Consider the following 229833-nt stretch of genomic DNA (forward strand, 5'->3'; position numbering starts at 1 on the left):
TCTAGCGGCTGGGGGCCTGCGGCCACCAGACCCCCGGCTAATAGGCAACGCCTCGCTACGCTCGGCCCAAGGGTGCCCAAACTTTGGACCTAGAATAGCCCCAGGATGTATAGGTGAATCACTTTAGCGATGTGACCATTGTATTCACAGCCCAACAAAGGCAGATAACCTACTCAGCAGACACATTTGAAGTCGTCTGCAGGATTCAAGAATATATCTGTACCCCACGTGACCGATGTTGTCCAGTGAAAAGCCGAGTATTTTGTCTGATGCGGGATAATGTTGAAAATGCTTACTACTGCAATGATGAATGGTTCTATAGCGGTAGCAGTCAGCATTGCAAGGAATGATAGGCTGACCTTTTGCAAGTTACTGATATACCTTTCCACGTGTTGCAAACGTGGAAGACAGATCTGCGCACAGACTCTACTGTTAATCACTTATTGTCACCAAGACTTGTCAAACAGCGCGAGTACATGAATGTACACGTTCCCTGTTTGACACCGTGATTGTCCAGTGCTGTAAAAGACATCTTCCTCAGGTGATTCGACCAAGACTCCTAAAAGCTTAATAAAATAGGCTGCTTGTTCTCCTGTCACCGTCTGACCCGAATATCCGCCAGAGGGAGCTTTAAAAATAGTTTTTATTGTTCAGTTGTAGCAAGTAAGATGTGTTTTCTTGAGTAAAGTGAAATCAGGCACGTTGTACGAACACGTACGTGAGAGTGCTCTTCAGCTTTGTAGAGGTCTCTAGTGTCGGACTGTAACATATTTTTTCCGCACAATGATGGCCGTTATTGAGTACTTTTTTGTTAATACAATATAACTATGGGTGCGCCAATTAGACGTCACATAGGTAACATCACTGCATATGTCTTTATTTACCTTTGGGCTTAGTCACAGTGCTATTGAGTGTCGCTTCTATTGAAGTATTTGCTTGAACACACAGAATGTCTTTGCTGCTCTGATTTTACCCTCTATACTGCCGTCTTTTATGCGGTGTGTGTCCAAGAGTGATGAAGGTCTCCTGGCACCACTGAAAATGGATCATTTCAATTTATATGGAAAGCAGGCATAGGTCTACCTGATAGCTATGCTTATACCTGTACACCATTGGTACACCTATGCCTGTACACCGTTGGTACACCTATGCCTGTACACCGTTGGTACACCTATGGCTGTACACCGTGGGTACACCTATGCTTGTACACCGTTGGTACAGCTATACCTGTACACTGTTGGTACACCTATGCCTGTACACCGTTGGTACACCTTTACCTGTACACCGTTGGTACACCTATGCCTGTTGTTACGACCCAAACTGTCTGTATTATAAAGAGATGGCTTGTTCGAAATACACGACAGTTTAGCCGCACAAAAAAGTAACCAAAACCAGCAGATTTTATTTTACAACAATTTATTAGGTTTAACAAGAACAGATAACAAGACTTTTACAAATACTAAAGTACTTAAGTTTAACGAGAAACAATAACAGTATCTATACAAATACTAAAGTACTTACATGTACAACGATGTCAAGTCCAAACGGACGCATATACTCCACAATGCTTAAAAATTGCACAGAGGCAATATTCTTAAGAGGGAAAAACCACAGTATAACTGAGTGTATGACGAAATATACACAAAATTCCACAGACAGGGTCCGTGTACTAATAAGCACTGTGTACACAAGAGCACAAATTAAATATACAAGTTCAGACTGAACAAGTGCTCGGTGGAGATATGATATGTCAAAGCCAGAGGCTATAAAGACACTAAAATTCAGCACAAAAGGCCTACTAAAGTAACACACAGCGAAAGCATCGAAAACTCTCAATAATTCTCCTTTCTTCTCCTTTGACCTGCTTTCATAGGTCTTTATAGACTTGTGGAATTTTCTAGAATAAGAAAATTCTTGAACACTTGTTGTAAACAAACAGGCACCGAACTGAACGTATTCTGGAACATTCTAAGGTAGAGGCCGACAGCAGGCCCTGAACTCAGCATATGTAAACAGTGGCAAGCTAAATTTAGAAGCTGACGGCAGTTGTTCAAATAACACTGTACACCGTTGGTACACCTATATCTGTACACCGTTGGTACACCTATACCTGTACACCGTTGGTACACCTATGCCTGTACACCGTTGGTACACCTATGCCTGTACACCACTGGTACATGCTATCGCCGAGTTTCAAGCAATAGTTCTTTTCCCATTCAGGACAGAAAATCTCGGGACGGCCCGTGTGATGATAAATAACCGGTGAACGTCCGGGCGAAAATAACTCATTAGCGGACATTGATTCCCACAAAAGCAGTCAAAGACAAAAGACCTTTCATCCGGGGACCTTCGCTTGCCACCAAGGACACCAGCTGTTGTGGAACATGTCGGCAAGGTTAAACGAATTAGGCTACAGATTCAGCCTGGAATCTGTTGATAAGAATTGAGCTGATGGACAGATTGAAAGTAACAAATCAAGAGCACTCAACCAACGCGTTGTATTTGTGCGGCTTACCTTTGACATTTCAGATTTATTCCAAGTTCGACAGACCGGGGTGTTGAGCGGGCCTTCGGATGATCTTGAGTTTCTCCCGGGCTCTGCTCGATTTCCTCTCCTTACCTTTAACATTTCAGGTTTATTCCAAGTTCGGCAGACCGGGGTGTTGAGCAGGCCTTCGGATGGTCGTGAGTTTCTCCCTGACTCTGCCCGATTTCTTCCCCCAGTAATGCTGGCGCACATCGTATAAGTGAAATATTCTTTAGTACGGCGTGAAACACCAATCATATAAGTAAATAAATAAATAAATAAATATCCCAAGTAGGACGTAAATGACAATGCCTATGAGGCTGGAGGATATTTTAATCCATCTACCGTTTTGTGAGTCTGACATTCATTTGAGACCAAACATGATGTTCATGTGTACGTTTTCACCTGTGGAAAAGTTCGTGAGTAGCTCACCAAAGATCGGTGGTTTACCCCAGCTGCTGTCTCTGCCACCCATGAAACTGACCCGTCAAATTCTTGGGTTTGACGTTAAGCGACGATAAAATAAATGAATAAATATAGGTCGATAGAATTCCATGATCTAATACATTACCATGCATCTAACTGATATGCCTTGCATAGTTTTCAATACGGGTATGAAGGACTGTACCATTACCCTAATTTTTCAGCAACCTGCGGATGGTCGTGGGTTTCCCCCGGGCTCTACCCATTTTCCACCCACCATAATGCTGGCCGCCGTCGTATAAGTGAAATATTCTTGAGGATGGCGTAAAACACCAATCAAATAAATAAATGAATTTACCCTAATTTGCATTTACGGCCTACAGCTACCGGCATAGAATACACAAAAACAGGGTGCCCACCTTTCCACCACCTCAACCATTTGCAATGGAATTTCGTATGAGTAGAATACAGCGGGCCATCCTAATATTTTGCAATGAAATTTGTCGCAACATGCAACGAACGAGCTTGTGCATAATTTCCAAATGAAAACACCTATTCATTATTGCCGTGCGTTTCTACATTTCTTTAGCAAAGCATAGATTTCCGCTCTTCTCTGATGGGATGTGCAAGCTGGGTGATTAGTGGGTATTCACAGCTGACAAAAAGGAGGAAAGCAGCCAAACGAGAAGGATGTTCCCCTGAGAATGGCACGTGAGTTCAAATATTCAAATCCAGTTCACCCACAGTCACACGAGGCGGACAAAGAATGCCATGTCAGTGCCCGGCTCGTTTCGCCAATGAGGGTATTTTGCGATCATCAATATTCACAGGAAGCAGCAGACGACGGTCTTTCTGCTGATATGGTGTCACTAGGTCAAAAGAACTATACTTATCTCAATATTTATTTAACGATTTTTATGAGCAATGTCTCAGCTTTTATGATTGCAGATTAGCAGTGAAGGATAACGATGAACATGGTGTTTCATTCGAGGGATACAATCCACTTTTATCAGCGTCTTAGCTTTCCAGATTCTTTACCAGTGTTATTTGTGTCCGAGAGGGCCTGGTCGTAAAGTCTGCAGCACTAGAGAGTAAAATTAGAGTAGCGACGATAGTGTGATAGTAACCGGTGAAAAACGTCTTGTTGTCAATTTACCGCAGATATGGGTTAATTCTAACAGCAATTTACACGCAGGCTGGCACCATGCTTTGAGCAGAATTAGATAAATAATACGGTTATGTTAATTACATTTTATTAGATCTAAGATGATTGGTCTGCAATTACTCAAACTCTTGACATCATGTACAGAAGCAGTTAAACAATGCAAAGAGATCTGACCTAGGGCTTTCGTCCATTAGCCGGATCCTGGTATAGGCTGGAATACGATACAATATAGGCCTACCTTGATTAATGACTCTGAATATAATCCAGAACACAGGTACTAGTATTAGGCTAGTAGAATTAAAGCTATTACAACTCAGGTGTTAAATCCCTGTCATCTATTTCAATTTAAAAGAGTTATCTCAGCTGTTAAATCTCAGGTGCTTTGTGTCTATTTTCCAGATAAACGGCTCTGCCAAATTGCGAATTAGTTTGTCTTTATTTAAGTTTACGATATTGACACAATTTTCAGTGTATCCTTGGATGGTATGTGTCGCTCATTGAACGTCCCGCGTCACCGACTTCAAGGTCCTTGTTAGAACAGCGGCGGAAATATTCGTTTTTTGTGAAACTTTTGCATAACAGGTTTCAACATGAATTTCTTTCATCTTTTCCAAACATCTTTCTTGAATGAAGGAATACAAGAATGACGTACAAATAGTAGTGGTAGTGGACTGGTGGTAGTGGAAAATGACAGACAGTCAACCAGACGTAACTATGGGCGTGTTTTAGCCCTCACCAGGCTCATACATGTATGCGAGGTATATACTTCATTGGGTGCGAACTGAGAGGATATGCACGCCAGCACGGCGCAATGACCCAAGGGCCTCCCACTCATGCGGTCGTTGTGAGTTCAAGTCCAACTCATGCTAGCATCCTCTCCAGTCGTACGTGGGAAGATTTGTCAGCAAATTGCGTATGGGCTCCTGGGCTTTGCTCGGTTTCTTCTCACTATAATGCTGGCCGCCGTCGTATTAGTGAAATATTCTTGGTTATGGTGTAAAATAAAGATCAAATATCGAGCGTGCAGTGTTAGAGCACGACAAAGACATCTAACTGACATCGTGCTATACAGTGGCCGACATAACCAGGAAGTCATTAAGAGAGGCGAGCGTGCAGTGTTAATGCATGACAAAGCCATCTAACTCAGATGTTAGAGGCGTGCATACAGTGTTAGAGCATAACATTATGGGTTTGCAGTTGCTCGGCATAACCCGAGTCGGGACTGATCCCGGGTTTTTCCAAAAAAAAAAAAAAAAAAAAAAGAAAAAAAAAAAGAAACACGGAGAAAAGACGGGTTGTGAAAAGTGTTGGTAGCCCCTGGAGAAATTGATCTGAAATGAAGCGACGATCGATTTGTTTGTGTGTTAAAAACTAGAAAAAGGACTTGCCTTCGACTATACATCCTGCTTTTTAAATTCCGGAAACTGTGTTTGGATGACGTAAAATAGAGATATAAAGACTCTGATGTGTCCCGGGTGTGTAGTTAAGTCCTCATTAGCTTGCGGTATTGCTGGACGCCTTGATCAGTGGGGCCGCGTGCTGGCAGTAACAAAATCCTTAATTTGAGCAAAAGAGTCGAGCTATTGGCGTAGAAATGTGCTTTCCACGATTCCTTCAGTATTGCGTGTCCTTCTAAATTGGAACTTTGAAAGGAAGAGGTAGAAATGAGCAATCCAAGATATGTAATGATTTAAACATTTTTTCTCCACCTTTGGATGGCCCGTAAACTTCGCAATGTGTTTTGAAAGAAATGTATAAAAGGTGATCATGTGTAATACTTCCGGCCGTTTTCTGTCCCCACAGACTCATAAATTTTAAACAAAAAAAATGAATGTTCTACCGAAGATCGTTAGCCGGTGCCTCCCTACTTGTTTTCGTCAAGGTTGATGGACAGAATTAGTACTGAGTAGTGAATAAAACTCCCATACACGGCCCATTCTTTTGTAAGGATAGTTTTGTCAGTTAACCGTGGTCTGTATTTTCGATTAATTTTGGCCATTTTCTACTTTTTTCTTTCCATCAATAATGTAGCGGTTTGTTTATTGACGAGATTGGGTACAGGAACTGAAAGGAGTTAGTCTTGCAAAGCCATTTGTCTTCACAGGACCGTTGTTCTGTCTAATGAAACCAAGCTTTGAGGTGGGTTAAAACACATCCAATATTACGTCGTTTTTCGGTCCCGTTAGTCTCCTCTACCTCTCAGTTGAGCTGGTCTGCTCTACAGTTCCTCAGCCAGGAAGGTTTTTACATTTTAAGCTGAAATCCCACACACAAACTGATTCTCAGTCTAGTAAATTCGTTTATATGGAAAATGGTTACAACCTCGAAATCTACGGACTGATCGAGAAAACTTTAAAAGATAAATAAACTGGCCAAATTCCGGAAGGCCTGTGTTGGCTTATAAACAGAGCGCGTATTCACTGCCTATACTTTACCAGTCTGACTGTTATAGTCTCTTCTGTTCCACCCACAATAACATAGGTCACCATTGTACAAGTGAAATATTCCTGAGTACGGCGTAAAGCACCAATCAAAAAATATATAAATAAAGTTATGTTCTCTTTTGCAGTAAAACATATCTACCATATTATACTCAGAAAACATAATATCGTATTAAATTTAACCGTTTAGTTAAGAGTGATCCCACCTAATTTCTTAAGGGTCTGGAAAATCTTTCAGGGGAACTTTTCGCAGGAAACAAAATAAAAATAAAAAAAAGAAACAAAACCAAAAGAAAAAAGATAATAGGAGGAAAACAAAAACAATCTTCACGGAGAAAGCTCTTGGTATAAACCTCTTGATAAACTGAACTGAAATGAAGTAAAGGTCGATTTGGTAGATAAGTAAAAGAAGACCCCACTTTCTAATTTTTTTTTCCTGCCATGGCGGAGAACCAGTGTCACTTGATGCTCCAACCTGCTTTATTTGTGGCGGAATGACAGACTATGTTATCGGGCTGGTCACGTGATCATGGTAGTATGGCAACATTCAATTTGTTTTAAAGAGCCAAGCTATTGGAGGGCAATGCGAGCATCAGTATCCGTGCAGTGCGATTAGAATACCATAAAATGAACCTTAATGAAGAAGTAGAAAAAAATCGTCTTTTTTCTTCTTCCCAGTGGCCTTTAAGCTAAATTAAATGTTTGGTCTACTGGCGATATTAAAGAAGGCCTTTGTAGCTTTGGTTTAGTAGCAGGATGGAAGTGGACCTCACTTCGTATTGTTTGTGAGACTGATATATGCCTATCTCACTTTAGCTTATTGGAAGGATTGGAATAGGCCTATCTCACTTTGGCTTATTGGAAGGAGTGGAATATGCCTATCTCACTTTGGCTTATTGGAAGGATTGGAATATGCCTATCTCACTTTGGCTTATTGGAAAGCTTGGAATATGCCTATCTCACTTTGGCTTATTGGAAAGCTTGGAATAGGCCTATCTCACTTTGGCTTATTGGAAAGCTTGGAATATGCCTATCTCACTTTGGCTTATTGGAAGGATTGGAATATGCCTATCTCACTTTGGCTTATTGGAAGGATTAGAATAGGCCTATCTCACTTTGGCTTATTGGAAGGATTAGAATAGGCCTATCTCACTCTGGCTTATTGGAAGGATTGGAATATGCCTATCACACTTTGGCTTATTGGAAGGATTAGAATAGGCCTATCTCACTTTGGCTTATTGGAAGGATTGGAATAGGCCTATCTCACTTTGGCTTATTGGAAGGATTGGAATATGCCTATCTCACTTTGGCTTATTGGAAGGATTGGAATATGCCTATCTCACTTTGGCTTATTGGAAGGAGTGGAATATGCCTATCTCACTTTGGCTTATTGGAAGGATTGGAATAGGCCTATCTCACTTTAGCTTATTGGAAGGATTGGAATAGGCCTATCTCACTTTGGCTTATTGGAAGGATTGGAATATGCCTATCTCACTTTGGCTTATTGGAAGGATTGGAATATGCCTATCTCACTTTGGCTTATTGGAAGGATTGGAATAGGCCTGTCTCCCTTTGTATTATTAGTGAGATCAAAATAGGCCAGTATCAGTTTGTATTATTTGTGGAACTAAAATAGGCGGAGCTCACTTTTGTTTATTTTTTGATGAGATTGAAATAGGCGTTTGAAATTTATGCTAAATTAAGAAGTGCCTGCTCTGAAAAATTACCTTCTCGAATTGTTTTGGAAACATCTTCTGAAATTAAGCTGTGCTAAAAGGTAGGAAGGGCCATCGCTTGCAACAATTCCGGCCCTTTTCTCTCTCTCCAGGTCACCATTTGCAATAATTCAAGCCCCTTTCTCTCTCTTCGGTGACACGTAAAGTTTAAATTAAGAAAATAAATGTGCAAGTGGAGAATGTCACCGAACTTTTTATAGCCGTATTCAGTTTTTCGGGGGCCTCCGTGGCTCAGTTGGTTAGCGCGCTAGCACAGCGTAATGACCCAGGAGTCTCTAGTCAATGCGGTCGCAGTGAGTTCAAGTCCAGCTCATGCTGGCTGCCTCTCCGGCCGTATGTGGAAGGTCTGTCAGCAACCTGCGGAAGTTCGTGGGTTTCCCCCGGGCTCAGCCCGGTTTCCACCCACCATAATGCTGGCCGCCGTCGTATAAGTGAAATATTCTTGAGTACGGCGTAAAACACCAATCAAATAAATAAATAAATAAATCAATTTTTCGTTAAGGATGAGGGACAGAATACGCATGAAGTTGTAGATTTTTCCAGGTATGGCGCCTTCTGCAGGAAGGGATGAGTATTTCAATCACCTGTGGTCTATATTCCCAAGCAGTTGTGGCCACTGATTGTTTTCTTTTCATTTTCGTTGTTTTTGAGATGCAAATGGGTGAAGGAAATGAAAGGGGGTTGTGGTGAGAAGCGATTTATCTTTACGAGACAGTTGTTCGATCTAATGAGGCCAACCTCATTTGTAAAACGTGGGGTTAAAACACAACCAGTGATACGTCTTGCTGGCAGCCCATATCTCTAAACAACCAAAATACAGTTTGTGCATAATAATACCTATCCAACAAAAGCAACAGTCAAAATATTCAAGTTTCTCGTTCTATAATTAGGGAGGAGCCTGTTTTGGGTCGGCCTTTTCATTTTGAGTTGAAAAGGAGCTTTCACTGAAAAATTAGTGTCTGCCGTCTGCGAATTGGTTCAGAAACGCCTCGTGAAACAGAAAGACCAAAAAAGATCATCGCATGCAACACTTCAAATCTTTGTCATTCTCTGGTGAACGATGAAGTTTAAATATAAATCACAAAAAACCACAGGAGTATTTGGCCAAAAAACTTTTAGTTTGATGTACAGTAGTCTGTTAGTCCGAGATTGCTCTGACGTTAGGTTTGGCAAAATTGTGTTCGGTCAAGCATGGCCACGCTTGGGTAATGCGTTCATGAGTGTTGTTATTAAACGTCACAGTGAGATTATCAATGAACATCTGTCTACACAGATCATACTCTTTACAGCGCACGAGTTGTTCTCTGACATTCGCTTACATCACTGACTTCATTAGCAAATTTTAGACAGAAATCTTGAACAACAACGACGTCACTGGGGTCATCGGGATCAGGTAGGAAGTAATGTCAGAAAACACAAACAATCCGTCTCAACCACTGTTTCTAATAATATTTCATACACATGAATTCTCTATATCTATGATTCTAACCAAAACCTGAAACAATTCTATTAAGGAAAGCAGATCCAACGCGCGAGGGCACAAGTGATGATGCTTAAACATAGCCTCAAAGTCCAAGTTTGACTAATGGTGACAATCATGTAAAGGTTACACATGCGCAATTCAGGCAATTTTGAGCAAGATTTGCCTCCGAACTGAAGAGTGAAGGGGCACTGATTGGGTAAAACTGCCATACAGGCATTTTATACCTTTAGATTTCTGCACTGTTAGATTGCACCTAAGGAAAACGTTTCAGAATTTTCTCAGTTTTGGGCAGAACTGAAAACTTCCAGCAACCACAGTTCAAAAAATGGTGGTCATGCTAGGTTGATTTTTTGATATGAAGTAGAGAAAAGTGTAAGCTGCTTATGGTGGTTTGACATTGTACCGCGCAAAAATTAGGAGATATATAGGTTTATGGCTGTAGTTGACAAATTTACTACTTAATTAGCAAGGGAAATCAATGCGCTCGTGTTACCTACAGCGCGCGTAGAGAGCGGTACATGTACACAACTTAAACTCGAGTTACTGGTACTTTAGCCGGGAAAAGTTCTTCACCAAAGTATAGTTTGGAAAGTATATATATATATATATATATATATATATATATATATATATATATATATATATATATATATATATATATATATATATATATATATATATATATATATATGGCCTAATTCTTGTACAGTGGATTACATCCAGGGCGATTAATCAAAGTTTAGGCGTCTATTAATTTGGCCATCATATTCTCTTTTGCCACCATTTGTAGGTTCTAAAGCCATTCTCATATTCCCGCCGACACGTTTTCAAGACGACGTTAATTATTTCTTATCATTTACGATTTACTTGTACTTTTATTTACTTTACATTGTTCAAACCAAACACTGATAGAGCTCCTTCGTTTCTTCACTTCTATTCAAATCTCCATTCACTTAAAAAGCGTGTCATCCTAGCAAATGAAATTCTATATAAACGGAATAATTCATTTCAGATAAGTTTGGGAGTGGCAGAGTTTGTATGTGAGTAGATTTCACATGTAATTGGAAACTTGCGTACTGAAGAACTAAATGGCGAAGTTATAAAGCGGTGATAAAACGGAACAAGTCACTGAAATAAAATAAAATGAAATTGCGGATCCAAAATCCTAATCACGCAGAAAATACGAGAATATCTTTAGATAATAACAAAGATAAGTATAACTCTCTTGACCTCGAGGCAACATATTAGGGAAAGACCGTCCGCTGATAGTCATGAATGTTTATAAGCACCTGTACGGTATCCTCGGTGGAAACACCTGACTAGAATTGCCATTATGATCTCAGTCTGTTCCATGGCTGCGGCTGACCTATGTTAGAATTAATATACCTCACGTGCCATTCCCATGAGATCCTCGTTCTCGATTTGTTCTTTTTTTTTCAAGCCGGAATTGCGTATCCACACTTGGCTGCACTGCCATCACCCTTGACGGTAGATATATCTTGCTAACGAAATGTAAGTCACAATAGCGTAAGGAAAACTGTGTAAAGCATGTCAGTTAAGTGCTGTCATAAAACTTCATCAAAATCTACATGTGAATAGTTGGATTAAAACTTGTTTTTAACCAATGAGCTACGTTTCGGTATAGAGACTAATACCGCTAGCTTGCATAATGATCAATTAGTAACAGCCACGAGTATTTAAAGAGAGGGCTAAGTTGATGATTTGAGCATAGGAACAATGAATGAAATATACAACAGAATAACAACAGAGCGCCACATTGTTGATTTGAACACATGAACAATGAATGAAATATACAACAGAATAACAACAGAGGGCTACAGTGTTGATTTGAACACATGAACAATGAATGAAATATACAACAGAATAACAACAGAGGGCTACAGTGTTGATTTGAACACATGAACAATGAATGAAATATACAACAGAACAACAACAGAGGGCTACAGTGTTGATTTGAACACATGAACAATGAATGAAATATACAACAGAACAACAACAGAGGGCTACAGTGTTGATTTGAACACATGAACAATGAATGAAATATACAACAGAACAACAACAGAGGGCTACAGTGTTGATTTGAACACATGAACAATGAATGAAATATACAACAGAATAACAACAGAGGGCTACAGTGTTGATTTGAACACATGAACAATGAATGAAATATACAACAGAACAACAACAGAGGGCTACATTGTTGATTTGAACACATGAACAATGAATGAAATATACAACAGAATTACAACAGAGGGCTACATTGTTGATTTAGCATATGAACAATAGATCAATCATTTTTTAAAAAAAACCCATTATTGTCACTAATTCATCATAAGGCTTGATAATGGTATTAGTAACTTGACCGAATACATATTTTAGGGGAAATCAACTTTTATGTACCACCGAGGTCACTTTACAACAAGAAACTTTTTTGGCCATCAAAAGCTCGGGTCAGTGGGCTCCCTCAATCCTTAATACTGTGAGATTTGTATTAAATGGCTCAAACGCAAATGTTTTTAGCACTGTAAACACTTTTAGATCTAAGGTGCACAAAATTCTATACATTATTTCGGGTTTTAAGGTATTGTTGTGTTTCCCAATATGGCGGCGGTAGTTTTGTGAAACAGACCCCTACTTCTTCAATACTGACCGTATTTTTCCGTTCCGTGGTTTATGACACTTTTTTCTAATCTACTACTCGGAATGCCTCACACTGTGAATCTCAATATAACAACACGGTCATGTCAAGGCAAATATCCATGTTGTCTTTTCACTGGAAAAGCCATAAACATAGCGGTATCTGGGGAAGTGCAAATCTTGTTGTATAACACGATGTTCTCAAAAATCTATAAAAAAGGTTCTATTGTGTCGTGTGACCTGTCCAAAATGTTAAGCAATTATTTTTGACCACATTTACTATAACATGTGCATTTGGAGCGATGGAGAAAATTGAGGAGTTGAACATTTGTGAAACTGGACAAAGTCCTGGAGGAAAGAGGTGTTATTTGTGCTCCTGGAACATGGTGGGAGAGATGATCGGTAAATTAATGTCAACAGACTGCCTAACATTTTTCATAAGTCACGTTATTCAGTAGGACTGTTTTAACGACAAAAGAGTTCGAACTCGAAACTTCCCTTTTGGTACATAGTTTTACAAAATGTGGTATTTCCTTTGAAAGATTTAAAAAATATACATTGTGACTGGTTGCAGTATTAGTTATTGTTTATATACGGTCTATGGAGGACAGCGTCCATGGAGGACAGCGGTACTCCCCAGCTGCCATGTTTATATCTGGTGCATATTGCCATTACGAAGATGTGGGATCTAGGCCCATATTTACCAAAAGTGTTAAGTCTTAAGTGAAATATTCTAATCCGGATACAATTAAAATTAAAAATTCATTCCTGGTCTGAGTTTGACTTTCAAAGCATTTGCAATTTATGACTTAAGTTTCAAGTTGTTTGATAAATAAGAGTCTTGGGATCTTTTCAATAAATATGGACCCTGATCTCCTATACTGTATTAGTTCTGAAACTAGCATGTATGTGGATCTACCAAAATGGGATTTCGTAGATATGCTTTGGTACTATTAATGGTACTATTAATGATGTACCTCATCTAAAACTTAAAGCAGGGACAACTGTAGATCAACGGTTGGCTCAGTGCATTATATTGCTAGTGTAAAATTTGTGTCCAACACTAAACCTGTGCAACCCCCCTGTTCTTTAATATTGTCAATATAGATCTGAACAGTCGCACAGCATTGTTTGGAAGTGACGGAACTGTCGATCAGAATGTCGCACAAGAGCTCGCGAAATAACGAACTGTGTACCGTGGTGTCAGAGAGAAGAGGTTAAGGCACATGTAATTACTGAGAGTATGTGCCGAAGATCAAGGTGAAGATCTTTATGATACCTTAAAGGTGAAGAAAACATGAACATTACATCATGTTCATATGAAAGTTTGGAAAGTTAGTTGCAAATGTGGCCTTGTATTTTTTTTTCATTTTTCTTTAATGAGAAAATGCTATTCGAAAATATTTTTTGTGTGGAGGGTATTTGGGACTATTTTTTGGCAAATATTGTCTTTGCATCGTAATATTCTAAATGGAGTTACACATGTTTAATGAATATATTTGTGCTAGAATTAGGTCTTTTCAGCTAACAGATGTGTTCAACCTGAGTTTTAATCACATTTATATTTTTCAGTATGCCACATTCGGGAAAAACTTTTCATGATCTTCCGTTTGATTTTCATCTCCTTTACATGTTACAACTGTGACAGTTGAATATTTATTATATGTGTTATGTGTATTTATTTATATGTATATTTATATGTTTATAGTCGGCTATAAACCAGCCTGCATATCAGAAGGCTTCACGCAGCCTTACACCACGGGTCGACTCAAGGGCTTCAGAGGGCTTCATGCTGCCTTACACCACGGGTCGACTCAAGGGCTTCAGGAGGCTTCACGCAGCCTTACACCACGGGTCGACCCAAGGGCTTCAGAGGGCTTCATGCTGCCTTACACCACGGGTCGACTCAAGGGCTTCAGAGGGCTTCATGCTGCCTTACACCGCGGGTCGACTCAAGGGCTTCAGAGGGCTTCATGCTGCCTTACACCGCGGGTCGACTCAAGGGCTTCAGAGGGCTTCATGCTGCCTTACACCACGGATCGACCCAAGGGCTTCAGAAGGCTTCATGCTGCCTTACACCACGGGTCGACCCAAGGGCTTCAGAAAGTTTCACGCAGCCTTACACCACGGGTCGACCCAAGGGCTTCAGAAAGTTTCACGCAGCCTTACACCACGGGTCGACCCAAGGGCTTCAGAAGGTTTCACGCAGCTTTACACCACGGGTCGACCCAAGGGATTCAGAAGGTTTCATGCAGCCTTAAACCACAGGGCGACCCAAGGGCTGCATGTGTTTGTACAGTTGATCCAATGGAGATAATCCTTCACGTGGTCTACAAAGACAGGTTACCAGAGCGATGATTGGCTAATCTTAGGCTTGACCTAGTCGTGACCGAGCATATTTGCCAGTGGGCAGAGTTAGACAGGCCACCTTGACAGTGACATCAAGAGAAGCAGACCATCGCTTCGTTTACTACTGGTACTGACAGTCTGTAGTATTCGCGTTGGAATACAGTGAATTTGTGTGCACCGGACGTCGATTACGTGGACTGTACACTACAGGCTGTTCACTTTGAGATTTGTGCGTGTACCAGGATTCTCTAGGATTCTAGAGGACTTCCACCATCCCACCGCTGCCACCATATATGATCCATTATTCGAAGGACTTTCGCGCACGGACATACGATCTTGTATCCGGACTTCGCCTGTTGTCGCGCAAGAACCTAGAATCCCGTACAAGGACTTCGCCTGTGGTTCCGGATTACTCCAGATTGTGGAAATTAGATTAGTATTAAAGTATTGTCATTAATGTAGACACGCGTCATATTTACCTGTTCTCACTGTTGCTGACTCGTAGCACAACCATTTTGTCATGTTAATGCCGTTGCCTCCAAATCTTGTTCCTCAATGGTAGCCACGCTCTTGTCACTTAGGTCTATTCTACTACCGCTCTTGCAGTACTAAGTCACTTTAATAAATAGGATCAATTCATATGTTTAAGAATCCTCTCCAGCCGTAAGTGGGAAGGTCTGTCAGCAACTTGCGGATGGTCGTGGGTTTCCCCCGGGCTGGGCCCGGTTTCCACCCACCATAATGCTGGCCGCCGTCGTATAAGTGAAATATTCTTGAGTACGGCGTAAAACAACAATCAAATAAATAAAAAAATATGTTTAAGAATGAAATAACCACCCAATAATGATTCAAAATCATTTGCATTTACGTCTATGTGTGAACAAATCTGCAAAGTAAAGCTTGGACTTTCCGTATGGTGTTTTCTATGTCCATCAGCCCAATTCTTATCAGAAGATTCGAAACGGAATCTGTAGCCTAATTTGTTTAACCTTGTCTGTATGTTCCGCAACAGCTGGTGTCCTTGGTGGCACGCGCGGGTCCCCAGATGAAAGGTCTTTTGTCTGTGACGGTTTTTCTAGGAATCAATGTCCGCTAATGAGTTATTTCCACCCGGACGTTAACTGGTTACTTATCACACGGGCCGTCCCAAGAGTTTGTGTTCTGAGACGACCAAATTTGGGAGAGGCTAATGAGTTATTACTGTGTGTCCCACAAGATTCACTTGTGTAACCGGTTTTGTACTAGAAAGCAGTCCTTAAACTGAACACCACCAATAGCATGCGACTAGACGGTGATTGGGATTTGATTGTTTTCGTGCTGGTTTTGCATCTGGAACTTGTTTCTGATGTTCTCATGTACCGTCTAAGCACTGTCGTCTAAATTTAAAGGGACACAGAATCGACACTGATTGTCTGACAGTGGACATAGGGTTTCCTTGGTTAAATCTTGCAATCTTGGTCAAGCTTGAATAAATGTACAATACCTAAAATTCATCCTATGCTGGGAATAGCCTGGACTTGCCTATCTGTCGCACCAACCAATCAGAATCGATTCTGTATCCCATTTAACCCAAGAGTTTTTAAATGAAATTTCCTCTTAAAGTACATTGTATTAAGCATTAATCATGTCAACCTCCAGTGAAAGTATTTTGGTAGCTTTTTAATCCTGCTGTCTGGAACCCTACATTCGGCATAAGTTAGGTCCCCTTTGGCGCATGGGAGGCTGATGTAAACACACAGGGTTTCGTATGAAGCTTGTACCCACATTCCTTTTTCCCATGCACTGCTCCCCTTAAGTAATCTACGGAATAAACCACCTGTGTCAATATTGCGTTGGGTAAGTACCCTTCTATAAGAATTCTTGCAGGGGATTTCACAGAATAGCAAATATATTGAACGAAATCCGCGTGTTCACAACAGGTGCCAATGGGCATGCAGCTGTTACTGAAGTTTATCATTAGGCATGTCTGGTTGTTGTTATTTGGCCTGTATTGAAAATGTGGCTAATTTTCGATGTCAGACTTTTTAGGGGTAGACAGAATTGATTAACTTCTCAATCAGTTGATACTTTTTTTAATTCCTATAACATTGTGTGCATTATGAAACAATATCGCGACTATGAATTGACGTCAGTTGCTTTCACTAAGAACGGAATGAAAAGTAACGTTTTTGCAAGAGAAGGGGTAGTGCAACAAAGGGCGTTTAGGATCCATCCATTGTCACGAGAACGGAAGGTGGGACATAGGGCGTATGGGATCCTTTCGGTGTCACGAGAAGGGGTGGTATGGTATATGGCCCGTGGGATCCATATATTGTCACAAGAAGGGGTGATCGGACAAATGACTGGTGTGATCCACCCCTTGTCATGAGAATGGGTTGAGGGACAAAAGGTGTGTGGGATCCATCCATTGTCACAAGAAGGGGTGATTAGACAAAGGACTGGTGTGATCCATCTATTGTCACGAGAAGGGTGTCATTACGGCGTGTAGGATCCACCCATTGTCACGAGAAGGGGCGGTGGTACATTGGGCGTTTGGAATCCATCTGTTTAGCTTCTCTTAAAAGTGTAAATGGAAATTTTTATTCCAAGAGCTGTTATATTTCCTGCATTACGGATCCTTAATTATGCTAAACTCAAAGTTGAAGATAGACAAATGTCACCTATTCCATCCGTCGGGGGGGGGGAGGTTGGGGGGGATTTGGGCAGTCATGATTTTGTTGAAATACGACCATTGGGACAAACACTGTTGTCCAAATCACCGCCCGTCGGCCATTCTGGTCACATGATAGATACTTCAATTGCACCACATATTTGTTTTGTCAAAAACGACGGAATATTTGGCATGCTTTTTATTTATCGTACTTACAGTGTATGTAGCACCTAATGCCGATTCTGGCCATAAATAAGTCCTCACAATGGACCATATATATACATATGGTTCTTATGGTGGTCAACCATATGACCACCACAAGGTTGAAACTATAAATCAAGCAAAGAAGTAAAACAAAGTACGGGTATATATCTCGCACCTGTCTTGACATTTTTTTTTATTTAGGAGCAAACAAGCCCCGTTAGTGACAAGTACCATAAATATATGCAATCTGCATTTAAATGAAACAGGTCGTTCAGGTAATTCACTTCAGTGACAGTTTTGTCCCAGTGGATGCCCAGACTTCTAATGTAGCCATTTGTTCGTGTTTTTATAGAGATCGCAGACATTTTCTTTTAAAGACAACGAAATCGATATTCTGCGATCCCCTTCAAACTGGAACTAATCCTAGCGTGATTCCCCTCTTACTTACAGCCGTCACTTGTTTCAAACACAGCGTTCAGCTGAAAGACAGCTTTCTTTACAGAGTGATACTTGAGTTGATAGCTCATCCGTCTCGTGTTTACACCAGACAGCTCAGTGTCTTTACGGGCTGAACAATAACACATGAGGACAGCTCGTCTTTAGCTTAGCGGACACAATAATAACCGGCTTTATGAGGGATTACCATGGGTACCTGTAGGCCCTATATCCATGAAGATGTACAGCAAGCCCGGCACAGATACCTGTATATATAGCTACATCTACATCTGCATCAACGTAATGAACTCAAAGAGCGGTCCAATATATATGTGTTAAATTTAAAGCAATACAAAGAACTGAAACAAGGAGAGCTTCAGTGTAGATGCGTGTATGCAAGTACGTGTACAGTAAGATAAAGATGTGAAGGAGAGCCTCGGTTGGGATACGTGTATCCTTGTACATGTACAGCAAGATAAAGATATAAAGAAAGAGCCTCAGTGTGGATGCGTGTATGCAAGTACATGTACAGCAAGATAAAGATGTAAACAAGGAGAGCCTCAGTGTGGATATGCGTATCCTTGTACATGTACAGCAAGATAAAGATGTAAACAAGGAGAGCCTCAGTGTGGATATGCGTATCCTTGTACATGTACAGCAAGATAAAGATGTAAACAAGGAGAGCCTCAGTGTGGATATGCGTATCCTTGTAAAGGTACAGCAAGATAAAGATGTAAACAAGGAGAGCCTCAGTGTGGATACGCGTATCCTTGTAAATGTACAGCAAGATAAAGATGTAAACAAGGAGAGCCTCAGTGTGGATACGCGTATCCTTGTACATGTACAGCAAGATAAAGATGTAAACAAGGAGAGCCTCAGTGTGGATACACGTATCCTTGTAAATGTACAGCAAGATAAAGATGTAAACATGGAGAGCCTCAGTGTGGATACACGTATCCTTGTAAAGGTACAGCAAGATAAAGATGTAAACAAGGAGAGCCTCAGTGTGGATACGCGTATCCTTGTACATGTACAGCAAGATAAAGATGTAAACAAGGAGAGCCTCAGTGTGGATATGCGTATCCTTGTAAAGGTACAGCAAGATAAAGATGTAAACATGGAGAGCCTCAGTGTGGATACACGTATCCTTGTACATGTACAGCAAGATAAAGATGTAAACATGGAGAGCCTCAGTGTGGATACACGTATCCTTGTACATGTACAGCAAGATAAAGATGTAAACAAGGAGAGCCTCAGTGTGGATACAACTGAAAAGGTACACCTCAACATGGACGCATTTATCCCTGTACATCCACAGTAGCATAAACAACTGAAAAGATTCACCTCAACATAGACGCATTTATCCCTGTGCAGTCACAGTAACATAAACAACTGAAAAGATTCACCTCAACATAGATGCATTTATCCCTGTGCAGTCACAGTAACATAAACAACTGAAAAGGTAGACCTCAACATGGACGTATTTATCCCTGTACATCCACAGTAACATAAACAACTGAAAAGGTACACCTCAACATGGACGTATTTATCCCTGTACATCCACAGTAACATAAACAACTGAAAAGGTACATCTCAACATGGACGCAATATCCCTGTACATCCACAGTAACATAAACAACTGAAAAGGTACACCTCAACATGGACGTATTTATCCCTGTACATCCAGAGTAACATAAACAACTGAAAAGGTACATCTCAACATGGACGCATTTATCCCTGTACATTCACAGTAACATAAACAACTGAAAAGGTTCACCTCAACATGGACGCATTTATCCCTGTACATCCACAGTAACATAAACAACTGAAAAGGTACATCTCAACATGGACGCATTTATCCCTGTACATCCACAGTAACATAAACAACTGAAAAGGTTCACCTCAACATGGACGCATTTATCCCTGTGCATCCACAGTAACATAAACAACTGAAAAGGTTTACCTCAACATAGACGCATTTATCCCTGTACAGTCACAGTAACATAAACAACTGAAAAGATTCACCTCAACATTAACGCATTTATCCCTGTACAGTCACAGTAACATAAACAACTGAAAAGGTACACCTCAACACAGACGCATTTATCCCTGTACATCCACAGTAACATAAACAACTGGAAAAATGGTACCTTCACCACAAAGGCGAAAGTATTATCTTTGTATTCGACAAGTACTCATTGGTGGATGAACATTTATGGTATGAGTTTTCTGTACCCATTAAAGGGTACATGGGACTGTTGGGTTTTACATCTTACGACACTGTGGCAGTGTTTGACTGTTTTGTCAATTTCTCTGGGCGCAATGGCATAAAATTGAGTTTTCTGATGGCAATTTGCAAAGATAAGGGCTTTTTCATAGAAATGTAAAGGCGTTTATAATAAGATTGCAATTGCTAGAGCTTAAAAGAACATCGCTCAAAATTTAAAGGACTTCTAACTCGTCCCGAGGGCAGGGAGAACACGTTATCGTGTCTTCAAAGGCACTTTCAAGCTCTTTTGCTTTATGCTCTGATAAAAATCTGCTATAGGGTCTTCTCAGTGCCAGGCACACACCGTCTGGGTGCTTGTACGGGAACAATCGAGGACACTCTATCTCACACAACTCTCCTTTATGCCGTAGTCATACGGAGATCGATACTTAGCCAGACGGACATAGAATTGAGAAGCGATTGGCCGAAAATAGCTTGATGATATTATGGGCTCAACTTCAAGTTGGCCGTATTTTCTGAGAGAAAAAAAGATAAAAAAAATACTTCAGCTTCAGATACACAGCTAAAATGCCTGTCTAAAATTACCATCGCTTCTTTCAAAGAACTTCCCTGAGTAGAATAAAATGCATTTAAAAATGTTGAATTCTAAGATAGACTTCATGAGCCCGATTTACAAAATTTGGCGTCGATTGCGCTACAGCAGTTATTTCTACCTTTATCTCTAGAGTTCCTTTGTATGTAAGTTTGTATGTATGTATGTTTTAGATTTTATGTCGTAATTTTTAATCATATGACGGCGAGGAGTCCTTAGGAGTATGTATATATTCTGTGTCGTCTTGTAGCAGGGCGAGTCCATGCCGCCAAAGTGCTGCCACCACTGAAGTATCATATGAAAAACACCATACATGATACCACACCCTGTCGCATTATACTGACACCAGGTCAACTAGTCGTGTTTCCTTAATTTAACCTCGCAGTGCTGAGCGCCAAGACCTTGGTTTGATCTCAGGTGTCCATACCTCACGGCATACCGCCTGACCATTAGGCCACAGCGGCGGGGAATCCCTGGCGAAGTGCATAATATATTGTGAGCCATTTCTCCATTAAACACGTGGCTAAAACAACTCCCCCCCCCAACCCCCAAACCAACAAACAAACAAATTTCATTGTTGTTTAGTACCATACACAAGAACTGTTCACTCATACGATTGCACTCAGTTTTACAGGTGGAGAAAACCCGAATGCCAGAAGTCAACCACCAAACTTTGGTAAAGTATTGACGAATATTACATGTGCACTCCAGGCTGTGCAAACGGACCTTTGAGCACCGCCCACTGGTTAATTCGCTATGCCCCAACAACGCAGTGAGAGCGACCTAACCTATACAAATTCTCTGTCCAACGACGAGTTAGAATAAACCAATATGATCCTTATACATTCAAGCTTAGGAATCCGGATAGTTTTACGTGGTGTATCTTATAACGATGTCTTCATTTAGTCTGTCTTTTGTCTTTCAATAACAAAGTAGCCGGAAAGATTTCTGTATTAAAGACCTGGCAATACTTCACCTAAAACTGGAATCACGACCCTATTAACACTTCCGTTTCTCGGGAGGAGGAATGTAATTCTGTGGGTGTAAAGGGTTTTAGGGTGTAAAGTCTTTTTTCGCTGCCAGCCTGCCAGGTTTGGTGTATGCATGCCTGGTATCAAAATGATGGAAATTGTCGAACCTTTGGGCAGGTATGAGTTTTAATGATGAAAGTTTGAAATTCTGGGCGAGAGAATACAACGAGTCAGGTGGTGACGAGGCTGTGGGTGACGTGACCTTGGTGTTGCTAGGCACCCCTCCCAGTTGCCGGCATAGAAAGGACCAGATTTTGACGGTCAACCTGTCAAGAATTTTAGGGCTTCCTTCTCACAGGCTGGTTCAGGTATACACCAAAGCTTATTGGCCCCAGAATGTTTGGGACTGCGCTAAATGTTAACATTGTCGATTGTGGAAAATTAATGGGGGTTGGAGACCAACTCGGATCGCAACACTTGGCCTATCCCAGCTATATCAGCTACCGACGCTCAAAGATGACAGCCCATTATCACTTGTGCTGGACTAAATTTCTTGTTAATTCATTGACAGAAAACAACTGGCCAATGACTTTCCTGCTGTGGAGTGCATGGAGAGACGAAAGTGACTTAGTGCGAAGGCAGACGACTCCAATCCTCTCTCACACAAGATGTGGGTTCAATCCGTGGGAAAAGTACTTCTGATTCATCCGCTTTCTTTATAGGTGCCTTAGTTTTTGGTGTTCCTCCCTTGTTTTTGTGTGTGCATTAGTCCTTAGTGTTCCTCCGTTCTTTTTGTAGGCGCATTAATTCTTTGTGTTCCTCTCTTCTTTTTGTAGGCGCATTAGTCCTTGGTACCCCTCCGCTTTAGTAGGTGTATTAGTCCTTGGTGTTCCGCCGTTGTTTTTGTAGGTGCATTAATCCTTTGTGTTCCTCTCTTCCTTTTGTAGGCGCATTAGTCCTTGGCATTAGTCCTTGGTGTTCCTCCGTTCTTTTTTAGGTGTATTAGCCCTTAGTGTTTCCCTGTTGTTTTTGTATTTGTATTAGTCCTCGGTGTTCCTCGGTTCTTTTTGTGGGTGCATTAGTCCTTGGTGTTCTTCCGTTCTTTCTGTAGGTGTATTGGTCCTTGGTGTTCCTCCGTTCTTTTTTAGGTGTATTAGCCCTTAGTGTTTCCCTGTTGTTTTTGTATTTGTATTAGTACTTGGTGTTCCTCGGTTCTTTTTGTGGGTGCATTAGTCCTTGGTGTTCTTCCGTTCTTTCTGTAGGTGTATTAGTCCTTGGTGTTCTTCCGTTCTTTCTGTAGGTGTATTAGTCCTTAGTGTTCTTCCGTTATTTCTGTAGGTGTATTAGTCCTTGGTGTTCTTCCGTTCTTTCTGTAGGTGTATTAGTCCTTGGTGTTCTTCCGTTCTTTCTGTAGGTGTATTAGTCCTTAGTGTATCTCTGTTGTTTTTTAAGGTGTATGAGGCCTTGGTGTTCTTCCGTTTTTGTATGTGTATTAGGCCTTGGCGTTCCTCCGTTCTTTTAGTAGGTACGTTAGGCCTTTGTGACAAAAAGCCGTCGACGGTATTTGAGGCACCAAGTTGATTAAAGGCACCGCTGATTAAAGACGACTTCTTTTTCATCATGCAATTGTGACGCCAGAAGAGGAAAAAGACCGCAGTAACCTGACAAAGGCCGGTGGTTTAACCGTTTTTCTCCACCCATAAACTTGTATAATTAAAAAAAACTGTTAAGCATAGCAACATACATCAATTCAGTAAATAAATACGGCGTTTATAATTTGTTTCAAGTTCATGTCTTGTTTGATTAATGGATTTCTTTGAATGGTGTTTTACCCCACAGTAAAAAATATTATACTGATATTACTGCGGCCAACATCACGGCGAGAGGAAACAGGACAGAGCTAGGGGCGGGCTACATTACGGTGGGAGGAAACCGGGCAGAGCCTGGGGGTAAGGCGGGGTGGGGGCTGGCCAGCATTGTGGTGGGAGAAAGCCGCACAGGGCCTGGGCGAAATCCAGGACCATCCGCACGTTGATGTAGACCTTCCCAGGTATGGTCGCAGGGGAAATCGGCATGAGCTGGACTTGAACTAACAGCGACCGCATTGGTGAGAGGTTCTGGGTCTTTGCGCCGCGTTGTCAGACCAAACACCTCGGCCACGCATCGTGAGATTTAAATGACCAGTTTATTGAAGACTACTTCACATACACGACAACGCTTGTCAGGTAGCAACTGTATTAGTGACTTTTTTCAGCTAAAATGCTATATTTTCAGCGAACATAACTTGGTGAGCATAAAAATTATTTCATTCATGTCAGAGCCGTACACTTAAAATAAAAAACTAACTATTAAATTAACAGAATACTGTGCTATCTGTGTGATGCTAGACTACATTATGTTATTTGCTACAAAGTATTATCTTTTATGTGACAGAACTGTACTGTTATTCCAACGGGACACTTTTGTTGCTACACCTCAGGTATTGTTGGTACACCCCGTGTACTGTTGCTAAAGCTCGGCTATTGTTGCTACAACTCGGGTATTGTTGCTACACATCGGATATTGTTGCTACAACTCGGGTATTGTTGCTACACATCGGATATTGTTGCTACAACTCGGGTATTGTTGCTACATCTCCGGTATTACATTATCCATAACAGCAGACCGGCCCGGATAGCACAGTTGGTAGAACGTCGCTTCGGGACCGGTAGATCCAGGATCAATCCTTGGTCGAGTCACACCTAAGACTTTAAAAGAGGAAGTTGTAACTTCCTCGCTTGGCGTTCAGCATGAAGGGGATAGTGCAACGACTGGTTGACCCGTATCAGTATAATGGCTCGGGCGGGGCGGCTTACTTGCCTTCGGTAAGTCGTCTCAGTGATGCAGCACTAAATAAAAGAGCGGTGGAAATCCGTCCTGCAACAAGGAGGCACATTACACGTGCATGCACCCTAATGATTCCTTCGTCGTCATATGACTGAAAAATTGTTGAGTACGACGTTAAACCCCAAGCACTCACTCACTCACTCCATAACAGCATTAGGCTACAATAACATAATGTATTCTATTTATTTGATTGGTGTTTTACACCGTACGACAGAAAACAGGGCAGAACTCGTGAGAAATCCGTGGCTTGCTGGAAGACTCTCCCACGTTCAGCGGCAGAAACCAGCATGCGCTGGACTTGAAATCACAGCGACCACATTAGTGAGAGGCTCCTGGGTGGTTGTGCCACGCTGGACTTGTTAACCGCCTCGGCCATTGAGGCCCCCTAATGTATTCTACCATCACATCGAAAACATATTATGTTAAATTAAAAAAAAATACACTCACAGGGAACAGAAGGAACTGCACTTTACACGTTGTCATTTTGTACTCTTTTTTTGTCACAGAATCTCTGTTTATACCTGTACATGCGCATTGAGCTGTGTAAGTTACTTTACATTATACTCATCCATTAACATGTTGGATATCTCTGAACAAAGCAGAGTATTTGACTTTAGTTCAGTACTATATCTGAAATAATACAAATAAAAGTGTTCGATGTATTCCGCCGGGTTCCAAGGGGCTGTCAGTTCGTCAAAGGTCGGGAGTTGAGTTAAGCTCTGACCATGTTACCCTGGTAACCAGATGGCCACATCCGGTAATGAACTAGTATTCTGGTCGGATTTTCTCAAAACCACCGCTAAATACCTATGAGATAAACTTTTATTGCTGCATTTGAGCTCTCCCATGGACCCCTCTGTCTGTGTCAGGTGATAATCATGCAGCTCCGCATCAAAAGGTTCAACGATTCGAAACCAACTAAGACTTTTGTTTTTTTGCACCTTTGTGTCAGGAGGTTGTCAGACACGATGCAGTGGTTTTATTCAGGGCTCCAAATTCTCTGATTTTCTCTATCCATAAACCTGACAGCCGTCGTATTGGTGAAATAAACACCAGTCAAATACGAACACAGATATTTTCCTAAAATATTTGTGGATACCTTCATAGTCTACCTTCATAATTTTGTATATACGAACATGAAAATTATCCACAAAAATCACTTACCCCACTTATCTTGCGAATTTCCTTAAATAAATGCTTATATATATATATATATATATATTATATATATATATATATATATATATATATATATATATATATATATATATATATATATATATATATATTTGCCAAAGTTCAGATGAATTGATTTGTACGTACGGCGTGCCGTAATGCGACGACTCCAATACTGTACGCTGTTTTAAGTGCTTTCCGGGAAATATCAAAATCACACGTCTACATAATTACTGTGCCCTCTGGGAAGGGTGAGAATAAACGCCAAAACAACTAGCAGAGTCATATCACGTGAGATGTTGTATTTCGTCTTATCTGCTAGATTGTGAGCCGATTTGATCAGGCGGGTCACGTGGTAGCCTTAATCAAACCTCCATTTGATATGGGGATTGGGTTTTGTGGAAATCGTCTTTGGAAATGAACACTTGATGGAAAGGCAGTCGGGTAGAGCCGGGCGTATGTAACAATTCAGACGATTGCCTCCCAATGGTAGATTGATGGGCATGCTAAGCATGGACTCGTTAACCTGCTCTGGATAAGAGCAGACTTATCTGACTGGGTTTATGGTCCGTTTACGATCATCTACATACCCAAATCAAGTTTTGGGTTTTTTTTTTTTGTTGATTTCCTATCCTGCCATGTTTTGCAAATCTTGGGGGAAATTAAACCAATTTATTTCCATGAAACCTTTATCTTTGTGGGAATGTTTTTGAAATTAAAGAAAGTGTATAAAACAACAAGTATTGTGCTAAACCAAGTCATGGTAGCTAGTGGCTAATTTCTAAGATCCCTATTCAGATAAAGTTTTGGGTTTTTAATGGGAAACTGCCTTCAGTCGAAGACAAATCTGTTTTTTATCATGTTGGTTGAATCACGAGAACTATATGTATGCGCGGAATGTACATATTCATAGCGGGGATCCGCCTTTTGTTGCCGTTAAATCTTGCCATTCTACAAGCCTTTGAAACTTTAGAAACTCATCAAAAATGGATTTGCTTTCTACAGAAGGCGGCTTTTTTATGAATGCAACAACTGTTTGTTCTTCAACGTTACAGAAACTGTGTTTACTGCAGAGAAAGTTGATTAGCAATCATGAGCCCCTACCGGTGATTATCTACTGTTTTATTACGTTCTTCTTCAGGACAAGCAATGCGGTGCTCAACAGGATAGCCAGCTCGCATCAAGCTCTAAAGCTCCGGCCAAGTGTGCAGAGTATTGATCGAGATGCTGACCGGAAAAAATAGTTTTACTACTTTATGGAAGATTAAAAAAACGCAACATTTAAAGGCAAAGTAAACACCAGGACGAAGTGTACATTGGTTGAAAGACCAGGAAAGTAGTTCGATTAGTTTAGAATTTTTCCAAATGGTTTGGAAACACCAAGTTCACCATCAGAGGGTATCAGTGACGTCACATCCTTAGTTTTGCTTGTGAAGTTTTGACCAATCAACGGCAAACTGAGCAGTTGACTTTCAAAGCAGCGTATGAATGCAGTCGTGTTTTGTTGTTGCGTGACGTAGATGTAGGAATGTATAGGATTTGTAAAGTCAAAAGTAATATCTAAAACGGTGTGAAATAGCACGCTTCTCACTGTGTGAAATAAATACCGATATTTCACCTACATATTAATCATAAAAACAAATCGAACTCGTACGCTAGTTTAAATCCTTTTATTTGCAAAAATAAAAAATCAACAGGGCGCATTTTTCGTGGAGGTAAACGTACAAGCCGGTATGTTGCGTGACACATTCGATGTTGTTTGAAAGGTCATCTCTATTTAATAAGTATATTTACACACAGCCCGCTATTCACAAAGGAGTAGAATAATTTGTAAAAACCTTACACGACGTCACTGGTCGCAATATGGTCAGAAAAGGCCATCGTAGGATTCAAAGTTTCAAATGCATGTTACTAAGTTGAAAAAATCCTAAAAAAATAAAAAGTAAATCCAAATACTTTTCTGAACAGTGTCAATGGTCTTTCATCTAACATATGCACTTTACATTAGTGTTTTTTTTGCGTTTAATCAATGTGTAGCTGATAACGCCATAGTCACGTTTTATTCGGGATTGGCGGGTGCGGGCGGTATATGGGTCAAGTCGTTAGAAGCGCCTGCCTTTCAATCATTAGGACACACAGGTACGGGTTTTTACCAACTTAGACACGGAATTTGTATCTTTTCTTGATCTCACTACTTGTCACTACCTTTATATAAGCAAATAGTTTCTGTCTGCATCTTTAAATGTCATCCCACAGGTCTCTTTTTTGGACATTTTTTTTTATTTGTGCTTGCATGGAGTTGAACGAACAAATGTTAAAGTTTTTTTACTAACCGACTGAGTGATTATGGTGTCATGCCATGTCAAAATATGAATCATACAAATTGTAGTTGAGTTTTATTAAAAGCTAAAACCAGTCATTGTTTTTTTTGTTTTTTGGAGTGTTTTTGTTTTGTAATAAATTGGAGAAAACGATTGCTTGCCGTGGGGTTATTTTTTAAATTTTATATTGATCACCACGGAAATTTCGTGGTTCTTTGATTGTTCTGTTACAAGCTTGGCCAATCAAGGTCAACGTTTTCAAATCTGAAAGCACACAATCTAATTCCCTATCCCGCAGTTCCATTTACCCGTGAAATTACTGAAGGCTTAACATACTGCCTAAGATAAATTCTTTAAATTAGAACGTAGCCAATGATGATTTCATTCCCATTATTGAATTATCTTAAGATGAATCAATCATTGGCAATTTCTTATCAAATTGAGCATTGGATTCCCAGTTCCGCTGCAGATATTGGGCTGACAGCCTTTACTATACATCCGCGATGGTTTTCAACAGGAAGACTCTTTAGATACGATTATTAATCGAAGACTAACCGTTCGCACAAAACCGAGACGTTTTATTTATTCTCTAGAGTCATGACATTTTTGAAAATTCCTTTTTTAACGGAGGTTTAAGTTAGTCGTTTAAAAAACAAATAGGCTTGTTTGTGCATAAAAATGTGTTTTGTGTTTTCCAAATGTACATTCACATGTAGCTAACTCCATGCAGGACTTCTCTCTGATGAAAATCGTTCCAAAAACCATACGCCTATATGCTTTTGTATATATAGTACATGCTCTCAAGGTAAATAGAAAAATAGCGTTGTACTCCGCTACATCTACACTTACATCTGTAGAACCGGTAAAGAAGTATTCTAGTTGCACAGATCGTAATCTCGTAATATTGGGAACCTCTGGGGTTATTTAGTCTTGACTGCGTAATTTAGGGCAACTAACTCTTGACCAATCAAATCGCGCATTTCAGCTTAGTTTCCGATGGTTCTAATACGTATCACCATGTTTGTTAACTAATGCGGGATGCGGTGCTATCTCCCAAGTTCTGATCCATTTTAAACTCTCAGACGCTCTTTATTTGACACTTAGATGAGAACGGTGAAAAAAGACGTCCATAAATATATACAAACATGAATATTTTCTACCAGAAAATTGTCCACGTTACAATTCTGTTGCAATTTTTTTTTCGGCGGCTGTCCAATGAAATATTCCTTTAAAGGCAACACATGCGTTAAACATTAATCAACCAAAATGTTTTAATCTATTCTCAACAAAGCGATTAAAGTCAAACACAGTTAAAACATAAAGCAAGGTTCACCAGACGGACAAACCAATTTTTTGGATTTAAGAAGCGAGTTAAATGCATTCAAACATTTGAATTCTGCCGTGAGCTTTCTGGACAACATTGCCAGTCACAGGGTACTCTAACATGATTAATATATAGACTTAATCGAAGAGGAACCACCCCATCATGCAATTTTATGACCCAAATGGGTAAGATTTTTTAACCTCGTGACACCATCATGATAAAAGACCCACTGGTGCATATCATTAATATGTATGAGGACACGGGATCCCTGGCGTCAAAACGTGGCTGGAATTGACATTAGATTCTGTTTCTGCTCTCTGTGACTGCCGCGTTCAACAGTGTTAGAAGGTAGATCACGTGACATTCCCTTTGGAGCCTCATTTTCGCTTCGTTGTATTCTTTTTTGTGTGAAATCTGAATACCCACTGATGACTCCACTTACGTTGGCCGCACAGGTAGCCGAGTCGGAAATGTGTGCACATATATGCAAATACCAATTTCCCACTGAAGATAAGGTACATCGTTTCGTTAACTGTACAAGTTGTGCGAACCATTTGATGGTAAAAAAAGATAAATCTTCTGCCAACAGCAACAAAAAATAACGGTAAATAAAGTCGACTGGCTGACCTTTAATTTTAACTCGGATCACTGGTAAACTTCTTCAGGATTCGTTACAGGGCTTTTACATGAACAGTTAGGATAAAACCCCAACTAAGGTAAATTGACAAGGGGTCGTATTTCACCGGATACGTGTGACTATTTCTCAGCTATCACATTGTCGTCGCTGCTTTGGTTTTTCTCTCTGTACTGTACGTCTGAACTACATATCTTATTTCTGCTTAATTCACGAACACACGCCTTCGTTCAGGAAGTTATATCTATAGGTATAAGATAGACTAGGTCATCTGATGTACAGATATACACAGAATTTTAGTAGAGAGTAAACCCACAGTAAGGCCATGCAGTATGTAGTTAGCAAATGGGTGACGGCGTGGTGACGTCAAGCGCCAGGCGCGCAAACTGACCAATGAGCGCACCTCCTTCAGCTCCTTCGCGACCAAACGGTCACCCATGGGTGACCACGCGGTCTTGGCGCGAGCGAGGCGCGTGACGTCACGCGCAAGGCGCCCTCAGAGCTAAATTCCATTGAGGGCCCCGCTGTGCAACCCATGAGAGAGGAACCTGACGAATCCATGAGCGAACGGACCCATGGGTGACCACATGGTCTTGGCGCCTAAAGTTTGTTGATGTCCGCGCTATGCAACCCATGAGCGAGGCGTGTAATACATGACGGACAAATGAGTGACATGGGTGTGAAAACGTCGGTTTGTAAAGTTGGGTTGAGCAGATCCTTAAGCTCCATTTCACGCCAAAACTGACCAATGGGTGACCGTGCACTTTTGGCGCCTGAATTTTGTTGACGTCCGCGCTAACGGGATAAATAGAAGGTGGAGAGTGAGGGAGGAATGTGTCGCTATTGGAAGGCTTAACAAGTACTTCCCTCGTCAAAACCCATCATGGCTTTAAGGAGGAGGAGGATGAGGAGGAGGAGGAGGAGGAGGAGGAGGAGGAGGAGGAGAGGCTTCGGCGAAGGGAGAGTTAACGTGCCGAACGTGCGCCAGGCACTTTTCCAGACGGAGCAATTCCGAGCAAACGCAGCACGCCGAGGAGGGAGGAGCGAGCTTGACGTGAGTTTACTTGCAGAATGTGCGCCAGGCTCTTTTCTAGGCGGGACACCTGGCTGCCGCATGAGCGGACGTACCACGCGGAGGAGGGAGGAGCTAGGTTCACGTGCCCGACGTGCACCCGAACGTTTTCCCGTCGGACACATTTGGTCCGGCACCAGCAGGTGCGTGGGGAAAAAAAAACGTACCCATGCGAAGGGTGTAACAAGACGTTTTACCGGTTGTGGGATTGGCGAGTGCATCAACGTGCTGAACACGGCAGGGTAAGTCACACACAACACACGCACTAGTATCGTATAGTATAGTATCGTACAGTATAACTATAGTAGAGTATAACTATAATATTGTATAGCTATAATATAGTAAAACTACAGTAGGGTAATAGTACGGTCGCATAGTAAGGTGACTTGGTGTAAAGGTGTGGGGCGTGTGATGACGCGACACCCCACGCACAGTGTCAGCCAGGATGGTGAACATGACAGGGTAAGTCTATGGTAAAAAAAAAAACACTGTGGTAAAAAAGCCGAACGTTTCAGCACTGCGTCAGACACCGCAGTGCTTTTTATAAGTCACAAATGGCCTTATACGATCGTCTTATTTATGTTCTTCTCTAGACCTGAAGGCCGTCGACTAAAACCGTCATATTTATCATAGGATGCAGTGTAAACACATGCCCTATTTCGTACTATGAATAGTCCAATTTTCGATACTTGAGATTCACTGGTGAACTGCTTTCGAAGTGGCACATCGAGTGTTAGATAACCGTATGCTTCCAAGTTATAAGCTTATTTTTTACATGTATGTTGCCTAACACGTTTCTGTGGCCTTATTCTTTGGTGCCTTTTTATGTAAAATGGAATAAAAAAATAATTATTGGATATCACAGATTGCGCTGTATGGCTAATCTAAACCCACAGATTTTATAGGCTGTGTTGAACTTGTTCTGTTTTGTTCATTTTACTTGGGGAAATCGCTATTGATGACAATTAAACGGTTAATCATGTTTTAAAAATGTAAACAAATTAGAGCTTGACAGTGTGGGAGACGATAGCTCTCGAGTTTTCGCCGAACTCTGTGACATTCTCGCCAGCTTGTCAGGCCTACAGTTCGGTTCGTCGCTTCTCGATGCCCTAATGTTCGCTAGGTAATCGCCCGCCGCTGTTCGCTTCTGCACATACATGAAAAGGTATGACTGCCGATACCAACACATAACTGTGTGAAATTATAAGCTATTCTATTAGAAGATCCAGACGCTAGAGATCACGTGATTTCCCTGGTTGCAAACAGGGTGAGTGAAGAAATTCGTCCCGCAAAATATTACATAGGAAAATGCATGTGGTCAAATCGATGTCACCAATAGTGTATTCGTTGGATTTGTGTAACAATAAATACAAAGAACGTTATCACAGCCCACTGGCTGGTGGGGTGATGAAAAAACGGGGGCTGGGCCCCAAACTGGTGGTCCACCCAATCGAACACCATTAAGTTGTTATCGTATGTTGTGCACGACGTGTCCAACGTATGTACAAAAGCGTCTATGGGACGACCTCGAGTCCGCTGGGTTAAGTATTACACGCAACATTGTCCACACACGGCAGCGTCCAGACTCTGCAGCCGCCGGGTCTGGGCACATGTCCATGAAGATGGCTTCCCAGTGTTGTCCGGTTCGGAGGGATGTGTCTGTGTTGATAACGCAGGTCCAGGGTGTGTTGGTCACTTGGTGAGGGAGGTAGTCACCTGTAGCCCTCGTGGCAATTGCACCGTGTAAATGTTGTTTTTTTTAACTGGCCAACTCACAGAGCGCGCTTCGACTTTTGTCTATTTCTATGATATTGTTGAATTCGGCGTAGCACACCACGTTAATGCTTTCCGGCAGTGGTTTGGCAAACCGCATCTCTAGGCGCAAATCACGTTTCTGGACCAGGTTCAGTTGGTGATGGTCGTGGAGGTTGGGGGTCAAGTCGAAACAAAACAGCGTGTTGCCTTTGGCGAACGTGGTGCGAAGGATGGCGTTCACCTCGTCGTGAAACCCTTTCCCCGTGTTGGTAAAGAGGTTCATGTACTTTCTGACGAGATCTACAATCCCGGTCTCAATATAATGTGTCAGTGGCTTGGCAGGAATTTGACGTCCGCTGACATGCAAGGCGACGAAGTTTGTGTACAAGTGCTGGAAATAGAACGGGTTTTCCTGCCCCATGAGCCAATCGTGCGGTAAATTCATAAGTTGCTTCAGACGCGGGCTAAAACTGAGCCCCACTTTTTTCTGAAACCGCAGGCTGTATTTCCGTTGCACATCATCGAAACTGAACATTAATTCACCGGCGTGTGCGGATCCTCTTTGGAGTCTAAATATAAGGGTCAAGTCCGACATTCATATACCATTCGTAGTTCGTAAAGGGCGTTCCAAGTCGATAATCGCAAGATCCATTTCCACAACAACGTTTAACACTAACTCCCGAAGACAAAGGTATGTAAGAAATTATATAGATAAGAAATAAAGCCGGTAACACACAAGAGAGAAGCGGTCATCAGTTTTCAATGATGCCGGGCAGACAATGAATATTCCAGGCATGAATTCCATATCAAAGTTCAAATTCGTAGTCCGTGAATGAGTTCCTGTCAAATAACAGTTAAACATACTACACTTCGTCTTGCCGCACATTGGTTTCCCGGACCATAACAGAGGAGCGTCTTATTCAATTGCTCTTGTAGATATTGAATAGCCGACTGGTCATGGAGGAGTTGCACGCTGAGTTCCGTGGCTAATCCACCCACTAAAACTCCGATGTACAAGAAAACTCCGAGCACGGCTGCCACGGTGCCTTTATTCTCGCGCATGCCTTGTACCCACTGATCCATCCCTAGAGGTAGGTCGATAGGGAGTGACAGTCACCCCCGTCATCCTCGGGGTTAAATACGTTTGATGTCCGTGGCCGGCACCCAAGAATCAAAGCTGGGTGGATAGCCGACCCACTTCACCCAAGAGTACAATTTTCCCCGGCGACGTTCCCTTTCTAAGATCTTCTCCACCTCATAAATCTTGTCTGCCGCGGCTGTCACCGGTTGCAGTTCGGTCTCGTAAAACGTCCCGAGCAACCGTTCCGCGTTCAAGTCCTCCAGTGTGTACACGACAGGCTGGCGAGGGTTGTGAGCGGTGAAATATTTGTAGATGCGTCCTTTCAAAATACGGTGCATAGTGACTCAGGGTGGTTGGAGGTTAGTCGTACCTCGTACATTAACTTGGTGCGAACAATCTCTAAATAATACTGCTGAATGGGCCGGGGATCCTTGACATGTCGGCAGACGTCTTCAGTGAAAGCTCGCACGATCTGCAGACGTCCCTGATTGATAATACCATCCGCAAGATACTACGGAGTACACCCGTGTAGCCTTGAAGGTCGATGACGGCCTCCACCCATTCTTTCCACCTGGGCGTTGTGCGCAACTTATTCAGGCTAGAAAAAGCACAAAGAAGACACCGTCATTCTAGTGCCGTCACCGACCGAGCCATGTAGCAATCAATCAAAATTAAAAAAAAAATAATAGTGGTATGAGCAACACGCAAATGTGGTGAAGATGGAGCGGTTAAAATCACTTACTCGTCTGCAGGCTTGTCCTGACCGGTCATGGAGGGCTTGGGTGGGTTGGCTGCCATATGTTCTACGTACATCCGGGCGAAGTGAGGGTTGGACTTCTTGATAGGCGTCTCGTTCAAAACCTGACGCAGTTGCTGCTTCATTTCCTTCCCCACCTCCCAAGGTAGTGATGGTGCCTTGCGAGCCTGGCGCATGAAATTAACGAGCACAGATCCCTCTTTCAGGTAACAGGTACGGGCTTCGTCCACGATGCTGACGGCCAGCTCTCAGTCTTGCAGCAAAGGGGAAAGGGAGGTCTCCACGATCGCGCCCAGTTGTGCTTTGCGCCTCAGCGGTAGGATGTGGGGGTGGAGATCCACGTCATAAGCATTCCACAGCAAGTAAGTCAGCACCCCCTCCAGCTCTGAGTTTAGAGAAGCCGGTTTCGGCTGCTATGACTGAGTTTCACGGGGTTCCGCCTTCACCTTGTCGTCATCATCACCTCAGCCGCCACCCCCACCGCCGACGGTGCCGGCAGCCTCTTCCTCGGCTGCCATCAGCAACATGTCGATGTCTGGGATGGCTTCTACCAGGTTTCGCCAGTGGGTGAGGTAGTTGAGGGTGACACCTTCTTTCGTCAGGTATAGCGGACCGTCGGGTCGACATGGTCTCCATTTCTTCACGTGGACGAACTTGGCGCGGTCAGGGTTCGTCAGAGTGGAGAGACATCAGCCGTCGGATAACGGCTGACGCACCGTCAAGCCCGCCTCGGAGACATCCGCAGCCAGTTCCCTCAACCTAGCCCAACTCTCCCCGTCGAGAACGACACGCTTTGGTGGAGAGTCAGGGTCTATGGGACGTGGTAGAATCTCAACCACCTTGTCATCACGCACCCCCACCCACAGCCACGGGGCAAGCTGAAGTTTGGACACACATTCTTCTTGGCAGGCTCTGGCAGCAAAGGGTTAGCAAATGCGGATCGTTTAATACTGACAGCGTAGCGCCTCTCTCTGGATGAACGTGGTCTGGCGTTATCCAGGCAGGATGGGTAGCCGGAGTAGCTTGCTCGTTCTGGTTTAAATACTGGTTTTAGGGTCACTTTCCTGGCGGATATTGTGGCCCATCAAATCAGTGTTTTATTTCATTTTTTTAACACATGAATATTTTGGATAGACAATGGCAGTGCGTTGGTATACTATTTACATATGTACATGAGTCAATTAGTGGGATTAAACCTTTTTGTGGTAGCCTGTGTTTGGCTTATTGTATAGGTTCAAATGCTGTCATGGTCATTTAACAGAAAGGGGATAAATAGTAAGCTATTTACAGATATTATACATAGATCTACATTAAAGAATTACATTGACTTGCCTATACAGAAATTTAGACAGAGAGTAAACAACAGTAGTGCTTTTATTTATTGGTCAACAGTTTTGTTCTCTTGCTTTCTCCTCTGTGACGTGGAGTTAAGGAGCTCCCTCCACTTATACCGGACGCCGTCCAGGAAAAACCAGCCTACTGGAAACCTGTGCCTGTAACAGGTGCGACAAGTATAAATGAGGAGCAAGGATGTCAGGCCTCATCCACTTAGTTGAAACAAGAGATAGTCAGTCCTATTGTTGTATGTCTTTCATGTTTCTGGTCGTCGTTTCCTTGGTGTTAATTTTCTTTGGTCCCATTGGTCTTCTTATTGTTTTCCCTGTCTTCTTCTTTGCTAGATTTCCTTTTCTCTTTCCAATTTTTATTTGTGGCCTGCCATGGCGGTGCAGACAGCACGTTTCATAGACCGGTAGAACAGTTCCTGGCCTAGAGTGTTTAGGTGCACTCCGTCGTTGGTTAGAATTTGCTTTTGTGGTCGAATTAGTCCCCTGTGTCTCAAGAAGGTGGCCAATTGGTTGTTTGTCAGCTTCTTGTTAATTTCATGGATTTTTGTATTATAAATGTGGACCGAAATTCGCGGAGTTACCTGACGGTAAAGAAGCTGGATAATGTAGATACTTGGAATTTGGAATTTCGATTTTGGTGCACCAACATAGTCTAAAATATCAGCGCAAATTGCTGCTGCTGATTTGTGAGAGTCCGCATGGTTTCCCCCAATGTGGAGGATAACTAGTTCAGGTTTTGTCTCCTGAAGGAGACTTTCCAATCTTCCAGAGTATCTAAGTGTCCCAACTCTAGCTCCCCCAATGCCAAAGAACCGAATGTCCTGGAATGCAAATTAACGGTATAGCTACCAATCAAAAATTGATAGAGGGTCTGCCGTCGTATGATATATACACATTTGTAAATAAATAGAAAATAAATATCAACTAATATGAATAGATAAATAACAACAAACAAGAGGGCAGACTAGTAAATGGAGAAATATTATTAATGACTACAGTCAACAACTTTTGTGGTTACATTGTTTTCGTGTGCTATGTTTTTGCAGATCGGTTTCATAGACGTTTTATCGGCCCTCAAGATCAAGGTATCGCCGATATAGTCGGGGATAAAGCTTTAGGAAAGAATTATGTATCTGTGGAAAAAACGGCCCTCAAAATCAAGGTATCGCCGGTGTTAGTATATGTGTTTGGTAATTTCGGAAAATGCAATGTTTTTAATCAGAGAAAGTGGCGTATGGTTGACTAGAGCAGAAACGGCCCTCAGAATCAAGGTATCGCCGTTGTTTGTCCATTATGTTTTATTAGATTCGGCTTTCGTAACCCGTCGATTTGATGTATTCTTTTAGTAAGGAGAATATTTGTGCTCTCAGATGTGGTTTGGGGTTAAGGATAGTCTGAAGGTCAAGTTCACATTTGTAGATTTTCAGGCGTTCTGCCAATTTAATACATTGTGGCAAATAGTGCTCTATGGTTTCATCATCTACTTGACAGGCTAGGCAAGTTGGTGAAGAATTTTGGATTATAGTTGCTAGGTGTGCTTTGAGCCCTGTTTTCCCTAGTCTCAGGCTTGATATGTTTTTGTCATCTTGGCTTTTCAGTAATTGGAACGAATTTAATTTTGTAATCGTTCCGTCTCATATTTTATAGTGCCACCGCCCGCGGGATTCTTTATCCCATTTCTCTTTCCACTGATTGTTAATTTGGGTATTGATCAATGTATGTATTTCATTTTGGCTCAGGGGGACGTCTATATCTTGTTGATATTTCTCTAGGCTCGATTTTGCTGCCTGATTTTCAATTTCATTCCCTCGAATATTAACGTGCGCTGGAACCCATGCTAGAGTCAGTTCGGTTTTTTGTTTCTCTATTTTGTTAGTTAGCGAGATTATTTCTTGTAGAAGGTCTGGTCTGCTCTCAGATTTGGAGTAGCTTGCTCTCTTCAAGGCTCACTATGCATGCCGTAAGCGCAGATATCACCGAAATTCAGGCGCCAAAACCGTGCGGTAACCCAATGGTCAGTTTTGGCGCGAATGGAGTTCACCTATTGGTTAGTTACGGCGCGAAATGGAGCTCACCCATTGGTCAGTAACTTGTAGAAAAGAGGCACTAACTAGTAGAAAACCTAGCTTTAATACAGATTTTAATTTTATAAACTTATGGTGACAGCTCCACCGAACTCTTTCAGCTGAAAAACATGGACTTCATTCATGATATCTCGACATCTGCGACTCCCAATGGCTGATATGACTTATGTTTTTTTTAGACATTATCTTGCCAGAGCATTTTGTCTCTGTCGTGACATACATACTAAATGCTTTAATAGAAGAGGTCCCACTTCTTGGTTTCACGCTTCAAAAACCAGTCTCGCGTTACGTCATAGTCGCTGTCGGGAAAGAAGGGATGTAATACAGAGCAGGCCTACTGTGAGAAGGCCAACTGAGACGAAACAAACCAGTGTGTATTGCTTCCTGGAATGTGAAGTTGGATGAACTGTGGAATATAAAGAAAGAAAGAAACAAGGCAGGAATGGAACGTTGTCAGAAAGGCCGTAAAATTTGAATAACTTACACGTAAACTAAAATCGACCTATGCCTCGAAACAAACTTCCCTATACCAACTGTCAACAAAAATGGATGCAGTTGAGCAGTTGCGATTTGATTGCAACTGTTTTCATATATCCAACGTAACTATGTAATGGAACACGATGAAGTTATTCCGCTATTCCGAGACGAACGTTCAATCAACGAATTAAATCAATCAAGATTTTATGAATGAAAGAAATTTCAAGATCAAGAGTCATTCAGTTTTAACATATATAGCCTAGTCTACAGCACGGAGAGTAGAACCATGTCGGCGAAAACAGTGTGTTATTCAGTCAGTTTATCTCAATTAGGGTTTTATTTTATTTATTTATTTATTTGATTGGTGTTTTACGCCATACTCAAGAATATTCCACTTATACGGCGGTGGCCGGCATTGTGGTGGGAGGAAAATGGGCAGAGCGCGGGAAAAATAACGAGTGCTGGCGTGCCTATCTCCTCAGCCACAGATGCCACCGTTTTACTTTGAGTATCTACTATCTAAATGCTTAAATAATAGTTCAAGACTTAAGCAGAATCACACAAAAAAGCAGTGATGTTAACTGCAATTTTTTGGTCACAGGTATAGAATTACTAAACGTATGTCTCTAAAATTCACTAAGTTGTGGTAACCCAGAAATGGCAAACCGACTTCTGTTGATTTTTTGTATATAACATCTCTCTTAGGTCTGTTCTTCCGCAACGCTTGTCCAAGAATGTGTTGTCTAACATTTTAACGCTGCTGACAGCCTTCGCGGCTCTTGGTTTCCTTGAGGACACGTAGTGCTTTAAGGATTTAACATTTTGGTTCTTTAACGAACGTTTGGCGAAGTTATGGATGCCCTTGAATGGATGAATGAATGAATGCCTGGTGTGTAACGTTACACTTAACAATTTTTATTGGTCATATGACGACCAGGAATCATTAGGTGTATGTACATATATTGTGTCTTCTTGTGGCAGGGCGAGTCCATTCCGCCAAAGTGCTGCTGCCGCTGAAGTATCATGCCGAAGACACCAGACATGACATCATACTCGGTCGCATTATACTGACACCAGCCAAACCAGTCATGATTCCTTGCCCCAACCTCTCAGTGCTGAGCGCTAAGCGAGTTAGCAAAAAGTCCTATTTTTAACGTCTTTGGTATGACCCGCCCTGGGTTTGATCCTGGTACTCCCAAGTTCGAAAAGGACGCTCTGTACAGTCACTGAATTGTTTGTATTCTCTTAGAAAACAATTCGATGTGTGTCACAAATCCTGGAGAAGTCAAAACTATGTTGAAATGAAGAGAATCTGTGACTTGGAAAATGTTAAACTATTTTAACTAGTTTTAGAGCATTTTTTTCATTCACGGAACGCGAATAAAACTCCGCTGACGTTGAAGAATAAAATAGAATAAAACTAGAGCGCTGACCAGAACAACTGATGTAGAAATAAATTATGGCTAAGTGAAATCCTATCTGCAGCAGGTTAACTCTGCCTTTACATCACCCCACCACCAACGGCTTCTACATGTATCTTCGACATGAAGCTATGTTTAAAAGCAGGGCATGGGTTAGCGCTCTTTGAGCTGAACTCCCAATTCCTAGCACACGATGTGCAGGATCAGTTCAGGCCTTTGGTAATTTTCTGCTCTCATTGTGACAATAAGTGGTGCTTCAAGGGTTATTGGTTTTACATTCACTGAAGACCACCTGTCTTCTAACTATTTCGAATACAAGCCTGAGTGTAGTTGAGTAGAGTGGTTAATTGTTTTCCAACCATAATAAAACTGACTACTTGCCATTGTACAAGTGAAAATTTCTCAGTACAGTGTTCAAAACTCAATGAAGAAAATAAACCTAATACCAACTGATCAGTTCACAGGGTCATAAAATATTGTATAAAGTAGTTTATGGTTTAAGTTAAGCTGGTGCTATTTCAACAATAACTAAACCAGATACATGTAAATAGGTATACAGTATCTACAGAATACTAGGTGGTCTAGACAATTTGGTGAACCTTAAAAGTTACTCAATCTGGAAAAAGTCCTTACCACCATCACAACATTGTTTATATGATGCATATATGCATTGTTTATACAGTCTTAATATGTCAAAAGGTTGATGTATATTGTACGAAGCCTTAGCCTCATTGATGAATAATTTTCTTCTTGTGTACATGTAACAAATCAAGACATGTATACCAAGATGCCATAGCTTGAGTTTTATTACAAGAATATTAACTATTTCAAAAAATATTTTGATGCTGAAACTTATTGTTTCCCAGTAGAATGTCATATATAATAATAATATCTTATATTTATGAAAAAGCAACAACATAACCAATAGTGCTGTACCCACCACTTTCCCAACCAACAGGAGAGGTATGGGTAGTGGGAGACGGCCCATTACCGATCCCTTCCTGACCCCCTGTTGGCTGGAACCCCCTACACACATGTACAGAGATCAAACCCAGTGAGTGGGAGATGGCCCCTTTCCCAGCCCCTGTTTGGTTTGAACAATGCACATGTTACAGGGACTTAGCCTTACGAAAAGGTTTTCTATAATAATACATTTAAGTATAAATTTTAAAAAATAATAAAAAAAACAATAAATAAAAATGAAAAGTAGAAAAAAATATGTATATATTTTAGGTTTGACCTATCACATTTAGATTCTGAACAAGGAAATCTAAGAGAGATGGGACATCTCCATCCTCCAAATAACCCTCAACACCTTTCTAAAATCAATAGAACTTTCAGAATCAGGAAACATGCGCAAGTGCGTCATGGACAAAAATTTATGGTCATTTAGCACACCTGTATAAACCAAAATACACAATTAACTACCCCACTGTGGCCATGTGATCATGCTATCATGATAATACATTTGTAGATGTGTGAATATTTAGGACTCATTTCGTTTATTTTTGACACAAATACTCTGCTGCAAGGAACAATTTAGAACATTGATGTACATGTATAATACATTCATTAACCACATTTTAGCCACTTGGGAATAAGAAACAACATCTAGTCTCTTCGTTCATCAATATCAAAGTCAATGACCTCTTAGTCTGACTGCCATCGGCAATATTCTCAAATTCGTAGTCCTCCCAAACATACGCTGCCGGTATGCCCCTCTTGTTTCGAGCTTTCACTTGAGCGTTCATAAGGCTCATCAGGGGAGACACAGCGATAACAATAGGGGCACCTTTAGAGTTTTTTTGTTGTTGTTGGTATAAGGTTACCGTTGTCAGCGCCTGGAAGCATAATGATTTCCCTGCTCCAGACTTCCGGCACGCAAAAAACACCTTTTTCCTGTATAATTGCTTTGCAAACTCTGTCTCTGATATGTGTGCAGTTCCTTTATCCTGAATTTCTGACAAACAAAGGCCTCGGCTTCTTTGCTAATTTCCTCGTATTCGTGTTCTTCGGTCGACATCTTACTTTTGCCAGTTCTTGTGTGATAACCCACATTTCAACCAATGAAAATTTGTAGTCTTCCGCGAAGGCTTTTTTTCTCGTACGCAGCGTTAATTAGCTAACACTGGTTACATCACTGTCCACTTGTATGCGAATGTGATAGGTATTTTGACAGACCAAAAACCGGTAGGTTAGGACGGTCTGGTTTAAAGAGACTATAAGCAGAAATTCTGGACTGAACTTTATAATAAGGAGAACTGTGAAACACATAACGAATTACCTCCTTTTAATGCAAAGACTGTATTATACAATTTCATTGTAAGAGAAAACTTTCACAAAATAAATCAGTATTACAGGTGAACAGCACTAAACAGTCAGAAAACGAAATGTGATAAACACTAGGGATAGTAACAGACGTACTTAAATACAGAGAAGTGTGCCACGTTCTCTTTGCGAACGAACAATGATTGATGCGTACAGTTTGGGAGACAGCCGATCTCAGTTTTCTATTCTGGTATAACTGACAGCAGTGATCGCGGGTGACAAGTTATTTCCTATGAAATCCTCAGCGTGGCGTTGTGTATTTCTAGTAACATAATTCCAGTGAGAAATCGGACTTGACGGAGCACAGGCATGCGAACTATCCTACAACACAGTGATGTAATGCTATTTATTTCTGTACATGTGGTAATGGTGACGCTCAGCAGAGATAAGGCATCCTAGCAGAAAGTTATATTATACCACTGATGATGTAATGTTTTGACTGCAGCTTATTAATGTATAACTGGCTAAACGACATAAATCACTTGAACACTGGTACTTATACACAGACCCAGTGCTATGATTATATTTCTATATACAAGATTTCAAGCACTTCACCCCAACTCTAATGCTTTCCGTGACAAGCAAGGGAGTCAAAGTTTCAGTTGCCAACCATTTAGAATGCACAGAACAGACGAGACAACGTAGCTCAAAGTTAAGGATGACGAGGTCAACGGAAATCAATCAGTTCTGAAACCACTAGTCATTTATATTGTACAACACTAACATCAGTTATGTTACAAGTTCAGTGACATGATATACAGCAGTTGTGCTTTGAGCAAAGACATGGTTGTTGTTTGTAAGTATAAGCGTCAAGTCCGACATTCCTATACCATGCGTAGTCCGTAAAGGGCGTTCCAAGTCGATAATCGCAAGATCCATTTCCACAACAACGTTTAACACTAACTCCCGAAGACAAAGGTATGTAAGAAATTATACAAATAAGAAATAAAGCCGGTAGCACACAAGAGAGAAGCGGTCATCAGTTTTCAATGATGCTGGGCAGACAATGAATATTCCAGGCATGAATTCCATATCAAAGACTCCTACAAATTCTGCAGAACGGTGATGTTTTTAAAACCCTGGGCCCAGTTGTTCGAAAGTGTATTAGTTAACATTGGTATTGCCATTTTATATATTTAAGATTTTAGCCAAATTCAACATCCAATGCAGTTGTCAAAAATCCAAGTATAACAGCAGCTGATTTACACGTAGTTCAAGTTTAATGTACTGTTACGCAATTATTTCTTTGCTAACTACTAAATTGAAGACTTGTCTTAAAGTTATATCTGGTATTATGTCCTACAACAGTTTTGAACAACTGGACCCTGTAGGCTATTGTATCCACATCATAAAACAACTTTGCAATTAGTCACTCAGTTGAGAATGATAAAAACAGGTTGCAGTCTGACGCCAGTAGCACACATCCAATCATAATGTCAATAAACCACTCAAGTCGTTTAATTAACAAATAAACAAACTTTTTGATCAATAAGTCACTCAGCCGGCTTAGTGCTCAAATAGTTGTTACTTTCCATCGACTGTGAAATATTTACTAAAACATCAGACAGGAAGAAATCGTTCATTTCTTAGTCATGCACCTCTAAATATAGACATGTATCTGTATTGCTGTGACATGGTTTTACTGACGCAAACCGTAAACATCGCTGTACACATCGACGAAACAAGACAAGTAATGAGAGCGAGGCGTGATTAATGAATAAATAAGTGTAGATTCCTCTTATCATTCAATCAATCAACGAGTCAAACAAAAGGCAGGCTCACGGCACAGACCGAAAGGGGGATATTTTAAGCAGCGGTTACCGGCTTGGACCATTGACTGTCTGCGACACGTGGCACCGGAGGGCCTTGACCGTAGTGAAATATTAGGAGGCCCTTTGTCTTCTGAACAAAGCAGAAAGAAAACTGCCCCCAGGATTCATGAGGTGCGGGTGGAAACATGGCCTTGGACAGGGAATTTGTAGATTCGCATGTGGCGATTGCTTGTGGAGCCTACGTGACAATAAACCATCGACGACGCTCGTGGCTGCGTTTGTAAACTCTTAGAATTCGTTGAAGACTACTTTGACTGCTTTGCCTGCACCAACAGGGTGGGCATATGTGTACGTCACAGGGGGTGGTAAAGTTCGTTAGTAACTTGCCAGATGTCGTTGGTTCAACGCGGGGAACTCCAATTCCCTCTACTCATAAAGTGACCACCATCATAGAAGAGAAATATTCTTGGGTTTGACATTAAACAACAATTTATTTATTTCATTGGTGTTTTACGTCGTACTCAAGAATATTTCACTTATACGACGGCGGCCAGCATAACAATAGGAGGAAACCAGGAAAACCGAGCTCGGGGGAAACCCACGTCCATCCGCAGATTGCTGCCAGACCTCCACAATCAAGTGTATTAATACATGCTTACTGAATATGTACAAGTACCTGTAGAATGTGCAAGTAGATTTCTTACAATGTAAGTAGATTTCTTACAATTTTCCTATGTAAATCTTCGGACTGGTCTAATTAGACAGTTCCAAATAGTGCCTTTCAAACTGATATGTTTGAATGATCAGCCTTTATGGAGAACTATTAGCTTCAGAAAACGGCATGGCCGTGTGAAAAAAAAACAGCGTTACTGTCTCGACACACAGGTCAATCGTATTCTACACAGGGAGTAAGGGACAATGCTAGCTCCTCATTAAGTTAGCTAATATAGTATCAGCTTAAATAAAGACGAAGTGCCGCCGTTTTGTTTCTGGACGAGTGGCGCGTACACCGAGCTGTCTGCTGTGACCTACGAAAGTGGAAGAAAGAGACGGATGAGCTTTCAGCTCAAGTAGCCCTCCGTGACGAGAACGGTCTTTGAAGTGATGCAGTGTTTTAGAAGAGTGACAGCCCCAAGACGCGCTTCTTGCTCAGATTAATCCGCATTTGGCGGGGTCGGGAGGATACATGTATCTCGGCAGACCGAAAATGAGGCTATCGGAGACCTTGACAAGGTCAAGTGATAATAAATTGTAGCTTGGCATCGTTGTTCGACACAGCAATATCCCACGATTTATAATTTCACCACACTGCAATGGCTGATTCGTCAGAGGCAAGTTATATAATATGGAATTTAAAGTTGACAATTTTGGTACTTTGTCTTTTGGCACTCTGTGATAAGATCTGACAAATATTATTCCATCCGTTGCTATGACGTTGTTACGGCATTGTGCCGTATGCCTTGAAAATTCGGCATGGCGTAAACAATGGGGTCGGTTTGACAAATAAAAAAAACAACAAAAAACAAAAATAACAAAAAACGACAGAAAACAGCAACAACAAAGCAACAACAACGACATAAACTAAGGCGATCAGCTCATACTGTCGAGGAAAGTTACTGTGGGCAATTTTCCATGAAATCAACTAAGCCAATCAGCATGTATATATCGACACGCCTGATGTTTTAAGAATTTTGTGACTACAATTTTTCTGATAATATCTCCACATTATTTAGGGCTCATTCACAGTGGACGAAACAACGGCAAATACCAGGATATGATGTAGTGTATAAGCGGAACACAATGCACACCGGCGACATGCTACTACAGGCCTGTACAAAGCGATATCTGAGCACAGTCTGCAGCAATCCCACTATGTTTAAAAAAATATTAGGGGTGGAACACTGAAAAACGAAACTTTCATTGCATGGCCCGCTTCGGGAGCTGTAGATCCAGGGTCAATCATGGATCGAGTCACACCTAAGACCTTAAAAGAGGAAGTTATAGGTTCCTCGCTTGGCGTTCAGCATGAAGGGGACAGTACAGCGACTGGTTGACCCGTATCAGTATAGTGGCTCCGGCGGGGCGGCTTACTTGCCTTCGGTAAGGCGCCTCAGTGAAGCAGCACTAAATAAAAGAGGGGTGGAAATCCGCCCTGCAACAAGGAGTGTTACTTGTTAAGTACGACGTCAAGCCCTAAGCACTCACTCACTCACTCATTGCATGGCTAAAAAAAGAGGAGAGTTTGTTTCTTCTGATCGACGCTAATGTAGTGTTGAATCTATACGTCGAAACAGACATTCGTATACCAATCGTCAACCATGATGAACGTTCCTGGTCAATCATCACAATGCCAATTCCCAAAACCACAATCAACGCAAACCACCAAAGAACTAAGAAAGTAGCGGTATGTTATGTGCGAAATTAGGACGGAATCATGGAAGAGAATTAAGAGAGTTACCTGTTCTCCCTGGTGCACACAAGGAATGCCCTTGGCGAATGAGTGAAATCGTGAAGCATTCTAGTATTGTCAAAAATTGAAACTGTCCATATATCTGATTCAACACAATAAATAAAAGGGCCTTGCCCCAGGTGATATCTTCGTAACATGGTTAAATGGTAGTCCAGAGTACAGAATGCGATATACTCCCGATATTAGAGAAGTATTTTTGGCTCTCGCCTTCCGTGTAAATGGCTTTAATTTAGCTGGAATGTGAATGTATATCTTTAGAAGGTTCGTGTCTCCATGCCAACATATTACATATGGACAAACCACCAAACACGACGCTTTGCCTAGTCATAGATTGCAAGTTGTAAAATCTAGCATATATACATGATGACCTCGCCTATTCACAAAACACTCGACACGCCAACCCGCAAACTGATCGTTCACAAGGTTCTACCTAATTCTCCCTAAACCATTGCAAAATGCCTTGTGTAAGCAATTATTTCAGCACATACATGAACAGTCAAAATTGAACTCCGAAATGAGGTAAAATCACATGAGGTCGTATTTTCACTGTTACGTTTGACCATTTGCCAAGGATCACAGTGTCATCGCTACTCTGGTTTGGCTTACATTCATCGCCCCATTTAACCATTTTCTAAAATATTTAGGACGAGACAGTCAAAATAACAATTTTTTTTTGATTGGTTCATTGTGGTTGTGGTTGTCGCATGTTGTGACCTTTAGTCTTAACCTAGCCTGGAATTGAGCTCGGGTATTTGCACACAGAGACAGTGCTTTCTTCTTAGCCAGCTATTTACATCGTTCACTTTGTTGGCGATAAGGTATTATACCTCAGCTGGGAGCTACTCTAATCTTGTGTAAACTTTCACACCTATCTGGCATCTTTTACCCTTCATCCCTGACTGACAGGAAATCTTTTACAAAATGAAAATCCACTTTAGTTCAATATCGTCTGGTGGAGCAGTCACCACGAGGCGGCAGTAATCTTCTTGCTCGCGAGGCTTCAGGGGCACATCAAAGGCAGAGAGGAGGTTGGTGCCCACTCGTACACACACCGACGTCGAGACAGCTACTTCCGGTATTGAACTCAAGTCGTTATTTCCGACGGAATTCTTGATTTCTTCAGAAGTTATCGATGACTTTTATCCTTGGGTAGTTTGTACCCGAGTATAAATATGCACATAGTGAAATCAGAGAATCTGATGTGGTGAAACTGACAAAAGCCCAGTGTACATTAGATATATGCAGATTTCATTTATTAACTGATCTATTAACGTGAAGCCTGTATATCGAAAGACATGGGTAAAAATGTAGACGAGTAAAGTTGAGAATGCCATTTCCTTGATTTAAAGTTAAATATAATATGACAAAAAGCTTACAGCACAGGGAATAAAACCAAAGCAATGACGACAGTGTGATAGTTGGCAAATTGTCACGGCTAACCGGTGAAATACGGCTTCTCGTCAATTTATCTCAGGGTTTTATGCCCCTGTGGCGCCATGACTTCAGCAGAATTATAAACAATAACATGATGTGATGTTGAAAGCAATCTACTATATGTCTGATGTAAATTTACTTAAAGCGCTGTGTTGTCATCGCATTTAACATACGGGTACTATGATGTCAAAAGACGTGCGCTAAAAGGCTTAAAAACACACTGTTGTGGTTAAATGTGAAAAGGAATAAGATTGAACAGATCTGATTCTATAAACATGAATATATTAAATACTCAAATTTTTTAACACTAGTTACACTAGACATATCTATTGGAAAATATGTACATTATAATTATTCGTCGCAAAACTAATCCAAGACCTATGAGTCGAAACAGGCATTCGTATACCAGACGTTAATTAAATTTGATGTTCGCGGTCAGTATCCGCAAGACCAATTCACAAACCACTGCTCAACACACCACCAGAAAGCAAAGCATACACAAAGTAAGAAATTAAGACGCATTCGTGCAATGAGAAGCAGTCATCAGTCATCAGAGTAAGGAAATTAAGACGCATTCGTGCAATGAGAAACAGTCATCAGTTATCAGAGTAAGAAATTAAGACGCATTCGTTGGCAATGAGAAGCAGTCATCAGTCATCAGAGTAAGAAATTAAGACGCATTCGTGCAATGAGAAGCAGTCATCAGTCATCAGAGTAAGAAATTAAGACGCATTCGTGCAATGAGAAACAGTCATCAGTCATCAGAGTAAGAAATTAAGACGCATTCGTGCAATGAGAAACAGTCATCAGTTATCAGAGTAAGTAATTAAGACGCATTCGTGCAATGAGAAGCAGTCATCAGTCATCAGAGTAAGAAATTAAGACGTATTCGTGCAATGAGAAACAGTCATCAGTCATCAGAGTAAGAAATTAAGACGCATTCGTGCAATGAGAAGCAGTCATCAGTCATCAGAGTAAGAAATTAAGACGCATTCGTGCAATGAGAAGCAGTCATCAGTCATCAGAGTAAGTAATTAAGACGCATTCGTGCAATGAGAAGCATCATCAGAGTAAGAAATTAAGACGCATTCGTGCAATGAGAAGCAGTCATCAGTCATCAGAGTAAGAAATTAAGACGTATTCGTGCAATGAGAAGCAGTCATCAGTCATCAGAGTAAGAAATTAAGACGCATTAATGAGAAGCAAGTCATCAGTTTTCAGCAATGTGGGAACTCATTTATTGTGCAAATCACCATACCATGTTAGTTTATAAATGGACCATACTCAAAACATATACCCCAGCTGCGCTTTAATTACCAATGTTCATATATAAAAAGCGGCGACCTAATTCAATACGATGAAGGCATTGCCCCTAAACCCTGGTTAAGCAAATTAGTCACAATCATGAAGCAGACAGCAGAGATTATGGACGCTGTGTTCATATCTACTTTCAAAAGAATTATACTCTCTGTAAAACTTAAGAAATTTAGAGTGAAGGCGTTTGATGTAATAACATTGATACCCTAGTTGTTTTGCAGTAATTACTTGTGACGTTGACTGAAATCGTCACACAACACACAAGATCTTAAATGTGTCACAAGGCGATATATGGGCATGCCATAAGACTGGCCACACGTTTTTTGTCTTAAATTTGCCTTGTTCGAATCTTGAAGCAAAGGACGTTTGATGGAATAACATTGATACACTAGTGATTTGCAGTAATAGTGACGTTGATTGAAATCGTCACACATCACACAAGATCTTAAATGTGTCACAAGGCGATATATGGGCATGCCATAAAGGCTGGCCTCACGTTTTTTGTCTTAAATTTGCCTTGTTCGAATCTTGAAGCAAAGACGTTTGATGGAATAACATTGATACACTAGTGATTTGCAGTAATAGTGACGTTGATTGAAATCGTCACACATCACACAAAGATCTTAAATGTGTCACAAGGCGATATATGGGGCATGCCATAAGGCTGGCCTCACGTTTTTTGTCTTAAACTTGGCTTGTTCGAATCTTGAAGCAAAGACGTTTGATGGAATAACCTTCACACAAAAGTTTTTTGCAGTAATAACTTGTGACGTAGTTTAAGTGTGGTGGGGTAGTGGGGGGGGGGGGGGGGGGGGGCTCCGTGGCTCAGTCGGTTAGCGCGCCTAGCGCAGGCGTAATGACCCAGAAGCCTCTCACCAATGCGGTCGCTGTGAGTTCAAGTCCAGCTCATGCTGGCTTCTTCTCCGGCCGTAAGTGGAAGGTCTTCCAGCAACCTGCGGATGGTCGTGGTTTCCCCCGGGCTCTGCCCGGTTTCCTCCCACCATAATGCTGGCCGCCGTCGTATAAGTGAAATATTCTTGAGTACGGCGTAAAACACCAATCAAATAAATAAATAAATAAATACTTTAAGTGGGCAGTATATTAATGGTGGTACTAGAAAACGTGCGACGTATACTTAGGCAATAAGCATTGGGGAACACGCCACATGGCTGGCCTTACGTTTTTTGTTTTAAATTTGCTTTGTTCGAATCTTGAAGTGAAGGCGTTTAATGGAAAACCTTGAACATTTGGCACACCAGTTTTTTTGCAATAATAACGTGTCATGTATGCAGTCGTTTCATGGTAGTATTAGAAAACGTGCGACGTATACTTAGGCATTGAACACTGGCATACCTTTTCGCATCGTAAGTAATTCAAACATACATTTATTACCTATTGCTCATCTCTGCGGAGCGGAGGCGTTTTCTGGAGAAGTTGGTTACGTAATACTTCGTCATTACAGGAGAATAATGGTGAATATTTCATTTATATGACGACGGCCAGCATTACGGCGGAGGAAACCTATGACCATCCGCAAGTTGTTGGCAGCACGGCTGTACCTTATTGGTTACTGACTTATATACATATAAAAACCTAAAAGCACAAAGAGTAAATCCAAAGCAAGCAAACGACAAGGTGAAAAATGGCAAATAGGTTACACATAACCGATGAAATTACGACTTCTTGCCAGTTTACCTCAGTTAGGGTTTTATTTTATCTGTACATGTAAATGTTTAAATAGCAGAAAATTACACGAACCATGTCTTAAGAGAATCAGGTACGGAAAAGGGTATGTGGTGATGATTCAGTGAATTTGTCAGACCTCAATGGTCTAGAAGTACTGAGAATGCTGCTTTGTCGTCACATATGATAAACATCATCATGTAAACAATGGCAAGGGCTCGAGCATGCGTAGTCCATCAGCAGAATCCTGATATACATAAGTCGCAAATATTCCTTGAAATTGTCTCCTGTTTCCTAGTGTCCCCAGTTGTCGGGTTTAGCTTTAACAACCAACATGATTGACGTTCAAGGACGTCAAAGTAACATAGAGGGCGACAGTGGAATGAAACAATATCCTGGCTAAGTCCTGTGTCCAAAAGAGGTAATTATGGTACTCTCAAAGCGCAATGAATGGCACACCATTTTGGTATAGTACAGGGGTAATGGCCTTTACTATTGGACCAATGGCAATTTTCAAAAAAGCAGATCACTTTTACAGGGCTGGTTCATATTCTACTGGCTCATAACCACGTGCAACAAAGGCCGATAAGTATTTGTTTAAATAGCTTCACCCTTGGTATATGTTGAGCTTACTGAAGTACACAAATGTTATTGACCCAAAGTGAAAGTCAAGACTATGTGTGGCGGACACTGAGACAGTCCAGAGGGAATGACGGCACTTCGTCAAGTATCTGAAAGCAATATACAACCTAACTTGTGCGAGATGGAAGCGTACATTTCACTTCGGAAAATACCGATTGAACAGCACAGCGAGCGACGGTCGTCTAGCATTTGGAAAACTGTATTCGGATATCGATGTTTCTTTTTTGTACATCGTAAAAGGCATATTTTATGAATTTATAAAAATCCGCCAATTGTCTCAGTGCCACGGCTTATTTCTGGTGCGGTGCGAAATTGTTTTTGTATTGAACGAGCCAGATAGTGGAGAAAAATACGCTGGCGATACCACTATCTCCGTGTTGTGTGTCCGCTCCAACAAATTTCGGCGGTCGAGAAAACCGAGCTGACCAATCAAACAACATGAGGATGTGTCGACCTCTGACATCTTGGTTGTGTCATGTGACTAATTTGCATGGTATAAATTTACCGTCCACGTCATGCGGAGAAATGCGCCCGATGTGTCTGCAACTGTGCTGTGAAAATCAGCAGGGTATTTCCTCGGCGCTGACGTTTGTCCCTACAAGCGAAATAATGCGCCTCGTGTGTCTCAGGCTGTACGTGTCATGTAACGATAATAATAGTCCCTTGTGCATTGTTTTAACGTCCCTGTATGTTAAATGGGACGACAACACAGCATTTTTTAGTAATTCTACACCGGTGACTTCTCATATATTGCAATTTATATCACTGCATTTTTTCGTCTATTTAATCAGCCTAAGCCATGGGGCTATGGGGGTGTATAATTTGTTACTAATTACGCATTTACATGAACAGTCAAAATAAAGCCCTAACTGTGGTAAACTGACAAGAGGTTGGACTTCACCGGTTACATCTGATCGTTTGGCTTTGTTGTAGAGCGTCGCTTCGGAAGTGGTAAATCCAGGGTTCAATCCTGGATCGGGTCAGACGTGAGACCGTACAAGAGGAAGTTGCAGCTTCCTCGCCTGGCGTTCAGCATGACGGGGAATAGTGCAAAGACTGGTTGACTCGTATCAGTATAATGGTTCGGATGGGAGCTGCTTACTTGCCTTCGGTAAAGTGTATCATTGAAGCACCCTAGATACATGAACAGTCAAAATAAAGCCCTAACTGTGGTAAACTGACAAGAGGTTGGACTTCACCGGTTACATCTGATCGTTTGGCTTTGTTGGTAGAGCGGTCCGCTTCGGAAGTGGTAAATCCAGGGTCAATCCTGATCGGGTCAGACGTGAGACCGTACAAGAGGAAGTTGCAGCTTCCTCGCCTGGCGTTCAGCATGACGGGGATAGTGCAAAGACTGGTTTGACTCGTATCAGTATAATGGTTCGGATTGAGCTGCTTACTTGCCTTCGGTAAGGTGTATCATTGAAGCACCCCTAGATAAAAGAGAGGTGTAATTCCGTCCTGAACAAGTAGGCACATTACATGCACTCCCTCGTCGTCATATGACTGAAAAAAGTACGCAAGCAAGCACGCACGCATTTACCATTCTGTCATCGCTGCTCTGGTTACACTCCTTGTACTGTAAGTCTTTTACACACTATACCCAGAGTGCGCACTCCTTGGACATAACAAATCAGTAATTCAGGTACTTCCGCACAAATTAAGATATCCACATTGAGTGTGTTAAGGGACATGAAGGGATTATCCAAAGCTGAATATATTCTATCTTGTCAGGTATCTGAAGAGCGAACTTCGCATCTGAAATATAAAGCTGTTAACTGAAGATTTATACCATTATATGCATGTAATAAGTTTGGCAAACCTCTGATATTTACCAAATAACTAAACAGGTGTCCAGTCAATACGGCTAACCTTTCAAGTCTGACAAATCTCAGCACTGCGAGTGTCACGTGACATATCCCACGTGACATCGAGCATCTCGTAGTTGTGGTGGCTGACGTGCGAAAACAAAGGCGTCGCGTCAGTTTTGACAGCTGAAGCGTGTCCTGCTCAGGTATCCGCGATAAAGGATTAACGAAAACGATAAAAAAAAGAAGCTGAAGGACTCGAAACTGTTCCCATATTGTCAACCATGGTGGAGATTTTGGGGTAAAAATGTGGTGAAATTCTCACAGATATAACCAGGGGGTCGGATTAGAAAGGGCATCACGGATGCTCAGTATAAAGGGGTCGAAATGTGGATAAATAAATGTTGACTAATCAAAAAGTTTCTGAATTATCCAAAAATATCTGATCATTGAATACATCGATAATTAACCCTCTGATATGATCATATCCAACTGGTAACAATTAACTACCCCCCCCCCCCCCCTCCGACAGCTTATGCACCATTCCATGTGCTCGATGATTTACATCACTGGCCTCACTGCAAATTTTAACAGAAATCCCAAACAACGCCAAAATTCACTCACAGATCACTGGGTAACTGTGGTGAAGCGTCGCAATAAAAAAAAATACATTTAACAAATATCTTACCAATTATAAATCTTTGTAATAATATGTTTGTGATATATGACCAGTCCACAATTAATTTTTCATATACTTACATGTTAACGTTTGACCTCACAGTACTGTCCCCTAAAAATCTGAGCCCCGAACGTCCCCGGTTTGATAACCGTAGTCCCCGTGAAACAACTCCAGTCAAGATCATGATGGGGGTTGACGGATGAAATTTTTCACAAACTTGACAAACAGGTGGTTGGCGTCGAACTCATCCACAGACTCGAACTTTTCACTACTTTAGCCAGTGTGCAATAGACTCTATTTTTTGAAATACATAAAAATTATACCTAGAATAAACATATACCTTTCTCTTTAAAGTTAACGCAGTAGAGCGAAATATGTCTTTACGGCGTATACAAATTGTACAGAAAAGGAACTGATTTGTGCAAGATTCACTTCATCAGTAGAGTGATGACGCGGATTTACTCTTTACAGATTAGACCACCCACATAATGGGTAAAATGAATATCTCCTGTACACACGTACAGTCACGTGTTAAAATTCCGATGAAAATTAACATAGCACATAACCCCTTTGGAAAATAGCAGCAGAGATTGATACTGAACCGGTGACTAACTGAGCCCTGCTTCGGGGTAAAGTTCTCAAGCGAGAAAAAGCGCCTGATTGACGTGTCCGTTTCACTAGCCAGCACTGTTGGTGTACATGTATTCGCTGAGAAAATATTATGACTTTAATAGATATATAGATGTTGAAAAAATTCAATGTTTTTATCAGCAGTACACTCTTGTATAAATCTTTGAATTCTGTTTTTACTAACTGGATTTGAACAGACAGAGTCTGCATGAGTGAATCGCAGCAATAAACGTTGATTTGGCTGATAAAAATGGCGGGTAAACACAAGATCGAGAAACCTGCGTTTAGAACAATAGCTGCCCCAAAATCAAACAACACAGTGACTTTCCATAAATGTTCAGAGAAGATTGAGCCTGAGCATTATGGAAATTAGGGGTTATTATTAAACTTGGTTCTTTTCCACTCCTTTTCGCAGTATCGCGTCTGGATAGACCAGAATTAGTGTCCGCTTGTCATATACTTATAGGGACACTTCCATCTATTCTTACAGTATCAGTTCCTCCTTTATCGAGTTAGTCCCCTGGAGATACGGTTATAATTGACGTGTATCGATGGTTCTGGTTACCCCCGTGGGTTGGGGATCCAAGTAGAACGGCTTATGTCAGTCATACTAGGAGGGAGGGTGTTGGAGTTGGCAACGGATCGGTTTAGAGGTGCTTATTATTGGCCATTATTGACCATCTTCAGTCAGGTTTATCTGGCCTGAGGGAGGTACAGGGGCTATGAAGCTGATTCCATTATGACAATTTTCCCCCGACCCAGAGCTTTACGTTATAGTTCCTCAGCTCTACCATTACCATTGCTACGCGTAAATGTATCTTTCTGCAACACGAAACCATGACAGTCACAACGGATCTAGTGTCACTAAAGTGGAATCTGTTTTCTGGCACAATGCCGATTATGAGGCGTTCTTATACACGAGTGGAGGGCCTGTTTCGTAAGCGACGCGATCGGGGTCATTCCTCAGTTAAAACAGGCCTCAGACTGCCAAATTCGTTTTGGATTAATTTGATTGATAGTGTTAAAAGTCGTATTTAAGGATATCACATTCAGGCGACGTAGTTCAGTGGCATGGGTTAAGAAAACCAAGGGTGGGAATGACGTATTAGGGCCTAACATCACATTGGCAGTATTCCAGCCATATTGCGGCGTTCCAACCAGGGTAGGTTGGAAGTCAAACGAAATTTTTGTTTGACCACCAAATTAGATGACCCCACAAGTGGTCAGTTTTCCCAAACATACTTCACGTTAAGTCGCAGTTAGCTAAGTGTACTTCATACCCCTACAACATCTGTGGTGGTAGTTCATGGCTTACGTAGCTAAGAGCATTTGTGAAACTAATCTCTGTGCCGTTGATCGCTTAGTGACAGCAAGGCCAGTAGAAACACAGGGGTTTGACAATTCCATCCACGAGGCCCTGATTAATTAAACACCCTTGTGTCCTTAAAACTGGCAATCTTGAATATGTCTGGCCTGACGCTCAAGGGCAATACAAAGTACATGTAGTCTGTGTATGGGTCGATCTCGTCAGCGTAAAGGAGGGACAGGCCAAGTGCAGGCCGAAACGGTCAACGTAAAGAAGGTATAGAGTAAGTACAGGTCGATCTGGTCAGCGTAAAAGAGGGATAAGCCAAGTACAGGTCGATATGGTCAGCGTAAAAGAGGAATAAGCCAAGTACAGGTCGATCTGGTCAGCGTAAAGGAGAGATAGTGTAAGTACAGGTCAATCTGGTCAGCGTAAAAGAGGGATAGGACAAGTACAGGTCGATCTCGTCAGCGTAAAGGATTGGTAGGACAAGTACAGGTCGATCTGGCCAGTGTAAAGGAGAGATATTCCAAGTACAGATCGATCTGGTCAGCGTAAAGGGGGGATAGGCCAAGTACAGGTCGATATGGTCAGCGTAAAGAAGGGATAGATTAAGTACAGATCGATCTGGTCAGCGTGAAAGAGGGACAGACCAAGTACAGGTCGATATGGTCAGTGTAAAGGAGGGATAGTCTAAGTACAGGTCGATCTCGTCAGCGTAAAGTAGGGACAGACCAAGTACAGGTCGATCTGGTCAGCGTAAAAGAGGGATAGGACAAGTACAGATCGATCTCGTCAGCGTAAAGGATGGATAGGACAAGTACAGGTCGATCTGGCCAGTGTAAAGGAGAGATATTCCAAGTACAGATCGAACTGGTCAGCGTAAAGGGGGGATAGGCCAAGTACAGGTCGATATGGTCAGTGTAAAGGAGGGAGCATCTCCTAGTTGTGGTCACTGACATGCGAAAACAAAGGCGTCGCGTCAGTTTCGACAGCTGAAGCGTGTCTACTCAGGTATCCGCGATAAAGGATTAACGAAAACGATACTAAAAAAAGAAGCTGAAGGACTCGAAACTGTTCCCATATTGTCACCATGGTGGAGATTTTTGAGTAAAAATGTGGTGAAATTCTCACAGATATAACAAGGGGTCGGATTATAAAAGGCATCACGGATGCTCAGTATAAAGGGGTCTAAATGTGGATCAATAAATGGTGACTAATCAAAAAGTTTCTGAATTATCCAAAAATATCTGATCATTGAATACATCGACAATTAACCCTCTGATATGATCATATCCAACTGGTAACAATTAACTACCCCCCGACAGCTCATGCACCATTTCATGTGCTCGATGATTTACATCACTGGCCTCACTGCAAATTTTAACAGAAATCCCAAACAACGCCAAAATTCACTCACAGATCACTGGGTGACTGTGGTGAAGCATCGCAATAAAAAAAAAACACTTAACAAATATCTTACCAATTTTAAATCATTTTAAATCAGCCACAGCAGCTCCGTGTGTTGCAATGTGTTTGTGATATATGACCAGTCCACAATTAATTTTTCATATACTTACATGTTAACGTTTGACCTCACAGTACTGTCCCTAAAAATCTGAGCCCCGAACGTCCCCGGTCTAATAACCCTAGTCCCCGTGAAACAACTCCAGTCAAGATCATGATGGGGGTTGACGGATGAAATTTTTCACAAACTTGACAAACAGGGGATTAGCGTCGAACTCATCCCCAGACTCGAACTTTTCACTACTTTAGCTAATGTGCAATAAACTCTATTTTTTGAAATACATAAAAATTATACCTAGAATAAACATATACATTTCTCTTTAAAGTTAACGCGGTAGAGCGAAATATGTCTATACGGCGTATACAAATTGTACAGGCCAAGTACAGGTCGATATGGTCAGCGTAAAGAAGGGATAGATTAAGTACAGATCGATCTGGTCAGAGTCAAGGAGGGACAGACCAAGTACAGGTCGATATGGTCAGTGTAAAGGAGGGATATTCTAAGTACAGATCGATCTGGTCAGTGTAAAGGAGGGATAGACGAAGTACAGATCGATCTGGTCAGCGTGAAAGAGGGACAGACCAAGTACAGGTCGATATGGTCAGTGTAAAGGAGGGATAGTCTAAGTACAGATCGATCTCGTCAGCGTAAAGGAGGGATAGACTAAGTACAGATCGATCTGGTCAGCGTGAAAGAGGGACAGACCAAGTACAGGTCGATATGGTCAGTGTAAAGGAGGGACAGTCAAAGTACAGTCGCTTTGGTCAGCGTGAAGGAGGGATATCCCATCCCTGTTTTGTGGTGTATGACTCAGATATCCCATTCTGAATTGTGGTGTATGATTCAGATATCTCAATCTCGCTAAAGGTGTATTAGTCAGATCTCCCATCCTGTTTTGTGGTGTATGACTCAAGATATTCCATTCTGGTTTATGGTGTATGAGTCACATATTCCATCCTGTTTTATGGTGTATGACTCAGATATCCCATTCTAGTTTGTGGTGTATGACTCAGATATCCCACCCTCGTTTTGCGGGGTATGATTGAGATATCCCATCCCTGTTTTTTGGTGTATAACTTAGATATCCTATTGTGTTTTGTGGTGTATGACTCAGATATCCCACCTTTGGTTTGTGGTGTATGACTCAGATATCTCATTCTGATTTGTGGTGTATGACTCAGATATCTTATTCTGATTTGTGGTGTATGGCTCAGATATCCCATTGTGGTTTGTGGTGTATGACTCAAATATTCCACCCCTGTTTTTGTGGGATATGACTCAGATATCCCACCCCTGTTTTGTGGTGTATGACTCAGATATTCCATTCTGGTTTGTGGTGTATGACTTACATGTCCCACCCCTCTTTAGGGGTGTATGATCCAGATATCCCACCCCTGTTTTGTAGTGTACGACTCAGATGTCCTATTGTGTTTTGCGATGTGCAACTCAGATATCCCATTGTGGTTATTGGGGTATGACTCAGATATCCCACCCTTGGTTTGTGATGTACAACTCAGATATCCCATTGTGGTTTGTGGGGTATGACTCAGATATCCCATTGTGGTTTGTGGGGATGACTCAGATATCCCATTGTGGTTTGTGGTGTATGGCTCAGATATCCCACCCTTGGTTTGTGATGTACAACTCAGATATCCCATTGTGGTTTGTTGGTTATGACTCAGATATCCCATTGTGGTTTGTGGGGATGACTCAGATATCCCATTGTGGTTTGTGGTGTATGACTCAGATATTCCATCCTGGTTTGTGGTGGATGACTTACATGTCCCACCCCTGTTTATGGGTGTATGACTCAGATATCCCATTCGTGGTTTGTGGTGTATGACTCAGATATCCCATCCCTGTTTTGTGTTGCATGACTCAGATAACCCATTCCGGTTTGTGGTGTATAACTCAGGTATCCCACCCTTGGTTTGTGGTGTATGACTCAGATGGCCTATTCTGATTTGTGGTGTATGAGTGAGATATCCTATCCTAATTGCACAGTATAGAATTCCTATTTAACTTCTGCAAGTACCCTTAACCATCTGAGTGAAAATAAGTTAAAAAAATACAAATAAATAAATAAAAAGGAAGGAAAAGTAACCTAGATGACTTGTGTCTCTATAAATAGCTCATTTCCATAAAAGTTCTCGTCAATCGAAGCCAATCGATACCTGATCAATGAGGTGGCAGGCCAGAAATCTATCTTGTGCTGATGCTTTTAGGGTTTTCAGTCATGAGTTTTGTCGAGAACCTATCAAGTGACACTACGGGGCACTAGGGGACATAACTGGACACAAGAAGTTAACTTAAGACATCAGTTTCCTGCATACACAAAACTGTGGGAAATATAATTAAGACGTACGGCATGGAGACTAAACCCAGAACAGCGACAACAGGGTGATAGCTGGCAAACGGTCACTTACATCCAGTGAAATACGGCCTCTTGTCAATTTACTTCAGCTAAGCTTTTATTCTAACTGTTTACACAAATGCTTAAACAGTAGAAAAATTACCAGCCCCTAGCATCATGGCTTAAGCAATGTTAGGTAAGAACAATGTAGTGATGTTAATTGCAATATATTAGACGTCACTGGGGGTGAATTACTCAAAATGCTGTGTTGTCACCATACCTATATACAATCACATTAAAACAATGGAAAGAGACTAGTCGTTGAGTACGACGCTAAACAGGTATAAAACAAACAAGTAAAAGGTTCAAGGCCTATCAGACAAAAACCAGACCCACCTATAATAAAATAGAAGAAAATAAAAGAAAAAAGGAAGATTATTGGACACTAGGGAGAATTAGAGGTTTGCTGGGGACATTGCTTTTCTGTATTGATAAAACTGTGTAAAATTGTTGAATGAGGCTTCAAACAGCTATCAAACACATAAAAAAAGCACACTTCAGAGCGTGTTGGACGGATACTACCTCCCTGAAGCATAAACGTGAATCATCCCACCAAATGACGTCTGATGTAATTAGAGTAGGAATGATTACAGATGGAGCTTTATTATTCTTAAATGTCAAATTAACATTTTCGTTTCAGCGGAAGAAATCCCATGCTCTCATACATGGTTAAGGGGGATAAGGTTTTCCAACAAAGCAACGTTTGTTTCACATAACGATGGTAATAAACTGTGCAATACGTAATGCTATACCTTTGGCTTTACCACTGTAATCTGCCTGTAACCACATAATTATCTGGACAAGCCCCTAGCCGATCCTACAGCAAGCTCATGGGCCTAATAATCACGCACCTGCTCCTTAACCCGGACACCTTACCTTACACTGTAAAAAAACCCTGCCCCCAAAATCACATATTTAGATTCTGAGTTATGAAGGAGAAGTATAATAAATAATAAGTGCTTAATAACGACGGTGATAAATTAACAAAAAATATTTAAATTAGGCTTCTTTGGGATAAAATGAAGAATTTTGAAAGTAGTGATTTCTCGATGAGTGAAGTTACGAGGCAAACTTCCCAATCCGAATAGAATTAATAGGTTCGCGGCTCTCGCGCCTGAGTAGTTAATGACTCAGGAGCCTCTCACCAGTGAGATAGATGTGAGTTCCAGTCTAAATCATGATGTAGTTAAAGACGTACAGCCTAGAGAGTAATACCAGAGCAACGACGACAGTTTGATCATTTGCAAATGGCCACACGTCGCAGGTGACATACGACCTCTTGTCACTTTACCACAGTCATGGTTTTATTCTAACTGTTCATGCAAATACTTAAAATGTACACGTTTTCTAGCACTATGGCTTAAGCAGAATTAGGTAAAAAAAAGAGAATGAGGATTTCCTCTCATGTCGTACCTGGGAAATTTTGCCAACAACCTGCTGATGGTCGTTGGTTTATTCAGAGATCTGTACCATTTCCTCCCAGCATATTGCTGCATGGCCGTCGTCGTATTAGTGAACTCGTGAAACACATCGAATAACTAGATAAATAATAATCTAGGTTGCTTGTAAAGTACGATCTGATGTATGCAATTGCAAGCCATACTGGTGAAAGACAAGTGTTCTTCACCGAACCTAAGACTAACGGCCACACGAGCGCAGTCCACAAGTCACAAAACTTCTCGTTTTACAGTGCACCATTGAAGTACCCCATCCCAATTTTGTTTTTGACTCAGGTATCCGACCCCTGTTTTGTAGGCTCCTATATTCATACTCCCCAGTTTTACTTTCGACTCAGGTATCCGACCAGAGTTTTGTAATGTACGACTCGGGTATTCCTCCGCCTCAGTTTTGTAGTGTACTATCTCTCGATCTAAGTCGATCCCTCTCTCTCGATCTGAGTCCATCCCTCCTCTCTCTCTCTCTCTCTCTCTCTCTCTCTCTCTCTCTCTCTCTCTCTCTCTCTCTCTCCCTCTCTCTCTCTCTCTCTCTCTCTCTCTCTCTCTCTCTCTCTCTCTTTCGATCTCGATCTTTGATCTCTCGATCTCGACTACGTAGGTTATGAACAGCTTTACAAGAGAGAGAGAGAGAGATAGACAGGGAAATGGATAATAGTCGAATCTTCTTGACAAATCAGATGTGTTTGCTGCACATACGGCGATCAGGTTTACGGGTGGGGGAAACTAGACTGTTAAGAGCAATGAAAACCATCGTCAGCTATGCCTGGTAAATCTGTGGACTTAGTGTAAAGCCACAAGGGAAAAGCTTAAGCTGGATTCGCTCTTGCTACCTGGATGGTCAGAGGCCGATCGTTTGCATTACCCATATTTATCAAACGTCTTCAGCCTCAAGTTAAAAACTCAAACACAGCTACAATTAGTTTTTCTCTGGAAAATTTATACACCGATTACCGCCAGGACAATGCATCAACCAAAATTTGAACTTTTTCCTGTTCTGAGCTTGGATTTTTAACCACTGGCAATTTATGAATGAAGTGTTAAGTTCCTTAATAAGTACGACCACAGCAGATCAACTGTCTAGCTGACTAAATATGAATTGAACACAGCCAGTAAAGAAATAAGCAAAAAAGGTGTCTGAGGTAAAAGACACATTCTAATATGAACCAAACCTAATGTCTGGGCTGAGACGGAGACCCTTACATTTCATCTTTTGCATTTTTTTTCTAGTTTGAGGAGTCAAAATTGGAATGACACCTTTCACACGTGGCATAGAGAGAGCTTTCCGATTAAATCGATCATTTTGTCAATCATTGTGGACTTTCCTTGTTCTACAGCGTGATGAAACATGTTTTTCCCGAAATCTCTGTGTACAGGTTTGATATCTTGAATGTTCCCACCTTCAAAAACGCGAGGAAATTCTTCAAACAGATGTAGATGGCCAGCCAACGGCAAAAGCCTAGCGATGCGTCTTGAACCAGCGGCTGTTATGGGCAATGGTCAAGCATGGTAAAATAGGCTATGCTTTAGAATTCCTCCAGTAGAAGTACGGCCTTCTACAGTGCATACTGAGGCATAAATTAATCCATGATCTTAGCGTCTAATTTGTGTCAGTAAAAAGGAATTTCAATTAAAATTACTACGCAAGCAACATGATGAAAAGCGCCTAATCGGTGTCGTAATAAACTGTTGGATAAATACAGACGCTGAGCCAAAAAAAGTCTTTGATCGTGTCTCATATCGACCAAGGCCAATATGATGAAGGCGTTGCTGTTTTTACAGGGTGATATGAAATTACTTCCGTTTAGGTTTGGTCGCTTTCAGCAGGCAGACTTATTAAATATGGCTGTTTATCCAACCGCCTTGTCGTTGTGGGGAATTGTGTTGACAGGCCATCAAGTGCTATCTGATATAGTTATTCTTGTTCACCGATTTTATTACCGCACTCGTTCAAGGAGCCCTCTAGCGAAACCTTATGTTGTTATACAGCGCCACCTGGTGCCAGTGGCATGAAATCAGATGGACAAGAAGTGTTTCCACAATCGTGGAACGTTTTGGGTTCTGCTTTTAGAAATTTGGTCTGAAATAATTGGGAGAAAATACAATGCACAGAAAAATGTTCATTAGATCGTTTTGTGAAGGGCGTCAACACCTGGTAGTGTGGCAGCGTTAGAGAAACACAGCCAGACATTATACAAGCACAATCAAGAGTTTAAATACAAATACACTATTACTTCATTTATCTGTTGACTTAATTGGTGCTGTCGAGAATGTCCGCGATATTATCAGGAAGAACAATGAAGAAACCATGAGACGGGACAAAGATACGAAATAATCAGATAAAGAGACAAAATGATGAGACGAATATGTGAAGTGACACGACAAAGATATGAAATCGAAGGAAGATACGTCGCAGCCTGCCATCGTGTCATTGGGCAATGGTACAATGGAACGATGTTACGATGTGTAAATGGACACCACCGTAAACCAGTATGGACCAATCGCGTTTTCAGCATTTAAAATCATATCTATATTTGATAATTTAGTTAACGATGATTGCAATATGTATGTATGATGTATGCTTGGGGTTTAACGACCTATACTTAGCAATTTTTCAGACATATGACGATGAGGACGTAGGTGTGTATACACACACAGTGTCATCTTGTAGCAGGGCGAGTCCATGACACTAAAATTCCGCTGCCACTGAAGTATCATGTCGAAGACACCAGGCATGACACCACACCAAGTCACCGATGCATTGGCCTTGGTTTCCTTTGTCTAACCGCTCAGTACTCAGCGCCAAGCGAGGAAACAACATGTGCCATGTTAAAGTCTTTGACAAAGGCAATATATTCGTCTAACATAAGCTGTGTTTCTGTCTGAATACCCGCTTTAAGGTGAATGAAAAAATGTTTTATTTTGTTTTAATTTGATGTTTCTCGTGCATTCTCGTTCGGCTGCGGTGAGATGGTCATGTTTAATTTTATTGCTGCTTGCCTGAGCTAGGTTACCGTGAGCGTGAATGTCACAAAGAATCAACTGTTTCCTTGTATGCATGTATGTGTGCTTCGGATTTTACGTCGGACTTCACAAGTTTTCAGTCATATGACAACAAAGATTCATTGGGTGTATGTATATGGACTTCTTGTGGCAGGGCGAGTCCATATGATGACGAGGAGTCATTAGGTATGTGTACATATACCGTGACTTCATGTGGCAGGGCGAGTCCATGCTGCCAAGGTAATATTACACGGGAACCGGGCCATCATGTCCTGTTTCCTCTCAGTGCTGAGCGCCATATAAGGCAGCAACAAGTTCCATTTATAAAGATCACAGGTCTCAAGATATTGAAGCGGACACTCAAACCATCGGGCTACCGAAGCCCGCTCTAAGGCGCTCAAAAGTACAGTTGAAATGAAAGGTGCCTTTCCCGTGCAAATCAGACATATTTACTCACACTCCTTACAGCTCATGCGTTACTCTCTGCCTTTCACTTTATATCACCACCACCAGTAGCAACTTTTGTACAGAAATCTTGAACGACGCCGAGGTCACTGGGGTGACGGTGATGAGGCAGGAAATGATATTAGAAAACACAAACAATCCGTCTCAACTTTTGTCTCTAATAATGCTTTATACACATGCATTCATTTTATCATTTTTAATTCCTTTATTGAGTTTGTACAATATGATTCTAACTAACACCTAAAACAATTTTATTGATTAATGCTGATTAGATAGTTCCGCGGGGGGAGACAAGTGGTGAAGCTAAGCCAAGACAAGCCTACGTGCATCTCACAGTCTCCAAACGTCAAGCTTGTCTGTTGGCGAAACTGATGTAAAGTAAAAGGTAGAGGGCGACGCATGCGTTGTAAGGAGTATTGTATTCATTTTGGATTCCCCCCGAATAGCCATTATCAAAACTTGTGTCTGTTAGTTGTGAATTTGGCCGTCGGTTATTGCCACAAGCCGGCTATTAACTGTATTACACCTAACACTGGTCACAGGGTGGCGTAACCTGCTGTTTGCTTTCATCTCTTGTTACAAACCAGCCATATAATATTCTGCTATGGAGTTTTCTTACCTGTGGCAGTCAGTATGTTCATGTAAGATGTAGTTCAGCAGATTTAGGAGAATGTACATTTCAACGAAGATCAAGGCAGGCATGCCAGGCCTCATATCGCTGGAAGCCATTCGCGCACCGTGTGTTCCAGTTTGACAGACATTAACCATATCAGTTGTTTTTGTAGTCACAGTACTAGAGTAAGTTATCAACGTCACCAGTGTTACGGAAGGAAGGTGTCGTTCCGTTGAGCACAAATGGCATTGTTATTTCTCTGGATTCGGGCGACCGTTGTTCTCCAGTGACACTGAGAGAATTTGTCCGATGTGGGATACAGCTGAAAACGCGTTATGAAACAAACGGATTTCTGACATTCAAAACGTTATGTAAATCAGAATTAAAATATCAGATATAAATATGAATGTCTGCTTGGGGTTCTACGTTGTATGTATGCTTTGTTTTTTTTTACGTCGAACTTAATAATTTTTCAGACTTATGACTACGAGGAGTCATTAGCTGTGTACATACACAGTATCTTCTTGGGGCAGGGCGAGTCCATGCCGTCGAAGTGCTGCCGTCATACAAGTATCATGCCGAAGACACCAGCCATGACACCTCACCCAGTCACATTATTCTAACACCGGGCCAGTCAGTCCTGTTCCTTGCTCTAATCTCTCAGTGTTGAGCGCCAAGCTAGGCAACAACAAATATCATTTTTAAAGTCTTTGGTATGATCCGACCCAAAGTGTGATCGCAGATCTCCGACTTTCAGATGGACTCTCTACCCATTAGGTCACCGAAGCGGTCGGGTTCTACCTTGTGCTTAACAATATTTCACATTACGATAAGGAGTGTACATGTACTGTGTCTTCTTGTGACTGAGCGTGTCCATACCGCCAAAGTGCTGTCGTCTCTGATGTATCAATCCAAAGACACCAGACATGACACCCCACCCGTTCACATTTTACTGATATCGTGTCAACCAGTCTTGGACCCGCTTTGCACAAAAGGATTGTAGTTACAATCGATTGTAGACCCTACAGTTGAGTTTACGATAGATTGTATAGGCAATTTACACCGTTTGCCTAAGAGACCTGTAAACGATTGTGAGTTTTAAAAGTTACAAACGCGATCGTTAGCCAAATTTGACCGTGCATAGGTGGCCTGTATAAATAGACAATGTACCCGTCAATAATATATCTTGCCTTCATTTTCAAAAGAGCCTCTACATCATAATGATTCAGTAGCTAACAACAACAACTTGTGAAAAAATGCTCGTAACATCATTTTGAGACAGTTGCCTTGGATATCTTTGTAAACGGAGACAAATAAAGCACTAGGTAACAGTCTACATAAGGGACGTATTTTTACTTACCGTTGTATTAATTGTATACAACTATCGTAGCTTACAGTCTCTTCGTGCAAGAGGACGTCGACTGTAAGATAAGGCTATGATTGGGCTCTTAGTGATTTACAATCAACTTAAGCTTACGATCCCTTTGTGCATGCGGCCCCTGTTTCGGTGCTCTTACATCTGTACTGAGATCGTTCAACCTTTGCATGAGTCGTCTTTCCCTGTATTTTTAGGTTTATCTGGACATGAATAACCTTATTGCAATAACTGGTGTACACAGGATGGTATTATTGTGAGGCAGCACTATACATATGTCCCATTTGCTATAGGCTTGTTATTTCCCAGGAACCTCTCACAAATGTGGTCGCTGTGATTTCAAGTCCAGCTCATGCTGGCTTCCTCTGGATGTCATGCCTTGAATATTGAAAACTGTCGAGTACTTCTTTTTGTGTGCTAGCAGATTTATGTGCCAGATTTACGTCTTACACATTCGTCTTGACAATGGTACTTTCAAGCTGTTTTGAACATGTTTAACGACTTAGAACGTCATTTCTTTGTATACTAGAGGTATACGAATGTCGGACATGGCGCTTAGATCCAAACTGAACGCTTCATTTAAAACTCTTACCCCACACAGTATTTGGCGGGTCAACCTTCCCTAGTCAGTACACTCACTGTTCGATAAACTTTGATATACATTCCTTAGTTTCAATGTGATTATATACTAAATTTCAGGGAAACTCAGCATTCTGAGTAATTCTTGATCAGCGAGGTCTAATAAATCAGCTAATTTTGCTTAAGCCATGGTGCTAGGGGGCGTGTAATTTTTCTGCTGTTTAAACATTGACGCAAAAATCTAGAATAAAGCCCATCAGTGACAGAGGGGGCCGTTTTTCACCCGTTGTGAGTGTCCATTTGTCATCTATCACACTGTCGTCGGCGCACTGGTTCTACTCTCTATGTTATATGTCTTTTATTATATTAGATTTAGAAGGCACTCCCCGTGGGACTGAAACATCTGAGCACAACTGGGATACATACTTTGATATACACAATTTTTATACTAGAACGAGCTGGACACTGATTTCATTCATTCATTCGTCTAGAACAATTCTTGAAAACTGTCGATAGCTTCTCTTTACGTGATTCCGTTTTAATTTTGTACTTTATATACTTTTTTAGCTTTTTAGGGGTTTAAAAATTGGTCTGGCGATTATTGACAAATTTTGATTATTTTGATTATATACCGCTGGTATACAAATGTCTGTCTTGATGCATAGACTCTTAGGGCTTTCGGAGTACAGCTTAGTTCAAATCGGGGTCATTCTTAAAAATGTATGTTATTCACGTCGTATATTTTGTTCACAAATACGATTCCGTTTGACTTTTTTCCGTAACCTGAAGCATTTGTGTCAAGAGTAACCACTACCACTCAAGTGCGCAATATGTACTTGTCCCTGAGGAGATGAAGTGTATTTCTCAGGCCCTGATCCCTTTGAGTGTCTCAAGACTGCTATATAAAACCCAACATTCAGCATGAAAGTGCATTTCATCTTTTCACTAAAGACCAAGTAGAAGTTTGTCTTATCGATTCTGGAATGTGGGTGCAGTATGTAAAATCAGTTATTTTTCAACATAAATGAAAAAATGAAAAATTAACTCAGACATTTGACTGGTATTATAACCAAATCCCAGGAAGTCATATTTAGTAGCCGTTCCCGATACAATATGAGGTGTCGCTAACCAGATCGGAGGTAAAACCAATAATTCCGCCACCCCATGTAAGCATGATCCCTCTTTGTTTTGGGCTGCTCACACCTTGGTACTTGTGAAAGGGCCCTCACCAAGGGGTTGGGGAGGGAGGTGCGGCTGATTTGCTGGGCACAATTGCTCTAACGTGTATTAACAGTAAAGACCGGTGTTACCTTTGGTCTGGACGAAAGTCTCACTGGTTTTGTGTTAGTGCGATTGGCACTAAGATTTAAGCCTGGCCTGACTTTTAATACACTTTCGAACAACCGGTCCCTTGGTATTTTATCAGATCTAGTTAGTGACAGGTCAGCATACGGAGCGGCTACTTGCTCTGTCTTCAGAGCAAGAATGGTATTACTTCAAATCTATTTAGAAATACGTCCGTACATGGGACGGCTGTTATGAATATGACTTTGATCGTACTCACACTAAAATTAAAACGAATTTCTTACAATCTTAATATATACATGGGTGGAGTTCTTATTTAATTCTGGCCTCTTAGTAATCCAAATACAGATGCCTTTCTACAACAGGCGACAAACCATAATGGTTTTCTCTTGAAGACATTAGAGTTGTTTTATTAAATCAAAAATTTAATGTTCCTCCAGATAAATTTCTGGGCCTCAGTTTTCCTTTTTTCTGTTTTAAGCAGAAGCGGTTTGTTGATGTAACATATTTATCATACTTTGTTTGACACGCGGATTCTGATAAATAATAAAAGTTTTGGGCTTCAGTTTTGTTGTTTTTTGAAGCAAAAGTGGTTTGCCGAAGCAACATATTTATCATATTTTGTTTGACAAGCCTTTTTTCCCTAAACGCTCCTTGTAACAAATAAATAACTACTTAAGCAATTTACTGCACTTTGGAAGTTACGTGAAACCGGGCTCTGTTCTAAAACAGATGTTGAGCTGTAGGCCTGCAACGCTCAAGGGTATTACACCAAAACCTGTTTCACTTTCCGGAAAATAGTAAATTTTTGGAAAATCATTTATTGACTCTCTTTTCGTACATAGACTTGAAATCTACATGAGGAAAGTAACACCACCAATAGATCAACTGGTAGGACAAGCCCATGGAGACATAATCTAAGCCCAAAGGCACTAAAAACGGCTTGAATACTGTCATTATGGTGTTAAACCCCAGTAATTTATTTGTTAAAGGAGCAGCTTTCCAGTGTTTAGACTAGCAGTAGCTAGCGGGAATTTCCTTTTTGCTTATGTTGGTAGAGCGCTGGACCTCGGCTGCTAAGACCCGAGTTCGAATACTGATACGATCCACGAAGTTAAATTCTTCAAACATTACACCGGTGCAATTACAACGATAGGTTCCAAGAAGCGTGGGTCTGTGGACCTGTGAACGTGAGCGTATCTTGGAAGAGACGAAAGATTTAAGTGGGGAGGAGTGTAACAGGAACAGCTTTCCAGTGTTTACATAGCAGTAGCTAGCGGGAATTTCCGTTTAGCTCAGTTGGTAGAGCGCTGGACCTCGGCTGCTGACAACCTGACTTTCAATCTTGATATGACCCACGAAGTTAAATCCTTCAACCATTACACATTCATTCATAATTTCGTGTACCACTCCAAATCAATAATTCCAAAACAACAGGCGGGAAGTACCACCTCACAAAGGAACTACTATATAATAATAGTTAATAGTGAATGAGGCTTGTGACATGTAAGAGAGAAGCTGTTATCAGTTTTCAGTCATGCAGGGAAGACAATCGATATTCTATACATGCTATCCGAATCGAATTTCAAACGCGTATTCCGTGAGTAATTCCAGATATCTCTTTGGTTGCAACTGTTCTTAAATGCGCCATGCTGCCGTAATAAACATGGATGCTTATACGGCCCCTTTCTGTTTTGTTTATCATTTAGTCTTGTTTTAGTTAAGTCTTAATCATACGACAACGCATCAGGATTGCCAAAATCACTGCAAAAACAAACATAACTGACCCGTGCCTCATAGATTTACGTCCCGCAGGTCTGGTTCTGGGTTAGGACTTTGAGAAAGGGAAACGCCAAAAGGGATTCAATGAAAAACCAATCTAGATCAATTTGTTTGATAGCCGACGATGCCGCTTTTCTTATTTGGGTCTTTGAATTGAAATAAGGACTCACAAATGGCACTCAGAGTGCGCCGATTTGCCCTTTGTAGACACCGTTTGATGGCGAGATTATCACTTTGTAACTCGTCTCAGTGCTTTTCCTGAGGAGCGATCGGATCAAACCGGCGTTACCCGCCCTGCGGGAGGTAGCTGACATATCCCGTGAATTTAATCTACCATTACCGAGGCACCAACTACAGCGCTGTCATTTTCTTCGTTCGTCACATTTGCATGGGAATCATGTTTGCCACTTCCGCAGTTCTCCTCGCCAACGTTGAATAGCTGTCAATACGAGCGGAATCTAGCCGCGGAAGCTGTCGGCTTTCGCAGCAAGCAGACACAGAAACCCTACACAACCTCGTCGTCTGATTTGATCTTTTTCCATAAGGAAGTCGACGTGCCGGTATGCGAAGCCTCTATTAGTAGCCACTCAAATATCGAAAATCAGTTGACCAGTGCTCTTTTCACACAGTCAAAACATACTCTTGGTTATCTGTCACAGAACTTGCTTTAAGGCATGAATGGCTAGGCAGTGACAGAATTTCCCTAGGATACAATTCCACGGGTATTGTACAACCTATTCTCACATAACTCGAAAAGTCCCTTACCGAATATCATTCCCAAATTGAGGTCATGAACGGCACCTACACTGGCGGTTTTCTGTTTCCGGAAGTTGGTGTCCAATGGGCAGAGTGCTTCGCAAACTCTGTGGAAATTCTTCATCAAGGTAAGAATAAGTTTATTTCTTTATTCTTGCAGTGACCAAATCTCAATACACATCAACAGTATCCATAAGCAAAACACTGTTCGTAAATCGGTAAATAGGGGCATAGTGTTAACCATCAAGCGACCCTCAAAATCACGCCAAAGATTCATTTACTTTGGCTAGGGTTTAACGGCGTATATTTTAAGAATATCTCACTTAAACATATAACAATGGTCAGTGGTCTCAATGGACCTTCGTCGGATGCATGACATGCATGTTCGATTTAGCAAATCGGGAACAGGAAGTAAACAAAATGATACACTACATGATTCACTGAAAGGAGGTGGAAAGTAACATGGTACTTCTGCATAACTCAGCTTTTTGCAAACCCTGAAAATGTGAGTTTTGCCTCAATCATAAATATTAAGTGCGCTAAAAAAAATGTGCTTATTTTACCCGAATACCTCGTGTAAATATATTGCTTTAATATATATTTATATATTTGGTTAAAATGGACCAAAGGACCCCATCATGGAACTTAAACCGTAGGCCTACTCTCCCTGATCGCCATGTTGTAGATTTCGATTCAGAAAAACTAACACTTTAAACAAAAAAAAGTGCCAAAGGCTAATTGACAGGACAAACATGGCTACAATTATGTCGAAAATGCGTCATACGGCCCAACAATCGACCTTGATCTGTAAGTTGTGATGGCGAAACCATGTACCAAGTTTCAGGTCAGTGCGGTGAAGCGTTAAAACTGTCCAGAAACTAACTCGTGGCGTCCTGGCAGATTGAGAGACGAGGTGTAAAAGACAAATAACTGTGTGACGTCACAATTGTAAGAGGCATACGACCTCTGAATTCCTTCGTGTCAGGGACGCAAGAAAGAGAATTCTAACATACACTTATACAAACACACTTTCACATTAAAACCAGTTACTGTTTTGAGACATGTCCGTAAGGAAAGATGCGTGAGTTTACACACACGTGCTGCATGGCTTAATTGCCATTCCAGAACTGCGGGCCCTTGTTCTCATCATTGTTCTAAGTGATGGCAAATTACGCTCTATATATTTCTTAACTAGCATGCTAAGATCAAATTTAAATATTACGTATTGAAACGAATTCGTTGTGCATTGGTTTTCCTGCGCGGGATTTGCACCCCTCCCCCTTTATTTATTTATTTTTTATTTGATTGGTGTTTTACGCCATACTGAAGAATATTTCACTTACACGACGGCGGCCAGCATCATGGTGGGAGCCAACCCCCAAAGCAACACCCACCCCACCCTCCACCACCAGCACCTTACGTCTCTTAAAACTACGCCAATCAAATAAATAAACTATGTGTAGGAGAATTGTCGTAGGAAACACATGCCTCTCGCGCCGTCCTAAAGCTGAAATGTTATGTATGTTACTTATATACTGTTAAATTCAACATTTTGACCCTGGTGTATGCATTCCTAAGGTTAAACTAACGCTTTCTAAAGTGTCGCAAGGGTACATGGCGAGATGTGCCTGTTGCAAGACTATATGAGAGAGAGATGGGTAACAGACCTTTCAGAATTCAGTCAACTTCTGATTTCAAAGAACAAGTCGCACATAATACTACCCCATAAGAGATCGGTTAATGGACGTTATCTTGTTACTGGAATAGCACATGGTTATTGAAATTGTCGTTTATTTCATCAGCTCTTTAAAAGGTCTTTGAAGAAATCGAGTACGTTAGGCAAGACAGAAAGCAGCTGTGAGTGGAATGTGAAATCAATTTTTCACAACCAAAGAAAGAGTATCAATTTATTCCAAAAACGTGGACTGCTGTCAACTATATCGCGGAGTTTATGGAGGAGAAATATTGCCGTGGTGATTTACATTGACTTTAGATTGACGGTAAGGTTCAGACGTCTGCAGAGTGCTGGTCGAATTAACAACGGAGACAAGCCATTTTTTAACGTTCCATTGTTGAGACTGGGCGTCTTGTGAGAGACAGGAATGACGAATGACCTCGATTGTTGGTGCACTGGAGATGGAAACAGGCCCATAAACCGACTGACTCACGTTCGCTTGGATTATTTCTCTACTGATATACGTTTTTGTAAAATGACTTAGTAACCTTTAAGAACCCCAATAAAGGTTTTTGATATACAACACAGCCATGACGGCAATGTCAAACAGCAAAACTTTACAGCCGCTTCCGATCAGTTAGGTCCTCCATCAGATTTTGCAAAGTGAATATTGTCAAACGGTAAAGCATGGAACTTTAACCGCATGCATATATCAGAGGGTTAGGGTTCGATCCCAGTCTTGTGAAGGGAATTATTAAACACCCCTCCCTCACTGACCTAATTCTGCTTAAGGCGCGGTGTTAGGGGGCGCGTAGTTTGTTAATTGTTAAGCATTTACATGGACCGGTAGAAAGACTTAAATTGGCAAGAGGCCATATTTCACCGGTTACGTGCCGTCGCTGCCGTCGCTGCTATGCTTTTATTCAGTATACTGAAAATCTTTTGTATTAATGTATATCATCGCCCGAATTCCCATAGTTTGAGACAAGCCCATTTCATTGGATCAGCTTTTGCTCTCTCATTACACACATTTTTGAACGGAACAGAAATTGGAAAAAAATATCGTCACTTGGCCTTGAGCATTTCTTGAGTCTTCTGTTCTCATTAGAAACTCTTGATTGCTTCTCTTTTCATCAATCCGTCCTAATTTCTTACTTTATGTACTTTCTATAATGATAATGATAACAATGATAATGTTGAAAAATAATGATAATAAGTTTATTCACTCTTGGCATTTCTGCTTACAAATTCTAACGTGCACAGAAAATATAACTGCAAGAGACAAGGTCCAGACTAGTAAATATTGTGTCTTCACATATAGTTTCCAGTTTAGACTGGAGGCATATATCACTATTGACAAGTGTGTTCAGAGATTGCCAGACAGCATTGATCAATCGATACACAGTCTTACGCATTGTTATTAGGAAAATGATGACATATTGTTTAGGGGATGCATAAAGCGATCACTACAAATTATTGTGAGTTTTATTCATATCAAAACTCTTTGATCTATGTAACAGACGGTATGCTTATTTCGCTTTAGGCCGCTTGATGTGGCTTTGCTTTCAGAGTATAATGAGCTGTTCCCATTGAGTTACCACTTATACATTGTAAAATATACGTTTACTTTGCAATGACAACATTTTGAGAACAGCCATAATTATTATTCAATTTAATGCAATATTTTTTCGATTCTTAAAAAAATCTCACTGTGGGCCATCTTCATAATTTTCATTTTTTTGCGGGTTAGTGGTATTTAAATCGAAAATTTACATTGTTTGATACATCTGCAGTTGTTTTCTTTTTTGAATTTTACACATAATTAACTAAAATTTGCATAACCTATACATCGCCTATGCTAGGCAGCAACACAATTACGGCCAGAGCTATTTTCTTAATTGCATTTCGACACAATAAATTGCTCTTCCACAATTTCTGAAAGGTATTGATTTAAACGCACACGGGAATAACTTTTTGTCGGATTTCATTTCGGGACGGGCGCCAGTGAAATTCACCGAGTATTCGTCAAGATTTCTGAACCTTTAACCGTTTTCCGAATAAAATATGTTGAAGTCAGTGGCTTAAGATTGAGTACATGTCAGTTTAAGTTTATTCTGTGTAAATTTATAACGTCTACTTTATCTACTTGAGGAAACTACTCTGACAGACGCTTTGTGATAAACCTTTAACGGTTTATTGCCTTAACCCGCCTATGTCATCACCGCCCTAATGACAGGATATCACACATACAGTTCTATTTGACGGAGGAAAAAAACTAAAGTTCTCCGAGTTGAAAGATGGCCTCAGATTTACAGAAATACCACAACTTTACTGGATTCCTAAAATGCATAAATCCACATGCAAGGCTCGATTTATGGCGGGTTCAAGAAGTTGTACCACTAAACTCTTGTCAACCCAAGAAGTAAAGTCATTTTGGAATAAGATTTGTTGTGCCATAACAAAAAATTCAGGTGTCAACTGCATGTGGGTTCTTAATAACTCCAAACGTCTTACAGAAGAACTTTATGCTCATATGCATATACCGTACAAAGACGTATCCACATGGGATTTCTCTGCTCTCTATACTATAATTCCCCACAAAGATCTTATTGAAAGAATGTCGTCGTTAATTGTCTCGGTATTTACTAAAATAGGTCACCGTTACATTAACGTTAGAAGCAATAAGGCTTTTTTTAGTTCTACTATTTATAAAGGTTACCACTCACGGGATGTTACATTATTTATTGAATTACTTGAATTTCTCATTAATAACATCTATGTGAAATTCGGAGATACCATTTATCAACAGTGCATAGGTATTCCAATGGGTATCAATTGTGCACCTCTTTGGGCAGACCTATACCTGTTTTCATATGGATACCACTATATGCAGAAATCACTTAAAAGTAATATCTTTAAAGCTCGATCCTTTTCATTTACCAAGCGGCATACTGATGATCTACTGGTGTTAAATAACCCCCATATTGCTGAAGCGGTGAAGGAAATCTATCCGCCTTCACTGGATTTGAAGGAGACAACCGATAGTCCCGATGGTACATCTTATTTGGATCTATATCTGTACAAAGACGAACAAGGTACTCCTTTCACGCTGCCTTTACGACAAAATGGATAATTTCAATTTTGATATTGTAAATTATCCTTATTTGGATAGCAATATACCAATTGGTCCTGCATATGGCGTATACATATCTCGCCTTGTAGCATTCGCCAGATCTTGCGTTTATTGTGATGACTTTAATCGGCGTCAGAAGTTGTCAGTTCAAAAACTAGTTTGTCAAGGATACTCCATTAAACGCCTCCATTCTAAGTTTCTCAAATTTTACATTGAGTATAACACTCTCGTTGGCAGGTATGGACAGAACATTCAGAATCTCTGGCAATCTGAACTGTGATCAACCACATAGTCGGCGCTGTTATCCTTATGTACATATCCATCGCGTACACGGTATTTAACAACATGAATGGCACCGGTTGCCAAGTGTAATCGTCTATCTTGAAGGCAGCTTTTATACAGACCAGTATGTCATGTGTAACATCATAGATGGCGCCTCTTGTAGTATGAGATCCTTACATATTAACGGGAAAGACGTAATCGTCGGTTACTTTTGAGTCACAATCTATTCGGTTAAGTGTACTGTATCTAATACCTCTTAACCTGGGACTACGGGCAGTAAAGGCAGCCACGCTCATTACATCTGCATGATGCCTTTAACAGTTGCAATCAAAGCGCGACTGAGATACCTTCTTTAATTGTTATTTGACCTGGAACTCATTCATGGACTACGAATTTGAACTTTGATATGGAATTCATGCTTGGGATATCCACTGTCTGCCCGGCATCATTGAAAACTGATGACCGCTTCTCTCTCTTATGTGTTACCGCCTTTATTTCCTATTTGTATAATTTCTTACATACCTTTATCTTTGGGAGTTAGTGTTAAACGTTGTTTAGGGAATGGATCTTAAGATTATCAACTTGGAACGCCCTTTACGGACTACTAATGGTATACGAATGTCGGACGCTTATATTTACAGTTACTTTGCCATTTACTTGTTATTTTAACTGAATCCAGTGCTGCCGGGCAGCCCCTAAATCTGCAAACCCCAAACTCTTCTAGACTATTATTGATCAACATATGAAACATTTCTGGCTAAAATCTAGTACCACAGTAATGGACGAATTCTTCATCTAGAACCTCTCAAGCCAAACTATGAGGCGAAAACTAAAATGAAAGAACTAAGTGCTAAGAAAATACCTGTGCTGAGGAACTACATTACCCAGTTAAGAAATTCTGATTGCGGTATATATCCAGAATGGGGATATTGTAATCCTGTTTTAATGTGATTGTATGTTAAATGTAATGACATCATAGCATTTTGAGTAATTCAAGACCAGTGCCGTCTAATACATTGCAATTAAATCACTGCATTTTTTGTTACCTAATTCCACTTAAGCTATGGTGCTAGGGGGTGTGAAAATTGCCACTATTTATGCATTTACATGAACAGGTAGAATAACACCCTGTCTAAGGTAAACTGACAAGAGGCCGTATTTCACCGCTTACGTGTGACCATTTTCCAGCTATCACACTGTTATCGCTGCTCTGGTTTTACTCTATATGCTGTACGTTTTTACTTATATTGCACCGTTTAAACTTGTTGGAAGGGGTTCATTGCACAGAAAGGCAGCTCCAAAAGTCGTGCTTTCCAAGCGGTAATATAAACATTTGAAAAGAAATGTGAATTTCTGTGACAAAACAAGCATCTTTTTGGGTTTGTAAGTTCAGGGCAAAGTTATCGTTAAACCAGAACGTCTAGTCCTATTCAGACAGTGGTCAGTCAGAACGTGAAAAAAAAAATCCAGGTTGCCAAATGGCAGTTTGTCTGGAGAGGAGAGAGTGGAATCAATGTGGAAGAGAAAGAGCGAATTAAACAAGCCAGTGAGAATCTTTAATGACGGAGGGAATCGACAAAGTCACCTTAGGCTCTTTTGGATTGGACTCTGTCTGTACATAACTGACTTCCCTCTACAACAAATTAGGTGGACCAGAAAGCACAAATTGGCGTCCTATGCCCTATATTTTGCTCTCGAATGTTCAAGTCATGACGATTTGGGAGTTTTATACATTCCTTTGTGACTTCATCTAAATGTCAATATTTGTGAGGCTCGCCTCACCCATTTCCAAAAGAATCTAACACACCAGTTTGTAAAGGATTATGTAGGAAGTAATTATACAAATATTAAGTAAAACTGTTAAGAAAGAAGAGGGAAACCGTTCTCAGTTTTCATTGACACAAGAAGCATTGTCGATATTATACTCACCATGCTGATATGATATATCATGAATGTATACAGGCTACTTAGGTGCAGGCTGTAGTTTTTCTGTATTGTATAAACCGGAATCCTGCTGGTGGGCTGAGCATCACCGAGCATTGTTTTCATGTGGTTCTGTATTAAATCTTATAACAATACGGTAGTTAGAGAAAACGTTAGAACAGCGACGTCTTATATATTGCAATTACCATCACTACATCTTCTCTGACCTAATTCTGCTAAAACCATAGTGCTAGTGAGCGTGTAATTTAAGCATTTGCATGAACTGTAAGAATAAAACCCTAACTGAGGTAAATTGACAAGTGGGCGTATTTCACTGACTACACGTGACCGTTTGCCAACAATCAAGCTGTCGCATTACTCTATATGCTTGCAGTCTTTCTTTTACAAACACCATTGGTTTCCAGCGGGAACTTCCACGAAACTGACATACAACTGGAAATACTCAAGATTAAGTATCGCAAAAATGACTACGACCCAGGATTAATTTTTGTCTTACTCACATGTTAATGTTTGGCCTCACAGGATTGCCCCTAACTCACCGAGCCTCGAAATTTCGGGACCTGAAGATCGTCGTCCCCTTGGAAAACTCCACTCAAATTCTGTGGAAGCATTGACCGATGAAATTTTTCAGCTTACAGAGGTCAAAACCAATCAGTGAGAGGCCAGTGAACCGTAATTTGTAAATACTTTTGTCGCGTGCATCCGCCTCCATTTCATGAAGACAAATAAATCTATACTTTGGAAGAAACGTTTGAACTCCTATTAAATCATACAACCTAGCAAACAAAAAATAAAACAAAGGTAGCCAAAAAGTCAAACAAAATACAAGCAGTAAAACTAAAACAAGCAGTGAATTACATTCGACAGAAATCGGAAGCGTTATTTTAACTGTAGCTATACAAAAAACTACAACCTAGCGACTAAAACCAAAGTATAGTCGACCGTGTGACAGGTGGCAAATGGTCACACGCAACATTTTTTATTTTTTAAAATTTTAAATGTTGATGGAAATGATTAACTAGTTGATCAAGGATTGTACAGAAGCAGAATTTGGTAAGCATAACATGGAATGACTTTAATAGCAATTCACTGGTTATCATCAGTCGAGAATTACTCATATTGGTGTGTTCTCTCCGCATTTAACTAAAATCAATCATTTCAAATTAAACGAAGTAAAAACTTCATTTTAACAAATGTAAAAGATGATTTACAATTATCCAAAATATATAAAATATTGAATTTTATAAAAATGGCATTTACCTGGGAGTTGCTTCTTGTCTTAACACAATGAGTGTGATATGGCATGGTGTCGTTCCTAGTCACAGTTCAGGTTGTCATTTGGTAAAACAATATCCAAAGTCAAAGCTCTCAAAAGAGTAAAAGTCTCTTGTTCAATGAAAAAAAGCGACAGTCTTCAGCTTCAAGTGAAATGGCCAATTTTTCTCTAACCTCTGAAAACCATTGACACAAAGACAAGAGGCTTAAAACAGATAAAACAACAGATGAAAAAAAGAGTTTCATTTTAAAAATTCAGTGTATTTTGAAACAAGCAGAGACTTGTGAAAGGCTTTAAACAAATACCAGCATTCCGACAACTTCTCAAAAGCTGTCATAAACAGAATTTTTGAAAAGATCGCATTGTCAGAAAAACTTTTTTTTTGGATGAAAAGAAGACACGAGGGATTTAACAGAAACGGTCTTGTGACCGTGTGTAGAAATCAGTTTCATCACTCCTCTGAAATTGAGGTGCAAAAGGTTATCTTTGTCGAAGCCAAGGTCCAAACAGTTAGTCTTTCAGAATAAGCAGATCCTGATAAGAATAACTGTATGAACGTATACATATTTGTTTCATATATTTGATTGACATTTAACGCCATACTCAGGAATTTTTCATTTGTACGATAGCGGTGAATTTTATCGGTGAGGGAAACTGGGGTTCCTGGGTTAAACCACCAACATTTAGAAAATTACTTGCAAACATTGACCCGTATAGCGTGTAAATTTCACGACACGTTGTTGGAAAACAAATAGTCGAAATTGTCCCAATTTCCATGGGGAGTGGGAATAGCCACAAATCCCTGTCCACGACCGGGTTTGAACCTGCATCTCGCGTGCCCTAGCGATTGAGTGGCATGCACATACAAACATTTACGAGTGTGACGTTCCCCGCCTGCTGATATTTTTGTGCATACTTTATAGAATTAATCCCTAACTGAGGTGTTTTGACAAGAGGTCGTTTTTCACCGGTTGCATGAGACCATCTGCCAGCTATCACATTGTCTGGTTTTGCTCTCTATGCTGTACGTCTTTCATTCATTGCACAATGAATAAACACAGACTTGAGGTACAAAAGATTATACTGTCCATATATTTAAACAATGTTGCACTTCAAACGGATTTTAAAAGTATTTAAATTGGTTGCATTAGTCAAATTAAGACTTTGGCGTTTCCATAAGTAAGAACCTCTGTAACAAGAAGACGGTTGCCCACTTTTCAGATTGCAGTCTGGATGTGCCAAGAGCTTTCTAACTGATGATCTGGCACTATAATCTGTGCTTACGGTATCAAGACTTCTTTTCAAGTATAATCAGGCCCAATTTTATTTCTTTACTTCAGCACGAAACTTGCACAGTAAACCTAAAATATTTTTGTTACTTAAGCCAGTTTAATTTATTTAAAAAAAATTGAACATTGCATCTATCAAATTGAAGTTGAAGAAGTGTTTAGCAATTGTTGTAGTTTCTCCAGATTTGATTAGATATTTTAGTGATATATGTGTAACACAAATGTAATCAAAAACGGGTACACATGCCTGTGATATAACTGCCCCTGCTCTGGGTTTACTCTCTATACTGTAGTCCTTCAGATGGTAATCTTTCATAAACCAGGATTCTGCTGTTGTATTAAATATCTCCTAGACCTGGTTTCTCTACAATGTTTTCATGTGATGTCCCCTTTAAACTTTCTTCGTGGATCACATATTATAGTCACATGATATACCCAAGCAATGCTTGTTCTTTTCAGACGTTGTCACGCTAACGGATTACCAATTCCACCTGTAAGATCTCCACATATAAATGTGCTTTGAGGTACACTGTATAGTTTGGCTGGCACTAAACAGTATTATATACCGGTCGTACTCTCGGTTAAGATTTTGACATCCTATTTTATAAAATGAATCTCGGTGTAAGATGACACAAAACCATACGCTTGTCCGAATGAGGTAAATAACGGGCGAGCTTGCAGACATAAGTGTCAGAGATCAACCAATACGTTTGGCGTGTGACATCACAGTACACAAACGAGGCGAGTGTGAGGAGAGATTCGAGTTCTGTGCGTCTGCTGTTTGAATTTTAATAGCTGGCAAATTTCAAAATCACCCAGCCCATATATCTGAGGTCGACTTAATGCTTTATTTATTTATTGGATTGGTGTTTTACGCCGTATTTAAGGATATTTCAATTATATAACGATGGCCAGCATTATGGTGAGGGGAAACCAAGCCGAGGGGATACCTACAACCATCCGCAGGTTGGATGAAGACCTTCAGGCTTAGAAGGTACAGCTTTAGAGGAAGAAAGCATGAGATGGATTAGAACTCACAGTCACTCCATTGGTGAGAAGCTGTCATTGCGTCGCGCTGGCACGATAACCACCTTGGTCTTGGATTCCACCGCTCGTTTAATGGGTAAATAAATATGCCATGAAGAATGAACTTGCAATTATATTATATGCAAATCCAATGTACAGTGTCACCTCTAGGCACACACAACCGCACTTTAGTCGTCTGTGTAGTGTTGATTCACAATAGCCTGTCAGCTAAGACGGTTGCCGAGCAATTAGCAATGTTTTTAAGAGTGTCGGTTGATAAAAATATGTGTTTGCTCTAGGTTGAATTGTGTCAAGAATTGGCACGTAGAACAGAGACAGGATTTTTTTATTTGGCTTGTCGAGCCCATCGGAAGACAAATACTTTACATCACGCTTCAGAAATTGGCACGGTTGTAAAAATTCGCTTTTGAAATGATGCAACTGTTGCCCGATGGCGTCAGCAAATAGCGTTAGGCACCCTTACAACGGTTTCCGGATAGCATTAGAGAGGAGCACATAGCAACGCTGTTCAATGCCAATCTCGACCGCGTTCTCTCATCGAATTAGCCATTCTTCTTTGCTGAGGGTCTTCTTCAAGTTAACTTTTTTTTGACATACGCTAGGCCAAATTGATCAGAGATTAGCAAAATGACTTGGGTTTGCTCTCACCTTATTGAATCAGTGTATCGGTTTTCACAAATGTCTGCTCCGCAGCGGGGTTTGGCGGTCTGTCAACATTTACTCAATGTTCTGAAGCTTCACAGTCACAGTGTTAACAGAGGAAGTGTTTTTAATCTGGGTGAATTTTTTCCTTTTCTTTTAGTGGTACTCAGTATTGAAATCAACGCACCCCCACGATCCATTTTGCTGAAGAACTCTTATATTATGTTATAGGTATTCATATAAAGAACATAGTTCATAATACCTGAAACAAATGCAAAAAGTAAGAGGGAAACTTGAAAAAAAGAGTAGGAAATTGATATGATTATTTATCACTATAGGTTCTACCATTTCCGTCTTTTTCTTTACAAAACGAAACGTGTAGGCGTCAGGTTAGTGGCAGAAGCTGCTTGTGACCTGATGTCATCAATGGTTGGGCTTCTGGTGCCCGCTTTACCAAGTACTGGCCACTTGCGTCTAACGTAGAATTTCACCATGTACTGACGAGGTACCATACTACATATACGTCCCCATTTGCTTATTTTATCATTACCGCACTGACATTCTCATTGTGTAACTCACCGCTTCGGTGGCCTAATGGTTAGACCATCCACATCGAAGTCGGGAGACCTCGGGTTCAAGGTCCAGGTCGGGTCATACCAAAGGTTTTGAAATTGGTGCTTGTTGCTGCACTCAGGGCTGAGAGGTTGGAACATGACTAGTTGCCTTGGTGTAAGTATAATGTGACTGAGTGGGGTGTCATATCTGGTGTCTTTGGCATGATACTTCAGTGGCGGCAGCACTATGCCTGTCTGAACACGCCCTGCCACAAGCAGGCACAATACATGTGCACACACATAATGACTCCCCGTTGTCACATGATTGAAAAATTGTTAAGTATGACGTTAAACCCCAAGCATACGTACATGAATTATCAGGCTTTGCAACAAGTTGCACAAATTAGCCCGTATGTTTCTGCACAATAGTCCCTTCTCGTGGCATACGCTTGTTTGCTGTAATAAGCTTATATTTCAGTTCGCAAACATGTTCTGAAACACTGTATTAATTGGCACGTAAAGTAGTATCGGTCACTTTGTTGATGAATTCATGATAATATACATTCTACCCAATGACTATTCAAGAAATGAAGAGCAACCGATGAAATACGGCCTCTTATCAATTTACCTGTCAGGATTGTTTTCTAACTATTCATGTAAATGCCTCTGAAAGAAGCTATTCATGTAAATGCATAAATAGTAGCAAATTACACGCCCCATATTACCGTTGCTTACAGTGATGTTACTTGTTACACACTAGACGCAACTGGTCTAGAATATCTCAAAATGCTGTGCTGTTATCGTATTTAACATACCACATTGGAACAATGCAAAGAGATTCGCTGCCAGAGTGCTCAAAAATTGCCACACGTGGTTCTCAAACGAGGTAATGGGCAAGTTCGAATCCAGCACTCTGTTTAGACTGCAATTTTACCTTTATAGCTTTGGCAATGACGGAAAGAATGTTTATTTTCCCACTTGTCATATTTCTGACACCGATGCACCTGGCCATCTTTCACACCCATGACAATGCGGGGTTTCCTACATCAGTTTTAGGCCATATTCGTTGTGCTGAATTAGATCGTTCCGTTGTGCAGCTGCAATCAAGGCGCAACAGAGATACATATTTGGATTATCGACAACTTATAAACTAGCATGGTATAAAAGTTGGACACTGATTTCATTTATTTAGAACATCTCTTGTGTCTTTCCATTTTGAAAAATGACTGGTGTACAAATGTCTGTTTTGACGCCTTAATTACATCCCATCGAATTTCAAAAATGTTCTATTTACAATGTGTGTATGAACAGCATACCCATGAGGTAACAATTTTCAAATCAAGAATTCGTGGAGGAAAAGTAAACGGTTTAAAAGTGAAGCTACCTTCAATAAACATTTTACCAAATGGATAGCCATTTTTTTGCTAGTTCTGAAATTTTCAGCTTGTGTTTATTGGAAATGAACTAAGTGAGTTACAGTTTATCTTCAATAAATGTAAACAATTTCGCAGAAAACCTTGACCAGTCTCAGATTTAAAGTCAAGACACATCGTATGAAGCAACACGACCTTTGTTGTCACCAAATTGGCATTATGCCAAACCGGATGTTCCCTAATGTCGTCGGAACAGACGCTTGTCTGTAGCTGTCACTGCTCGGGACGGAATTGCAGACCACGACATCCTGGACCGCCTTGAAATTAGCTGGTTGTCGGTCCAGTTTGTGTATTGCACCTGTCAGTTTGACTTTACCAGACGATTTAGAAGAACGGATGATGTCTGTTTACTTGATTCTAGTATTTAAGACATAGCTACTTCATCTTGAACGAAACTAAAAGGAATCTTTTAAATGTCACAGACCGATCTGTTTAGTGGTCTATAGCGTAATATTCGGGTAGACGGAGCGCGGTAAATTCTTTATCTCTATAAGAAGGGCTCCAGGTCTCGCGGACGGACGTTTAATTCATTTCCCATTGAATTTCCAATTTACATTCGTTTCTGACCATGGTTCCGTCTTTAATACGGCATCCTAATATAAATCAGCTTTCCGCAGAATACCAAGGGCAATTTGTGTCACGAGCAGGACATTTTCTCGCGGCGATTTCACCCCCGGGTAATCGATTTGTAGGAAACCGAAGACTTACATGGACATTTATTCAATAGGCCTTGTCTTCAAATCAATATGATTTTGACCTGTAACAGACGAAAATCTGTGAAGGGTCGAGAAAATTGTTCTGAACTGGATTGGTTTATTTTGCTCAAAGCTGGCTACAGTTTGTATACTGTAACTGGTTCAGCGGCGGCCTTAAGTCATGGGGTTTGCCTGGTACCTGGTGAGGGACAGTGGTTTAATGCTCGAGTTTCTGCCATTCATAATTCTGACCACCGCCAAATAAGTGAAAAATTACGGCGTTAAAGAACAAAAATATTCACAAATAAATACATTATGGATAAATGTGAACTTATAAAAAACATTAATTAAATAAGTAAATAAATTTGGAAAATATTCAGTTGCTAGACGCGATTTTAATATTGAGTTAGTCGTGTCGTACACCTTCAAGCAAATAATACTGGTCTTCCAATGGAACTCTGCATAAGTACATGTACTTGCTGGAGAACCATCCTGCTGTGCTATGAGTTGCTGTGAGAAGACACTAAAATAATAGACACTGAAAACAAAGCTTAAAAAGTACGTTTTTAACCTAGTTCTGCATAAGCCATTGTCCTAAGTTGTTTCTTTATAGCATTAGCATGCACAATCAGGATAAAACCCTGCAGGAGGCAAACTGGAAGCCTCCGTGGCTGAGGGGGTTAGCAAGACAGCACGGTGTAATCCAGGAGCCTCTTATCAATGGGTTCAAATCCAGCTTATACTGGCTCCCTCTCCGGCCGTACATGAATAGGTCATCCAGCAACCTGCGGATGGTTTTGTGTTTTCTACGTATCGTCGTATTCTTGAGTACGGCCTAAAACAGCAATCAAAATAAATAAGTAAATGTGTGAGATAAACTGACAAGAGCGCAGATTACACTCAGATGGGTGAGACCATGTGCCTACTGGCATGTTGTCTCTGCCCTGGTTTTACTCTCCGTGCTACAGTCTTTGGTATTAAATGGGGTTAAAACTGATCTAACAAAGCCAACGCTTTAGAGTGCATGTACGTGTTATGTGCCTCCTTGTTGGAGGACGGATTTCCACCGCTCTTTTATCCAGTGCTGCTTCACAGAGACGACTTACCGAAGGCAAGTAAGTCGCCTCGTCCGAGCCATTATACTGATACGGGTCAACCAGTCGTTGCACTATCATCTTAGTGCTAAACGCCAAGCGGGGAAGTTACAACTTCCCCTTTTAAGGTCTTAGGTGTGACTCGACCCAGGATTGACCCTGGATCTAGCTAGGTGGAAAGGGGCATTATAAGTATGACGTACGTGTGGTTTTAATATCACCGCTGTGCTACAATAAAAGCGTGTCTCAGATACCCAAACTACTTTTCGTCCTTAAATTCAGAGCGTGCTATTTTGTCAGGTACAAATGTGGCCCTGATCAATGTTTTCATGTAAACATGGTGTCGTGGACTACGTACTGGAGTTCATGCTTAACTTATTACACATGTGAATGTGTGTTTCTCTGACATGATTGAAAACTTCTACATCCAGGTAACTGTTTTCAACTTCCGTTATATAATTGTCTTATACCAAACCAAACCATACCCAACGGAATAGTACCGAACCGAACCATACCCAACCGAACACTACCGAACCAAATCATACCCAACCGAATAGTACCGAACTAAACTATACCCAACCAAACAGTACCAAACCCAACCATACCCAACCGAACCGAACCGAACCGAACCATACCCAACCGAACAGTAACAAACCGAACCGAACCATACCCAACCGAACAGTACCGAACCGAACCATACCCACCCAAACCGAACCGAATCATACCCAACCGAACAGTACCAAACCGAAGCACAACCATACCCAACCGAACAGTACCGAACCAAACCATACCCAACCGAACAGTACCGAACCGAACTATACCCAACCGAACAGTACCAAACCATACCCAACCGAACAGTACCGAGCCGAACTATACCCAACCGAACAGTGCCAAACCATACCCAACCGAACCGAACCGAACCGAACCATACCCAACCAAACAGTACCAAACCCAACCATACCCAACCGAACCGAACCGAACCGAACCATACCCAACCGAACAGTACCGAACCAAACCATACCCAACCGAACAGTACCGAACCAAACCATATCCAACCGAACAGTACCGAACCGAACCATACCCAACCAAACCGAACCGAATCATACCCAACCGAACAGTACCAAACCGAAGCACAACCATACCCAACCGAACAGTACCGAACCAAACCATACCCAACCGAACCGAACCGAACTATACCCAACCGAACAGTACCAAACCATTCCCAACCGAACAGTACCGAGCCGAACTATACCCAACCCAACAGTGCCAAACCATACCCAACCGAACCGAACCGAACCGAACCGAACCATACCCAACCAAACAGTACCAAACCCAACCATATCCAACCGAACCGAACCGAACCGAACCATACCCCACCAAAGAGTACCAAACCGAACCATACCCAACCGAACAGTACCGAACCGAACCATACCCAACCCAACACTACCGAACCGAGCTATACCCAACCCAACACTACCGAACCGAACCATACCCCACCAAACAGTACCGAACCGAACCGAACCATACCCAACCGAACAGTAACAAACCGAACCGAACCATACCCAACCGAACACTACCGAACCGAACCGAATCGAGTCGCTTGATTCACTCGACCATGTGATTTAAATTTAAATTTATCGTCGTATATATTCTTAACATCTTGATAATCAACGTGAAGTGGGTACAGTTTAAAGTGAATATCTGTTTTATTCGAATAAGAATTGCATAAGGGTGTGAACTTCATATCGTAACGATGTATTTATTTATTTAATTGATTGCTGTTTACGCCCTACTCATGAATATTTCACTTTCACGGCAGCCAGCATTATGGTGGGAGGAAACCGGGCAGAGCCCGGAGAATACCCACGGCCATCCGCAGGTTGCTGGAGGGCTTTCCCGCGTACATCCGGAGGCGAAGCCAGCATGAGCTGGACTTGAACTCACACGGACCGCATTGGCGAGAGATTCCTTGGTCATTGCGCCGCGGTAGCGTGCTAACATCTTGGCTAAGGAGGCCCCTCATAGCGAAACGAAACGTTGCCAAATAATGAACGTTGTTGGTGTTTTTATCCGTGAGTAATCAAGTAACCCTTGCACAAACCCTTAAAATAAATAATGTAGTATGTATTTGTTTGGGTTTTTTACGTCGTACGTAACAATTTTTCAGTCATATGACGACAAAGGGTCATTAGATGTGTGTACACATAGTGTGTCTTCTCGTGGCAGGGCTATCGCCACTGAAGTATCATTTCGAAGACACCAGACATGACGCCCAACCCAGTCACATTATGGTGATACTGGGCTAACCTGTATTGTTTCCTTGCTCCAACCTTTCAAAGCTGAGATCCAAGCGAGGCAGCAACAAATACCATTTTTGAAGTCTTCGGTATGACCAGAAATGCGGTTTGGACCAGGTTCAAAATAAATAATGAAATAGCTCACAGTTCCTGTTCACAGTTCACCCTTTCAATTATTAACTTCAATCAACCGCGTCCCCATGAATAAGAAAGAAATATAATCGTTGGAACCCCACAGTCCTTACATTCTGCCTGTTTCTAAAGGCTGAGTGCGTGAGCAATTGTTACTAGGCGGTTAGGGGGCCTCCGTGGCTCAGTTGGTTAGCGCGCTAGCGCAGCGTAGGGACCTAGAAGCCTCTCACCAATGCGGTCGCTGTGAGTTCAAGTCCAGCTCATGCTGGCTTCTTCTTCGGCTGTACTTGGGAAGGTTTGCCAGCAACCTGCGGATGGCCGTGGGTTTCCCCCGGGCGATTCCCAGTTTCCACCCACCATATTTCTGGCCGCCTTCGTATAAGTGAAATATTCTTGAGTAGGGCGTAAAACACCAATCAAATAAATAAATAAAATACTATACGGTTAAGGTATTACACAATACTTCATACACGGGCGCTAGGCACGGAGAAGTTGTTTGGTCAAGAGTTGAGCTCGTCAGTAAGCCGAGAACAAGGCGCTAAACTATCTTCTATGTCGATACGGCTGCTGTGGCCCTGGCGAACCAAGCCAGGGGACCAACCCGTGTGTGTCGCAATAGATGCTAGTGTGATCCCTTAAATTGGCTTAGTTATGAGTCCGTCAAAACAGCGTTCCTTACAGGCCCTTCGAACACATCAACCATAGCCTTGTTAAATGAGACAACATCAACGTGGATATAGGAATACAGTTCAGACGTACAGCATAGTGTGAAAAAACAGAGCAGCGACGACTGTCTTATAACTAGCAAAATGGTCACACGTAACTGGTGAAATACGTACGGTCTCTTGTCAGCTTGCCTCAATAAGGGTTTTATTTATTTATTTATTCATTCAGTCATTTATTTATTTGATTGGTGTTTTACCAGTAAGGGTCTTATTCTAAGTGTTCATGTAAATGCATAAATAGCAGCAAATTACACGCCCCTAGCACCTCTGGGTGTTTGTTGACGTTCGTGGGTTTGAAGTGATTGGGTGGTTGTTGAGGACGATGGGTTGACGCGATTGGGTGGCTTTTGATGTTGATTGACTCAACCTGATGAGGCTTGGCGGGTTGACGCGACAAGACGAGGGTTGACGTTGATGGGTTAACGCGACTAGACGATGGTCGACGTTGGTACAAAACAACCAAGTATTTGATGACGATCGCTTTCACGATAGATACCATGGAAAATATGTGAACGATACAAAACGTTCACACTAAATACTTGTCGCAAGGCTATTTGTACACGTAATGATTTCTTGAATCTAAAAAAAATGATAAACACACCTACGGAAAGTAACATCTTGCTATTTGTAACATGCGACAAGTTCCATAGTATTAGATGAACAATGCCAAGGAAAGATCTCAACTCTGTAGATTTTATCAGACCAATGTAGTGTTTAAAAGCAAAATATAACTATAAATCTTATGCATCCTCTCAGATTAGACAGTATTAACCTGCTAAAGGAGTTGTCAGCATCCATACTTATGTGACGTAAACATGGCTCCTTTATGAACACTAGCAATCAAAGCGCGACGGAGACACTTATATTTTTACTTGACCTGTTAATAATCCACGGACTTTGAAATTTGATTTAGGTATCATGTTTAGAATACCGACTGTGTTGTCAGTATAAATGAAAACTGATGACTGCTTCTCTCTTACATCCTAACAGATGTGTTGTCAGTATAAATGAAAACTGATGACTGCTTCTCTCTTACATCCTAACAGGTTTACTTGATATTCATATATATTATTTCTTACATATATTCATTTGGGAATTGGTCTTTTAAGTTGTTTTGTAAATGGGCCTCTCTTTGGAAAACGGGTCCATACTCGACGGATGGTATATGGGTGCTTGAGTCGTTTTGACTTTCCGATTTCAGGTCGAAAAATCCTGGTCGTTGGAAATTTGACAGCTAGCTCAAATATCAGAGCAGTTTACCTTTAAAAAGTGATGAACACAATGTTGCTTGTGAATATTTTCCAAAAGACCACAAAATTAAAATTACTTTTCATGAAGGTCTGTTTCCTTAATAAAATACATTTTCAGTTTTCCATTTCATATTATCTTTTTGAGAGGATATCAGTTTATTTTAATTCCATATTTATTTAAATTCGAATATCAAAGTTCATGCATATTTAAAGGAAAGCGGTTGACAAATCACCAAATAACCGTCGGCGAAAACTATGCTTCTCTCTAACTAGCCAACTATGATACCTTTTCGAGTTAGAACCTCTACTGATTTAATTTAGAAAAAATATTGGTTAAATTCAGGATGTATATTATTTTTGGCAAAACTTTACGTAAGCTGGTCTGCGTAAGATATGTTAATGACAAAGATTCACTTATTTATTTATTCCATTGGTGTTTTACTCCGTACTCAAGAGTATTTCACTTATACGACGGCGGCCAACATTACGGCGGGAAGAAATCGGACAGAGCCCAAGAGAAACCCTCGATCATCCGCAGGCTGCTGGCAGAGAGGAAATCAGCATGAGTGGGACTTGAACTCCGCATTGACCGCACTGGCGAGAGGCTTCTAGGACATTGTGGGACGTTAATGACTCAGAGATAGAACATCTAGTGTGGTGATTTATAAATGACAGAAAGCTTTTGCAGTGAGGTGGAATGATTCACAGATGGCTCTAGATAAAAAGGTTAAAGGTAAGGTTTTGAAAATTCGACATACAGCTCTTGTTTTTAATACCAGTAAGATTCTACACAAACGTTTAAATAGCTAAACACCTTTCACCATGTGCTAGTCTTCATAAAATACAGTTGTTGGCATTAAATGTCCAAATATGCTGAGAAATATTCGGGTAAATCTTACTGCAAGTGAATTCAAAAGACTACATTACTGCAGATTTAACGAGAGCAGTGTGGAGAGGGTAATAACTGTCAAACTGTCACACGTAATCGGTGAAATACATCAATGCAGATTTAACCACAGCAGTGTGGAGAATGTAATAACTGTCAAACTGTCACACGTAATCGGTGAAATACATCAATGCAGATTTAACTACAGCAGTGTGAAGAGTGTGATAACTGACAAACGGTCACACGTAACCGGTGAAATACATCAATGCAAATTTAACTACAGCAGTGTGAAGAGTGTGATAACTGGCAAACGGTCACACGTAACCGGTGAAATACATCAATGCAGATTTAACTACAGCAGTGTGAAGAGTGTGATAACTGGCAAACGGTCACACGTAACCGGTGAAATACATCAATGCAGATTTAACTACAGCAGTGTGAAGAGTGTGATAACTGGCAAACGGTCACACATAATCGGTGAAATAAATCAATGCAGATTTAACTACAGCAGTGTGAAGAGTGTGATAACTGGCAAACGGTCACACGTAACCGGTGAAATACATCAATGCAGATTTAACTACAGCAGTGTGAAGAGTGTGATAACTGGCAAACGGTCACACATAATCGGTGAAATACATCAATGCAGATTTAACTACAGCAGTGTGAAGAGTGTGATGACTGGCAAACGGTCACACATAATCGGTGAAATACATCAATGCAGATTTAACTACAGCAGTGTGAAGAGTGTGATAACTGGCAAACGGTCACACATAATCGGTGAAATACATCAATGCAGATTTAACTACAGCAGTGTGAAGAGTGTGATAACTGGCAAACGGTCACACGTAACCGGTGAAATACATCAATGCAGATTTAACTACAGCAGTGTGAAGAGTGTGATAACTGGCAAACGGTCACACTTAACCGGTGAAATGCCTCAGTTACAGTTTTATTCTAAATGCTTAAAAGTAGATGTAGTTTAAAAGTAGATAATTTTGTTAAACTCTTGAAGTCTGAATGACCTATCTCACCACGTGAACGGGTTCTACACTCAAAAGCAAAATTTTGAAACCATGGGTTCCCATGAATATTTTCTGACAAAGATAATGGATGAAATACCACATTTATTTCTGATCTTATTTGAAGAGCGTAAAACTTAATGTATTAAAAAAAATGAAAAGTGATAATCGAAATATCTCTAACTTATGAAGCCTGTAGAATTATTGCACTCAACAACGGCTTATCGTACCTCATGGGTAGCGCTGTCTCTAGTTATTTTAATTTAATTGGATTTCTTTTTTCCATTTTATCTCTTATGATTAATTTCAATAAATCAATGCAAAGCCAGTGATAAATAATGTAATAATTCTATCCTTGATAACACTAGTCACTCATCCCATATAAATGTACCGAGCTTAATGTGATAACAGATATGCCTTATGGTCGTATAGCTTTATTTCAAATCCAACAGACTTCCTTGATCTTATCTGTGAAACCGGATGCGGCTCAGTGTTAACGTGCGCAAGTCCCAGCCCGTGCGTCAAACGGCGAGGTTTGAGCCCGATTCTCTCCTGTTGTAGGTGAGAATGTCTCCCAGCAAGCTGCGGGTGGTCGTGGGTTTTCCTTGGGTTTTCTCCGTTTTTTTCTCTCACCAAAATGCTGGCCACCGTCGTATAAGTGAAATATTCCTGAGTACGGCATAAAGCATCAATCAAATAAGTAACTAAATAAATCCCAACCATGGACTGAGAATTGTTAGATTCTCATGCGGCCAGTGTACCAGGTGTTTTTGTGTCAATAAGCGATCGTTGGCGCTCGTGAGGCTATTCAAGCCGTCGCCGAACACCACTCCTCTTCCACCAACATGACGATTAATTCTATACACGAGGAAATGATCGTCATTAGCTTCCCAATATTTTACCAGTAACACCCCCGTTTCCTTTATCCGTTATTTCCTTGGCTTACATATTTGCTTTTTATTTGGAATTTACCACCATACATAGCATTAGTATGGAGCCTCAATGTAAGAGTCTGGCCCCATGAAGCGCTGTCACATAGTTTGTGTGACCTTTTGTTTGGTGACAGTTGATAAAAAATGGGCGGTAGGTTCTACAACTTATGTATCTATCTCCTTGCAAAATGTATTTACAAAGGGAATTTGTAATACAACAGTATAGTGGAAATAAATCATGCGAGAAAATGTTACCAGGAAAGTAGGTAGGAAAAGAAGAGAAAGGAATAACTGGTAGTGTGAAGTAAATTTGCAGCCGAATGAAATAAAACACACTGTAACTTATTGAATCGGTTGCCCTTTTGCCAAAAGAATTATGTATATCCACCATATTATTTAATGTGTGAAAAAACTTTGCTTTCAGTATTACTATAAATCGATTTATAGACACATGTATGTCATGATGCCACATTCGCTTAGTCGGCAGCTACACGCACGTAAACTATCTGAGTTCGTCGAATTTTGATGAATTTTGATCACTTGACAGAAGAAGTAAATGTGTCCAAATCCCAAAGCAGTTTGTTTAAAAGCTTTTACAAGGTTCGATCTGTCCGAGCTAAACAGGCTTTGGATACGTCAAAAACGTCAACAAATTGTAATTATTTGCTGATAAGATTGTCGACGCTTCACAGGTTTAGGCGCACTGGGTTTTCCAAACACGATTAGATTAAAAATCGGGTTGTGTTTCATAAGCTGTCCAGATTGGTTTTTAGGATACTCGTGTGGATTCAGTGTGGTAATGACTTCTGGGCTACGGTAAAAATAATAACAGCGACGAAGTACAAGAATTGCTGTTATTCTTGCTGGGGGGCTAACGTGGCCTTATGATTCTGTACAGCGCTGCAGCCATCTGTGCACTAAGTCGTCCTCGCTATAGAAAGTTCAGGTTATTCCTTCACGCCCTACCATAGTTTATCATACTTCAATTTTATATTCGTGTGTTGCACTAAGGGAATTTGAATCTTTTTGATTCGCAGATCGTAAATTAGGCAACCTTCGTATGTTGGTAGATCTAACTGGATTTATAACCCATATGTCACATACATACGTTTTAAATTATCCTTCCGGAGCGGTAGATCCAGGGTCAATCCCGGATCGAATCACACATAAGACCCTAAAAGAGGAAGTTGTAACTCCCACGCCTGTTGTTCAGCTTGAAGGGAATAGTGTAATGACTGGTTGACCCGTATCTGTATATTGGTTCGGGAGGTGCCGCTTACTTGCCTTCGGTAAGTGGTCGCAGAGAAGCAGCACGAGATAAAAGAGCGGTGGAATTCCGTCCTGCAACAAGGAGGCACATTACATGCACCCTAAGGACTCCTTCGTCGTCATATGACTGAAAAAATTTTAAGTAGAACGTTAAACCCCAAGCACTCACTCACTCACTTAAATTATCCTGGTAGAAATAAGTGTCACGTTTAAAACTAGAACGAATTTACCAGAAAATTTTCTATTTTCCTGTGCGTTACTCTAGGTGTCGTTAAAATACTGAAAATACCAACACAGTTCTTTGACTTTTCCAACGGATTCCAGGTTATATATCTAAGTCTCATCCTTTGCCTTGCTCAGTTATCTCAAACGCCAATCTCGCTTCAAACGAAGAGCACTTGACCACTGGACGCCACGGGTTCGAGTCCAATAAAAGCTGGTTCGGCTAAAGTGTTTATGTATCAGGAGATTTATCAACTAGTTGACGAAGACAGGTGTCTTTCAACGAGGTTGGTCATATTTTCTTCCGCCTTTAACCTGTCCCATAGGATTTAAGTGGAATACAGGAATGCAGTCCATGAAATTATAAAAAAAAAATCACACTTCTCAACGTGAATTTCTTTCAAAATTGTCAAGACTAACTCGAGAACACGATTCTAACTGATAACATGTAAATCTCACTCAACAATACTCTCGTACAGGGCGTAGGTCTCATATCCGCAAAGAAAATCAAAGAAAGAAATGCCCCAGAATAATAATTTATATACTTCTTTAGTCAGATATTAGGTCACCGTTAAGGAATAGCGGTACAACGAAGAATTCTTAATTTCCAAAAGCCTACAAGTTGTCCAGCCATATTCAGATAATCATCTGATATTCGTCCGTCTCAATTTTCAACAACAGTGCAAACAATGAAGAAGATGCATTCTCAGACAAAATCAATATCTATATGCTAACGATAAGAGTAAAATATTGTCAGTCTGCGACTTTACCATTGAATCTTTCCGAGATCAATATATCGGCAGCAATGCTCGGACAAGGATTTGATTGGTTGACCCAGCAGACTGAGCACTGTCATCTTTAGCGGATCAGTGTGTAATAAACCAGTTGTTAGGGGACTTAGTGAAGTGGACACACCTCTTTCGACTGTCAGAGACGGCCGTAAAACTGCTGGCTCCTTCGGGCCATTTTTATCTTTCTGTTATAATTACGGATGACAACAACCCTTGGGGGAAGTCATTGAAATTCTTTGCTACGTTCCGTTTGGTCGTGATGTCCTCAAGGCACGAGATTAGGCATGCGAGGTTAGGCAGAATTGCGTTATGCGACGTAATTACTCTCACAGGAATCGGGATTATGCGGCGCGGTTGTTATAAAAGTGGTACTGGAGATTACCGCCTCTGGGCTAATACTAGTCATCTTGTGTGTACCCAGACACTGACCAGCCTCTCTCCCTGGTACAGTCGCACTTCCCTACCCAGAAAAGATTTTCCCAGATACTAACATGCCATTATTTCTCAATGATCAGATGTGGACTTATATTAACACGCCAATGAATACACATTGCTAAAACAAACCGTCCAGAAAAGCATAGATAGCCCGTATAAACTGTGGCACCAATAACAAGTAGCCACGGGTATATAAGACCAACGAAGTCTGTTAAAAAGAGACTCGTATCAGCTTTAATGAACACTGTTGTACGTGATCCTTTATTATTCTTAGCTTGATTTAAAGATGGAGTTTTCCGATGCTGTTGATTATGTTGGGTACAAAATTAGCAACGATATATTGTTTTCATTATTTATAGAACGGTCAACATGGTCGTACAGTAAAACAAATAGCACTTTGAACTGCCTTCCATACACTTTTTAATTAAAGCGGCAAATGGTTCGCGTGTGTAATTCGGCCTCTCTACATCTCACTTATATGAGCAGGTGAATACTTAAGCGGCCCAATTAAACTAATAAAGCTGCCTTAGCAACGGTTGGGTTCAGTGTGTTAAAGCCAAATGGAAATGTATTTAAATATTTCATATTTCAGAACTATCGTTGGTCAAAGTAGCCAAAACATCAAACAGTCGACTTGGGCGATCGTTCATCAGGTTGGACAACTGAAGCAATATGATTGGCCAAAATTAAAACAAAGTCACGTTCAAGCATCTTTATTGTAAACATATAATGTTCATTTTTGAAACTCACTACAACCCTTTGTATGAAGACGTAGTATTTTCAGAATGCTTTACAATGAATTTTCAAAACTGTAGTGCCAAAAGGAAGTTTCCACACTGTACTTCGTTAAAGGTGTATCGAGAACATCACGCGTTAAGGTAGTTTCAAGATTGTGCAGTACGTTATAACCAGTGAAGTACGGCCTCCTGTCAGTTTGACTCAGGTAGTACCATTGTGCCTTAAATGGTGTGATTAACGGAGTTCCAAACCCCCTGTTGTACCATAAATAAATTTGAGAGCGTTAAGGCAGATTCATGACCGTAAAGAGCGTAAGGCACTTTCAAGATAGTACTGATTTGAGGCTGTTTCAAGACAGTTATGTGTAAAAGCAGTTTCAAGACCGTGCAGCGAGTTAAGGCGAGTTCAAGACCTTACAGCGAGTAAAGGCAAGTTTAAGACCGCACAGGTAGTTTCAAGATAGGAGCATGTTAACTTCTTGTTAAGTTCTGACGGAAAATTTGTTCAGTAATCTTTGTAAAGGTTGTGCTCGGGAGAACTTCGTTATAAAGCGTGTGTATGGATCATGAATGTAGCAACCGCATTACAGTCCCTGGCAGTCAGCAGAGAACAAATATGACGGCTAATACTTAGCTGTATTACAGTCCCTGTCTCAGCAACTATCAGCGTAGAACAAATATGACGGCTAATACTTAGCTGTATTACAGTCCATGTCTCAGCAACTGTCAGCGGAGAACAAATATGACGGCTAATACTTAGCTGTATTACAGTCCATGTCTCAGCAACTGTCAGCGGAGAACAAATATGACGGCTAATACTTAGCTGTATTACAGTCCCTGTCTCAGCAACTGTCAGCGGAGAACAAATATGACGGCTAATACTTAGCTGTATTACAGTCCCTGTCTCAGCAACTGTCAGCGGAGAACAAATATGACGGCTAATACTTAGCTGTATTACAGTCCCTGTCTCAGCCACTGTCAGCGGAGAACAAATATGACGGCAAATACTTAGCTGTATTACAGTCCCTGTCTCAACAACTATCAGCGTAGAACAAATATGACGGCTAATACTTAGCTGTATTACAGTCCCTGTCTCAGCCACTGTCAGCGGAGAACAGTTAATACTTAATGAGCTTATAAATGAATTACCTGTACATAAGGCTCTCCTTATCTGGATAGGATGAAAAGATTGACCGCAGATATTTCCAGCAGAATTTCAGATAATTATAAATAAATTACCTGTTAAACGTACCATGCTTTCATTATGTAGTGACCTTCCCGACGTTGATGAAAATCAGCTGTAATCTTAGATGATCATTTTCCTGCAATATTTCACACAATTCTGAACCTTGCACACGTCCCCAGATTCCTCAGAGACCCAAAGTCTCCAATTCTTCGATGTTCGGATAACCTATTGACTTTTTTGTAATTAATGACACTGTCTTAAACTTTAAGTTTCGCATTTAACACTGAACAGATCACGAGGAGTGACTCCACTTATAAGAGTTACATCTGACCAGTTTTTATTGAGTGTTAATATTTCAGTACTGTTCAGATATATTCCAACTCAATTAAAAGTGTTAAATTTTTTCAATTCTGTTTTAAGTGTTGGTTTTAGATGTTGTTTAACCAACTCTTTTTGGAGTTGGAATGTGAACACTTTGGAGAGTGTTCAAACATTAACACTTTATAAGAGTGGTCAGATAACTCTTGTAAGTGCAGTCACTTCTCGTGACCTTTAAAGTGGCAAATGGAAAACTTCAGTTTTAAGAGTGCACTATTCCCTGTTCAAGGCCGGGATTAAAGCCCAATTTTGCCTGCCTCGGGGTTAGGACTCATTTTACCACTGAGTCACGTGTCGCTCTTCTGGCAATAAACTGATCAATCGACGTAAACAGTAAATCATATTACCATTTTATCAATCCCATTTATTGTAACTGCGTATTTTAGTTTGAACTCATCGTCATAACTTTGTTATTCAGCAGATGTGACCGTATATTCTCAACTCTCATTGCATAAATGTTTCAACGTCATTTTCATTCCCGTTTGAGACGATTGGAAAGGATAAAAAGTTATTTATAAGAGCTATTCATCAAGGCAATAAAAAGTTTTCACGCAACTTCTTCTATTTTTCTGGGTACTTTGACATTTTCTTGGCGCCTGTTGGCAGTTTTTTGGGAATCCATGGCTCTGTTTTCTCATTACATTTACCTCGGCTGTCAGATTACTGCGAAGTCTGCGAGCGATGAACTGGCCGGCATTTCTCGTAGGTTTAGACCAAAAGCTCATTTAGCGCATCTCACGACCGTATCCTCATAAAAACCAGCAAACAGAACTAAATATTTATCCACTTGTTCTAAAAACATCGTCAATAGTGACCCAACGATACCCTAGGAAAGAAATCAATTCTTCTACACACTTAGTTAAAGTCCAAATTTGCCTTCCTTGGATCAAGATCAATAGAAGCTTGTGGTGACAAAAGCTGCCAGCTATTGGTCGCCATTTGTAGTCATGCGCGTCTGCGTGAAGACAGGAGAGATACCTCATACCTCATACCCGCCAGGTGATTGGTTACAACAATACCATTAGCCACGCCACGCCCCGAACAACGCATCGACCTCAGTATTTATCAATTAAACGAGTCATTCTAACCAGCTCCGGAATACTATTCTTCCGGCGTGCAAGGGCGAGGGCACTAGTTTGCAAACCACCTTATTCCCCGTATTGCCAGGATCACACGCTGTCTTCCCGAGGAGAGACAACACAGCGATCGATGACTGCAACACCCTGGAGCGTAAAGGTGTCTCCTTAAAGAAAGTCAAACGGCATTATTTGGTCATTCTTTATTAGCAGCTAACCAGGACGCGTCACAGCGAGGCCACAACAAACGGATTCGATTTATGAGGTGCCCTCAGTTTTAATACAGTCTTTTACGAAGTTGTTATAGTTTTACTGAATTGGAAAAGAGAAAAGACCAACGGCGTTATGAAAAGTATCCCTCGGGTAAAGCCAACAACTGGATCATATGACACTGTAATTGGATTAAAGATGAAATGGCTAAGCTACTGGTGCGATGTAGTATAGCACACAGAGCTACAGACAGCGTTTAATCGTTGACGAACCTGATGGCCGAATATGCATCACAAAGATCAAACCCTCTGATGTCACCTGATATATCGGCTTAAATTCTCCTTTCAGAGATCGTTGTGAAGATTCACAAGTCAAGACTGTTCCGAATATCGTCAGAATCATCTGTCTCAAAGCATCCTTCAAGACTCTCTGTTGATGCTCTTCAATACTTAGCGCTGGATTTCAAAATACGCGCAAATACACGTGGCGTGGCTGAATATGCTTGCTAGTCCGGTGGTTAGAGGGTGGTGAACGGGAGTTACCGATGGAATTTCTGCTGAACTGCTGAATTGTTGATAATCATCTTTTTAAACAAAAGATCAGATTAATCCTTATAAATGTCACTATGGTGTGCGGGCTGTAGAGTATTTTTGTCATCCGTTGGCGTTTAGAATATGGTGCGAACAAATGCCGTTAGAATAGCAGGGACCCAGCAAAGCTAAAACAGGACTACCTTGTATGTGTTCGTTGGTAAATCCTGACGTTTTTTAACATATTTCCATGTACATTGAATGTCTCCTTGGACACTAGAAACTGCCTTAATGCTGATTGCTGTGCTTTAGTGTCAAATGGACTTGCGCGGAACTGCTCTTGAGAACGTCATAGCCTAGCGCTAAGCCGATCGGTCTCCTGTGGTAGTCAGAATCTCTGGACCCACCTGGCCAATGCAGGCTCAGTAGCACAGAGGGATGAGAGATGCCGTAGTCGCCAGTTGCCTGTTCGGTTATGCTCTCCTGTGAGTCTATGCCATACTTGCCGACAGTAACCTGATCAATCAAGATGAACTTTTCGGCGTTTCCCCGTCCGTCCGAAGTAGAGCGCGAAGAGTGTTACCGTAAGCTTCCTAGGAGTCCAGATTTAAAGAGTGAGTACATTTGCACTTACCTTTTTATCCCTAAGCCCATCGTCATGTATCACAGCGAAGGTCCCCTCCCAGCCACCGCAAGTATTTGAACAGGCTTCCGGCTGTTTAAAGTTGGCGACACCCCCTAGAGAATTGTATATCAAATTCCTAAACCCTAAATAGTCCACACTTTTCTAATGTTTTTAAATTGAAAGTCCCCTTGGAAATAAAACTGCATATTTCTACTCAAAATTTGCTCTTCTGATAGCGGTTTTTAGTACAATGTTGCTATTGAAATTAATATTATTCTCAACGATTCAATTTTGAAATGCTTCAATTTGCAAATGACCCAAAGCGAACAGCATTACATTACAGATTCCCATGCATTAACTGTTTCGAAGCTCGTCACTCGAGTTCTGGATTGTCAGTGGAATGTTTAGAGACGTATTTTTGTTAATAAAAAGACCTGCACACAGAAGTTTCAGAAGGCTTTGTCGCTATCACACACCCCTTGCTGCTCGGGTTTTACTCTGTTTGCTGTAAGTCTTTGACCATTTGCCAGCTATCACACTGTTATCGCTGCTCTGGTTTTACTATCTATGATACTATTGCATTGTAATATACCAGTAGCCACCCTTCTAATTTATATTTTATCTGTGGTAGATTGTTTTGTGTGGTACTTTAGCGGCTGAAAATATTCCAGATCCAGGCATCCTCGTTACTTTGCCTTATAGGCACAACTTTCAGCTAGGTTAAAATTCTAGACCAGTGACGTCTAATGCATCTATGTTGCAATTAGCATCACTTCATTCTACCTATTTCTACTTAAGCCCTGGCACTAGGGGTCTTGTCATTGCCTGCCATTTAAGAATTTACTCGAACAGTTAGAAAAAAAAGCAAATTTTCAAGAAGCCGGATTTCACCTGTTATGAGGAAACCATTTATTACTGCAACGCTGTCATAGCTGCTCTGGTTTACTTGTTATGCATTAGTCTGTTACATTCAAAACTACGATGATCTAATGAGTCATTGCCAGTGCGGGCTTACGGGGAAGGGAATAGTTGTATTAAAAGCTTATCTCAAGGGAAAGTAAAGAACTCTTTCTGCAATCGCTGCGTGCTTTCGATCCGCGCCCTCGTTACAATTATCCTGTCCCACTATCCATCTCGAAGCGTATCACCCTAAGTACGAACCACATAGTCTCATGTACATGTGAGTTAATGCAATTTCTTTTATGGGCTCTTATAAAAAGCCATTTCAACTCTACAGTTATGAGGAATTTATGCTTGTGCTTTTTGCCAGCGTCAGTGTATGTTAAGTGCACAGCTCCCAGCGCATTCAAATTGTTATACATCAACACAAGAATAGATTGATTTTCCGTCAAGTGTTATAGCAACCAGTGTACTGTATGTGCCCATGTGATTATTTATGATTTTGATTTTTGTTTTTTTTTTTAATTTTTCATGTATTCAGAAAGTAACAGTTTGTCAACACAATAACAAAAAACTTTAATACATATATATATATATATATATATATATATATATTTGCATAAAAATAGGTACGTGAAGAGTTATTGCAAAGTTTTATTTGTGTGGTGTGTATATAAATAAAAGATTATCGTTTCACTCCATCTTAGCAATATTTCTGGAATATCGAATAACAAAATATGATAAAATCACAAACTGTATAGTAAGCGAACAAAGGAAACACTAAAAAAAAAGTCAGATTAAAAGACAGATAATTTCAAGTAAGCACAGCAAATAAAATTTGACAGGCTATATTTTATGACTCTTCTAAATATCAAAACCGACCAAGCTTTATAATAATTGTTCGTGGTATGAACCATAGTCCGCTAATATACCAGATGCTAGTCATATTATCAAATTATTTAATCACAAAGTGGCTTATGCAATTCATGAATTGTCCATTATCACTTATAGAACAGTAGACCCCAGTGAGGCGCATGTCAAATTAAAACTGCTGGTGATGAAGTATGGAGCGTGTGGCATCGCTGTATTACAGATACGACTCGATCGTTTTATTAAAGGCAGGAATAAAGGTAATGGAAGGGTAAATGTAATGTAGTGGAATTTTAAAGGGACGCTGATTGGCTGAAAATTCAGCTAACACAAGGCATGAAATGGACAGGCGTATAGCTTACACGAGCCAATCAGAAGCCATTCTGTAGCCGTTTAATATCCCATTCACTTCTAAGGAAAATTGACAAATACACTTATAGAACTATCATTTATACACATAATCATGCATCATCATAATGAAATGGCTAGTTACAAATTACTATTCCAAACATCGAAGATTTTAAGCCTGCAAAGACAAGTGTCATAAGTGAATTATGACCACTGACTTTTAAAACAATGTAACATTTATTTCAATCATAATCATCTATCTATAATGTAGTGGATGAAGCAGTCGGCAGATTCCGTTAATGTCATAAAGTTCTGAAATGTTTTGCGACAAAATCCATTACTTAGCCCACAACTCGTGTTCATGTAAATATTTCAAGCATCACATTCCATGTTTTTGTTAGTCCCTGAATTTTCAGAGCAAAGAGATAAAATGTTGAAGTACCTCTGTCACGTGTCAGAGGTAACTAGCAGCTCAAGTACATGCAGTGTTGGGGCTAAGGCTTCATCCATGCAGAGTATAAGGATAGGCTGTCGTGTTGTCAAGGCTGTCGCATACATCCACTACTTTGTAATAACCACGTGTCTTATCTATGACTGTACATGGACATGCTATCGCCATCTGGTGACATCCCTGTCAGTGCATTATTTAGTATCTCCTGAAGGTTGATGTCTGTTGACTATTCCTGTAAACCGGTACATGGTCATTCTCTCATTCATATACCAGGCGTCAATAATCGCATGGTAAATTGCCAAACGACGTTTAATGAAAAAAAACACCAAAGAACTAAGCAAGTGTATGAAGAACGAAGTTAGGAGGGAATCATGCAAAAAGAAGCAGTCAACTGTTCAGTTATGGGAGAGAGGCACAAGGTATGGTCTGGCACAGGAACTGTTTCAAGGGCTTATTTTAATGAACCAGTTGACCTTTCTGCGTTTATTACGCTTGGTTGCTCACTGGCCTCAGATGCAGTATTTCTGTAAGAAAACGGCTGTAGGGTTGGAAATGTGCCATTAGCTATACTGTTTTGTTATGGCGTATCTTACATAACTGTCACCAGTTATATCATCAAAATAATAGCGAATATTGCATATAAATTAGCCAATTTTCATATTCATTGTCTTTAATTAAGATTAACAGGTTGTTAATAACACTGATGAAAGAAACCCTGTCGTCATTTAATCAGCCAAATTTAAGGAAACTGAGTGAGAAGTTTGAATGCAAATTTCGAAACGAACACCATACCAGATTAACCTAAATGCCACATTACTCTTGCTTTTTTGTTGTTGTTTTTTTTTGCCGAGTACACATTGTCAGATGTTTAACTGCATTTCATATTCATTCACTTCTACACAATGATATTTTCAAGATACACCATCACGAACTGGAATATCAACTACATTTGAAACAGTATATAAAATTCACAAATACAGCAGTATGTAGTGATGCCTCTCTACAACAAAAGCAACCTCATGGAATGGGGATGTCGTCCAGTCGAACATCACGGAATGGTTATTTCGTCAAGTCGAACGTCACGGAATGGGGATGTCGCGAATCGAACATGGAAACTCTCGTGTTTCCTGACGTCAAACCACAGTTTAAGCCAGCAAACGGAAGTAGAGTTATTCATCCACACAGGTTCATCGGTTAAAGGCCTTTTGTCTGCAGCAAGGTGTCAACTGCTCGGAAGTTTGAAACGTTATGTAAACGGAAAGGTTCGTGTCGGGGAGTACTTGTTAAGAGTTGCACTTGATGCCGTCAAACATTTGGACGTCTGAAAATTACCCCACCCAAATCCTCATGCCATCGAAATAGTTCCGAATTTCACTATATTTCAGAATGTGGACTGTATCGATCACGGGATTTTTACGGTATGGCAATTTGTTTAGGGATTTATCCCGGCTTAGACCATGTTGATCACGATGTCACCTGATTTCTTTTATTCCCTCCCATTGACGTGAACGGATCAACAAAATCCACATCTGAATTCAAATTAGCTTTAAAAAATTTGGAGCAATCATATATACTGCGATAGTCTCATATACCCTTGCCGTGTACAGTAATTCGAAAAAGCTTTATGTTGGCGTGTATCCATCATGGACCAGACCGGTTCAAATTCAGGATAGGACCAATCATCAAGCACGCCGTGTAATACCCCATGCGGCTTGTAAGCTACTTAAGCCACGAGTTATTACTGCCATATTCCATATAATTTCTCGACGAAAGCAATTTGTCGTGCATCCAGGATTAGGCCGGTCGAGCTTCTCTTCCCATATTTGTCCAATTTCTTTTTTTTTTTGGACATGAAATAAGCCCCAAAAGGGCGATTCCGGAGAACCACTGCGTTAAGCCCAAGGGCGCATTATTAAAGTCGCAAAAATATTAAATCGTGTTGAATCTGGTTCCGTCACCAGTGGTCCTGAGAGAAGCTAATACAATATCATTTTGTGTTAGAGCCACTGAAGTGAGACTGCGTCTTGTTTGAGCATAATGATACTACAGCTTCTTGCACATGAATCAGTAAAGGCCCATGAATTCTTTACAGTACACATAAATAGGACTGCGATGTAGGATCTCCAGTAATACACGGATATCAAGATACATACACTATTCTTTTATTGATTTATGAGATGTTTTTACCTATAGAACGTTGATCAGGTTAGGAACCTGACTGCATTTTTTAAATGAGTTCAATGTAATATATACTGGCATTGTAATTGGATTAAATGGCCGTGATTAGTATATGAACAGTTGCAGTCAAAGCGCAACTGAGATGTATATTTTGTTATCAACTGATATTCCAGCCTAGAACATGCCTTATATCTTTCTAACACCATTGAAAACTGTTGTTTCTCTTTGCATGATTCCGTCCTATTTTCGTACTTTATATACTTTCTTCATTGGTGGTTTGTGTAATGCACCGTTATGGGAATTGACTTTGCGATTATTGAACTAGAACGTGCTTATCGGGTGACGGTTGGAATACGAATGTCTGTCTCCACGCATAGATGAGCTGACAATGAGCTGGTGAAACCATATTTAAACACACTTCACCGACTGCATAGAGATTTCTGTCCAGAAAATGGCGAAAGACATTCTAGTAAAATTGTACTGGAAAGGTTTGTACTCTATTTTATTTTCCCCCGACAGAGAGTTGAGTTCCAACGGCTGCAGAGTGCGGAGTGCTATACATGGTGATAGAGGAACATCCATTACACAGCTAATCATCCGAAAAACATTCCTTGTTTGAGTTTCTAAATAACCTCGCGTAAAAAAGCTTCCCAAGCAGCTGCTAATTATATAACCTAAATTTAAGCATGACATTGTTTGCTGTAATTAATGGCCGTGTAACTCAAAGCTCGAAAGAAACCGGCTGGTTTGTCAAAAATGAAACATAGGCCGACTCCATAAAGCCGGCTTTCACTGAGGCCAATTTTTTTGGAATCATTTTAGATTTTGCCTCTCTGTAATCGGCCCCAGAAACGGAAGGCGAGGTAAGCGCGGAAAACATAAATATGAAAGAAAGGTTTTGTTATTATTTTCCTTAGCCTTGTCGGAGTTTAGCGTTGTTCGCAAATTACCACAAGAATTACTCTATCGTTTCTACACATCCATTCCAACGCCATTCCAAAGACACAAGTCACAATCGAAGCACAAAGCACGGCCTATACCCCGTACTGGAATGCAGTTCGTGTAATGCGAAAACCCACTTTTCGTCGAAGAGACAGGGCTCTCTTTCTTCTGATAACATGCAACTCTCGCTTTAAGACGTCGTTTCGACATACATAGATGTATCTATGGTATGACAGGACGGTTGCTTTGTCGAATCTCCTTATCACGTTAAGGCAAGGGAAGGTGCTTAAAACGAGCTAGATTTAAAGCTGACAGCTTTAAGCATAGGAAAAGGTTGACAGCGTCTCGGGAAAATAACATGGCACGTGTGCTCAAAAGGTCTGGATGACTTGATTTATTTTACGGAGACATTCGAGGCTTCTGCCAGCGTATGTGGGGTCATTATTGGCAGGAACTGAGTGTCAATGCTTGGTCTCAATGAATCGCCTGGAAATGTGAGGGTTTTTTCCTTGTCGTATTAATAAGAAAAGAATTAAGGATTGTTCTGGATGTACCGTACTGGCCACATCGATGTGGAGACGATCACAGGACTTCAGTTGCTTTAATGTTCTTTGGCCCCGTTGGCCTTGATTGACACAGTGTGATTGTATGTTAAATGTGATGACAACACGGTATCTTGAGTAATTCTAGACCAGCGACGTCTAATAATTTGCAATTAAGATCACTGCATTTTTTCTTACCTAACTGTGCTTGAGCCATGGTGCTAGAGAGCGTGTAAATTGCTACTATATATGCATTTACATGAACAGGTAGAATAAAGCCCTGAACGAGGTAAATTGACAAAAGGCCATATTTCACCGCTTACTTGTGACCATTTGCCAGCTATCACACAGTCGAGGGTCGACTGGTTTTACACTCTGTGATGTATGTACTATACTTTAATTGAATGCTTTACACGTATATATTATTTACATCGCGATTTCTTGTCACACGTTGGGCGTGGGGCATGTCGGTTTTATGGTATCACGATTTTGCCTGTCCGTCCCTTTGTCCGTTTGCATATATATCCGTTTTCTCCAGCTATATTGCGTGCAAATTTTTCTGGATAGGTGACGACGTGACGCGCGTGATCCGGCGTACAGCAAACTGACTCGAATTCTTGTTTGTCATGCAAAACTTAGAGTTGTATCCGTGGCATAAACTGGCTTCGCCACCTTTTAAATACAGGAGCTTCTTATTCTGAGCTTATTCGGGTCAGAGTTGAATGACCTGCCCTTTATTCTACTCGTACTCCACCGTTTTTATGTCCTGTTGCTGCCCAACTGATTCATTAGACTGTCCTACATCAGCATTGTAGTCCCTTAAAGGGGAACATTGCATACTAATGGTTGGCTATCCACCGGTTACGTGTGACCATTTGCCAGCTATCAGACTATCATCGCTGCTCTGGTTATAATCTCTATGTCGTATACGTCTATCACACTATCATCGCTGCTCTGGATATACTGTCTATGTCGTATACGTCTATCACACTATCTGGCTAATCTGGTTATACTGTCTATGTCGTATATTTATTTATTTATTTATTTATTTATTTATTTGATTGGTGTTTTATGCCGTACTCAAGAATATTTCACTTATACGACGGCGGCCAGCATTATGGTGGGAGGAAACCGGGCAGAGCCAGGGGGAAACCCACGACCATCCGCAGGTTGCTTTCAGACCTTCCCACGTACGGCCGGAGAGGAACTCACAGCGACCGCATTGGTGAGAGACTCCTAAGTCATTACGCTGCGCTAGCGCGCTAACCGACTGAGCCACGGAGGCCCCGTCTATGTCCTATCACACTATCATCGCTGCTCTGGTTATACTGTTTATGCTGTATACGTCTATCACACTATCATGGCTAATCTGATTATACTGTCTATGTCGTATACGTCTATCACACTATCATCGCTGCTCTGGTTACACTGTCTATGTCGTATACGTCTATCACACTATTATCGCTGCTCTGTTTATACTGTCTATGCTGTATACGCCTATCACACTATCATCGCTGCTCTGGTTATACTGTCTATGTCGTATACGTCTATCACACTATCATCGCTGCTCTGGTTATACTCTCTTTGCTGTATACGTCTTTAATCATCTACATTAAGGAACAATACCCGTGCTCAAGGTAATCGTCGTAATCAGACAACGTTAAAAGCAGTGTTAGCCAAAATACAAAAGCAATTATAATAATAATAAGTAATGGAAGTCTGTGCATCCTGTTGAATAAAATGGCCACATTTCATACGTGTAGATGAACAGTTGCAATCAAAGCACAACGGAGATACACATTTTGTATCTAATTTTGGACATGTGTCTCCACATGTGTATAAATCTACACGCCTTTAAAGACATCCCTACATCAATCTACACGCCGTTACAGACATTCCTGCATCAATCTACACGCCGTTACAGACATTCCTGCATCAAGCTACACGCTGTTGCGGACATTCCTACATCAATCTACACGCCATTACAGACATTCCTGCATTAATCTACACGCCGTTACAGACATTCCTACATCAATCGTCCAAAATAATGCACGGTTGAGGTTAATAACCTTAAGACCAGTTTCCAAAACAACGTTCTTGAACGGCGATGCCTAAGAGATCCAACATCATTGAAAACTGATGAGCGCTTCTCTTTTGCATGACTGCGGCCTAATTTCATACTCTATATGCTTTCTTGTCTCTTTGGTGGTTTGTGTTAAACGTCGTTAAAAATTGACCTTGTGATTAGTGACCTAAAACGTCATTTGGGTTGACGGCTGGCACAAGAATATCTGGTTTGTCTACTCAAACTGCTGTGTTGTCATCACATTTAATAAAGAAAAACATTGAAAATAATGCAAAGTGAGAGAAGAGGTGCCGGTTACGGGAAACACTGGAAAATGTAAACGTTGTATTTGGATTTTGCGACTGGATGTGGTCAGTAAATGTGCACGCTGTCATTGTTATACCTAAAACTGCTAGAGCGATCTGAGGTGAATGACAGACCACCTGTACTGCACACTTATGGGTCTTAATATTAGACTGTAACTAAACGTGCCTAATGAATGCGCAGCGCAAGAAGGGACAACTAATGGACGAGACTGGAAAAGCCGGAGACGAAACCCAATGTTATCAATGGGTCCTGAAAGACTACGATTGCCTTGGTGTCTTAGAAGCATGGTCGTTAATGACTTGATGTTCTGCGTGCTTCAAAGGAAGCAGGCTAGATGATTGCGGTGCGTAGGGTAGCGAGGAGGCACATCCAAGCGGAGACGCCAGTGTGGGCTCTCATGTTTCACATTAACACTTTGACTGTTGTCCCTAGGTTAGGGTATAATTACTCCAAGGTATCAAGTGAAATGGGAAATGATAATCATTTATCATCAACATATGGTATACGGAAGTCGAAATTGACGGTTAGGCTACCTCTCTTTGTCTCTCCGGGAGTGTGTAAGGTCGATCGTATTACACGAGATTCAGCTCGTGTCTGCTTCATATCTCACAGTTTTTCTGTTCTTTGACAGGGGGTACTTATTTTACTCACTCTTAGAGATAATGGCATTTGTGGCGGAGAGATGAATGGTCTGTACTCGGAATAGAAGGAACAAATGTTTCATTTATCGATACGACAAGTACTCTTGTGGTAATTCAAGATTTACTCCCGAGCTAGATCTTTTGCTAAGAATAACCTTGTGTGGAAAGTCATTTATGTGGTTATTACCTTCTAGTGTGGAAATAGTGGAAACGTATTCTGCGGATTACACTGGCAGTTGAACTCAGACGTCTACATCAAAAATCATTCACTCTGCATAGTGAACTAGTATAAAGCACTAGGCATTGCTACCGTTACACTCCCACCAACTTAAATTCTCTCCTATCCGAACAACCTCTCACATCCACAGGGCCAGAGTCCCAGAACCCTACGCGTCTTGGGAACTGTTGGTCCACGGCAACCCTATAATGGTTGAAGGATTTCTTGTGTGGATCACAAATTGGAATCTTTACATCCAGCACTCTACCAACTGAGCCAAAAGGGCAATTCCCACCAGCTGCTGTTAGTATAAGCTCTGAAAACCCTGCAGTTGTTTATTGGCTTTTAAATTACTAGGCTGTCATAAACCTAATTTTTGTTGTTTCATGATTATAATCGACATTAAAAGACATGCGAACGGGATCTGTAATTATGGTAGTTTATAACAGTGGATCAAATAAATCCCTTGCTAAAATGTCGATGTATCGATGAAATGGACGACGATAAGCTCACATGAGATGATGGTACATGGACGAAGTGAAGCATTGAATGCATTACTGGTAATCGACATCAACCGTTGAGATTATTGCTAGGAGGTAAATATGCATAATTAAATTCGCCTTGTGAAACAATGATTGTCGTTGCCGTCACTTCTCTGTTCATCTAGTGACCGGATGTTTGCAGTGGGGACCACCCCACCCCCACTGTACCACCTCCCCTTTGAGGATGTACAGACCTTCCATTCACTAATAGAACTAATTGATTCGGCGCCAACTTCGGAAACAGACTTCCACTGATCGAAACCTTGACAACTGACATGCCTTCTTGTTCACTTGCGTGACAAGCAACAGGTAGACTGTTTTCATGCAGACCTGAAGGCAAAATTAATCTATAACATTAGACAGCACGGAAAGTAAATCCAATGCAGCGACGACTGTCTGATAACTGACAAATGGTGAGAAGTATAGCTATTAAAATTGGGCTTCTTGTCAATTTACCTCAGTTAGGGTTTTACTCTAAACGTTCCTTTAAATGCTAGCACTACGACTTACATCAATAAACAATAAGCTTAGTATACGGCAGAAGCGCAGGCACTCTGAGGACTGAGGTGTATTGTGCATCTTGATGACGTCCACATGTTGAAACGTCAAATATGCCGCTTTTACACATTTTCGGAGCATCTATTTTTTCTCATTGATAGACATAACTGGTCTAGAATTACTCAACATGATGTGATGTCGTTTATGCGGGTGATGATATATTACAATTAACACCACTGCATTTCCTTTACCTTAACACACTGTAGTCGCTGCTCTGGTTTTACTCTCTATGCTGTACGTCTTTCACACTGTCGTCGCTGCTCTGGTTTTACTCTCTGTGCTGTATGTCTTTAATAATATTTTATAAACAGTCACATGAAAGCAATGCCAAGAGATGCGAACAATGCATATTAGGGACGGCCCGAAATGAAACTGGTCATGGGTCTCTCTCTTTTGGGAGGTTAATGCCTAACCTTTCTACCCACGAAATGTGTACTTCTGCAGAGTACATTTAACATAGGAGTTTAGAAATCCAAGTTGATTTCCAGTCTGTCTTCCGCGGCTGACGTATAGCCCATCAACTGCGGCAGTACCAACACACTATAATACCGCAGAGCAAAGTTAATATGAGATTTTAGTGGAAATTTTAAAGTCCAAATCTCAGTGTAAGGACAGGATTTACTCTGACGGATACGTTCGACGTGAAACAGTAAGTAGCTTACTCTGAGAGACTTTAGTACATTTTGGTGTTCTTCATTGAAGATCGGAGAAGAAGAAACTAAAGAATTTTACAAATCTGTAAAACCGGTTTGAAAGAGAGAGAGACAGGACGAGCGGGTGTTTTTGCGTCTCATGTCCTCCGCGTTGCAATCCGACAAGCTGTTTCTGCATGCCAAACTAGGATGTTTCCGGCTCTGTTAACAAGATAGTGTAATTAAGTCAAGCTGTCGGAAGCCCGGTGGGGTAGGGGACGAAGATAGAGGAGAAGACACCCAGTAATGAAAACGTAAATGATTTTCACCTCTTTCCAAATTGCTTTGTGTCCCTGCCGACGCCATCATCACTGTTTAGGTTTGGTTTTGTTCACTTCGAAACTAACATACCGTGGTCCACTGACAGACATGATAACAATACGGAACATTATGAAATGAGATAATAAGGTTAAATAAATATGACTGAAACAGTATATAACATGTATTCGTTTATTTATTTGATTGGTGCATTACGCCGTATACAAGAGTATTTCACTTATACCACGGCGGCCAACATTATGTTGGAAGGAAACGGAGAAACCCAAGACCATAAGCAGGATGCTACAAAATGTAAGAGCTTTAAAACAAAAATGTACAATTCAAAATATAAAAATAGCATATACGTCACGTTAGCCTCAAGATTCCGTATTGATAAAGTTAAAACCATTAACTGAAGAGAAAATGAATGACTGCAACGTCATATCGCCAACTTACGGAGAAAAAAAGACGCCATGGTAAGCTTAGTCTGATGGCGAGCAACAGAGCAAAATGAGAATTTGCTACTCCATGTTGTCACAAATGAGTAACTTTCCTCTGTCCATTTTTGCCTTCCTTCAGCCTAAAGTTCATTAGGCTATCGGAGCACTTACAAAATGGTAGACGCACACTGTAGATAAAAGAATAGTTTGTTAAATCTATTCGACATTCGCATACCAGCCGTCAACCAATGACGACGTTCCAGCTCAATAATCGCCGGGCCAATTCCGAAACAAATCATGACACAAACCACCAAAGAACTTAGAAAGTAAATAAAGTATGAAATGAGGCCGGAATAATGCAAAGAGAAGCGGTCAACAGTTTTCAATGGTGTTGGAAAGACGCAAGGTATGTGGGTTTATTTGTACATATAAGCGGTTTGATTACCACCTAGAAAAGTTATTGTTATTGGTGTAGTCAGTAACTTGATATAATCAATGAATGAATAATAAAACTTTGGCTATATTGTAGCCAAATCATGGCGAAACATTATACCATGGTTTATTTATCTGATTGGTGTTTTACGCCGTACTGAAATGAATATTTCATGTATTCGACGTCGGCCAGTATAATGATGGGAGGATACCGGGAAGAACCCATGGGGAAACCCACGACCATTCGCAGATTGCTGGTGTTATGCTATGATTTGTGACTATAAGATAATTGGTTCATCAGTTAAAGCACGAATATTTTTTACCTCAATGGAGTGTTAACACTTAATTAGCATCCACGGAGCACAGACAACTTCGTATTATTTCGTGAATAGGGCTTTGTAAAGATGTCAGCTTAATGGCAAGTTATTCCCAAAGCCAGGAGTTTTTGTGTGAAAATGTGTTAATTTAGTCCATATTCGAACGAGTCAGTTTTAAATAGATAATAGTTAACGTGACTGATTTGTCAGCCTCGTAAATCATGGCAGAAAAACAAATTAAAGCCTCAACAACATCATACACGTTTTTAGGTTTATGAATCGCCAATGTTCCAGTTTTCGGGAGTTATTCCCTTTCCATAGATTGAATAACTGATTGCCACGCTGTAGACGCTATCCATTAACAAATTACAAAGGTCATGTCTACACTTACGTGGTCGTTACATTTTGTGTGGATTATGCGCAATGTCTATAAATGGGGAAATTCTAGCAAAATTAGCAGACGACTGTAGCAAATTTAGACGACTGAAGCGTGGCCATGGTGTTTCTCCTCTTCAGTCGTGATTAAGGTGATTCATCCTTATCCCTCACGACTATGATGTTTTTCCTCTTCCGTCTCGACAATGGTGTTTTTCCTCTTCCGTCGTGAGCACGGTATTTTTCCTCTTCACCGGTAACTCTCTTCCATCGTGACCATGATGTTTTTCCTCTTTCGTCATGGCCATGGTGTTTTTCCTCTTTCGTCGTGACCATGATGTTTTTCCATTTCACCTCCTACTCTCTGCCGTCTTGACCATGGTGTTTTTACTCTTCACCTGAAACTCTCTTCCATCATGACCATGGTGTTTTTCTTCTCTCGTCGTGACCATGGTGTTTTTCCTCTTCACCTACGACTCTCTGCCGTCGTGATTCTTCCTCATCTACCATGACCATGCTGCGTTTCCTCTTCCATCGTGACCGTGGTGTTTTTCCTTTTCCGTTGTGACCATGCTGCTTTTCCTCTTTCGTCGTGACCGTGGTGTTTTTCCTCTTCCGTTGTGACCATGTTGCTTTTCGTCTTTCGTCGTGACCATGGTGTTTTTCCTCTTTCGTCACCACCCCGATGTTGTATTGTAGTAAACCGAATGTATCTTTTCCACTTTGAAAACATCCCCAGTTTATTACTTCATAAGGCGATTAGTCAACATCGTCCATCCATCAAAAAATTTCCTCTCTTTAAGACTATTGGATTTGATGTATGTGTTTGGGCGGAAATGAAGGAATCTCCCCGCACTCTCGTGCCCGGGGCGGTTTATACTGTAGATGAAAATTAAGATTGTTTGTCAAAATGGGGAGACCATTAAAGCTTGGCTGAAGCAGGGTTATATTTAGATGAAAGAGACACTTAAATCAAGGTATGTCAGTTGAAGGCTGTGTTGTAGTATGTCTTTCATGTAGTGCTTGGATTCTGATATGCCCATTGAGTGACGTGTTGGACACAATTTGCAAGTGGGGTTGCTATTAGCTGTGATCTTTGTTTTCGTTTGAGCATCTTGGCACAGCACACATCACACTTCAATGTTTCTACGCTCCGAACAGAAGGCGTAATAACTGAATTCACCGCAGACACCTCGTGCTATTTTCTCATACTACTGCTCTGATAGTACTCCCAGAGGACTGTTGAGCAGGGAAAACCCATAACGCGTCCGTGTACGTCTCCAGTCACGTTGATCACTATCGAGGATCTGCTGTTGCCGCGTTCATCGGTATTTGGGGCGTGAAGCGCTCACGCTGAGTCTGTTCCACTGAAGATTTCTACCATTTCTGTCGGAGTTTCACACCGAAGTAGTCAGTAAACCGTTGTTTGTATGCCCTGCACAGCACTCCCTCGTACCGTCGTGTGTAGGGGTTTTACATATGTAGAACTGGTACTGTGTCGCTTTATATAGTAAAGATATACCATCTTGTCTATACTATAATAAAAGATGTACAGCATAGAGATTAAAACCAAAGCAACGACAACATGCTACCTAACATCATGACCTAAGCAGAATTAGGTAAAAAATGCTCAGTGATCTTAGTTACAATTTATTCACTGGTCTGGAATTACTCACGGTGTTATGCTGTCATTACATTTAACGTGTAAAAACATTAAAACAATGCAAATACTACTGGAGCGTCTAACACTTTAGTGGGATTTCCAGATTCAGTTAGGTGTCATATCTAAGACTGGCATATCAACAATCCTTATCATAATCGACACAATGTCACTGTACACTGTCACTGTGACCATGGTGTCATGCCTGATGTCACAAACATGACGTTCGAATGAGGCGGCACTAAATACAAGATGGGAGCAGCCTACAGCATGTAGACATAGTATTACTGGTCATCGATATATATTGTGGTAATCCGTGTCCTTTCTGCTATAATCTATACGTCTTTGATATCGTACGTATATTTGATGCGGAACTAGCGTAAAATGACGCGGTGACTGTTGTTTTTCAAATTGTCTTTATATCGCGTCTTTTCGGCCATTGAATCTCCATGCCTGTTTACGGAAGGGCTGAGATAACGTTAATACACTCTTGCCATCTACTTGTTATGTAATTATTCCTTGCCTTCCATTGACCGTAGATTTATTCTGGCGCCGTAGTCTCCAAGCGTTAACCCTGTGACATGACCCACAATTCGGACGCACTTAAGCACGTAACCCTTTGGATCACAACGCTTTACCATTTTCTACCCACCGATACAATTTCCATAATCACTCATAATCGTTAGATCACAAAATCGGTGTTTTATGCAGCATCGGCGCTTACTGAGAGTGTTGAATAGGAAGGGCGGCTGGCCTGGTCTCTGGCGATGGAAAAGAACGGCGTTCGCTAAGTTTTGACATGGACGAAACATTTCCCGGTAGACGCGTGTGAAACTCCCATCAAAATGAGCGGCTGTTTTTTTTTATCGCTCGACGATTTCTCTGTCGATTGATGAATTATGAATTACACCACAGGCCGAATGTGCTCGGGTCAATATTGTAGACACCATCCTTCCTTATCTGTTCCCTCTCCCCCTCCAACTGGGACCGTAGCCCCATCTCTTTCCCTTCCCTCCACACACACTCGCGCGGACGAGCAGATCCGAGCCGTCACCAGGATGGGTCCCCGAGGCTAGCTGGAAGTCATCACACGGTCAAATGAGCCATGAGACGTGTAAACACCCGGAGTTTAGGCCAAATCGAGCGCCTCGCCAGTCATACGCCTGAAGGGCTTGTAGACGAAGGGATAATGATCTGTAAGCAATGCCTTTACTCGATCTAATGTATGTAAGACCGCAGGGCGTGGGCGCTGTGTATCTGTATATAAATATAGTTGTATCCGTATACTCACATGTGTATACTTTGCGCAAGAGTACTTGCGCATATGTCAAAAAAGTCTTCTTCTTCAAGACAGAGTGTGGCTCAATGATAAAATTGCGAGATCACAACCTCGCGTCACACGAGGTGTGGGTTCAACCCTAGCCATGGTCAAGGAAGTCCTAGATTCACTATCTGTTAGTTGTTAGTGATAGTAAGCCTTTCGATTTGCCCAGACTAACGCCTGACTTGGTTTGCAAGCCTGTACGTTTCAAACGCAAAATATCAGGGGTCGGTAGTTCACTTCTGGTAATGCAATCTCCGCCATCGTATAAGTGAAAATGCAAAACTGTGGCGTGAAATGGCCATAATAAATGACTAGCTAATAAACAAATGAATCCTTGTCTCAACTACACGATAATGGAGACAAATTCCTCCGTCTCCGTCTCCAATACAATATTTATCAACTGTAATGTACTTTAAAGAGCTAAATATTATTCATGCTGTAGCCCTTCATATTGTACCTGCTGGTTGTCTAAGCATCCCCAAGATCTGGCCCTCCTTGATTGTGATAAAATGAAAAAAAGACCCAATTTTACCGTTACAGGTGACCATTTGCCACCTAACACACTTTGCACGTGTCGGTGGTTTTACTGTCTATTCTGTTGTCTTTTATATTTATAGTATTATATTGAGCTGTGCAACTTCAACTTGGTGCCGTTGGGATGGTGCCAAACTTAAATCAGGGGTCTCCGTGGCCAAGGAGGTTAGCAAGCCAGCGCGGCGCAATGACCCAGAAGCTTCTCACCAACGCAGCCGGTGTGAGTTCAAGTCCAGCTCATGCTGGCCTCCTCTCCTGCCGAACGTGGGAAAGCCTGCCAGCAACATGCGGGTTGTTGTGGGTTCGTCGTATAAGTGAAATATTCCTGAATGCGGCGTAAAACACCTATCAAATGAATAAATAAATTTAAATCACAGTGTAGCTACTATTGGCAATCAGCCCAGAAATTGTAAGCACTGCGTCATTTTCAGCAAAAAACGAGCATCAGTTTTTCAATAAAAGCCTAAACCATCTCACAGGTATGGTGGAAAGACAGTATCTGGGCTACATTTGAGTTAAAAGGCAAGAACGATGACCTGTTTATGCTGGTGATGTTGTATATGTTTCAAAAACCCTCTGTACACCTCGGTGACATCAAATACTACTGCGGTCTTGAACAATACTTCTATCATGAATATTTGTTGCAAACCTTTCTCTGCGAATTTCTGGAGGAATGCTGCGAATAGTGTGGATTTGCTCCAGTGTTGTGCAAACACTCACCTACACTACTGTGTGTTACAAGTGACGATATTCAGAGGACTACGTTTTAAATGCCAAGCAGTGTGCCAGTGATACTCCATCGACCAATACTTTCTTGCTCTAGTTTCAAAATTGCATCACTCTGTGGTATGGAGGGATTAAGGACTCCAGCTTCCATGCCAGAATTACATCCAATTTCGCTTAATTCTGGTTAGGGGAATAAAAGAAGGGCATTTATTTTATCAGCTGTAGCGATACGATACTATTACTGTCCAACATCTTGTGGAATTCAAGCTGAAGAGTACATTGCCATCTTGGCTGGAGAATCAATACATGGATAGTGTCCACATTTCCGTTAAGATGCCCGCCTTTCTCCATTACGTCAGCAAAACGGCACAGAAGATCAGATGTACTGTACACGACTGACGTGACCCTATGTGAGACTGTACACGATTGTTTCACGAAAAGTACACAAGATGACTGGTCATGAGAAATAACCTGCTTCCGTGTTTGAGACCTTTAATGTAAGGATAGGCCCTCTAGCTGGATTATTCCATTAAAGCGTTAATATCATTGCATCGAATTGGCCTATGACTCATGAGGTCGTTGGCTCGAATCCAGCTCTCATCAGTTTTGTCTGCGGTGGGAGATCGACCGAAGTGCCTTGAGGAGCGCAACTGGTTTTCTCTTACACACCCATCAAATACATTTGTGAATAAAGTACTAAATATGAAAAAAATATTTTTCCATCTGGACGATAGGTCTGACATTGGAATAGCACTAGTACAGCATGATAGGGTGTCCCAAGTCTGTAATCGCAAACCGCAAGTCCAAAACAACTAAAACACGTTTCCTAAGACATGTATAAGAAATAATACATGAATAGCAAATACCGCCGCTAACATGTAAGACAAAAGCAATCAGTTTTCCTCAGTTATGCATGGTCGAATACAAATATAAGTGTATAAGCCGAGGTTCTTTTTGAAATCACCATGTTCTGGTAACCAACTGGTATAGCACATGTTTTGTCACACAACGGCATTTTTTAAGTCATAGACAGTCAACTCTATCTAAATGCCGGTAGGGATCCACCATTGTAAAATCCCCCGTTTATCCAGTGAATAATAGATTACACACCTGACACTTATTTGTCGTATGCCTTGAGAAATTTCATCATTAAGGCCAAGGATTAAATAAATCTATTTTCTTGATCGATGTGTTTTTTTAAAATCATTATCATTGTCTGGTTCAGAACTGACGTAGGTAGAATATCAAGGATGTTTTGTCAACATTATTGATGACTGATGGCTCATTACCTCATGCATGTACAAAGACAGCGTGGATAAACCGTTACTAACTTTTTAATTAGCACGCAGGAACACTACATGGCTGTTTACAAACGTAAAGACGTTTAAAGACGTACGCCATAGCGAGTGATTGGAGAATAAAACCGGTAAAATATGGCCTCTTGTCAGTTTACCTCATGGAAAGCCATACTCAAGACTGTATGAACAGGGATTAACGCCTCTTGGATAAGTTTCGTGGAGTGACCACGGTATAAAGCTGCAGGCCTCTGGCAAATTACAAACTTTCTTATGTGAACGGTACCGACTTGCCAGCCTTATTGATGGAGGACAAGTGGTATCCAACGAACACAAGACTTAAGAATTGCGCAAATGCGTCACAAGCGGAACTATTTACTGTCACTAAGACCCAATGAACAACTGTAACAATAAAAACGAGAAATTCTCGTTAGCCGAAACTGAATGCAACTGGAGCCGTGAGAAACTAGCTGAATCATATGGAATGATATGCTTGCTAATATCCTGATAAAAGCCACATGTTTGTAATTTGCTGTATTATATCTACTAAAAATGTCTGGGAAGCATTTTTACTTATGATTGATTAGCAGTGTTAGCGATTCAAATCGACAGTTATCTGCATAATCGAAAGCTACTTTATTAAAATCTTTTAGTTAGCGGCTCCTGTGTATACAAAAAGTGAAAGGAACCCAAAAAGTCTGATATGAGTCATAAAAGTTTGACCTTGTAGTGAGTTGCGTTTGTGCAATGGAAAACCTTTTCCGTTTAGCGAGAAAATACGATTACTGATTGTAATCAAAGAATGTACCCATGCTTTAGCAGTAATAAAAATATTTTATGGTTTGAAATGAGAAACATTTGGTCTGTAGTCGGATATTTATTTATTTATTTGATTTGTCGTTTTGTCGTGCTAAAGAATGTTCGGTTCAGGTCAGATAAATGAACGAAACTTGGATAGATCCGCTTAAAAACTACAAATCTTTGTAAGACAAGTGTTTTTCGCAAACTTGCAATCGCGGACCGAATCGAGAAATATACACTGGTAATGCTGCAAGACGCATGTGTAAACTTAGATTCGTAGTAAGACTATCAAAGAGCTCAGCTGTAGGAGACACATGAATGGCAAACTTCAGCTCAATACATAAAGTACTGAAGTAGTGAATTTAAGGTCATTAATATGCAAATGGAATATTTCGCCCCTTCGTCTCATTGTGCATTATATGCATGTAAAACTTTGCCTCAATAGATTCACTACTTGTCTGAGAAACTACCCCTAGCATTTACCATAACCATGCTTCTAATACACATTTCACTAAGTCATAAGTTTGTAACTCACGGTATTTAAGACACACACACCCTTCGCGTTATTGTGCCCTACTTTTGTGAAAACCCTGAACTCATTATATGCAGTACTTCTGGAGACACCAAACCTAATCGGGACTTTACTTTCCCGATGCCGACGCTCGGGGTATGACATAATCAACGTACTTTGTATAGGCTAGCTAAAAACAGCCAAGGTCCCGCGGGGATCATAGCACCTATAACGGGAAGAAAGCGTGACGAGGGCATTAGCAAACTCTAGTGAAGTGTGGGGGACGTATAATCAGGTTAACTACTGCACATGTAAATGTAATCTATTAACGATGCTTAGCTTTGCGGTATACGTGAGAAGATATGTATTCCAGTGTATTTCAAGAACTGAATATGTCTCAGTATTAAGTAAAAAAATATATCCTGCGGTTGCTTTTATCAGCAACCTCAAAAATATCTTAACAATATTGTGACTTTAACACATCAGAAATTGAATACAATTCAGGAGGTTTCTCTCATAAAGTGAATCTATAAACTGTTAGAATGACGACGACCATGGCACTGCCGCAGGTTTATTGAAGATTTGTATGCGACTATTCGCTGTTATATTATATAATGAAGGCTTCCAAATGTCTTACTTTTGTATATGATGTGTTAGAAATTGTTACATGAAACTGACAATGCAGTCAAAGACCTACTGCATAAAGAGTAAAGCCAGAGCAACGACGAGTGTGATAATTGGCAAATGCTCACACGTAACCGGTGAAATACAGCCTCTTGTATATTTACCTCAGTTAGGTTTTTATTGTGACTGTTCATGTCAATGCTGAAATAGTAGCAAATTACACGCCCCATAGCACTATGGCTTACGTAAAATTTGGTAAAACAAATCAAACAAAAGCTGCACAAGTATATGTAAAAAGTGACCTTAGTTACATAGAGGCTTTACATTCGAGGAAGAATTCAGTCATTGAACATCAGTGTTTTCCATTCTTCTACTATTGAAACTCATCGTTAATTCAGGAAGCAAAGGCAAACACTGTAGGATCTTCGTGGTTTGTTAATTATACTCAAGGAACGTCAACTTTACGCCTGAACGTCGGAACTGAATTCTGGTTTGACTATAACGCTTGGGTGATCAGCCGTCTTAAATTCTCGTTGAATTTGATTCAGATCAGGGGTGTACGGTCCCAATCCAATCTAGAATCTCTTCCGTTGGAGCTGTGATGGGCAATAAAAACATTACAAGATTCGCGTTATCCCATGGGAGCAAAGTACGAGCCTCAATCACGGAGTTCCGCTCCGCGAGTCGTGCCCTGAGTCTGACGAATGCTGTTGGAAGGAGCCAGGAGTCTCATAACTGGAACTTGACTCAATTGAGCGAATGTGATCAAATAAAGTTTTTGGGGATGGGAAAAGCCACGCAGGACGAACTATGTGATGTTTTGGAGATATATCACTGGCTCAATAGCTGTATCAACACACGACGCCAGCATCAGGGGGTTTTTTTTAGGGATGTTATTAGATGATTATTATTTTCTGGGGTCATATTGAACCGTCAATTATGTCCGTGGATTATTTTCTCACTATTTCATATCTACTTTTGTTTGTTTCTATGTTTTCGTGTTCTTATTTAAAGCCCTTCTTTGCCTTTCTTTGTACGTGAGATATTATGCTGGAAGACAGTTTATTATCAAACTGAGGTAGATAGGTAAGGTCACGGCAGCTTTTCATACAGCCCATTCACCATTTGTTACTCTTGAAAATGTTAAGATGTAAAGGATGGTAAAGATTTTAGGTTTGAAATTTGGTACATTCGCATATTGTGCCAAGCACTTCTAAGTCCCACCTTGTTTAGTACGACGTTAAACCCCAAGCACTCACTCACTCACTCCCAGTCCCACGTTATTTTTTCAGCCCTATTGTTACCATCTGTAAGATGTTTGAAAGGCAAGTATTTTACAGTATCCATTTATAATTCGAACTCCAGTTAACCCGTGGGTGCAAGGGTTTTTTTATTTCATTGAAGGTATACATTCTTGAAAACGTATGAGTTTAAGTCACCTAACAAGCCATCGAAGCCGGTGCGTACATTGAAGGTATATATTTTTAAAACCGTTAAGAATGGATGGGTTTGATGTACGGTGTAAAGATGAAATGAGAGGATTGTGTACATGTAAATTTCATCATTTTGCTGCAATTACAATAGCCTGGGTTCTCAATGGTTCCAGCCTGGTTATGAATCTGTACAATATTAGATAACACATAAAGTTTGAGGTAAGTTTTCAGTTTAGAAATAAAATTATCTCAGGTTGACCGAAATAATCAGTCATTCAGCCAATCACTCAACCAGCTATCAAGTCAGCCATCAGTTGTTCTGCCAATCAGCCGGTCAGTCAGTCACTCAGCCAGTCACTCAGTCAATCACTCAGCCAGCTATCGTCAGCCATGAGTTGTTCTGCCAATCAGCCGGTCAGTCAGCCACTCAGCCAGTCACTTAGCTAGATATCGTCAGCCATGAGTTGTTCTGCCAATCAGCCGGTCAGTCAGCCACTCAGCCAGTCACTTAGCTAGCTATCGTCAGCCATGAGTTGTTCTGCCAATCAGCCGGTCAGTCAGTCACTCAGTCAGTCACTCAGCCAGTCACTCAGCCAGCTATCGTCAGTCATGAGTTGTTCTGCCAATCAGCCGGTCAGTCAATCACTCAGCCAGTCACTCAGCTAGCTATCGTCAGTCATCAGTTGTTCTGCCAATCAGCCGGTCAGTCAGTCAGTCACTCAGCCAGTCACTCAGTCAGCTTTCGTCAGACATCAGTTGTTCTGCCACTCAGTCAGTTACTCATTCCGTCACCTAGTCAGTCAACCAGCCAGCTATCAATCAGCCATCAGTTATTCTACCAATCAGCCGGTCACTCAGTCAGTCATTCAGTCAGTCACTCAGCCAGCTATTAAGTCAGCCATCAGTTGTTCTGCCACTCAGTCAGTTACTCATTCCGTCACTTAGTCAGTCAACCAGTCAGCTACCAAGTCAGCCATCAGTTATTCTACCAATCAGCCGGTCAGTCAGTCAGCCAGTCTGTCACTCAGCCAGCTATCAAGTCAGCCATCAGTTGTTCTGCCAATCAGTCACTCAGTCAGTCACTCAGCTAGCTATCAAGTCAGTCATCAGTTGTTCTGCCAATCAGCCGGTCAGTCAGTCAGTCACTCTGCCAGTCACTCAGTCAGTTATCGTCTGCCATCAGTTGTTCTTCCACTCAGTTAGGTACTCATTCGTTCACTCACTCAGTCACTCAGTCAGTTACTCACTCAGTCAGTCTAACAACCAGCTATCAAGTCAGTCATCAGTTGTTCTGCCACTCAGCCAGTTACTCATTCGGTTACTCAGTCAGTCACTCAGCCAATTACTTATTCGGTCACTCAGTCAATCAACCAGCTAGCTATCAAGTCAGTCATAAATTGCTCTGCCAATCAGTCAGATTTTCAGTCAGATTTTCAGCCATTGTGTCAGGATACATATACGTGTCCGTCCTTATCGGACAAACAAACAATCTAGGTCAGAAAATTACAAATATGAGTCCGCCAGTTATCTAAACGTCAGCAAGTTTGTTCAAGTAATTTGCAAAAAGGCTGTATAATAAATACCGCTTGCTATTTCTTCATTTTTACGAAATCGATTTTCGGATATCTTTGCAACTAACCCCAATTTGTCTCAAAAGTTGTCAGCAATATCTGATAGAGGATCACTTGAAGTAATGATGGTCTTACACCGTACAGGGTCAGTGTCATTTCCCATGTCAAAAAATTTAAGAGGTCTCAACTTTTCAAGTGATGTTTTAGAGCAAAAAAAGACAAAGATTTGAAAACTTCACAGTGTTTACTCAAAACGAGGAGTCAAAATAACCAGGCGGTGAAGAATTGTCCTTGTTGGGCAGGGAGGAGGGGGAGCAACTATTCTAATGCCTGTCAGCTCTGGTCTAAAAACCATTAAGCTAACCCTCGGTCTTGATAAGTCTTGATCACCTTACAACGATCCCGTAGGAACAAGAAGGCGACAGTTTTGCCGGATAATGATTTCCGTGGATGGCACATGTGCCACTTAAGTCTCTGCCAGGGAAAGATTTCAACGGAAAACGTCCGGTTTTATTGGCCTTACACAGAAGGTCAACTGTGCTGCGTAGGACAAACGGCGGTCCCCGACCGCCGCTCCGGGGGTTCTTGGGCGTAGTGCTAATAGCTGAGAATCTCACAAGGAATGATGCTGGCCCCACGAGACGCGTGAGTTGGCCAGCGATAGAGTTCCAACAAGGCTCGCAGGCTATATACTAACATGGAACACGATTTTAACAAGACAGATTCAACTGATTCGCACACCTTGCGTCTTTTCCACCATCATTGAAAACTGTTGACTGCTTCTCTCTGCATGATTTCCGCCCTATTTTCGTATGTTATATACCGTCTTAGTTCTTGGCTGGCTTATGTTATAAGTCGTTTTGGCTATTGGCCTTGAGATAATGTTTTGGTTGACGGGTGGCATACGACTGTCCATTTCGTCGCACAGATTCGATTCTACTGGACGGCATAGACTTTTCAGATATCCCGTGTCTGACACGGATTTTAGTTTAAATGATGAGAAAGGAATTGAAGGGCATGTTTAAAAACTTCATCAGGAAAGTAACTCACAATGTTGACATATTAGTAATACTTTATATCCTAACCAGACATATCCAGACCAGACTATCTAAATATTACAATTTATGTTTACTTAGATTTGCTTAAACCTCTTATGTCGACACTGGTGTCGCCACTCTGGTCGTATTTTACTTGCGCTAGTATGTCGACACTGGTGTCGCCACTCTGGTCGTATTTTACTTGCGCTCGTATGTCGACACTGGTGTCGCCACTCTGGTCGTATTTTACTTGCGCTAGTATGTCGACACTGGTGTCGCCACTCTGGTCGTATTTTACTTGCGCTCGTATGTCGACACTGGTGTCGCCACTCTGGTCGTATTTTACTTGCGCTCGTATGTCGACACTGTTGTCGCCTGTCTGGTCGTATTTTACTTATGCTCGTATGTCGACACTGGTGTCGCCACTCTGGTCGTATTTTACTTGTGCTCGTATGTCGACACTGGTGTCGCCACTCTGGTCGTATTCTACTCGCGCTCCTATGTCGATACTGGTGTCGCCACTCTGGTCGTATTTTACTTATGCTTGTATGTCGCCACTGATGTCGTCACTGATGTCGACACAGGTGTCGTCACTCTGGTTTCACAGCAGTGTTTTGTATTCCACAATTCCTAACATCACTTGCTTATATTATATAACCATATGCATCTGATATGATCCTTGGTCTAGAGATAATTCTCCCAGGACCTAAGCGCTTTGACAAAATCCCTCGTCTGCCACATCTTCTTCAAGATACGCGCAAACTGTGTGATCCTCAGAGGTCAATAATTCAAAGTGATTTGGAGTCCTTATTGTTATCGGAGAGGTTTTCTGTCAGTTTGCACAATGTATACCACCTCCAAACATTGGTAACTCATTTTGTCAACAATGCCGGAAGCAAAATCTTACACAAAACAATCATAATTTTGTTATGATTATGAAAACAATCATTTTTAGAGGCAGGCATCGGAAAATCACATTGCAAGGTAACTGAATAGGATTTTTGTTTTTGTACTTATGTGGGTTAAGAATCTTACACGACTTTCACCCGGATATCGATCTTACGGAATTACCACTTCCGTTACGGAATTTCCGTGTTTCCGAGTAGAATGTCAGACACGAAACGCATGTGTGGCTAAAAACTTACCACAGTGATTAGTGAACAAGTGCAATGAAACAAGTCACTCCCCCAAATCTATAAGTCGACAAAGCATGTCTTTAAGAGCTGGGTAAAAACTGAAGGATTACATTGCTCTGACGTATAAGACAACGGTTTTATGGCAGATAAAAACAAGAAGTCATCGTGATACGAAAATAAACTTGGAGTATTAAATGTGTCTTTTGCTTTAGAAGAAAACTGCAAAACATGACCTGACGAACGCCAGATTACAGAGAGCACAAAGAAAACGGAATAGTAAATTTGAAACTTATTTGGTTTTAAGCAAAGACTTCAGGATGTCATGCGCTGACTTTTCCGTCTCCCGGAAGTAATCATGTTGTAAAAGATTTTAGGTAACAATACCCGCCACACTTGTTGTGTGCTTGGTATTTGAAAACTTTCTTGTGTCGTGCCATAGGGATGATTCGGGAGATACTATAAAGGAGATATGTAGCAACATCACGTTACACATATCTAATTTTTTCATGGGCTTTCCAATAACAAAATTGTAAGGTTATTCTCATCTGTGTTTTCTCCCTGTTGTTGTGAACCTATATAACATCAACAGTGTGGTGTTAACCCTGAAAACATAGTGTTTAAGTATGTCCACGGATTTGAATGCATGTGAGCACCGGGATTCTTGAACAACGTAGTGAACATAACCTTTCCTACAAACGAATGTATGTATCTAGGCTTGGGTTTTAACCTCGTACGTAACAAATTGGCAGTCGTATGACGACGAGGAGTCATTAGGTGTGTTTACATATATTGTGTCTTCTTATGACAGGGCGAAGCCATGCCGAAAAACTGCTACCGTCACTGAAGTATGCCGAAGACACCAGACATGACATTCCGCCACACTGTACTGAAACCGGGCCAACCAGTCATGTTTCCTCCTTCCCTAAACTCTCTGTGCTGAGCACCAAGCGAGGCAGCAGCAACTACCCTTTTTAAAGTGTTTTGTATGACTTTGCTATGATACTATGACGCAAGGAGACACAATGTATGTACAAACACCTAATGACTCTTTGTCGTACATGAGTGAAAACTTGTACGACGTACCCCTACCCCCCCATCCCCCACAAGTATACCTATATCTACAAATAAAGTAATAAAACGAAAAATATGGCTTTAATATAGGGAAAAAATAGCACTCTTTTACGGAATAGATGGTATTAACATATCGGAAGATTTGCCGGACGTTTGTGTATTTGGATAAATGGCGCTCGAGTAACGGAGTATATGGCGCTCATGCAACGGATGATATGGCGCTGATTAAGGGAATATATGGCACTCATTAAGGGAAGATATGGTACTCTGGTAATGAGAGAAATGGCAGAAGTTATATCAGGATTTATCACGTACCTTTGTCTGCTAAGTGCACGATACAAACCCAACCAGTATTTGTTACGTACTGGTATCTTCTGAGTTTTCCCACATCCTCCGAAAACACGAGACTACTTTTGCACTAACTGACCCCTTTTGCCTGTCAGTGTTGTTATGTTGTTATGTCATGCTGTTACCATGGTATCCAACATGGATGACAGTGACAGCAACACAACCGATCAAACCAAACGAATGCATTCGACAAAAATGTAACAAAATCGTCCAAACCATCTGCACATTAAGTGTTATCGCCATTTTACCTTGCCATCAACTATAGGAGAAAAGCTTCTCAGCCAATGAGAAAATCCATAACTCTGAAATCCATAATGAAGACTATGGCAAAAAATCTAACTTACCTGACTGTTTAACAAACCATAGCCTAGTGCTAGTAAAACTACGTGTACCCGACTCCTTCATGCTGGTATAGCAGTTCAATTATGTTACAGGGGGGGGGGGGGGGCCTCCGTCGCTAGCGCAGCGTAATGACCCAGGAGCCTCTCACCAATGCGGTCGCTGTCAGTTCAAGACCAGCTCATACTGGCTTCCTCTCCGGCCGTAAGTGGGAAGGTCTGCAGCAACCTGCGGATGGTCGTGGGTTTCCCCCGGGCTCTGCCCGGTTTCCACCCACCATAATGCTGGTCGCAGTCGTATAAGTGAAATATTCTTGAGTACGGCGTAAAACACCAATCAAATAAATAAATAAATCAATTATGTTACAAGCATGAAAAATTACCCTGTCGCTTCTCATAGTATCGGTATGCAGGAAAAGAAATGAGGCACATCATTCCAAATGCACCAGTAGCCTTCCATCTCAAGCGTAGACCTATACCACCAACTCAATACATCGAAAGAATAGATGTTCCATCCAGTACTTCTCCAAGGTAGAATGATGGGGGTGGGTTTTTTCTCTCACAAAATTTCACGCACAGTGTGAACCATGACACTCAAGTTCGACCGCAGGAATTTTCAGCAGAGAATCCTTTTCAAACTGCACAGTGCACTTGCATTTCTGCCAAATTTCTGATAGCTGTTAACTTTGATGGCGAACTTATCTATGCAGAAACTTCAGAAGTTTTGGAAGACTTTCTGTCATCCACATCGGTGTGCAGCTCACTAATTTTGTAAATTATTGAAGTTACATGTTCACGTGTAAAGTAGGTCAATTTTTTTGGATGCATAGAAATCTGGACTATGCTGTATTTCAAGGAGTGCCACTTGACGTCACTGGTCAGTTGCAATCCAAACGAAGTTTACATTTTTCTTTTTTTTAAAATATTGACTATGTTGATAGCAAAATGTTCTTAAGAGCAAAGTTACACGTACAGGATGTTTTATAAATTACATTTTCATCGTTTTACACGACTCTGTGATTATCTGTTCTTTTTTTTTCTTCATATTAACTGCATCTGTGAACTAGTGAAATACTCTATATTTAGAACGAACTCCCCGTGCGCGTAATGATTTGGAAGCGCCCTGCAGGCCATCGCTCTACCAGATACTACGCAACGCATCAGAGTACGAGGTATGTACCTGGATTTTAATATCCCAACATAGCTTTTATAGGAGGATTATCAATACACTGTGTTGATTTGCATCGTCGTATCGCTCTCGACCGAGCTCGGTGGGGCAACGCAACCGCGGAGAACTCGAACGATACGACGATGAAGATCAACACAGTGTACTGACAATCTCTATATATGCACGGTCTACAGCGCACTGTGGAAAAGCCGGTGCCACAGTATCGATCACAAAGAGCTCAATAATATATATGATGTCAAATCCTTCAAGGATACGCTACGTTTTACACATGTTAAAGCATTGGTTTCTTGAGAGTTTTAGTTTGTTTATATTGATTGGTTTCTAACACCTTGATCCCATAACCGTTCACGTTTACTGCACCGGTCGTGTTTATGAGTGTAGAAAATAGGAGAGACCGTGTAGAGACCATGCAGAATTCCTCCACACCTCACGAGCTATCTGACAGGCATCCTGATCTAAATCCGCGGAGGATCCAATGGATGAACTTGATTAGAACACATCTCCGTTGACCCAAGTCACGCTTACTTAAATACTAGCCTGCTAAATCAGGCGTGTTACCCCCTCCTAACATTCGCACTAGTCATGGCGCTGTGCCTTCCACACCACATTACTATCCAAATTACTGCTTTGAATCCTTATTAATTAATATATTTTAATTATTCAGCTTATCGCAGAGAGTTAATTAGAGTTCCTGGTCCTTAGATGAAAATGTTGATTTAACGTGTCTACCAATCCTCTTTGTCACTCTTTATTTGAGCTCTTGGAAAGCCTCTCCTTATGGCGCGGGTCACAGGGGGTATTTCTGCGTCCATCACTCGGCAAGTGGCGAGAGTACAACTCTCTACAAGTCGCTAAGCAGGCTCAGAATCAACGCAAGACTCTCCAAAAAGCACACGCGAGTCATTAAGGGAGAGATTCACGAAGCCGATGAAGCCTCTGCTCAAAATTGGAGTGTGTACCACTGTATAGGTCACTCGCCACTAAAATCCACCAGAACGTATTCGAGGACCACTTCCGTCGCTTGTAATCTTATTGTCAAAGCACGCGTTGCCTATACAATACGGCCAAGATAATTAGGTACCGAGTTGCATTGTACCGGTAGGCTAAGGTTGTTTTGTTGCTCTGGCTTAAACGTGCTGTAGAACACTGCAAGATGAACAATACAATACTTAAGAAGCATGTTCTTACTGTGTGTGCCCATTTGATTGATTTGATTCATTGATACCCCTGCAATGGCATTTTCACTTGTACCATGGCGAGCAGTTGCACGGGTTGAGGAGTAAACCACCGCCGTGAAGCAAGTGACAGACGAACTTTTCCCACATGCCTCGCGCAGATGTTAGGCCTTAAATTGTGCCTTATTGCATGAAGTTTTAAGCAACTAATTTGTGAAATATCCGGTTGACCTATTCGAATGAATGGCTATTTTGTAGCGAATTCATCATTGCAAGGGTATTATATGTGATTGGTCAAGTGTATGTTACTGTGTTATAGCTTCAATAGATTGAATGTAAGACAGTATGCGACATATGATGGCTATCAGCCACTTATTGCCAAGGAAGCATTCCGAGTACCAGAGGCAAGGAATCTAAAAAACTATCACTGAAAGGCTGAAATTGAAACATATCGTGAGTTGACGAACACAATCATCTCTCCCTTTCCGCATTTGAACCCCAAATGTGACACCACGCTGTTCACTGTTGAACGTATGAATATCTTGATGTTTAGAGGGAGCAGATATCCGAGTGAACACAATGGCTGTAGATAGTGTCAAGGCCTGTGTCTGCTAAAATTTCAGCCATGCTATTACATGATGGATACGTCTTAGGGCAAATAATTGTTCGCGCAGGTAATATCTACTCTTACGTCATACTTACACAGGTAATATCTACTCTTACGTCATACTTACACAGGTAATGTCTACTCTTACGTCATACTTACACAGGTAATGTCTACTCTTACTTCATACTTACACAGGTAATATCTACTCTTACGTCATACTTACACAGATAATGTCTACTCTTACGTCATACTTACACAGGTAATATCTACTCTTACGTCATACTTACACAGGTAATATCTACTCTTACGTCATACTTACACAGGTAATATCTACTCTTACGTCATACTTACACAGGTAATATCTACTCTTACGTCATATTTACACAGGTAATATCTACTCTTCTGTCATATTTACACAGGTAATATCTACTCTTACGTCATATTTACACAGGTAATATCTACTCTTACGTCATATTTACACAGGTAATATCTACTCTTACGTCATATTTACACAGGTAATATCTACTCTTACGTCATATTTACACAGTTAATAAACCAAATGTATACATTCGGAGATAAAGTATAGCACGGGAAGTTTAAAAAACATAACTATTTTGTGATCATACTCAAGCGTGATATCAGAGTTTAAATCCTGATATCGCTCATATTGAGACACTCAAAAGCGCCGCCATGCTGTCAGGTTTAACCTATCAAGCACGCGTTACTTCTACAGCCCGAGCACGCAGCTGTTTCCGCTTACGTCACCCGAGCTTTCTTTTGCCTTTTAACCATATGGCTGTGAGGTATAACTGACGCAGCGTTGTGTTTCCCGCTGCCATGACATGGCGTATCCCACGGCCTCGTAAGAATTCCGGATTACCAATCAAAGAGCCGCGAGCGAAGGTCTGTTTCTAACTCTCTCTGTAAATAACTCAGGTTGTATTATTTGTTGTCTTTTCCTTTAAGCATTTTTTTTATCAGTAACGCTTTCATAGTACATGTTCATATCAGCGCCATCTATAGGTTTAATATCAACTGATGTTTATACAGACTTTGCTCGGCTTACTGGAGACGATATTTATCAACCTGAACAAAGCTTAATGGGGAACTCTGAGGAACAATTCTCGCGTTTAACAGTGCGACCCAAGGCTACGTACTTTTTGTACTGTGGTACCTATCACACTTTTCCGTCTAGTTGTACTCGTAAAACACCTAAGTAGTAAACAAACTCCTAACAGCAGCGTTACAGCAGAAAACAATGTGCTTTGTGGACCTTTTGTGTCTCCCGTACGAATCTCCCATTTATCCTAAATGACTTAAAATTTCGCCCACAAAGCAAATGTCACTAAATATCATTTTTGGTGATGAAAATTTTTCTGTAAAATATCCCATGTTCCAAGCAAACCTCAAAATACCTTTCTAAAATCAATGGAACTCTCAAAATCAGGAAACATGGGCGAGTTAGTTATGAATGAAATTTGTGGGCATTTAGGGTATTTTCTCCTGAACCGAAACACCGGTTCCTGTACAACACTCTTAAGTGAAAACATATATAAATATATACAATATATATAATTTAAAAAAAAAAATGAATTCCCTTGCACAATTAACCCATTAGGGAATTCAGCATTGGTGTGGTCTCGGACTCAGGCATTCAGTCTGCGCGTGGTCCCAGCGCCATGAACTGAAACAGGCGAAGGAAATCTGGGTCAAATCTCTCCGATAATACGACCACATTCAGTCTGCGTGTGTCCCAGCGCCATGAACTGAAACAGGCGGAAATCTGGGTCAAATCTCTCCGATAATACGACCACATTCAGTCTGCGCGTGTCCCAGCGCCATGAACTGAAACAGGCGGAAATCTGGGTCAAATCTCTCCGATAATACGACCACATTCAGTCTGCGTGTGTCCCAGCGCCATGAACTGAAACAGGCGGAATTCTGGGTCAAATCTCTCCGATAATACGACCACATTCAGTCTGCGTGTGTCCCAGCGCCATGAAGTGAAACAGGCGGAATTCTGGGTCAAACCTCTCCGATAACACAACCACATTCAGTCAGCGTGTGTCCCAGCGCCATGAAGTGAAACAGGCGGAATTCTGGGTCAAACCTCTCCGATAACACGACCACATTCAGTCAGCGTGTGTCCCTGCGCCATGAAGTGAAACAGGCGGAATTCTGGGTCAAACCTCTCCGATAACACGACCACATTCAGTCAGCGTGTGTCCCTGCGCCATGAAGTGAAACAGGCGGAATTCTGGGTCAAACCTCTCCGATAACACGACCACATTCAGTCAGCGTGTGTCCCAGCGCCATGAACTGAAACATGCGGAATTCTGGGTCAAACCTCTCCGATAATACGACCACATTCAGTCAGCGTGTGTCCCAGCGCTATGAAGTGAAACAGGCGGAATTCTGGGTCAAACCTCTCCGATAACACGACCACATTCAGTCAGCGTGTGTCCCTGCGCCATGAAGTGAAACAGGCGGAATTCTGGGTCAAACCTCTCCGATAACACGACCACATTCAGTCAGCGTGTGTCCCAGCGCCATGAAGTGAAACAGGCGGAATTCTGGGTCAAACCTCTCCGATAACACGACCACATTCAGTCAGCGTGTGTCCCAGCGCCATGAACTGAAACATGCGGAATTCTGGGTCAAATCTCTCCGATAACACGACCACATTCAGTCTGCGTGTGTCCCAGCGCCATGAACTGAAACAGGCGGAATTCTGGGTCAAATCTCTCCGATAATACGACCACATTCAGTCTGCGTGTGTCCCTGCGCCATGAAGTGAAACAGGCGGAATTCTGGGTCAAACCTCTCCGATAATACGACCACATTCAGTCAGCGCGTGTCCCAGCGCCATGAACTGAAACATGCGGAATTCTGGGTTAAACCTCTCCGATAATACGACCACATTCAGTCAGCGCGTGTCCCAGCGCCATGAACTGAAACAGGCGGAAATCTGGGTCAAATCTCTCCGATAATACGACCACATTCAGTCTGCGTGTGTCCCAGAGCCATGAAGTGAAACAGGCGGAATTCTGGGTCAAACCTCTCCGATAACACAACCACATTCAGTCTGCGTGTGTCCCAGCGCCATGAAGTGAAACAGGCGGAATTCTGGGTCAAACCTCTCCGATAACACAACCACATTCAGTCAGCGTGTGTCCCAGCGCCATGAAGTGAAACAGGCGAATTCTGGGTCAAACCTCTCTGATAACACGACCACATTCAGTCAGCGTGTGTCCCAGAGCCATGAACTGAAACAGGCGGAATTCTGGGTCAAACCTCTCCGATAATACGACCACATTCAGTCAGCGTGTGTCCCAGCGCCATGAAGTGAAACAGGCGGAATTCTGGGTCAAACCTCTCCGATAATACGACCACATTCAGTCTGCGTGTGTCCCAGCGCCATGAACTGAAACAGGCGGAATTCTGGGTCAAACCTCTCCGATAACACGATCACATTCAGTCTGCGTGTGTCCCAGCGCCATGAAGTGAAACAGGCGGAATTCTGGGTCAAACCTCTCCGATAACACAACCACATTCAGTCAGCGTGTGTCCCAGCGCCATGAAGTGAAACAGGCGGAATTCTGGGTCAAACCTCTCCGATAATACGACCACATTCAGTCTGCGTGTGTCCCAGCGCCATGAACTGAAACAGGCGAAATCTGGGTCAAACCTCTCCGATAACACAACCACATACAGTTGAATAATTCCGGGATGCTTATTTAACCTATATTTATGATATCAATTATCCGTTCGTGTCTCCCCAAAACTCGCCGTCCAGAAAAAAGACCCATCCTTTTATCGGAATTGAAATCAGTAATTATTGGAAGATTTTAGTCGCCATCAGAAACATCTGTGCCTTTTTACGGTCGGCGAACACGCAAACACAGTATTTATTAAGAAAAGCCTGTTTTGTGGTGATATGCGGTTATGCAGTGACCTGGAGGGCGCTGTGAATAAGCTCAAAACATCTCTAATATCAAAAAAACTTGTCGTGCGAAAAAAGATGCGAGTGATTGAATAATTGGAAGACTTCAGCTTTTGAAGAGAAAAAGATAATCATGGGAAAGTAGTTTTGTGTCTATTTCTTCATTCTTTAACACAACGAGTATCGGGTTTACCTAAGCCCCATGGCAATATCAATTTTCTCGCGTCGAAAAAGCATTGTGTAACAATATTTTCTTCTCCGAAAGCCAACGGTATTATACAAAGGAAAAACAGCCGGTTTGACGCTGAAGCCAAGAAGAATAAAAACTGCGGATTATGATATAAACTCATATTACCCACGTTTGACAGGTTAAACACGACATAAACATCGATTGATTGTCTCACAATTTATAGGTTTGTCAGTGGTATCCATTTTCAGAATGGGCTTTCTCAGTGTTATTGTTGAGCAGACCAGTACAGTATACTCTATGGTGTTAAATAAGACCTGGGCTTATATTTATCAAGCAACTTAAGACTTAAATCAGAAAATGCGAGAGCTTAGAAAGCCAAACTCAAAATGGGAAAGGACTCCAAATTTGGTTGAAATATTGTAAAGCAATGACCAATCAGTGTACAAATGTTAAACTTCCTGAAACAAAACATTTTAACTGTTTGATTTTTTTACTTAAGTCTTCAGAAGTGGAATAAATATGATCTCTGCACTGTTTACATATAATCACACAGACAAGCTAGCACCAGTATTCTATGTGGTTCAGTAATCTATGCAATCTATCTTAACACATTGTTTGAGAATTGTGAAGAAGAAAAAATAGTTCTCAGAACTATGACAATTCTCTTGAACATAATAAGAATAATGAATACAATGGTAAACAAGTTCCTGTAACGATATACCGATATAAACCCGATCAAATTCCAGTTACGTGATAATCCATGCGTTGTAGTCCGTAATCAACGGTTAACCGGAAATCTTTTATGCTCAGGGTAAATCAAATGATTTGTGCCCCGAATATTCACAGCAAAACCTGCCGTCCAGAAGATTACAAATGGAAGCAACATGATACAAATACAATAAAATACGATACAAATTGGTCGAAATTAGAAACTGAGACATGACCGATTTTCGTATTTACAAAGATTTGTTATTCTCAAACATGATTGTGACTGTCGCTAGCCAGTTGTACAAATATCCAAGTTTTGATTAATATGCATAGTTTAAATCTTCAAGTTGACTTTTCTCATAAAGTCTGGTGAAATATGCTTATCTTATCATTCTATTGACTGTTTTGTCATGAAGGAAAAGAATAGTTAGTTTGATTAAAGCTTAGATAAAATCGTTAAGTTGTGAACCTGTTCAGTCATGCCTATGGTCTCATGTTGAGGCTGTTCAGTCATGTCTGTCATTTCATGTTGAGCCTGTTCAGTCATGTCTATCATCTCATGTTGAGCCTGTTCAGTCGTGTCTATCATCTCATGTTGAGTCTGTTCAGTCATGCCTATCATTTCATGTTGAGCCTGTTCAGTCATGCCTATCATCTCATGTTGAGCCTGTTCAGTCATGCCTATCATTTCATGTTGAGCCTGTTCAGTCATGCCTATCATTTCATGTTGAGCCTGTTCAGTCATGCCTATGGTCTCATGTTGAGCCTGTTCAGTCATGTCTATCATTTCATGTTGAGTCTGTTCAGTCGTGTCTATCATCTCATGTTGAGCCTGTTCAGTCGTGTCTATCATCTCATGTTGAGTCTGTTCAGTCATGCCTATCATCTCATGTTGAGCCTGTTCAGTCATGTCTATCATCTCATGTTGAGCCTGTTCAGTCATGCCTATGGTCTCATGTTGAGCCTATTCAGTCATGTCTATCATTTCATGTTGAGCCTGTTCAGTCATGCCTATCATCTCATGTTGAGCCTGTTCAGTCATGTCTATCATTTCAGGTTGAGCCTGTTCAGTCAAGCGTATCATTTCATGTTGAGGGTCAAGTAAAAAATCAAGTATATAAAAAGATTTTTTGATTTTACGCTTTAAGGAAGATCTTGACCAGCATTGAACCAGCATATCCCTATCACAGTGTGAGTTAGACTGAAACTATAAAATGTATAGTTGTTTATTAATCCAAGTAATATTCGCAACGTATAGGCCGGAACGTCCTGGGATCAAACCCGGGTGTGGTCAAACCAAAGACTTAAAAAGGGCACTTGTTTCTGCTTCGCTTGGCGCTCAGCACTCAGAGGTTCGAGCAAGGAAACAGGACTGGTTGACCCAGTGTCAGTATATCGTGACTGGGTGAGTTGTTATGTCTGGTGTCTTCGGCATGATACTTCAGTGGCTGCAGCACTCTTATTGTCATGGACTCGCCCTGTCACAAGAAGAAACAGTATATGTACACACACCTAATGACTCCTCGTTGTCATAGGGCAGAGAAATTGTTACGTACGACGTTAAACCCCAAACATAAATACGTACATAAAAGCTGGAAGAGGCTTATGAGGAGAGCGTTCACCAGTACTTGCCACTGTTCCTCATTATCATTAATTACTCATGGCGTGACGGTCATGGCGCGTTGTTACACGAGGTGCGGGGTCAATCCCGTCCTTAGGCAATTTTTGATTCCTCCGCCTTCAATATTCGCGTGGCCTTGGTGGCCATAAACGCAAGACGTCGCTGTTGGGGACGATTTGTGTCGTTTCACATTCGCTGGAGGCCCATTAGCCGTCCGCCCTTATGGCGTATGGCGTTTGTACGTTACGCGTTTCAATGTCACGAGTTTGTATGTTACGCGTTTGTATGTTACGCGTTTGTGCGTTACGCGTTTGCATGTTACGCGTTTGTATGTTACGCATTTGTGCGTTACGCGTTTGTATGTTACGCGTTTGTATGTTACGCGTTTGTACGTTAAGCGTAGGAAAGTTTGATAGCAGGTTATCATATTTTTAAGAAAAATTATCTTTATTATGTTGTTAAACAACAAATAAACTAAGACACAAACAAAAGCCAAACCTTTTGTGGATAATTGTTTATGGATGCTAGGAGAAGACTTCAGCGATGCTATTCGATTGCAGAGTAGCTTGTTGCGTACATGCTGTGTTCGAGGCGGCTATCAGTCAACATCAAAGAGACAGAAGCGAAAAGACCAGAATTACCGATATCCCCGTCAATAAAGCTGTTCATAGATAAATCTGCAACGCCTGTCGCTGATGTTATCGGAGACAGCTCCCCATGGAATAAGTCTGTGGCTATTTTCTCTCGTGTCACGGTAGACATCCATGGGCTTGACAATCATATCCCATGGCCATTGTTAAGATAAAGTCGAATTTTTTTGGTTATGCGCCAAACCTTTCTAGACAGGGTGAAACGGTACAGTTCATTACCAGTGTGTTATAGTTGAATGAATGGACTTGCAGGTTAATCAAAACAATTAACGCTATAGTATCGCCGAGGTTATGTTTCGTCTGCAGTATTTTTTCTTTTGTCTGGATATAGCGCTTTCACTTTCACTTAAAGAGGCCTGTTGAATATATAACGACAACGTCTCTTCATAGTAGGTCAATCTTGTCATTTTGATCTACAATGCCGCCTCACTGAAAAGCAATTCTAACTGGCAATTATTCACTGGACCGCAAATGGACCAGGCAATTACTCATTAAATCGCAATTGGACCTGGAAAATATTCATTGAATCGCAAACTGACCTGAAAAATATTCACTGAATAACAATTGAAACTGGAAAATATTACCTGAAACGCAATTGGGCCTGGAAAATATTCATCGACTCGCAAATTGACCTGAAAAATATTCATTGAATCTCAACTGGACTTGGAAAATATTCACTGAATCGCATGAGAGCCTGGCAATTATTCACTGAAACGCAGTTAGACCTAAAAAATATTCACAGAATCGCTATTGGACTTGAAAATCATTCATTTGAATGCCATGCATACAATATCGACTGTCTTTCCTGAATCAGGGAAAACTGTTGACTGTTTCACTTTTACCTATTCCCAGCTTAATTTAGTATTTACATACTATTTCGTACATATTCGTTTGAGAACTGCTGTTCACTGGATACTGAATCTAATAACCTTTCACCCTCCACCATGTACTGATGCACACGCTCTCGGCTCTTCTCATATTGCATTGCACTTAACCCTCATTATTGTCGTTTCTCTAGAGTCTTTTTGGCGTGACTTCAGTGTGTTTTATGCTGCGTGGTTATGCCTTACAAGATTTGCAGGACGACACATTTCGGCGCGGTTAAAAAAAAAGATGTCTTCAAAATTCATGTATTCCACGGCGTACCAGAATGGTGTTAAATGGTTACCTTTCCTCCGTCTTCGCCTTTTTCATCCGTTCTGGAATATGTAAATGTAACTAACGGATCATTACGATGCCTGTAGGTCTACTGAGGGTATAAATCAGTCGTTCCTTGTAGCCCATGGTTTACTCATTCTCTGAAAGGGATGAAGGGACATATAGACTCCGAAGCCTGCCTGTCACACTTATGACCCGTGGTTTATGTTGAGTAGATTTGCCTTTGTCTCTGGCTATCTAAGTTGACTGAGCTCACACTGGGTTTATACATGTAATGAACGCCGCATATCGCTGATTGAAATAGCCGGCGACAAAGAGTGGACGGGTAACCCGAGGTTTGACATTTTGCCGGCGCTGTTGCAGACTAAAATTGAGAAGACTGACGGATGTATAATGAATTTCCTCATTAAGTTACATATTGTAGTACTGTCCGTTTCCTTAGTAATTACACTGTAAATGTACAGAACAGAATACGCGACAATCGTTATGGCCTATCGCTCGCTAGCTTGAGGTTATCATCACTTTCAAGTTGCTGTCGAATATAGATTACGACAATGTCCAGTCTTATCATTTTAATCTGTAATGCTACTTTACGCGTTAAACACTAGGCCTAGAAACGCTTCACCACGTACCGATCAGGACTTACAGAGTATTATCTTGCACTTAACCAGCTATTTTGTCCCTGTTTCACAGTCGTTTTGGCGTGATTTTAGCACTGAAACTTACTTATGTATAAGATTTCGGTTGAAAGACATATAATCTATTTATTTACGTCGCGGTTCCCAGAAAAAGAAACGATGTCTTTAAAATTCATGTATTCCGCGGCGTACCCGAATGGCGTTAAGTGTGCCTTGCCTCCGTCTTCGCGTTTGACATTCTTTTCTGGAAAACATGAATGTAACTAACGGATCATTACGATGTCTGTAGGTCTACCGAGGGTATAAATCAGTCATTCCTTGTAGCCCATGGTTTACTCATTCTCTGAAAGGGAGGAAAGCACACGTGTATGGAGTGTAAACGCCGAAGCCTGCCTATATGGCCGCCTGTCACACTTTTGGCCCATGACTTACGTTGAGCGGATTTGCGCTTGTCTCGAGCTGCATGTATTTAAGTGCACCATACTTAGAGCGTTATTGCGTGAATTAAAATACATCGTCTAATGTTTTGTGATTTGGGTTAAAAATTCAAAAAAGAAAACGGCTTTTTTTCTGATCGTTATTGGGAAAGATGATTTCAGATAGTCTGTAATACTTTTCCGGGTAACTTAGTCATAGGTGTCAATTTATAGCTCAGTTGGTAAAGACACTTAAATGGCGATTTAGGGTGAACATCAATTTGAAGTTTGCACGAAATCTGACACAAAGCGGATTATGAGAAAAGCTGTCTTGGGGATTATATAGAGTGCGAGGGCATGAAAACAGACATGCATATACCAGCCGTCAACCAAATTGGAAAGAGGTCATCAGGCCTTTGCACATTACAGATCTAGTACTTTGTCTGGCTCTCTGTATATACAGGGAATTTAAGATGACATAAAGTCGTAAAGAAGACGAACGATATCTGGAAAGTCAAGATTTCATAGAAACTGTGACCAGATCCCCCCTGCTCTTGACTCCTTCAGCACGTAACTGCCTTTTCAGCGTAATGTCTACAGTGCTAGTTGCCATGGTAGCTACGAGCACGTAATGGTGCAAGTGTTTCGAGTGTTAACTCACGCCCAAATCTTCAGCGCTCGGCAAAGACAGGATTTAGAAACAGATATTGAGTTCGTCTGGACACAAATTTATTTCCAAAAAGTGAATGTTTTCCTGGGATCCGTATATATTCCGCCATGGTCTACATCAGAAACGTGGTCTGAACTAGATTTGTCACTTTCGCGATTATATAATGCCACTGACCCAGATCGAGATGTTGTGATTCTAACGGGTGACTTTAATTGTGCAGATATCCAATGGCGGTCAACAAACAATGGGTTGAAGCCTTACGGTTGGACCACGGGCCAGTCTGACAATTGCACGGATATTTTAGCTGAACTCACATCAATAACAATGCGACCTGCAACGGCAAGGTGTTAGATTATGTGTGTGCCCGGGGGACGAAGTGTGACGTTTCACTAGCAAAGAATATTGCGAGTTCAAGACAGCAAGCGCAAGTTTCCACCTCGGTTTGATCAACATCTACTAGCCGTTCTTAAAGATAAGGAACAGTCTTATACCATCTACAAAAAGTTCAAAAGTGACATTCATTATTCTAATTTCGCTGATCTGCGAAAATCATTCAAAAAGTTAAAACGGGAAAAATATAAGGAATATATTTCAAATGTTGAGTCAGAAACGGAAAACAACCCGAAGCGATTCTGGGGTTTCGTAAAAGCCAAGCAATCAAACGGCTCAATTCCGGGCTCTGTCAAGTATGAAAATATTGAGGCTAATGATATCAACTCAGTCACAGAGTTGTTTAACGACTTTTTCTATAGTGTTTTTACCAGACCCCAAAAAACGGAAATGCCTCTGCTCTCTGTTCCGTGTGATGACATAATGACCAATGCTACTGTTAATGCCCATGATATATCCTGTTTACTGAATTCTGTAAAAATCCGCACGGCCTGTGGATATGACAATATTTCAGGTCTACTTTTGAAAGAGTGTGCAGAGGAACTGGCCGTTCCCCTAAGCTTAATTTTCAATGCATCTCTTCAAAATGGGTGCTTCTCAACAGATTTTAAGAGAACTAACGTGATTCCAATTTTCAAAAAATGCAACCGGACAGACTTTACTAATTACCGCCCTATATCTTTCCTACCACTCTTCAGTAAATTATTTGAAAAGGCTGTATATGAAACACTGTTTCAACATGTTCGAAACAAAAATAGCCATAAATCAACATGGATTTTTTCGTAACCGCGACACAGTTACCAACCTAGCATGTTATGTTGATGGTATCACTAAGACTTTTGACGCAAAAGTGCGGACCGATGCTGTTTACCGAGACCTATGTAAAGCTTTCGACAGTGTCTCTCATGATATGCTGATACATAAACTGAAGCATTATGGCTTCCAAGACCCACTGCTCAAATGGCTGCGCTCCTATCTCGAAGGCCGTTCGCAAAGAGTTGTTCTACAGGGCGCAGAATCTTCATGAAAGCCGGTATTATCCGGCGTACCGCAAGGGTCTTTGATTGGTCCGCCACTCTTTATTTTATATGTAAACGACATGTCCTCTTGTGTTCGGCACTCTAAATTGTCACTGTATGCAGATGACAATAATTTTACAAACAAGCGTGTACCGCGCAAGAATGTGAGCTATTACAGAATGACCTTGCACGTTTAACAAACTGGTGTTCTGTTGGCAGTTTAAGCTAAACGTGGACAAGTGTTGTGTGATATCATTCACGAATAAGACCAACAAAATTATATCTAATTATAGCATAGACTGACATGCACTTGAAAGAGTTGAGACTGTGAAAGATCTTGGGATAACGTTAACCAGTAATCTGAACTTAAGAGTACATGTCACCAATACCGTTAGAAAAGGTTATAAAATGCTTGGTTTTCTCAAGCGATCGTGTATTTCTTTTACAAAAACCAAGTCACTTGTATCCCTGTACAGATCTTTAGTTCGCTCCAACTTGGAGTATGGGTCAATTATATGGTCCCCCACCCAAAAATATCTCTCAGACAAGTTAGAGTACGTTCAAAAAAAGTTTATCAAATATCTATGTTTTAAAACTAATGACGCTTATTCCTCTGAAATATACAGTGATTTTTGTAAACATTTTCAGCTGCCCACACTATCTGATCGTCGCAGAGCTGCAGATTTAAAGTTCTTACACAAAAGTTTTCACTCTATCGTTGACTCGCCTTATCTAGTAGAGCAGGTCAGCTTTAATATTCCTGCTCGGGCCTTACGACAAACGGCAACTTTCCGGCCTGCGTAAACTAGAATTAACGCTCGAAAACATTCTCTTTTCCCTCGAGCCATGAATTCCTGTAATGACCTGAGTTCTAATCATTCCATAGAAATTTTTTCTTCACAACAATCTTTTAGAAGGTCAGTTCACTCGATTCTTTTTTAACGGTTTTTGTGTGTTTAACATATTTCATGATTTTAACCTCTGATTATAACGGTTTACAATTCTAATTTTTATTATGAAATTTCAGCAAGAATAGTTTTATATATTCACCTATGTTTACACGTAGGCTTATAACATTTCTGTGTCAAGAATGACACCATATGTTTACCTGTGTTTACACTATCTTTGTACAAAAATTGTATTTTACATTTACCTAGCTCTACATACGTGTATCCCTGTTATCAGACCTGTACGTGATCTCCTGGCCTGTTGGCTCGAATATTAATAAACCATAATAAACCATATATATTGACTCAGTCTCCAATTTGACAATGACGTCGAGACCTAATTCGACTGTTTAAGTGGCTTATGGGAACACTCATCTTTGGGATCGTTTACGAATAATGATTAATGCCTGCAATCAAACAAATCGGATAATATGTTAAGCTGTTTGGCGGATTTTGAAGGACGGAAGGCTTGTGCTTGACTACGCGGATAATCCGATTGTGAGAGATGATCTATGGCTTTATTGGGCTATATTTGTGTACAGCGGGTTGAAATGGCGTGGAGTTATCTGATAGGCAGAACAACAGTTTGACGACCTAATACAGAACATGTGATAGACCGTCAGGGTTAGCCTTTGCCTATGTATTCGAAATTTTAAATAAACAAACATTTTATTCTTGCCAAAAGAAACCCGCTCACGCAAAATTTTAAAACTATACACTTTAAGAATTAATCTGTTGAACTTACCAGATAGTTCGTTCTCTGAGTGATGCTAGAATATATTCTGTTATTACTATAACACAACATTGTGTCATATTCAACAGAATTCTTTTATTATAACACAACATTGTTTCACATTCAACAGAATATCCTGTTTGTCTAACAGAATGGTTATGTTGAATTAATAGAAGATGTGTATTATATTTAACAGAATAATCTGTCGCAATAACAGAATATATTCTAGCAATACTCAGATAAAAGACTTTCTGTTAAATTTATGAGTTGAATTTTTTGAGCGTAAGAGTACATACGAGGGATTGCTGGTTACTTTGCTGTTCGAAGACAAACGGTTTTCGTTATTTGGTAGAGACAGGACGGATAATTGTCGATTATGAGATTTTCATCAATGATGAGCGTACGTGGGAAGGTGTTCCAGCAACCTGCGGATTTCGTGGGTTTCCCCAGGACTCCTCCCACCATACTGCTGGCCGCCCTTGTATAAGTGAAATATTCTTGAGTATAGCGTAAAACACCAATCAAACAAACAAAAATAAATCATTAATGAGAACCTCCCAAAACCAGCATCATAAGGGTCCAAACTAAGCCGTCCACCTGCTAAGAACCTCAGTGGCCTATTGGTCAATATCGTTATATTTTACAGCCATGTATTGCTGTTTCCTTTTTTTTTAGGACGGTTCACATCAGATTTATGGCCTTGATTACTTGAAACATACAACGTCAAACAAGTCTCCTGGGTGTTATGTGACTGATAGGAAAGTTCATATTGTGCTCTAAATGATATTATTGTAGTCTCGCGGGCTTTACCGAATCAGATATTATAAAAACAACGCGTAATTTATAGTGACGTGAGACGAGGCTCGTTATTTTGTGAAGGTTTCGGTGTATCGGTTAGACCTTATAACGAAATACTCAGTTGAATAAATGAACTATTGTTAAGCTTTGGGAAAGCACTACGCCAGTCTCTTTTTGTGTGTTGCATTACTTAAGGTTTCCGAATCCTTCATGCAATTTCATGAACTGGGTATCAGAGCTGTTCAAAACTAGGTTGTTACAGGCTCCCTAGAGGTTGTGGGAACGTGTTTATGACAAAACACTTCTGGCGTTCAGGCTGATGTAATATACACTAATGTCACACGACAGACAAGCTGAAGATAGGGAAAATAAATCATCTTTTTACAATTATACTTCTTTATCGAACATTTTCAAGTTTTAAGTTTTGGAAGGTTATGGGAGCAGTAATTATTTAATTAAGCTATCGCCCATGGCCCCGAACTCTGTAATATTAGATACCTAGAAAATCAAAAATCCCCAAAACAGGAAATAGCCGGCTTGAGTTAGCTCTCGGAAGTTTGGAATTTTATTATTATTATTATTTTAAACTTACATTTGTTTTTGCCCTTTTTTATGATTCTATTTGTATGCATGACAGAACTACATGTTTGAGGATCTCAGATAAAATCATTCTCTGGTTGACTGAGTTCACATCTTCATGTGTACTACCCACTTAAAATTAAAGCCCTTATGCACCCCTCAACGAAATAAAATTGTTATACAAACCTCGACGAAATAAAGTTGTTATACACACCTCAACGAAATAAAGTTGTTATACACACCTCAACGAAATAAAGTTGTTATACATACCTCAACGAAATAAAGTTTTTATACACACCTCAACGAAATAAAGTAAAAGAAAGGTAAAATATGAAGTAAGGTTCACCATACAGACAACTGAAATCTATACCTAAAATACTTTCATTTATTTAAGAGTGTCGGAAGGCGTTAAAATATCGGAATACTATGGTGGGCTTTATAAGCCATACTGTCGGTATCAAGGAACTCTGACGTCACATTACCTTTTTCCCTGATATTCACCAGAAAAAAAGGAATACTACGGTGGGCTTTATGAGCCATACTGTCGGTATCTAGGAACTCTGACGTCACATTACCTTTTTCCCTGATATTCACCAGAAAAAAGGAATACTATGGTGGGCTTTATGAGCCATACTGTCGGTATCTAGGAACTCTGACGTCACATTACCTTTTTCCCTGATATTCACCAGAAAAAAGGAATTTTTGACAACATTTTGTCAGTCACCTTTTTCTCACAGGTAAAACGTGCTGTTCAAAAACATTCAGTGTGGTAATTAGAGTTGAAAAAAACTTCCTGTGACGTAAGAATTCCTAAACTCTGATAGAATGTTCCATAAAGCATATTATGGATAGCTTTATGTCGTCTATTTAGTGATGCCTACATCGGTTTTTAGAGGTCTTGTCCTCTATGTGGGGTATACTGGAATCCGCCCGTCCGTGCGTCTGTAGATAAGATTTTGACCCTGCACCCTTGCCAAAAACTGTTCCGTCGATTTCAATGAAACTTACCGCATATCTTGCCTATCTTTTCAACCTGTGCATGCTTAAGGTTAATGGAAATCACGTGATTACTTCCATCATCAAGCCTCATTAAGTCTTTGCCTAACAGTGCTTTTCCATGCATTCAGATTTTGTCCACGCCTCACTTCCGAAAGTACGAACCTATTTCTATGACCCTTAGCATACATCTTCCCTATAATCTAACTTGTGCGTGGTTCAAATTTAATTACACCGGGTAATTACTTTCCTAATTACCCCGTTCATGCACTTAGTGCAATAATCGGAGTTTCATGTACATTGTATTCTCTTCTGATTGATACATTTTCTCCATTCAAACTGCACTGATTGCAGTAGTGCAATCAATGCACACGACGAATGACCCAAGAAACATTGTGTACGAGGCTAAACTAATCAACATGACGTAGTGTAATTTCTATACGGTTTTTTTAAGTTTTCTTTCTTTCATTTTTGGAAATGTTGGGGGATAGAAGGGGATATGTTATTATTGTTGTTGCTGTTGTTGTTAAGCATGACAGAAAATGTGCTTTTCATAGTACACAGCCGGATTCCTTAGCTGTGATTTGCTTCATCTGTCAACGTGAATGGTGCAGTGGGCTGAATCCTGGGTGTTGGGAAGAGACTAAAAGCTTTAATCGCCCGAAAGTGGAGTTCGCTAAATGACAGGGACTAAGGCAGACGAAAAGGGAGTGTTGTACACATCTCGACATTAACTGCGTCTCTGTGCGGCAACCCTACGCCGAGGAATGATGAACGGCTCAACTTACGGGTCTGTTTGCTTCGCTTGGTCGATTAGAAGCGATTTCTGCCCAGAATTAACCAAGTTTAATCCCTCAAAGGGAAGTCTGTGGTAATCTTTCATCGGCACACTTACTTGGCGTCGAGGCTGGTATCTGGCTGTCGTTAGTGCATCGTCAATAAGGGTCGATGGAGTGTTTACCCAAGTCGGCAGCTCCCCGTTGTTCTAGTGATGAATCTTACATATTATAGGGAAGGACAAATTAGACCGATTCCCCTAGCAGGCACTTGACGCCGCTGTGCTAAACCTTGATTGCCAGCTAGGCAGCAAGTTACACTATTAATGGCCTACTGTTAAAGCTCAAGCTTTAGTGGCGTTCACAAGATAATATCGCCAATCAATCCGTCAAACCGGACAACTGACGATTGAAAAGCAGACTTATACATATATGAGACGTGTATACATCACTCGGAGGCCTGACATCTATTCTAACTTGCAAAGTAACTTGAACTGGTTCCAAAGTTTTTGCTAGATTACTTACTTATTTGATTGATTTATCACACAGTAAGGTCAAAGACATGACTCACAAGGGTAACCTTGGCAAACAGACGAGTCGTGAAGGTCAAGACACACAGTGTAGACTGGACGACGAACCTGTCAACCGACTTTACTTTAATACCTTTTCGCCTACTCCTCCCAGTTCTTCACTTCCACAATAAAAGAGTACTTTATGAATGTGTTTTCTTCAAATTGATACAGTTATCAAGAGGGTATTTTCCCGTTAGTAAACCAGCTTTGTACAGACAGCGCTCTACGTTTGAACCGCTGAAAATGCTGGAGAAAAATTGTTCGATTTTCTGAGAAAGTGGCAAACGTGGAGTGCTGGCGGTTTACCAAAAGCTACAGGATGGTAAAGCCGCACAGGATATGTATGAATCATTATTTCTTACAATGAGCTTTATGAGCTTATGAGCTTCATGAAATGAAGTGCACTATTTAGCACCACTGCTCTAACGGCAAATCAGGTTCTCATGCAAATATATAAATTCCTTCTTCAAGTCTAGCTAATGCTGGCATCCTCTTCTCTTCCAGCAACCTATGGATAGTCGCGGGTTTCCCTTGCACGGTTTCCTCCCACCATATTGCTGGCCACCGCCGTAGAAGTGAAATATTCTTGAGTACGGCGTAAAACACAAACCAAAGTAAACAAATAAATCTATTAATATACATGGTGTTATAGAATGTTCGGGGTATGGTATGTGGTGAAGGTTTGTGGGACATAGCTTGCTTAAGGTACGTCCAGAGCCCATAACTGCTAATAGGTATGGCAACAACCTGCTTATTGTCGCCGGTATCTCCCGGGCTCTGTACGGCTTCCACCCACCGCCGCCGTTGGATAAGAGAAATATTCTTGAATAAGGCAGAAAACATCGACCAAATAAATAAATCAAATCAAATAAAAACGTAAATATTAAAATGTCAAATATTTTCTAGGTGTTAAAGTGATACGTGTTTACATGCTGTAACAATATGAGTGCCAACAACTGAAGGCGTTGCGCGGCGCATTGACTGATCGCAAGTTCTAACACGATTTTTAGATTACAAGGCTTTTTCAGCCTTTGTGTTGACTTTCTCTCCCGAAGTGGGAAGGTCTGCCACCAACCTGCGAATGGTGGTGAGTTTCCCCTGGTTTAGTCAAACCATAATGTGGCGGCCGTCGTATTAGTGAAATAAATAAATAATAAATAAATATATGTTTCAACGTTTGTAATATGAAACACACCATGAGGTGTGAGTAACACTAAAATGAATGTACTAAATATACTAAATAACTGTTTCGTACACTAAATCTGACACTTTTCATTCTGTGGTTTCAGATCATGCGCATTGTAACCGAACTCTGGACAGCTGGGGCGGATGCTGGCCGAGACCCCAGCGGGAGAAGTCGCCTCTATACCCTGTCCACCACATCCAGTCTTTGACACCTCCAGTAAGTAAAGTTTTTATCCATTCAATCTCTCGTTACCGAACATATTACCACAGGACAATGTAATTAAAGGACTTATAGCTCAATTCTTGAGCTCACAATTTCCCTTACTGTTGTTTAATATATGTTCTCAATACTGTTGTGGGGGCCTCCGTGGCTCAGTTGGTTAGCACGCTAGCGCAGCGTAATGACCCAGGAGTCTCTCACCAATGCGGTCGCTGTGAGTTCAAGTCCAGCTCATACTGTCTTTCTCTCCGGCCGTATGTGGGAAGGTCTGTCAGCTACCTGCGGATGGTCGTGGTTTTCCCGGGCTCTGCCCGGTTTCCACCCACCATAATGCTGGCCGCCGTCGTATAAGTGAAATATTCTTGAGTACGGCGTAAAACACCAATCAAAAAAAAAATCAATACTGTTGTCGAATCCCTCTGTCTTCATACTGAGCTATAATTCTTCTTTCGTCAGTTTACATTTGTGGAACATCCACTCACTATGCAGTTGCTGAATCCCTTTGTGTTCATACAGCTATTCAATACACCGATTCTTCTTTAATTTACGTTTGTGAAACATTCATTCTTCGTACAGTTGTTGAATCCTCTCTTCATGCAGTTAATGAGCATCAACTCTCCTTTAATTTATATTTGTTGAAAGTCAATTCTCCATACAGTTGTTGAACCCGCTGTCTTCAAACTGATGTTGAACGCCAATTCTTCATCCTGTTGTTGAACTTGTTGTCTTAAACTGTTGTTGAATGACAATTCTCCATATCCATGCAGTTGTTGAACCCGCCGTGTTAAAACTGTTGTTAAACGTCAATTTTCCATGTAGTTCTCGAAGTCATTTCTCTCTAGAGTTATTGATCCATCTTTCTTCGCACAGTTGCCAGGTACCTGGCGTGTGACTCTGGTTTTCAATCGGCTAAGGGCGGGTTCTGTCACTCTTATACACTTAACTGAAGCAGCATGAGATGGAATCGAATAATCGACCTTACTGAAAAAAACGGGCCTGGCAGTTAAAGAGGAGACTCTGAGCCAGCGAGGCCAACAAAATGACGCTTAAAATAGGTAATTTCGGCATCCGTGGCAGGTGCTCTCTTAACAAGCTTGTTTAGCTTCATTTCTCTAAATGACAGACCTCTTATAATTTCCTAATTACGTAAATTTGCTAAACACTTGAAAATCATCATTTCAGTAGACCCTATTTACAACGTTAGGCATGAACCATAACCAAATAATGAGTGCTAAAAACTTCTTAGCGTCAATTTATAGTATTGAATAATAAGATTTACCCGTCAATTAGATCTTGTAAGTGTATCGCTGAGTAAAGAACTGAATACACATAAAATCATATCTCTGTTTAATACATTTTTTTAAAAATTTGATTGATTTTTTTTTTGATTGGCGTTTTACACCGTACTCAAGAATATTTCACTTATACGACGGCGGCCAGCATTATGGTGAGTGGAAACCGGGCACAGCAGAGGGGGAAACCCACGACCATCCGCAGGTTGGTAGCAGACCTTCCCACTTACGGCTGGAGAGGAATAAAATTTGATTGACGTTTAACGCCGTACACTGAAAAAAAAAACAATTTAAACATCTCTTTGCAACAAATAATAAACGGGCTAATGTTTAATTGTAACATATTTAATATTTAAACACTTAAACCTGTTTATCCAACAACTGATAATAAGACCCATTATCATGTTGATAATATACATTGAAAACTTTAAATCAATCCGTTAAGCAATAACTCATTCAATTTACTACATGAATTATTGCATTTGTACTATAAATTATGAGTATTTATGAAATACTGCATGTAGTCATAAAATAAATCAATATATTTTTGAAAACATACGAGTGTATTTTAAAAGTAAACACACCTTGAACATGTTAAAAGTAATCATTTATTATAGTGTATGCACGTGCTACCGTTCAAAATAGTTTATGAATTTCCTAAAATGTATAAAACGGATCAAATTATCGCTTTTTGAAACTTTGGAATCAATTAAAGCTGTAAATAGTATAAGTACGAGTCCGATATTTACTGAAAGGCATTAATTTGGTAAGCACGTTTATTATCTGATGCAGAGATACGTGTAATGATAAACATTCCGTTTTTTCAGTGTACTAAAGACATTTCAGACATTTTTAGCATTCAATTTGAGTTCTGGAGGCTCGAAAATCATTCGTAAAAGGGGAAAATGAAAAATTATATAAAAAGTTGTATTCGACAGATTTTCCTAGTATGGGTGACGTTCAAGGGCATGCCGTCCCGGAAACATGTTCCGTGTGCTCGATGTTACTTGTTCGTAAGAAATCACTGTCTATGCGCCATCAAGAAGAGACACTGATGCGACAACCGAACGCGTAAAGAGTCCAAACAATATATATTGTACACATGGCAAATTTGTCGTTTTTAAGTCTACAGAAGACGGGGACAAAACCATGAACGCTTTAGATTATCGCACAAGCTGGCCCAAATAGTGGCGAAGAAAACCATGTAAATGTAGATGGACTGGTCGTTCGTTGAGATTAGAACGAAACTGGTTACATCTGCTTTAACTCATAGCACATGATACATGAAATTTAACGGCAAGTAAATTTCAATGCAGAGGTCTTTTCCACTGACACGAACTTTTGTTTGGGCCTGTTTTAGCTACAAATATACATCATGTATTCAAACCTTGTTACACTGTTATATCTACGCGTTGTCTGGTTTTTATTTGTACCAGTGAAGATACCTATGTATAGCGTTCCCCAACCTCTTCCGTTAATTAAATTTAACCCTACGATTCTTCCACGGCGCGTCAGCCGTATAAGTCTAAACTCCGCATTAGCCCGTGATCGCCAAAGCCTAATCTCCGACCGTGCTAAAGATCCGATGTCCCCCAGGGAAAGTGATGGTATTATCTCAATTAGCTGTCTATACTCACAGTCTTATTCTGGCAAATTACTTGAAGTCAAAGCTAAGACCCCTATCAGACTGACCCCAGATATTCTGATATTTCCTAATGGCGTGATAGCTCAACATTTTACCAATGCACAAACCGATTACGAGCTGTGTAAAATTACGCCCCTCTCCGCTGCACCGCCACAGGGACCTTTTGAGCAACGCTTTGGGATGAAGTTCAAATTTTAATCTTCATTACAACCCAAAGTAATTTGAAGCAGAATACAAAAAGGTCGTCTGAAATTGGACTACCAATGACTCGTCTAAAATTGGACTTCCAATGACTTGTCTAAAATTGGGACTACCAATGACTCGTCTAAAATTGGACTACCAATGACTCGTCTAAAATTAGACTACCAATGACTCTGCAATTTGAAATTTGACAAATGTGTCTGATTGTTATGACTATGTTATGGCAAATCGACAAATGTGTCTCAAAAGTATCTCATGTGAACTTTATTGTTTCTTCAGACAAGTCCCCATAATGATATCATATTTGTCTGCAAGAATTATTACTGCAAGGTTGTTGTGGAGGAGCTTAATGTCACAACAACTGCCGGCGCAACATGAACATATTCCATAACGACCTATACTCTGGAAGAATTATTTAAGAAACATCAGCCCTTTCTCAAACAGAGGAGAATATCCGTACTTTCCGTCACACCGACATACTGCAGCTTTACTGAATTCCAAACATGCATAAATCCCCATACAAATCCCGCTTTATTGCGGGATCGAGACGCTGTACTACCAAACTTGTATCCACCTTTCTTACCATTTCGGAACAAGTACTGTTGTGCAAAAGCAAACAACTCAGGCGTCAATTGTATGTGGATACTTAAAAACCCTAAATGTCTCACTGAAGAAGTAAAATGTCTCACTGAAGAAGTAAAATGTCTCACTGAAGAAGTAAAATGTCCTCACTGAAGAAGTAGGCGGGTCTAATATACATACCGAATCAGTACATATCTACTTGGGAGTTCTCAGCTCGCTATAATACCATTTTCATACGGATTTAATACATAGAATTACGTCACTAATTGTTTCAGTGTTTAATAAAGCCGGTCACCGCTATATTAACGTCAGGGCAATACAGCCTTGCTCAGTTCCACTACATACAAGGGATACATTCATTTCCATGTTCATTGAGTTACTTGAATTTCTCATTAACAGCATCTTGTGTGAAATAAGGGAATCCATATATCAACAGGGTTTTATGATGGATACAAATTGTGCCCCCTTTTTGTCGACCCATACCTGTTCTCGTATGAATAGGACTAAATACAGTAATCATCACCAGGTCCGATTTTTCTCATTCACTAAACGGTATATTGGTTATCTGTTAATCGTTAAACAATCCATATAGTGTATAGCAAAGTTTGTCAAGGATATTTACCCATTTTCGCTCGATTTAAAGAAAACCTCAAACTCTCCAGATAGTACATCTTATCTAGACCTATATTTGTACAAAGACCAAAACGGTTTCCTCTCTTGCAGACGTTACGACAAGAGGGATAGATTCAGTTTTGACACTGTAAATTATCCTTACTTGGACAGCAATACACTCCAAATAGCGTGTGCATATCTCGCCTTGTAGCATTGGTTAGATCCTGCGTGTTGTGCGACGATTTCAATCCACGTCACAGGTTATTACTGCAAAAACGAGAGTGTTAAGGTTATTCCACCAAGCCCCTTCACTCCAGCTTATACAATGAGTACAATTCTCTTGTAAGTAAATATGGACAAGGCGTCCAGAATTGGTGGTGCTCTGCTTCATGATTGCGCCTAATTCTGCTTAACCTGGGTCTAAGGGATGTATATTCATCGTATTGAATTAGATCGCCACGTTGGATATATGAACAGTTGCAATCAAAGCACAACTGAGATAGTATGGTTCACGATTTGAACACCGATTTTACTCAGTTGCCTAGAAAGACCTGTGTCATTCCAACATCATTGTGGCTGTCCACAATACAGTACTTCTGCACTGGCGGAACCGACATGTATAGGTCGGAATGATTGTAAGAAAATAAATGTTATAAAACTCTACGTCTTGAAATGTTATTGAATGAACTATTGTTTAAGAGTTTGCTCGACGTTACCGCCTAAGTATCTAATGTACGTCGAGTGTGATTGGCCCATGATAGATATAACATGAAACAGTCGACAGAACCCTGTTTTGTTTTGAGGTGCGAGTGACCCGACATCGTGTTTAAGGTAGCTCTAACATAGCGCGTCCCATAGCGTAATAGGAATTCCAATTTAAAAGTTGCTCTATAGAGTTACCAAGCACCTGACAAAAGTGTTTGTGGCCGTTTATGTCTGTTACCACCCTTTATCCGAAATTACTCGAGCTGTATTATGTGTTGTCGTTTCTTTTAAAGTGCTGGAGCCCCAAGCTCCACTTTCCACGCCCCCTCCTCCCCCCCCCCTCGTCATCATCGGAAATATACGTATAAAGTTAAATGTTTATATGAGTATAAGTCTATATGAAGGATATACTCATTACGAAAGTCCGTCAATTATGAAATTGCAAAACAATTATGGAAATAATCGTATATCCATTCGCAAGTTTCGTGATACAAGACCGCTGAAGCCCATGCTTATCATGTAGTGTTGGAGTGCAACACAAGTCACCAAAACATGGATATCCCAGAATGCCATTTATCCGCTAAGTTTCTGTTTTGTAGGATTTGCTCACAAAGAATGCATGGAAAACGGAAGCTGGTTTGTGGATCCGGAGTCCTTAACGGAATGGGCTAATTATTCAGAGTGCATCAACCAGGAGACGCACATGGTGAGTGTGCTTGATACAATGATAACCTACGGGAAGGTATATTTTATTGTGATTTCATGTTCGAGTGAATGTCGTCGTCATATGAGTGAAAAATTGTTAAGTACAACGTTAAACCCTAAACACTCACTCACACACTCGAATAAATGAATGAAAATTGATTGATTATGGCTTAAAGTCACGTTGGCAATATTTCAGCCGTGGCGCGAACATGTTTTAAATCAGGAATAAGTGAATGGTTTTTGATGTGATAATGAAAACATTTATAATGTAATGAAACAGACGGACATCCTTAAGACCATTTAGAAGCACTAAACCCTCGTTAAAGCTCGAAAATCAACGTTCATATTCAAATCCGATACATTTGGCAGATGTGTCTAAAGTGATCTTCACCTTCGGAGATACCATCGAAAAACAATTTTCGGAGTACGGCTTCAGCCCCGAATTCACGTTGCATTTAGCGTTCAGTTTAACTAAAGAAACGAGAAAAATGACCTGTGTGCAGGCGTAAGCTGCGACGCATGTGCGTTTGAAAACTAGACCCCCGAGGTCAAAAACATGAAGGTCACTTCAGAAAGGAACAACAACCATGCCATTCTCCCAGAGAGCTGTTAGTCACAACGAAATGCAAGATGTTTTACTTCAAGGCATTAAGAGTATATAGTACGTAAGTGTGTTCCTTTATGAGCTTGTCGCATTGAATTTGCTGGGAGTAAATGTGTTTTTTTAGCTTTCCTTTAAACATTGTATCTGTTAGATGTAAATGTGTTGCTTTTTGAGCTTTGCTTGTAATATTGTATCTGCATAGTGTAGATGTGTTGATCTTTTAGCTTTCCTTGTAAAATTGCATCTATTGGGTGAAATGTGTTCCTTTTTTAGCTTTCCTTATAACATTGTATCTTCTGGGTGTAAATGTGTTGGTTTTTAGCTTTCTTTGTGACAGTGTATCTGCGGGATGTAGGTTTTTTTTAGTGTTTTTAGGTTTTGGAGTGTTGTCCAGGTTTTTGAGTGTGTTTAAGTTTTTGAGTGTATACGAACTATCCTAACCGGTTTAACTGGATTTCCGTGTTCGGGTTGCAGTACGAACCTGACTACGGACCGATTCATGCTTTTGTTGGAGGGTACGCCTTGTCCATTGTTATGCTACTTGCAGCCACAGCCATCATGTGCTCCTTCAGGTACGTATATAACATTATACATCTGGCAAAAAAACACGGTCAAATGCTTTAGTCAAAAGTTGATCATATGAAAATGGATTATTTAGTGAACTTCTAAGAAAACCATCAAGTGGTTTGGCAATGTTACTGACAGCACGGATCTTGATCTCATGAGGTTGTGATGTTTGTAATCTGCCCTTACATCCACGGGCATCAAACTGTGATCCATTCCAACGACTTACTATACGCAATTTATACCAGGTTCCCAGTAACGCATGAGATCCTACCCACCACTCACTCACTCACTCATACCAGTGTATATGATGTCATACCAGTGCATATGACATCAAACCAGTGTATATGACATCAAACCAGTGTATATGACATCAAACGTGTAAAGCTGAGAAAAGTAAGTAACTAAAATTGGCGATTTATGAACCACCATGTTGATATTGGTCCTGAAATAGCTGACGTATAATAAAAGACTTACAGCACAGTGAATGAAACGGGAGCAGCGACGAAATACAACCTCTAGTCATATACCAGTGCAGCGACATCATCGCGGTAACAAGTAAATGGTCACACGTAATCGGTGAAATACAACTTCCAGTCAATTTACCAGTGCAGCGACGTCATTACGGTAACAAGTAAATGGTCACACGTAATCGGTGAAATACAACCTCAAGTCATATACCAGTGCAGCGACGTCATCGCGGTAACAAGTAAATGGTCACACGCAATCGGTGAAATACAGCCTCCAGTCATATACCAGTGCAGCGACGTCATCGCGGTAACAAGTAAATGGTCACACGTAATCGGTGAAATACAACCTCAAGTAATATAGATAGATAGATAGATAGATAGAGCTTTATTTCAGACTGAATTGTCCATATAAAAAAAAGATAAACACACACACACACAAAAAAAAAAAAAAAAATTAATTATATACACATAACATTGGCGACATATACCGACTTCACATCAGTATAGTAAAACTGACCACCTCTCCTGAAGCCGAGATGTTATACTGGCGTCACTATTTAGGAGTTTTATTACGATGGAATTGTCAGTAAACATAAGTCTCCGTCTGAAACAATACACTGACCTGCGCAGTAATTCACCAAAGGAAGGTACACCATTAATGCAGAACATAAAACTGGCACTACAATCGCGCCTGAAACACATTAACCATCTAAATGCATTATTGTAAGTGACCCGTAATGAGCTTATAACCTTTTTCAGAAAAGTACACCAAAGCTGACAACAGTATATATTGCAACAAAAACTACGAAAAAGTTGTACTTTAACAAGCTGAGTACAAGAACTAAACTTACGTATCAACATGTTGGCTCTAATACAGAGCTTTCTTTTCTGAGACAGAATGTCCGCATCATCAGACAAATTGTCAGTAATAATGTGCCCAAGGTAAGTATACGATTGGACATAGGATAACAATCTTTCATTAAGGTACAAAGGCGGGGGATTGAAATCTTTATACTTTTTAGGTTTAATAACCAAACACACAGTCTTACGGGTATTAAAAATTATGTCATGGGAAAGAGCATACTCTTCACATACTTTAAAGAGAGCTTGCATTGCTTTTGCAGACGGGCAGATTATACATATATCATCGGCGTAGATAAGGTGATTGATAAATATACCTCCAACATTACATCCAACACAACTATCGGACAGAGCAACGTCCAGTTCATGGAGGTATAGGTTAAACAGAGTAGGTGATAAAATCCCCCCTTGCCTAACTCCGTTTATGATACGGAAAGGGCTCGATATGGACGATCCCCATTTAATACTGAACTCTTGGGTATTAAACCATACTTCGAGAAACTTTATAATACATGGAGGTACATTACGATCAATCAGTATATACCAGTGCAGCGACGTCATCGCGGTAACAAGTAAATGGTCACACGTAATCGGTGAAATACAACTTCCAGTCAATTTACCAGTGCAGCGACGTTATCAAGGTAACAAGTAAATGGTCACACGTAATCGGTGAAATACAACCTCAAGTCATATACCAGTGCAGCGACGTCATCGCGGTAACAAGTAAATGGTCACACGTAATCGGTGAAATACAACCTCCAGTCATATACCAGTGCAGCGACGTCATCGCGGTAACAAGTAAATGGTCACACGTAATCGGTGAAATACAACCTCCAGTCATATACCAGTGCGGCGACATCATCGGGGTAACAGTAAATGGTCACACGTAATCGGTGAAGTACAGCCTCCAGTCATATACCAGTGCAGCGACATCATCGCGGTAACAAGTAAATGGTCACACGTAATCGGTGAAATACAGCCTCCAGTCATATACCAGTGCGGCGACGTCATCGCGGTAACAAGTAAATGGTCACACGTAATCGGTGAAATACAGCCTCCAGTCATATACCAGTGCAGCGACGTCATCGCGGTAACAAGTAAATGGTCACACGTAATCGGTGAAATACAGCCTCCAGTCATATACCAGTGCAGCCACGTCATCGCGGTAACAAGTAAATGGTCACACGTAATCGGTGAAATACAACCTCAAGTAATATACCAGTGCAGCGACGTCATCGCGGTAACAAGTAAATGGTCACTTGTAATCGGTAAAATACAACCTCCAGTCATATACCAGTGCAGCCACGTCATCGCGGTAACAAGTAAATGGTGACACGTAATCGGTGAAATACAACCTCAAGTCATATACCAGTGCAGCGACGTCATCGTGGTAACAAGTAAATGGTCACACGTAATCGGTGAAATACAACTTCAAGTCAATTTACCAGTGCAGCGACGTCATCGCGGTAACAAGTAAATGGTCACACGTAATCGGTGAAATACAGCCTCCAGTCATATACCAGTGCAGCGACATCATCGCGGTAACAAGTAAATGGTCATACGTAATCGGTGAAATACAGCCTCCAGTCAATTTACCAGTGCAGCGACGTCATCACGGTAACAAGTAAATGGTCACACGTAATCGGTGAAATACAGCCTCCAGTCATATACCAGTGCAGCGACGTCATCGCGGTAACAAGTAAATGGTCACACGTAATCGGTGAAATACAACCTCCAGTCAATTTACCAGAGCAGCGACGTCATTGCGGTAACAAGTAAATGGTCACACGTAATCGGTGAAATACAGCCTCCAGTCATATACCAGTGCAGCGACGTCATCGCGGTAACAAGTAAATGGTCACACGTAATCGGTGAAATACAGCCTCCAGTCATATACCAGTGCAGCGATGTCATCGCGATAACAAGTAAATGATCACACGTAATCGGTGAAATACAACCTCAAGTCAATTTACCAGTGCAGCGACGTCATCGCGGTAACAAGTAAATGGTCACACGTAATCGGTGAAATACAGCCTCCAGTCATATACCAGTGCAGCGACGTCATCGTGGTAACAAGTAAATGGTCACACGTAATCGGTGAAATACAGCCTCCAGTCATATACCAGTGCAGCGACGTCATCGCGGTAACAAGTAAATGGTCACACGTAATCGGTGAAATACAGCCTCCAGTCATATACCAGTGCAGCGACGTCATCGCGGTAACAAGTAAATGGTCATACGTAATCGGTGAAATACAGCCTCCAGTCATATACCAGTGCAGCGACGTCATCGCGGTAACAAGTAAATGGTCACACGTAATCGGTGAAATACAACCTCAAGTAATATACCAGTGCAGCGACGTCATCGCGGTAACAAGTAAATGGTCACACGTAATCGGTGAAATACAACCTCCAGTCATATACCAGTGCAGCCACGTCATCGCGGTAACAAGTAAATGGTCACACGTAATCGGTGAAATATAACCTCAAGTCATATACCAGTGCAGCGACGTCATCGTGGTAACAAGTAAATGGTCACACGTAATCGGTGAAATACAACTTCAAGTCAATTTACCAGTGCAGCGACGTCATCGCGGTAACAAGTAAATGGTCACACGTAATCGGTGAAATACAGCCTCCAGTCATATACCAGTGCAGCGACATCATCGCGGTAACAAGTAAATGGTCATACGTAATCGGTGAAATACAGCCTCCAGTCAATTTACCAGTGCAGCGACGTCATCACGGTAACAAGTAAATGGTCACACGTAATCGGTGAAATACAGCCTCCAGTCATATACCAGTGCAGCGACGTCATCACGGTAACAAGTAAATGGTCACACGTAATCGGTGAAATACAACCTCCAGTCAATTTACCAGAGCAACGACGTCATTGCGGTAACAAGTAAATGGTCACACGTAATCGGTGAAATACAGCCTCCAGTCATATACCAGTGCAGCGACGTCATCGCGGTAACAAGTAAATGGTCACACGTAATCGGTGAAATACAGCCTCCAGTCATATACCAGTGCAGCGATGTCATCGCGATAACAAGTAAATGGTCACACGTAATCGGTGAAATACAGCCTCCAGTCATATACCAGTGCAGCGACGTCATCGCGGTAACAAGTAAATGGTCACACGTAATCGGTGAAATACAACCTCAAGTCATATACCAGTGCAGCGACGTCATCGCGGAAACAAGTAAATGGTCACACGTAATCGGTGAAATACAACCTCCAGTCATATACCAGTGCAGCGACGTCATCGCGGTAACAAGTAAATGGTCACACGTAATCGGTGAAATACAGCCTCCAGTCATATACCAGTGCAGCGACGTCATCACGGTAACAAGTAAATGGTCACACGTAATCGGTGAAGTACAGCCTCCAGTCATATACCAGTGCAGCGACGTCATCGCGGTAACAAGTAAATGGTCACTTGTAATCGGTGAAATACAGCCTCCAGTCATATACCAGTGCAGCGACGTCCATCGCGGTAACAAGTAAATGGTCACACGTAATCGGTGAAATACAGCCTCCAGCCATATACCAGTGCAGCGACGTCATCGGGGTAACAAGTAAATGGTCACACGTAATCGGTGAAATACAACCTCCAGTCAATTTACCAGAGCAGCGACGTCATCGCGGTAACAAGTAAATGGTCACTTGTAATCGGTGAAATACAACCTCCAGTCATATACCAGTGCAGCGACGTCATCGCGGTAACAAGTAAATGGTCACACGTAATCGGGTGAAATACAGCCTCCAGTCAATTTACAGAGCAGCGACAGCAGCGTGATAACTGACAACAGTCACACGTAACCGGTGAAATATGGCCTGCCATTACTGACGAGTGTAAAGTTACTTTAAATAATATTGACAAAAATTTTGCCTTCTGGAGAATATCAAGGAAAATCGTGACGTGATGTCAAAGTACCTGGTCACGGTCTGTGTGGTCGTCAGTATACAACCCACCGTGCACTAAGCAGATGTAATCTATCGGTTTACCGTCTAAAACTAAAAGGTTAGATGTGTAATGTTATCAGTGATATAAACCCAACGATTGATAGTGGGAAAGGCGGAAGCAATTATAAACTTAAATTAAAAGTGTGGGAAAATTTAACACTTTATGAAAAAATATGTTTTAATCCAAAACTGTCCTAATGTGGAATTACAACTGTCAGTTGTTGTGGTTCCCACCTTCATAATGTATGAGTATATATTTTGCATGTGCTTATACAAAATTCGTGGTTGTCTCGGAATTGGTGAAAGGTTGGCTTTTCGAAACTCTAACCTAATAATGGGCTTATGGTGTAAATTTCTTTATTCTTTTAGTACGGTATCACTCAAACGTTGCTCTCTCTGTGACTTGAGTATAAGTAATGATAAGTCACACTAAACCGATACATGATGACGTCACAGTGCATCAGGAGGTACAATATGTATATATGTATGCTTGGGGTTTACGTCGTACTTAACAATTTAACATTTCATATGACGAAGAGGAGTCAAACTACTGTTTTTAAAGTCTTTCGTATGACCCGACCCGGGATTGATCCACTTAGAACGAAGTGAACGTTCTGACTATAAGGCCAGCGAAGCGGTGATATAAGGTACAAGTCAGATAGCAGTAACGCACTATTAAGGAAAAGTTTGTGTTGGTAAGCGTTTTAATGAGTTTACATATTACTATATGTATATGTAACAGGTTAAATGAAACAATAGAAATGTCTTGTATTGTTTTCTAGACAATATGAAACTCAATTTTTCTTTCTCGTAACAGTGGAAACAATGGACATGTCTTGTATTATTTCCTGGACAATATAAACCTCAATTTTTCTTTTACGTAACAATAGAAACAATGGACATGACTTGTATTATTTTCTGGACAACATAAAACTCAGTTTTTTGTAACAATAGAAACAATGGACATGTATTATTTTCTAGACAACATAAAACTCAGTTTTTCTCTTTCGTAACAATAGAAACAATTGACATGTCTTATTTTCTAGACAACATAAAACTCAGTTTTTCTCTTTCGTAACAATAGAAACAATGGACATGTATTATTTTCTGGGCAACATAAAACTCAGTTTTTCTCTTTTGTAACAATAGAAACAATGGAAATGTCTTGTATTTTTTTCTGGACAACATGAAACTCGGTGTTTCTCTTTCGTAACAATAGAAATAATGGACATGTCTTGTATTATTTTCTGGACAACATAAAACTCAGTTTTCTCTCTTTTGTAACAATAGAAACAATGGACATGTCTTATTTTCTAGACAACATAAAACTCAGTTTTTCTCTTTCGTAACAATAGAAACAATGGACATGTATTATTTTCTGGGCAACATAAAACTCAGTTTTTCTCTTTTGTAACAATAGAAACAATGGAAATGTCTTGTATTTTTTTCTGGACAACATGAAACTCGGTGTTTCTCTTTCGTAACAATAGAAATAATGGACATGTCTTGTATTATTTTCTGGACAACATAAAACTCAGTTTTTCTCTTTTGTAACAATAGAAACAATGGACATGTCTTGTATTATTTTCTGGACAACATAAAACTCAGTTTTTCGTAACAATAGAAACAATGGACATGTATTATTTTCTGGACAACATAAAACTCAGTTTTTCTCTTTCGTAACAATAGAAACAATGGACATGTATTATTTTCTAGACAATTTGGACTCAGTAATTCGTTCTCGTTATATATCCGCTCAAAAATTGTATTGATGCACCCGGTGAAGACTTGAGGGATTTTGAGAGTTAACCCAGTTCAATCTGTCTCACTGTCAACTCAAAAGGCAATAATGGGGTTGCTAATAAACTACGACTCGGTTTAAAAACTGAAACAGTTTTTCTTTTTGCAAATCTCTATCACATCTTAATTTTAGCGGCCTGCCCGTTTCCCTTTGAAACCTCGGACTAGCTCTTACATGAACCGTGTTCTTTTTCTCATTTAATAACTGTCACAAATTTAGTTTCCGGCGAATTAACCTCATTTTTAGTTTAAATCCAATTGGAAACGAAATACGAGACTGTGTCGTTTAACGAAAGAAGCCCTCCTCTTTTCCAGAAATTTCCGTTAACCCTGCGGGGCTATGTCTTTCGAATAGCATTGTGTAAATGCTTTGTGACGACGCTCAGGTCGCTATCTGCCCTGCTGGCGCTAAAATTTGATAATAAATAATTTAGTTCCTTTTTTTACTAGATGAACGTTCTGGGAATATTTTTATTCACAACAAAACCGCGTCTGTTTTTTTTGCTCTGCAGGCAGCTGCGATGTGAACGGAACGCCTTACACAAGCACCTGTTCGTCTCGTTTATCTTGAATGGCATCTGTTGGATTCTGTATTTCCTAGTCGCTGTCACGAACGGTCACGTGTTGATCACTAATCCGGTAAGTTCGCCGCTCAATTAAACAATTTCGATTCCTGGGGGGAAGACTAAAGAGATTAGAAGCCAGACAAGTGCATCAAACTCAGATGCAACTTTCTTTTTTGGCTTTGAATAAAACTCTCCTCCGAAATTTATTTCCGGTTTCCGTGCGAGTTTGCCATTAACTAATCGAATAGTTTCTAAAGCCAAACTTTTGATTCCTAAATTCACGCCCAGCTTCTTTTAAACACGTATCCCTTTTTTTCTTTAATGGGTTGTTATAGGTCGCCAAAAACAAACGCATGTAATGAATATTATCGTGTTCAAAATGCAATAATTCATTTTATACGCTGTCATTTTCAGCCGACTTTACGCAGTAAAACAGTCAGTGATATAATCGGAAACTGAAGTTCATTTATAGCAACGATGCAAGGTCACAGGAAGTCACATCTCGGCATCTGGTGTCATCACCAGTTTCTTTTTAGCGAGGGTATATTTTTTTAGGACTTCCTAACATCGAACTACTCTTCTTTCTCCAGCTATCAGGCGTCGTACTCTGTTATTGACTTTACTACAAAGAATAACCAGAGTAGATTCACAGAACAAAGATACTGATATAAACCAAATAACGTTTGTCTGGTTTTATTTACTTATTTCATTGGTGTTTCACGCCGTATTCAAGAATATTTCACGATGTCGGCCAGCATAATGGTAGGAGGAAATCGGGCAGAACCCGGGGGGAAACCCACGACCATCCGCAGGTTGCTGGCGAACGTATGGCCAGAGAAGAAGCCAGCAAGAGCTGGACATGAACTCACAGAGATCACATTGGTGAGAGGCTTCTTGGCCATTGCACCACGCTAGCACACTAACCGCCTCAGCAAAGGAGGTCCTCATCTTTGTTTGCGTGCTCCGGTACACTTCATGTTGAACGAATTATGTCTCAGATATATTTAATACCGCTTTTTTCTGAAAATATCTAGATTATACAGATACTAGTGTTTTACACGTTTATCCTTTTTTGTCTCGTTTGTAGTGAAAAACTCTCAGTTGCTAAGTTAAGGTTATTATCATTATCAGCAGAAACGAACACCGAGTAAGCGTTAAAATGAAGTAGTAACATGGTGTTAATTAACTAGAGAGTCGTTTGTGGTATTAGCTGTCTGATAAAATAATTATCAAGTTTCCGAGGCTCTAATTCATGATAGGTATGGGGTTGTAGCTAAAATATCCTCAACCGCTTGCTTCCTCAACATCTGCTGTAAACTACCAAATACCGGTCTTCTCAAGTTGTCGCAATGCTGCATCAATGTCATTTACTGTGGTGACGTATGTAATCATTAATATGTTGCGTATATATATCATCATGGACTTTTATTTTAGCCGAAGTCCTGGTGTCGTATAACAGTTCAGAACCGTTCTAATTTATTTCGTTTCTAGCATCATATATTTTATAACACAAGTGCTAACTTACAAAATGGTGTTTTCCTAGGCGTTCGCAACTTGCCCTCCAAAGGTGTTCCCACCAGCCATCCTAATGGCGTTCTCTCCAGCCGTTCTGTTGGCTATGGCGTCCTCTGATGTTCTGATAAAATTCATCTCTAGCCACTGTAATAGCGCCCTGCCTACCCTCTCTCTACTGGCGATCATCTCAGTCTAAAACCAAAGACAGCCCACGAGCATTTCTGGAATCATCATATTTTCTCCCCGTCCTGTTTCAGATTTGGTGCCAGTTCCTCCACTGCATATGTAACTACTTTGCCGTCTGTAATTTTTTCTGGATGTTCTGTGAAGGGTTTTACCTGCACACTCTGATTGTCTCCGCCTTCCACACCGGCAAGCTCTTCATGGCCTGTTGCATCCTCGGCTGGGGTAAGTAATGGCAACTAACACCAACAGTGCTATAATGACATTTTGTTCTTAGTTCTCCTTGGAAGGCGGTTTATTGTTCGGTAATTTGTTTGAAGTACTTCGGATAGTGTGGCTGTAGGGCACAGGATTTAGAAAACAACACGAAAGACAAGTTGAAAAAAAAAACACATTAAAGGAAGTATACAGTAAAAATAGCATTCATTATCCCTTGTAATAATGTTGTACTACTGGGGGTGTTTTAGGATTCACGTCTTCTGCACTCACTAAATATCCCTTACCGCGAATCTTGTTCGTTCTCACTTAGATTTAGGCTAACGCAAGTCGTTTCTTAAACATTCTCTGGGGTGCTGTCCATTTTCTTCCAGACATAAATATTGGCCCAGGTAGAAGAATGGAAGTAATCAATTTGAAAGCTTTTAGTCATTCATCAGCCGAGGCTCTACGAGGAAAAATATAATGACCGAAGACTAATGAAACCTAACTCCGGAAGTTTGTGAACAATGCCACGAGAGATTAACCTTAAGTCTGTCAATCGTACAGTCAGTACACTGTTCGTTGCCTTCTGAGCGATTGGCATGATATAAAAGACGACTACTTGGAAAGCAAAACCAGTTCAATGTAATAGTTGGCAAATGAGGCAGTTCCGCCTATTGCGTTTTTCTCCCCGATTCTGGCACTCAAAATGTGCCCTCCTCCTCCCCCACCACACACACACACTCCTTACCTCTCTAGGATGGTAAGGCATTTTTCAGAGGGCTTACAGACAAGAGAGCTTGATATTTGTCGGTTCTCGAATTGAAGAGGAACCAACGAAACCCTCATTTTTATGTGGCAGAAGTACAAAAGCCTGTTGAAACGTCAGAGGATAGACATTGACAAAGCATTCTCCCGAGACCAGGACCGCGGACTACGACGCAGTCTTTGACATAATCACTTCAAATCATTTTTCTTATTTCTTATGTAAGAAGGTCAGAATATTTCTTGTCAACTGGGTTAAGTTATTCAAAAACACATTTCAACCAAAATAACCGAAAGCAACATACCAAATGCAATGACTGAAATCCTGACTTAAGTCTAAGATCGCTTCATGGTCCCGGGATCTGGTCCTCCTATATTACGTTTATATAGCATTTTGAATAATTATAGACTGGCAACGTCTAATAAATAGCAACTGACATCACAATTTTTATCACCAAATTCTGCTTTGATAACGGATAGTACCAGGAAGTCTGTAATTTGATCCTAAAAGAACATTTGTATATGAACAATTGGAATAAAACCCTAACTGATGTAAATTAACAAGAGGTCGAACTTGCTGCATGTGACCATTTGCCAACTGTCACACTGTTGTCGCTGCTGTGGTTTTGCTCTCCATGTTGTAGTTTTTTTACATTCTCAACTAATTTATAAGTTTGACATAGTGATTAAAGCAAGAGAACACTGTAAGAAGTGGGATGATGGAACCGGCACGGTAACGTGTTACTTAAACAACCAGATTATGTATTGTCAGGACAGAAGCATTACTTTAGGGCAGCAGGGAGTGTGCAAACCTCTGTACATAGGACTTCTGACTTACTTATAAAGGCCTGTGCGGCATTACGCACGGCACGGCTTCTGACCAGCCAAAGCTTTCTCGCTTTAGTTTAATCCTATGTACAGATGCTCTGAACTTATATCGCGTGAAGATAGCGTCTTCAAACCTGACTTAATCAACAATAAACCAGGCTGAGAAACTCGATATTGTCATTTAGATGGACAAAAGGCGTATTAAATCTGTCCAAATACCTCGTCACTATCGAGACCACACTGTCGAGATTTTCTAATAAGCAACGTTATGTTGGTTGTGTTAACGATGTGGGGCGGCAGATGTTCAGTCTAGGCTGAAGGTTTGGTTACAACAAACCTGTTGTCATGAATGCATACAGAGTTTCTATGACACCGTTGTAAAAGCTTTCCTCGCTTGATTTCAGGGGCCCCTTTCCTGTTGATAGTTATTTATTGCGTAATCCGAGCTACAGACGATGGTCACACCGAACAGTGAGTACACCACACTTTACCCCACGATTTGTTACATTCTGTAAATGTCAACTCTACATAGCCACCTGTTTTAAATGCTACCTTAAAATTCATGTAAGGCGAAATCATTATTTATTGCGCAATCCGAGATACAGGCGATGGCCACACCGAACAACGGGCGTATTCGAATGGCTACACAAGAGAACGTGGTCCGAATGGCAAAGTGAAACACGACATCACTGTTCGCGAACAAGATTTTCACTCCCTATTTCTCCAAGGTTGGAACGGGGTGCAACGTGAACGATACTGAAAGCGCCCTGTGTTCTTTTTTGCACTTACACAGTCGTATCAGTTGACACGAGAACACTCGTGTTACACACTTTCGTGGATTCGAATACACCCAGTGAGTATATGTCAGAGTAAATGTCAGATCACTACATAGCTTCCTGTTTCAAACATTGGCTTAAAATTCATGTAAGGATAAATTATTATTCATGTAAGACGATGTCACGCTTTAGAACGAGATTTGTATGTTGTCAACTACACACGTTCTATTATTTTGAAAACGATTTCCCGTTCAGATGAGGGATGTCGCTTACATGAACCGTATCTCCTAGTATACAGTTTTAAAGACGATTAATTTATTTGTCTGATTTAATTTAATTAATTTAATAGTAATGTTTTATTACAAAAACCCAATGGGTTTTTTTTGATTTATACAAAAACTCGCATGAAACTACCAACGGGTTCAAAAGTCTAACGAGTAGCATGTCAAATGGCAGTGGCCGAGTAGTTTAGGGCGTTGGTCTTTCAATCACCAAGTACAAGGTCAAACCCAGCAGGTGCAAGGTCAAACTCAGCCTTTGGCAGGGAATTTGCAGATTCCGCAGGCCCCACTGGCAGCGCTCGGAAATTGGCCCTGCAATTATTGACCAGGAACGCCCTTACTGGTTGACGGCTGGTATACGAAGTCTGTTTCAACGGATATTGTGAGGAGTCGGCCGTGGGTCGTGGTTTTCCCAGGACTCCACCCACCATAATGCTGGCCGCTGTCGTATAAGCGAAATATTCTTGAGTGCGGCGTAAAACAAATCAAATAAATAAATTTAGCGCCATGTATATACACATATTCTTGTCAATTTTAACTACACGAAGGCGGCCAGAGTTAACCTCCAAACTTTGGCAAGTTATTGACAAACTTTCCAATGTGTGGACATGCGTCGTATTTATTGGCAAGTAAGATGTTTCCAGTGAACTTCATGTGAGATCGCATAAGTGAGCCGTCGACTGCGTATTTTTACCAAGGCCCCCATTCCCACAAAGTCTTGCAAACGATGTCCAGATTAAAGCGATTGTAGCTTGACTTTGATTTCCAACCGTTAGATAATTTTCACTGCCACTTTGATACAGAAAAGGGGTGTTGTGTTTCTTGTAAGCTTGTAACTACATAACATGTTACTTCTCGTAAATGTGAAGCAATAAGGCGACAGTAACGAAAAATTGATTTACGAAGTTTTGTGAAAGTGGCCCCACGATGCTGGCTTCTAATGAAGATTAGGATGTATGGGGTCAGATTTTTCCAGCATCGCACTTGTACTCTGGGTACTCGTCTGTCAAACCATCAAAGGTATGATGACATTTCAGTCCGCGACAGCCCGATTAAAATCTATATGGTCTCAGGTGTTATTGGACAAACATTAATGACTTTCAAGCCAAGAATGTGTTCGAAGTTCCAGGCTGCACTAATACTGTTGACTTTCTGAACTTGTTATTGTTTTTTTTCCTGTAAAATCAGTAGCAATCAATATTATTTCATATCTCATATCTCAGAAATCGGTAATTAAGTCTTGCCCTAGAATATGTTATGATGTTGAAGTATTTAAATCGCCTTCACATGAATTTTCATACCGTGCCTTCATTGTTCTACAGCTTTAATTACTCGGTCGTTAGGCGGAGAGACAAACTGAGACTGTAACCTCGAACCAAAGTCGAAAGACGCAAAATTATTTTTCCCGATATGATTCATGTACAACATTAGTTAACTTGGACACAAATAACTTCTGGCCGAAAGATATCTTGACCGATGAGATCGCGTGTTCGAATCCAGCTCTACCCGGTTTAGTCACGACTCTATTATAACGATATACTGGTGGTTTTGTGGTGTCACGTGACAAAAATTCAGGTACGCGGGAATGCAAGGCATATACAACCTGGGCAACAAAGTATCGGGGTAATCAGAGGTATATAACCGTACATTTGTAAACAAATTGTCGGACTCATCGTCAAAATGAAGGCGGCACCCTAAAATCATATCAAATGGACATAAACAAATCAAAGAGTATCGTATCTGGGGTGAAGCGAAAACTAGGAGGCACATTTTATGTGGCAAGGAGATAGGCTTAACCTCTCAAGTAGACACACATATGAAATTCTCAGGAAAGAATTGTCCGAGTGTGTTGTTCTCTTTCTCCATAAATCATTCGAATGATGGACTCCCAAACCAAACATTTTGTGAAATAAAGGTGTTGACGTGATATTTCCATGTGACATTTTCATGAAGACGAATCTGTCCTAGTTCTTCTCGCACAGATGTTCTGGATCACACCATGCTTTGCTCTCCCAGCATCGTTTCTATCATTCACAACACTCTGTGTCTGTGTTGATTTTTGTCGTTTTGTTGTTCATTGTTCATTTCATTTTTTCTTTCTCTTTAATTCTGTTTTATTTGCTTAATCGCATGATACCGAATTTATCAATCCTCGAGGAACCTGTTAATTCCTCGTATGGTGCAAACAAATAAATAGTATCGATGGAAGAATTAAAGATGTCCCTGGACCGGATAACGCCTGATTAAAATAATGCAGATATCGGCAAATAGGATTTTTTTTGCAAATGTATGAAAGACGAAACATCAATTTAAGCCTATTTGTGTAATGCGGTTTATAGCGTGATGCTATGAAATGTTTGCACAACCTGGATCGACCAGCGCATGTCTCGTTGTTCTACACGGCACGATGGGTATGGAGAGTCTCGTTGTTCTACACAACACGATGGGTATGGAGAGTACCGTTGTTCTGCATGGCACGATGGATATGGGGAGTCTCATTGTTCTACACGGCACGGTGGGTATGGAGAGTTCCGTTGTTCTGCATGGCACGATGGGTATGGAGAGCCTGTATGGTTCTGCACGGCGCGATGGGTATGGGGAGTCTCATTGTTCTACACAGCACGATGGGTATGGAGAGTACCGTTGTTCTACACGGCACGGTGGGTATGGAGAGTACCGTTGTTCTACACGGCACGATGGGTATGGAGAGTATCGTTGTTCTACACGGCGCGATGGGTATGGAGAGTCTCGTTGTTCTATACGGCACGATGGGTATGGGGAGTCTCATTGTTCTACACGGCACGATGGGTATGGAGTGTATCGTTTTTCCGCATGGCACGACGGGTATGGAGAGTCTCGTTGTTCTACACAGCACGATGGGTATGGAGAGTACCGTTGTTCTACACGGCACGGTGGGTATGGAGAGTACCGTTGTTCTACACGGCACGATGGGTATGGAGAGTATCGTTGTTTTGCATGGCACAATGAGTATGGAGAGTCTCGTTGTTCTACACGGCACGATGGGTATGGAGAGTGTTGTTGTTCTACACGGCACGATGGGTATGGAGAGTCTCGTTGTTCTATACGACTCGATGGGTATGGGGAGTCTCATTGTTCTACACGGCACGGTGGGTATGGAGAGTCTCATTGTTCTACACGGCGCGATGGGTATGGAGAGTATCGTTGTTCTGCATGGCACGATGGGTATGGAGAGCCTGTATGGTTCTACACGGCACGATGGGTATGGGGAGTCTCATTGTTCTACACGGCACGATGGGTATGGAGAGTATCGTTGTTCTACACGGAACGATGGGTAATTAGACTGTCGTTGTTCTACACGGCACGATGGATATGGAGAGTCTCATTATTCTATACGACACAATGGATATGGAGACTGTCGTTGTTCTACACGGCACGATCGATATGGAGAATCTCGTTGTTTTACACGGCACAGTGGGTATGGAGAGTATCGTTGCTCTACACGGCACGATGGGTATGGAGAGTCTCATTGTTCTATACGACACAATGGATATGGATGGTCTCGTTGTTCTGCACGGCACGATGGGTATGGAGAATCTCGTTGTTTTTACACGGCACGGTGGGTATGGAGACTGTCGTTGTTCTACACGGCACGATTAGTATGGAGAGCCTATATGCTTGTACACGGCACAATGGGTATGGAGTCTCCATAGTTCTACACGGCATGATGGGTATGGAGAATCTCGTTGTTCTACACGGCAGGATGGGAATGGAGAGCCTCCATGGTTCTACACGGCACGATGGGTACAGAGAGTCTCATTGTTCTACACGGCAGGATGGGAATGGAGAGCCTCCATGGTTCTACACGGCACGATGGGTACAGAGAGTCTCATTGTTCTACACGGCAGGATGGGAATGGAGAGCCTCCATGGTTCTACACGGCACGATGGGTACAGAGAGTCTCATTGTTCTACACGGCAGGATGGGAATGGAGAGCCTCCATGGTTCTACACGGCACGATGGGTACAGAGAGTCTCATTGTTCTACACGGCATGAAGGGTGTGGAGTGACTCGTTGTTCCACACGGCATGATAGGTTTGGGGCGGAACCAGCCTTACCTAAGATGTGCACTCTTTTGCTCATTTCCATCTGACCAGGAAGTTTTAAATGTAAATGAAAGCTGTAAGCTGCTCAAAAGAATATATACTGTTCATAATATACTGTTATGACGTTGTTCTCACTGCAACTAGGGGGCCTCCGTGGCTCAGTTGATTATGCAGTCGCTGTGAGTTCAAGTCCAGCTCATGCTGGCTTCCTCTCCGGCCCTACGTGGGAAGATTTTCCAACAACCTGCGGATGGTCGTGGGTTTCCCCCGGGCGCTGCCCGGTTTCCTCCTACCATAATGCTGACCGCCGTCGTATAAGTGAAATATTCTTGAGTACGGCGTAAAACACCAATCAAATAAATAAATAAATCACTGCAAGTAACATTTGATGACTGAGATCGCGAGTTCGAATCCAGTTCTGGTTGGTTTTTTTTGCACTTTTAGGTCAGGTATGCTTGGCAAAGTTGGGTGCGCGCTTTACTCATCGGACACTCCAGCTTCCAGAGTCAGTCAATCAGTATATAAATATACAAACAATATATAACTAAGTACATACATGAATATATATCCATATATACATATGTATATAGATAAACAAGTATAGTGCAGATAATCGGACCACGAGGTCTTGTAACAGCAGCAGAAATAATCATGTAAGCAGTGATGAATTTAATTGATCAACATGCAGTACAATATGACGCACGTATTGGTGGGTTTTTTTTTAAAGTTTTCTTTCCTTTCTGCCGTCGGTCAAAGTATCTTGAATACAGTTTAATGTTAAACCGTATTGACGATGCACGCGAGATTTTTGAATTCGGATCTGGCATATTGAAAATAAGGTCATTAGAAATCCATTTCTTAAAGAAGGCATTGTTGTTGTTATCCTTAGAATATCCAAGAATATTTCCCTTATACAACGGCGGCCAGCATTATGGTGAAAGGACCTGGGGAAACCCACAACCATCCACAGGCTGCTGGCAGACCTTTCCACATACGTGGCGGCATTATATAGTATTACTTCTAGATCGTTTGTGCTTGATACGTGTAACTTTGCTATAGGTAACTCTCATCTTACTTAATTTTAGTTTTTATAAACAAATACATCTTATGGGTATATTTATCATTTAGCTGACGACTATTTGCTTAATTTTGTCTGTTTCAGCTGTTGGAGCGGTAACAGCGTCTATGTGTGGATAATATATGGCCCCGTTATCACGTCATTACTGGTAAGGCTATACGTGATAAAATCTTCGGTTTTGGTTGGTCAAGCTGTTTTATGTGTTCTCCTAAAAGACAAACAGCTCACAACATTTGATTCATATATTTTATTGAAGTTTTAGACAGTGCTCAAGAATATTTCACTTATATGACGGCAGAGTAACCATGTGAACAGTACTTTTTGTTCTGGGGTTTTATGTCCCTTTGAATTTCTTTATCTAGTTTTTTAACCTGAGGCAATTCCTTGTTAGCGTTCATGGCCCTAAGTAGTGCGGTTAATTAAATTGTCATAAAGACATCGAACCCACCATTACTCATATGTTAAAGTGAACATAAAGTCAGCCAATATAGCTGAATTAATTAATAAAGTAGTATTCCAGAGTGATTGGCCAAGTTCATAAGGGCCTTTCAACATGGCTACACGCTGTGAATTTTCCGTCAGTGCCATATCTCCACTGCTGAACTTCATATTCTAGGCTTTCAAAACTTTATAGAATTTTTTACATATTTTTCTGTGATAATTGTGTCCTGTATCATTTTTTTCTATGTATATATAGTAGCAGACTTTATGTTCACTTTTAGGTTAACAAATTTTTCCAACATTTGAACTCATTTTCACATCCGAAATCCAGCTCTTCCAAATGATCTGTAGTGAACTTCGCTATTAACTACTTCAAGTATGAGTACTAAAAAACTGCTGTCATCGTTACACCTCGACACGTGATATATGCAACCTTATATGGATATGGTTCGGAGAAAAGTCAATCGCCCTTGTGCTATAGGTTTGGCGGATTCTTCCAGCCATATATGCAACAACCACCATAAAGGTGAAATGTTTCTGAGGAAGATTCAACACACTTTTTAGCCGAGCTGTGACATGTTCAACAGTTTGGAAGTTCAGAAAAGACAAAACATTCCTCTTACCAGTGTGACCGTGATGAGTTCAAGTCCAGCTCAAGGTGGCTTCCTCTCCAGTAGTATTTGCCAGTAACGCTTGGGCATGTCGTGAGCTCTGCCTCGTTTCCTCCCACCATAATGCTGGCCACTGTCGCACGAGTAAAATATTCTCGAAGCACCATTCAGAATAAAAAATAAATTCTTAAACAAAGACTCCTTGAGCGCTGGTCTCTTGTACGCGTTGTTTGTTAAAGGACCTTGTATGGTAAGACGAGGAATCGGCCCCAGTGCAAGAAACCTCGAGTAGCGAAACCTCGAGTAGCGATACTGACTATAGCTATGATTGACAGCTGCTGGCACATTTGTAAGGCTATTTCTTTTTCAGTTCTATCTTTTCCTGTTATATGGCAAGGTTGCGGCTTATATATATCCAAACATGCACTGAAGCGAAGTGTAGGTCATAAAATCGAAAAATTGTAATATATAACAAGTGTAACTTTCAGCCATATACTTCCACTACCCATAACATGTTAATATAAATGACTGGACCACATGTGCTCTCAAGCAGGATTCACGTATGATGTCGCTACAGTTGCCAAATGCTACGTAATACCATAGCCCATCAATTCTAATTCATAACAATACTTATTCAGTGGAAAACGGTCTTCATCTTTACTCACATAAAAGTATGTTTCCAAAAAAAAAAAAAAAAACAAAAAAAAAAAAACAAGAAGCCAAATAGATTCGAACTCTTCCCCGAGAGTGGGACATTTTCTACCCATTGATATCGTTAGTCCACTGCACTGTGGTGGATCTCTGATGGACAAAACCAGAAATACAAAGTCTAAACTTGCTCAAATATTGCAAAACTCATCAGATTTAAAGTTATGTTTTACATATGAAGACGAACGTTAACTACAACGAAACTTTGACAGCATGTAGAAATACACATGTGAAGGTTTCAGTAACGATGTTTTTCTGGTTTTGATCTTCATGGTGTAAATTAAAAACACAGTGCCTCTTTTGAACGACAAATTGGTGTTTTTGATGGAGATTGCATTTTTGGAAGGTTATTACTAAGCAACGGTCTCTTTTAAGGCATTATGCCTTTCATGAGTGACCAAGTTTTATACATCTGATTCCGAATTTCACAGAGTTGTGCTTGGATTTTCAAATTTGTACTTTCTTATCGTACCTCTCTGGAGCCGATCCTCCGCCTTACCGTACAAGGTCCTTTGACAACACAGAGCTTTAAGTCACTTTCGACCACTGACATGAAATAAATTACATCATTTGTCATTTGTTTTACCTAATTATGCTTGATCGATGGGTGCAAGTGCTGTGTGCGTTGGTACTGTTTAAGCATGTACATGACTAGTCTCCACCTTGTGGTGTTTTCTCTTATATCTTACATGTTATTACCCTTGTTTATATCTACGTGTAACACAAGAAGTTTGAAAATTTACTGGTATACAGGTTAAGTAATAATTAATATACCACTTTTACTGTTATATTTCAGGCCAATTTTGCATTCCTAATTAACATAATCCGTGTGATAATTCGGAAGTTACGAGATTTTGACGCCCCTAATACCTCACAGACGAGGTAAGCCAGAGTCCACTTATGCCAGCTTTGTTTTTGTCTTTCCTGCCGTGTAAGAAACCTTCTGTCATCTTATTACACTATTACACTACTACACTTATTACACCACACATGTGACCTGTCACACATGACAGGCAACTATTTTTAGTGCCATATTCTGTAAAACCGGAATGTGAAAAAAGAAGCTTCAGAAAAAGTTGTTTAGAGTAGACGAACAACAGAGACAAATGAGGTGTGGTACGTTTGTGAACTTAACTTCCGGAAGTCGCCTGTGGTCTAATAGTTAAAGACGCGCACCTTTCAACCACGAGGAAACACATGGCGCGGGTTCAAACCTGGCATTAGACAGGACCTTGTATTACTGCTTGCGAGACCTTGGTGGCAGTAAGCCGTCGGCAATGCTTGTATGGCCGCTACTGACATGTCTTCCACTAATATGGTGCGCATCTATACGTAACATGGGGGAAAGTTCGTCCATAACTTCCGTTACTGTGCTTAAATCGGTGATTTAACATTGCCACTTTGGTTTTTTCCACCTGTAAATGTTACCTCTATCACGAATTCTTACGCATAATGTTAAGAAACAGTGGAATAAATAAATTGTCAGGTTTGTGGCAGAGGGCGGTTTTTGAATTGAGCTCTCTACTTTCTTCAACTTATGAACATGGCCTGGACGATGTGTTAAAATTGTCCGTATTTTATTTCCCTACAAACCTCTTTATATCGGTCTAGACGACAAGTTCGCTGGCCTGACTCGACGTCGGCGCAAATTATCTCACGACAATAATTTAAACAGAGGGAATTCCCCTTTGATTCTCAACGTTTCTCTCTCCGGGCGCTTCTTATCCTCACGGAGAATGACTTCCGGTAGCCCCAAGTTATCGTCTTTAATAACAACTTAGTCGCCCTTCCCCTGGCTTCATTTACTGACCGGCTGGCCTATTATGCGCTGTAGTTAAACATTTCAGACATGTCTCGCGATGAACACCAACATCTGTCGATCAAGTTACATGAGCCTATTTCGTCTGGTGGTTTGTGTTGAATGTCGTTTTGGAAATTGATCTTGAATGCGATTATTGATCCGAGGCGATCATTATGGCTGACAATTGGTATAAGAATGTCCGGTGTTTCCAGGGCTAGATTCTAACGAAAAGCTAACGCGACAGGTGATCGCTTTGATAATGAGCAATGTTAACAATTCCTTATCATGTTTTCATTCCTGCTCTCCTGTTTTTAATCTCCAGGAAGGCAGTCCGTGCCACAATTATTTTGGTTCCGTTACTTGGACTACAGTACCTTCTGCTCCCCTTCCGGCCTAGCGAGGACAGCGGTTTCCAGGAGACCTACGCTTATCTGTCCGCCCTGGTGACGTCTTTACAGGTTAGTTTAGGAGCCACAATTATGGGAACCAGGCAGCTGACAAAACGTTACCTCTCCTTTTGTCTTTAATTAGTGTTTGAGGAAATAATGCGAGTAATCCAACAGCATTGAATATCGCTGGATACAAATGATATTTTTGCTCAGTTACTCACGTACAGAATCGTAGCGACACTTGGAATTCACGACTGTGTTTATTTTTACCTAATTCCGCCATTAAAATGCATGATACTATCTAAGCATTTGCATGAACAGTTAAAATAAAACCATTTGCCAGAAATTACGTTGTCCATGCCGATCTGGTTTTACTCTCTATCCTGTAAATCCTTTATTGTATTCTGCATGTTTGGATTTTGCAGCGAACACCTTTAGCATAAAATACTAGGGCATCATAATGATGTACAATAATGCAGAACGTACACAGATTTTGACACTGAAAACCCTTAATAAACACACCACGTGCTTTCCAGTACATTTTTAACAGAAAATGCATGCTGTTTCTATCACCCTGGAATCCACTTGTACTGGACCAGCCAGGGTCTTGTATGCACTGAAGTTTCCCCACGACTAAGTGTTTCTCCGTGCTTCTGTGTTTTCTCATGGTTCTGTGTTTTCCCAAAGAGCTAGGTTTTCCCATGAGTACGTATTTTCCCGTGTGTCTGTATTTTCCCATGGCTCTGTATTTCCATGACTCTGTGATTCCCAATGTTTCTTTGTTCGCCATACTGATGTGTTTCCCCATGGCTCTGCGTTTCGCCATACTACTCTGTTTTCCCCTGGCTCTGTGTTTCGCCATACTTCTGTGTTTCTTCATGACCCTGTATTTCGTCATACCGCTGTGTATCCCAATGGCTCTGTGTTTCGCCCTACTTCTGTGTTTCTTCATGGCTCTGTATTTTACCATGCCGCTGTGTAGCTCAATGGCTCTGCGTTTTCCGATGGCTCTGAGTTTCGCCATACTTCTGTGTTTCCCCATGGCTCTGTGTTTCGCCATACTTCTATGTTTCCTCGTGGCTCTGCGTTTCGCCATACTGCTGTGTTTTCCTATGGTTTTGCGTTTTGTCATACTTCTTTGTTTCTTCGTGGCCGTGTATTTCGCCATATCCCTGTGTATCCCAATCGCTCTGTGTTTTCCGATGGCTCTGTGTTTCGCCATACTTCTGTGTTTTCATACACAGCATACCGCTGTGTATCTCAATAGTTCTGCGTTTCCTATGGCTCTGTGTTTCTCCATACTTCTGTGTTTCCATATGGCTCTGCGTTTCGCCATGCTTCTGTGTTTCCTCATGGCTCATTGTTTCGCCATACGGATGTGTTTCCACATGGCTCCGTTTCGACACACTTCTGTGTTTGCTCATGCCTATACTGTTGGGCACAACCATGTAAATTATTACCCGAAAAAAACAATGAAAATATATATAAAAAATGAGCAAATGAGAACAAAATTACGTACTGAGATACCGTGTTTCCCTATGGTTCTGTGTTTCGTCATATTGCTGGTTTTCCCTTTGGCTATGCGTTTCGTCATACTGCTGTGTTTCCCTATGGCTATGAGTTTCGCCATACTGCTGTCTTTTCCCATAACTCCCGTTGGCCATACTGCTGTGTTTCCCTATGGCTCTGTGTTTCGCCATACTTCTATGTTTAATCCTGGCTCTTCTATTGAACACAACCATGTAAATAAAGTATTGTCCTAAAAGAAAGAATGAAAATATATATAAAAAATGAACAAATGAGAACACAACCACACACTAAGGAAAGCCGAGAATATGTGATGAAAGTGGCTTCAGATGATGAAATTACATCTCTATGCCATGTTTAGATATCATCGATCGTTCGTCTGATGTGATTTAGATCACATAAAAAAAGCACAAGAGGCCTGTCCATACAGTGCTAGGCGCCCTCCAGATGTGGGATTGAAATGAAACAGTATAGCTCTAATGAATGACAGAGTAATGATAGTGCCAATCCGTGATCCGCAAACACGATTCCTGCTCTTAGCTCTTAGAATAAACTTCATCGTAAAAACGATTTGCTGAAATGGTACTGTAGTTTGTGCAGACATGATTTCGTTTAATGCAGCACCAATTCGGGATGTTGTAAATTATACGTTCACCAAATCGTGACGGATGTGGTGCTTTGGTATGAAGGCCAGCCTGACTCAGTCCTATAGCGGGGTACGTGATACATTTCAAGTCAGTTCTTTAGGAAAACTCTTGACCAAGATTGGCATCACGCCATCTGGATATTGTCTCAAAGGAAGGATAACTCTTTGGTATAATTCATTGGGCTATATCATTCAGTAATGGGCTATTTCACTGAGTTATCTTTCCTGAGACAATATCTAGAGGGCGCTAATCCTATCTTGGTCATGGGCCATAACTGAGCATTATTTCCCATTTCGGATCGGGACAATGGCTCACTAACGAATGGAGTCGTACATACGATTTAAAAAAAGTGAACTGTGCATTCACTGTTGACTTACTTACTGTTAGCTTAGTAATGTATCATGTATGTTGTTCTTGCTATAGTGATTTAGTGAAGCAAAAGCGTATGATTGCTATGAAGCAGTCGTACTATAACAAAACTCCTTTTGGCCCACGTTTCTGTACTACCCCAAGAGGCAACAGAGCAATCAAATATTTCTGATGGTCATCGTTGTGAGGATATTTTTTTTGTTAGTTGATTGTTTTACTCTAGAATTTTTTGCTTATATGTGAACTATGGTAGTCACTTTTATGGCTAAAGGAAAACAGATTGGCCAGATTTCACGCCATATTGGTAGAAAAGCGCACCGTCGAATCTCCATAGTGATTAAAGTGCTACTAACAGCGAGAGATGGAGAATTCAGAAATTCTCCGCCCTACGCCAGGATGAAATCCACACCGTATCTGCCATCAATTTCAGTCAATTTCAGGTTTCTGGTGAATGTTGATCCATGGAAAAGAATCCCACCAAATCAATTCTTCAAAAACCCTGACGTCGCGCCCCTGTGCCATCTCCCGCAATATATCTGCTGTATAACTAGATGCTGATTGTCTTTCTTATGTTTCAGGGCGCCTTGGTCGCTTTGATCTACTGTTTCTTGAACGGAGAGGTGAGTAATTGAAGAAAAATGAGCCCTGAGGTTAATTTCCGTCCATCGCAACTGAAATCAGCATCGCCTTTTAAACAGAACATTGTTAACCATGTACAGTAGCCTTATTTTTAATTGGCGCAAGGTCTTCGTTCCTTCCAGTGGTCCAAATTCCACTAGAAGCGAAATCACCGTTGTTTCTAGTGCCAATATAGTTAAAGATCCACTAGAAGCGAAATCGCAGTTGCTTCCAATGACAATATAGTCCATGTTCCGCTAGAAGCGAAATTAACGTTGTTTCCAATGGCTATAACTGATGTATTGACGGACTGATGTTTAAGGCTGTGCTCCAGAATTTTTCCCGGATATGACGTTTGGCAGGTTTATAGGATGAGGAAACCTAAGTGCCTGGAATAAATCATGAACCTTCGCCACGAGCCTGACAAACCATTTCACTTAAAGCCATGACCTGTTAGCAGCGAGAACTGGATTCCAGCACACGACGTCATTGTTCAGTGGGCTAATGGTCGCACCTAGTCAGTGCTACCCTGGAGAACGTTGGAAAAACTCCATATTCGTTGATAAAAAAGTCTCTATTTACATAAACCAAGAAATTATTTTCTTTCACAAACTTCAAATTTGTCCCTATACTATGATTCATACAATTAAAATGATTCTATAAAGTTTGAAACAGGTTATAAAGCGACTCGCATTATAAATCTTATGAAATTCACTACTGATTTTGAACAGTAAAACCTGACGAGGCTGACAGAGACGAGGCTGATATTTTGTGAACGTTAATAATTTGGACAATTTTAAAATGTTGCCTTGATTTGTTTTGATCTAATCGGCATTGCTTTTTGTCGAAATTCTGCGGTTTAGTCTTTCTAATCTGAGCTTCTTGGATCAAATTTACCGGACGTAGAACAAATAATTTCCTAAGAATCAAAAGCGTCCTTTGACTACATACTGGACAATATCTTCCTGTGCAAATTTATTATGGTTTCTTTCCTCAAGACATAGGTTTTTGTTGATAGTAGATTAAGCATGGAGACTTCCCTGCTGTCTACGTTTACGGTTGGAATCACAAAGACAACTTTTGATCAAGGCCGTTTCTTCGTTGTCCATTTCCCATATCAGTTGAACTGTTTCCTTTTAAAAATGAAAAACTTGGCATTGGATACGGTCTCCAGAAGATTTGGACAGCCGCCAGGCTCGATCCCAAATATCAACGGCCTCTGACAGATCCCTTGGTTGCCCGTAAAAAGTGATATATGTCGCCTGTACAAGCGCATCTGTTTGAGTCGCTTCTATAAATACATGGCACAAGTAAAACTTTCAAAATAGGGCTTGAGAGTGATTGCCTGTAAGATTGAGTTTCAAGCGTGTTGATAAGGAATAACTTATGTCCGCACATGGGAGATACTTACTGTTCAACGATAATATCAAATAATTTGCATTATCTCCCCGTGATTTGAAAATAATCCGGTAGCAAAAAGAAACAAAGAAACTTGTCGACGACTGAAGTAACAATAATATCAGTAACGTGGAAGATGTAACTGCAGTGGTCATTAGGGCTTATTGCAGCTGTCACCGGATAACGAATGTGAATCATGTAGCGTGATGGTTTTCATGCATAGCGAAGTAAGTGATTCATTTGCCTTTCCCAGTTGTTTCCGCTCTTTCCTTCAGTTGCGTCACGCACATGTTTGTTTGTCAGCCAGGTGCCATCTCATTCAACGGTTACAACAGAAGCCAGGGTTTCTCCACATGTAACCCACTAGCGTCCAGCAGTACTGTGGAAAGTAGAATGCGTTACTTAATATGATATCGATATTTGTAGGTTGCATGAAGTACCTTGAACGACGCTAATGCGGCCATTTTGGGCAGTCTAACTTTTGCTGAGGAACACTTGTCTGGCATCTCTCCACGTCATAATATATGCAAGAAAGGCACTAATGGATACCTTAGTAAAAAGATATAAAGTCCAAGTTGAAAGATATTATATCAAATGTTGCACAGTCTAACTATAGTTGAGGACCACTTATCTTGCATATCTTCGCGTTATAGTCGACGTGGGAAAGTTCGTCGGTACCTAGCCAAAAAAAGTTTACTTCAGGCATTCCACTCATAAAGTTCAACGCCATCAATAAATAAACAAGACCAAATTACTTCTCCAATTATGGCATATAGGTATTAACCTTGCATTCATCAGGCCTTAGTTAAGAATGCTGAGAACGATCGGCGCATTTTCTTATTATAGATTGAAAAACAAAACGGCATAGTAACGAATGGCTCACATTATTTCTGTTCCTGACCGCTTCGGTGGCCTAATGGTTAGAGCGTCCGCCTCTTAGCCGGAAGACCTGGGATCAAATCCGGGTAGGGTCATACCAAAAACTGTTAGGCAATGGCACTTGCTTGGCGCTCAGCACTGAGAGGATAGAGCAAGGAAATTTATGATGATTTATGAACGAAAGACAAGAAACAACAGGTTATGAGACACTGTTACGGCACATTTCCCGCAAACTGGTATTAGTCCGTAACAACCATTGTCCGCCATATTACCCTTTGGGTATTGCTTGGATTACATGATATGGTTTGTTTGATTTTGTTTCTCCGTGAAGGCCAAAATCTTTTTAACTATTGCTTGTATTATAGGTCATCAGTGTGATTAAACGTCGCTGGCAGCAGATAAACCTGATGGAAGGACGCAGCGTCCGCCTCCAGGGGGCGCTCGTCTGGCCACCCACAAGCATGACCTATATGGAATCACACACGGCGGATAAGAAAGATTACGGGGTGTCCAAGTCTCGTCACACCGAGGATTTCGGAGAGGTAAGACGAACGATGTGTTCGGCATTCCTTACTTCAGAGCTGTCACCGCCACAGAATTATCGGTTAAAACTCTGTGAAGAATGACTCATAAATATAGAGGGCGTGACGGAAATTGGCCAGGCTTAAATCCGCTCGCGGCAATCCCCTGTAGGCGACGGGGGCGGTATCATGCAGTCTAAAACGGTAACAGGATGCGCAGTGTTAGCCAATTTTTTTTATAGCAATGCAGACACGGCATGGAAGGTTGAACACCTCAAGTTCCTTCGGGGTACTTAGCCAATGAAAAAATCGAAATGGTGCATAGAAATCTGAAACGAATAGAGTTCCACTGGTAACAACCCCTCAAGCATCATGGACTAAGGCCTGCGGGTGACAGTCCTGTTGAAGTGCTTGTCAGGTTTTGGTTCAGTCACTCGGGCATGGAATGTTCGGGACTCCCTCGTACCCGCTGCATGCTCTCAGGCGTGATCATAATTAGCTGATAAGTAGAGCTGTTGGTATTCTTCATACTATACCTACTTAATGTTTAATATCCGCACCGATATTTTTATACGGAAAGTCGACAGCACTTGCCCTATGGGTTAAAATTTGCCTATACAACCAACTGTCAAAGTGATGAAATATTATTGGGTAGGGTTTTAAGCATAGACAGTGTGATAGTTGACAAATATGTTTGAATATGTCTATTGATGAATGGTTCATACATGATCCTCGTTTGAATTCATCTCACGCAAATCCGCACTGTTTCCAGTATAAATAAACCCGGGTAATAGCGTTCACCCAAGAGGATGATTTGCACCGAGGAGCATTAAAATGTTTTGTAACGTCACGTAATCGCACTTTCTAGTCAGTAATGGTAGGCTATCTCTAAGTCTTCTTTTCTTTTCTTTCTCTACAGGGTGCACTTGAACTGGAAAAACTGAACGGTGACGTCACGGCGGACAAGACTTCTTCACACAGGTGTTGATACGTCATTTCACGGCAGAGGTGATCACAATACGTCACGCATCACGAACGCTTACGTCACAGTGTGGCACTAATACTTGTACTATACTATACGTCCATTACACGTTTTATCTTTACTGTAAAGCTAACTATGTATAGTGTTTTATTGTGTTCACTGGTGTTTATCAAAGATTATTAGCTTGACCGTTACTGTTGTTATATGTAAATCAGATTACAGAATAAAATTAGTTCAGTTTGTTCTTTTAAAAGCGAGTATTGCATTCTTTTCCCTTTGATTGTTTACGTAAACATTGAGTTAGGCAGCGTTTACTCGGTTAATAGACTTCTGGACCCATTTTCACCAAAATTTGAATGTCATATTTCTTGTAACTATTGTCGTAAAACTCCGGATGGTCATGGGTTTCCCCCAGATTCTGCCCGGTTTCCTCCCACCACAAAGCTTGCCAGCGTCGTATAAATGAAATATTTTTGTGCACGACGTAAAATACCAATCAAATAAGTAAATAAAATTTATCGTAAAAGACCTTACCTAGGTTATAGTGCCAAAATTATAGTGCCGTCATTTACGGGAAAAGTTACGAGAAATTGATTTACGAAGCTTGGTTACCTTACGAAGGTAACCAAGGAGAAAAAATGTAATCAGTAAAGCCACATGCAACGACAGTGCGACGGCAATGCGACGGCAATGCGACACTTTGTACTCTGTAAGGGATGTAGGCAAATGCATATCGGTGTGACATATGAGAGTTCTTTTACATGTGACTGTTGATACAACTTTTTTAAAAAGTTACCATTGAAAACATATAACCTGAAAACTGAAAAATACATGAAATATAAGCCCTGAAGCTATGGTTTGTTCTCCGCACCATTTCGGCTTGATACGGAATGAATTTATTTATGTGACTGATGTTTTACGCCTTACTAAAAGATTATTTCATTTACACGACGGCAACCAGTATTATGTCGGAAGGAAATCAGGTAGAGCCCGGGGGAAAGCCAGAACCATCCACAGGCTGCTGACAGACCTTCCCACGTACGGCCGATAAGAAAGCGGGATGAGTTTAAATCCCATGACGCTTGTGACATGGGATCAACGGCATGGATAACACTTTAGAGGAGCCAGTTTTCGTAGCTCTTGCTTTAATTTTTATCAAGCACAGTAAAACTGACTATTGTAATAATATTCTGATATCAAAGCTTATACGATATGTGATATGTGATATATTTCGGTGGTTAGTGGGTGGGTGTTTGTGGGGAGCATGGAGGTGATGGGGTCACAGTATTAGGCGTGAACTCGCGCAGGCTGATGGCATAACGAAATCCTGGCCCCAGGATCACGATGGATTCCTCCATTTAAGTCAGACTTTGTCTTATAACTTAAAAACAATATGCTCCACAAGAACTGACTTATCGTTAGGAATTTTTAGTTTGATACTTACACTTTCATGACACCATTAAAAATTTGCGTTAAAAATCTAAATATAACCTTAGAGATAATACCACAAGTCAAGATAAACACTGATTTGTTCTTTATTTTCGTTTCTTGTCAGTTTATGTCACTCAGAAGGGCTGTTCTAAATGTGGTCATTTCTGAGCATTGAAAATAATGGTCATCTTCACCTGCACCCCATTTCCCAAAACATCCTCAAACAATTTTCAAGTTTTGTTCGAGAACGGCGATTCCATAATGGAATCCAAAGCAGTGAGGCTCGCAATAATGTTGTTACCGTCGACAAACAGAAGTATTCTTTGCGCTAAATTAGGTCTACTAAAATGCGTGCGATTTGGCCTCAGTGTAATTCGTTTTTCATGTGAAACACTTTAGCAACATCAGAAAAAAGCGGTTGAGACTTATTGATTTTTAGAACAAACCCTCATGCACAACCAATATATTCATAGGTTACAAACGACATTTGCCGAATGGTTATGAAGGGCACGAATACACTAATTTTATTTTTTATGGCTGTATAATAACGTCAAGTAAGTGCAGTTTGCGATCGTTTCGACGAAGAAGTACACAATCAAAATTTCCACAAGCTATATAATTTCTTAACAGGTTGATTGCTTCCCAATTAGGAACTGCCCCACCATAATGCTGGCCGTCATCGTATCAGTGAAATGTTTTGGTGTTCGACGTAAAACAACAATCAAATAAATAAATTGTGACCTGAATAGTACTGCAATGAAGAGCCCAGACACAGTACCACATAAGTCTGCACCTGGTGTGGAGCACCTTGGTAAGCAATCATGTTATGAATGATCACAACCATGCTATACCATCTAGTTGGAAACAAATTTATAACCAACCGTCGCCAATTGGTAACAAATAAATTAACAATTTTAACAGGGTGGTATTTTTTCTCAACTTGTAATTTAGTAACCATTTCGTGCGTGAGAGTTTATTAATGTGGAGAATGGATTGGTTAGCAGCCAACCTGTTTCAAAGTTGTAACTAAGAAGTAGGGAACTGTTACTGTTACCGGTACCGCAAGGAAAACGCTACTTAGTACCAGGCTGTGCAAATTTGGCTGTGTAGGAAAAGCATGACGTGAAAGACTGCATTAAATTCGTCATAGACTGGAGGATTTAGTGATAATTTACCTACTTCCATTCCTTGAACGGTCATTGACAAAGCATTTACTTTAATGACTAAACGGTTTCCTCTTTTATTTATTTATTTACTTATTTGTTTATTCGATGTTTAACGCCTCCTGACTTAATGCTGTATAGGAGCCGGCGAAAGTTGGATTCGAACACGCAACCTCAGTTATCAAGGGCCTGATGGTCGCAGGGAGCCAGCGACTAAATCGTCGGTTCAAAACTACCAGATCAATAATATGTGTATGGTAAACCGATATGCAAAACAAAAATTAGGCAAGATAGATTTGAATATGTGACTGTGGTTAACTGAGGAATCTTAATTTCCGGGAGAGTAATCGTTTCAAATCGACAAGAGACGCTTAGAATAAAAAAAGGCTTTAGAAGAAATTCATTGTCTATTCTTGTCTCTGGCAGCTTTATTTTCCTCTAGCAAATCTTAACAAGAACGTCCAAACAAACACGGGGTCTTTTGGGAGAAGAGGTAGCTCTGATCGGAATATATCCCCTAGAGTAAACCGGCTCGAGCAACGCTCTTCATGCATAGCTTCATCTAAGCCAGAACCTGTTCAGAAAGATACCATCGTTTTCCTGTTTCCGGCCTGAAAAGGCTTGTCCTATAAACTGGCCGACACGGCTCCCGTTTGGGGCTATCACAGGGCAAGGAATTTCATTAAGTTACATAATTGGTTTTTGTCTTGTCCGCACGGAAGAATAGGAATACTGGACCGAGGGATTCGTTCGGGATAGCAGGTAGTCTGGCCATTCATTTCCTGTGTAAGGACATGAATAGCGGCATATCTTTAAGAATCGAAGTTGCTCGGGACAGAGTACAGTGCCACTGACGTTCGGGAACCGCGTTTTCTTCCACATAGAGCATTTGGTAATGGATTGCGAGAAGACAAGCATGGGATGTTCAGACAAAATAGGTCGGAAGCCGAAGTTCACGGACGAGCTTGTTCAAGCCAAAGATTCAAAATCACCGCTTGTTACATGTGGTTTTTCTACGCTCAGCATATAGGAAACGATTTATTTTATATGATTGCAGTCTAACGCCATACTCAGAAAGGTTTCAGTTGTACACTGGCGGTCAGTTTTCTAATTGGAGAAAGCAGGAGTGTCCGGGGAAAACCACTGACCTTTGACATTTTTCTGACTAACTTTTCATGTGGCATGCAAATTTACATATCATATTTCTGGAAGCCATGTGGTCTTCAACGAATGTTAGACAGCACAAACGTCCAATCCAGCGCCGTAGACCACTTATTGTCCTCAAGCTCTCACAGTAAGAGAGAGTGAGAAGATCTACATATCCCATGTCCAACCATCGGCAGGTTGTTGATAGATCTTCCCATGAGAGCCGGAGAGCAAGCCATAGTGGAAGAGACTTCCGTGTTGCACTACGATTGGCTTACAACTGGAGCACGAGTGGCAGAGAAAATAAAGTTAAGACAACTTTGTGTTCACTTTGCATCAATGTGCTTTAAAGGGTGAAAGTCGATGGTCTTTATCAAATACTAGTAATCTCACCAGTAATAGATTTTGGATTCAGTTTTATATTTCTTTGCTTGGCTTGGTTTTTCCATGACTTTGTACTTCTCTAAACACATTAACTGGCCTCTTTGTGAGAGTATGGTTTTATCATAAATGCTCAGTTTCTCGTCACTTTAATTTAACTTCAATGGAAGCCTTATTCCTAAGCCCATAGATGCTTCGTCGAACCTTTCAGACGACAACGATGCGACACGTAGCATTTTAACAGTGTTTCCGACGTCTATCTAGGACAGACATGAAAACCATGTCTCACCAGCATAAGGGAAACAGTCGCTATAGGGATATAGGTATAACACTTCATTAATTTCATACACAAAGCTCTTCTCGCGCGAAAGCAGGAGGAGGGCAGCGACTATAGCCCACTACCGGAAATGGCTTTGAAAGAATTGTGAAAATAATTGTGAAGAACAAAGCAGCAGGACGATTTCTAATTCGCTGAAATAACATCTTCCACTCAGAACGAGCACTCGCTGATTCATTTAGCTATGGAGGAAGGAATCTGTGTATATATGTAGGTATCTGTGTATGTGCGTGTGGGTGTGTGTATGTATGTGTGGTCGAAGATTAGAATCTAGCTACTACTGTTTTAGTCGACAGGTTTCTCAGGCACCAGGCGAATCGCAGACGTTTCTCTGCACTCACCCGTTTTCTTCATCCTTGAATTTGACCGCCCTTGTACAGGCCGATAAGCTTTGATTTAGTATTGCATTGAACACGAATCGATAAATAATTCAAATCAAAATTAGGGAAATTAAATTAACAAGAATTTCTGCCAACCTGTTCATGAGATTTATTTGGATATATTAAAAAACATTTAATTTAGACTGGTTTTCATTCACCATTTATGTGTGGGTCTAAGGCAGTCTTGGACAGCGTATTTGTCTTTTAATCTTTTACTCTTCGTAGGGCCTTGTGACAATAACCGGTCGGCCTTGCCCGTGAGCCGTTTTGAGAAATATTCGTCCGTCAATTGTCGGTTATGGTTAACCTCATTGGTTTATTCAGCTATTTATCTTCACACACTCATAAAACGTATCCCCAGCGTATAGGTACGACATTCCCAAACATGACAATGAACAACAATCAAATAAATAAATCAATTTATAAAATCATTACACCTCTAAGTACCCAACAAATGCCCAGATTTTAAAAATATCTTTACATAAAACGAATACAGATATATATTTTAAAACAAATCTTTTTGTTTGCGAACTACTAGGTGAGTTTCCAATCTTCGCAATAAAATGTGTCATCAACAAAAAGGCCAATGGTTGTACTTGCAAATCATTCTTTTTTTGATCTCATCGATCAAAAACTTTTAAGCGAAACTTTGAGTCAGTCGTCTTCACCATTTCACGTCAACAATGGCGGAGAGGTTATATACAGTTACATAACCAACTTGGGACTGTATACGCCGACAGGCAATCCTTCGTTATCTTCCAAGTCTACATTCCAATGGCACACCGCCAGTCGTTGGATTCCAATGTTTATACAGCCTTAAGCAGGCACAGCAGCCTCAATCAGTCTGAAAGCAAAGAAAGCGGTAAGTTTATCTCCCATGAAGGTTTGTCGTGTATTGATCTGGCGTGTGAAATGTGAGATTTTCTGTCCCGCCTTCACGTTAAACGACGTCTGGACCTAGTTACATGTACATGATCAAATGACGAATATTGTGACTAGCTTATTTGTCAGGAAGACGGAATATGTCTGTACATCTTTACTCCTTGGGTAGACTAGCAATTCACACAAGGCATGTAAAAGAATGCTTTTAGCAGGTGTTAGGTTTTGATTCATTAATACTATTGTGGCCGTGGTTTACTTGTGATTCATTTTCTCACATCCAAGTACAAATTGGTTAAGCCATGCCAAGTCCTCGGTAACACTGAACTTCTTTGTAAAAAATGTTTTCATTACCGTGTTTAAACTTCGGCAGCATTTAGTCTGGTATAACATGGACTGTCTAACTAAACCTCAGTAGAGGACATCGAACAGTTAGCTAGCGGAACAATTAATAATTTTCATGTATAAACTATAGCAACTACACTCCACTGTCCAAAACATTGATGGTTCCAAATACCGATTGGTTAATCGGTTTATTCACGTGAACAGAACATCGTCTGGGCGCAGAGAGCCAATTAAAGTTCACTCCAGTTGTATGCTGTTTCAGTCTTACTGGAACTGTTAACTTACGTAATTGTCCCATAGACATCAGGTAAAGCGATAGACTGCGAGGTATTTAACATGTCGTGAACTAACACAACAAAACAATGGAGGAGACCCAAATATCAAGGTTCCACATTTTCACCGGTTACTCGTCATCAGATGCCATTGGGAGATTGGCTTGCTTGAATCAAATTGCCATCAAAGCGCGTCGTCCTCTGCTTGGACTATCTTGTTCTTGTATACTACATCTATCCAAGTACTTTGCGAGCAGATGTACACCTACGCCACAAAACATAGATTTGAACAGCTTGAGTGAGGATGGGTTGATTTACCGTTCACACACTATCGTCGCTGCTTTCATTCGGCTCCTTTTCTGCGTCATTAAATTCCAGAATGCACCATTAAAATAAGCCTAATAGATTTCAAAACTCTAAAAAAATTGTAAAACTTTATCCAACAAAACCATCAAACAAGATACGGCTATTTTCTTCCAGAGGGAAAATATTAGTAATTGGACAAAACAGGTATGAACGCGTTTCATACATGATTCTTCTGGTGAATAAACACTGACCCAGTCGCCTAAAGTTGTTAGAAAACACTCTCGTCTTATTTCTGGTTAATTACAAGATTTAAGTGAATTCCCATAATAGGTATGACTGTACAAAATTCGACGTTTTATTTCCCACTAACTCTTGAATAAATCGGATGTTGATACACCGGATGTTGACAAATCGTCTGGTAAACCTATAACTGGAATCAGATTGGATTATTGGTCACCCATATTGTCGCTAAATGCGTCACGTGTTAATTATATAAAGCAATGCTGACAATGTGTCATAGTATTTTCCACATAATCGGTTACAGAGTTGGGGAGGTCTTATTCACCATTTCTAATCGACAGTCCACCACATTCCACCAGCGCGCAGAGAAATACCATACTGCACCATATCATGTTTTTCTGTAAATCCTCGTCCAGTGTCTTGTCTGCCATACTAGTTATTACCACATTGTCACGCCTCTGCCCATCAATCTCCCAGTCTTGATACATGGCGAATCGTAGTTGGCCCTTCTTTCCGGAACAGACTCGAAAGCCAAAAAAAAAAAAAAAAAAAATAACTAAAAGACAATTTAGTGGTAACGTAGGCCGAGTTAACTGCACTCTGCATGATCTGAGCGGAAATGAACTTGAGAGATAGCTCGTGGCCGAGATAGGTTTCCACTTTTAATTACCACGGCGGAAAGGCTAGTTGGTCTCCAGCCAGAGCAGACATATCTTTTCTTCAATGCGTTTTTTCTTTATAACTGTGAGAAGTGATTCCCTTAAGACTGCAATCCGACAGTATTGGGTTTTACACTTCACAGTGCAAGGGAAGAGTTTCTAATGACAGAGTGCCATTCCACAAAAGGTAATCAAATGGTGCTTTTAACCTGCAAAATAAAGAAAATCTGACTGCTTAATCTAACATCCAAAGGGTTCTCTTTCCACGAATAGAGTACATTTAAGCTATGGACTACTAAAATACGATAGAGCCTTAGTGTCAAGCCACTAGCTTATCTCTAGCTCCTTGGTAGCTCTCTTTTAGCACTACATCATATTCATACCACTGATTTAGCATTCCTCTACAGAGACCGTTATGCCTGTGGTCTGTGTATACAATGATTAGTGGACGAGACCATTTCTATAGTATTGGAGATCACCCTAATGGCGCTCTAAAAGTGCACCACTGGCGGCCTTTTGTCGAGTTCCTGTGTTGCTTGTCCAAACGTGTTAACTTGACTGGAACTATGCGTTTAAATTGTGTCAAGAAATAATGAAGAAAAGCTTCTAGCTATAACATTAGTATTCCAAACGAGATGGCGGACAAATCCCCCGACTTCCTGGTCTCAAAGTTATATCAAGTTATATACCAATACTCAGAGGCGTGAATTAAAAAAACAATTTCGACGACTATTAGTTTATTATCGATTTCAAGAAAAACAACTGCAATTCTATAATTAGCCAAACATAGTCTTTCCAGAAAATATATTGCATTAGCTTTGTCCCGTTTTTGCCGCTCTAAGGAAGCACATGTTCATCTTATTGGCCCGTGTCTTTTGTCCTGGTGCACACGTCTCTACATTCAAAGATCTTTGTCAAAAGACTGACTTTCTGTCAGGACAGTGCTAGCATTTTTCCTTCCTTAAAGATTTTCGCAAAGCGTCATGTCTTTGCCTGGAAGCATTACTGGATCCAACACTACACCATAATTTCAGGTCCAAACATAAAAAGGGTTGAACCATTCCTCAGTGAAACACCATGTGCTAAAGGCAGGGGCAGTTGTTCTCTGGCAAGTTACGTGTCTACAGGCAGTAGTTCAAAGACAGCTTTACCATCGAGACGAATCATGTCTGGGTTTTGAAAACTGGCTGGATTGACATTTCTTGGCAAAGCGCTCATCAGAACGGAATAATACGTTCGAGGTATAGGTTATCTCTGTGCTTCTACATACTGTGTAGAATACATACTGGATAGGATGTCCTGGCTGGCACTTTCCACATAACAATACACTCAGGCAGCACTTTAAATACAGCCGCTTTACCCAAAGCCTTTTACAGTATAGCACACACACTGCTGCATGCAATGCTAAAGGCTAAACAGGAACCCTTACTCCGCCTTGGTAAGGTTAGGATACAATCAGATGAGACATCAGTAACTTTAGTTCGCTTTATAAACATGACTGGCATAATGCAAACACCATTACGTCAGTCTTCAGTGGTTTTTCGTCTACTCTTCCCATTAATGCCTCATCTGTTAGTTAAGAAATAAAACATGATCTAGGGGCCTCCGTGGCTCAGTCGGTTAGCGCGCTAGCGCAGCGTAGTGACCCAGAAGCCTCTCACCAATGCGGTCGCGGTGAGTTCAAGACCAGCTCATGCTGGCTTCCTCTCCGGCCGTACGTGGGAAGGTCTGCCAGCAACCTGCGGATGGTCGTGGGTTTCCGCCGGGCTCTGCCCGGTTTCCACCCACCATAATGCTGGCCGCCGTCGTATAAGTGAAATATTCTTGAGTACGGCGTAAAACACCAATCAAAAAAAAAAAAAAAAAAAAAAAAAAACATGATCTATATTTCAGCTGTGTCACTGAAACAACTTTTTGGTATTTCAAACAGAATGATTTCTAAATTGAAAGATTTAGACTATTTAAGTACACGCATGAATATAAACGCACGATATGAACAAATACAAAAATACGCTATTTTATTTTTCCAGAAGCTTTTGAAACAATATGAAAGTAATATTGTGTTCACACATGTCAAACACACATGTCAAACAGTTGCATTTAATCATGCTAATATTTAAAACCCTGATGGAATAAAGAGATCACTACAGTCCACTCCTTCTTGAATAGAAACATGGTAAAAGACAAGGGGGCCATTGTGCGACCAAGTCTAAGTTGACGTCTCTTGGTAGTCTAGAATGTTGGAAACTTAATTATATGGTTTACTTACCGCTAGCAGCGGGAGACCCGGCACGGACAGCCGTCCAAGATTTTTCTTCCCGGAAGTCTGTCTCTGTTCTGTCACATCGTTCACTGTCCGCTACACTTTCTCCATGCCCGTATTGTGGTAACAGCGCGCTAGCCCCAACGGGTTCAGCGCGGTCACAATCCGGCCCAACCACAGCATATTGAGACAACTGTGAATTTTTTTATTTATTTAAAGGTCAACAGGTAAAAGCCCAGTAAGAGACCCGATAATGCTATGTTCAAAACATGACATAAATAATAATGCATTAAAACAACAACAAAAACAATAAAACCAATAAACTCAAAATATTAACAAATCTAATCAAAGTATAGCTGTACCAATCTGTACCAGCACATTTTAAAAGGCGTTATATGAGAGAAATGCCCTTTAATGACGAGTAAATACATATATTAAGACGTAATCGAGATGGTAAAAATAACTGTTGTTGACGGAGGCTTCTCGGGGGTGCATGAAAATAAATTCATGACAAACCATTAGGCGTATAATAATACTTATTTAAAATAGCGCGTAAAAATGGCATATCTACGGGCTATTGCCTTTCTTCCAATGTCTGTTAAGAAAATGTTTTGCAGGCGACTTCATAGTCTAGCATGGCGTAAGTAACATTAGATGTATAAAATCGTTAAAATAAGTTTCAACATTTATCACTGGAACAGTTCCTTGTATCTGAGTACACATGTTTACATTATCAGAGTAAGAAATTCATCCTTTCTCGGCCATATACGCATGTTATCCAGTGTACAATAGAAACTCGTGCTTTTGTCTTTTTATTGATATGTCTCAATCTTGTTAATTTGATCCCTTTGAAAAAGCTTATTCCTTTGTTTAACAGATTTGCATTTTTGTACCATTGCAATTCTCTTTATATTGCTATGAAAAACATGTCTGAATGATGATCTCAAATGACAACAGGGCAATGAAAAACATCTGTTGGTTTGATGAATACACGAGATGGGAGTGATTAAGTACTCTCTGTGCTGGCGTCACTATGCAGTGTGATAATGGGAAAATCTGTAAAGATGTTGACGGTTATATCAGCTGTATGTAAATCAACACGGCCGTCACTAGCGCCTCCTATACTAAACTGAGTAATCACATATTAATGTATGCTTACGCAGTTGACGATCGATGTGAACAATTTACAAGTGCAAATGACCGCTTTGCTTTTTGTTCTGCTCTTCATCGGCGCGAAATGATATGCTAATAAAGAAGGATTAATCTGAAAGTGCACTCTGAGCGGCAGGATTTCGGCACGTAGCCAGATACAGAGAACGTCCTGGGAGAAGAGAGATTATTTTTTGTAGCACCGAGTGAGGAGGTAAATGAATTTTCTCAGATCTCTACACGTCTTTTTTGCACACCCGGTTGACGTGACAAACGTTTAAACCAGTAGTCGTATAAAGGAACAAAAAATAGAAATAGAATTAAAGTACGGTGGCTGAATTTCAGGATCTAATGTATTGTTAGGTGTTGACCACGTCTTCCAAATTATTGCGTGCTTTAAGTCCACGACACAGTCAAAAATACGAGCGGCAATATAACTTGTACAATGTTTTCGAAAATAATAAGCCTGTGAGAATTCAAAAGATCATTTCTGCCAGCATATTTTGTTAGAGAAGTCCCAATATTTTCGAGTTTGTCAAATGATAGTAATGATAAACAATGCTTTTTAATATATTCAGTAATTTGTAACGAAAAGTGGTAAAAACGCTATTTTGAATACGCCGATGTGCCATACTTCTTAAAATGCTTAATTTGAAGTGGAAAGAGTTAATCAATTTGTTGACCCCTATCAAAATTTATGCAGCCATTAAGTTCTATCGTTCCGCAGTATTGATTTAATGTTATTGTGCAAAATACTGCTGTACCAGCTTCTCATTTTTGTGTTTTCGCTTCGTACGTTCGGGTTATCGTCACATTTTCGAGATTTCCACTTTCACACCTTCGGATTTTGGGATTTTCGATCTTTACACTTTTGTTATTTTTTTATTTGATTGATGTTTTACGCCGTACTCAAGGTTATTTAACTTAGGGTGGAGGAAACCAGGAAGAGCCCGGTGGACACCCATGACCATCCGCAGGTTGCTGTGAGACCTTCCCACCGGACCGGAGGGGAAGCCAATTTGGGCTGGTCCTGAACTCACGGGAATTGCATGGGTGATAGGTTCCTGGTTGCCCCGCGCTGTCACACTAACCACCTTGGCCACGGATGCCCACTCCGTACTGATGTGTTTCTACCGTTATATTTGTAATGTCGACATTAAGAAAAGACGAGTGCATGGCCGAATCCGGCTTCCATATGTAACCAAATTTGAGTCTAAATTTGAGTCTAAATTTGAGTTTAAAGCCTAAACCTTTGTGAGATCAACATTCCATGCAATAGTTGCACAGGGGAGACAACCGTTTTGAAGATTGTCGATTTTTAACTGTTATCGCCCTTCTTTCCCTCAGCATTTCACCAATAAAATGGTGGATAAAAACCTCCACTTTTATATATTTACCTGAATATCATTTAAGGCCATATTCGACAATTTTTTTCAGTTTTACTAAGGCAGATGGTCTTCAGTCAACGTAAGATGGTGTATATGCATACACCATTCTCTACAAAACACACAAATTTATATCTAGAATGAAACTTTGAAGCCTCTGCTGCTAAATGATACCACTTAACAAGGGTAAACAACGAAAAGGGGCAGCCCAAAGGAGCAAAAGAAAATATATATAAAAATAGCAGGGGATTACATTCCTAATCCCGACCCGGAAGCATTAATTGTGGACAATAATTAGTTGGAGTGTCAACGGATGGGATTCGGGCACCTGCCACCCAGTCCAGTCTTACTTAACTTCCTTATATTTAGGTGGCTATGACTTATTTATTAGCTAGATTAAATTAGTTATTTATTATAATATATTAGATAACCACTTGAAAAGAAACTATACCCTAGGCCAACGTTCGCAAAACAGCGTTGAATACTTTGTTAGAATTCCAGAATTAAAACTATGTTTATTCACAAATCCTTACCATTTTCTGAGATCAATGCCGGTGCTAATCGTTATTATAATCAAAGGGAGAGATCTTGCTTCTGGTCATGGCACAAATAATACGACTGACATGACAGTTATGGAAGTCCTTATGGAACATGATTCGAACCTCAGTACACAGCTGCTATACCTATTACAAGCGTCGTGGGAAGGTCTGGCAATAACCTGCGGAATGTCATGGGTTTCCTTCGAGCTCTGTCCGGTTTCCTCCCACCAGAATGCTGGCCGCCGTCGTATAAGTGAAATTCTTCTTGAGTACGACGTAAAACATTAATCAAATAAATAAATAAATATTACAAGCGTCAAGGTAGCGAGGTCGCGAGGTAGAAAAGTGGCAAGACAGCGAGGTAGCAAGACGGCTCATCTCGTTACCACGCTTCGCTTCTTCGTTAGCTCGCCCATTAGTGAAAATGTTGAGAAAGCGAAGTAGCGAGGTGAGTATCCGGCAAATCTCGGCTGGCTACCTCGTTACCTGGCTGCCTCACTACGGGATATAGATCTTGTAATGGGACAAAATCTCGCCCAAAAGCCTTGATGCCTCGTTACATTGCCACCTGGCTGCAGCGCTCCGTCGCTTTCTCTGTAATACAGTGCGAGGGAGAGAGGCAGAAAGGTAGCACTAACCCCTCTAGTTAAGCGAGGTAGCAAAAACATTCATGCAAAAGAATGACCAATTTAAATCTGCTGCCGACAATTTTATCAGGTTGAAGGATTCTCCGGTTTGTACATTTCTTATCGGACCTAATGTTTTAATTACTCCGAATATTTCTTAGCTAAAACTTTACATGGAAACACCTGTTAATGTAATTCAAAACACATTGCTTTTTTCTTGTTACAAACACTTCGTTTTGCCAGCAAGTCTTATCTTTTTATGTACTAGATAACGTTAAATTTTTATAAAAACTCAAAGACATGCGTCAGGGGAAAAGTGAAGTATCGATACTCCCATTCTAGAACCTCGTCTCACGGGATGCGGGCTTTCGAAGTGATGCAGTATGTGATGATCTAACACGGCAGTCAGGTGTAGCCGTAGTCAGTATGTTACATATGGTAAAAGTTGAAATTCCTTAAGACAGCGTTGGACAACACCCCAATTAAGTCAAATCTAAATGTCGACAAAAGATTCGTGTTCGGTAGATCTGGGTTTTGCAGAAAGGGTAGACAATACATGCTATAAGTCTCCACTCATACATGTAATGTTAGAGTTTCTTTGCTTTTTACTCTTAAATGCATACAAGGTTATGGATGGACAATGTGCACGCAAGTATTCTTTCAGTGTTTGTGTCAACATCCTAAGATGAATTAATGATGAGACGCACATAATACGAATCCGTTGCTTGAATACCTCGTCGTAGTAGTCATGACGTGTTGTAAACAATGTTCATCGTTTTTTTTTTTTTTTTGTTTTTTTTCCCCTTGTTTAAACATTGTCTGATCTCTTGAGAGAAAAACGGTTTATTGCTTGACTTTGTTGAGAATAGGTGCACGCATGCATGTATTTCTGCCATGGAGCTACTCTCCCAAGACATCGCATTGTCTCGAGTTACTCCTCATTGTCTGGTCAAAAAATACGGATTACAGCAACAACAAACGTTTTCTGTTTACCAATTATAAACGGGACTTTGAAACGGGACAATTATCAACGCTGACCACCCAGCCAAATGCTCGTTCAATAGGAAATATATTAAATATATGTTAACCCACCACCAGCCAACCAATCCTAATTCACATACATCGCCGGTTTTAAGTGCTGAGTTTCGCTTGTTTCTACTTCTAGCCAAAAGAGGTCGCGTCCAAATCGGAAGATTCTATCGAATTTACATTCTTTTAACGGTTTAATGTAAAATTATTAATGGTAACAGCTACAGTATATAGCATATAGAGCCCGAGTAATAGCCCGTACATATTCAGTGAAGCCTGGGTCAGGGGGTCAGTATAACCCAGTCAAACCAGTTTCTCAGTGAAGCCTGAGTCAGGGGGTCAGTATAACCCAGTCAAACCAGTTTCTCAGCGGCAGGTCCGCCTGTCTGCCATGTTCAGTGAAGCCTGAGTCAGAGGGTCAGTATAACCCAGTCAAACCACCAGTTTCTCAGAGGCAGGTCCGCCTGTCTGCCATGTTCAGTGAAGCCTGAGTCAGGGGGTCAGTATAACCCAGTCAAACCAGTTTCTCAGCGGCAGGTCCGCCTGTCTGCCATGTTCAGTGAAGCCTGAGTCAGGGGGTCAGTATAACCCAGTCAAACCAGTTTCTCAGTGAAGCCTGAGTCAGGGGGTCAGTATAACCCAGTCAAACCAGTTTCTCAGTGAAGCCTGAGTCAGGGGGTCAGTATAACCCAGTCAAACCAGTTTCTCAGTGAAGCCTGAGTCAGGGGGTCAGTATAACCCAGTCAAACCAGTTTCTCAGTGAAGCCTGAGTCAGGGGGTCAGTATAACCCAGTCAAACCAGTTTCTCAGCGGCAGGTCCGCCTGTCTGCGCACGGACTTTTAGTGCTCAACCACTGTGCCATGTGCCTCTAAACAACACCTCTGTCACTCCTTGGTCAGATCCTGACTGAACACAACGTTGTGTTACGGTATTGAAAACGGCAACAGAAAACAGACTCAGTGACTCAATATTACAATGTAAACAATGCTTTATATATAAAATGAGACGTACAGTTTTACAGACAGTTCAACAACAACAACAACATACACATCAGTATTACCGGTCTTTAAAAGTTTCCAGTTCACCTTTGCAACCCAAGGGATGTATTCCAGGAAATCCAACGTAAAGACCATGGGATAAACACACAATTCACACAAGTCACAAATTGTCCTAGACAGGTACTTCGCCAGGTTAGCGAACACGAACACAGTACACAGGTTACACAGAACTGGAACAGTCAAGCCTTTGAATGACGTCACACCCGCAGAGCACAACACAGGGTAAATACAGGCATGGAGGTATAATCCACTTCAGATCAGTCACAGCTCCCGCAGAAGCTCACAAACGAGCCGTTCAGAGACGTAGAGTAATGTCACCTTGTGGCAGAACGAACGTCCTTTGCCAAAACTGAAAACTTCAGTTTAGAGTCCTTGATGACCTTGTCGGTCAGGTGAGGTCAGCGTGTTAAACAAATTACACAGTCCACACTGTATAATCATAATAAAGATCCGAACACCAATAAACGTGACTTCCGCAGAAATTCACATAAACCAGACATCAGTACTACTGTGGTACACAAACGGTGTCGGCATAAAAATCTGTCCTCCCAAATGAAACTGGCATCACCAGCTCATATAAATATAATGGACTCGATACGAGAGCGTCTCACACTCTCCTGGCTCCCAGTGGATGCAACAAAAAATACCTCCACTCTGCACAGAAAACACGGCTTATATACGGTCCAGGTGGATTCAACTATTCTTAGACACAGAATTAACAGCCAATGAACAGCCAGTTAAATAAACAGAGCATTGAACACGGTGCTTTCAGCCAGGTCCGCGCTGTACATATATAACAGGGCCTGTTATGCTTATAACATATAACACCAAGGTCCGCAGACTAACAGTACATGAAAACATTAAATAGTCATACATAACACCCCCACCCTTCAGGGAAGTTTTGCATAAAACTTTCTTTAACATATTCATAATTATGAATAATAATAACGTTTACCACAGTCTTTAAAAACAAAGCTGCAGAAAACCAACTAGACACGTGACAAACAATCAGCAATCACATTATCTTTCCCTTTTATGTGTCTAATCTCTAGATTAAATTCTTGCAAAAGCAAACTCCACCGTAACAATCTTCGGTTTTTACCTTTTAGTTTGTGCAAGAAGGTTAAGGGATTGTGATCTGTATACACAACAATGGGGTAACTTGACGAAGTCACATATACTTCAAAATGCTGTAATGCTAGAATCAAGGACAGACACTCCTTTTTCTATTGTCGAATAATTTCTCTGGCACTTGTCAAATTTGCGAGAGAAAAAACATACAGGGTGATCAACGTGATCTGTTTCATTTTCTTGTAACAAAACTGCCCCAGCAGATATATCACTAGCATCAACAGCTAGCTTAAATGGTAAACTAAAATCAGGTGCTACAAGTATGGGGCCGCTGCTTAGCATGGCCTTTAATCTATCAAAAGATCTCTGACACTCAATGGACCACAAGAATTTAGCACCTTTCTTTAACAGCTGAGTTAATGGCTCACTAACAAATGAAAAGTTCCTACAGAACTTTCGATAATAACCTGCCATGCCCAAAAAAACGCTTTAATTCTCTCTTACAACTTGGCACTGGAAAAGAAGAGATAGCACTGATTTTAGAATTAACAGGTTTAACCTGACCCTGTCCGACAACATGCCCTAGATATGTGACAAAAGCACAACCAAACTCACACTTAGCCAAATTTACTGTAAGATTGGCTTGGGACAGTCTCGCAAATAATGCCTCCATGATAATTAAATGTTCCTCCCAAGTGTCACTGAATATAATTATATCGTCGATGTAAACACGACACCCTTTAAGGCCTGATGTAACGTTGTTCACAAGTCGTTGGAAAGGTGGCAGGGCTGTTCTTCATCCAAAGGGCATGGACTTTGTACTGGTATTAAACCATCTGGGGTAGCAAACGCTGACACCTCACGAGCGCGCTGCGTGAGCGGTACTTGCCAAAATCCTTTCAATAGGTCAAACTTGGAGACAACGTTGGACTTTTCCCACGGCATCGATACAGTCGTCGATCCTTGGAATGGGAAAGTTGTCTGCTTTAGTGACGGCATTCACTTTACGATAGTCTGTACACATACGGTACGTCCCATCTGGTTTTGGCACAAGAATACAAGGTGAACTCCAGTTACTGTTACTGGGCTCGACCAGATCATTTTCCAGTAAATACTGAACTTCTTTTCTCAGGTATTCAGTTTTAGTTGGGTTCAGTCTGTATGGGTGTTGTTTAATCGGCTTGGAATCTCCAACTTCAACATCATGGTAGATGGATTCAGTCCTGGTTGGAACATCAGGGAACAAATGTTCATATTGATGAACCAAATCCTTCAACTGCTGGCGTTGCTGATATTCCAGATGACCCAACACAGAATCAATGTCCTCAAGAATACTTGAATTCTGGAGTTTGGCTGACCGGAACTTTAAGTCAAAATCTTGATCATCCCTAACAGCTGAATCAGGGCATAAGTTAGAGGTAACAACTCCACTAGGATGTACAACATTGAGATCAGTGCTATCTCTGTCTACATATGGCTTTAACATGTTAATGTGACAAAGTTGTCTAGACTTGCGCCGATCAGGAGTGAAAATAATATAATTAAGATCACTTAGCCTCTTGTCTACTACATAAGGTCCAAAATAACGAGCTTCAAGTGGCTTACCACTAACTGGAAGTAAGGCCAATACCTTCTGACCAACTTCAAATCTGCGTCTTACTGTCTCTTTGTCATACTTAGTTTTCATACTCTTCTGAGAAGCTGTAAGATTCTCTCTGGCTAACTCACATACTCTGTTGAGCTTAGTACGAAAACTTGACACATACTGTAATAAGTTAACATTTTCACTATCACTAGACACAAACTTTTCCTTGAACAACTGTAGTGGACCACGCACAGTATGGCCAAACACAAGCTCAAATGGACTAAATCTAAGTGACTCTTGTACAGACTCTCCTTACAGCAAACATTAACAAAGGTACACCCTCGTCCCAATCTTTCCCTGTCTCAAAGCAGTAAGTTCTTATCATACTTTTCAGTGTCTGATGGAATCTCTCTAGTGCTCCTTGACTTTGTGGGTGATAAGCTGAGGACTTATACTGGCTAATACCTAGCTCATGCATAACTTGTTGGAACACACCAGACATGAAATTTGAACCTTGGTCTGACTGTACTGACTTAGGCAGACCAAACATGGTGAAGAACTTAACTAAAGCCTTAACTACAGTCTTGGCAGTAATATTCCTTAGTGGAATTGCCTCAGGGAAACGAGTTGAAGTACACATTATGGTTAACATATACTGATTTCCAGACTTTGTCTTAGGTAGCGGACCAACACAATCTATTAAGATTCTACTGAATGGCTCGCCAATTGCAGGAATAGGCCTCAAGGCTGCCTTGGGGATTGTCTGGTTAGGTTTCCCCACTAACTGACATGCATGACAAGACCTGCAAAATTCAGTAACATCTTTCCTTATTCCTGGCCAATAAAAATGACTGAGAATCTTATGATAGGTCTTATTAACACCTAAATGACCTGCTAACGGCGTTTCATGCGCTATGGTCAGTATGTCTTTACGATAAGGCTTGGGCACAACTACCTGATGCTTAATTGCCCATTCATCCTCCAACGAAACATCGGGAGGCCTCCACTGCCGCATCAATATGCCAGACTTGACATAGTAGTAGCATGGGTCAGGTAAAGATTCACCATCTTTAGCTGCATCATTAAACAAGCAAGAAATACTTGGATCACTGTGTTGTTCAGCAATCAACTCGGTCCTACAAAATGGCTGATCACCACTAACAAAATTAGTATCTACTTCCTGCTGGCTGTCTAGTTTGGAAGAATCTCCATCCAACATGTTGTTGAGAAAAGTCTCACTCAAATCAACAGTACTACCCTGGTCTGTACTGACTTTTCTAGACATAGCTCTTGTAACAACACAGGACGGATATAAACCCGCTATCTCGCTTTCAACTGGCTCTGTGACTGAATTCAGAGAAGGCTTATCAACCATTAAGGGATCAACAGTAACTTTATCATGTGCCAAGTCATTTCCCAACAACAAATGAATACCCTCAAAAGGTAATGAAGGCTTAATGCCTACCCTGACAGGTCCAGATATCAAATCTGATGACAAATAAATATCATGAAGGGGAACACTGACAAAGTCACTAGACTCTACACCTCTAATAAGGGCACGAACCCCAGAGTATGACTCTTCAGAAAAGGGCAGAGTATTCATCAACAACAGAGACTGAGATGCCCCCAGTATCCCTTAATATCTTTATAGGGGTAGCCCCAGACATGTCGCTTCTAAGCGACACTGAACCAGAATTGATAAACGGAGCGAAGCTATCCATAGAACATTTGGGAATCTTATCCAATCCCATATCAGCTAACTCAGATCTGCTTTTAACTGCTGATGTAACTTCCGGCAATGTTTTGTGCATTGCAACACAAAGACCTGTGGGCTTAGACTCATTCTGAGCTTCCCGTCTCCTTTTCAACGTGTAACATTCACTCATCACGTGACCTACCCGCTTGCAAAAATTACAAGTGACCCTATTTCGAGGACTACCATTCCAATCTGAACTACGTGAACCATGAGCTGTAGAACCATTGGAGCCTGGTGTAGAACTCTTCTGTGTAGAGCTACCTCTACCTGTTGCATGTGACTGGGTATTTCTACGTGTAAATGAATTAAATGGCTTACCCGTGTATGTAACCTTATGTGTCAAAGAATAATTATCAGCTAAACTGGCTGCCTCTTCAAGTGTACTCGCCTTCTGCTCATCAACGAACACCTTTACATCATTATGAATACAACGCTTGAACTCTTCTACCAGCACAAGCTGACGCAAACTTTCAAAATCCTTGCCTATTTTCTTGGCTATACACCAGCAATCAAACAACTGCTCCTTAGCTCGACCAAACTCAACGTATGTCTGATCTCTACCTTTTTCACAGTTACGAAATTTCTGGCGGTAAGCTTCAGGCACCAATTCATAACCCTTCAAAATTACCTCTTTCACATAGTCATAATTGGAAGCACTCTCTACACTTAACTGAGTGTAAATTTCCCTGGCCTTTCCAATTAGCACACTCTGTAATAACATAGTCCAGAACTCTTTAGGCCACTTCAAGCTATTTGCAATTTTCTCAAAATGCAGAAAATACTTATCCACCTCTTTTTCCTGAAAGGATGGAACTAACCGAATGTATTTGATCACATCAAATCCGGAATCCTGTCTACCGGAAGGACCCGGTTTCTCATCTCTCTCTAATTCTAACTTTTTCATTTGGAACTCCAATTCTCTTTCCCTCTCTCTTTCTTGCCTCTCTCTCTCCTCTCTCTGCACTTCCCTCTCTCTTTCCTCTCTCTGCATTTTCAACTTTTCTAACTCTATCTCATGTTCCCTCTCTTTCTCTTTTTCCTTCTCTCTTTCCTCTCTCTGCACTTCCCTCTCTCTTTCTTTCTCTCTTTCCTCTTTCTCCATTTTCAACTTTTCTATCTCATGTTCCCTCTCTTTCTCTCTCTCCTCTTTCTCCAATCTCAACTTTAACTCAAACTGCTTAAACTTAAGCTCGGCATCAGACTGACCCTCGAACTCATAATCAGATAATGCAGAACTATCAAACTTCCCTATCTCCACTAAATGTTTCAACAAAGTATGCTGCATATCTCTTTTCCTCCATGAAGACTTTATGGACAAACCTAAAAATGTCCCTAACTTAACCAAGTCTTCCTTCTTTAAACTCTCAAAAACATCCTGATCGGGCGCATTAACAAACTGTTTAGGATCAAAATCTCCCATTGTGAATATTTAGCCACTGAATCTTTCACCGTTAAAATTAAGCAATCGCTTCTCACTTGTTTTTAACTTTAAATATCCTGTGCGAAACAAAAGGGAAACAATCGGTTCCCGGACAAGCCCCCAATTTCTGTTACGGTATTGAAAACGGCAGCAGAAAACAGACTCAGTGACTCAATATTACAATGTAAACAATGCTTTATATATAAAATGAGACGTACAGTTTTACAGACAGTTCAACAACAACAACAACATACACATCAGTATTACCGGTCTTTAAAAGTTTCCAGTTCACCTTTGCAACCCAAGGGATGTATTCCAGGAAATCCAACGTAAAGACCATGGGATAAACACACAATTCACACAAGTCACAAATTGTCCTAGACAGGTACTTCGCCAGGTTAGCGAACACGAACACAGTACACAGGTTACACAGAACTGGAACAGTCAAGCCTTTGAATGACGTCACACCCGCAGAGCACAACACAGGGTAAATACAGGCATGGAGGTATAATCCACTTCAGATCAGTCACAGCTCCCGCAGAAGCTCACAAACGAGCCGTTCAGAGACGTAGAGTAATGTCACCTTGTGGCAGAACGAACGTCCTTTGCCAAAACTGAAAACTTCAGTTTAGAGTCCTTGATGACCTTGTCGGTCAGGTGAGGTCAGCGTGTTAAACAAATTACACAGTCCACACTGTATAATCATAATAAAGATCCGAACACCAATAAACGTGACTTCCGCAGAAATTCACATAAACCAGACATCAGTACTACTGTGGTACACAAACGGTGTCGGCATAAAAATCTGTCCTCCCAAATGAAACTGGCATCACCAGCTCATATAAATATAATGGACTCGATACGAGAGCGTCTCACACTCTCCTGGCTCCCAGTGGATGCAACAAAAAATACCTCCACTCTGCACAGAAAACACGGCTTATATACGGTCCAGGTGGATTCAACTATTCTTAGACACAGAATTAACAGCCAATGAACAGCCAGTTAAATAAACAGAGCATTGAACACGGTGCTTTCAGCCAGGTCCGCGCTGTACATATATAACAGGGCCTGTTATGCTTATAACATATAACACCAAGGTCCGCAGACTAACAGTACATGAAAACATTAAATAGTCATACATAACAGTTGTGTCTGAAGCATTATATCCGAGTGAGTGGATTTATTACATCAAATGCCATCCTGTGGAAACTGTCAAAAAAAAAAAAAAAGACGTGCGATGTCTTACAAATTATCATGGACAGACTTGGTAAGCTAGATTCTATGGTGACAAGTAAAACACTGGAAGAAAAACTACAAAATACTGAAATAAAAATAGTTACAAAGTTGACAAACCTAAATGAGCAACAGGAAGCCAGAATCTTTACTTTAGAAAAAGAAAACGATACCCTCCGAGCAGATATGCATGAATTAAGCTTACAACACGAACAAGATCAAGAAGAACTGGCCAGGGTAAACAGAGATATGCGAAATGTAGAAGACAGGCAGAACAATTTGGAAGAATACTCGAACAAAACAAAGTATACGGATTTATGGAGTAGATGGGGATACTGCCACAGAAACAACTGACGAATGTTCCGAGAAAGTCGTCATCAGCTTGACATCCAAACTAAAGCTGTCACTGACGTCTAGCAACGTAAGTATAGCGCACAGGATGGGACCGAAAAGACTGCACTTAAACACAAAACCAAGGGGTGTAATAGTAAAGTTCATATCACGACGACTTAAAGTTGAAGTGATAAAAACAGAAGAGCCTTGAAAGGAACAAACAGTGTGATTAAGGAAGACCTAACGCAGAAAAACCAGGCTATTTGAAAAGCAGCATCTGTACACCCCATGATACAATCCGCCTGGTCAAGAGATGGCAAAATCTTCGCCAAGAACTTCAACGAGGACGTAAGACAAGTGAAATCTACTGACTGCATAGACACTCTCATCAGTCTATCATCCCATACACCCAGAGTTCAAAGACCACGTGACCAAAGAAGTGGGAGGCCAATAACTAACTCACCAGCCCCTATCAGCTTGATGAGGATGACTGCAATGTGAAGGATATATGCTATCTGATAACTCAGTTTGCTCTCGTAAGAAAAAAACTCTTAGAATTAATAAGAAAATTTAAGTCAATGAAATACACAGCTTTAATGTGTTGAAAAAAGGAACCTTATACTATTCTGCACAATAATATCAGTGACAAATATGATGGGTGCCATCGACCATAGGAGCTGTCAAAACCTATCAGCATTTCCAATATGTATTTTATTCGCCTAAATCCACCTTGCCTCGTGTATGATCTTCTATACTCATAAGCTATTCCCAAATCACAACAGAAAACTATATTTAGGAATTATTCCATGTCAGCTACAGCACATAACACAATTAAAGCAATGTATATACATATACAAGATCCACCAAAATGATGAGACTATACTTAAACATACCTTTTTCCAGTGCTGTTGGAATGGCATGTGTATCCTTCTGAAAGAGAGGTTGAGTAGATGTGCACGTGTGTCTCTTTTGATCAGAAAGGTAGTGTTGATTACCAAAGGCTATGAGATTTTCCATACTGGCCGAGATACTGTGAAAACTAAAAAAGCCAAATTGAGTAATAAACAGAAACTAAGTTCTTTCGTCCTTTTTCCGATTTTGACAAATTACAAACCAATCTATGACTGATACAGTGAATATAGCCTCGAGGAACTGTCCAGGATTAGCAGACGTCAAAAAAGAAGGGATGTATTCCAGGATTTCAGTAAAAAGAATTTTTCAATTTTGTTTACAGGAAACCCATAGCGACTCAAATTATGGCGACATTCTAAAAAGGGAATGGGAATGCGATGCCTGGGTAAGCCCTCACAGCTTTCATTCAAGAGGTGTCATTGTTCAATCGAAATTTTGACTACAAGATCAAAGCCGGAGATATTGACCCAAATGGTAACTAAATTCTAATGAACCTAGATATACATGACATACCTGAAACTCTTTGCAGTTTGTACGGACCAAATAGTGACAAACCTTCTTTCTATAATCATATTAATAATAAAATAAAGCAAATTGGAAATCCGTCTGTCATAATCTGTTGTGACTGGGATTTAGTTATCGATCCTCAAAACGACACATACAATTACCAACATCTAAATAACCCTACGGCAAGATCTAAAGTGTTGAATTTGATAAATGAGAATAAATATATAGATGTTTGGAGGACAATGCATGAAAATGACAAACGATATACATGGAGACGTAAGAACCCTCAAAAACCAGCTAGACTAGATTTTTCTTAGTATCTGATGACATTTTTAATATATCTACACAAGCAGAAATTATTCCAGGATACAGGAGCGATCACTCCGCAATAACATTGAAATGTAAGTTCATAAATTGTAAACGTGGCAAAGGCTACTGGAAATTAAACTGTTCACTGTTAGACTCAGCATATATCGATTTAGTCAAAAATATTATTGATGAAACATTAGATGAATACAGTCCTATAACATACAACCGAGACAATTTAAAATATATTCCTAAAGATCGAATACAGCTCTGCATCAGTGATCAATTATTTTTAGAAGTATTGCTAATGAAAATAAGAGGAGAAACAATTAAATATTCGTCAAGAAAACGGAAAGAAGAAAAGATGAGAAACACAACTGGAAAAGCAAATTGAAGAAATAGATAGGGAAGTTCAAACTAATTTTATTAATGTAACAGATTCGAAGCTAGATGAACTCATTAACTTTAAAATAGAATATCAAAAGCTGAGAGAAAAAGAAATAGATGGATTGCTTATTAAGTCAAAAGCAAAATAGATTGAACAAGGTGCAAAACCGACAATATTTTTAGCTATGGAAAAAGGAATTATACAAACAAACTTATTTGAAAACTAACACTTGACGATGGGAAAGAAATATACCAAACGGCAGATATTCTGGAGGCACAGATAAATTATTCTGATCTGTATACAAAAACGGTAGGAGAGGGAAAAAAAACCTTAGGGGACGTCTTCAGGACATAAAACTAGATAGACTTAGATGGTGATGCAGTTAAATTGGAGGGGTTATCGACTTTAGAAGAGTTAACGAACTGTTTGAGAAATATGAAAAATGAAAAAACTCCAGGAATGGACGGTTTCCCTGTAGAATTCTATAAGATGTTCTGGAAAGATGTAAGATACTTTGTTTTAAGGGCAGAAAATGAAAGTTTTTTAAAAGGCGAATTGTCACGATCTCAAAAGCAAGGGATTATAACATGTTTACCAAAACCAAATAAACCTAGAAATAATTTTAAAAACTGGAGACCCATTACCTTATTAAATGTAAATTATAAGCATAATAAGCATAACAACCATAACAGTGGTTGCATTGCAAATCGGCTACAAACAGTTCTTAATGACATAATAACTGAAGATCAGAAGGGTTTTTTTCCGGAATATGCATTGCAGAGAATATACGTCTAATTTACGACATAATGTTTGAAACATGGGAGAGACAAATACCCGGGTTACTGCTGTCAATAGATTTTGAAAAGGCATTCGACTCTTGGGAATTCATAGAAGAAGTACTGGGGACCTTTAATTTTGGAAAAGATATAAGATCTTGGATAAAATTGTTTCAAACTGATATTTCTACATGTATCCTCCAACATTGCATTATATCCCCTCTGTTTAATATTAGTAGAGAATGTAGACAAGGAGATCCAATTTCTCCGTATATTTTTCTGTTATGTGCTGAAATTTTAGGTTCAGTGATACGAAATAACCCAAATATAAAGCGAATAAACATAAATGAAACAGAAATAAAATAAGCCAATATGATACACATTTAATCTTGGATGGATCCGAAAAGTCTCTTTCAGAAGCATTATCGTGTTAAGATATATTTTGCAAATTTTCAGGGTTAAAAATCAATATAAAAAAACAAAGGCAGCATGGATAGGTTCTCTATCCGGATCCATTGTAAAGCTATGTCAGCAAGTGAAATTAGATTGGGTGGAAAAACTTAACATGTTGGGCATAAATTTAAAATTTATGGAAAATAAATTATTTGGCTAGAATAGAGGAATTGAAAACTGGTCTTCAAAGATGGAAAATTAGAAACTTATCATTGTTAGGGAAAATAACAATTATAAAATCTCTAGCTCTATCGAAACTAATTCATTTGTTCCTTTCTCTCCCAAACCCATCAGATAGTACTATGAAAGAAATAAATGGATTAATTTATAAATTCATATGGAATGATGGTCCAGATAGGATGCAAAGATCCATTATCAACAAGGACAACTCAAAAGGTGGAATACGGATGGTAAACCTAATACCATTTGTGCAATCGTTACAAATATCTTGGATGAGAAAATTGTTAATAGCGAAATATAAATGGCAAAATGTAAGTATATGTCAAAATGATATAAAAAGTTTATGCACACTAGGGGTGTATATACGGCTAATACTAAAAAGAGTAAACCACCCCTTCTGGGTAGATACTCTAAGGGCATGGCAGGAAATAACACACAAAAAATATCAGACAAATATTGAGTATATTCTTGATGAACACTTATGGTATAACCCACGGTTTAAAGAACGAAATTTTTTTATTAGCCACTGGTATCAAAATAATTTAAAGATTTCAAACAAAAATTTAAAGTGAAAGGTACTTTCTTAGATTATAATAGGTTAATTCGAAATGTTCCAACCGAGTGGCTCACGATAAATGAGAAGCATGATGTCCATTGCCCCTCCTTTCCATCGAACATACGATTACTGACGAAACAAAACCGGGGAATAAAACGCGTTTACGATTTATTAAATGAGTTGCAGCAAAATATCCAAATCCACGAAAAATGGAAGGATACCCTAAGGTCAGATAAAGAAACTGATTGGGAAAAGGTATTCGAATCTGTTTATCAATGCAGTCAAAACACCAAGCAACGAGATTTTCAATACAAAATCTTACGCAGAATAATGCCAACAAAATCTTATCTGTTTTAAATAGGATAGAGACACGACGATATTTGTAATTTCTGCAGACTCGGTAAGGACACTATAGAACACTCTTTCATTGAATGTCCTGAAACACGTCAATTGTGGACAGAATACGAAAAGTGGATATCACAAAAGTGGAAAATTGATATTAAAATGACTCCTAAAGCCATTATTATGGGATGGAGCGAGAAACACAATTCTTCACCTTTAAATTTAGTGACAATTTTAGCAAAAAAGTACATCTTTGACATGAGACGGAATGACGCCAACTTAAACATAATTAACCTGCAGAAAACGGTAACTGACCATTATAAAATCGAAAAATATATAGCTGATATATCCGGGAAAGGCGACGATTTTCTAAAGCGGTGGGAAAATTAATAGTTAAAACAAAAGTATGAATGTATGAGTACTTAGAGATGCATGAGATTGACTGACTACAGCATGGATGGAAAATATTATCTGATTGGTGAGGACAGAAAAAAAAGCTTTTAAGAAATATTCTATGCTATTTGAGGGACTAACTCCACACATGCCGTTACATGTGCGTTGCAGTGATATAGAATGTAGGTCCACGCCTAACACAGATATCGTCTCTCTCAAAATACCAACACAGGAACACGTTAAAATCAGAGTTGTTTATGTAAATTCCCTTAAACCTCACCGTCGTCATGTATTTATTTATCCATTTATTTGATTGGTGTGTTACGCCCTACTCAAAAACATTCCATTTATACGACAGCACCCAGTATTAGAAAGCCAGCATGAGCAGGTCTTGAGCTCACAACGACTGCATTGATGGTAGCCTCCTGGGTCATTACACCGTGATGGCGGGCTAATCCCCCTCGCCCATGAGGCCCCTTCACCATGTAATTCTGAGCACGGCATTAACGCCGATCAAATTCATTCATATTTTTTGATAAATTGTATTTCTTTGGTGCTAAAACTGTCTTTCACCTTACTTATACAAAGGTAGTTTTGTTAACCTGGGCCCGTTCTATAAATCGTACGTAAACCAGCACGCGTCTCAGACATCCAGTGTCTGGCGGGATGTTGGCGACAATAGTCTCAAGGAAACTCCTGGTTCAATTTGCTAATCAAAAGATCTGTTTCACCTTTTACCAGTAGAGGGCTACCTTAACCTCGTTCAACATGGAGATCGACAGAGAGGTCTACGACTTATGATAAAAAGAGCACAATTGATGGTCTTGTATCCAAAGAGATCGTCATGAGAAAACAAGGATATGACGTTCCCTGGTCATGCAATAAACCTGCCTGATGAACTTGTTCATTACCTATTGCGTATTAAGACGATTATGTTGGTGATATTTACTTATCCAGTCATGACCCTATATTCTCCGTTCCTATATGGAGCACACTGACAATAAATGATTTTTTTTATTATATCATGATAAAATATAGATTAGTTGGGTTTTTTGCTATAGTTTATACATCTATATAATAATACATTTACTAGATTTTCCAAAAAAATTAGCTTGTGAATAAAAAATGTCGTCTATAATTATATCAAATTAATGACTCATAAAATCCACCTTACAAACAAATTGTTTGACCATACTCTGTATTTATTTATTGATTTATTTATTTATTGATTTATTTGGTGTTTTACGCATACTCAAGAATATTTCACTTATACGACGGCGGCCAGCATTATAGTGGGAGGAAACTGGGCAGGGTCCAGGGGAAACCCACGACCATCCGCAGGTTGCAGGTTTGTATTCAGCATTTATTAGTAAAATTGTATCAAGTGGTTGTTAGAGTCATGTTGTACATACTTTAGTCGCCAAGTGGTTGTTAGAGTCATGTTGTACATACTTTAGATGGGTGAAGGTGTCTTGTTAGAAACAAAGATTGAGACAGAGTGTTTGTGTTTTCTGAGATCACTTCATGCCTCATTACCGTGACCCCAGTGACCTCAGCTATTCAAGATACCTTGAATACAATTTACTAGTGGTGGCAATGATATGAAGTTAATATAGAGAGCAGCGCGTACGCTGTAAGTAGTATGATTTCTGAACATACATGGCATCTACCAAAACTAGGATTTACGAGTATTAATTTATTTATTCGTTTTACGCCGTACTCAAGAATATTTCACTTATACGACGGCGGTCAGCATTATGGTGAATCCCACGACCATCCGTAGGTTGCTGCAAGACCTTCCCACTTACGGCTGGAGAGGAAGCCAGAATGAGGTGGACTGGAACTCACAGCGACCACATTGGTGAGAGACTCCTGAGTCATTACGCTTCGCTAGCGCGCTAACCAACTGAGCCACAGAGGCCCCACGATTTACGAGTAGCCCGAATCGTTCTATAAATATCCTATAATGTATGAATGTATCTCTACAAGTGGAACTCAGACGGAAGTGGGTGGAATTGACAAATGTTTTTGTGAAATGAATGAACAGTTCCTAATTGGTCATGTAGTTTGGCCAAAAGTCTATGTCCCAAAGACAGGAATGAACAAAAGACTAGACAGTGGGAGGCCCTAATTACTTTACACAGAAAAGGTTCCCAATTGTGTAATACATTCAAGGATAATATCATCCCGACGCTGGTTCAGTTTGAGAACTATCATTCAAGCGTATTCCTTTCCCTTGTAGAAATGTTTTCACGTTGTCACGCTACCCTAATAGGCGGTGATCTTTAAAGATAGCCTTGGAACGAAGGGCTTACCAAACAAAATTGATCCCATATACAAATCATTTATAATTGATTACCGTGTAACTCCAAAATAGACAAGCTGTAACAAAACACACAAGCTTACCCACACGCCAGTTTTCGTAAAGATTTTACAATCGTACAAATTCCTCTACAATTCCATCGTAAATGTTAATTCACCGACACAGCACAACGGCTTGAAGATGTTCATCCAAGGCTGTTTCGATTTTTTCGTTTGATTCATTTGAGGTCCCAAAATCAATCGTAGCGGAGGATAGTTGCTTATTCGTTGTGAAAACATTCTTCACGAAGACATCGCTAGAAACAGACCGGAAATTACCACGGGTTATCCGGGATGGAATTCATCAGTTTGTATGCCACACTGATCGCCATATCAAGCGCCTTGTGCGGCGGAGGTAGGTTCAGCATGTACCATTGGCTCAAACTACCAGTTATAGCTTAGTGGTGGCGTAGCGTTAATTTAATTAGTGTGATGACAGATTCATGCACGATACAAGAAAAAGCAGGTTGGGTATTATAATTTGGAATGCGGAGATGTTGGTCTCACACAGGTTGTGTTTATACCTATTGCGAGTTAGTATTATCTGAAAAAGACACTCTGTATAGTTTAAACCTCGTAATTTTCATGTTTGTAGCTGAACGTTTACATGACACGACAATTACATCTACCCCGTGTTTGTTTTTTGTTAATCTGAATAATTCCCAGGGTATTTCTCCATTAGCTTACATGCGTGTTGACATATTACAGCAGTAATGAAGAAAGATATTGTTTTGCAAGATATGTTTTAAGTAGCATGTGACGGGTTACATCTTACTCCAGGCACTCCACTTTGCTCCATCCCTAAATCAAGTTGTCGTTGAACACTTATTTATTTATTTATTCATTTGATTGATGTTTTGCGCCGTACTCAAGAATATTTCACTTTTACGACGGCGCCCAGCATTATGATGGGAGGAAACCGGGCAAGGCCCAGGGGAAAACCCACGACCATCCGCAGGTTGCTGAAAGACCTGCCCATGTACATGTACACATCGGGTGTTATATCAATGTTAACATAAAATGTCGTGGAAAATCGATCTTCACAGACAGGGTATATTTTTGTACTTTATTCGTACTTTCACAGAAAGTCCTCGAAATTGTCCCTTTGATCTTTTTAGATTGATATCCGGTTTTTACAAATAACCCCTTCTAAGACTATAATATTAATTCTTCCAGAAAAAGCTCTTCAGGAGCTCGCTAGGGAGATGCCGACGACTCAAAGTGGTACTAAACAATATATGGATAACGGGACCCTTTTTGTGGGCCAGTCTGGGTTGGCCGTGGACGGCAGGCTGGACACTGGCTGCTCGTTGACCCTAAAGGCATTGACCTCCTGGTGGATGGTGGACATAGGACAAGTTTTCTTCATCAAACACGTGGTCATTACACCGCGGTCACACGGTAAACTGAGTGAGATAACTTCCGGTTTGTTGCCTTTGTATGAACAAAAAGAGTAGAAGTTCTTACAAGATGAAAGTGTTATTTTATGCTAGTACACAGAACATTTTCTAGACAGATATAGCGAATTCCATTACGTACAGTGTTCTTTGTATTAGCAACAACTTAACTGTGCAGTATGCATGCATATCAGTATATTTAGTCATTAACAACAACAACATATGTAATTTCATCTCAAGATCTAGCAGAGATCAGCTGGCAATGTTCCCAACTTAGCTTTCATATTAGCTCTCTGAATTGTTACATTCACTAACCTGGAACTTGGTTCTGTTATCTGTGCTGTCCTCAAAGTGTCAGAGCTGTACGAAACGAAAACAGATTTCCCCTGATCTTAAAGTAAGCGGCATATTTTGTAATCCCGTAAGGTGGCGCTAGTGTGAAGCAGGACCTCGAGTCATTGTTACGTCAATAATTGATTGCAATGAAACGTCTACACCGTTACAATGTATCAGTATCCATTCTCATATGGATACGTCATAGTGTCTTTAATGTGACGTCATCATGACGAGCTGGGAAAGGAACAGTTGACGTCAAAAAAAGAAAAAAATGACGTCAATGTCCTCCTGCTGGGCATTTGACAGGTGTTATGTGAACAACGCCGTCAGCTTCTAAATTTAGCTTGCCACTGTTTACATATGTTGAGTTCAGGGTCTGCTGCCTGCCTCTGCCTTAGAATGTTCCAGAATACGCTCAGTTCGGGGCCTGTTTGTTTACAACAAGTGTTTAAGAATTTTCTTATTCTAGAAAATTCCACAAGTCTACATAAGACCTATGAAAGCAGGTCAAAGGGGGAGAATGGAGAATTATTGAGAGTTTTGGATGCTTTCACTGTGTGTTACTTTAGTAGGCCGTTTGTGCTGAATTTTGGTGTCTTTATAGCCTCTGGCTTTGTTATATCCTATCTCCACCGAGCACTTGTTCAGTCTGAACTTGTATATTTAATTTGTGCTCTTGTGTACACAGTGCTTATTAGTACACGGACCCTGTCTGTGGAATTTTGTGTATATTTCGTCACACACTCAGTTATACTGTGGATTTTCCCTCATGAATATTGCCTCTGTGCAATTTTTAATCATTGTGGAGTATATGCGCCCGTTAGGACGTGACACCGTTGTACACGTAAGTACTTTAGTATTTGTATAGATGCTGCTATCCTTTCTTGCTAAACTTAAGTACTTTAGTATTTGTAAAAGTCTTGTTATCTGTTCTTGTTAAACCTAATAAATTGTTGTAAAATAAAATCTGCTGGTTTTGGTTACTTTTTTGTGCGGCTAAACTGTCGTGTATTTCGAACAAGCCATCTCTTTATAATACAGACAGTTTGGGTCGTAACACAGGCCCCCATTAACACATATATAACCGAAAAATCCACTTAACATCCGCCACTCTGTTGATCTTCTACAAATTAGGATCATCTTCATTTTTCGCCCGTAGTTGTGGATAATGCCCTCTGTTGATTATTAAAACAACAGTTAAATTTTTTAATGTTTAATGGTTTAAACATTCGAATCCGAACGTTCCACGAGTTTATCTCTTTCGGATGATGCTTAGTACAGCAGCCTCGAATCGAAAAAGGCTGTTACCGCAGTTTGGCTTAGTCGCCGTGTGCCCGGTACATCTGTGTTAATTGTGAGGCAAGGATCCTTATTATTCACGGAATAGTAAGTCAAAATTTTGGAGGGATTAACGGTAACATGCTTTTTATAGCGTATAGCTTTGACATATTGAAGACTGCAGATTCGAAAAGACCGAGTTTCAGGTAAATGAATGGAGGAGTACGAAATACTATGCTGGGAAGATCTTAGATATATTTGCCAGGGTTTTCTTAATCTCAGATCTACTCACGACCAGGTGTCTTAATTTCGTCTAGCAATATTGAGTAGACATCTAAGATCATTGGCCAATTGGTTGCCTCTTAATACATAATCCTATCATCTTTAGAAACATTATAGAGACATTATAAGATATTTAAAGATTTGCTTTATATTTTTTTCTCTATATCTCTTTCCATTTAGGCAATTATGTCCTGAATTTTACCATAGAAGTTTCCAAAGTTGCGGATAACTCAACTGGGAAGATGGTCAACCCTGAAATGTGTCACGAAAGAGAGGTGAGATTAGATCCTGGGATCGAAAACCTAATTCCGTGTAACCGTCCGGTGATGGGACGCTACCTGAAGGTGACGAAATACAGGCCCACGCCAAAGAGTCTTGGATTGTGTGAGGTGGGAGTGCGCGGTTCGACTACAGGTACAGTGTTTTAACGTATTATCCTGCTTCCTAGCAAATCCTGAAATTTGCTTCAGCCTCAAACCACGTTAATATTTACAAGTCTTTACCTGCAGCTAGACCAGTCTTAAAGATTTAGACTCGATTACACGATCGGATTTGTCGTATCTCTCTTTCACTGTGACGAGTCGAGTGAAAGTCGGACATACTCTCCTTGATCAGTTAGGTGTAGTACGTGTGATATTTCGACCTTCGACTAAAATCGATTGAAAGCTCATAAATTGAAAAATCGAAGCCTCTGAATGGAGCTAAAGTAAAGAATCGGTATAAAAACCTCGAAATACAAAGTTTTCTCACAACACTAAGCCGTGGTGACTTGACTCGGTCCAGAGCTATTGCTTTAAGTGGTTTCGGCAAAAAGGACAAACTGAAATATACTTGAGTTCGACGTAAATTAAATAAATAATGTAGTATTTGTTCGTCTCTACAGAGGCTCAATTGACATTTCCTGGAGGTGGTTTTGATTTGAATTTTATTTACCAGAAAATTGTAAAGAATGCAAATAATACCGTAAATACCCAATCCAGACATGGCTTCGATTTTGTTAGCATAAAGTAATAAACACATTTTCTGCCAGAAAGAAAATTCCACATCCGGCCTTGCTCTATGCATCAATCATAAACTCATGTAAAATTCATCCCCGGATTGAAAAAAAATTCATAAAATCGTGTGTATACCGTTTAAGCTCTTAGAAAAAAGATGAATAATTTGTTACAATTGATTGTCACCGATATTACTCAGAAGGTTACTGCAGATCTTTTCACAAAGTTTATGCTTATCTGCCTTTTCGAACTCTAAGCTTTGCCTTGAAATGACACAAAAGACTACAGTACAGAGAATAAATCTGATGTTATTTGCACTGTATTAGACGTCACTGGTTTAGAATTACTAAAAATGCTGTAGTGTCATCACATTTAAAATACAAACACCCTAGAACAATGCAGGGCCATACTAATATTTCTTTAATTATTTTCCAGAACGTTTCTTTACCCTGGAAGCTCGACGAGGGAAACGTTCCTTAAACCTCTTGCTGCATACGATCAGAGTGTCCAGTCACGTGATTTGCTCTTCATTCTGCCAACAGAGAGAGGACTGTACCTCATTCAACATAGCCGACAAGGAAGGCGCCTGTGAGCTTATCGTAGATCCCGTAGAGGACGTTAATAATAACGAGATTACGGCTGCTGGTTGGACACATTACGTTTTTTTACAACATTGAACAAAAACAAGACTGAGCTGACATCTGTGATGATGGTGAGTTTACATTTCCACGGCGTCGCCATCTGAAGTCGGTACCTGAACACGTGATCTCAGAGATGTGTACTCGAATGAAACCCTGAGAGTAATTTTGAACTTATACACTAGCATAGTACACAATTTGGACATTGATTTCATTCATTCGTCTAGAACATACATTGCATCTTTCCTGCATCATTGAAACTGCTTATCTTTGCATGATTCCATCCTACTTTCGTACTTTATGTGCCTCTTTAGTTCTTTGATAGTTTATGTTGAACGTCAGTTTGGGTATTGGGCCTTCGATTATTGACCCGGAGCGCCATTTTGGTTGATGGCTGCTGTACGAATGTCTATTTCTACATAGAGATTCCTTGGGCTTTACTTTTGGGCGCAATTTTTCAAATACAATAAAACCTTATATATCAAAAAAAGACATCAATGTTAAGTGGCTTTTAGGTATAGTATGTTACCATGGGTACGTGATGGCTCAGTGATTGTTTATTTGTTCTGCAAAATGTCTGAATGAAGACTGATAATTGCCATATGATCGTCATTAGTTTTGGCTTTTTTGTGTTATCAGTCAGTTTGATTGTATATTAGATAGACTAGTATGGAGCATTTCTTGTAGTTTACGAACTAAACAAAATCTAAACTACTAAATTGTGTGATTCTAAAGGTATACCAAGAAGAAATGTGTCTGTTGTTGCTACTATAGTTATATTTCCATGTGTCGATGTAAAATCCTGAGAGCGGTAAAAGATAGGAAGATTCCGACATACTTCTGAAACGAAACTATAAGGAAAGGTATATCGTGGATATTTTAAACAAATATGTGATGTCACTTACAGTTACATAATCACATAGATATTATCATATACAAATGAACTTTGGAGATACATAGAGTACAGTGGAAAGGTACTAGTTTGAAGCTGTCGCCATGTTTTTGGAGAGACATGTGAACCTTTGTCTTTATGACTGAACAAAACGATGAATGTCAAGATCTTGAAAATGTACCACTGAGTCTGTCTAGAGGGACTGCGCGCTGTACACTCATTGCGTTATTTGCAAATTCACATTACTTATCATTACTCGCTTTGGTCTAAAAGATTTGAGCGAAATGTTACGAAATGATTGCTAAAACTAAGGGGAATTCTCTTTCAGCAGCATCCTACAGATAATTATTTTGTTTTAAAACCCTACACGTCTTTCAACGTGCACTGTACATCTCCGACTGCTGGCAGCCTGTTTGCTTTACTCTGCAGTCTCGAATAATTTACCCTACACTCTTTTTGAAAGCTTTAATAGCTGAAAAAAAAGAAAAGTTTTTATTGGATGTTGATGAAATTTGGTGATTTTAGGATCAAAGATACAATGGAAAATTTGACTGTTTTTGGTTAACTTTGGTCACATGACATGGCGGTCATCTTTGGTTTTGATCAAAACCTTTAAAAATCTTCTCAAGACCCAACGCATTGTAAACTTTGGAAGCTCAACATCGGTCCAACTTATGACGTCATCAAAAGTGTCTAAGTTTGATAATGTTTTCATCTATTCTGGTATATTTCGCAACGCTGATTTCCGAATCTGCTTTCGGAATTTGCCTATCTTTGTAACTTGCACACCATGTGTCGACCAACATGAAATGTACATGCTTAACCAGGAACAGTGAACGCCTAGGCCTAAATCGATCAAGACGCTGTGGTGGTTTACAGCACTAGACCCATTGTAGATTATATCTGGTAGTGTAGGGTTCAAACCCAGCTGATTATTTTTCAGTTTGTCATGCTTTTCCTCCATGTTGCCTGTTTTTGTAAACACTGTTACAATTTGTACATGCAGGTTGAATGTGTTGAATTTCCCATTGTCTATGTACTTCGGCAGTTGATTAAAGCTGTTCGTCGTTACGTGTGTTAACATCTGTTGGTAAAACAGATGTTTTCAAAAGCTTAATTTTTCCTATCGTGGCAAATTAGTTCAGTGCATTACTTTCATAGTCTTTTCTTATTTGACATTCAGTTGGGCCTTGGTGGTTGGCCAGCGGTATCGCTGTAAGGAACGTAACAGCTCGTATTATTATTCGTATTATTATTATTGCCTCACTACTTCTTAACGCTCAGCCACTGGGCTTATCAGCACTTGGAATACATGTGTCCCATTTTCCTAGTCGTTAAACCAAGTTTAAGACCCGATCGTTTGAAGATTGGCCTTTCACTTACACGAGATGTGGTAGCTTTGATAATGTAGCTTTGTACATGCTGTTAGATTTTTGATTTCGAGTTTGTCATGGGATGATTGTCAAACTTTTAGACTAGTTGGTTGTTGTCGTGATAACAGTTAGCATGGTTGTTCTGCATGAGAGGTGGCAAACGTACATGTACACAAAATTAACGAAGCAATTTTCTGGAAATGTAGCCATTTTTTGGAACAATTGTTGCATTCTTCCTTGATCATTGTTCTCTTCCAGTCAGTGACTTTAAGGCAAAGAAAACATTAACACAAACTACTAGTATATGTCAGGTGAATGACCATTTAAACACTGTAAAAAAAAATAGATCGATTAATTTCTCCAGAAATTTTGTAACCTAGTAACATGCGTGTGATTTTTTGCCACTTAACACACTTGGACTGCTACATTTCACCATTAACAATCCACATACATATACCAGTATGAATACATTCGCCGAATAGACATTGAATCGAACGTTTCCAAATCAAAAGTATGGATATGACGTCACTGAAACCCTACCGGCCCGGATAGCACAGTTGGTAGAGCGTCCGCTTCGGAACCGGTAGATCCAGGATCAATCCTTGGTCGAGTCACACCTAAGACTTTAAAAGAGGAAGTTGTAACTTCCTCGCTTGGCGTTCAGCATGAAGGGGATCAGTATAATGGCTCGGGCGGGGCGGCTTACTTGCCTTCGGTAAGTCGTCTCAGTGATGCAGCACTAAATAAAAGAGCGGTGGAAATCCGTCCTGCAACAAGGAGGCACATTACACGTGCATGCACCCTAATGATTCCTTCGTCGTCATATGACTGAAAAATTGTTGAGTACGACGTTAAACCCCAAGCACTCACTCACTCACTCACTCACTGAAACCCTTGGATTCACTACATACCACAGTAGAATCTGATGTTGAAAAGCCATTTAACAAGGTTGGAAAAAATCTGAAAAGATAAATGGAACTATTTTCGTGGGCAGTGTTTTTGCTTTTTCATCTGATAAATACTTGGTTTTATTGTTGTTTTTTTTTTGCCTTTAAGTCAAAAATCGCCAATTCAAGAATTAGCTACAGACATAGTTTGATTCAAATTTCTTTAGATGTGAAGAGGTTCTAACAATGGCTACAAATGCACAGGTAAAAAATACCTTTGATGTGCCGCAAATGTCGAACAATACGGGAGCACTGATTGAGTAATACGACCACATAGTCGTTGTTCAATGGCAACACACCAAGCTGTCCTGTACATTTACCTTTACCCACTTGTAATATGTCGGATTTGTCTGTTTTTGGAAACGACTGAACGATTTTTACAGATCTATCCCTGCCACCTATGGCTCATCAAGGTGACAATAGTATGACATCAGGTCTGGCAGCATAGTTTTCAAAAACGTTTCTATGCTCGGTTTAATTTTTGATATGCTGTAGAGAAAATTGCAAATTACATGTATAGAAAGGTACGGTACATCTATAGTGTAACTGGAATCTTTGGGTCATATATAATTTCCAGGTTGAAATTTAGTGTACACCTAATTAACAAGGGAAATCAATGCACCGGTGTAAGATGCAACACGAGTTGTGCCCCTTGAATCCTATGTTGTCGAAGAACATACTTTCAAGAACACGAGAAATGCGTGGGCTCTGCACATAGCTTGGAATTCAAAACAACTTGCCATGTCTAGCCAGTTTTTCTAGCCAGAGAAATTACAAAGAGAAAGTACAAAACAAATTTCTGCATGGCACAGTTTTTTATTATCAAATTACCTATTTGCCTGGAAAAAGTGTTTGGTAATAAACGTATATATGTAAAGAAGCCGCAAGTTTAACTGACGAACTGCGTCCATGGTTAAGTACACGCCGCAGAATGTATCATCTGGAAACAGAGGCACTGTACGATACGTTGAGCTATACGATATACCTACACCTGAAAAAGTATTATTTTCTACAAATACCAAATGTCTTAAAAGTCACTATAACAAAATCCGAGGGAGAAGACGATGCTAAAGTAAAATATGTTAAATTTCACAGATTCCTCTTTACAGTGTACACGTATGTCCATAAGTACTATATAGCTCTTTGAGTTCTCACTCCATGATCCACTCGTCTAGTAGGTTCGCCCTCGTCACAGTCAACCAAACCTTGACCAATGAGGTCGCAGGCTCGAATCAAGCTTTCGCTAGTTTGGCCGCGGATTTAAATCAAGAGATGTGCCAGGTACCGAGCATAGGGCGCTGGTTTTCTACGGTCGTCCGATTTGCTCCACCCGTAAACGTAATTGTGGTTGTATAAATAAGTAAGTGACTTAAACCACAGGCACTTAAATGGATTTTTAACAGCCCTCTTTATGTTGAAGGTAAAACTGCAGTGGACATCAAACAATATAACTGGTAACGTTATACATCTAAACAAATTTATGAACTGGTCATCAGTGGGGCTTGATCGTGCAGAAAGAACATCATGTTACTTTCCTCTTATAAAACACAACTTTCAAAATTTATAGAAACATTACATACTACTAGCAGAGATGTAGGACTCTACAGATTTTTAACCATATACCATAAATAAATTCTACTTATACAGGAAAAAAAACATCCCTTAATGAAACATTTGAGGCAAGAAAAACCTCCTTAGGCAACTGTATGCCAGATTATAGATTCTACAGTCATATATTGTACAGGATTTCTTACATAAGCCCGTTGTTCTGTGAAGAAGTTTTTTTTAATAAACTGGGGAAGTACGAAGTGTCCGAGGTGAAAAGCTTTACATAATCATAGATTTCACGATAATACATTATTTATCCTTAACTGAGAAAAATATAACACAACCATCCAATGTTAAATGAACTGCTAAATCTCACTATAAAAACAAAACGATTTTATTAGAATTATTAGAAGTCACTCCTGAAATTGTACTTATTTTACTAGATCTTTTTCGCTGTACTTATGGAACATTTGTCCAGGGACATGTTCCACAAAACCAGCTAACTAATTAGGTACAAATGTAAAATTTGAATTAAATACTTATTTTTGTACATCAGGAGTTAAATTTTGAACACGTAAAACTGGTATGCCCCGATGAATATGTCACAAATTGAACTTCTTCTAGGCCATAAACTACGCAGTGTTTAAGGTTTTGACTTAAGTCAAACATCGCTTGGTGGAATCGTCCCCAGTGGTCCAGTTGTGAGACAACTAATGGGATAATTTATACTTTCAACATCTCCAAAGACCGAATCGTTATATAAAGTCAAAAAAGTTTTAAGCCTAGTAATATCGCTTCAAAAACATTATTCATGAAATCCCATGTGCCGATATCCAAATAATTTCACAAAGGTATAACTTGACGCTACATACTTTACAAACAATACAAAAGGCTAAGCGTAATGTCAACTGACATGGCGATAAAGAAAATGGTACATAATATAAAGATGATAATAATAATTATTATATAATATATAATGGTACATATACAAAGCGAGAATTCGTTCCATTTAACTAAAGTGTAACATGAAAGACAAATAACGTATTTACGTTTCTGTTAAATGTCAAATCAAAACGTTGGAAAACAGCCGAGGAGCGGAGACACATGTGTGAAATTGAACTTTATGTTTTGGAAATAAGGCCACTCTTTTAAGGTTTTACACAAACGATCCACATTTCCTTTTCAAAATGCTCTAGATCGATACACAAACCGATTTCTATAACATCCTGGTACATGAAATATTCACCAACAGACTGACTGTTACCACGACAAAGTGCATTCCTGTTGCACAAATTTGCAACTCAACAATAATCTCTGCAAACAGCCTTCAGGCAAAAATAGTCATCCGTGCGACTGACTGATCTGTCCCTTACTGATCACATACTAGTGGTTTGGGACTAGCTTTGTTGTGTCTCCGATCTCATCAAGACCTTCCAGGAAAGCATCCGTCTCTTCCGGTTTGATCTCTAGATACTCCATACCGTCCCGCACACGCACGCGCATCTTCCTCTTTCGCCAGACAGTCAGGATGACCAGCGAGAGAGCTCCCAATGCGGCTACAGACACGATGGCGATAACAATGACTGCGCGCATGTCAAACGTCTCCAACATCCAATTTTTCTCATACACCTGTGAACATATTGTGAATAGAACACATCATTATACGTCATAGAGTGATTCTTGGTTTCATTGGTCATAACAAGGTCACATGATATTCTAGAAAACATGATGTACAACGATAACGCGTCCTGGAAAGGCATCCTCACGCTCACAAAATATTATCCGACGCTCACGGGGTAATAGCCAACGGTCTCGCGTTAATACGATTACGTTCATTCCATCTCAGTTACCTCCCTTTGTGTCCTCTCTGAACTGGATGATGGCCAACGCCGCTATCGATGTACTCTGTGATTTAAAGTACGAAATGAGCCAGTACACTTTTTTTCTTCTTTTAGAACAATAAAACATATAGTGTATGCTGAGGGATGGGATATCAAAAATTGTTATACCTCATAAGGTAGTACGACGTTAAACCCCAAGCACTCACTCACTCACCTCATAGGGTAATTCTAGGTTTCCATTGGTCGAGAGACGGTCACATGATATTCCGCAAACCAGGATGTACAACGATCACGCGCACCTTGGAATGCAGCGTAACGCTAACAAAGTATTATTTCACGTTCATAGAGCGGTTACGTGGCGTTTTTGACGAGAAATGTACGAACAATGCATTGTCTAGGTTTGCTTGTTCTTTGTATAAAGCGATATCAACGATCTATAAATCATTTATTTATTTATTAATAGTTCCTTATTTAGTTATTTCATTTTTGTTTTAAGTCGTACTTAATGTTTCACAGGGTTTACAGTTACATGGAAGAAACCAAACAGAGTTCGGATAAAAACCATCGCGCCTCGTCAGGCACCTGACAAACTTCCGGACTCAAAGCGGCATACAGCGGTGTAACCATTAGAACCACAACTAATGACTCTTACCTTTTCTTCGTCTTTAATCATGGAGGAGAGAATGTCATCCATCGTTTCTTCATTGGCCCGACTGACACATTCCAGGCTCTCCAGAGAACAGTCGCTCTTCAGATCCTCAATAGAGTCACTTATCCATTTCCAGGGATGGAATCTGTGTGAAGAATAAATAGGTTAGAAGATCGAATAAGGGAATAGTGGTGTCAGTAACAATGAAGGGTAAATCTTTCTGGATCTGCAGAATATCTGGTTACCTGACTTAATTTACGCGCCTTGAAAGTGAACATAATACAAGTAATACAATGCAATATTTTTACGACTGGCGATCTGTACATAACTTCGTTACCATCCTTACACTTACTCGTACAAGACAGCGCTGTATTTGTCACACATTGCCGCCGTACAAAGGAAATTTTTAGCCATCTGAAACAGAAAAAGAAAAGATAAATACCAATAACCATATCATCTTCCAGTGTAACATCTTAGGGTCGAGTTCAACTAGCAACAAAGGCCTGAATAGGTCTAATTTAAGTGTAAGACAGCATTATGGACCAGGTGCATAAATGATTTGCCTGTTGTTCCGTAGGAACCAAATTTTTATGAGAACAAATCTAGCAAGTTAAGTTCAAGTTTCCTTTAAGGGTTAGACTTTATGATCCCGATGCATAAATCAAATGGAAATTGTCCAAACTGACCCACAAGACTCAGATCAGGCTAAGTGAATGAAGGATATTGACAGACGACGATGTCGGCAATATTTTGGTCATATTGCATGTGATGACTTACCCTGCTCTTTCTAGAATCACACTCTGGGCCCAGAGAAGAGGCTTCCAACTCCTGGTGAACGAAAGATTTATTTATTTATTTATTTATTTGATTGGTGTCTTACAACATACTGAAGAATATTTCATTTATACAACGGCGGCCATCATTATAGTGAGAGGAAACCGGGTAGTATCCTCTATAAGACCTCTCCCGGTACGACCGGAGAGGAAGTATGAGCTGGGCTTGAAATCACAGCGAACGCATTGATCATGAATTATGAATGGATTTTTACCCTTTCCCTCCTATTTGCTGGTGCTCATAAGCCTGAAGTCTAAGTTCTTGAGTACGGTGTTAAAAGTAAGTACATGTTACTGACAAACATAAACAGGGAGTAAATGTTTAATCTAGTAGTCTCAACGTTCGTATTCCAGCACCTTTTCAGTGATAGTAAGATGCAAGAAATGTTCGAATGAATTAAATCAGCATACAAACCCTCACTGTTTGTTAAAGACAGGGGACGCGACGCACGGCGATTTATGCCAGCTTTGTCATTTTCAGGCTTTACGTGTAGGGCGAGGAAAAATCGCAAAACTATGCAGCAGGCACCACCAGATAGAAAAAAATGTGCTCTTTTCTGCCCATAGTGCCATTTTCTTGTCCTTTAATAATGGAGAAAACCCTCGCAACTGTACATTCGTAGAAAATAATGGCTCGGCGCTCCGAGGCGGTTACTCGGGCTTTACAATTAGTCGGGCTTACAACTAGTCATGCTTTACAGTTACTCAGGCTTTACAGTTACTCGGGCTTTACAGTTACTCGGGCTTTGTCCACTACATGAAGTGTGTAGCCCTAGATGAGAAGTTGATTCTTATCAACATTACCGTAGAATCCTTGGGCTCACCAGTTTAGGCGGCTTATCATCCCCTTGTAGAAGGCTTAGCGTAGTATTTTAGTTCACCAGATTGGGTTTAGCGAATTACAAATCTTCAATTTTATTTCAGAAAGCTTGGGAATCTGGTGCCATATTGTTTCCACTTACCTCAAAGCTCCTTTTTGAGTCGGCTAAAGAGACGTGAAGGGATTTGATGGTCTCTTTGATGCATTCCGGGGAAGCTTTGGGTTCTTCCTTCATTTTACACAGCAGAGTATTCATGTCTGTCACCAAGTTGTACGTCTGAAAATAAAAGCATGAAAAATGGCTGATATCCGGTCAATAGGTGCGATGCGTGCACATTTCAATAGTGATCTTTTGCAATCAACAGATAACTTGTTTCGTTCAGATTTTAAACTTTTATAACCTCAGTATGCGTGCACATGAACTACTGTATTTTATATCATTGGTGTTTTACGGCGCACTCAAGAATATTTCACGCATACAACAGCGGACAGCATTGTGGTCTGATGAAATCGGCTAGAGCTGGGAGGAAACCCACGACCATCCGCAGATTGTTCACAAAGAGTGAGTAAGAGGTGGTTAGTAAGAGGCTCCTGAGTCACTGTGCTGCGAGAACACGCAAGCCCCTCAGCCACGGAGGCCCCGCATGCACATGTAAAAGTGTCCATTAGTTTTATGCTAT

At 40.6% G+C, this 229833-nt stretch overlaps 4 protein-coding genes across 4 annotated transcripts in view; 2 read left to right on the forward strand and 2 right to left on the reverse strand.

Annotated features, from left to right (window-relative positions):
* Positions 1-18642: 18642 nt before the first annotated feature.
* Positions 18643-31174, forward strand: LOC135477760 (involucrin-like). Its single transcript, XM_064757963.1, has 2 exons — positions 18643-19347; positions 31100-31174. Exons 1-2 carry the CDS (start codon positions 18643-18645, stop codon positions 31172-31174), a joined length of 780 nt encoding a protein of 259 aa, XP_064614033.1.
* Positions 31175-34851: 3677 nt separating this feature from the next.
* LOC135477761 (zinc finger CCCH domain-containing protein 13-like) lies at positions 34852-137563 on the reverse strand. Its single transcript, XM_064757964.1, has 4 exons — positions 137090-137563; positions 61993-62274; positions 35587-35748; positions 34852-35037 (listed from the first exon to the last, which is right to left on the reverse strand). The coding sequence occupies exons 1-4, from the start codon at positions 137561-137563 to the stop codon at positions 34852-34854; spliced, it is 1104 nt and encodes a 367-aa protein (XP_064614034.1).
* On the forward strand, positions 100963-185169 carry LOC135477763 (calcitonin gene-related peptide type 1 receptor-like). The gene is made up of 13 exons (XM_064757965.1): positions 100963-101293; positions 149873-149985; positions 155625-155731; positions 156809-156906; positions 164510-164636; positions 166336-166486; positions 168457-168523; positions 174357-174420; positions 176829-176914; positions 178156-178291; positions 181344-181385; positions 184026-184202; positions 185101-185169. Exons 2-13 carry the CDS (start codon positions 149913-149915, stop codon positions 185167-185169), a joined length of 1197 nt encoding a protein of 398 aa, XP_064614035.1. The 5' UTR covers positions 100963-101293; positions 149873-149912.
* Positions 185170-225088: 39919 nt separating this feature from the next.
* LOC135477619 (uncharacterized) overlaps positions 225089-229833 on the reverse strand; it is a 6540-nt gene continuing 1795 nt past the window's right edge. Inside the window, exons 2-6 of the mRNA XM_064757783.1 lie at positions 229296-229430; positions 228278-228328; positions 227853-227914; positions 227504-227645; positions 225089-226639 (exon numbers count right to left, since the gene is read on the reverse strand). Of these exons, the coding sequence (XP_064613853.1) occupies positions 226394-226639; positions 227504-227645; positions 227853-227914; positions 228278-228328; positions 229296-229430 (636 nt within the window). The 3' untranslated portion in view covers positions 225089-226393. The remainder of the gene's footprint in view (positions 226640-227503; positions 227646-227852; positions 227915-228277; positions 228329-229295; positions 229431-229833) is intronic.

This window comes from Liolophura sinensis, chromosome 11, assembly GCF_032854445.1.
Source record: "Liolophura sinensis isolate JHLJ2023 chromosome 11, CUHK_Ljap_v2, whole genome shotgun sequence".
Classification (NCBI taxonomy): domain Eukaryota; kingdom Metazoa; phylum Mollusca; class Polyplacophora; order Chitonida; family Chitonidae; genus Liolophura; species Liolophura sinensis.

Bases quoted from the DNA above. Each gene is read 5' to 3' on its own strand.
- LOC135477760 (XM_064757963.1), top strand. From the start codon at position 18,643: ATGCGTATCCTTGTACATGTACAGCAAGATAAAGATGTAAACAAGGAG. The intron at 19,348-31,099 runs GTACACCTCAAC...CATGGCTTTAAG, and splicing joins GTGTGGATACAACTGAAAAG to GAGGAGGAGGATGAGGAGGA.
- LOC135477761 (XM_064757964.1), bottom strand. From the start codon at position 137,563: ATGACTGAACAGGCTCAACATGAGATGATAGACATGACTGAACAGGCT. The intron at 35,749-61,992 runs GTAAAACTGGGG...TCCAAACTTCAG, and splicing joins GTCGGATACCTGAGTCGAAA to CTTGCCCCGTGGCTGTGGGT. The intron at 35,038-35,586 runs GTGCGTCAGCCG...TTCATGCGCCAG, and splicing joins TCTCCGAGGCGGGCTTGACG to GCTCGCAAGGCACCATCACT.
- LOC135477763 (XM_064757965.1), top strand. From the start codon at position 149,913: ATGCTGGCCGAGACCCCAGCGGGAGAAGTCGCCTCTATACCCTGTCCA. The intron at 164,637-166,335 runs GTAAGTTCGCCG...GTCCTGTTTCAG, and splicing joins ACGTGTTGATCACTAATCCG to ATTTGGTGCCAGTTCCTCCA. The intron at 166,487-168,456 runs GTAAGTAATGGC...GCTTGATTTCAG, and splicing joins CTGTTGCATCCTCGGCTGGG to GGGCCCCTTTCCTGTTGATA.